The sequence below is a fragment of the Mesoplodon bidens genome, assembly GCF_964165515.1.
Source record: "Mesoplodon bidens genome assembly, chromosome: 2".
Lineage (NCBI taxonomy): Eukaryota > Metazoa > Chordata > Mammalia > Artiodactyla > Ziphiidae > Mesoplodon > Mesoplodon bidens.
The window spans coordinates 37004118-37206873 of NC_138177.1; the positions used below are offsets into that span (position 1 = coordinate 37004118).

The following is a 202756-nucleotide window of genomic DNA, read 5'->3' on the forward strand; positions in this document are numbered from 1 at the left end:
CCCACTTAATTTAGATATGTACCCCACACCCACCATTGAAAACCAGTGCTCTGAATGAGTCCTAAAGAAATTAAGGAAAGAAGAAATCCTTATCTTTTTTTTTTTAATAGAGGATGTGCATTTCTTTATTTTTATTTTTGGCTGGGTTGGGTCTTCATTGCTGTGTGCAGGCTTTCCCTAATTGCAGCGAGTGGAGGCTACTCTCAAATGCAGTGCACGGTCTTCTCACTGCAGAGGTTTCTCTTGTTGTGGAGCATGGGCTCTAGGCGTGCAGGCTTCAGTAGTTGTGGCAAGCAGGCCTCAGTAGTTGTGGCACGCAGGCTCAGTAGTTGTGGCTCGTGGGCTCTAGAGCACAGGCTTAGTTACTCCGCAGCATGTGGGGTCTTCCTGGGCCAGGGATTGAACACATGTCCCTTGCATTGGCAGGCGGATTCTTAACCACTGCACCACCAGGGAAGTCCCAAGAAATCCTTATCTTGTGTATCATTCACAGCAAAATTAACATTCTACCTTGCATTATAAAGCTGGGATACATTATAAAATAAATAAGCTACAGGATGTATTGTACAGCAAAGGAAATATAGCCAGTTTTTTAGTAACTATAAATTTTTAATAACATTAAAAATTTTAATTCACTATGTTGTACACCTGAAAATTACATAATATTGTAAATCAACTATACCTCAATAAAAAATAAAATAAAATGCAAAAAAAATTTTTTTAATAAAAAATAAAGTTGGGGTACACATCAATGTACCTACCCTTCCTCCCTCCCTTTAGTGAGATAAGCACTCAAAAGTTACCTTGGTCACCTTTATCCATTGACCATGAAAGAGACCCCCCACCACTACCCCGGCAATCACACATCCACAAAAGCAGGTGTGCAGAGAACTATAAGACAGTCAGGGTATCTGGCTTCAAAGATAAGTAGGTCAATTATCTGGGAAAGATAGTGTAATTTTGTGTTTGGGAGTTGAAAATAAAAAGTTTCCTGACTTGCTGAGTTATGGATCACCCTTGTGAGAGAAAAGGCTCTGGGTCACAAATGGTGAACATTTCAACCCACATTGACTAAAGTGACCAAACATCCTGTTACCAAGTCCAAGCTCATACTGCTTGCTGCGTGACAGGCCCACAGGTCAAGAGACGAGTTGTTGGAGCAAGGATTAGTGACTTTATTTGGAAAGCTGGCAGACCGAGAAGATGGTGGACTCGTGTTCCAAAGAACCATCTTGCCTGAGTCAGAATTCAGGGTTCTTTTATACTAAAAGGGAAGGGAGTAAAGTCAAACATTTTCTGGTTCTGGTCAGCCTCCAGAGGGGATGTGTTCATTTCTTCCTGCTTGCAGTCATTCACAGGTGGGCCTGGTCAGGATGATTCCTGTGAGCTAAACAAAGGTATTTTAGCTTAATGCTTATTACCTGGAAGGCAGGGTTCCCAGAGATGGGCCATTTTGTATAATTTAAGCTTATAGGCAGCATCCCTTTAGTGATTAACTTGTAATAGAATACGAAGGTTCTTCCCTATTACAGTCCCAGATGGTCTGAGACAGGGGATCATTTCCTAGGACAAGAAACTTTCATTGTTAAAATCAGGAAAGTCCCGGGCAAACCAGGACAAGTCGATCATCCTAACTGACACAGTGCTCTTGTGGTGCCTGGTCTATGAGGTAATGGGTCTGAGAAAAACGAGCACCAGTGAAACCCCTTTGAAAATCAACCTTAGATGAGCTTATCACTGGATGAAAAGGACCATCCTCCCTCAAAGTTCTATCATGGCCTGTGCTGAGATCAGGGTCAGAAGGGTACCAGTATCTTCTGTCAGTAGAGTTAGACCAGTGGTCAGTAGCATCACTGTGAAACAGTAGGAACAGTAGACAGGTCCACTTTAGGGACTGCCCACTTGGATATTGTATTAGTTAACACCAGCTGTTTCCTTATCATTCTCAAACTTCAGTGTGCATCAGGATCAGCTGGAGGCTTGCTGGGCCCCATCTCCGGAGTTCTGATCTGGGTAAGAGACTGAAAATTTGGATTTGTAACAAGTTGCCAGGTGATACTGATGCTGCTGGTCTGGGGCCATATTTTGAGAGCCGCTTAATCTTAATATTAGATGAGTCAGCAAAATTTCAGCAGTTTAGCATAATCTTCATTCATCCAACAGTCCAAAGTGTGTGTTTCTGTTTAGGTGGTTCTCTTAGGCAGCTCTCCTCTGAATGGTGACTCAAGTACCCAAGTTCCTCCGTGTGGTTCTGCCACCTTCAATATTGTGTTCCCAAGGTTGCTCTGGGGATCATTACCTTCCAGCGATCAGAAGTGGGGGATAGGGGACAAGCATGAAGGATCACTCCTGGGAAGCTTTTTGTTTGTTTGTTTGTTTTTGGCCATGCTGCACGGCTGGTGGGATCTTAGTTCCCCGACCAGGGACTGAACCTGGGCCCTGGCAGTGAAAGCACCGAGCTCTAGCCACTGGACCACCAGGGAATTCCCCAATCCTGGGAAGTTTTTATGGACCCGGCCTAGAAGTTACTATATTTTTCAGACAAATGGCCACACCTAACTGCAAGAAAGACTAGGAACTGTTGTCAAACTATGTGCCCAGGAAGAAGAGAACATGGGTTTGGTCTCTGCCACAGTCTTCTCTCCTGGCCATCAAATATCCATTTCATCCCTTTTTACCATATACAGAACACAATCCTCTTTCTGCACCAAGGGAAACAACTCAAAGTCTCTTCCAGACATTACATCAAGCTCAAAATCCAGGATCTCTCGGTGACACAGTATTTTCCACTAGGTCTGCGTATAGCTCCTCATGGCCTGATGACTTTAGAATTAGGAAAACAAGTTTTCTGTAAATTGTCCTCTCCCATCCGCTACACTCAATGGCAGAGCTAGGACATACTATCCACAGTAAAACAAACAAACCAACCAACCCCCATTCAGGAAAAAGAGGAACAGGAGGTAACACACAGTTGCCAGTCCTTTGCAATTGTGAAAATCAGCTGCGCAGGCACTGTGAAGACCTCTGTCTTGGGGTGGAAGAATTTCCTTGATTAGACCATGGTCCTGCTCTTTGGGAAGAATTTCTGTTCCCAATTTTCTCTGCAGTCCCTGGCTCCATCTTCGAAGAGGCTCTTCCTTTCCCATTATCCTTCATGGCCACATCTGAAGCCAATGTCAGAGAGTGCATCATCTTTGGGGGCTTTCACAGTGTGCTCCCTGCCCATGCAAATGTGGAGGCTTGAGAGCTGTTTTTAAATTTCCTGGATAGGCAAAAGCTTTATAGACTAGGCTTGTGGGTTCTTTTTTTTTTTTTTGCGGTACGCGGGCCTCTCACTGTTGTGGCCTCTCCCGTTGCGGAGCGCAGGCTCCAGATGCGCAGGCTCAGCGGCCATGGCTCATGGGCCCAGCCGCTCCGCGGCATGTGGGATCTTCCCAGACCGGGGCACGAACCCGTGTGCCCTGCATCGGCAGGCGGACTCTCAACCACTGTGCCACCAGGGAAGACCGCTTGTGGGTTCTTTATCAATACAATTCCAAGTTCCAGAACTTGGCTCTTCTGATCTATGTGCTTTTAGACTCAGGTGCCAGTAACTACTCCCAAAGTTATTTACTAGACCTAGGGTTGCCAGATAAAATATTGGGTATCCTGTATTCTTATTTGCTAAATTTGGCAACCATATCTAGATCCATTTCTCAGGGTCATCTTAATTCTTTGCTTCTTTACCTCATGATTTGCTCTTTCACCTAAAAAGTGGTTACCTTAAGGGTTGGCAGAGAACAAAACATCCTTAATTGCCTAATTGCCACACAGCTGTCATTTTGTTTACTTAGTAGTCTTGCTGAGCCTTTTTCTCTCAAGGCTTTTTTTAATCTTATCCCTTAATATTTGGAATCTAGAAGCCATAGGATTTCCCAGCCCTATAAAGCTCACGATCTCTGGGTTTTCCTCATCCTCTTTGATCTCTGCCTGAATTAAGTCCAGCCCAATTCTAGCCTACACTCATCTCTTTCAAGAATAACTTGCTGAGAGCAGAAAGTTAAAACTCAAATACACTAGCATTCAAACTCTTTCCAACCACTTCCCTAGAGCAGGGATTCTTGACCTAAGGATTTGTAATTTGGATGGTGTATTAAGTCAAGTTCTCTGGAAGCAGACACTGAAATGAGGATTCATGTGCAAGTGATTTATTAAGGATTAACCAGGAATGAGGGAAAAACAGAATAATGATAGGATGCAATTTTAGGCAAAGTTCCAACCTCAGCTTGATCCAACAGGGGAACTCTGGAGCATATGTTATACCTCAAAGCAAAGAAGCTGGGTTGTCATACATCCTCACCAGTCACTTACTGGCCATGGCTGCCCTCTGGACTTAAACACCCATGCATTTCCAAATTTCTACATCTGTAGACAAAGGGCTCCCATAGCCCAAGGACAGTGCTCTGAAATGTCTCAGGTGAAAGCTGGTAAAGCAAAGGTAATAGAAACTGTGGGATTAGCAGACGGAACCCCTACAAAGGATCTGAGGAGATCAGGCAGAGAACCAACAGTGTTCTCTAACCAACATGGGAAACAAATTACATCTTTACTTTCACTAACCCCAACTGAAAGTTAACATTTCCTTTATTCAGTTATGAATGTAGGCAACAAATCACAGTAGTATTAGCAGCTCCTGTGAATTATGTCCCAGGTATATTCATATAATATTATAGTTGTCGTATACATGTTGTAATATACCTCAAGATATTGTTTACACTCATATAATCATTACTACTTTGAAATTATGATAGTCCCAAGATTTGCAGTTGGCAGGCTGGAGACCCAGGAGAACTGATGGTATAGTTCTAGTCTGAGTCTAGAGGCCTGAGACCCAGGAGAGCCAATGCTGTAAGTTCTAGTCCAAGTCTGAGCCTCAAGACAGAATACCAGTGTCCCAGCTTGAAGACAGTCAGGCAGAGAGTGAACGCATTCTCCCTTACTCAGCATTTTTATTTTATTCAGGCCTGCAATGGATTGGATGAGGCCCACCTACATTGGGGAGGGCAATCTGCTTTGCTTGTCTACTAATTCAAATACTCATCTCATCCAGAAGCACACTCACAGATGCACCAGGAATGTTTGACCAAATACTTGGGCACCCAGTGCCCAGTCAAGTTAACACATAAAATTAACCATCACACATTCCTAGATCTTGTTATTTAATGGATTAATAAAGATGCAAATATGTTACTGTATCACATCTTTGCTTTTTAAAAGTATTTTCCTAAGCATTTGTCAGTACAGTTGGTTTTCTGGTACACATTTTATTTCATACATTTAAAAATATTACTTTGAAATGGGGTCTGTCAGCTTCACCAAACTGCCACAGGGGTACATGGCACCAAAACAAAAAAAGGAAAGGAAGGAAGGAAGGGAAAAAAGAAAGAGAAGAGATGAAAAGATTAACCTCTCTGCCCTAGAATTACAAAAGCATTTAGGCACACAGTCATCCTTCTAAGTTATTTCAAGTGACGTCTTATCAAATCTTTTTTTAGCGTATAATATGCGTCTCCATTTTTCTAAGTTTGGGTATCTGTTTCCTTACTTCCCACTGCTGATCCACTAAGCTAATGTCACAGATTTTAGGGTTTTGTATATGTTAGCTGCAGAGCTCTATGAATGAGATTTTGCCCTTTTAAAAGAGACCACAGAGAAATCCATTCTCCTTTCTGCTATGTGAAGACACAGCAAAAAGGTGGCCATCTATGAACAAGGAAGCAGGGCCTCACCAGGCACAGAATCTGCCAGCACCTTGATCTTTGACTTCCCAGCCTCCAGAGCTGTGAGAAATAAATTTCTGTTGTTTATAAGACACTCGGTGTATGGTATTCTGTTACAGCAGCTGAACAGACTAAGATAACAGCACTCCATCCATTTCAAGATACTAATGTCCTGTATTGATTAAGGTAAAACTATCTGTTATAATAAATAAATGCTCAATCTCAGTGGCTTAACAATAAAAATAACATTTAATGCAGTGTTCATGGGTCACGGCACATGACTGTCCTGGGTGATTCTCCTGGGCAGCTCCCACTCAACTGATGATGTAGGTATCCAGAATCCCTCCATCTTGTGGCCCCATTATCTTTACCAGATGGATTCCCCATCCAGCTAGAAAGAAAAAGAGAAAGGAGAATTGTGCTTGAGAGGTTTTAATGGCGAAAACTCAGTGACATGACCCCACCTAACTGCAAGAGAAGCTGGGAAATATAGTAGAGCTGTATGTCCAGAGAGAAGAAATGGTTGGTGTAGGATTCGCAGATAAAATATAGGACACCTAGTTAAATTTAAATTTCAGATAAACAACAAACAATTTTTTTGTATAAGTTATGTTCCATATAATATTTGGGCATCTTTTATGTTTAATGTTCTCTCTTTTTTTTTTTTTCTTTTTTTTTAATTTATTTATTGCAGTACGTGGGCCTCTCACTGCTGTGGCCTCTCCCGTTGCGGAGAACAGGCTCCGGACGCGCAGGCTCAGCGGCCATGGCTCACGGGCCCTGCCACTCCGTGGCATGTGGGATCTTCCCGGACCGGGGCACGAACCTGCATGCCCGGCATCGGCAGGCAGACTCTCAACCACTGCGCCACCAGGGAAGCCCTGGGCATCTTGTATGCTTACATGCTAAATCTAACAATCCTAGCTTTGGTGATCAGCTGACAGTCTTTGTCACAGGCAGGATGTCAGACTGACCTCTTGAACTGCTTAAGGCCTTGAGTTAATTGAAAATTCAGGGGGTGGAAGGAGCCTAAAGAGACAGCAATTCTAGACTTCCTGGTAAGTGGATGTGGGGCTAGTGTAATTTATTCGGGAAGATGAAAAGGTGGGACAATATTTGTATCATGTGTTCATGGAGACAATAAGTTACATTACCAGGGGCCTTATCCAGGATATTTATGAATTCCCATCTAGCACATACTTATAGTATGGACTAATTGAAACTCCCAAAGTGGGAAGTATTGAATATTTTTTAGACAATGGCTATGATGCAACAGACAGGCTAGGGCACATGGATGGATGAGATACTTAGTCCCTGCTAATGTGGTAGATAGAGACTAGAGTCTGTGGTGAGTCTGAGCTTGAAAGATTCTCAACTATGCTTCAAAACCAGGCAGAGGGCTTCCCTGGTGGCGCAGTGGTTGAGAGTCTGCCTGCCAATGCAGGGGACACGGGTTCGTGCCCCGGTCCAGGAAAATCCCACATGCCGCGGAGTGGCTGGGCCCGTGAGCCATGGCTGCTGAGCCTGCGCGTCCAGAGCTTGTGCTCCACAACGGGAGAAGCCACAACAGTGAGAGGCCCGCGTACCGCAAAAAAAACCCAAAAAAACAAACAAACAAAAAAAACAGGCAGATATAGAGTGGTTGGCAGAATATGCAGGAGAGAGGACATGATGATATTTCTTCTTTGTGATCTCCATCACTGGAGAGTTTTGTGTAATGTAGACATATAGAAGGTAGTTTATTAAGTTTCTAACTCAGACTCCAAAAATTTCTAAAAAATTATAGCACTCTTCTTGAAGCAAGGACTGTGGCAAGTCTTGGTGCTCAAGAAAATGCAAATTACCCCAAGCCTGGATAAGCCATCAGAGACATGCCCAACGTGTTATGTTGCAATAGTTTGTGGGAAAGGGCATTCAGCCTGTGATAGAAGTAATGATTTCCAGAATCTGAGGGTATTATCTGGAATGACCTTTCCACCCCCAGGAAAGAAAGAAATAAAATTTTAGGACAAATTGCTGAAGTCCTACAAAAGAAGCAGACATTAGAAGGGGACTAGATATCAATATAGTGTTCCAATAATGGTGCCCTAAAAGTTATTGATGACCCCGTGTAGAAAATATCTTTATAAATGTGGTGAAGTGTTTGTAGGTTCTTTTTTTTTGAATTTTATTTTATTTTATTTTATACAGCAGGTTCTTATTAGTTATCTATTTTATATGTATTAGTGTATATATGTCAATCCCAATCTCCCAAGTCATCCCACCACCATCATCCACCCCACCCCCAAGTGTTTGTAGGTTCTTAAAAGTATCTGGGGGACTTCCCTGGTGGCACAGTGGTTAAAAATCCGCCTGCCAATGCACAGGCATGCGGGTTCAAGCCCTGGTCCGGGAAGATCCCACATGCTGCAGAGCAACTAAGCCCTTGCGCCACAACTACTGAAGCCTATGTGCCGCAACTACTGAGCCCACGTGCTGCAACTACTGAAGCCCGTGCACCTAGAGCCTGTGCTCCACAACAAGAGAAGCCACTGCAACGAGAAGCCCTCAAGCAGCAACGAAGACCCAGCTCTGCCAAAAATAAAAACAAAAAAAAAGTATCTGGGTGAAACAGTTTTTTCCATTAAAAAAATTATGATTATATATGTTAAAACTCACTCTTTACTAACACTGTACACTAGTACATTTCTGTGAGTTTTGAGTCATTTAACTACCACCAAAATCAAGATATGGAACAGTTCTTCTATCTCCTAAAAAACTGCCCTCTTTGTAATCAACCCCTCCCCCAACCCCTGCCAGTCCCTGGCATCCACTGATGTGTTTTCTGTCCCTATGACCTCTGCCTTTTCTAGAATATCATATAAAGGGAATCATATAGTATGTAACTTTGTGAGTCTGTCTTGTTTCACTTAAGATAATGCTTTTGAGATCCATCCATGTTGTTGCATGTATTAGGATTTAGGACCTTAAGACTTAAACAAAATTTTTTTTTGAGAATATAGAGAATCATCAGATCTCTCTGGTCAAAAGTTTTAAGACTAGACTCAGAGAAAGGGGAAGCTCCAAATTCAAAACTATTAAGACATCATACACATTTAGGGGCTTTGCTCCAAAAACTTATCTCCAGTGGATGCCATAGAGAAATCAAGTTATCAGAGACATTGCTTTTAATGAAGGGCAGAGACATAGGCTAAAGCTGTGAAACTGCCTCCAAGATTTCTAGAATTGAGGAGGTTAATTCTGAAAGAGGAAAAGAAGACGTAATCCTTTTCAAAGAGCCATTAAGACCCACTCTAAGGTCCCTACAGTCAATTGGGAATGTTAGCAGCTCTGAGCTTTGTTTGGGAGTAATCATCAAAGACTCTTAAGGCCAGAAGGAACTGCCCAGCTATGTCCTTGCTTTTATTTGCTTGGGAAAAGATGGGTATTTGTAGAAGGCTGCACAAAGGAGAACCATAAAAGCTAAGGAATGTTTTGGAGTTTTCAAGAAACAAAGGTGAACCCAGAGAAAAGAGGATCCCAAGGCTGATAGAAGCTCTTTCTCCTTTCATAGGTAGCAAAGGATCCAAGATGGAGAGAAGAGGCTGGAATGCTCACAAAACAACAGAAAATAGGCAGTATGGGGGCTGGCCACATCCAAGCAAGACCATCTCCTACTTGGCTGCCTAAAAGGTAGTTACTGTCCATTCTTTGAATCCCACGGCAGGAACCAAGGAAAGTACAGGAAGGAGGGCCCATAAATACAAATAAAGAGCTATTTCCTCTCTTCTGTGGGGCCCAGGGACTTAGAAGATGGTCATAACTCTAAGGATGAAGGCTTGGCTGGAACTTCAGGCTAGAAAAACAATGTATCTTTCTGTTTGGAGCTAAATTTAGCAGTAATTTGCCCAGCTTCTGAAGAGGAAAAGAGAAAAATTAGACAGAGCCTTGGGTCCATAAAGTAGCAAATACTTGAGCACATCCTGATTCTGGGTCCAGGACCAGATTATGGCCCATAAGGCAGCAGTGCATGTGGATAGAGGATATTGTTATGAACAAGTATCCTGCCAGTGCCTTGGCAGAAGCCAGAACAGAGGACCAGCCAGCACTTTGTAGAGGCCAGCTGCCATTTCCTATCAGCATTCCATTTCATGATAGCAGCAAGAAATTCTGTGCACTGGTTACCCTGGATTCTCCAAGCGTCCTAGACTACAAGGATCCAGTATTCACACTCTGAGGAAAAACTAGGGCATAAGTAAACCCCAAGCCTGGGGACTAGGGAAGTGGAGTCTCTGATTACATATATTTTTATAAAACCATGTCATATAGAGCTTTGTACCCCTCACAATGGTTTTTTAAAGTCCCCATTTAATTAAATCTTTATTGAGTACCCATTACATACAAAGCACTGTTGAGGAAGGTCAAGTTCACATATTACTCCCCTTTACCTAGTAACTTGAAACACCATTTATATCAGTAATACACTTATGAAGAACTAATCACAATGATCTGTCCAACAAACCATTCCACAATTTCTTTAAGAATTATTCCAGGGAATTCCCTGGCTGTCCAGTGGTTAGGACTTAGCTCTTTCACTGCTATGGCCTGGGTTCGATCCCTGGTCAGGGAACTAAGGTCCAGCAAGCCACAGGACCAGCCCCCCCCCAAAAAAAAGAATTATTCAAAAAAGATTTAATGAGATCCTATGTACTAAGTGGCAGGCATTGGACTAGGCTCAGGCTCAGAGGTAGAAAAGTGAACAGGTAGTCTTTTACCTCAAGGAATATGGTCTAATGGATATATAAATCATATAACCATTTTATTTATATTTACATATGTGAAATTTAGAGCCTTGACTGTAAGCATTGTAAACACTGGATTGGCTTTATAAAAGGGAGGAATGGGTATAGTAAGAATAATGAAATGTGTACGTTTAAAACCACACAGCATAGTGTCTGACACATAGTAGGTGCTCAGTAAATATTTATTCATTTGCCAAATGATTGTATTTGAAGGTATTCTGGTAAAAAAAGGTATTAGAGGGATCTGTGCTAGTTTTTTTTTTTTTTTAAAGGAAAGCACAGATTTCTACATGCTATGTTCTGTCTCTCACACTGAAGGGATCTACTTTACACTATCTCATCCTTGACCTGTAAAAAGGTTTTACACATCAGAAAGGGGAATTCTCACTTAGCTCTGTAATTATAGGGAAAATTTTTATAAGGGCAGTCCAGTCATACTGGTATAAAGGATTGGGCTGCTAGTTAAGGGTCTATGTGGTGAGATTGTTTTGAGAACTGTCTGTTCCAAAATACTCTGACCACAGATTTGCAAGCATCCTTAGAATCATTCCAGAAGAATCTTGACTTTGGGTAAGATTCTATTTCAAAAAGTTCCCAGAGTGTAATTCTATTAGAGAATACATTGATAAGTCCATACCTGTTAAAACAATAGCAGTGATTAGTTCACTGGATCAATTTACAGGACAATTAAATATCTCTGACAGGTGAGTTTTGCTGTGTATAAATTAAATCTCATTAAAAGAGACAAAATTTCAACATAGAGAAATGACATCCAGACTTTTAGAGACATTCAGAAAATTATTAAGTACATTTTCTTGAGCTAGGAAAAGAAAGAGCAATCTTAAGACAATAACAACATTACTCTGGGTTTATCTAATGCCTTTCCTCTGAGAAATGAATGTACATATTTCTTATTTTTATTATTCTGATTCATCAGCCTCTAAAGTAATCTATTTAAAAACACGTTGTTTAAACATAAATCCTGAAGACATTATAAATTAACATCCAGAAGTATTCCAAATAAAATTCCACTGAATGGGACACTAAAAAGGAAGTCCTGCTGGTGTAACATAAATTCAGTTCTCTTGTATTTGAAGAACTCCTCTAAAAAGGTGTGTTTTTGTTTTCAGAGACATTGAATCCAAAATTTTGCATTCACCTTTTAGGCTAACTATAGTGAACTCTGTGCTTTATTACCTAATGAATTAACCTGCAGGCACCAGAACAATAATGCCAGAATAGTTTGTTCTCTACCAAGTGAGATTTCAGGGGTTCTGAAAACCTTCTCCACCAAAACAATGCTTTCTTGTCCTCTACCAATGTCAGTAACAGATAAGATTGTAGACCTCACGTTTCTGTCACTCTTACTTAGAGTAGCACAGAGGCAGAAGATCCAAATTGTTTTAGAAAATGCAATAAGTTGAGTTAAAACTCACATTAGAGGACTTCCCTGGTGGTGCAGTGGTTGAAAGTCTGCCTGCCGATGCAGGGGACACGGGTTCGTGCCCCGGTCCGGGAAGATCCCACATGCCGCGGAGCGGCTGGGCCCGTGAGCCATGGCTGCTGAGCCTACGCGTCCAGAGCCTATGCTCCGCAAAGGGAGAGGCCACAACAGTGAGAGGCCCGCGTGCCGCAAAAAAAAAAAAAAAAAATGAGGACTAGACTTGCTATTTTTATTAGGATCAGGTTTCCTCAGACTGGCCCAAGGCAAGGCTATGAAACTATGAGGTTCATTATAAGTAGTCTCTCACCTCTTCACTTCCTCCTATTTGTTAATATGGCCTTTGGCGAACCCCAAGTGCCCCTGCTTTCACAGAACTCTGCAGGGGCCCAATACCCACCTTTCTTCCTAAACTCTTCATGTTCCACCTTGATGCTCACCCTTTAATACAGTGCCTCATTACTAAATTCTTTATTACTTACCCACAACAATCAATGTCCATTCTTAAAGTTCCTAATTCAGTGGGTATAATGAAGAAAACTATCTGATTAAACAAGTTAATGTTAAGTAGTGAATATATCTGCACCTTGTTTCAGAAAGTATAATTGGTGGACTTTCATACTCAGCAGCAAAGTAAAAGAATTTTAGGGAGTGGAGGGAAATTTGGGCAAGTACAAGTGCCAGAAAGGGCCTTTCTGCTTTACAGCCTTGTTATCCCAAGTATGGTACTAGGACCAGTAGCAGTGGAATCACCTGGGGGCTTATTAGAAATTCAGAATCCTAGGCCCTCCCAGCCTTACTAGTCAAAATCTGCAATTTTTACAAGATAGGAGGAGGAGGTGGTAGTTTCTTTACACATTAAAGTTTGAGAAGCTTTGGTTTACAGTATTTCACATAGGTGGACACTTCTCCTCTCTGGTTTAAGGTCAGCTAACTCTTTTTTTTTTTTTTTTTTTTTTTGCAGTACGCGGGCCTCTCACTGTTATGCCCTCTCTGGCTCAGCGGCCATGGCTCATGGGTCCAGCTGCTCCGCGGCATGTGGGATCTTCCCGGACCGGGGCACGAACCCATGTCCCCTGCATCGGCAGGTGGACTCTCAACCATTGCGCCACCAGGGAAGCCCAAGGTCAGCTAACTCTTGCTTATGAGAATCTGTATTCAAATGAAGACCCATTTTTGCTTCTAAGCAGCCTTCTTTCTAATTTTTGACCCACCAATACAGACTCCATTGTAATTTAATACATTTGGAGAGGAGGAGGCATTACAAAAAAACTCTCGTTTAACACAGTATTGAAGGGAAGTAGAGCAACTGGAAATTAGAAAACTATGTAGGATACACAGGTACAAGAGTGAAAGCAGAAGCCAATGGTTGATAAAAGATTTCAACCCACATGACAATCAAAATAAAGTACTCACGAAAATGGAATCATTGCGCAATTGTTAGGACTGCTATTGGTAAGAGTGGTGAAGGGGGTTAGTTTGTATATATGTCAAAGGTATTAATGAAGGTAGCCAATCCAATCCACCTAATTCTACCGGGTTCTTTTCAATTTCCATCTCTTGTCCTCCACAAGGCCTTCTCTGACTCCACCTACAACACTGCCTTTATTAAGGTAACCAGCTGGCCTATTTGCCTAGGACTATCTTGCATTTCTCTCTGAAGGTTCTGTGTCCCAGGAAGCCCTTCAGTCCTCAGCAAACCAGGATCATTGGTCACCCTCCCCCCAGTCCACATTGGAAGTACTACTCCCTACTTTGAACCTCTTTAGCTGTCTGAACTCTCACCATTAATTTAGCACTTCTTTTGCTTTATGTGGTAATTATTTGCATACAAGAAATGTTTCCCAGATAAACGTTTCCTTATAAACTACTTAAGGACAGAACTTGTCTTTAATGATTTCTTTTACTTCATACAGTGTGAAACCAGTGTCAGGCACACATGAGCCAGTTAGCTGTGTTGATGGAAATAATCAATAAACAATCTATAATAGGAATAGAAAAGAGTTTTATTTGAGCCAAATTGAAGACTATAGCCCCAGAGACAGCTTCTCAGATAACTGTGAGGAACTGCTTTGGAGAAGCACGGTTTTCAGCATGGTATTATATATTGTTGGAACAAAGAACATCAAACAAGTCAGGGATACATTCCTGCAACGTTTCAAAAAAAAGAGATCACCCTGTTCACAATGAGTTGGTATCACCTTGGTGTCTGGGGAGGGAGTCTTAGCATTGAAGGAATACCAGCATTGGCATTCCAGGAGGGGAGCCATTTAATCTTATTTTATTTTATTTTATGGCCACGCCGCTTGTCTTGTGGGATCTTAGTTTCCCGGTCAGGGATTGAACCCAGGCCCTTAGCAGTGAGAGCGTGGAGTACTAACCACTGGACCACCAGGGAATTCCTTAATCTTTATTTTTAACATGGACATTCTTTACTTCTGGCCAGTGCATACTTTTCTTTAATAATTTAAGCAGATATATTAACATAACATTGTAAATCAATTACACTTCAATTAAAAAAATAAATAAATAAAGCAGATGTATAATGTATGTTTGGTAATCTAAAACCAGGCTGTTTTAGTTAGTACAAAATTCAAGTTAACTCACATTTAAGCCAGAATGACTTCCCCATACCTCAGTATGTGAAAATTTCTTTCATTACTTCCCCCTTTAGATTGTAAATCTTTCAACAGAAAGCATTGATGATCAAAATATTTGTCCCTTGATGCCAGAGTGATTGCTGCTTGCCCTGGGTCCATCATGTCCCTCAGGGCTAGGCCTCTTTTTTGTTGTTATTTATGTGTGTATAGAGATTTGCCTAGTTATCCACATTGAGGGTAAATTAATCAGATATAGTGAACAAGCACACAGGTATGCGAATGGGAAAATATTTTAGAGAGTGTACACTTTAGCAATTGCATTGAATTGTCACACAAACATTGTACACATGCTTTTAGCAGTAGGCTTAAAGCAAGCAGTGATACATGTCATGATAGCTAGGAAAAGAATAATAATACATACTATGACAATGATAATCGTCTGTAAAGCAAAACAGAAAAAAATTGTCTATTCCTGAGGGGAGTCTACCGAACAGATCATTAAAAGGGTTCGTTTTTCTTACATCTTGTAACCATTTTGCTTTTGGGGAAATTTTTTCTGGGTGTGTCAACTTCTCCAGAGGTACTGATATGTGTAACAAGTAGTATGAGTAATAGCACAAATACCTCCTTGTTTAGCCCGTAGAAAATCTAAGGCAGGGGCTTCCCTGGTGGCGCAGTGGTTAAGAATCCACCTGCCAATGCAGGGGACACGGATTCAAGCCCTGGTCCAGGAAGATCCCACAGGCTGCAGAGCAACTAAGTCTATGTGCCACAACTACGGAGCCCACGCACCACAACTACTGAAGCCTGCACACTTAGAGCCTGTGCTCCACAACAAGAGAAGCCACAACAATGAGAAGTCCATGCACGGCTACGAGGAGTAGCCCCCACTCGCCACAGCTAGAAAAAGCCCACACGCAATGACGAAGACCCAACACGGTCAAAAATAAATTAATTATTTTTTTTAAAAAAAGAAAGAAAATCTAAGGCAACCCTATTATCTAATATTACTTGGGCTAAGGAATTTAGGGGCATCTATTGTGCTAAAATGTTTTTTACAGTCTTTTGGCTATTTGACCAATAGTGGCTGATAGATTTCTGATCATCTCTTTGTTTACATATACTCTTGCATTAGGAACCAAGATTCCCAAAAGATTTTGCCACCAGGTATCTTGGTTTCTTGCTAACATGAATCTTTTGACTCTGTAATGAAGAAAGGAAGGAAGTTCATCTGTTTCCTTATGTACAGAAAATGGGGTAACATGATGTCCTTATAAATATAAATCTTCTATTTACCAGCTATTAAGACGTTTATATGCCCATCCTTGGGAAAGTGGATCAGTTCCAGTACCACATATGAAGACAAAACCTGGGGGAGCACAAGTGATCCCTCCCAGAGTGCTCTCATTGATAGCCTTATTAACTGGAAGTTTTGTCAACACAATATTAAACTATGGGTCATTTCTCTTGTAGGCTTTCCAAAAGTCATTTGCATGGTATTTAACATATAGGAGTTGCTGGCATAATTTATTTGCATTTTTCTCTTTAAGACATTTTTCAATAGAGTAAGAGACAGAGTGAAGGGATCCTGGGGTAAATTGTACTCAGTCTCTGAGGACTGAGGATAGTATCTGAGGATACTAGATGGACACATACTAATGTGTCCATCTAGTATGTTAAAGAATTTGAATGTGAAAGGTTAGGCCAGAGGAGGGTTGGTCTAGAGGGATGGCAATATTAAGTACATCTGAAAGTCAGTGATAGGTATTAAGAGGGGCCTATACTGGTCTTATGTTGACTGAGGAATTTGATGATAGGTCCAACAATTGGTTACATTGCCCCAGAAGTATACTTTGTGATAAATTTACTAAGAATTTTTTTTTGCCATCCTGAATATGGGGTCAAAAGTATAGTTAGAAGTAAAACAATAACTTTAGATTTTGATAGGGTGACAAACATTTGGTAAGCTTTCAATTGAAATAATAGAATGAATGGGTCTCACAGTACTGGTCTGGGTTCTTGGGTAAGCTGTTTACTACTGTTGTCATCTTTTTCTTATCCTGGTGTGAGTGTTGTTGGAGGTCAGCAGTTCTTTCCATAGACCAGTCCAGTGCAGAGGCCCTTCTTAAGTGGAAAATATAAATTCAAGAGTCAATGCCGAGGCTTCCCTGGTGGCGCAGTGGTTGAGAGTCCGCCTGCCGATGCAGGGGACACGGGTTCGTGCCCCGGTCCGGGAAGATCCCACATGCCGCGGAGCGGCTGGGCCCATGAGCCATGGCCGCTGAGCCTGCGCGTCTGGAGCCTGTGCTCCACAACGGGAGAGGCCACAACAGTGAGAGGCCCGCGTACCACAAAAAAAAAAAAAAAAAAAAAAAAAAAAGAGTCAATGCCCTTCAGTTTTATTGTGCATATGCTACTATACCTGATAAGGGCACTTTCATCTAGGTTGGAGAGAGAGTCCTTTAATTGATGTCTTTCTCCAGCATGTATAATCCCCTGGTTGTGGGTCATGGGGCATCTGATCTTCATCCAAAGATAGATTACTGTGATCAGCTTCAGAAACAAGCTTAGAATATCCTTTTAATAATTCAATTAAATTTTATTATAATGTAACATAGTAACAAGAAGCCACCTAGGGAGTAGAAGGCAGAAAATACCAAACCTCAAAGACAGTAACACTAAAACTTAATATCCATAAAGGTATATTGTTGAAACAATTTTTTATCTTTAAAATCATCCTATTTCTATCAAATATAGTTAAATTAAAACCAGTTTGTTTGCTAAATAAGTCTGGTTTCAATACATTTGGCCTGATTATTTACGTAAGTATAATTGATCGTATAGGCTCTTTTAAATTTTGCTTTGCTGGAACTTTTCATAAGGAATCTCAAACTGAACTTTTAGAAGACCTCTCAAGGCCAGGAGAGCCATGCCAAGGACTTGTCATCAGATTCCATCTGCAATAGCTACAGATTTAGGTGGATATCTCTCTTCTTGAGATCCAAAATATCTTGAGGTTCCTGCACCTGCCAGGAAGTGGCCTTCCTTCCTTCCTGGAAAGCCCCTGCTGGGAACCTAAGAGTTTCCAAATTCTGGAGGGATCAGGTAGAGAGAAAAGATAAATGCTACAATTCTCTTAACAAGGGTATAATTTACTAAATTGCTGTAAGTCATAATTAGCTTAAGGCGAAAATTTCCCTTGCATCTGGACAACAAAGATTAAAAGCTAGTAATATTTCAGACAAAAAGCTGTAAAATTATAATCATATTTATCAGTTCATTCAAAGCCATGTAATTAATTTTTGTTCTACTTGAGTCCAGTTTTTTCCATTAGTTCTGTCCACATTGCCTGATGATTGAGGGTGATAGTATTGACAGTGATAATTTCAAGAAGTGTGTGAGGTTTTTGTTGATTTGCCCAGTAAGTGGGTGCCTTGATCACTGGAGACTGTAGAACTATACCCCAAGTGGAAAACACATTTTCTAAGTTTCTTTTTCATTGCGAGGGCATCAGCTTGCAGCAAGGGGAGGCTTTAACCTTCAAACAAAAAGATGGGGTTGGCCAGGGAGCCAAGAAGAGCCAAGCTGTTTTGGGTTTCCCATAGCTCTGACTGTTTAATTCACAGCTATTGTTTACCCATCTTAATTTCTCTGATCTAGGAGCAGACTCTGGCCATGTTACCAGGACCTCAGGATGGCAAAAGTCTGACAATGAGGGGTAAATTTTTGCAAAAACAGAATGGACTTTATCTACACGTGCCATGATCTTTACAGATTCTGTTGGTGTTGTCTTTGTTGTTTCTTTTTTTAAAATATTTATTTATTTATTTGGCTGCACCAGGTCTTAGCTGTGGCATGCAGTGTCTTCATTGTTGCCTGTGGGATCTTCGTTGCGGCACGTGGGATCTAGTTCCCTGACCGAGGGCCCCTGCGTTGGGAGTGTGGAATCTTAACCCCTGGACCACCAGGGAAGTCCCTGTTGTTGTTGTCTTTGTATGAAAGTCAACTAGGGTACTTCCCTAATACTCAGGTTCAGTCCCTTTCATGTGAGCCTAAATTTTGATGACAAATAACATTTTATGTTAGGACATATAAGATTTCTATGAATTTCATATTATTTCTCAAATACTTATATATAAACACAACATAAAGAAGGCTTAATGTTACCTTTTATTTGACAATGCTTCCCATGTAATTTAATATACAAAATAAGCCTAATTAGTTTAATATCTCTCTTTGAGGTGCTTCAGGACAAAATCATTTTCTTTTCCCTTAACAAAATGCATTTCCATTCTTATCTCCTTTTACTGAAAACACACATCTTATTTTCCTTGTATACTGAAATGCTTCCCTTATTACTTCTAGTAGCTTTAATTACACCTACGTTATAATTTTTAACCCTTAAAACACCTTAATCTCTTGAGAAGCAGGCTATTGTAAATTGTCATATCAGCACTTCTTGATTGGTAAATCTGTGAACATATTTTATAACCTCTAGAAACGTACATTTTCTTATAACATTCTTCCCTCAATGTGGTATAAGACATAGGTCTAATAAATCCAAACATCTTTAGTTTTTCTTTAGTAAGAAAAGTAGGTAAACTTAGACTTGCTTAGCAATTAATGTTTCAGTATTTTATCTTAATGAAAAATGAACTGGATGTTCAATGAATTCTCATCATTCAATTTAACTTAGCAAAACTCTAAAGTTTCAAGTTACCAAAAATTGGAGAAACTATTTTTAGGTAGACAGACCATAAGATATAATCATTCTTTTTAAAAAATTGAAGTATAGTTGATATACAACATTATATATTACAGGTATACAGTATAGTGATTCACAATTTTTAAAGTTTATACTCCTAGACCCTCTGCCTAGGATCTTTCCCTAGGTCCTCTTCACCTAGGAAATGTAACAGTACCCCTTTAAGACTCCAAGTCTTAAGATGACGGCTCAAATAAAAGTCATAGACTGTCACTTAATACAAGGAGATCTAGATATCAGGAAAAACTCACCAAAGCACCTGAAGGGTTCTGTGAAGCCAGGCGGGCTCAAGGGGCTGTGCTTGGTACCAAGGCACTGGTCCAGTATAGACTCCAGGTAACCTCAGATGGGTTTTTCTGATATCCTGCCAACTATGCCAAGCAATGTTGATGGAAATAATCAATAAACAATCTGTAATAAGAATAGAAAAGAGTTTTATTTGAGCCAAACTGAGGACTATAGCCAAGGAGACAGCCTCTCAGATAACTCTGAGGAATTGTTCCAGAGAAGCATGGTTTTCAGCAGTATTATATCTTATAAGAACAAAGAACATCAAACAAGGGATACATTCTTTCAAAGTTTAAAAAAACAAGATCACCATGTACACAGTGAGTCAGTGTGGCCTTGGCACCTAGGAAGGGAGTCTTTATCATTGAAAGAATACCAGTATCAGTGTCCCAGGAAGGGAGGCATTTAATCTTTATTTTTAACATGCGTATTCTTTACTTTTTATGGTCAATGCACCCTTTTCTTTAATAATTAAAGCAGATGTACAATGTATGTTTGATAGGCCACAAACAGGCTGTTTTAGTTAGCATAAAATTCAAGTTAATTTGTGTATAAGCTAGAATGATTTCCCCATACCTTAGTATGTAAAAATTTCTTCCATCAATAGCTTGAATGAAAGAACCTATTTGCAAAAAATATATACATTGTCAGTTGGAAGTATGTCTGTCATGGAATTTCAACCTATTGAATCAAAAAGTGATCATTTGGAAATCCAAATATTCCTATCTTTGCATTTAAGACTGTTTTAATGTGACTGCAACTTAACTTTTCAATCTAATCTTTCCCTCCTCCACTGTGTTCCTGAAACCATGGTTGATGTGAGAATGTCCAGAGGGTAAAAAGTCACAGAATGAACATGGTACATTTTCCCAGAGACTAGTGTTTACTTAAAGACTTTTTCTTAGAGATGGGGGTGGATGGGGAATGTGAACTTCTGCACAAATACGCTTTGTCAGATTTTTCATTTCGGGCATTATGGAGGATTAGGTGTCTAGAGAAACTCTCCTGGTATAGAACACCTAAAAATGTATATATATACATATATATATAATCAAATGTTGGTGTTTGCTCTGGAGGCATCTGTCTACATGGATGGCCTAAAGCTTGAGTTCTAACAGGTGCAGTGAGCAGGAGAGAAAACTAAAGACTTGTCCCCTTATGGTGGAAGATTGGATGGAAATCCCTACATGGATCTGAGAACCCCAAGGAGATACGGTACTTTACTTCAGCTTATAAACAAGGGAAAAAATACCACACAGAAGGATTTATCAGTGACTCTTGTCTGTCTCAACTTAAGTTTTGTTGGAGGAAAAACATGACTTTGGCAAAAATTCTGAACTATGCAAAAAACAAACAAAAGATTCCAACTAAAAATGTAGTTTAAAGTGGGCTTGGATTGCTACTTCTCCACCTGGCAGAAGTACCTTGCAGAGCCAATTCAAATACTCTCTGGGAAAATGCACTTTAAACCTAGGTCTCAGAGACACCCCAAGGAATATGAGCATGCGTATGGTAACTCTCTGTTTAACTTTCTGAGAAACTGCCAAACTGTTTTCCAAGGGGGCTACACCATTTTACCTCCCTACCAACAATATAGGAGGGTTCTAATTTCTCTGCATCCTGGCCAACACTTGTTACTATTTGTCTTTTTTATTATAGCTACCCTAGTGGGTATGAAATAGTATCTCACTGTGGTTTTTTGTTTCTTTTTAATTAATTTATTTTATTTTATTTATTTTTGGCTGCATTGGGTCTTCATTGCTGCACGCGGGCTTTCTCTAGTTGTGGTGAGCAGGGGCTACTCTTCATTGCAGTGCGTGGGCTTCTCACTGAGGTCGCTTCTCTTGTTGCAGAGCACAGGCTCTAGGCGTGCAGGCTTCAGTAGTTGTGGCACACAGGCTCAGTAGTTGTGACTCACGGGCTCTAGAGCGCTTGCTCAGTAGTTGCTGCGCGCAGGCTTAGTTGCTCTGTGGCATGTGGAATCTTCCTGGACCAGGACTTGAACCCATGTCCCCTGAATTGTCAGGCAGATTCTTTATCACTGCGCCACCAGGGAAGTCCCTCTCATTGTGGTTTTGATTAGCATTTCCATAATGACTGATGACACTGAGCATCTTTTCATGTGCTATTGGCCATTAGGTCTTTGGAGAAATGTCTATTCAAATTCTTAGCCCACTTTAAAATTGGGGTTTTTATCTTTTTATTGTTGAATTAAGAGTTCTTTATATATTTTGAATACAAGTACTTTTGATAAAGTATAATTTGTCTATTTTTTCTACTGTTGCTTGTGCTTTGGGTGTCATACCTTAGAAATTATTGCCTAATGTAAAGTCACAGAGATTTAGGCCTATGTTTTTTTCCTAAGAGTTTTATAGTTTCAGCTCTATTTTGAGGGTTTTTTTCTTTTTTGTACATGATCTGAGATAGATGTTTAACTTCATTCTTTTCCATCTGGTTGTCCAGTTGACTCAGCATCATTTGTTGAAAAAGACTATTCTTTCCCCATTTAAGTGACTTGCCACCCCTCTCAAAACCAATTTACCATAAATGTAGGTTTGTTTGTTTTTTCTGGACTCTCACTTCTATTCCATTGATCTATATGTCTAAACTTATAATATGTTCTTATGTTTTTTTTTATTGAGGAACAGTTGATTTACAATATTATTAACCTCAGGTGTACAACAGAGTGATTCACAATTTTATAATTATATTCTACCTATCGTTATTACAAAATATTGGCTATATTCATTGTGTTGTATAATATATCCTTGTAGCTTATTTATTTTATACATAGTAGTCTGTACCTCTTAATCCACTACCCGTATCTTATCTCTACACCCTTCCCTCTCCCCACTGGTAACCACTAGTTTGTTCTCTATATCTGTGTCTGCTTATTTTTGTTATATTCATTCATTTGTTTCTTAGATTAAGATACAGTATTTATCTTTATCCCTCTGACTTATTTTACTAAGCATAATACCCTCCAAGTCCAGTCATATCATTGCAAATGGCAAATTTTCATTCTTTTTTATGGCTGAATAGTATTCCATTGAGCATATATATCACATCTTCTTTTTCCATTTTCTGTTGATGGACACTTAGGCTGCTCCCATACTTTGGCTATTGCAAATAATGCTGCTATGACATTGGGGTACATGTATCTTTTCAAATTAATGTTTTCATTTTCTTTGGATATATACCCAGTAGTGGAATTACTGGAGCATAAAGTAGTTCTATTTTTAGTTTTTTGAGGAACCTCCATATTATTTTCCCTAGTGGATGCACCAACTTACATTACCACCAGCAGTGTACAAGTGTTCCCTTTTCTTCCCATCCTCACCAACATTTGTCATTTGTAGTCCTTTTTTTTTTTTTTCTGTGATAACTGCCAGTTTTATTCCCCTGGCTAAGAGATTCAGAGGTAATTTGAGGTTTACATTTTTTTAATAGTTCTTTCATCAAGAATTTAGGTGCCCTCATTGCCCTTATAAGGTGGTTGCAAATTATTTGATTGACTCTTAATTATAAAAAAAAAACTTTAATTCTTTTTGTATGTGTGACGTGTTCATTAAAAAATACATATGAGCAAAAAGAAAAAAAATTCACACCACACAGAAATAAGCACAGTTAAAATTTTGATATAGGTATGTATGTATACACATGCACACACACACACACACAATTTGAGATTTTCTCCTACATATGTGAGCTGATACTAAATATACTACTTTGTAACCTGTTATGTTTTACTTTACAATATGGAATGAACATATTTTCATGCATACGTGTGAAACTTCCCAGTTGAAAAACAGACGTGGAGAATGTGTCAAAATACAAAACCCAGATGCTGGTAATAAGGATACTACCTAAAACAAAACTCCACCAGATGATTAAACATAAAACAAAAATCAAAGATACATCAGAAAATGCTAACAGAAAGAAAGCAGGGGCCAGATTTTAATATCAGACAAAAAAAAAAAAAGAATTCAAGGCCTAAAGCACACAGGATGAGGATGGCTGCGTGAATGTCTTTGTTTTCAATGCATCATCACAAACTTGTTTCTTACTCTTCTTATCTCTTCCCTAAGCCTTTCCAACTCATCTACTCCTCTTATCATTTCTTCTGGGTCCAAATGCCTAACCGGAGTGTCCTCTTTATATCCCTGACCAGGCTGAGTCAGCCCTCCTCTAAGGTTTCCTTCTGCTTCCTGGCTTACACCTTCTTCAGAAGATTGAGGATTTCTTTCTGCCTCCTGTGGTACACCTTCCGTAGGGCGGTCTTCCTCAGCCTTTGGCATGTTCTGTGCTTTTCCTTCATTTTCTTCACAAGACTTTTGCATGTTGAGTATTTTTCTCTTATTTCCTTTTTGAATAAATTAACCCTGCAGGGATCCAGGGGATTTTCCTCCCTCTTCCCTCACTCGATTTGGGTCACTTCCAAAAGACCAAGAGTCCTAAAAGGATCCGGGACACTTTTCTCCTCCAGCAATAGGGAGCTGCCTGTGGTCTTTTTGATGATAGCCATTCTGACAGGTATGAAATGATATCTCATTGTGGTTTTGATTTGTATTTTTCTGATGATTAGTGATGTTGGGCATCTTTTCATGTGCCTGTTGGCCATCTGTATGTCTTCTTTGAAAAATGTCTATTTAAGTCTTCTGGCCATTTTTTAATCAGGTTGTTCATTTTTTGATATTGAGTTGTATGAGCTGTGTGTGTCTGTGTGTCTATGTGTGTGTATATATGTATACATATATATATATATATATTAACCCCTTATTGGTCATATAATTTGCAAACATTTTCTCCCATTCAGCAGATCCTTTTTTAATTTTGTCAATGGTTTCCTTTGCTGTGCAAAAGCTTTTAAGCTTAATTAGGTTCTGTTTGTTTATTTTTGCTTTTGTTTCCTTTGCCTTAGGAGGCAGATCCAAAAAAATATGGCTACAATTTATGTCAAAGAATATTCTGCCTATGTTCTCTTCTAGGAGTTTTATGGTTTCAGGTCTTGCATTTAGGTCTTTAATCCATTTTGAGTTTATTTTTGTATATGGTATGAGAAAATGTTCTAATTTCATTCATTTACATGTAGCTGTCCAGTTTTCCCAGAACCACTTATTGGAGAGATTAGATGTCTTTTCCCCATTGTATATTCTTGCCTCTTTTGTCATAGATTAATTGACCATAGTGTGTGAATTTATTTCTGGCTCTCTATTCTGTTCCACTGATTTATGTGTCTGTTTTTGTGCCACTGCCATAATGGTTTTGGGGGGGGGTTTTTTTTTGGCTGCGTTGCTTCTTCATTGCCATGTGAGGGCTTTCTCTAGTTGGAGCGAGTGGGGCCTACTCTTCATTGCAGTGCATGGGCTTCATGTTGTGTTGGCTTCTCTTGTTGTGGAGCAAGGGCTCTAGGCACGTGATCTTCAGTAGTTGCAGCACGTGGGCTCAGTAGTTGAGGCACGCAGGCCCTAGAGCACAGGCTCTGTAGTTGTGGCACATGGGCTTAGTTGCTCTGCAGCATGAGAGATATTCCTGGACAAGGGATCGAACCTGTGTCCCCTGCATTGGCAGGCGGTTTCTTAACCTCCGTGCCACCAGGGAAGTCCTGCCATACTGTTTCTCTTTGAACTTTACTTTATTTATTTACTTTTTATATAGCAGGTTCTTATTAGTTATCTATTTTATACATATTAGTGTATATATGTCAATCCCAATCTCCCAATTCATCCTGCCACCACCACACCCCACCCCTGCCATACTGTTTTGATTACTGTAGTTTTGTAGTATAATTTCAAGTCAGGGAACGTGATTCCTCCATCTCCGTTCTTCTTTCTCAAGATTGTTTTTGCTATTTGGGGTCTTTTGTGTTTCCATACGAACTTTAAAATTATTTGTTTAGTTCTGTTAAAAATGTCTTTAGGGCCTCCCTGGTGGCGCAGTGGTTGAGAGTCCGCCTGCCGATGCAGGGGATACGGGTTCGTGCCCCGGTCTGGGAGGATCCCATGTGCCGCGGAGCGGCTGGGCCCGTGAGCCATGGCCGCTGGGCCTGCGCGTCCGGAGCCTGTGCTCCGCAGCGGGAGAGGCCACAACAGTGAGAGGCCCGCATACCGCAAAAAGAAAAAAAAAAAAAATGTCTTTGGCACAGTGGTTAAGAATCTGCCTACCAATGCAGGGGACATGGGTTCTATCCCTGGTCCGGGAAGATCCCACATGCCATGGAGCAACTAAGCCTGTGTGCCACAACTACTGAGCCTGCACTCTTGAGCCCATGCCCCACAACTACTGAGCCCACATGCCACAACTACTGAAGCCCACAAACATAGAGCCTGTGCTCTGCAACAAGAGAAGCCACCGCATTGAGAAGCCCATGCACCGCAACAAAGAGTAACCCCCGCTCAACGCAACTAGAGAAAGCCCATGCACAGCAATGAAGACCCAATGCAGCCATAAATAAATAAAATAAATAAATAAATAGAATTTTAAAAATTCCTTTGGTATTTTGATAGAGATTGCATTGAATCTGTAGATTGCCTTGGGTAGTACGATCATTTTAACAATATTAAATCTTCCAGTCTGTGAACCCAGTATATCTTTCTTTCTGCTTGTGTCATCTTCTATTTCTTTCATCAGTGTCTTATAGTTTTCTGAATACAGGTCTTTTGCCTCCTTGGGTAGGTTTATTCCTAGGTATTTTATTCTTTTTGATACTATGGTAAATGGGATTGTTTTCTCAATTTCCATTAGTTAGTTCTTAGTGTATAGAAAAGCAACAGATTTCTGCATATTAATTTTGTGTCCTACAACCTCACCAAATTCATTAAAGAGCTCTAGTAGTATTTTGGTGGGGTCATTAGGATTTTCTAAGTGTAGTATCATATCATTTCAAACAATAACATTTTTATTCCTCATTTTCAATTTTTATTCCTTTTCTTTCTTTTTTTTTTTTTGTATGATTGCCGTGGTTAGGACTTCCAATACTGTATTGAATAAAAGTGGCAAGAGTGGGCAACCTTGTCTTGTGGAACAAGGATGATCTTAGGGGAAATGCTTTTAGCTTTTCACCACTGAGTATGTTAACTGTGAGCTTATCATACATAGTCTTTATTATGTTGAGGTATGTTCCCTCTATAACCACTTTGATGAGAGTTTTTATCATAAACTGATGTTGAATTTTGTCAAAAGCTTTTTCTGCATCTATTGAGATGATCATATGGTTTTTATTCTTCAATTTTTTAATATGGTGTATCACACTGATTGATTTGTGGATACTGAACCATCCTTGCATCTCCCCCTTGATCCTGGTGTACGATCCCTTTAACGTATTGTTGGATTCAGTTTGCTAATATTTTGTTGAGGATTTTTGCATCTATGTTCATCAGTGATATTGGCCTGTAATTTTTGTTTGTGTGTATGTGTGATATCTTTGTCTGGTTTTGCTATCAGGGTGGCCTTGTAGAATGAGTTTGGAAGTGTTCCTTCCTCTGCAATTTTTTGGAATAGTTTGAGAAGGACAAGTGTTAACTCTTCTCTAAATGTTTGATAGAATTCGCCTGTGAGCCATCTGATCCTGGACTTCTGTTTGTTGGGAGTTTTAAAATCACAGTTTCAATGTCAGTACTTGTGATTGATCTGTTCATATTTTCTATTTCTTCCTGGTTAAGTCTTGGGAGATTGTACATGTCTACAGATTTGTCCATTTCTTCTAGACTGTCCATTTTATTGGCTTATAGTTGTTCATAGTCTCTTATGATTCTTTGTAATCTTATGCCATAATATCTTTTATAACCTAATCTAATGATATTTTATCACTTCTGCCATGTTCTGTTGAGTACACAGATCTACTCTGGTACAATATGAGAGGAATTACATAAGGCTCTGAGTACCAGGAGGTGAGAATCATTTGGGGCCATCTCGGAGGCAAGGTACTACATAACAGTAGCCATGTAATTATTATCTGGATGTATAAAAATATATGCTTTTTGTAATTCAGTAATACAATCAGACGTCTAAATCTAATAAAGGCTAGTTTCAAAATACTTACCCTAATCATCATGTTTAATGGCAAAACATTAAAAGCATTCTCTTGCAAACCAGGAAAAAGACAGAAATGCCCACTTTCCCCACTCTACTCACCATTGTTTTACAGGCCTTAGCCAGTGTAATAAGGCAAGACAAGGAAAGAATTTGAAAGGAAGACATGACTCTGTAATTCTTTGGTGATGATATGATTCCTACATGAAAAACTGACAAAGAATCTATGAATAGTTAATGAGAGCAGTTAGTAAAACTTCTAGATATAAGATTATACCAGCAGCAAAAAAGAACATTTATTTTAAAATGATAGCCTTATTGTAGCAACAAAAACTGTTAAATAATCTGGAAAAAACGTACAAGATCTTAGTGGAGAAATTTACAAGAGCTTATTGAAAGACTTTAAGGAAGACTAAATAAATAGCGAGATATAGCCTATTCTTGAATAAGAAAAATCAGGCAAGAGGGTCATGCCCTACTAGATTGAAAAAAATCTTAACATTCAGTTGTAATTATTGAAACAATGTGGTATTGACAAAAAGATTAATAAGTCGATGGAACTGACAAGAAAGCACAGAAACAGACCATGCTTTGGGAACTTGACATACAATAGAGTTTTCAGTTGAGAAAAGATGCTCAGTTGGACCTATTTAAAGTTTTTTCCTCATATCAAACAAAAATAAATTCCAAGTGGATGATTAAAGACTTAAATATGAAAAACAAAACTTGTAAAACTTCTAAGATAAATTACAGAAAACCTTCTTTGTGATCCCATGGTGAAAGAATTTAAGACAGGAAAAGGTGAAACCATAAAAGAAAATATTGCTACTTTCTGTCCATCAAAATACACTATAAAAAGATTAGAAAATGCAATAAACAACCTAGAAGAGACTTGTAATGTATATAACTAAGTATTAGTACTCATAATATTTTTAAATTCTACAGAGAAAATCTAATGGAAATACAAGCAAAAGCCTTGATATTATGAAAGAAAAAACACAAATGGCCACTAAATATATGAAAATGCTCAAAGTCCCTGGTAATCAGAGAAATTCAATCTAAAACTATAATCATATTTCATATCATGTGTACAGTACAGGCAAAACATAAAGGGTGATGAAGATGTAGAACAACAGGTACTCGCATTCACTACCAGCGAAAGTTGGTACAACCATTTTGGAAGATAATTTGGTATTTTTCTGGTGTTCTACTGCTGCATACAAGCCACCCCAAATTTAGTGACTTAAAATAACATTCCACAGTTTCTATGGGTCAGCAACTTGGAAGGGGCTTGGCTGGGCAGCTCTGGAATCATTCATTCAGTTCCAGTGTGTCATCTGGGAGTTGGGGCCACCAGGAACTGGCTGGAATCATTCTTCATGTTGTCTCAGCGTCCCTCCTTGGGACCTCTCCACTTGGGCAGCTAGATTGAGCTCATAGCATGGTGGCCTCCAGCCTCTGTTTGGTCAGAGTCCTTATAAGGAAGCTAAAGTCTTTTAGGAGCAAGTATTTGAGCTAACAAAATAGAAGGTGTATGCCCCTTTATGAACTAGCTTTGAAAGTCACACAGAGTAACTTCCGCCATTCTCTATTGATTGAAAGTTACAAAAGCTCACCCACTATCAAAGAAAGGGGACATAGACTCCACGTCTTGATGGGAGATATGTCAAAGTCACATTGTAAAAAGAGCATTTGGATGGAAGATATTTTTGTTGCTATCTTTAGAAAATATTATGTGCCATAGGCACTATTGACTAAAATTTAATTCACTCCTGGATATTTACCTTACAGAAATTCCTTCCCATATGCATCTGGAGACACAATGCTTTGTAATTACAAAAAGCTGAAAACAACATGTCCAGCAACACTGGAATGAATAAATATACAGCAATACTCTTCATAAGTGAAAGTGAATGAACTCTAACCACACATATTGATATGAAGGAATCACAAAAACAATGTGGAACTGAAAAGGCAAACTGTAGAATATATATATCATTTATATCAAGGTCACAAATAAGTAAAGCTATTTATGCTACTTTATGTTATATTGTTTAGGAATATCTACATTTGTGGTAAACTAGTAAATTATAGAGAAAAGCAAAGGAATGAGTAACATAAAATTCAGGATAGTGGTTTCCTGGAGGGAAAACAAGCAGAAGAATAGTCTGGGAGGGGTATACTGGGAGCTTTAAGGTTCTGGGCTGTTTTATTTCTTAAGCTGAGTGGTAGTTACTTACTGTTCAGTTTAATAATAAACTGTTTGTTAGGTTCTGAATTTGAATTAGGTTTGAAAACAGAACAGTTTAATAATAATATTTAAAATATGTGTATATATTCGTGACAATTCTCACAAAATTCAAAAAATATATATTTATATAAAGGGCTTTGCCGCATGTATAATGAACCTCCTTTCCCAAGAAAGTATATTAGCCAAGTTTAGAAATAGGAAACTTGTTTTCTCCTCTGATAATAGACATTTGAAACATTATTTTTACATAGCACCATTGATATGTTAGACTGGTATGCAAAGTTTGCATTCATTTTAAAGATAAAACATGAGATTTCAAAGACATTGAGTGGGGATATGGGGACAAACGCTTAAATTTCTTGATGAATGGGACATTTGAGTTTATTCTTTCTCTGTAAGGAGATATTCTGGCAGAAAAGTTTTGAGAAGCTCTGAGTCTCCTGGCCAACTTGATTACTCATTATTTCCTGAACACATCCTGTATCTTCTGACTTCATGCTTTGGCTCCTGCCAAACCTTTCAAGACACAAAATTTACTTGGTAAAATAGAGGAGGTAAAAAGCCAACTTGTTCTTGTCCAGAACCAGGATGAATTGATCTACATGCTGTGTTCCTACAGAAGGGAAACAATCCTCTAACATTTGTGCAAGTCTGCCTTATGACCTAAAATTTGAAGACCTGGATCCATTGTTTCATACTGACTCTGCAACTGTACAAACTCAGCCAATAAGAGCTGATTGTTTCCAGCTGATAGCAGTTTGGTGAAATTAATTGTTGCTTGACATTATTTTTGTTATTTAAAATTCATTCAGCCCTGACAACCTATTAGGGAATCTTAGTCAAATTTCTAACAGATGGCTATTTACTATATTGCTAAAACCACCACAGTTATTTCTTGAACTTTTACTGGTAATTTCTGCAGTTAGATTGCAGTGGAAATTAAAGGTGGACTGTTAGAGTATTGCATAGAGGATCTTATATAGTTCCAGAGAGTGGCTTTTCATCCCTGAGTATGAAGTTTAATGTGCTCCTACGTCTTCTTCTAAAACAATATACCGAAAGACATGTCTCATTACCACACATTGCCCAGCCCGACTCCGAGTCAATGAACCTCTCACCTCCATAGATTGTTCATTGTGCCAAAGGATGTACATTAGTGAAGCAAACTGGGTAAACTTGCTCTCTATTGCATATGCTTTAGATGTCTTGAAGGCAAAGGTCTTGACTTCACACCTATCACTCCTGTCTATTTTTGGATTTCTTAAATCCATGATTTCTCAAGAAATCTCTTGAGGTGTACCTCCCACTTCCTACATATATGATTCAGTTAAATTCAAAATCTATTTATTGTTTCCTACACTTACTGTGTTACACACTACACAGGGGAATCAAGAATGGGTAAGACCATCTCTGTTCTTCAGGAACAACAGAGAATTTTGTGTGTGTGTATGTTTGTGTTTGTGTGTGTATACAGGAAGTTGAAGTAGGTGGTTAAAAAGTATATAGATAACTGTAAATAAGGCAGGTCACACATGCTATTTGTAGGCCCACCAATAACATCTGTGGGATTAAGAACCAAAGAATAAATTGAGGTCCACATGCATTATGTTTAAGTCTTTAAAAGTTATAAATCAAATTCACACAGAACTATCAAATAAAATCAAATAAAATATATCTTCTTATATCAACAAATGAACCTTTATAACAATCAACTGGGAAAATATATCTAAAGCTATAACTTTTGTATGACTGAAAGAGAAGTAAAATGTCAAATATTACAATTTAAATATTATTGCATGTGTCTAGATTTTGGGCTGATGATCCAATGATATTTGGATGGGGAATAAAATTAAAACATATGTAATTCATATATTATCATGCATTTATTTCATAACTTTGATATTGCCATCATCAACAAAATCATTAATTATGTTATTATCATTAAGATTTTCATTTTTTGTGCACTATCTACAGTAATGGTTCAAAGTATTAGTATACAAAATGTAGTAGAGTTTAAAGTGTACAAAAATTGAATGTGTGGAATGTATTTTCATTAGGAAAGTACATGTAAAATGTAAAATAAAAATTATTTTAATATATGTTTTAAAAGTTATTTCATTTATAAAATATTAAAATTAAATGGAAAAATAAAATTAATGAATATCAATATTTTAAGTCATATTATTTAAATAAAACTGGCATTTAAAAATGTTTTTCTTTTTGTCTAATGTATTACATGTAGTGAAGTACACAGACCTTAAGCATATAGTTAGAAGAACTTTTACATTTGTGAACACCCATGTAATCACCACCCAGATCAAGACAATATTTCTAACACAGCAGCAGGCTCCCTCATGCCTTCTCTCAACTGATAACTTGGCAAAAGGTAACCACCATTCGGACCTCTATATTAGTTTTTTCTGTATTTAAAAATTACTTTATTTAGATATAATTCACATACCATAAAATTCACCCATTTAAAGTGTACAATTCAATAGTTTTTAGTGTAGTCACAGAGTTGTGCAACCATCACTGCAATCAATCTTACAACACTTCCATCACCCCCAAAAGAAACTGTATCTCTTAGCAGTCACTCCCAATTTCCACTCAATTCTTCCAGCTCTGGGTAACTACCAATGTTCTTTCTGTCTCTACAGATTTACTTATCCTGGACATTCCATATGGATGGAATCATATAATACGTGGTCTTCTGTGACAGTCTTATTTCCCCTTAGCATAATATTTTCAAGTTTTATCCACGTTGAAACATACGTCAGTACTTCATTTCTGTTTATGGATGAATCATATTCAATTATATGGATATACTATGTTTTATTTATTCATTCATTAGTTGATAAGCATTTAGTTTGTTTCCACTTTTTGGTTATTATGAATAATGCTGCTATGAATACTTTGCACAAGTTTTTGTGTGGACAAATATTTCTCTTGGATATATACCTAGGAGTGGAATTGCTGGGTCATATGGCATTTATATGCTGAACTGCTAGGCTGTTTTGCAAAGTGGTTGCACCACTTAAATATTTTTACTGTAAAGTCTATTTTATCTGATATTAATATAGCTACTCCAGCTTTCTTATGATTGCTTTTTGAATGACACATGTTTTTCCATCCTTTTAATTTCAACCTCTGTGTATCTTTGAATCTAAACTGCTCCTATAGGTAGCATATAGATGGATTTTGTTTATTAATGTATTCTGTTCAATTCATTCACACAATGTTATTATTATCGATATAGTTGAATTTATGTCTGCCATTATAATTTTTGTTTTCCGTGTCTCATGTCTTTTTTGTTCATCTCTTCCTACTTTACTCTTTTTTTCTTTAATGGAATATTCCTTAGTGTAACATTTAAATTTCTTTAATGATTTTTTCCCTATATTTTTTGGAGTTATTTTCTTAGTGGTTTCTCTAGGTCTTACCATATCGTCTTAACTGACCAGAGTCTTCTTTAGATTTATACCAACTTAGTTCCAGTAAGATAAAAAAAATCATCTGGTGATTCAGGAAATCTTGAGGGTGTTTTCTTACGTGTGTATATTACCCGAACTATTATTACATCTATGGCAGTGCCTAAAATGTAATACTTTGCTATTTAGAGCTAGAGGCAGTCTATCGAGTCAAGCTGCAGTCTACTTAACAGGGATAGGTGGCACTCTTCCTTGTATATAAAGAAATCTGTTTGTAGAAAAATAAGTGATGACAGCATGCAAGATGACTGAATCACTAAGAGAAGGAATGAAGTTGTGTCTGACCTCTCATTAGTTTGGGATCTGCCCACAATCTCATATTTTAGTTGGCTTCATTAACTCATTCAATATATTTTTCAGGTGGCTCTTACATATTTTGCTGGATACTTCCAGAATACATAAAAAAGAGAGGAGTCCAACTCTCCAAGAGTTTTCAGGGACATACCAATCAAGGTTGTCCTGATTTACACTCTTGCCTCGTACTAACTTTGTCACAAAACCTTAACTCCGGATGAGTCTATGTTTTCACTACGCCTGAGTGCCAATGGAGAAATTACACATATTTGAAATGGGATAAAGATTTGTTGCTTGTTTGGTATCATTAAGGGAGATGTGACCCTTTGAAGAACTGAGATGTTGGACTTCCCTGGCTGAACAGTGGTTAAGAGTTCACCTGCCAATGGTTCGATCTCTGGTCCGGGAAGATCCCACGTGCCACAGAGCAACTAAGCCCGTGTGCTACAACTACTGAGCCTGCGCTCTAGAGCCTGCAAGCCACAACTACTGAAGCCCACATGCCTAAAGCCGGTGCTCCGCAACAAGAGAAGCCACTGCAATGAGAAGCTTGCGCACACAATGAAGTGTAGTCCCCACTCGCCACAACTAGAGAAAGCCAGCAGGCAGCAACAAAGACCCAGTGCAGCCAAAAATAAAATTAATTAATTAATTAATTTAATTTAAAAAAAACACCAACCTTTCTTAAAAAAAAAAAAAAGAACTGAGATGTTTGTATTTTAAAACCCGATTTGGTTCCTGTTCAGTTTCCCGTTCTGGCTCCCTGTAGACCCCAGTGTCTCCTTGTGATATGGCTCAGTCCTCAGGCTCAGGTCACTGTACTCTTCCTTCCCCACATCAAAGTTTAGCTGCATCCCTGGGTGGTAGGACTTTAGATGGCTTTTATCTTTGTGCTTTTCTGTACTTGATTTTATTTTCTGCAGTAAGTATGCATTATTGACACAACCAGCAAAAAAAGTTAGAGCTATTTTTATTGTAAAATTAAACAAATCTTGATTGCTTCTTGTTCAGTTTCTTTAGGTCTCAGTTGGAGATGGACTAGTGCAGCTTAAATATTAACCCGAGTAAAGCTTATTCTTCGTCCTTCTCCAGGAAGCATTTTCTTACTTCAGTCAGCATTAACTCCAGCCACCCAGCCTGCTGTGCTGAAAATCCTGGATACATCCTGAACCACCACATCCAAACACTCTCTAATTCTGTTAATTGTCTGTTTAAATCTCTCTCAAATATGCCCACCCCACTTGCTACTGCCCTAGTTTAGGCACTTATCATCTCTCATCCATAGTACTGTAATGCCCTTCTAACTGGTCTTTCCACCTTCAGTTTCATTTCCTCTAGTACAGTACAGTCTCCTAAATCATGACTCTTCCCTACTTAACATCCTTTACTGGCTCCTCACTGTCTATGGGAGCCTGAGTCAGAATGTCTCAGCATGGTCTACACATTTCTTTTTTTTTCAAGTTTTTATTTTATATCGGAGTATAGTTGATTAACAATGTTGTATTGGTTTCAGGTGTACAACAAGGTGATTCAGTTATCCCTATACATGTATCTATTCTTTTTCAAATTCTTTTCCCATTTCTTAAGCCCTGACACCAAGTTTATCTCTTGCCACTTCTCGGTAAGTAACCTACACTTCAACAATACTCAACTACTTTTAAGTCTCTTGCATAGTTCTAGCTCTAGTTCTGGCTCCCCCTTGTCTTTTTAGCCTTTGACCTTGTTTTTCTTTTGCTTAGAATGTCCCTCTTCCCTTGCCTGCCAATTAAACTTCCTACTGGTTCAGAAAGCTAGAGTCAGGTAGACTTCCTCCATTCAACCTTCCCTCTCTTAGAGTAGCAGGCTGTGATAATCATTCCATCTGCTCCTACTGAATCCAGAAGATAACAACATCAAAAATAATGATAAACCTCAGTGTAGAAAAGTGTAAAATAACTGTTGATATTTATTGAGTACCTCTATATGCCAGTGTCTGTACTTGGAGCTCTGTAGGCACTGACTCATTTCATCCTTACAGTGATCCTGTAAGGTAGGCACTTAAAAAAATTCTTTTTTAAATTTAAATTTTAATTTTTTTATGTCTTTACTGGAGTATAATTGCTTTACAATGGTGTGTTAGTTTCTGCTGTATAACAAAGTGAATCAGCCATATGTACACATATATCCCCACAGCCCCTCCCTCTTGTGTCTCCCTCCCACCCTCCCTATCCCACCCCTCTAGGTGGTCACAAAGCACCGAGCTGATCTCCCTGTGCTATGTGGCTGCTTCCCACTAGCTACCTATTTTACATTTGGTAGTGTATATATGTCCATGCTTTCGTCCCAGCTTCCTTTCCCCACCCCCCCACCCCCGCCACCAAGGTAGGCACTTTTATTATCCCTTCTTATGATAATACTTGTCCTACTTGTCTTGAAATGGCTAACTTATTATCAATCTCCCCAATAGACAGCTGTTTTTATTCATCTTTAGATTCCTAGCAACTAATACAAGTTCTGTACATGTGGTTTTTGGAATGTGATAAAGCCAACATTCATATTTAACCAAGCCTTGATCCCAAGGAGTGAATGATGTGAGATTTTCAGGTCAGTGGTGGGAGAGGCTTGGAGTTTGGGCAGAGGCATTCAGGGTCCCTCCAGTCATATTAAATGATCTTTCCCCTTGAACTAAATGGCATCCTCCTCCTTGCTTAAGAAAACCACCTGGGAGTCACCTTGTTTACCACCTTTCTTCACACCTGCACCTCAGGAAAATATCCTGAGATCCTTCAACTTCTGTTTCTATAGCAACCACCCTAATCCAGGTCACCATCATATATCGCATGGACTTGTCCAATAGCTCTCTATCATTCTCTGGCTTCTCCCTGTTACATTTCTAAACCCCTGCAAGTCATTCTCTACAAAATAGGTTGACTTAAAAAACAAGACAAGACATAACTTAACAAACAAAAAAATCCAAACAACAGGATTAGCCTTCTGCTTAATTTGCCAACCTCAGTCTCATACCCTCCACACAAGGTGTTTCAGGCCTCCTGGCCTTCTGTTCCTCAAACAAGCCAACGTTCAGCATCAGCACTTCCGCACCCATGTCCTCGGTCTAGAATGCTCTTCTTCCCCATAAATGGCATAGCTGGCTCCTTCTCCTCATTTAAGGCTTAGTTCAGATCATCTCCTCAAAAAGTCCTTTCTTGACCACTCTGTTTTGTTTTCTTCTTAACACATCACTACCTGCTATTATTTTATTTACTTTTTTAAAAAATTTATCTTTTCCACTAGAAACATAAGCATCTAAGTGCTGGGCTTCTGTTATATTCATTCCTGTATCCCTAGCACCAAGAACAAAACACAATATTTTTTGAATGAATAAATGAAACAAGGGAAAAAAACGAGTCTTTTTGGTGTGTGTATATAGTGGTGAGCAGTCTTAAAGAAAGGAGTCCTGGTCTTCCCTGGTGGCGCAGTGGTTGAGAGTCCGCCTGCCGATGCAGGGGACACGGGTTCGTGCCCTGGTCCAGGAAGATCCCTTATGCCGCGGAGCGGCTGGGCCCGTGAGCCATGGCCGCTGAGCCTGCGCGTCCGGAGCCTGTGCTCCGCAACGGGGGAGGCTACAACAGTGAGAGGCCCTCGTACGGCAAAAAAAAAAAAAAAAAAAAGGAGTCCCTGTGTTCCTACTGCTCTTAAACTGGTAGGAGGGGAGAGGTGATGTATCAGATCCTATTGTCATCCAGGTGGCAGAATTAGCAATCACAACTGTAGAAGAGGTAAACTGGGTGCGCCTGCCAATGACTGCCAGTCCTGAATTGACTGAACGCTGAAGCCAGGTTCTGCTTCAGGGTGAACATGCTGGGTGCTCTGGGCGGCCAGGGGAACTTATACAAATCTCCTTGTTAAAAGGTCCACCGAGAGTAGTCAGTTTAGGTAACCTTGATCCATTTGTTCACGGCAGCCTGACCGGGTCATGGGTGGCCATCTCAACCTGATAGTGTAGGGTTGGATTGACTAGACAGGCTAGGTTAGCTCGTACTGGTTTGCAGGCTGAGAGTGTGGTCCTTCAGTCCCTGTTGCCCACATCATTCCCTTTTCACCTACCTTTACTCTAAGTTTACCTACGTATTGGCCTTCATAAAATCTAAGCGATCTAAACAGATACAACCTAATTGTATCTAATGTCCTAATCTTTCTGCATCATTATTTTCTCTTTAATTGTGAAGCCCCCTTTTCAATTACTTCATTGCCCCGGTATTTCACTTACCTTACTGTCTCTTTATCTAGTTCGCTGAAGGACACAGTTAAGGACAATTTTCAAAGCATTAAAGCATCCCATGACAAACGCTTCCGGCTAGCGCTTCTAGTTGTCCTAGGGGGTCAGTTCAAACTGCAATAATCCACAGTTCTATAGGCGGATTCTGAGAGTCTCTGGAAGAGGCACCAGACTCGTCAGTCCTGCGCTACCATGCAGTTCCTTTTCGGACAGGCAGCAGGTTGCCTCGGTCCCATTTCTGCAGAACATTGGATCGCTGGGGTACAAATGGAAAGCAAGCTACTGTCACGGAAATCAAGGTCTGCTCGCGCGGCGGTGGGCGGAGCCTGACGGCGGGCGGGAGCGCCAATGAAAGCCTCAGCCGGCGCTGGCCGTGCGCATGACGCTGCGTAGCGGGCTGCGAGGCTGGGGGCGGAGGGGCTGGGGAGTCGGGCGCGTTAACTTCGTTTGCTGTTGGGCTGGTGGCGTTGGTGGCCTGGGGCAGCCGGGGAGCGAGCGGCCAGGAGCCGACCTTCCTGCCAGCCGTGCTGTGACGGTTTCTCGGCTTTGCCCTCCTTTCTGAGGTCCCCGCTGCCAGGCTCTGGTCCCAGGTAATGCCCATGCTCCCCAGTCCCCTCCTCACTTCCTGCCAGGGTCCACCCGCCTCTGCCGGAGAAGAAGGGGAGAGAAGTGGCTGCAACTCCGGCCAGGGGGCCTGGCCTTGTCCTGGGCTGAGGGGAGGGGGAGGCTCCGCGAGTCCTGGGCAGTTTGGGGGATGGGGCGGGCGGGAAAGTTACCTTCGGGCGCCGGTATGGTTGGCAGCCTTTTAAACCTTGGAGGTTTGTTTGGTGTCCCCCCAAGTCCTGTGACATCTCTCAAGCCAGTAGTAAAGAAAGTTATGAATTAAAAACATTTTATTCCTTAAAAAGCGAAACCAAAAACGCACTCAGGGTGTCAGCTTCTGACTGATTTTAGGGCAAAAAAGTGAAGGGATCGGTGGTACTTCAAGACATCGAAATCTGGGTACCAAAACCTTTAATCATCTCATTTTATTTTGAAGTATTAGGATGTGATTAAGTTTCTGTAATTCTTAAATGTTAATAGCCATGCAGTTTAAATGATGTGTATATTTAGAAGTTATTTGTAAGCGAGAAACAACTATAAGCTCTCTTTTCCATGTTTATGTATGAAGTTTACTGGTCACTTAATATTTAAGTGGGTCCTATCTGTTTAAACTAATTTTTTCCCAGAGTCCCTTGAATTCGAGTAGAATTCAACTCGAAGCATTCTTCTTTTTTTCCCCTTGCTTTAAGTTGGGTGGTATTGATGTTAGGGAAGTTGTGTGTTGTTTAGGCATGAGGATGAATTTTGGAAAGAGCTCTGATGCATTCAAGAGTAATCCTTTAAAAATGCACGTGTCTCATTGCATTACGTGCGGAGAACTCTCAAGATTTCACATTCTTAGGATAAAGATCAAAACACTGCTGCCACTCTTATCTCCAGTTAAGTTTGAGCTCTCTGGGCTCCAGCCACACCGGTTTTATTTTTGTTCTTCTAAGAAAGCCTCTTTCTCTTTACTATCTCCTGGTCTTTAGGGGTTTCCTTCACCTCTAATTCGCTCATTTCCTCTAATATCAGCCCAAATATCACTTCTTCAGGAAACCCATCCTGTGGGGGGTTAAACCCTCCTAGCACTCCATTTTTCTTAGCTGCAGTTAATCATCAATTGTAATGAGCTGCGTTAGTTACTTAGATGCTTTGTTTCTTCTACTAGCATGTAAATTTCATGAAGGCTGGGCTAGTCCATCTTATTTAGGTCTTAGTTCTCAGAGTCTGGCCCAGCACCTGGCACAATGAAAGAATGAATGAGTTGGAGGACAGAGGAGGGAACTTCTTTTTTTTTTTTTTAATGATTGCTTTTATTTATTTTACTTTTGGCTGCATTGGGTCTTCGTTGCTGTGCGTGGGCTTTCCCTAGTTGCCTCGAGTGGGGGCTACTCTTCGTTGCGGTGCTCGAGCTTCTCATTGCTGTGGCTTCTCTTGTTGCGGAGCATGGGCTCTAGGCACGCGGGCTTCAGTAATTGTGGCACACGGGCTTAGTTGCTCTTCGGCATGTGGGGTCTTCCCGAACCAGGGATCGAACCTGTGTCCCCTGCATTGGCAGGCGGATTCTTAACTACTGCGCCACCAGGGAAGTCCCAAGGAGGGAACTTATTTATTTATTTATTTATTTTGCGGTACGCGGGCCTCTCAGTGTTGTGGCCTCTCCCGTTGCGGAGCACAGGCTCCGGACGCGCAGGCTCAGCAGCCATGGCTCACGGGCCCAGCCGCTCCGCGGCATATGGGATCTTCCCGGACCAAGGCACGAACCCATATCCCCTGCATCGGCAGGCGGACTCTCAACCACTGCGCCACCAGGGAAGCCCAGGAGGGAACTTTTGAATGAAAAATATGAACTAGAGATTACCTGTTTCCTTTGGGAAGGAAAAGGAAAAAGTTTTTAACAAAGGCCAGTTAACAAAATTTATTTTTGGAATTTATCCCATAGGATAAATGATTATAGTGACCATACAGATGTAAATGAGAATTTGTGTTCTTTAGTTTTGCTAATTGTGACGCAGTTCTTTGATATGTAAATATAGGGTTGTACTAGGGCAAACCTTTATTTGGAAAGAAGAAAGGGAACGTTTATGTTTTGAATTGTATCTGTAAAGTGTTTCTCTGTACCTCTACTGAACCTGGGAGTGATGTAGCAAAGTCTTCACCTAGAGTAGGTGTTCCTGTTCAATGTTTCCTTTTTTTTTTTTTATAGATTTAAAGGTGCTTTTGAAAGCTTAATTAATAAGGAACACTGCAGGCAGGCTAAAGTGAACACTTCTTTCCAACGTGATTCATTTTAGTGGTTCAATCCAATTCTTTTTGTTTCGCTTTCTTAAGGCAAGTTAGATACTACCACACTGAACATTCCAAAACCAGTGAACTGGTTGGATTCTTAAGAAATAATTGTTCAGTGTGTTGTATTTTTAAAAGAGCTAGTCAGCTTTATGCCACTTTGGGTGTAAATGTTTCTACTGCCACTTACTGTCATGTGACTAAGTTTAGTAGTGTTTCTGAATCTTTTGCACCTTTTAAAATGGAAATTTTAAGTGAGGTATGTGATGCACTGACCCTGGCGCCCAGCACTGTAAATGTTACTGGCATGATAAACATGAGTGCCTATTTCCTTTATTGCTGCACCTCTTGTGAGACTAGTCTTATGATCATGATTTTCACTTCCTCAACTCATTTTGCAACCCAATTCAATATGTTTCTTTATCCTTCTTCCTGAAACTAACTATGCATGTAAATTGTAGCTATTAATGTCCCCAAATTGTGAAATATTCAGTGCCCCACGCTCTTTTTTTTTTTTTCCTCCAGTATTTTTTTGGTCCTACCTGAATTTTCCATGGTATTGACCGTAGGTTACCTCTTGTATCTTCTAACTTGATTTGGAACATTGCTGGCTCCTGGTTTTCCTCTAATCTTTCCTAGGCCTTGCTTTTTTACAGTTCTTTAATTGCCTTGTAATATTGGAAAATGTTAACGACTTCTGAAATGGGATAATAGTGGGAATTCCCTGGCGGTTCAGTGGTTAGGACTCTTCACTGCTGTGGCTTGGGTTCAGTCCCTGGTCAGGGAACTAAGTTCCCTCAAGCCATGTGGCGTGGCCAAAAGAAAAAAGGGATAATAGTATCTGCCACATAGATTGTTGTGAGGATTAAATGAGCCAAAGTAAGTACTAGGCAAATGTTAGCTTTGTTATTTCCTAAGTAATCTCTTTTGGTCTTATGACTTATGGTCTCTCCCTGAGACTTCCTTCCTGTGCTTGGCCTTAGCTGCTGCCTATACACCAATGAATCCCACATCTCTCTCTTTAGTCCAGATTTGTATATTCATTTGCCTGTTGGCCGTCATCACTTGGCTGACTCACAGGCGTATCATATTGAACTTATCTACTCATTTCTCTTCTCCTGTAGTTACTTAGCTTAATGGCACACCCGTAGGCTTAGTTAGGAAACTCGCTTGGGATCTGTATTTCCAACTGCCTTCTGGATGTAGGCACCTGGATATCTCATAGATGCCTCAGCTTAATGTTTGTAAATTTATCTGATCTCTCTTATCTCTTCTTCATGAAATCATTTGTCCATTTAAGAAATACTTGTCATTTGAGCCTTACTTTAGGCCTTTATCATTTGTGAGAGCTCATTGTTCTCCCTGTGATCCAGGAGGGCAAAATTTCCCCCTTTACCTCTCTTGAGTTCTCTTTTTTTTTTCCCCAGTATTTGCTTTTTTATTCTGATAAAATATACACATCATAAAATTAACCTTTTTAAAAACAATTTTATTTTATACTGGAGTATAGTTGATTTAACCCCTCTTGAATTCTTGACACAAGGTAGATTAACAGGAGAAAAAAGAATCTTTGATTCATGTGCATGGAGGTCTCATAGAAACAAGACCTAAGAAGTGGCCAAAGTAGGCAGCTTTTATGTGTTTTAGACCAACAATAAATTAGAGAGGAATTGACAGGACAAAGAAGCTTAGGTTTGGGTGCTTAATTAGTAAGGAACTTAAGCAAAGTTTGGGCTTGGGTAGTAAATTAGCAAAGAAGTGGCAGGTGTTTCCTTATACAGGCCTCTGGGCCCTGAACTCCCCATCTCTGGTGATAAGGATGTCTTTCTACCTCCCATTACAGGAAGGGCACCTTTTACATGGCAGATTTATTTCCTGCGTTCAGGGAGACAGAGAGGGGGGTCACAGTCTCCCCCTTGCAACCGCTGTTTCTTCAAAATAATCAGTATGCCACTGAGGCATATTTTGGGGCAGCCCGCCCTGGGCCCCAGCACTGCCAATAGCACATCCTCCACATTGCTGCCTGAGTTCTTACTAAAAGACAGATATCAAGTCAGACAGATATCAAGTCACCCTCTGTTTAAAAGCTTCTATCAACTCCTTGTTTTGTGTGTTAAGTTCCAAACTCCTTAGAATTGCCCCTAAGGGCCCTTGACCTTTTGTCCTTGCCCTTCCATTTACCTTGTGCTCCAGCCTTTTCCTTCTCTTCCTTTAAGATTTAACCTAGATTTTACCTACTTCAGGAAACCTTTCCTAATTGCCCCTAAACTCTATTGGGCATCAGTCCTGTATTCCCTTCATAATGTACATACATCTAAATTGCTGTTCTGTAATACTCCTATAATTATGTTTTTATATCTTTCTCTCACTAGTTTTTCATTCCTTGAGGGCTCAGACTGTTTAATCATCTTTGTATCCCAGGGCCTGGCATGTAGTAGACTTCAATAAAATGTTTGAAATAACGGATCTGTCACCAAGTTCTGTACATGTTCATGTTTTCAGAGTGCTTTTCATCTGGTTCTGTTTTGATGCCTGGCAAACTTCTATGTCTTCTTTGAAATCTGGCTCTAATGTCACCTCCATGAGGACTTATTCAACTTCTCTAAGTGGTTGGTTATGCCTTCTCTTGACACCGTGTGTGCTTAAGTGTGTGAGAACAGTTAATGGAGTAGACCTCTGTATTATTTACAATACATCTAACATCATTGTAGAAAGAGGTGCTTAAAATACATGGATTTTCAGATAATTGACATGTACCTTTTAAGTGTCAAAACTTAAAAAAATTGTTTTTCAAGGCAAATTAAAATTTTTGTCCTTGCCTTCTATGTTTAAAGTACCATAGCCTTTTACAAGGTGTGCCAGGGTCATTAAAGCGTGAACTTCAGGGGAGTTCCCTGGTAGTCTGGTGGTTAGGATTCCAGGCTTTCACTGCTTGGCCCAGGTTCAATCCCTGGTAGGGGAACTAAGATCCTGTAAGCCACATGGAACAGCCCAAAAAACCAAAAACTGAAAAACAAAAAAAACATTATGAATTCAGCTAAAGTCAACAGGTCTGCTTTTTTTTTTTTTTTTTTGCTTTTTGGCTGCGTCGGGTCTTAGTTGCAGCACGGGGGCTCTTTCATTGCCGCGCTTCGGCTTCTCTCTAGTTGTGGCCCACGGGCTCCAGAGTGCATGGGCTCTGTAGTTGTGGTGGCGTGGGTTTAGTTGCCGTGCAGCATGTGGGATCTTAGTTTCCCAACCATGGATCGAACCCATGTCCCCTGCATTGGGGGGCAGATTCTTAATCACTGGACCACCAGGGAAGTCCCTGCAGGTCTACTTTGATACAATGATGTGTTGGGGGACTTATAAGAAACATAAGCCCTTTAACCCTACATGAAAAGGCCTATGCTTGCTTTCTCTTTTTTAAAGTTGATTCCTACTTTTAAAGTTTTCTTTCTTTACGGTTGTCTATATTATACTTCTGGTTGTCACTACTTTTTTCTGTGTGAATTGGGGACAGGATTACCTACCTCACAGGGTTATTGTTAAGTTTAAAGGAGGTAGTGTACACAAAGATCTTATCAGAAAGTGTAGCCAGTGGTAAGTACCCATTAAAAGGAACTTACCAGCAATTCTAATAATGTTCTAATTATTTGAATTGTTTCAGGAGAAAAATCTCTCAAGTTTGAGAGATTTTTCAGGGAAGTAAAAGTCATGGCATTTGTTAGCAAACTTTTTTTCAAAGTCTGTTAGACAGCCTGAGTTTATAATTGAGTCCAGAATGGCAGATGCTGATGAAAGGTCTTAAGCTCTAGAATGGGTCATTTTTATGTACATCCATACAACTTAAATCCCAAACTGGGGTCTATATTTATCTTTTAGTGTTAACAGGTAAAGTTAGAAATGAACATGAGTTCCAACTCTCATACTATCCTCTTAATGATTGTTTCATGAACATGTGAAGGGAAGTTGTTTTACTTCCTTACTGTGTGTGAAAATGCTTGATAACTATTCATTCATTCATGTATTAAGTATAGACTGTTCCAGGCAAAGTTCTAGATAGTTGGGTAAAATGGTGAACAAGTCAGAATTCTGCTTTTCATGGGGATTAGTCTTGTGGGGTAGACAATTAAAACTATAATGTATTGGGAAATAAGTGCACTGAAGAAAAATAAAGCAGGGTAAGGGATAAGACTAACAGGGTGTGAGTGTTTGTTTTAGCTGGGGTAGATAGGGGAGTCCCTGGGGAGGGGACATTTGAGAACTTGAATGAAGTGAGGGGGAAATCCTTGAGGGAGGGTGTCTGGGGGAGATAATCTAGATAGAGGAAATAGTGGACACCTTTAAGTGGGAGTGAACTTGGCTTGACCAAGAAACAGCAGAAGGCCAAAGTAATGAGAATGAGCAATGAGAATTGTAGTGGGAAGTGGAGGTTCGGGAGATGAATGGCAGATCATGGAGGAGTTACTAGACAGTGGTGAAGGCTTGGGACAGAATTCAGTGCCTGAAGGATTTTTGAGCCAGGGGAATGACCTGCTCAGATTTACCTTTTAAAAGGGTACTCTGGGGCTTCCATGGTGGCGCAGTGGTTGAGAGTCTGCCTGCCAATGCAGGGGACGCGGGTTCGTGCCCTGGTCCGGGAGGATCCCACATGCCTAGGAGCGGCTGGGCCCGTGAGCCATGGCCTCTGAGCCTGCGCGTCCGGAGCCTGTGCTCCGCAACGGGAGAGGCCGCAACAGTGAGAGGCCCGCGTACCGCAAAAAAAAAAAAAGGGTACTCTGAGCCCTGTGTGACCAGAAGGGAGAAGATGAGGAGAGACCAGTTAGGCTACTACAGTGAGAGGTGGCGGTGGCTTAGACTGTGGTGAAGATGATGGATGTGGTGAAAAGTTTAGAATGGGGTATATATTTTGAAGGCAAAGTAAAATGGACTTGCTGTTGGATTGATTAAGGGAAAGTAAAGAATCAAGGATAACTTCGGGATTTTTTTTTTTTTTTTTTTTTTTTTTTTGCTGTACGCGGGCCTCTCACTGCCGTGGCCTCTCCCGTCGCGGAGCACAGGCTCCGGACACACAGGCTCCGCGGCCATGGCTCGCGGGCCCAGCCGCTGCGCGGCATGTGGGATCTTCCGGGATAGGGGCACGAACCCGTGTCCCCTGCATCGGCAGGCGGACTCTCAACCACTGCGCCACCAGGGAAGCCCCCTGGGATTTTTGTTTTTAATCTGGGCAAAGACTGACTGCTAGTTCCATTAACTGAATTAGGAAAGACAGAAGAATGGAATTGGAGGGAACATCAGTAGTTCAGTTTTGGTCATGTTAAAGCTTGAGATGCCTGTAAGACATGTACCTACATAAAGGTGTCCAGTGGGCCTTTGGATAGGAGTCTGGAGCTCAGGGAAGTCTGGACCTGCTGAGGAAAGGAAGGTATCACAGTAAGTGAATTGGTGGTTATCAGAGGGTTAATAGACGCTAGAAATTAAAATTATGGACATGCTGCAATTGTTGGTAACAGTAAGTTCTAGGGGAAGATATGACTGGGACATAGGAACAGCTTTTTGGAGAAAGGAAGAGGTCAAGGAGCTTGGAGGCCAGGAGCTTGGATCTAGTACCTAAATGTTGAAGTGAAAGAAGTGTGGAAGAATTGGTGGAAGGGAGAAAGGGGGAGTGAGTGAGGTGTTCCCATCCTCAGTAAAGGAGGGGAGTGATCAGGAAGACAGAACATATAACAACGAGAAGTATCAGGTGTAATAATCTGGCTGAGATATTTAAGGAAGGGAACGAGGAACGGTGACCTGGAAGTAAGAGGAAACGAGGAGGATCACTTCCCCTCCTGTGTTAACAGGAGGGCAAGAAAAACCTATGGTACACCTCACATATAAGGGCAGTGATCCATGTCAGCACCTAGACACCACTTAGAATTAATTACAGTTTGAAGTTTTGACTTTGCAACAGCTAAAGTAGTCTGGCTAGCTAGTGTCTAGATTGGTAAGGGGGTGGATTCACAGTCCTGAATGAGTGGTCAGAAAGTTCAGCTCTCCTTCATCTCACCTGGATGATTGCAGGAGTCTGCTAGGAGGAGGACTGCCAGGGTGTCCCTTTCTGACGCTCTTGCCCTCCTTGTGGTCTGCTCTCTACACAGAGGCCAAAGTGATCCGTCTGTGTAGAGAAGGAACAGTTGAACTGAGCATTACTGTAATTTCCCTCCATTTTCTGCCGCAACAGCCATGCACCGTTACATGCATGGCAGGAGGAGCTCAATTCAGACATCATCTCATAATCTTATGATTTACATGATATGAGGATTTGGTTAAAATTGAGCTGAGGCATAAGTAATAGTTATCCTTCCTAACGTCTGTATGTGTGACAATAACAAAATTTGTTAATGCTTTCTTGGAAGCCACGTGGTGGTTGAGCTGCATTTGAGAAAGTGTATAATTACAGAACTTTATTTACCCTCATCTAGCACATATTAAGAGCAAACACAAGTAGAATTTGAGGGATGATATGACTTTGTGTCATTTAGTGTACAGGGCATAGATATGTAGGGATCAGATTCACTTAATTTTTAAGCTAGGTTGTTAATAGAATATTGGCACTCTAGTGTGTATTATCTTTGTGTGTGTGCAGTAGTATTTTAAACATTCTAGATGAAGAAACAGATTGAGAGGTTGGAGGATTTACCTGAGGATGCAATATGATGGAGCAGAGATGTTAAGTTACCTCTTGGTGTTGTGATACCAAATCTTGTGCTTTCCCCGCTGTGTTATGGTTCTCTCTTCCTGCTAATGGAGGAAATTGAGGCCAAATAGCATAGACTATGACATAAAGCTTTTTATGAAGAGTTAGTGTTTTCTTCTTTTGCTCAGTTCTAAAATGTCGATGGATCTATGGCAGTGTAACTGTGCAAACTCAGTACCTGTGCTTTAGCTTTTTTTTTTTTTTTTTTTTTTTTGCGGTACGCGGGCCTCCCACTGCCGTGGCCTCTCCCGCGCGGAGCACAGGCTCTGGACGCGCAGGCTCAGCGGCCATGGCTCACGGGCCCAGCAGCTCCGCGGCATTTTGGATCCTCCCGGACCGGGGCACGAACCCGCGTCCCCCACATCGGCAGGCAGACTCCCAACCACTACGCCACCAGGGAAACCCTGTGCTTTAGCTTTTGAAGTCAGGTTTTATTCTGTAAACTAGGTTGATGGTTCCCAATCTCATCACCAAGGACTCCTTTTAATTTTTTCATTATTCTACAGGGTACCCAGGCTTAGATTTTTTTTTTCCTTTTTGCCTGTTTGACAGCATTTGTTTGTCAAACTTGGTTTAAATTTTTTTTAACCTCTTCTTTTCACCTTTTAATCAGCAAGAGAGAACTGATTTCTCACTGGGTTGACACAGTCTCAGCCAAAAGCAAAGTAACATTGTTTTAGTTAGCCTGTATTGCTTGCTTGCTTTATGTGATAAATGTATAATTGTTTATTTCAGTTACTGAAATATTCAAAGTAGCTTTTGCATACCCTTAGTCTAGGGGGCCCCCCGCACCCCCAATTAAGAACGATTGTTGTAGGTCTTATTGTTGAGTAGAAGGTATAAAGCTGTTAACAGTGAAGATGATGCTCATTGGCATTCTCCCAGCATATATTTTCCTCTTGATTCTCTGAGTTTAGAGAACTTATTACTCAGAATAATTGGTTATGGTATTAACTGGTACATCACTTTCTGTACTAATATATACCTATCATATTCCAGATACGCCCCACTAGATTTTGGGAATTCCAAGAGAAGATACCATTTAGTCTTTGTCTTTAAGAAGCTTATGCTGAGTGTAAGAGGCAGGTAGTATTGCTCACTGCGTATCTTAGTGTGACAGGATGTACAGGGTGCAGTTGGACTACAGAGGAGGGTGAGGTGAGAGATGGTGGTCAAAGAAACCTTAGCAGAGGAGGTGAGTCAAGGCCATCTGGTGTTTACAGTGTAGGCTGTGGAATCCAGTAGTTATGATTTTGAATCCCTGTCTGCAGTTGGAGAATTATATGATTTGGAGCAAATTAAATCACCTCCCTAACCTATATTTTTCTCACTTGTAAGATGAGCTAATGCCTACCTCTGAAATTGTAAAGGCTGAATAAGAAAATTTACAGGGTTTAGCAGCACAGTGTCTGGTAGGGACAAAACAGCTGCTCATTAAGTCAAAACTGTTGTTATTACTGCTGCTGCTGGGACTGTTACTTTGAATGGTGAGTAAGATAGCTAGAAAGGGCAGAGGAGAAACAGCTTTCTAGAGACAGGAAAGAGTGTATGGGAAGACATGGTGACCAAAGACAATATTGGGGGAATAAAGTAGTAGTACCTACTTTAAAGATTATATAGAGATTAAAATAATCATACACGTAAAACACATAAGCACTCAGAAGTAGAGTCCCTATTTTTAATTCCACACTATTAACTCCTGTATAATTCCTTTTTGAAACATCTTTGTTCTTTTTGCATCTTTTCTTTTTCTGTTTTTGTCCCTGATTTCTTTTCTACTTCTTGTTGTCTTACTTGAGGGCATCCCTCAGAGTTTATTGTCAGTTCTCACTTCTCTAATCTTTTCTGTTGGAGAATTAGATGTTCTTCTGGCTTCCTCTGTCACTGTTACGCAAATTATTTTAAAATTTACCAGTTGCCCTGACCTCTTTCCTAGGTTCCTCTTTTTAATTGGATCTTATTGGTCTCCTAAATTTCTACTTGATATATTCATTTACTATTCCATAATTCTGTTTCATTTGATTTCGGAAAAAAATAGAAGGAAACTGATCTAGATTTGTCAGATTTTTACTTTGCCAAGCAGTGATATTTAAGAAAACAATCAAGCTCACCATGTACTCCATTTCATACAGAAAAGGACATTTAAACATAACCATTTAAAAAGACCATAATCTTAGAATTTTAAAAATAATGTAGTGAATACTTCATTATGTTTTGCTTCAGACTGCTGAAAACTTCTACATAGTAAAACACTGCTTTGGAGTAAACCTTGTACTGTCCTGATATTGATCTGCCTAAAATTTGATTTTGATTATATTTTTCAGTGCTTAAAATGTCTCACTACTGCCTAACTGAAAAAAGTCCTAATTTGTTAGGCCTTTACAGTTTGACCCCAGTTCTTTTTTTTAAGTCTTTTTCCCTCACCACTTTTCTGTTACCAACTTAAAAAAAAAAAAATCCAAATAGTGGGTGGTGTTTGTAGTTTGGATCTGACCCAGGTTCAAATCTGACCCTTCCATTAGCTTTGTGGACTTGGGCAAGTTACTGTAATAAGAAGAAGCAAACAGCCCTTGGTGTCCTGGAGCTGCCCTGATGCAGTCAGCTAGGCCTTGGTGTTGCTGTGACCTAGCCTGGAACTTAAGAGCTAGGTCTTCTGGGTATTCTGTTGAACACAAGCGGTTTCACTGAACATCAGCATCACACAAAGCCATTCTTTGAATATGATGGGTCAAGACAAGAATAAGACCATGTTATAATAATGTCTTAACACAGGTAAAGACATGAATGTTGCCCAAATCACAAAATACCCAACCTTCCCCTCTCCAGGCTACTGGGAATGATTGTTGATGCTTTACAAATTACAGCTTTAGCCTCCCTCTGGTCTGCCTCCCCACAGAGATTTGTTGGTATACCCAGTCAGCAAATTGTCCTCGCTTTCTGCCAGCACTCAAGCCAGAGTGAACCCCCGCTTCTTTGGGCTCTCCCCCAAAATCACTTAGTCAAATCCAAATCCTAAATAAGTCCTTTCTAATATTCTCTTACCAAGATGCCCCACAGTTTCCCGTGATGTGCATTCCTGATAAATTCAGCTTGTTCAGCCATTGGTATGTTCCTGGTGTGTGGGTGGAAGGCATTGGCAGTAACTACCTGGAGCCTTACTTTTTCTCATATATGAACCAACAGTAGCAACAGGTTTTTTGCAGAGTTTTGAAGATCAGATGAGAAAACTTGAAGCACCTAGCAGAGTCCTGGTAGTAATTACTCAACAAAAGCTTGTTTCTTGTCCTCTGGTGAAGTAGTCTGATCAGTCATGGTCCCCTGAACAGGGCTTACAAGGACCTTGTTTTCATCCTTTCTCACCCATGAAGTGCTCCATTCTCGTCCTTCAAGACTCAGGTCACATACCTTCTGTTCTGTGAAACCTTTGCACCTCTTAATGATCTCTTCTGTCTCTGCACTTCAGGTATGTATTGTTTTTACCATTGACTTGACTATTGATTGTGCTCTACCTTGTGGCATCTTTGTACTTAACTTTTATTTAATTCTTAATTCTTCATGTACTTATGCCTTGTTTGTTCAACTAAATTTTCTTTAAGAATGGAGGCTGTGTTTTGAAACCAGCCAATTACTTTATAAAGACCAATTTCTTCATATTTGTTATAGTATCTTGTACTCGGAAAATGCTTAAATGTGATTAAAGTAAAACAAAAGGAAGAGAATATATCATTTGTTGCCTCCCCTAAAAATATGGTGATATTGTGAAATTTGCCTAAGCCAGATACTTAAAGCTTTTTTTTTTTTTTTTTTTTTTTTTTTTTTGCGGTACGCGGGCCTCTCACTGCTGTGGCCTCTCCCGTTGCGGAGCACAGGCTCCAGACGCGCAGGCTCAGCGGCCATGGCTCACGGGCCCAGCCGCTCCACGGCACGCGGGATCCTCCCAGACCGGGGCACGAACCCGTGTCCCCTGCATCGGCAGGCGGACTCTCAACCACTGCGCCACCAGGATAGCCCTACTTAAAGCTTTTTATATCTTCTTTCCTAGACAACACGATGGTGGGCGAAGAGAAGATGTCTGTAAGAAAACGGCTGTCAAAGTCCAGTAAACATGCTGAGGAAAAGGAAGAAGGCCAGAGAGACTGTACAGAGGAGTCCCAAGAGGCACCTAGTAACGGTGAGGCCTTTACTGTTTCTGAGGTGAATTAATGAAATAGGCAGAAATTCAGTGTTCTAGAACAAGGATTGCCATCTCTTTAGCTCTCTTATAAATGGATATGCTGGTAGGCACTGTAAAGTGCAGGGGAGAAAAATAAATTGATTAAGAGAATAGAAAGGAACAATTTGGTTTAGTTGCCAGTCACAGCTGCTTTAGATACTGCTGGTGGCACTGGTGTGTAAATTGCTGCACCTCTCATAGAGGTGAGCTTTATTGATGTAAGTGGAGTTTACAGTGTATGCTTTAATTTAGTTTTATATATCTGGTAACGAAGAAACTAGAAAGTAGTTAATTAATTCATTGAACATTTTTGGGGTATCTACTATGTTTTAGACATCATTCATTCATTTATTCATTCCTTCAACTACCTAACCTGTCAATAATTATTGGTGTCCTGCTAGGTGTTGGGGCTACAGCAGTGATTGATACAGATGTGTTTGCCCTCATGGAGCTCCAAGTTAAGTGAATGAGAACCCCTCTCCTGCCATTAGCATAATTAGATTATTATAAATAAGTGCTACTAATTACTCTTTTAATAGGTGTAATGAGCATAATGAGAGTAATTAGCAGAGTACCTATCCTAGTTAATTCAATACTAGGTTATAAATCTTGGGAGATTTTGTAAGTTCTCATGTCCAAGTTTGCTTAACATGAATACAGAGAAGACTATGACACAGTACTTGTTAAGGTCAAGGTTTGTGCTTAAGATTGATAGACCTGTAAACACAACTCCAACTGATGTCATCTATTGCATCAGGCTATTTATTTTTGCAGTGACATTCGTATAGGTTTGATTTCAATGAGGATTTGAAATTTGAGGCTTGTTTGGTTAACAAATAGGTGTGGAACTTTCTGAGACAGGTTGTCTTTGGCATCCTGAGACTTCTTTCATAAAGAAAAGCTTTTGCTTTTTCTACTTAAATTTAATTGTAAATTAAATACAGCAGCTGGATCCAGGAATATAAATGTTGCTTAAGTCTGCATAATGTAGTTTATTGATTGTTGGACTCTTAATTAGCTATTTATGAAATATTTATATTGGCATATGGACTAGTTTTAATGTGATATAAAATGTGAAATTTGTGCAAAAGGGTAAGCCAACATTGGGGAGAAACTTTCCCCTTCCATGATTTAGGGACTGGGTGCTAATTCACATTGTCTTTTTTTTTTTTTTTTTTTTCTGTGGTACGCGGGCCTCTCACTGTTGTGGCCTCTTCCGTTGCGGAGCACAGGCTCCGGACGCACAGGCTCAGAGGCCATGGCTCACGGGCCCAGCCGCTCCGCGGCATGTGGGATCTTCCCGGACCAGGGCTCGAACCGTGTCCCCTGCATGGGCAGGCAGATTCTTAACCATTGCGCCACCAGGGAAGTCCAGTTCTGGATTATTTTGATTATAGACTAGAAATCTGTTTATAGCTTAAAAATTACAGACCAGTTGTGATTGGTACATCCATTTATTGCTTTTGTAGATTACCCATAATATACCTTTAAGATTTCAATCTGTTGTCCTTGTGATAAATAGATTGGGGCTATTTCCTCTTCAATTGTCCTCATTCAAGAAATACAAGATAGTTTGGTTTCATTAAGAAACAAATTGCCGAGATATGCTTATGAATTTTAAAAGTTGAAGTAATATATACTCTGAAAAGAATTCAGAAGTAATCTTCCCTTAAGTAATCATGTTCTGCTTTTTTTTTTTTCCTACATGTGGGATCATATTTGGGATCTCTTCTGCAATTTGCTTTTTCTAAACTTAGTAAATCTTAGACATCTTTTTATTCAGTATATGAAGTGTAATTTTCTTAAAGATATCTGTGTAGTATTTCTGTTGCACAAATGCTTGGTAATTTAACTTGTCCCTTATGGATGGGCATTTGGGTTGCTTCCAGGGTTTCAGTATTCTGGACAGTGCTGCAGAGAACATCCTTGAAATGGTATCATTGCTTACTTGTGCTAGTGTACTTGTAGGATACATTCTTTAAAGTGAAATTGCTGAATCAAAGAGTTTTTGCTTTTAAAATGTAGATATACTAAATTTCTTTTTAAAAATGTTACACCAGTGTATACTCCCATCTATATTGTTTCCCTGTACTCTTGTCAGTATGTCTTACCAATCTTTTTTTAAACTTGCTGATTTCACGGGTGAAAAACAGCATAGTATATAGCATAAGTTTGTTCTTATAAATTATAAGTGAGGCAGAGAACTTTTTCCATATATTTACTATATTTTTTGTTCAAAAGCCCCATCCATTTCCTTTGCCCATTTTTGTTCCCTATCAGATGGTTAGTATTTTTCTTTTATTTTTGTGAAGAGCTCTTTCTATAGTAAGGAAATTATGCCCTTTGACTGTCATGTACTGTGAATATTTTTTAACTAGCTGTTTGTCTTTTGACTTTGCTTATAGTGTGCCTTAACATGTTTACTGTTTAATGTAATCACATAATTCTTTTATTGCTTTTAGATTTCTTGTCGTGCTTAGAAATCATCCAAGATTATGAAAAAGGAAGATGGATGAATTTTTTTACTTTTATGGGTTTTTTTTAAATTTATGTATTTTGTTTATTTATTTTTGACTGTGTTGGGTCTTCATTGCTGCAGGCAGGCTTTCTCTAGTTGAGGTGAACGGGGGCTACTCTTCATTGTGGTGCACAAGCTTCTCATTGCGGTGGCTTCTCTTGTTGCAGAGCACAGGCTCTAGACACGCGGACTTGAGTAGTTGTGGTGCATGGGCTTGAGTAGTTGTGGTGCATGGGCTCTAGAGCTCAGGCTCAGTAGTTGTGGCACATGGGCTTAGTTGCTCTGCGGCACGTGAGATCTTCCCGGACCAGGGATCGAACCCGTGTCGCCTGCATTGGCAGGTGGATTCTTAACCACTGCGCCACCAGGGAAGCCCTGGGATTTTTAAAATTCAAATATTTGATCCATCTGAAATTTATTTTGAATAATAAGTGAGCTAGGGATCTAATTTGACAGTTTTTCAAAATGACCAGCCAGTTGTTTCAACATTATCTATTAAATCTCCTTTTCTGTATGATATTTATATACTGACCCTCATTTCTAGTTCAGATTCCTTTCTCTGTAGCAGTGTACACATGTGATGAGTAGACAATTTTGAAAGGTTTTTGAGGTCGATGGAGCAATAGAGGATTTAGATGTATTATACTTTTTTAAAAAAAAATTATTTTTGGGTGTGTCAGGTCTTCGTTGCTGTGCACGGGCTTCCTCTAGTTGCGGCGAGCGGGGACTACTCCTCATTGCTGTGCACAGGCTTCTCATCGCAGTGGCTTCTCTTGTTGCGGAGCATGAGCTCTAGGCGCACGGGCTTCAGTAGTTGTGGCGCACGGGCTTAGTTGCTCCGTGGCATGTGGGGTCTTCCTGGACCAGGGATCAAACCTGTGTCCCCTGCATTGGCAGGCGGATTCTTAACCACTGCACCTCTAGGGAAGTCCCTATAGATGGATTATACTTTTTTTTTTAATCTCCTCTTTTGCTTCTAAGATTGATAAATGATTGATTCTTTCAAGGATTACTCCTAAACCCAACCATCCTTAGACATAAAGATGGCTTTCACATGACTCTTTTGGATTACTTATATCTCTATGGAGAGCAAGGTGAAGCTGGGATGAAGATCTTCTAAGGCATGGTCAATGAGAGTTTTTTAGAAAATAATCAGGATTTTAAAATGAGTTTGAACTTCTCTAGGCAGTAAAAACCTGCTAGTCAGTGCCTACACATTAGCTAATTCTGTACTTACCACAAGGAGACAAAGAAAATGCTAGTTAAAAGAAGTGAAACTTGAAAAATGGTGATTCATCACTGCCTAGTACTCCTTAGTCATCTTTAGGAATTTAGTCACTATAAGTAGGCCTTGATTTTTAAAATTTAATTAATTAATTAATGTTTAAATCTTTAATTGAAGTACAGTTGATTTACAATGTTGTGTTTCGGGTGTACAGCAAAGTGGTTCAGTTATATATATGTATATTCTTTTTCATATTCTTTTCTATTATGATTTATTACAGGATATTGAATATAGTTCCCTTTGGTATACAGTAGGACCTTGTTTATCTTTTTTTTTTTTCTCTTCTTATTTTTAAAAAATTCTTGGCCGCACTGCACAGCTTGCAGGATCTTAGTTCCCCAACCAGTGATCGAACCTGGGCCTACACCAGTGATAGCCCCGAGTCCTAACCACTGGACCTCCAGGGAATTTTATATATAACAATTTTATATATAATTGTTTGTATCTGCTAATCCCAAACTCCTGATTTATCCCTCTCTAACCCCCTTTCCCCTTTAGTAATCAGAAGTTTGTTCTCTATGTCTGTGAGTCTGTTTCTGTTTTGTAAATAAGTTCATTTGTAACACATTTTAGATTCTACATATGAGTGATATATGATATCATCCCGCACGGCTTGTGGGATCTCAGTTCCCTGACCAGGGATTGAACCGGGGCCTGTCATTGAAAGCCTGGAATCCTAACCACTAGGCCACCAGGGAACGCCTTGCAGCAAGTTTAATGAGGATGAGGATTTAGAAATTTGGAGGCCATAGTGACTCTAGAAAAGGAAGAGTTGCAGAAACATGTTGGGGATGAATTGCTAGTGAGAAAAGTGAAGATAGGAAGTGCAAACCACTTTTCCAGGACATTTTATATTAAAAGGAAAAGACAGCATGAGTTGGGTCTTGAAAGATAAGAGGTCATTGGAAAGGGCTGTTGTTTGTTTCCAAAGGACATTGTTTCCAAAATTTCAGTTATTTATAATTTTGCCGTTATCTCTGTACCATATTTATTATTATGTAATTTAAAGAAAATTTCACTAAAAAGAAGAATCTTCATCCTAAGCAGTAAATTCTATGAAGTGATAGTTTGTTTCAGTTACATATTTGTTTCTAAAACGTTAAGCAGATATGTAATACTTCACAGATAAATTTTGAGTACCACTTATGACATCCATATCATAATTTCAGAAAAATTTTAAAGACTACTTTGGTGCTGAATGTAATGTGGACAATATAAATGGCTCAGTGTGTTGAATGATTTGAACAGTTTCTCAAAGGACATATAAAGGATCAAGGCGATATAGTTTAAAGGGGTAGTTTTGAAAAAGAGATGGGCTACCCCTTCTTCTGACAAAGGAACAGTGGAGGAGAGGATTAAAGATAGTGAAAATTAAGATAGAAGACAGGGGCTTCCCTGGTGGTGCAGTGGTTGAGAGTCCGCCTGCCGATGCAGGGGACACGGGTTCGTGCCCCGGTCCAGGAGGATCCCACATGCCGCGGAGCGGTTGGGCCTGTGAGCCATGGCCGCTGAGCCTGCGCGTCCGGAGCCTGTGCTCCACAACGGGAGAGGCCACAACAGTGAGAGGCCCACGTACCGCAAAAAAAAAAAAAAAAAAAAAGATAGAAGACATTTCAGGACTTGGTCCCCAAAATGATCAACTGAAGGTTGCTTTGTAAGGCTGGGACTTGAAGGTGGAAAATGTTTGGAACTACGCTTGGGAGGAATGTTATAGAAATTCATCAAGAGGCAGAGACAAAGATTTCATTTTTATTGCAGGCCTGGTTAACGCTAGACAGCAACAGTTTATAGTGGGCCCATTTTCTGTATTACATTTCTGCAATGCATGGCAGTTTGAAATCAGAAAGCAGATAGCAGGCAATATCTGGGATTGGGATGTGGCTAGGTGGGTCCAGGAAATCGGTGGTGTTGATGAGGGAAGGATAGAAATAATGACAGAGGGTTAGTGACTCTAGGCTGAGTAAGAAAACTGGGAAAGCAAAAGAATAATTTCCATCAGAAGGAACACCGTTTCCCTGTGCCTCTCTTAGAGCAATGAAATCTTTCCTAGAACTTGCCCAACAGACTTCTCATGTCTCATTGGCCAGAACTAGATTACAAGTTATGCTGTCTTCCTTTTACCTCTTTACTCTTTTCTACCCTACTTAGAGTCCAGAGCATCAGCCTCCCTGGGCACAATCAAATGGCTTCCATGCCCTCTGGTTTCTGGTAGGGTTCCGTCATGGTTGGGGTGGGTGGCATTGAGAGGAGGTCCAAGGGCAGAGAGTAAGGTGTGTGTTTATAACATAGGTTCCCTCTGGGCTGGGTAACCATCTCTTCTGTCTAATAGTTCTCTCCAGGGAGTTCTCTTTGGGTTTCCTAAACCATTTCCCTCCTTTGCCCTTTCAGGATTATAACAGCTTTCCTGTTGCTTGTCACTAGCCCTAGAATGCTACACCATCCTTTGTTGCTTTTCTTAAATTTTCCCACACATTTATAAAATAGTCCCTCTACACTCTTCTCAGTAAACCTGAGTGGGCCATCTCTGACTGGTGCTCATGCCCATTCTTAAATCAGTCTCTGGCAAGGGGAATGAAACACATGCCCTTGTGGCGGAAGCAACCAACGTTGTTCACCACAGTCACGTGGGATTATAAAAAATAACTGCATACCTGTCAGTTTTGTCAGCCTGACTCACAGTAAATTCAGCCATCTAGAACAGGAGTTGTCTTACACAGCACTTTCATTCATTTATGATTGTAGTGCTTTTGGGCCATATGGCCCCCAAAGCCTGAAATACTTACTCTCTGGCCCATTACAGAAAAAAATTGCTGACCCCTGATTTAGAACTGTTCAGTCTGGTCTGGTTGAGCACTTGAACTGTGGCTAGTCTGAATTGAGATAACACCAAAGTTGTAAAATACATACCACGTTTCAAAGACTCACTTTGCACCTGTTTTTAGTTTTTCATGTGGTTCCCAGGAAATTTTAAATTACAAAATGTGGTTTACATTATGTTTCTGTTGGACAGCACTGATCTAGAAAGTAACTGGTAACCTAGAAGGTAAGGAGTTAAAAGCTGCCCTTAGGCAAAAGCCTATATTAAGTACAGTATTGTAAAGCAAAGAGAGCTTGGCACCTAGAGGCATTTGACTCAGGGTCAAGTCCCAGAAAACCCAAATCCTTACAAGTCTTCATGCTGTTTCCATTGCCTGAAATAATCTTTCTAACACCTTGTGCACTGTGATTTTTCTTTATCAGCTCAAATATTGACTTCCTCTGCCAAAGCTCTTTCCACCCTGATGATCCCACAGCCCTTCTGTGTATTGTAATTATCTATGTTTGCATACTTCTACTGAGATCCTAAGGGAGGGGTTTGGAATAGTGCCTAGTACCCCATATGTATTGGGTTCTCAGAGGGTTTTTATTTAGTGAGTGAGTATATAATTGAATGAATAAGTGTGTTACTAATTTAATAAGCTTGGTTATTTATCTTTTCCTTCTGGGTAACATTGGCAGTAAATTTGGCATAGTAGTGTAAGTATAGGATTGTTACAGGAATCAGATTTGATGAAGAGCCGTGAAGAAGCAACGCTAGTAGAAAGGCACGACTTTCTGGAGCTGTTTAGTGTGGGCTCCGTTGCTCTCATTTCAGTCCTACTAAAGGTGTCACTATAATAGCACAGTGCAATAAATGATCTTTTATTCGACATAAAGATTATGTAGAGTCTCTCTTTTTTTTTAAGGTGGTAAAGCATGTAATAATTTTAGGAAGGTCTTTATCAAAACTGGTTCAAATTAGATTTTTGATACTTCAAGGAGTAAATTTTTAAATACTCAATTCAATGTTGTAGACTTTACAAGTGTGAGGTAGTGTTCATGAAGATAAATGTCGAAAGCCTGACTTCTTAGAGATAAGAGGGTTAGGAAAAACAAAATCTAGAGTAGCTTTCTTTAAGGATTTATCTTTGGGTCTACTGATAGGTATTATCAGTTAATGATCAGTTATCAGTTAGTGATATTAATAGATCTAGGCAGGTATTTCAGAAATTGCATGACCCTCAGTCCTGGCTTATCCCTATTTCATGGTCAATGTTTTAGAAATTTAGAAACCTTGAGTTGACTTATGTGGTTGGGTGTCTGTACATAGTTTTTTATTTTTTAATTTTTATTTTATTTTTATATATTAAAATTTATATTTATTTATTTATTTTTGTCTGTGTTGGGTCTTCGTTGCTGTGTGTGGGCTTTCTCTAGTTGCGGCTAGTGGGGGCTACTCTTCGTTGCAGTGCGCAGGCTTCTCATTGCAGTGGCTTCTCTTGTTGTGGAGCATGGGCTCTACGTGCACGGACTTCAGTATTTGTGGCATGCGGGCTCAGTAGTTGTGGCGCAGGGGCTTAGTTGCTTTGCGGCTTGTGGGATCTTCCTGGACCAGGGATGGAACCTGTGTCCCCTGCATTGGCAGGTGGATTCTTAACCATAGTGCCACCAGGGAAGTCCCTGTATATAGTTCTTTACATCACTGGATGTTAGCCTTTAGAGCATTATTCTTTTGCTTTTTATGACATTTAAGTTTTGGTGGGTAGCAAGAAAGTAATTTTGAATATTGTGTGAGGTTAGTTTTAAGGTGAAAGAAAATGAATTGAATTGGATTTTTAATATATTTTTCTTCGACTTTATATAACTTTACTGTCACTGGAGCGGGGCCTTTAGGGATTCTAGTCTAAGTGAGAAAAAACTCTTCCCTGCTTTCCAGTCCCTGACTCCTCAAAGCCAGTTTGAATGGTGGTTAGGTTATTTATGGATCGACAGATTCCTTTTGGGGATGATGCACAAGTAGTGAGAATTAATCTTTTGCATCTTCTTCCCCATCCCCCTATGGTAATTCGTTGAAGGGAAGAAGTTTCTGTATTCATTTATTTATGAAGTAAATAGCTTCTTTATGAATCCATGGTCTGATCATAGATGGTAGAGAACTAAATAAAAGTATTTTTACAGTTGATAGAAAAATCAAATGGATATTTGTTTTACCTTCATATTTCTTACCTAATAAGTTACCAATCTGGGAATATTTTCAAAATTTATCCTCTCCTATCCATTCTCAGAGCTATTGTTTTGGCTTATGGCGACATCATTTCTTGTCAGGATTTATTGCATTTCTCTTATGTGGTCCTTTCTTCCTCTCCTGCCAGAGAGTGGGATTTTCCAATATCAGATCAGTTACTCTTCTGCTTAAAATTCTTGATTTCCGCAAAGCCCTTGTTGTGATACGCACGGGCTCTCTGTGATATGACCTCTAGCCTCCTTCCCAGTCATAAACTTCACTATTATCAACAGTTGAAGATGTTATTTCACTGTTTGCCGGCTTCTGTTGTTGGTGTTGATGAGTCAGACACTCAGCATAATGGCAGTTCTCTTGAAGGTGATATTTTCTTTCTGGGTGCTTTTAAGAGTCTTATTGTTTTGTGTTTTGTTTTTAAATAAACCTCTGTATTACACAGTTTCACTATGATGTATCTTTACCCTGCTTGGGATTCTTTGATCTTCCTTTGAGGATTGGCTTTTTTTTAACACTTCCAGAAAGTTCTCAGCCATTATTACTTCAAATTTTTCCTCTCCTTATAGAGCTTTTATTAGGTGCATTTTGGACCTTCACATTCTCCATGCCTTTTTTCCAAGTGGAATATTGTGAAATGATATAAAGCATCAAAATGTCCAATAGAGGGGGCTTCCCTGGTGGTGCAGTTGGTTGAGAGTCCGCCTGCCGATGCAGGGGACATGGGTTCGTACCCCAGTCCGGGAGGATCCCACATGCCACGGAGCGGCTAGGCCCGTGAGCCATGGCCGCTGAGCCTGCACGTCCGGAGCCTGTGCTCTGCAACGGGAGAGGCCACAACAGTGAGAGGCCCACGTACAGCAAAAAGCAAAAAAAAAAAAAAAAAAAAAAAAAAGTCCAATAGAGAATTAAATAAATTCTATTTCAGCCATAAAAATAGAATAGTAGACCAATAAAAATGATGTGGAAGAATATATAATGATATGCAAAGATATTAACAATGTGTTAAATGAAAACAGGTTACCAAACAGTATTCATAATGACTGTTTTTATAGTATGTATATTTATAATATTATATTTAATATTATTATTTAATTTTTGCCAAAGTAAAAGGACAAATAATATTTACCAAAATGTTAATATTAGTTACTTGAACATCATAGGATAATGAGCAATCTTGTTAGATCATTTTTTGGAGGCTTGGATTTTTAATTTTCTATAAATGGGAGGGGGGAGTCTGTTTTCATTTCTCTTGTGTATTTACCTAGGGGTGGAATTTCTGGGTTAAATGGTACCTCTGTGTTTACCTTTTGAGGAACTTCCAGACTTTTTCAAAAGCATTGTGTCATTTTACATTCTCACCAGCAATGTAGGAGGGTTTTAATTTCTCCATGTTCTAGTCAAAGCTTTTTTCTCCTCACTTAAAAAACTCTGTTTTGGGACTTCCCTGGTGGCGCAGTGGTTAAGAATCCTCCTGCCAATGCAGGGGATGCGGGTTCGATCCCTGGTCCGGGAAGATCCCACAACTTCTCAGTTGCTCCCAGATCTCCGGAGCAACTGAGCCTGTGGGCCACAACTGCTGAGACTGTGTTCTAGAGCCCATGAACCACAACTACTGAGCCCATGTGCTGCAACTACTGAAGCCTGCGCGCTCTAGGGCCCGTGTGCTGCAACTACTGAAGTCCGTGCGCCTAGAGCCTGTGCTCTGCAGCAAGAGAAGCCACTGCAATGAGAAGCCCACGCACCGCAACGAAGGGTAGCTCCTGCTCGCCACAACTAGAGAAAGCCCACACGCAGCAACGAAGACCCAACACAAACAAAAAAATTAAAAATTAAAAAAATAGTAAATAATCGGGGCTTCCCTGGTGGCGCAGTGGTTGGGAGTCCGCCTGCCGATGCAGGGGACACGGGTTCGTGCCCCGGTCCGGGAGGATCCCGCATGCCGCGGAGCGGCTGGGCCCGTGAGCCATGGCCGCTGAGCCTGCGCGTCCGGAGCCTGTGCTCCGCAACGGGAGAGGCCACAGCAGTGAGAGGCCCACGTACCGCAAAAAAAAAAAAAAAAAAAAGTAAATAATAGACTCTGTTTCATTTGTACCAAGCTTATAAACATCACTGTTACAAGTGTTTATTAACACTCTCTAATTGTATTACAGGAAAGCTATCACATCCAATCCCTGAAATAATGTTCTTCTCAAAATTTCCTGCTTGGACAACTCTTTTTCTAGATTTATTGAGATAATTGACACATAACATTGTATTAGCTTAAGGTGTTCAATGGCCAACACTTACGTGTTTTTGATTATAGCCACCCTAGTGGGTATGAAGTGATATTTCTTTGTGGTTTTGATTTGCATTCCCCTGATGGCCAGTGATATTGAGCATCGTTTCAGATGGTATTGACCATTTGTATATCTTTTTTGGAGACATGTCTTTTCAGATGCTTAAGTTGGACTATTCGTCTTTACCATTGAATTGTAGGAGTTCTTTACATATTCTGGATGCAGGTTCTGGATCAGATTTGCAAGTGTTTTTCCCCGTTTTGTGTCTTTTTACTTCTTTGGAGCAGAAGCTTTTTTTTTTTTTAATTTTTGACGAAGTCCGATTTATTTAATTTTTCTATTGTTGCTTGTACATTTTACTACTCATAGTTGCAGGATCCATTCACAGAAACTAATTTCCTGTACTGTCAGAATTTCCTATACTGTCAGCATCCTATGATTAATATAGTTGTAAGTACTGTGTGTACATATAGTAGTTTTTTTTCAACTTAGCATTTTTATGTATAAATTTCCTTCTATTTATATTGCCCATGTTTCATTTTTAAGAGTTGTGTCATGTTTTGTGGTTGTACCATAGTTTACATAGTCATCATTTTTTGCTTGTTTTTCAACTTCACGATTTAAATAATGCTGATAGGTAACTATCTCCATCAACTTAAAAGTTATATTTTTTTCTTTCCTTAGGTCAGATTGATTTAAAACAGCTGATAGCAAAGAAGATACAGTTGACAGCAGAGGCAGAGGTAAGTAACTCCCTCTTCCGGAAACAAAAATGTAGAGTTTTAGGGTAAAGAGTTTTATTCAGTACAATTTTTAATGCTAAACTGTTTAAAGAGTTATTTACCTTTCTTATCAGTCGACATGAAACAGGAAAATAAGGTCTGCCATCTCGTCATCCTACATAAGAACCAGATTGTTTTTTGTTTTTTTTCTGTACTATCATCCATCACTCTCATTTTCTGGCTTTTACCAGTAAAACTCAATTTTAGCAAACATGATACAGTTGAATGCTTGTGTAAGTGCTTGTGTAGGTGCTTTATGAAAGTATCTGTCATGTTTCATAGGAAATAATAGGCCTTCAATAAACATTGAATCTGAATTTAGAAGTAGATTCCCTGTTATGGATGTAGAAGAAATAGAAATATCAACTCACAAACAACATCAAGACATTTCAGGGAATTCCTGGCGGTCCAGCAGTTAGGACTCGATGCTTTCACTGAGGTGGCCCGAGTCCAATCCCTGGTCGGGAAACTAAGATTCTGCAAGCTGTGCGGCGCAGCCAAAAAATAAATAAATAACAGACATTTCAAGCAGGGCAAACAGTTCTACAAGTTAGAATTCAGCAGTGCCCTCAGGAAATTCTGGAGGACAAAGAACACTTAAAAAAAACAAACAAAAAAAAACAACTGGGACTTCCCTGGTGGCACAGTGGTTAGGAGTCCTCCTGCCAATGCAGGGGACACAGGTTCGCGCCCTCATCTGGAAAATCCCTCATGCCGCGGAGCAACTAAGCCCGTGCACCACAGCTACTGAGCCTGCACTCTACAGCCCGCGAGCCACAACTACTGAGCCTGCACGCCTAGAGCCCGTGCTCTGCAGTGGGAGAGGCCACCACAGTGAGAGGCCCACACACTGCAGTGAGGAGTGACCCCCACTTGCCGCAACTAGAGAGAGCCCGCACGCAGCGGCGAAGACCCAATGCAGCCAAAAATAAAGAAAATAAATAATTTTATATTAAAAAAAATCTAATACTCTGTGTGCCAAATATAAGTTGACTTCAAATCCAAGGCAGCCTCTCGTTTTCCCAATAGGAAGATCACTTCCAAATTTTCTAAGGTTTCTAAGAGTCCTTTGAAATACAACATGTCTGTTATTCTTTTTAAAAATTTATTTCAGTGAATGGTTTCCTCCAAGCATATGAATAACTTGTACTAACATAGGCTTAGTGGAAATGCTTGGGTTTTGGAGTCAGACAGACCCACCTCTATAACCCACCTTGTGAACTTAGGCAATTTGCTTATCAGTTTATTCATTCACTGACACTGTTTTGGACACCTTCTACATGTCAGGCTCTGTTATTAGCACTGGGATACATAACTAATCAAAATAGAGGGCCCTTTCTTCAGGAAGCTCACATTCTAACACAGGAGATTAGTCAGTAAATAATAAACCTGAAAAGCAAATGACTTAAATGGTACAAAAGTACATAAGTGCTCAGCAAAAGAAAAAAAATTATTGGCCAACTTGAATATATAAACATCCAATGATGTGGATGAAATAGCCGTTTTTATTAATTTAGTTACGTATGCATGCATGCATATATGCATTTATATAGAATACTGTAAATATAGATATTTTTATCCTGTTTCATAAAACAGTATATGCAAGATTGTTTGCATTCACTTTGATCTTAGTGTCTTTGTAATTGTGAGAGCTAGTTTTTCAGTCATTTCCAGTCCTGGAGTATTTTCACCGTCATCTCGTTTCTTGGAGATCCAGCACTTTTTGAGTCCAGGAATGGTGCTCTCACTAGACATTTTACTACAAGTACCTATTTGCTTAACATTGCGATATCTCCCCCCACCCCGTCCCCTGCCCCCCCCCAATTCTGGAGGTATATATGTGTTTTCTACAATATAAGCACTTAACATTGCTTTATAAAGTGGTATTCAAAAGGTATATTGACTATACTTGAAACTGAGAGTCTAGACTCCTAGTTAATAGTGTGTTACATTTTATTTTTCCTGATTCCATTAGGTTACCTGTGTAAGCCTTTAAAACTACAATGATCAAGGCCATTTCTGGTGAATGTCTTTTCCAGTTAAAAATTTGTTGTCCCATTATAAGAGATTGAAGACTTGATTATTTGGTAACTTGCACTTCTCTGAGGGATAATTTATAATTTTGGCTAACAAAAGAAAACTATTTAGTATGTAGGCGTATGTGCTATTTTTAAGGGCCCATTCTTGCAAATTTAGTCTCTACAATAAAGAAATTTTGTTTTTATGGCTTACCAGAGTGTTCCTGACCTTTATTCCTCTAGATGGGCTGGACACCTTCCATTCCTTTTCAGATTCCCCTTCTGTTCCTCTTTTGCTCCTTGTCCCCTTCCCAGAAAGAACACAAAGCCCTTACTGTGCTCTGCTTGTGAGGGAAAGTTTCACATTCGTGAAAGCACAGTCCATCCCTGCTGTCATTGCTATTTATTTTAAAAATCTGAGGTGGGAGGGGAATTTAAAAAAAATATAGCATCAGTAACCCAAAGAGGAAAGGGAATGTGGAGTGAGAAGTAAAAGGGGAGGGGAGAGGGGGAATGGAGGGAACGTTTCAAGGATTTAAGTTGAAACTTTGTTTTTAAAGAGAATATTCTACTTCTCTACTTTATATATTAATCAATGAATAATATTATTATATTCTTTAGTTTGGTCAGTTGGAAAGATTTGAAGGAGAGAGAAAGAAATGGATGAAGTAAGGGAATAGAAGCTGAGGGAAAGGTAGAGGTTGGTTTAGCTAGTAGTATTTATTACTCTGTGTTGTGCAAGACTTGTTCCCGGTTATTGAAGGAGGGCATGGCTTGAACAGAGGTATGGAGGAAAGAAACTTAAACTGTGTCTTGGAAATTACACTTGATTAGCATCTGTGCCCCTGGTGGAGCATGGCAGAAAGAAAAATAAAGTTTGGGCTAGATTGTAAGGCATTTTTTTCCTATCTTCATGCCCTTGTTCATGAAGCTCTTTCTACTTGAAATTTCCTTTAACTTCCTACCTTCACCAATCAAAATACTGTATATCCTTCAAATTCTCACTCAAATGCTGCTGCTTCTAAAGCTTTCTAGGGCTTCCCTGGTGGCGCAGTGGTTGAGAATCTGCCTGCCAATGCAGGGGACACGGGTTCGAGCCCTGGTCTAGGAAGATCTCACATGCCGCGGAGCGGCTGGGCCCACGAGCCATGGCCGCTGAGCCTGTACTCCGCAACGGGAGAGGCCACAACAGTGAGAGGCCCGCGTACCGCAAAAAAAAAAAAAAAAAAAAAAAAATACAGTATGCCTAGTTAAATTTGAATTTCAGGCAAACCGCAGATAGTTTGTTGGTCATCATGCAATATTCGGGACATACCTAGACTAAAAAAGTTGGTTATCAAATTCAAATTTAACCAACTGTCCTAAATATATATATTGGGGGGGTCTCCTATATTTTTATTTGCTAAATATGGCAACTTACAAAGAATTCAGTGAAAATTTATATATACAGATAGAGGAGCTCCTATTAAGGAAAGGTGTGAAGAAGGTTGTCAGGTACTGAGCAAGCTCTTTAGTCCTAAGGGAAGAGAAATGAGAGAGGTGATAACATTAGTGGGTTGAACTGATTGAATTTTTTAAGGTCACTTCTGGGTCTAAATGCTGTCATAAAAAAACTTTGAAGTACTTAATTAAAAAAAATATGGTGCTAGTGGGGTCATACAGCACTGTGTAACTCTGAATCATGACCTTTTGAAATCCTTAGAATTGTGTTGTAACAAGCCTTTAAAGATCTTGGAACAGTCCAAGGGAGATTAAAATGATTAGGTTCCAACCAGCTACATCAGAGCTACATTCTCTACATTAGTAAAGAGATTAGCTTTGTTTAACATTGTTTTATATTTTTTCTATCGGTTGCAGATAACAGAAACCTACTTTGCCTTATTTAAGCATAAAAGGAAGTGTATTTGAAAGATTAATGTATCTCATAGAATCCTAGGAGAAGTTGAACATACTCAGGCTTTGGAAAGGATATTTATTTTAATAGCAAGAGTTCAGCTATTTCTGAATTTTTCAGTTAATAAGGTTTCCAGTCATGCTTTCTAAGCTCAGAGTTTCAGGTCTATGAGAGAGAGAATTGAATTTTGTTCAGAAGGGCAGAGCCATATAGTACAGCCCTAACCTGGACACGGGGTGCCTGTCCTCACCTTTGAGGACAGTTTCCAGAGGAAAGTGAGTATGTTGAGAAGAGAAAAGAGGATATCTTTACTATCGATGTTTGTAGAACTTTTATTAATGTACACAATTTTATAGAGCAAATGTTAGGTCTAGTGTGAAAATTGAAGGGATGAAAAATTACTTTCTATTTCTGCTTCTTAAAAATACATATTTATATTTCACTTGCTTCTTATGTAGCTTTTCTAGTGTTGTTTTTCATATCAGTATCTAGTGCAGTTGCCTGACCATGAAATGAGCAATCTGTAATGAGTACGACTCAGATGGCATGTCTGCAAACGAGGCCTCCTCTTCATGGCTTATCACTTGTTCGAGTAAACTAAAGAAGTTTTTGGATAGTGCCAACTTATTTGATTTGTTGGCAGACTGCTGGAAAGACAAGTCTAAGTGTTTTCTGCCCAGAAATTCTTTGATCATTTGTATAAGTTGAGATTAGCTTGTGCCGTAATAGCAACACAAGATGAACACAAATAATTGTGGCTTAAAGAAGATAGAAGTGCATTTTCCTCTTGTATAAATGATCCAGAGGTGAGAGGTCCACAGCTGGTCTGGTGACTCTGGTCCTCAGCGACTCCTCCTGCTACCTCCCTGCCTCACCATTTGTAGGCTGTGATTTGTCTTCTCATTGTCCAAGTGGCTTCAGCCTTTTCATCTGAGTTTCAAAGAGCAGAATTGATGTAGGGGAAGAAAGGGGGCAAGGAGCAGGTACCAGCTGTCTTTTAAGGAAGTTTTTCTGGCGGTTTTGTCAAACCGATTCTGCCTGTATCTCACTGGCAAGAACTTAGTCACCTGGCCACACCTAGGTGCAAAGGGAGACTGGGAAATTTATTTATTCTGGGCATTTAGGTGCCCAGGTAAAAATTAGGGGTTCTGTTACTAAGGAAGGGGGTGGGAAACGATAGGTTGACAATTAACAGTCACTATAATAACTGTAGTTTACTACCCCTGATCTTCTGGTCAAATCTTACCTTCTTTTGGCTGTGTAAGTGTGACTACATTCTTCTATTTCCCTTTCTGCCTTTTCTCATTTTACTTAAATACATAAATAAATGTATTAGTCTCTAGTCTGCTTTGATGAACCTTGGGAAAGTCAGTTCATTGTTCTTTATGATTTTATCACTTATTTACAAAATGAAGGAATGAACCTGCCCCATTGCCCCTTAGGAATGTCCAGTAATTTAGTTCCATGAACAACACTTACTTGGTTCCTTTGTCTGTCAGGCACTACATTAGGTGCTGAGATTTTGAAGACGTCGTTTCTGTTCTCATGCTAGCCGAGAATACTATGTATAAAATGGATAAGCAAGGGCTTCCCTGGTGGCGCAGTGGTTGAGAGTCCGCCTGCCGATGCAGGGGACGTGGGTTCGTGCCCCGGTCTGGGAGGATCCCACATGCTGCAGAGCAGCTAGGCCTGTGCGCCTTGGCCGCTGAGCCTGCACGTCGGGAGCCTGTGGGGGGAAAAAAAATGCATAAGCAAGAGGAACAGCAATTGAGTTAGATACCTTTAAAAGGTTCATTGAAAGCTATAAGATGATGTCACTAAGTTGGTATTCTTGGTAAGAAATTACATGATTTTAGAGCTCTGTTGAAGATCTTACAGGTGATGGTTACTCTCTGTTTTGTAATGTCTCTGGAAACAAGAAAACACTGCGCTGTGCTGTGTAATGTAGTTCACTTGGCAGCTTTTTTTTTCCATAGTGTCAAACAAAGATCAGTTGCATCTTAGATGAGATAAGGTACTTTCTTTTAGAAAAAAAGTGCAAGGTTTAAAAGATTTTATTTTAATGTTGTGATACCATATCACAACAGGAGGATTGTTTCAAGAACAGGAGGAATATATTTTCTTAATTAATGTAGGTTTTTTTTTTCTGATTATAGAAGTAATATAGGCTCATTGCAGAAAATTTATGAGACAAAGTATAAAGAGGAAACACTCACCACCCATATGCCCACCACTTGGAGATAATATTTTGGTTTATTTTCTCCAGTAATTTGTTTTCCTTCTTATATCGTATGCACAGATACAAGTAGACACATGCAGGCATGTGTGTCAGATACATTAGCAAAATCAGCATCCATTTATATATTCAGTTGTATATTTTTCTTAACATCATTTTGTGGCTTTTTTGTGTTAAAATATTCTTTGGAAATGTGATTTTTAAAAATTTATTTCATGATAGTCATTTGTACGGATGCATCATTTGGTAACTACTGGGAATGTGATATTTTTACTCCTTTCTGGTTTTCTAGCATTTAATAATGGCTAATGAAGTGAAGGAGGTAGGCAGTGATGATGAGAAACTGTAATATATACCATTTGGATAGTTAAGATGCAGGAGCTACCTAAGTAGATTAAGGTAAATAAATGTGTTTCAGCTCAGTTTAGACTGATAACAATATGATATCAAGAATATTGTAGTCTAACTTAAATTGGGAAATAGCCCAGGATGAATTTTATTTTAAATAAAAAGGGATTAAAATTCAGAGCTCTAATTTGATTAGTTCCTGGTTTATCTTGAACCTTTGGCTTCCTGTATTAAGGATTATGTAACAGTTATACTCAAGACTTTTTTTGACTATGTAGGAGGAATTTAGTACAGTGCACCGTTTAGGACTTTAAACTTCTTCTACATTGATGCCTGCAAATGAAATGTTTGTAATAGAACTAAGCCAAACAACACCTTTTTACTAGATTACCTACCATTTTCAGGCTACATGTATGTACATCATTGACATTTTAGGTTTTACTTTTTTGGCTTATGGTGCTAATCATATAGAAACTATTTTATATGAAGTACAGTGGAAAGCAATATAATGTAATGCGAACTCTGAGGTCAGATAGACTGGAGTTCTGATCCTAGTTCTATAGCCTACAAGTGGTGACCTTGGGTAAGTCACATCACTTGACTTGTTCACGCTTAGATCTCTCATATGTAAAATAGGAATTCTATTGCCTACTTCAAAGACTGTTTTAAGACTAGAAATAATGCTTAAAAGGCCCTAAGAGAGTATCTAGCATAAAGCAGTCATTCAGTTATTAACATCCATTACCAACAATAACAACAGTAGTGATTTTTAGTCCCTTTCCCTTTATAGTTTCCACAGAGAAATCAGGGCTATGTAGTTTTGTTTTGTTTTAGATATCTACTTTCTGCTTTATAATAGATATTGAATAAAGCAAGCAGTGGTATAAGTAGGGGTTTCGGGGGCAGGAGTTTATATCAAAAGCTCTTTGGAAATATATTTAACACAGTCTTGGCAGTTGTTTTGCTGAGAGGTGACTGTAGAGTGGTTAACAAATAGACATGGTTTTAAAGTCAGGTTGGGGAGGTAGACATTAAGACACCAAAAAATAGAAATGTAAAATATTTTAGATTGTATTAAGTGCAATGATGGAAAAGAATAAGATGTAGTATACGTTAGAGTGAATTGTTAGGGTCTTCCTCTCTTGGGGATTCAATTTAAACACTGTATTACCTGTTCTGTTGTGTTACTTGCTTTGCCCGAAAAGGTCAGGTTTCTGGTTCCATGCCACTGTGAGGTTAAAAGATTCTCTGTGCAAAGCCAGGTGGTGAATCAGAGAAACAAGTAATTCATGAACTAGTGATATGACCTTGTGGAGTCAGAGTATAATATATATATTTTTAAAAAATTTATTTTATTTATTTATTTTTGGCTGCGTTGGGTCTTCGTTGCTGCACGTGGGCTTTCTCAAGTTGCGGCGAGTGGGGGCTACTCTTCGTTGCGGTGCTCGGGCTTCTCATTGCGGTGGCTTCTCTTGTGGAGCACGGGCTCTAGGCACACGAGCTTAAGTAGTTGTGGCTCAAGGGCTCAGTAGTTGTGGCTCACGGGCTTAGTTGCTCTGCGGCATGTGGGATCTTCCCGGACCAGGGCTCAAACCCGTGTCCCCCTGCATTGGCAGGCGGATTCTTTTTTTTTTGCGGTACGCGGACCTCTCACTGTTGTGGCCTCTCCCGTTGCAGAGCACAGGCTCCGGACGTGCAGGCTCAGCGGCCATGGCTCACAGGCCTAGCCGCTCCGCAGCATGTGGGATCTTCCTGGACCGGGGCACGAACCCGTGTCCCCTGCATCAGCAGGTGGACTCTCAACCACTGCGCCACTAGGGGAGCCCCGGCAGTCGGATTCTTAACCACTGTGCCACAAGGGAGGCCCAGAATATAATATTTTATTTTTAATTTTTTTTTACTTAACTAGATCACCAGTTTATTATAAAAGGATATAATAGCTCAGGAACAGCCAGGTGGAAGAGATGCACAGGGCAAGTATGGGGAAAGGGTGTGGAGCTTCCATGCTCTCTGAGTGAGCCATTCTCCCTGCGTCACCATGGGTTCACCAACCCGGAAGTTCCAGAGTATAATATTTTATACTCTCTACTCAGAGTATACATGTTTATTTTGTGTTTCTTTCTCTCAGCCTACTTTTTAATTTTTTCATGCCTCTGTAAGGGTTACTTTATCCATAAATGACCCTGCTCTTTTCACATTTTAAGACAGTCCAAAGCAACCTCTGTTTGGAAGGCTTTTTAGAAGTGTTCTCTTTCTGAAGTGCAAATCTGAATATGTTTATAAACCTTGTGCTTAAAACATCATTGGTTTTCAGTTGCCTTTAGGATAAAATGAAAAATTCTTAAAATGGGGAAATTCCCTGGCGGTCCAGTGGTTAGGACTCCTCCTTGCTTTCACTGCCAAGGGCCCAGGTTCAGTCCCTGGTTGGGGGAACTTCCCTGGTGGTCAGGTGGGTAAGACTCCATGCTCCCAATGCAGGGGTCCCGGGTTCAATCCCTGTTCGGGGAACTAGATCCCACATGCATGCCATAGCTAAGGAGTCCACATGCTGCAACTGAAGATCCCGTGTGCCGCAACTAAGGCACGGCGTGGCCTAAATCAATCAATTAATCAATCCCTGGTTGGGGAACTAAGATCCCGCAAGCCAAGTGACATGGAAAAAAAAAACAAAAAAAAAAACCTTAAAAGACCTGTCATGAACTGTAGACCCTGTTTGCTTCTCCAGCCTCGTCTCTGATCACTCGTGGTGCCTTCACTGCATTCCAACCGTAGAATTTTTGCTTCTTGGTGGTTGTTCCCCATTCCTAGAATCTTAGAGGTTGTCTCCTTTAGCTGCTTGTTTTAAAAGTGAGGTTCTTTGATAGATTATCTAAGCACCTTGCTTTTCTAGTTTCTAGTTAACTGCCTGCCTCCTTCCTTCTGTTGTCCTTCTGTCCATCTGTCGTGCTGGGACAATCGTATAGTCCATGGGCTGGATGAAATTAATGTTAATAGAGATGAGATTGAGAAGATAAGTAAATTAGAAAGCCTATAAGCTTGTCTCCTTTTCAGGTTACTGATAGACATTTTTAGACAGATTTATTGTGGTCACGTTTTGAAGTTCTAATTAACACGAGTTTCATGCAATAGAAGAACTCAGAAGAAGGCAGAGGTGGAGCACTTCTTGTACTGTTTCCTTTCCCTCTTACAAAGGGAATGACAGTAATAAGCAGTCGCTCTTTATTTCAATCAGTACTTGGATACATGAAAGGAGGAGGCTAAGGAAACTTAATAGTGTCCACAATAGAGTTCTTCCTTGTGTCCCAGTGGCAGCAGCTTCAATCAATTTTAATTCCTCAGAGAAAGAGGACAAAGGCATCGTGGATGAAAAAAATTAGTAAGTCCTTCTAAGAAAGAAGTGGAAAATTTTATTTGCGCCAAATTGAGTATTATAACCTGGGAACAGCCTCTCAGAAAGCTCCAAGAACTGTCTGTCTGTGAGAGGTCATAGACAGTTATATTAAGTTTTTGAGATAGAGGGCTGTACATTAAATGACAGATTATTGACAGTTTACACAATCCAGATCTAGAGGTACAAAGCAGGTGGTAGGTCATGGTCTTTGGGGCCCCTTACAAGATTAAGAAGGAAGGTTATCTCCTAAGGAGTTGTGACCCTTGATGAGATTAAGAAGGAATGTTATCTCCTAAGGAGGTCTGGTTAATGCACATGCACAATACACACTAAAGGGGAGGGAGGAGGTCCAAACAGGCAAAGAAAAACATTATGTTTAAATCTTTCTCGTCTTGCCATAAAATGTGAATTTTATATCATCAGCATTAAGAAATGCCTTCATGCTATTGTCGTCAAACCCAAGTTTGTGTGCCTGGTGCAGTGTGAAACCAAACAACCAAAACATCAGAGTTTGGAGCAGAGAAAAGTTTATTGCAAGGACCAAGCAAGTGTTACCTGAAAAACTGGGTTCACTACTTGGTGGGTGTCAAGCCAAAAGACACAACCAAGGCAAAGAGCGGGAGAAGGATTTATTACTTGGAGAACACTGGGGATCTTTCCCAAAGCAGTGTCTCCCCAACAGCAAAACTGGGGAAGTTTTAAGCTAAGGGTACATGCATATTCATGAAGGGGCTTGAGCTGAGAAGCATAGAATTGGGCCAAAGGTCCACAGAGTCTAAGCTTTAGTTGAAGTCATGAGGGTCAACATCATTATTCCATCCTCCACCCGAGTGAGGGCCTTAGTTTTTGCTGACCTCAAAGATATGTATATCCCTTGAGGAGGAGCTCGGACTATTGTTTCTTGACTCCTTTTCCTTTGTTCTGCATTCCCTTACTTCCCTTAAGATCATTAATTATGAGATCTGTTCAAGGGCAAGCATTGTGACCAGGCTTAGATCACCATATTACTTAGGCCACAAATGGCTTCTCATATGTCAAGAAAGCCATGCCTAGTTTTCTTTCTCCTGGGACCCCCTACCCTATCTGCTTACACAAGGAGAATGGGTGGCTCATGCTCAGAAGACATGAACTCCGGGGTGGTTTTCAGGGAAGAGTTTTTAAAGGCAACATTTGGGGTGGCGGCTGTAGGGTGTATGACTTTCTTCTGATTGATTGGTGGTGAGGTAACAGGGTGCTGTTCCAGGAATCTCAAATCAACCTTCTGGTTGAGACCAGTCTGGGGTCTGAGCCTGCAGTTACCATCTTCCACCTGGAATTGTTCTTGTAGAACAATTCGAAGATATGTATCAGATTGTTATGTATATCCCTTGAGGAGGATCTAGGACTCTGTTTTATTGTTGAACTATCTTTCTTGACTGCTTTTCCTTTGTTTCTGCATTCCCTAATTAGTGACTCTATGACTCTGCCCTTTAGAACTCTGGGAAGGTCTAGGAGGCTCAAGCTTTTTTCTTACAAACAAGAAACAGGAAACACAAAGGCTTTTATACCTGGAAGGGCCCCAGCAGGCTCCTGCTCAGTTTCACTGTCCACTGAAAGAACAACTCAAAAGGGAAAAGCTGTGAGTTAAGTTTTATTCAGGGACCTCATAGCCCAAGAAATAGCCTCTTAGTGGCTCTGAGGAGACTGTTCAAAAGAGGCAGGAGAGGAGCCAGGATACATATGAGATTTTTGCCTGGGGAAAACATGTAGTCAAGCATAGAAGGATTACTGCTAACCACAAAGAACAGACATCTCAAATTAATGATTTTAGTGCTTTTCTATGTATAGGAAGATGCAAGAATCTGGGGCCATTTGAAAATTTTCCTTAGATGTGCAATTTACTGTCTAGGGGTCAGTATATCCAAAGCACAGAATGCTTCCTTGTTTTCTCTATCCTGAATTCCCCTCAAGGGTGGGTGACTGCAATGGCAGTGGCTTGATCCTTGTAGAACTGGAATGGTGGGCAACATTCTTTGTTTACAGTAGGAGTTTTGGAATATGGGGAGAAAAAGAAGGGGAAAAGAAAATGGTTCGATTGATGAGGAGGGTGAGGATAAGGAGGTTGCTGTAGGCTTTGGAAATTGCAAGTTTTGGGGCATGTATGGCAATGGCTCATCTGTGGGCGAGTAGTGAGTAACGCACAAGAGCTTGTGGCGTGAGAAGTTGAGTATTTTTAATTTGAGTTGGGTAGATAAATATCAGCTTTTACTGATATTTTTATAACATTCATTATGGCTTGTTTTTTCCCCGTGCTTCTGGTCTACTTGACCCGATACTTAATTGGGAAGGGTGCTAGTTCCAGAGTATGAGGAATCCTACAAAGATTCCAGGCTTCTTTTTTAGTGTTAAATAAAATTTCAGTGGACTAATGTGAATAGGGGGTAAAGTGTTAAGACCTTACATGGTTTAGCCCCTCTCCTGCCACACTCCCCCTTCTTTTCTGACCTCAACTCTGATCACTCTTTTGCTTCAACTATAATGTCCTATTTCCTTGCTATTACTCAAACATGTCAAGGGTGTTCCTGCCTCAGGGCTTTTTACCCTTACGCTTCTTCTGGTACTTTTCCCACAGGTATCGACTAACTTGCCCCCTTACTTTCTTCAGATCTTATCAAATGTCATCTTATTTTTGAGGCTTTCTCTGACCTCTCTATGAAAAACAGCACCCTTTTTCCCCCAGACCCTTCTCTTTATTTCTTTCCCTAACACCATCTGGCATACTGTATGTCCTGTTTACCCCCACTGGAATTTTAAGTTCCCTGAGGACAGGCACTAGGTTTTGTTCGTTGTTGTATCTCCAGTGCCTGCAGCAGTGCCCAGAACTACACCTAGCACTTAGTGGAATGAACGAATTCTTTCCCTTCTTCTCTTTTAGTATATTTCTACGTGAGACAGCATTTTTTGTACCTGAAAATAACCTTCATTTATTAAGCAGTCCAATGCTAGAGCTTAATGAGAAAATAACCACCACCACCACCCCCACCCCACCCCGCTCCTTTTTTTCTGAGTGTCACTTTTTTGGGTGTTTGTTTTGTTTTTGCTTAGGGAAGCATTGTAACAGGGAAGAGCCAATTTTGACTCCACACTGGATGTTTCTTTTACTTTAACCTTTGCTTTTCATTGCTTTTGTTATTATACATAATGGCCTAACTCAGGGAACCCTGCCCCTCTGCCTGAATGTTAAACTAAAGTTGCTCTGTTCAGCTCATAGGGAGACAATCTGACCCTGGCCACCTGTGAATGGCTACAGAAAAGAAGAAATTAACACATCCCCTCATATTTTGCAAGATGAATGGCCTTTTTACTTTACTTCCTCACCTCCTCCTCCTTTCTGTTCTATAAAAGAAACTGGCATCCAGACCCCGATAAGATGGTTTTTTGGAGACACTAGTCTGCCATCTTCTCGGTCTGCCGTCCGTCCGAATAAAGTCGTATCCTTTGCCTCAGCACCTCATCTCCCAATTTATTGGCCTGTTGTGCGGCGAGCAGAGCGAGCTTGGACTCGGTAACAGCATCATACCTGTTGAAAAATTTCAGAATGAAGATGGGCATATAATTGAAATGAAACAAGCAAAAGGAACTAAAATAAAATACTATTTGATAACCTTAATATGAACAAATAATTTTATGAAACACTTTATTTCTTCCAGGGAACATAGGTTCTATATGTTTTTGTCCTTAAAACCAGGCAGCATCATTCACATTTTCTGTTTGGCTAATACTTTCCTGTCTTGGGTTTTCATCATATTGTATCCTCCTCCCACTTTTCAGTTAATCTTAAGTCCTACTTACTGGGATCCTTAAGGTTTCAGCTTGACATCCAGCTTAAAAAAGGCATTTCCAGTCATCTCTGGGTTGCTTTCTTTGCTAAACTTTTATATGTTCTTTGAGTCTTTTCATTAATGGTTCTATTTCTCAGGTGACATTTAGGTAGTCTACTGTGTATTGTTCATACGTGAATATCTTGTATTTTTCATCTCCATCAGCTATTGTTACTGAACAAGGTTTGTGTGCCTGAAGCACAGTGAGGCCAAATAAACTGAAACATCGGAGTTTGTATTACCGAGTCCAGGCTCACTCTGCTCGCCGCACAACAGGAACAGGCCGATAAATCCAGGAGACGAGGTGTTGAGGCAAGGAATAGCGACTTTATTCGGAAAGCCAGCAGACTGAGAAGATGGCGGACTAGGGTCCCCCCCAAAACCATCTTGTTCAGGGTCTGGATGCCGGTTTCTTTTATGGAAGAGATGGGGAGGAGGTGAGGAAGTAAAGTAAAAAGGTCATTTATCTTCAAAATAGGATTGGATGTGTTACTTTTGTCTTTTCTGCAGCCATTCACAGGTGGGCAGGGTCAGAATGTCTCTGTGAGCTGAACGAAGGCCTTTTAGTTTAACAAACAGAGGGACAGGGTTCCCTGTGGCAGGCCATTATGTATCCTTACAGGTATAGACAGTGATTATAATATCAAAAGCAACGAAACGCAAAGGTTAAAGTAAAAGAAACAGATCCAACTTGGAGTCAGAATTGGCTCTTCCTTGTTACAGTTTGGGGGTAGAAGTTTTTATAAGCAAAATTTGGGGTGAGGGCTGTAGGGTGTATGGCTTCCTTCTGATTGGTTGGTGGTGAGGTAACAGGGCAGTGCTCCAGGAATCTTGCCATCCTCCATCTGGGTGGGGGCCTTTTGTCTGCAGAAGAGCTCAAAGATATAGTATATTCCTTGAGGAGGAGCCAGGACCCTGTCCCAAGGCTTGCACTATTGTTTCTTGACTGCTCCGCCCTTGTTTCTGCATCCCCTCCCTTCCTTGATAAGCAGCTGTTTGAACCTTCCCTTTGGAACTCAGGGAAGGTCAAGGTGGCTGAATGAAGCCTATTTCCTACAAACAAGAAATGGGGAACACAGAAAGGCTTTTGTGCCCAGTTCTCACTGCCCGGGACCCCCAAAACATTTGGGAACTCTGGAAGGAAGTAGTTTGAAAAACCTTCATATAGTTCCATTAGATACATTAATATTTTCAGGCTTTACTTTTAAAAGACTTGGCCAAGCTCTTGTTAAAACAGAGTCCAGAAAAACAAAAACAAAAACAGAATCCAGAAAAAAGGCTACTTCAGATATTTTAGGTTCAACCTAAATAGTATAGTTAGAGGAGAGAGCATTTTTTTTTCTTGAAAAATTAGTAAGTAACACTTTGTTTTCCTTTGTGTAGATGAGTCCTGCCAATTTAAAAATACCACAATTTACAATTTGAGCATCCACAGTAGGTGGCCTATTATAATTTGAAGAAAAAAAATTTTTTTGCCTCATACTTTTCAAAACCTGTAAGTTTTAAAGTGTTAAAATGTATAATAATTCTGTGTTATAAAAGTGTGTTATAGTTAGATAAATATATAGCTGTGGAGGTAGGAATATACATTATTGTATAAATGTTGGTATCACAGAGAAATGACATGACTTAAAATATTCAATATAAACAGTGGACACTTGGCCCTGAAGGGGTTGCTTGAGAAGAAAGGGGACTTAAAATTATATAATGGTGACATAATATTGATTTTTGTTTTCCATATAAAAATTTGAAGAGAAAAAAATACTGTCATTTTTAGCATTTCTGTTATTTTGTTTTTGTATATCATTCGTAGGAGTTCATTTAGTAGGTGATTACTTTGATTTATGCCTAAAAGGGTATACATGCTTTTTAAAGTTTTTTATTTTATTTATTTTAATTTTTGTGGCTGCGTTGGGTCTTCGTTGCTGTGCGCGGGCTTTCCCTAGTTGCGGCAAGCGGGGGCTACTCTTCGTTGTGGTGTGTGGGCGTCTCATTGCAGTGGCTTCTCTTGTTGCGGAGCACGGGCTCCAGGTGCATGGGCTTCAGTAGTTGTGGCTTTTGGGCTCTAGAGTGCAGGCTCAGCAGCTGTGGCACACGGGCTTAGTTGCTCCATGGCATGTGGGATCTTCCCTGACCAGGGCTCGAACCCGTGTCCCCTGTATTGGCAGGTGGAGTCTTAACCACTGTGCCACCAGGGAAGTCCAAAGGGTATACATTCTTAAAAAGACAAATCATCATGTTGCTTTTTCAGTAGCAGTTTCTGAAACTACAGGTCAGCTATAGAAATCACTTTTCTGTTTTTATTCCTGTGAATTCACTTATCATGGATTCCTTTTGATCCAGCTCTATTTAGGAGCACCCTTTAAAAAATGTCGACAACTCATAAGCTAGTTAGCTCCTAATGCTTTCCTTTATTTGTCTTAAAATTCTAGGAATTGAAGCCCTTTTTTATGAAGGAAGTTGGCAGTCACTTTGATGGTTTTGTGACGAGTCTCACTGAAAAATCCGCATCGTTAGACAATGGTGGTTGTGCTGCCACGTCCTTTTCTGTTCTTGAAGGAGAGAACAGCCACAGAGCTAAGTAAGTACGAGTAATAGTTTCTCTTAATGCACAAGTCTACTCTAGCACAGCTCAGTGGTCTCAATGTGGACTGCACTAAAAAAGCCTGGATTCACACCGCACTACCTTTTATTAGCCATGTATTGCTATTTTAAACACTTGAAGGGTGGGTTTCTTCATCTTAATACATGGATTATAACAAACATGCATACCTCATTTAAGACCATGCTGACTTATAAAATAACATAGATAACGCTTGTTGAATGCTTTACATTTAAACCAAACAATGACCCTGTGAGACACATAATGTAACTGCATGTTACAGGTTAGGAAACAAGCACGAAGCAGTTAAATGTTGTCCAAGATTACACAGTGGGGATTTGAACCCAGTGTCCATGCTCTTCACTATGTCTCATACTGCCTCTCTATTGTACTCTATACAGTACTTGTAATAAAGTACAGTGCAATTAGTATACGTTATTTTAATTGGTCAGTCATCCAGAGCAGTAGAGGGAAGGCTATCAAAGGCCAGTGTGTGCTAATTTGCCATTTTGTGCTTTCCTTGGTTTTATGCCTCTTTGGTCTCTGTCAGTCTCCTGTTCTGGAGAACTGTTTTGACCAGAATAGCTAAGTATAGCAGAAGTGCTAATGGTACTGCAAGAAGCCCTAAAGAAGGTGATAACGTTAGATGTTAAAATGTGAGGTTTTAGTAACTGGAGGTAACCTTTTAGATCAGGAGGCTGTTGGGGATTGTTGGAAGACCTTAGGGGAGGGTATCAGAAACATCAGTGCAGTTTTGGAGGACAGACGAAAAATAGTATGTGAACTGAGTAAAGTATGGCTGGAGGCTTGTCCTTAGGGGTGTTGAGGAGAAGGAAGAGTGGTTCTCAGCGTGTGATGCCGGGAATGCATCTCCATAAGGGCTGGGCTGTGGGGTCTTTTTGAGTGCTGCTCTAGTTAGGTTTGTCTGACATCTCTTCCTTCCTAATCATACGTCTGCACCTACCTCACAGCAGCGTTCAGAAGGAGCAAATGACAAAACATGCATAAAACCCTAACACAGTACCTGGATCATAGTGAGAAGGCAGTTAATATTATAAGCTGTAGTTGGTAATATTGCTTTTCTAATCCATAGGTTTAAATTTCTTGTAATACTTGAAGTACTCATATTTTAATTTTTTGCTCTTCCCAGAGATCTGAGAGCACCTCCAGAACATGGAAAGATTTTTGTTATAAGGCGATCTCTCTTAGAGTGAGTATTTTTAGTTGCTTTTGTTAATTATTTGAATTTTAAAAAATCAAACTATTCTGATGGTTAGAATCACTGAGTACTCTATGAATGTTTAATAAGTGTGTTCTGTATTCATGTAATACATTGGTTTTGGGGTTTTTTTGTTTTATTTTTGTGATACGCCGGCCTTTCACTGTTGTGGCCTCTCCCGTTGTGGAGCACAGGCTCCGGACGCGCAGACTCAGTGGCCATGGCTCACGGGCCCAGCCGCTCCGTGGCACGTGGGATCTTCCCAGACCGGGGCACGAACCCGTGTCCCCTGCATCGGCAGGCGGACTCTCAACCACTGCGCCACCAGGGAAGCCCAATACGTTGGTTTTGATACTTCTTTTTGTACATTTGCCGTCTCTTGCTCCTCCTTTCTGAACTTTTGGTTCTGTATCTAGTTTCAAAGGAGGAGTTGGAGGTAAGAATGGTTATTGGTCCTCTGATAAATTCCTTGAAGTTGTGCTGCTAGAACAGAAATTTTCTAATTAGGTAAACCACTTCAAGAGAGTTTCGGTGGTGCTGTCTTCTTGATACATAAATTTTTTTCATCTCTTCTTTGACTAGCCAACTTTGAGACTTGATAGTTTTCTCAGATTTACTTATTTTAGCACCCCGATTGTGTAGATTTTATGGGAAAAACAATAGGCAATGTAAATTACTTGTGGCAACTTCATTTGTGAACTGAAAATTAAAGGTGCATTTTGAGTAGGTAATGAATATTTCTTTTGAAATGCTGAGTTGATTATTTATCATTGATTTCTTCATTAGAATATGGATATTCATGAGTAATGTTCTGTGATTACTGTTTGAGATGTTTTTGGAGTATAGATTAAGCATCTTCTGAACTGCTTTGAAGTAAAGTCTTTAATATATGGTGTTTTAAAATTAAATATCGATGAATTTTATATGAACTACATTTACAGTGAGCTGTTTGAGGTGGACCACATCAGAACGATATATCACATGTTCATTGCCCTCCTCATTCTCTTCATTCTCAGCACACTTGTAGTAGATTACATTGATGAAGGAAGGTAAGACAGTATACCTGTTTGCTTAGTTGATGCATGGGGTGTTGGGAGTTTTCACTATATTTAAATTTTGAAAAAAGATGATTTGGTTAAATTGCTTCAGAAAATCCCAAAGCAGCTGATTTGAGGGTGAGAGTTCTCTCTCCTGAAAAGTACAACTAAAAAGAATATTAGAAGTTTTATGACTTTTATTTTTAAAATGGTCTATTTTAATAGACCATCTTAGTAGTTTCTAGGTAGTTTTCCTAAATGAGAGAATATTGTATATATGACTTACAATTTTTCTGCTATGGTATGCATTTTAGGTTGTTTCTAAAAATAAGTAGTTATTGGAATTTAACGTTTGAAAAACATTTTTAATATAAAAATCAAATTATAACCAAAAATGACAGTGTGATAATCATACATTGAATTATGTGCTTTATTAGTAAATTAAAATTTGATATAATCATAATAGTATATTAGATTTTCAAATTGTACTATTTCATTCTGCAAAATCATCTTTTGTACATAAATGATTGCTATTTAAATATTTTAAGTATTTACTTTGCCATAGCATATTTTAGAGTTTAAAATGTATTAATGTGAGAATCTAATCTTTGAGAAATTCAGAGTCTTGTTATCTTAGGTTAGTAGTTTAGGTATCTTATGTTCAAAGACCATATTATCCTAGAGCTTTTAGAAAGTAGATAAATAAGTTGTGAAGCTGAGGCTTAGGAGCACAAGTGTTAGATCCATGACTTATGTGTATTAGTGTTGTTGTGTCTCCTAAAGTTGAAAGTTTTGGGTCTGAAAGTTTTTAATTTTATAAATCAGTGCTTATTAAAAATCCACTTCTGTGTTCTTTCTCTGTGCTTTTTTTCCCCCAGGCTAGTGCTTGAGTTCAATCTCATGTCTTACGCTTTTGGCAAACTTACTGTTGCTATGTGGACGTGGTGCACCATGTTCTTATGTACACTTACAGTTCCCTATTTCCTGTTTCAACACTGGGCCAGAGGCTATCACAGGAGTTCTCATCCAGTAGTCCATTCTCTCTTGCATTGCTTCCTTTTTGTGGTCTTCCAGATTGGAGTTTTAGGTTTGGGACCACTTTATGTTGTATTAGTGTATACACTACCACCAGCTTCCCGATTCATTGTCATACTCGAACAGGTAAGGTTTTGAGTGTTGCTCAATACAATGCTATGCTTAGTTAGTAATAATAATAATAACAATAATTGTTATTTTTTGTTGTATTAGTTGGATAAATTTTCATATCTGGTTCTTTATGCTATTATCTATAAAATTAAAGTGTTAAACTACATCATCTTGTCTTTTAAAATTCGTTCTAGCTTCAGTGTTCTCTGATTCTTGATAATTGAAATAAATTACATTGAACTGTTCTGGATGAATTCAAATTTTGTTCTTGAACACTTTTTGTAGACGCCATCTAAAATATAAAATATTTTTGTAATTAAAAACTCTACTTTTGAAGTGTCAGATTCATTGTTTTGTTATATAGCCATCTAAAAGATGTATTTTGTTTGTACGCCCTTCAGAATTTTCTGACTTTTATTGGCTGTCTGTAATGCTCTGTTTGACTGATGGAAAGGACCGTTTCAGGAGACCTTCTTTGAACAGGCTTTTAATTTCTTAATTTATAATAGACCTGTAACAGATGGTGCTGTTAGTTGCAAAATAATTTGAGAAATAACATGTCTCTCTTTAGAGTTTGTTTTTCATTTGTTTTAGTCCATAAAAGTGAGTTTGAGTTGGTATGTACAAAATTAAGTTCTTTGTGTGTCTATAACCTAGTGCTGTTCTGCGGTTGCTTATAAGAGACAAGACAATGAAAGAAAATTCATCTTTTTCCCCCCTCCTTTGTAGATTCGTTTGATAATGAAGGCCCACTCATTTGTCAGAGAGAATGTGCCTCGGGTACTCAGTTCAGCCAAGGAGAAATCAAGTATGTAATTCCATAAGTCAAAGGATTATTCACAGGGTATTTCAACCTTTGGTGTTTACTGGGATGGCTAATTACATTCTGTAGGCATTTATGTTTGATTTTAAATACAAGGATCCAAAAAAAAAGAAACCTGTTGGGAGGGGAGGGAAAAAAATGTATGTATGATCTGGAACACCTTCTCACTGTTTCCTGATTGTTCCTGTTTACCTTTGGTCCCCAAAATTTAAAACATTGATCATTAGACTATTGCAACTGTTGCATTATTTGTGTAGAATGTTAATAGAGTCGTTACACCCCATGTGCTTACTTTTCTTGAATTGCTGCTTCAAACTCTAGAAGTTATGTCTAAGTCACAGGAGTAACTTAGTTTAGAGGCATTGGTAATATTCAATTAGGAATAAAAAGTCATCATTCGGGGAGAGCAGGAAGAAACAACATGAGCTAAGGAGAGGTAGCTTTTTGTCTTCCCTATTCTGTGCTTATTTTCCTCTTTCAGTTTTGCTGAAAGAAATTGAAGAGCCTCCAGTCTAAGCATAGTTTTCCTTTTCCAGGCACTGTTCCAGTACCCACAGTCAACCAGTACTTGTACTTCTTATTTGCTCCTACCCTCATCTACCGTGACAACTATCCCAGGTAATGGCATTATGAAGCAGAAATGGGGTAGCACCAGGAGTGTGCCAGGAAGGAGGTGGGGTAGGTAGACCAGTTCATGTAGGGCTACAGAGCAGTTAGAATGGGTTTTAATTTTCTTGCTGGCATGGGAAACCCCATATCGTGATTCTAGCAATCTGATTTGATTTCAGTCATTCTTGACAGAATTGTACAAGTATTTCCTATGTCAAAAATGATGTTCTGCGTGGGAAGATACTGTGAGGACCTTTTTTAAAGTTCATTTATTTACTTTATTTAGAAAGTAATTTTGTTTCTTCTGTTTTAGGACTCCCACTGTAAGATGGGGTTATGTGGCTATGCAGTTTGCACAGGTAAATTTTTAAGTGCCTAAGGTTTGTTGGCTGGTGGGAGATGGGGATTTGAATATAATAGTAATTTAATATATTTAAAGTGTTGTTTAATTCATGTCTCCTGGGAGCTCTAGAACTCTTTTATTTATTTATTTATTTATTTATTATTTATTTTTGGCTGTGTTGGGTCTTCGTTTCTGTGCGAGGGCTTTCTCTAGTTGCAGCGAGCGGGGACTACTCTTCATCGCGATGTACGGGCCTCTCACTGTCGCGGCCTCTCTTGTTGCGGAGCACAGGCTGCAGACGCGCAGGCTCAGTAGTTGTGGCTCACGGGCCTAGTTGCTCTGCGGCATGTGGGATCTTCTCAGACCAGGGCTCGAACCCGTGTTCCCTGCATCGGCAGGCAGATTCTCAACCACTGAGCCACCAGGGAAGCCCTAGAACTCTTACTGAAGTCTTTAAACTATTCCCAGTTCAGTAAATGGTGTTTGCTTTGCCAATACATCAAAACTAATTTTCTACAATTAAAAAAAAATTTTTTTTTAAGTAAAATAATTCTGTTTGGTTACTTCAGTATGCATCTACATTAAATTCCCCCTCCCTTTCTGTTTTTTATTTTATTTTTGGATGTATATCTGTGTGGGTGTGGTCTGACACTCCCTCAACCCCTTATCAGAATCATAAATCCCAGAAGATCCCATTTTAAAATCTTGTGTCAATCAAATACCCATTTATGAAATAGGTTCTTTTGTTATGAGTTTCATGTAGCAGGAAAAAGAGATTCCAGAGTCTGATCTTTTAAAAATGCCATTTGGTAAAGGGTTGGGAATATGTATGGTAGAAATTAGGCTTGAGTACTATCTCTGAAGGATTACAGTTTGGCAATCTTATATACTAGTGTTAAATGGAATATATATGTAAACGTTAGTTTACAGGTCACATATATATGTTCTTTTGAAGGAAAAAAAATCACTTTTCATCTTTCCTGATCAAGCTTTCTTTATTATAATTTTCTTTTTTATGTTCCAGGTTTTTGGTTGCTTTTTTTATGTGTACTACATCTTTGAAAGGCTCTGCACCCCCTTGTTTCGGAATATCAAACAGGAGCCCTTCAGCGCTCGTGTTCTGGTCTTATGTATATTTAACTCCATCTTGCCAGGTAACATGGGTACTGGTTAATTTGGCTATTCATAAAGTTGCAAGGAAAATAGAAAGCCATTGCATGTGAGCACCTTTGATTTACCTGCTTTTCGCTATAAACTCATCTACGCGTCTATACCCATCTTTAACCTCTTCCCATCTATCTGACAGATGAAGCATCCTTCCAGTCCCTGGCCAATCTTTCCATTTGTCTTCTTTCACTCAAGTTTTGCTTTCTCTGACTGTGGATAGTCTGTATTCATGCTTTATCTTCCCATTCACTATTTAGTCACTGTAATCTTGCTCCTAATGTGACCAGGCCATTGAAATGGCCTTTATTAAAATCTCTAATCTCCTCCAGTAGTTGATTTAGCCCTTATTCTGTTTGATCTCCATGAAGCATTGGGTGCTGTTGACCACATTTTGAAGTCTGTCTTGCCACTCTCTTATTCTTCTGTCTTTCTGGCCATACCATACATAGCGGTGAACCAGACATACATACTCTTTATTCTCTGGAAGCTTGCCGTTTCATTATATTTACAGTTTCCTTTACTTACCCTTTCTCTTTTCTCTACCCATTAAATGTTGGTATTGTTTTCTGCCATCATGTTCTTTCTTCTTCTCCCTCTCTCCCAGACATCTGCTAGTAATCCTCCCTGATTGCCCCTCAAGATTTACTCCAATAAATTCTTTTATCTGTCCCTCTGACAGGATATCTTACATATGTGTGTCTTCCTCGCTAAGCTGCAAATTCCATAAGCTCAAGGATTGTGTCTTATAGCCAGTCATAGTCTCTCCTACATTGTCTTATACATAGTAGACTAATATTTTTTGAAAAAACAAGTGAATAAAAAGGATGGGCATGTAAATGGGTATTTTAAAATATAGTGTAATATATAATATACTAAGGTGCTGTTGAACTTTGTCTCATAGTGGAGATGACATTTAACATTGGGTATTGAAAAATAAATAGGCGTTTGCCGGGCAGGGAGGTGGTGGAAAGTTGCTTCCAGGTAGTGGGATGGATTAAAAGGCATGGAGTATTTTGGAATGGCAGAAGTCCAGTTGTGGATGATGTTTGCTACATTGGGAGTAGAGGCAGAGGTAAGTTAACCTTGTCACTATTGACATTTTGGGCTGGATATTTCTTTGTTTGGGGGGTTGTCACATGCATTTTAGGATATTAGCCACATCCTGCCCTCTAACAACTAGATATCATAGCAGAAGGCCCACTTCTTGAATTGTGATAACCAAAAATGTCTCCAGAATTGCCAACCATCTCCTGGGGGCAAAATCTCTCCCAGTTTTAAACAGCTGGTTTAGAGGAATACACAGCCAGATTTTAAAGGGCTTTTACTACCAAGTTAAGCCATACATCTAGGCATTTCCATTAAAAACAGACTGGGTCATTTTTGTCTATAAAACTCACTTGGAAGAAAGTTATTTCTTTATTAGGTTAAAATAATTAACTTTCAAAATACACTGTATCATTTCTGGAATGGGTAAGCTGGAATAATAGCTTTTATTTTACAAAATAATTCCAGCTAAGCAAATGACGACATATAATTAACTGATTGATATGTGGGCTATTTGGAAAGAGTCTTAATATTGTTCATCTTATTTTTAGCTGTGCTGATACTGTTCCTTAGTTTTTTTGCCTTTTTGCACTGCTGGCTCAATGCCTTTGCTGAGATGTTACGCTTTGGTGACAGGATGTTTTATAAGGTAATGTGTACTTGGACTCATCTTCCTTTTCACATTTTATTTGTGTACTCATTGTTAAGTATTTGAGCGTTGTTGGCTACTAGCTTTTTAACATAAATGTTGTGAAATCGTTTTCTTCCACAGGTTTTACCAATATTAAGTCTGAAATTCTATTACTGATTTAAGTGGCATAGTCTTGTCTTTTCTTCTACCTCTAAATCTGCTCCCTTAGTACCGCATTTGGTTCCTGCTGGATCCTGTATTGGTGATTACAGTGGGAAAGCAGGTGTCCAGAGGGCATTCTGAGACTTTGCTGACTTTTTATTCATTTGAAATCGGCTGTCTGGTGCTGTAGGAGTGATCTCAGCAAATTATTCTATTTAAGACTGTTGAACAGTTCATGAAGGAAATAACTTTTCCCTGCTTTATTTTGAAAGGCATTAATTCTGCTTCAAATAGTATTCTTACACTTCCAAAGTTGGAATTAAGTTGTAGAGTAGAGGCAGAGTGGTTCACAGTGTTCTGTAATCCCGCCTAAAGCCCTCTAGAATTTTGTCTGTCTGTTCATGTTTTGGCAACACTCCAAGCCTACCCCTCCTTTCTCAAAGAAGCAGCGAGTGTGGGTTGCAAATTTTATATGTCTTATTCCATTGGTCTGATCTTAGAGTAAGAAACAGGATATATATATAAAGGAGCACCAGGACTTGGAGGTAGCCACCATCTCACTCGTGGTACAACTTAAATTTTGCTGTCTGTGACACCAGCAAACTGCTCTTGAGGGTTATCACACTATCTAAGTCTGTGTGACCTTAGAATTCTCTCATTGTGTTTTAGCAAGGTAAGGGGGATTTACTGATTGTTATTTAGATGAACATTAGATTTAATTATTATGTTGTATATCTTCCATCATAACTTGTGTAATAAAGAGAGAGTGAACCTGGGAACTTAATCATCCATAGAGCTAGGATTAATGTCACATTGAACACTAATAACCAAAATGCCTTTGAAGATTTTTCTGACATCAGTGTATGGACTAACAATTTATCATAACACACTCTAGGTGTTATATTATGTGTGTATATTCTCTGGGAGTAGGTTTTGCTTTGGTTCTGTGTATATGTATACCTTTGCTTTTTTCCTTAGGATTGGTGGAACTCCACATCATACTCTAACTATTACAGGACCTGGAATGTGGTGGTCCATGACTGGCTATATTACTACGCTTACAAGGACTTTCTCTGGGTAAGCAGCAAGATTTAGTTAATGTTGTTTAAGAAATGGAGATTCTTTTCCAGAAAGTATTACTATTGTGCAGCTGGAAGAAGTTATACTTAGTTGTCTTCAATTCTCTTGTGAGCCATTAATGTCTTAAGAAACCTTCTGCTTTGAATAGCACTGTTTAGAGTCCAGTATCTACAGTTACTAGGACTAAGACCATGTTTCTGCTCTGGATTTTTATTTTACATGACTACAAAGTAAGAATGCGTGCAGGCGTTTGAAGAAGTTGAAATGATCCACCAGTAATGGATCATTTTGTTGGAGTCTCATTGCCAGCAAATAATCTCCCCTAGCTTTTTCCATTTTTTTTTTTGTTTTTCTTCCTTTGTTAGAAGTGGAGAAACCACCTATGTTCGGATTTACAACTCTCCGATATAGATTATTAATATATGTCTTTGAGACATTCTTTAGAGCATAACTTATTTAGACTGAAGAAACCTAGTCTTGAGTCTCATGGTTGATTAACGTTGGTATCTCTGGATTGCAGGTTTGAATTGTTAAATAAGGGCACTATTTGGCTAAATGACAGTGTGTTGTGGTGCAAATAGCACAGTATTCGAATGTTCTTTCATTTATAAATGTAATTTGACTTATGGATGAGGCAAGTCCCTTGTTTTCAAATCTTAGTTTTGTTACGTGTAAAAATGGTACCTGCCCAATCTACCATACAATGCTACTCTAGATTTGATGTGTCCATTTATAAATGAAATCTATGTTTTGTCAACCATAGTGAGTTACAAATATAAGTTATTAATGTTTTTGAAAATATGCTCGATCTTTCAACATTAATGGTTTTGAAAATGCGTCATTTAGTAAAGTAAGGATTTTTAAGCATAGATGTTTTTGTCATTATTTTAGTACATTGGATTACTCCAAGTAGACTTAGAAAATCAAATATAAATATAATTAAATAGGTGCCTTTAGTGTGTGTTAATTATAAGTCTTATGTAGTTCATGTTTAATTACTTACTTTCTGAAAATTGCCTCTAATATTTTCCTTTTACCCTAGTTTTTCACAAAGAAGTTCAGGTCAGCTGCCATGTTAGCTGTCTTTGCTGTGTCTGCTGTAGTGCACGAATATGCCTTGGCTGTTTGCTTGAACTTTTTCTATCCAGTGCTTTTCGTGCTCTTCATGTTCTTTGGAAGTAAGTATCTTGGCATCTCGTGTGTACTGAGTATTATGCTAAAAGAGAAATTTAGAAAATAAAATATAAAATCAATGTAGAAAACTAGATAGTAAATAGTAATACCATTTCAAGGCAATGTTTGTTTATCAGATGGTAAGAACATTAATTTTGAGTAATTATGTACAAATCTGTTGCAGGATGCTTACACTTTGATGTAGAGAAATGAACTAAATATGCTCTTGAAGACTATTGATAGCACTGACTTGGTAGCTCATAAAAACTATAAACAACCTCGCCATTCTTTTTGTTGTTGTTGTTGTTGTTTTTGCGGTACGCGGGCCTCTCACTGTTGTGGCCTCTCCTGTTGCGGACGGAGCACAGGCTCCCGATGCGCAGGCCCAGCGGCCATGGCTCACTGGGCCCACCTGCTCCGCGGCATGTGGAATCTTCCTGGACCGGGGCAAGAACCCGTGTCCCCTGCATCGGCAGGCGGACTCTCAACCACTGCGCCACCAGGGAAGCCCAACCTCGCCATTCTTAAACTCTGTTCAGTGTTCACCCTCTGAAGAAAACTAACCCTTCTTTGGGTGGGGTGGAGAGGGACAAGTTAGAATATGAATGCGTCTATGACATATGTTTTCACCTGTTCTGAATACTGACTGATTTCCAAATAATCACTGATTAATAAATTTCAACAGTGAAGTTTCATTTGTACTTATGGGACCAGTGGCCAGCATAGAACGTGTATATACACAGTTGATGCTGTTTACGATAACTAAATGATTGTAGCAGATATCTGAGACCCCTCATCTCCTGGTAGATTTTGTTTTGATGACTATGTATATTTTTTGTTGTTTTCCTAACTTTAGTGGCTTTCAACTTCATTGCCAATGATAGTCGGAAAAGGCCAATTTGGAATGTTCTGATGTGGACTTCCCTTTTCGCGGGCAATGGAGTCCTCCTGTGCTTTTATTCTCAAGAGTGGTATGCACGTCAACACTGCCCCTTGAAAAATGTGAGTCATCAGTCAGGCTGGAGTGGTGAGGTAACCTATTTGTCCCCTGATTGTGAGGGTTGGTGGGCAGTGTTAAGGGGAAGGGAGTAGTGGAGATGGTGATAAATTAATGTTAATGGGAGGGAAATGTGGAGTAAAAGCAGTAACTTATCTTACTACACTGTCCTTGAACTTTTTCTTTTCTTTGGTTTTCTTCCCATTGAACTCCCCTAGTTCTTGGATCTCTCTCTCTTTTTTTTCTCTTTATCTGATTTTTCTTTAGCTCCTTCTAATATTCTTCCTGTGCCCTGAAAATGTAGGTCTTCTCCAAGGTTTTCCCAGTGGCATGTGTATCCACCCCCAACCCCAAATATGCATCTTTTACCTCTTCCTTCCCGAAGTAATAAACTCTATAAAAATGTCCAGCTAGACTCATATGCCTAGGAGCCCATTTCCTTTTTTGTTGTTGTTGTTTTCTTGTTTGTAATTTTGTAAGAGTCTCATTCTTAGAGCTTTAGTTTTCGGCTGCTTATAGAAAACTCCCAAATATTTGGGGTGGGGGGGCTTCTTGATACATCTGCTTGGGTATTTCTCACGGATACGTGTAACTGAAGATGTTCAAAATCAAATTAATCAGTTTCCCTCCCAAAGCTTCTACTGTCCACCCTGATTTTGCTATGCTGCCCTCACATCCCCTCCTTATTTCCTACGAGTCCCCTTTGTGCATTTGAACTAACTGCTCTGGACTCTGGACTCTGTCTCTGGTCACTCTGCTCTTTGCACTCAGATTTCACCTGTCAGATTTTATCAAGATCTGATTTGGTTGCAGTGTCATCCGTGAAGCTTATTTATTTATTTATTTGGTTGGTTGGTTGGTTGGTTGCGCTGGGTCTTAGTTGCAGCTCGCCGGCTCCTTAGTTGTGGCACATGGGCTCCTTGCTTGTGGCATGCGAACTCTTAGTTTCGGCATGCATGTGGGATCTAGTTCCCTGACCAGGGATCGAACCCAGGCCCCCTGCGTGGAGTCTTAACCACCGCACCACCAGGGAAGTCCCCACGAAGCTTTTCAAAATTCCTGCTCTAGTCTCTTTTCTATTTCTGAACTTTCATAGTATTCCATCTGTTCCTCATTTAGATAATTCAGTAATTTAAGCTTTGTATTATAGTAATTTGTGTATATTATCATCCTTAACCTACCACCATTTAGATTCTGGGCTACTAAAAATAGGACTGTGCTAAAACAAAATGCAAGATACAGAAAAAAGGTAGTGCCTCTTTAGAATTTGGTCAGGAGTCCATGCAGTTGTGTAGAGTTTACTGGACTTAGCTTCATGTAAAGCTTCTAAATCAAGTAAATCTGTGCTATAGATAAAAATGATGAACATCTTTTGAATTAGTGAGCTGCTTATAGCTTGAAGGTTACTGAAATGCTGGGAGGCATTTTAGAGATGTGCCATGTGTAACATCAACACCCCCTATCTACCTCATATCTCATACATACAATGCACACAAATAAGCTACTCTTCCATTCTTTTTTTTCCCCTCAAAGCCCACATTTCTGGATTATATCCGGCCACGTTCCTGGACTTGTCGTTACGTGTTTTAGAAGCTTGGACTTTGTTTCCTTCCTTGACTGAAGATTGGGTATTCTACCTGATTTGGGGCCAGCATCTATTTCCAGCCGTTACTGAAGTTATCTGTGTTATTTGGACCACTCCAGGCTTTACAGATGGCTCACTCCATTACTAGGTCACCTGAAGCTGAGCTGTTAGACGTTTCCTGGAAGCTTGTACACTTTTAAGCAGTTCTGAATTTTTTCCTTTTTGGGAGAAGGGAGACTTGTAGCTGATATAATGACAGATTTTTGCTGGGTCATATCAGCTTAAACCTCAGAAATTCTGTTTTGTTTCTTGATTGCATCTAATTAGAGACTAAACATCATGTTTTCTTGGCCACTGAATTAGCCAAAACATTGATGAAGAAATCATTTAAGTACCCCTGGCTTAGAAATTTTTTCATGTGCATTGTTGGAATGTGTGCTAATTAACCATGCAATTGGGAAAGAAAATAATGTGGAATGTTTTGCTGTTTCTAGTAGAGAGAAAATATCTATTTTTCCAAAGATAATCTTGTTATATATCCTAATTTGTATTTTTTTTAAAGTTCAGTTCTATTTTTATCTTGTTTTTGCTATACAGTGTAGGTCATGATATCTGTGAAGCAAAATTATCCCTTTCACCTTGAATTCTTGAGTTTGCATCCATAATATTATATATTGGGGACAGAAGTAGGAAGGGAAAAAGAAGTGGCACAGGACAAAGAAAAATATTTCCTCTTTTAACTTCTAAAGTAATTTTTAAAAAGAACTTGCAGAGTCAGTCCTGTGTTTAAATTATTTTATTGTGGAACTTATGTGGAAGGTAACTTTTGTTGTTTAAACTTTCAGGTAATAACTTCTTTGAAGTTATTTAGAAGTAACCTTTGGTACAGTTATTTTATCTAATAAATACTGACGTGAATTATTTTTCAGACTAGTAAGTCTGTAACATAAGTATTAATCACCACCATTAATATTAAAGGGAATATTAAAGATCCAGAAGCTGGCTTCTGCATTTGCTCAATTATTATACTTTTAATGGTAGTGTGCTTTAGTTGCAATAAATTAATAGGTGATCATTTTCAAGAAAATATACTTTATTGTGTGATGTTCCATGTTATCAGATGCCTATAGCTAATACAGTGTGGCGTGTAGGAATTATTTTGGTTGTTTGAATGACATATGATGATGTTGGTAAAGACTGAGCTTTGGAAGGGTTTTTGAAGACCATGTAGGTTCAACCCAAAGAAGGGAGACTTATGAATTACCCAAAATTTGAGAAGCAGCCAACTTGGGAAACTATCTTGGTATTCTAGCAGCCCTACTGCTATCCAGAAAGTTTTGAGAAATCGTTTTCAAATTGTTTTCAAAAAGTTAGTTTGAATCTCCAAGAAGGTAAGTAGAGTTTCTTAATAGTCACAACTTAATTTGTACCGCAAGTTCTCAGCTAAGTTTCCCATACCTTTGGTCCAGTTGAGTTTAGGCAAATCCAACCTCAACAGACAAAAGTGTACCTCAAAGAAGGTTATTTTTAAAAGGGTATTCCAGGACTTCCCTCGTGGCACAGTGGTTAAGACTCCGCCTGCCAATGCAGGGGACAAGGGTTCGAGCCCTGGTCCAGGAAGATCCCACATGCCATGGAGCAACTAAGCCCGTGCGCCACAACTACTGAGCCTGTGCTCTCGAGCCCAGAGCCACAACTACTGAGTCCGCGTGCCACAACCACTGAAGCCCGCGTGCCACAACTACTGAAACCCGCACGCCTAGAGCCTGTGCTCCACAACAAGAGAAGCCACCACAGTGAGAAGCCCGCACACCACAACCAAGAGTAGCCCCCGCTTGCTGCAACTAGAGAAAGCTCACGCACAGCAACAAAGACCCAATGCAGCCAAAAATAAAATAATAAATCAATCAATAAATATTTTTTAAAAAAGAAAAGTAATGAGTTTAAAATTTCTTTCCTATAAAGTATTAATGATAGTAATCATTAGTTTGGGTGTGTTATCTAAGAGAACAACTAAGATCTCTAACTTTGTCATAAATTTGTTAGAAGCTCTTATTCTCAATTCTGGGTAGTGAGGAAAAATGGAGGGGTTTTTTTGTTTGTTTTTGGTGGATTAATTACTGCAATTGCCTAGGTAAAGTTGCTTCCTCATATTAGAGCTTAATTAGAAAATTGAGGCTGCTTTTACCCCTCTCGGTAACCACAACATTTGGAAGCAAAAGGAGTAGTGGAAATGTTTTTTTCCGTTTTCAATAGTTACAGGGTGAAAGTAGATGACATTTGCAGGTTAAGAAAGTACAGTGTGTAAAGTAAGTGTTCTATATTTGCATACACAGATTATGTTGTAGAAGTAATTCATTTAGTATAGGCAATTTTTATCATAGTTTAAAAATTATACTTACCTGAAAAATTGAATCCTGAAGTCTTTATAGGAAACCTAACAACATTTTATGTTTTAGAAGTTGGTCATGTGGGCTACATAGCATGAATTGTTGAAGTCTTTTATGCAAAAATATTTTTGTTTTGTGCGGTCATAAGTAATTTTGAGTAAAGTTCATTGTTTTCTTTGGAGGAATATAACGAAGATGAACTAACATAGCTGTAGTAAGCAGGTGGCCTGGTGTAGTATAGTAATTTACACATGTTAGTTTTGAAACCTTTAAAAAAAATTGTTAGGCTTAAGCCCAGCATGTAAAACAGATAAAATATAGCTGCTTCTGGTTGAGACAGGGATGCAGGGCTGGAGCCCTTGTTTGGTTATATCTATTTCCTCTTATCCCCAAATACCCAGTTTGAAAACCACTGGTGTGGTGAAAAAAGTCCATGCACAGCCTTGTGATTAAGATAGCCCCATACTTACTAGCAGTGGCACCCAAAGTTGCTTAATTTATCAGAGCCATAGTTTTCCTCATCAGTAAAATGGGGATTAATAACTACCTCATTCGGTTGCTGCAAACCACTAGCCCAGGCAGAAATAGGGCCTCGTTATTTTCTTACTCTCCATAAATTCCAAACCTAAATCCTTACTATTATTTCATTGGAATCCTTAAAAAAAGACCTGGGATGGGGGCGGTGTTTCAAATGCTGCACACTCCTAAGAATATATACTTTTAAATAGACTCTCAGGCTGATGGTGAATTGGCTTTGCACCTTGATAGATACAGGCTCTCACATAATAGAATTGGTAAGAATTTAACGGGATTGCTAAAAGCATTCTTGTTTCCAGCTCTCCAAAATTATTGATACTTTCAGATTTATCTGTTTAGCATTAGGGTAGGGTGGCAAGCTTCTGAAAAAAAATGCATTTCTGCTTTTACCTAAGTATTAAATCAAGTGTTTAGAATTAGTGTGTATACTTTATACTTAAGTTTTAGAAATTATGGAGAGGAAGGAAACTAATGAGGCCTTACTTCTGCCAGTGTAAGGATGCTTCTAGTCTTGGAAGGTAGAATGAATTTCTTAATGGAAGATAGTTCAATGACTTGCTTGCTGATGCAAATTTTCATGTAACTTACGTAGTTTATATAATAGTTATATATGTGTATATGTATATATTTACTATTCAAAGAAAGACCTGCCATGGACATTCTTTCACATATCTTATCTCTAGGCTTTATGATTATGGCTCAGAAATGGAGGGAACTGGGACGTAAATGTTTTGAGGAATAAAATGAATATTGTTAGTGAAGCTTATGTAAGTATTTGATTAGTTTCTAACATCACTAAAGTCTCTATCAGGTCACAGAGTGTTGGAAGCCAGTTTATAAAGGAGGTAGAATACAGCTACTCTGGTTGCAGTGGAGAGGAGTCCTTACCTGGTCCACCTGTGCTTTTCCCCACCCTGAATTTAATGTCCAGTGTGAAAATCAGTAGATACTGGTAAAATTCATAAGCTTTAGGTTAGTAGGAAAGCTGTACAACCTGTAAAATCCTTAATAAAGTTTCCTTTTTTTCTTGTGAAGTATAAAGACTTTTAAATAGCTAATTTGGGTTTGAGAAAAATAAAGGCTTAATTTCAGAAGTTATGCAGTTTTTTAAAAAAATCTAAAACTGTCTCTGTACTCTTTTTCTAAATGCTTTCTTCTAGCCTTTATGCTAGCAGATACTTCACCATGCTTTGTGGTGTTCTAGTTTGTCTTAATGAGATGGTAGGTGTAATTTCTCTTCTCTTAGGGATACAATTTGAATTCCCATGTGCAAACATGCCACTTGGGTGAGAAGAGAGCTGAAGCCCTAGCCAAGGCTCTGCCATTGGGGGCAGTAAGGCAGCTTCCTTCCTGTGTTAGTACCTTTCCAGCATGTGCATTAAACCCATAGTGTTTTAAGAGCTGCAGAAAAGTCCCGGGCATCTGAAGTTGTTATAAGGGTTATTCTGTAATTAACGATGTTTTTTCTAATTCGTTCTTGTTTGCTCTTTTCCTGAATTACTATTCTTCCTCCCCCACCCCTTATATCTTTGTCTAATCACTGGTATCATCACTTTCAGCACACATTGTATTAGCATTAATATTTTTTAAACTTTAAAAAGAATACATACAAAAGGGCAAAATCATTGCATATGTGAAGAATGTGGTAAATAAATTTGGAAAAACACCATGTCTCGTTTTAAAAGTAACTCAAGTTTGATATTAACCCTATATTAACTATGTATTTCATGTTCATAAATGGTTTTCACCTTAATATCACACAGCTTTATATGCTGAATATAGCCAATAATTTTTATTGGAGTATAGTTGATTTACAATGTTGTTAGAATTTTCTTTTTCAGGATAATGGAGGGAGCCATGTTACAGATTACAAAGAAATAATGGGGCCCAGTTGTGATTTTGTATTTGCATCAAGAAAAGCAGTGACCCTGGTTCTTGAGCCTCCTCTCTTTCTGTGGTCATTATTTGTTGCTTGACTTCTTTTCCTGTCGACCTTTTAAAACTTGTGAATGGGTATTTCTAAAAGTGTGCTGCCCACCCCGCTCCCCAGTGGGTAGACATGGATGTAGGTTTCTAATGAAAAGAGAAAATCTGTTGACTGGGAAGTGTGCCTTTTCAAACAAGACTTGGGAAAACTAATTTTGAAGCAAGATAGGTTGCTTCCCTTCCCTCCAAAGAATCTCCTTATAATAGGAAACTACTGAGTAGGATTTGACATCACAACATTCTATACCTAGAAGCATATATCATAGTAACAGCCAAGAAGTACCGAGTTAGCCTCCATGGTCTGGCGCTACCCACCTGCCTCTGCAGTGCCAGAGGAGTGGGAAGGGGGAAGTCCCTTTAGAAATTAGATGTGCCCCTGATTCTTGGGCCAAGTGACTATTCTTTGCCACTGGGGGTGAAGCCACAGTGTGGCAATTTTCCTTGATGAATTTACTAAAGTTTAGGATCTTGTCCTTCTAGGCTCAGCTTGTGTTTGGACCCAAGTTAACTGCATTCATCAATCTGACTTATAGAACTGGAACACAAGTTTGTAAATGTAGCATGAGAAATTGCACATGGGGTGGCATACTCAGGTTGGCCATGGTCACTGAATTTACTCTCTTGCAGAAGCCCAGCTTACTGTACAATGAGAAAGATGAATTTTTTTTGCCTAGATGGCATCAACACCATGTGATGCGCACTGAAGATAGGCTGTGAACCAGACAAAAAGCCTATTTCTTCCCCAAGGCATGGCCATGTTGTTACCGAAATGCAACTGTGTGCCCGACGCACAGTGAGGCCAAACACCACCAAAACGCTGGAGTTTGGGACAGAGAAAGGTTTATTGCAGGGCCATGCAGGGAGATGGGTGGCTCATGCCTTAAACCCCCCAAACTCCCTGAAATCTTTCAGCAAAGCCCTTTTATAGGAAAAGTGAGGGAGGGGCATGGTTAGTTGTTGCAAACTTCTTGGTGTCAGATCCTTTGTTCTTGAGGGCCAGTCATGGTCAGGTCACGATGTTCCTGTAACATCGTGGGACATAACAGGGACAGGTTTACAGGGACATAACGAATAAACGTTATCCTTTGTTCTGACAGGAAAGGGCAAGGTTCCAAGGCTCAACTTTCGCCCTCCGAGGTCCAGGCCTGGCTAAGAGAAGGGAGTCCCTGCGAGGTGGGGCGCGGGGAGGGTGGGTGGTTACCGTGCCCCGGAGCGTTCGTCCAGCACCCAGTCTGGGTCCTCCCGCCAGTGCCCAGGCCTGGCTGAAGAGGCAGATCTCAGTTGGTGGCTCCCTCAGGGCCAGGTCTCCAGACACTGCCCAGCTGTCATCGCTGAGGGAGCCAGGCGCCCAGGACCCAGCTGGCCCTCAGGCTCCTCAGGCTGCCCAAACGGTGGGAGCCAGATGCCCCAGGCTGTGCCCCATGCAGACGGCCGCTGCCATTAGGTTGCAGAGGCAAGGATGGGGGAGAGGTTCACCGCTGCCTCAGGGCCTGGGCCCGGTCTGTGGGCGGTCCTGGTGAGGCCTCTGTGGAGCCTGAGGCTGGGTGAGCTGGAGGGCCCCAGGGAGAAGGCTGGGATCTGCCTCTTACTCTCCACCTGACCACCACCACTCTGCCAGCCCCTCTAAGGGTCGCTCATTGATGCTGGCTCGCTTGGGGGAGGGGCCCACTGCGGCACCGACCAATGGCTGAAGGGGGCCCCCTGTGGCGCCGACCAATGGCTGAGCAGGAACCTCTATCTTTGGTCTAACCGTCCCGCATTAATGGTCTCTCTATTATAAGGTGAAATCCGAAGGAGGGTACTTGGGTGAATTGCATGACATAAAAACTAAGACAGACTGAAGCATCATTTCAGTTTTACAGATGCCATTTTATGGAAGCAATACTCTTCCATACTACTGTTCCCCTGGGAAGTGTTTGCTGAGCAGTGTCCAGGTTTCTTTCTCAGTGTCTCCTTTTAAACATTTGTGATTGGTACCTTCATTTTTCTGTTATGTTAAATACAGATACTGGCCTACTTCCCACACAGACTCCAGGGAGCTTTGCGTGCTGTATTTAAGCACCCACGGATGTGTGTATCACCCTTGTTCACACTTAGGAAATGAGTTGGTAAAAAGATTGGTGCATAAGCACACGCTGTGTTTGTTTGGTCCTAGTTCAGGGTATGTTTGGTGATTTCACTGACTGGCTCTCTTCTGAGATACTGTTTTGTCCACCTGAAGCCCTGGAAGACCCTACTGCTGAGTGGGTATAAAGCTGCCACAGAAGTCAGCCAACATCAAGAAGCACAGTTAGCCCTGTTTATAACTGTGTCACTTTTACTATGTCTTGAAATTTTCTATTTAGGAAAATTATTATCTGCTTGCATTTTGCTCTGGTATTTTCCATCAAAGACCTCAGTAATACTTTATCTTAACATTTTAGCGTTCATCATTGTGTATAATTCACAATGATGAGAGGAGTTTCCCAAGAGTAGCAATTGTATTCTTCAATAGTTATGGTCTTATTGTAATGTTCTTATGTTATCTTTTCTTGTACTTGTATTTCATATACTTCTACAACTTTAACCCAGACCTTTGGTCAGGAATTGGTATGTGTAATCACCACACCATTGCACAGGATAGAAAATGAGAAGTAACATTTGATGTCTTTTTCTTCACACCATAGATCCAATCACTTCCCAAATCCTATAGATTTTACTTTCTATGTATCTCTTGACTCTGTTCACTTATCCCCATCTTATCAATGCCCTACTTCAGATTTTTTTAAACTTAAGTATGTGAAAGATGAATTACTTTGTTCTTCTAATACCTAAAAGCTTGATAAACCATGTATAAACTGATGCTGGAGTTTTGGGACCTCTGAAGTTCAGTATCCTGGTTATGGTTCCAAACTCTAATGTAGTGTCAGGACACCAGTGAGGAGGGAGGAAGACAAACTTTGGAGGAAAATTACCTTCCACCTGCTTGTGCATTGCTTCTGCCCCTCACCTGTTTTGGTGGTCGCCAGTCCTTAAGGTGAAATATGTGTGTGCTATGTGTATTTTAATTCTTGGAAAATCTAGAAAAAACCTAGGATGATGGGAGATAGGGCTAAAGGCTAAAATGTTTAGATACCCAAGGTGTTTAGAAGAATTAAAAGGGGCATAGAGATTGTACTGTTTTTGTTTTCAACACTTTGCTCATATTTCTATGAGCTATGAGTCTCCCAAAACCCAGAGACTTAAGCATATAAACACAGAAGCATTAGAACTGTCCAGCTGATTTTCAAACATCATGTATTGAAGGTGTTTGTGCCAGGCACTATGCTTGGTACTAAGGAATATGATGACTGAACAAGAGAAGTTTTCTTCCCTCCTGAAATTTATTTTTCAGACTAGAGGCATCTAGATGCTGGGAATCCACCAGCATTACTTGGCATTAAGGTTTCATCCTAATACAAAATGATCCTGAAACCAAGCAGCAGGACCCTGTGAAGCCTTCCCGGGGAAAGACACTGCCCCACACCCCCATCCCCTGCCTCTTGTTTGCAGAAAAGCTTCAGCCTCCTAGGCCTTCCCCAAGTTCCAAAGAGCAAATTCAGAGAAGTGAGAAAATGCAGAAAGAAAGGAAAACAGTCAAGTAAAATAATAGTTTAGCTATAAAGCAAAAATCAAGGACCCTTAGTTCCTACCCAAGGGCTATAGATAATATTCTGAGCCATATCCTTGAGTTTTTTTACATATACTAAACTCCCCCACCAGATGGAAGAAGTTGACTGCATGCTAACAAAAGCACATAGACCCCAGACCGTTTGGAACCATAAGGCTGATTATGTTGCCTCCCGAAATACCACCTGGTTATCTCCCCACCGACCAGAAATCAATCAGAAAAATGTCCACAAGCTGATCAGGCACCTGCGACTCTCTCCTTTAAAAACCCTTTTAAAAATCCTTTAAAACCCCTGCCTTTAAAAACCCTTCCCTGTAATAAACTCTATTTTCCTTCATCACAACCAGGCTATGCTTTGGGCGAGCAGACCCAAGTTTGGTTGGCTAATCCTGGTGGTGGTAAGAGGCGGGCTCTCAGCTCCTCCGTTCTAATGTGTTTATCCCATTACTTCCTGAGAACAGGTTTTTAAGCAGTAAGACCCAACGATTTGACTTGGGTTGGCTCTGATTGAAGTGCAGTTTCCTTACCTGCCTCCAGCCAAAAAAAGTCTGGACCTAGGAATGCCTTCCCCCTGCACGGATAGGGAGGGGGCGCGGGCGGTGCTTAATGATCCAAGGAAGACTCGATGGAAATGCCAAGGACAGGAGCAGCTTCTGCAATAATGCCTCAACTGATGGGAACACAGAGTTTTTGTTTACCCAATTTCCCCCCGAATGTGGCTTTTAGAAAAACAGAGGAAACAACAAAAAAGCGGGATAGAGTGATGCGAGAAACTTGCTCAAATCCTACCCCGCCTTTGGTCACAAGCTTAAGAAGTCTTCCCGGGGCAGGGGGAGAGCGACCGCCTGCCGCTGAAGCGCCTGGTTCCAGACAATTTCTGACTCCGTGAGAACGGCCTGATTAAACATTTTTATTCTTCATTGCTGTTGAATCTATGTTGAGATTTAAAGCACATCGGATCCCCGAGAGACTGTTTCTTAGCTGTCTCAGTCCTCCGCCGGCACCGCCGAGGGCAGCCGCCATTGAGCGTTGCTAAGGCCCGGGGTCCTGGGTTTCTATGACGACACGCAGGCGTTTGGGAAAAGGTGCGGCTACCAGACGTCTGGCGGGAAGCACAGTTTACCGGGACGGGCTGCAAGTGTCCGTTTCCCCTCACTTCTGATGCAGAAACGGTAAGAACTCTGCCCGACCGCGAGTCGGTGGGGCTGTGTGCGCCAGGCACTGCCTGTGGGGAGGCCGGGACCTCGAGCGAGGGGCGCCTTCAGGTGGTGCCGGTGGTCGGAGGGGTGGGCCGAGCGTGTACTTCTCGACCTGGGCCCAGACTCTGATCCACCCACAGGCTTCTTAGTCGCTTCACAGGACTTCAGAGCCCGGAAGTCTCCCCAAAGAAAACCCATGCTAGATAAATTGTAAACTCCAATTTTAATATAAACAAGTTAACGGGTCTCTCTCTCTCTCTCTTTCTCTCTCTCTTTCTTTCTCTCTCTCTCTTTCCTGCAGGTCAATGTGGCAGCCCTGCCAAATCCCAGTAATGCCGCTGATTTGTTTCTAGGTTAGCTTTCTGGAGGGGTATTTCAAATTACCAGAGAGTGATAGGAGGCATTGCTTACTATGTCGCTCCCGAAAACGCCCTCAACGTCAACACCTGAGGGCAAAAATTTGAAAATCTCTGCATCCAAGGAAGAGACAGGTAAAGTTCTTCAAGGCATAAATAATCATGGCCATAGTCAGAAATCACAATACGTTCACTATTTTCCTTAATCTGAGATTTCAGGATACTTTAATTAGTTTCGTTTTTCCAATACACTTGTTTCAATAAAATCAAAACATTCCTTTTATAGTATTTTTCACTACTCTGCGTAAGGACTGTGTTTGTAATTTTTTTCAAATGCTAATGAGTTTTATATTGTTCTAAATTCAATCTATTTTAAATACCAATGGTTGTATGAAACTACTTTTGGGGGGTATTTGTTAAGGAACCAGTTTGTATCAGGTTTTAGTAATTATTCTGAATGAAAGTAATTATTTGTATAAGATTTTCATTCATATATAGCTAAATGCAGATCTGTACTGGAATAAGAATCTGCTAGTGGCTTCCCTGGCAGTCCAGTGGTTAAGACTCCGCGCTTCCATTTCAGGGGGCTCGGGTTCGATCCCTGGTCTGGGAACTAAGATCCTGCATGACAAAAAAAAAAAAAAAAAGAATCTGCTAGACTCATTCCTACCCCTCATTATGTTAAAGCTTCCTCCAGCTCACCTACTTGTTTTTAGGGGAGATTCTGCTAAAGTCCCACCTAACTTTTTTTTTTCTTCCTTATTTCCTCTGATATTCTGACTCCATCCCAAACTTTCAAGAGATAGACTTTTGTTAATATGAACTTAAGAGGTTTTGATGGTGATCAAAGCATGATACATCCTTACAGAAATTAACATAAACCATTCTATGTGAGGGGCATAGATCAGTTGAGAGTTTTTTAAGAAGACTGACAACCTAACCCTCCTTGCTGACTGCATAGCAGACCTTTTCCTATATTAGGCCTACTCCCCGACCTTTATAACTCCTCTGCCCTAGTCAAGCTGAGTAGAACACTCTTTATACTGAGTCTTACTCCACGAATTTGCTCAGATTATTCCACTCTCTTCACTTCTAAGGATCCCAATTCTACATTTAAATCCAACTCAGATACCTTTCACTCTATGAACATTCCAATTTAATTTTCACCTTTGAACTTATATAGAAAAAATTACTAAATAATTTGACAGTTTTGAGGAGAGGAGATTTCTTTTGTCATTTTCACATCAAAGGGAAAACAGACATTCCCATCATCTTCATGCTGTCTCGGTTAGTTGATCAAGTGAAGTGAGTTTAATTTTCAACTTTGAATTTGGAATAATGGAGGTTCATCTTTGTACCTGAGTTTTTTTTTGTTTGTTTGTTTGTTTGTTTGTTTTATTTTATTTTTTTTATGATATGCGGGCCTCTCACTGTTGTGGCCTCTCCCGTTGCGGAGCACAGGCTCCGGACGAGCAGGCCCAGCGGCCGTGGTTCACGGGCCCAGCCGCCCCGCGGCATGTGGGATCTTCCCGGACCGGGGCACGAACCCGTGTCCCCTGCATTGGCAGGCGGACTCTCAACCACTGCGCCACCAGGGAAGCCCTGTACCTGAGTTTTTGAACTCATGTCTGATGTAAGTGTGAGTAGGGCAGACAATATGAGTTCTTTTTCTTGACTAGTTGATTTTCAGTGTTTTAAATATTGCTGCTATTCTTGGCAACCAGAAGCAATGTTTCTCTCTGTTAGCAACATATATGTATGGGATTGATGAGGTAGCCTGGGAATCTCTAATTAACTCTCAAAAAAACTACAGTAAGCTTTTCTTTCCCATTATTTTCTTAGGACTTCCTAAACTAAGGGAGAAAAAAAGTCTGGTGGATTCGTCAAAACCCCTTCCTACTTCCCTTCAGAATGAATTCATCCCTCAGGAAGTTCTACTTTCTCTGACCTATACAGCCAATGCTGGTCCTTGTCCTGAAAACTTACTGCCTCCTAAGAAAATTAAAACCCCAAAGGTGTGTATATATATATATATATAAAGTACTTGGGAACATTTATCTTTTGGTATCCAGTTCACTAAGTATTTATTTAGCATATGTTATGTATTCCAGATTGTTTTAAGAATATTTTAAAATTAATTCCTAGATTGAAAACTAAACTCTTTTGCATATTTTCAAAGAAATACTTGAGTATTTCCATTACCTGTTTTTATGTGATTTACCTAAATGATCATTATACTCTTAGTCTTGATATTTTTCTTTCACTATTGAATTGTCCTAGTTTCCGTCTTTCTCCTTGGTATTAAATAAGAATTCTGCTCTCTCTTTTTCCATAGAATATTCAAATGCCTTTAATGTAAATACTCAAAAATGATTAACAATAGATTTCACTTGACTAGAGCACCCTCTGCTGTGTATTCATGTTTTTCTTTTTCCCAGGGTACTCTTCCACGCCCTGTTGACCACGTCTGGCATAACCCTATTCGAAGAAATAAGTTCAAATATCTGATTGACCATCCCGTTTCCCTAACGGGAGCTGGAAGGTAAAGAAGGAAGATAGTTGGGTAGATGCAGATGAATAGAATCATTATCTAATTTTGTATGATTTCCGTGGGAGGAGCAGAATTGGAAAAATTGTAAAATCATAGAACCATCGATTTTAAATCAGAGAATAAAATCTTAGAATCAAGATTTCAAAGCTTGAAGTATCTTTTTTAAAAAAATACATTTATTTATTTATTTTTGGCTGCACTGGGTCTCCGTTGCTGTGCGCGGGCTTTCTCTAGCTGTGGTGAGCGGGGGCTACTCTTCGTTGCGGTGCGCGGGCTTCACATTGCGGTGGCTTCTCTTGTTGTGGAGCACGGGCTCTAGGCGTGTGGACTTCAGTAGTTGTAGCACGTGGTCTTCAGTAGTTGTGGCTCGCAGGCTCTAGAGTGCAGGCTCAGTAGTTGTGGCACACAGGCTTAGTTGCTCCGCGGCATGTGGGATCTTCCCAGACCAGGGCTTGAACTGGTGTCTTTTGCTTTGGCAAGCAGATTCTTAACCACTGTGCCACCAGGGAAGCCCGCTTGAAGTATCTTTAATGAACCAGAATACAATCTGAAGAGGACATGGGTCTACCTTTTTGTGTATGATTATTGTCAAGAGGATGGCAATAGGTGCTGGCTCTGTTGACTTTTCACTTGTTTTAAATTTGCTTTTGCATGCCTTCATGTACTTGACCCCTTACTCTCCTATTCTTTGTTGTACCCTAGTAGAAGGGAAAATATCAGGCAGAATGCCTTTAGGGCCTCTTTTATTTGCACATCTGAGAAGAGCTAGGTAACATAGCTTCATGACCTGCAAAACCTTAAAAAACAAGTGCTTAATCCCTGCTTTTCCTCAAAGCGAACCCTTAACCTTTACACTGTTTTAGATCAAATCAGCAAATTATATTTGTTGTTTTTATATCATTCCTAAAAATATCCAAAATGTCAGCATTTTCCCTGTGAAGATTGTAATCTGCTAATTTTCTGTGTATGGTTAATTTATCAATTTACTCCCTCCATGCTCCTTACTGAAATATCACTTAATAGTAAGTTTACAATTACTAATACTTGGATAGGTTATTTAGTCTTTCTGAGTTCCACTTTCTCACTTGTAAAAAGGGAATATAGACTTGCTCCATTTTGTGTACCTTCCAGGGATATAGAAAGCACAAATGAGATAATGAGTGCAAGAGCACTTGTAAAACTATACACTGCTATGTAAATATAATGTGTTATTACTCAGCTATGTCTCAGTGCTAGAAAAAGTGGCAGAAGTTTAGGCTATTCACTTCTGTGTCCTGGGGCTTTGGTGTCATAAGTATTGGTACTTTATTTTATGCCATCAGACCATGGCTATAATTATTACTATATAATCATTAGTAGTTATGAGATGTTTGAAGTACTTTGAAAAAATGATTAGCTATATCTGAATGCAGCAATCAACTGACATTAAAGTTTTAATGTCAAATGACATCTGAGTTGGAATTTTTTAAAATGTGAAGATCTGTAGTGTGATAGACAGGATAATGACCTCCCTGAAATGTCCTCACTGCAGTCCTTGGAACCTGTGGATACATACCTTACATGGCAAAAGTTACCTTGATTTGGCATTGGCAAGAGACAAGAGAGGAGGGTGACTGTAAAATTAATACGTATTAGTGATAGATATTGAGGACAAAGGATGGGACGGAATCAATTATGGATGCTGAGATTTTTGATGAGTAGAGTGGTGGTGCTAACTGACAGGATTAGTGAATATAGAAGGGTGAAAAGTGAGAATGAAGGAGAATTATTCAGTCATATCTAGAGGTAACAAATATGATAAGGTGAGATTTGATAGCATTGCCAAGGGAGAAAGTATAGGGAGAGCACAGAGGGATGAGGACAGGACGTTGTGGAGCATTTCCATTTGGTAGGCAGGAGGTCACGGAGATGTTCAAGAAGGGGTAGGTAGGATGAAAGAAACAGGAGAGTCCAGTCATACAGAGGATAGAGGAGAGGAGAGTGTTTTTAAGAAGAGAGGTGATCAACCCTGGAAAATATTCCAGGAAAATAGTGGAAGATGAGAACTGATGACTTAGCTGTAGAAAGTCATCCTCAGCTTTCTGGAGAATGATTTCCTTACTGCAGGGAGATTTTAAGAAGTCTGATGTTTAGCAGAAAGTGAGAGATAGATAGATCAAGGTAACTTGACAACAATGTATGGTCAAGGGAAGATTTTTAGAAGGGGAGAAGACTTGAGTTATAGACCAGGGGGAATGTTCCAAGAGAGAAGGAAATACACAGAAATTAGGATTGATGGAATGAGGTCTCCAAGGATGTGGACAAAGATGAAATGAAGGACTTAAGTGGAGGAAATAATCCTGGGGAAGAGAATACATGTTAACATGAGGCTGAAGGAAAGACGAATGAGAAATTTGAGATGGAGAAGAGGAAGAGTGTGGGGGAAAACCCTAATGTCTCAGCCTTCTTAGTAAAGTATGAGGTAAGGAGACCAGTTTTGTGTCCCTTTGTATCCACTAGAAGGATGTGTGTGGACTTTACCCACTCTTATCCAGTAACCAGACAAAATTTATTTTGTAAATATATTTTTCTTATCTTTTAGGGATATTTCTTTTCTGTACGATGTTAAATATGTTAAAGGAGAGACTAGGGAGAGCTCAGTTTGTCCCCCACAAATGGACCGTTCATTACAGTCACGTGATGGTGTCCTTGTGCCTCCTAAGGTAAATAAAGTATTTGACAAATAATTTCCTTTCCCTCTCTCTACTTAAAAAAAAAATTTCCCCCAAATATAAAGCCATGTCATACTATAACAACCTGCATTGTTTATGTTTTCATAGCACTTTCTAATTACTTTTAGAAAAGGGCATTTAGTGGGAGATGATCAAACATATCTTATTTTAAGCCATTTTCCAAACTACAGTTATTTACTTTAATCTATATAATACAGTATAGGAGACTAGATTTTTTTTAAAAAGAAACCAACAGTTTAAAGTTGTAGAATTGAAAGTAACACAACATTGTAAATCAAATGTACTTCAATTTTAAAAAAGGCAGAAAAAAAAATTGCAGAATTCTTATTTTTGGCTTGTTGCTAAGGTAAATTTTACATTCCTATTGAATTTTAAAGTCGATAGATTTTTGTGTAATTAAATACTAAAACCAAGATTGTTCTTTAATTCATGGCTAATTTTTAATTTTATTTATTTATTTCTAACATTTATTTATTTATTTTTGGCTGCATTGGGTCTTCGTTGCTATGCGTGGGCTTTCTCTAGTTGCGGCGAGCGGGGGCCACTCTTTGTTGCCATGCATGGGCTTCTTATTGCGGTAGCTTCTCTTGTTGCAGAGCACGGACTCTAGGTGCGCGGGCTTCAGTAGTCATGGCACATGGGCTCAGTATTTGTGGCTTGTGGGCTCTAGAGCTCAGGCTCAGTAGTTGTGGCACACGGGCTTAGTTGCTTGGTGCCATGTGGGATCTTCCTGGACCAGGGGTCGAACCCATGTCCCCTGCATTGGCAGGCGGATTCTTAACCACTGAGCCACAAGGGAAACCCCTTGGCTAATTTTTTAATTTGTGCTCTGCTAAAAGTTTATTACTCCTTGCCATGACCCATATTACTAATATTGTTATTTCTCTGATCAAAATCTCTTAATAAATAGTATCCCTTTGGTATAGGAATTAGGATTTGTGAAACTCAATTTTTTTCATCTGCTTGTTTTTATTCTTGGTGTTCTTTCTTTCTTTTTAAGCCAAAGAAACTAACAGATACTTTGATTCCTGAAGAATTTCATATTGTGTCAAATACAGGAGTTACAGGCTTGGAGTGTTATGATGAGTGAGTACTGTGGTATATACTGAATATCTGACAAGTTGAACTGTTTCCTACTTCCCAGACATAGAGGAACCTGAGTAGTTCACTCATGTTCCCAAGCAGTATCTACACTGAAGTGAGTAAATATCTGGCTTACCATCCTAATACAATTTAAGAAAGGTATCAAAAACTAATGAAAAAAGTCTTACTTAAAAGAGTTTGAAGCAACAAGAATTTACTGTATAGCACAGGGAACTGTGCTATTACAAGATACTGAATAGCTTGTAATAACCTATAATGGAAAAAAATCTGAAAAAAATATATAACTGAATCATTTTGCTGTATACCTAAAACTAACATAATATTGTAGATCAATTATATTTCAATTTTTAAAAAAGTTTGAGATTTTAGTTTAGATTAAATCGTTCTCTGTCTTTTCCTACTGTTTAATTTTGAATTAAAAAAAATAGATCTTTGTTCTGAATGCTTGCTATGCCTCTTTGGGAATGGTTTTGAGCAATGACAAAGGAAAGTAGCCCTCTAAGTTGGAATCTCATAATGCACATTCTAGGGCTTAGCTCCAGACTTCAGACTAGTCATTTCAAGTTTTCTTTGATTTCTGCTAATGGGATTGAAAATGGGATCTTGCTTTTATTTTCTGAAACAACACTTGAATGTTTCATAGTTTAAAAAACTAGAACTTTGGATTAGGTTTTATAGTAAAATATCCAGAAGCTGTCACTCTTTTTACCTTATCCAATACATATGTTAAATGGCATTTCCTTATGATGGTGGGTTTCAGAACAATATTTTGCCAAAGGGAGCTAAATGGAACTCATTTTTTGGGTAACTTTTAATTCTTATATAATTTCAAAATTTTTAAAAAGTTACAAAAATGGGACAGGGAACTCCTGTATACCCTCTATCCTGACTCACTGAGTGTTAACATTTTGCCTCATTTGCTTTAATACACACACACACTTAAACTATTCAAGAGTAAGTTGGAGGCCCTCATGACCCTTTGCCACCAAATACTTTAGTGTGTATTTCCTTGTAACCCACTACGTATAGATCTTTTTGATGACTTTTTTAGCTCCATCATTCTTGTATAAGTTGCCATTTTACAATATAGACTCATAGATTTCTGTTTTTTTCAGTGAGTTATAATTCTTTGCTATCGTTGATGTTCAAATTTTTCCTGATTTTGCTAATGCCAGATCCTTTGAGCTGGCTCTTGTGTTCTTTAGGCATGTCCCCATCATTCTCTGAATGTTCTCTTATTTTCTGGCTCAATAAGATTTTCAGGTTCATCTTGTATTTCCCAACTCCAGCTTTGGAGTGAGCTATGAGTCACTTCTCCATGGAGTACTGTTTTCCTTTTAGTGGAGAAGGGTTCTTAGAAACCAAGATCTGGGTGCTAGGTGTACTCATTGCTCCTGGGGTATCACTGCTTCTAGTCCCTCTCACACACTCATTTTTGAAACTTTTGAGTCTTTATATTCCCTGGATATTTTTCATTAATCTAAATTCTGAAAGTGGACCTTATTAACCAACTGTGTTCCAGTAGGGGGCAGAACCAAAGGAAGTGTTTTTTAACTAGGGGAAGAAAAAAGATATATAAATAATAATGAATTTGAAGAATTACCATGAGATTCCATTGTGATACCCATTTAGGTATAAGCAAGTACTTCCAGAGGACAGAAATATATGCTGGGCATCAGGAAGATTGGCTTCTAGTTTCAGCTCTGCTTATTAATTTTATAACCTGTTTAGTCACTTAACTTTGTTGACTTCAGTGTTCTTAAAACATTCTTCCACCTTTGAAATGTCATTTTTCTTAATGAATCAAAGAAATTTTTGTATTGTGATACATTTAGGAATGTGATTAAAGCTCTTTTACTTAAAAAATTTTAAAATAAGTATCATTATATCTGTGTCTGTAGATGTCTAAGGTTATTTAAGTATCCTCTTGTGTGTAAAACGATGGACCTTTCTGATTGTCTCCAAGCTTCTCAATTCTGTGAGGTCTTAAGTTTTTCATGTCTTGTTATGTGATAAATAGGCCAGACAGTTTTCTTACAATAATATTTACCTGTCTTATTTATTGCAGCAAATATACTACTCTCCTCACAGATAGTGAAAATAGACTGTTGCTCTTCCCATCCATGTAAGTACAGTTTATTTTTGAAAGTGCTTCTAAGAAGGAATGACTATATACACATATTTTCCTTTTTATTGGTACTTTATTACACAAAAATATTAAAATTACTGCAGAAAGCCAAGACAATAATTGCCTACAATTCTATCATTTAATCAGTGTTTTCATTTGTCCAACTGCATATTGATTTTTTTTTTTTTTTTTTGCGGTACACGGGCCTCTCACTGTTGTGGCCTCTCCCATGGCGGAGCACAGTCTCTGGACGCGCAGGCCCAGCGGCCATGGCTCATGGGCTCAGATGCTCCACGGCATGTGGGATCCTCCTAGGCACAAACCTGTGTCCCCTGCATCGGCAGGCGGACTCTCAACCACTGCGCCACCAGGGAAGCCCTGCATATTGATTTTTTACATATTTATAATAATATCAAAGTGCTAAAAACACTTTTTTTTTTACCATTTTAAATGGTTTTTTTTGGTTTGTTTTTAAATTTTATTTTATTGTGGTAAGAATACTTAACATGAGATCTACCCTCTTAATAAAATTTTAAGTGTGCAATACAATATTGTAATTATAGGCACAGTGTTGTACAGCAGAACTGTAGAACCTTGCATAACTGAAATATTATGCTCATTGATGAGCAACTTTCCATTTCCTTCTCCCCTCAGCCCCTGCAAACCACCATTCCACTTTCTGATTCTATGAGTTTGACTATTTTACATAACCCATGAAGGTGGAATCACACAGTATTTGTTTTTCTGTGACTGGCTTATTTCACTTAGCATAATGTCCTCTAGGGACATTCATGTTGTTGCATATTGCAGAATTTCCTTCTTTTTTTAAGGCTGAACAATATTCCAGTATGTGTGTATGTATGTATGTGTGTGTGTATACATATATATATATGTATACATACACACACCACATTTTCTTTATCCATTCATCGATGGACATTTAGGTGGTTTCCACATCTTGGCTATTGTGAATAGTGCTTCAATGAACATGGGAGTGTTAATGTCTCTTTAAGATCCTTTTTTTTTTTTCTTTTGGCCACACCATGGGGCATGCAGTATCATAGTCCCCTGCAAGGATCAAATCCGTGCCCTCTGCAGTGGAAGCATGGATTCTTAACCCCTGGACTGCCGGGGAAGTCCCTTTCTTCGAGATCCTGATTTCAAGTGGGATTGCTGGATCATATATAAAATACTTTTATATTCTAAATTTAACCATTAGGGTTTCTCCATTTTGCTATAGGCTTTTTTTCTTATCTATCCCTTGTCCCTTTTCTTTTATATTGTGAAGTAGCGGATCTTAGCAGCTTGGTGTTTATTACTCCATATTTTTCTGTGTTCTTACAATCTTACACAATAGGGGTATAGAGTTTTTTGGGGAGGTGAAACATTATTTTCTTTTATGAAAAAGAGGAGCATACTATTTGCATTTTTGTTGGTTTTTGTTTTGTTTTTGTATTTTGTTTTACTGTATTATTGATATCCCACTAGATTAGTATTGTACATATAGGTATAGTGCTTTAAAATACCATTAATATTCCATAGTATGTACATTTTCTTTATACATATTATGTTCCTTTTGCCATCTGAGCATGACCTATTGTAACACTAATTATATATGTCTGCCATCTTAATCTTTTAGGAAACCTAATAAAAGAGTAGAAGTGGTCCAGCTGAATGATGTGATGGATACTATGCTAGAGAGGGCTGGTGTGGAAAATCAGGCATATACAGGGCCAACCAAGGTAATTACAAAGATCAATGTAAACCAGTGGTTAAGAGCATGCACTCTGGAGGTAGAATGCTTGCATTGGACTCCCGACCCTGCCGTTTATTAGCTGATGACCTTGGGCAGGTCATTTAATGTATTTGTGCCTTGATTTCCTCATCTGTAAATTACAGATAATAATATTATTTACCTATAGGGTTGTTGTAGAGATTAAATGACATAATGAATGTAGATTGCTTAGGACAGTGCTTGGCATGTGGTAAACATTGTATAACTAATTTTTAGTCATTATTATTGTATTTAATTGAATATAAGGCACCACTGATTATAAGACCCTTATTATTTTATGTACCACTAAAAACACTGCCAATTAAACCATGCTTTCTTATCACTTATAATTTTTATTTTGCACCTAATGAAAGAGCTCTTTCAGTCTTACATAGATACAGATGTTTTTCTTTATGGGGCTATTTCTCTTTTGTTTTATAAATTTTTATTTTTATAGAATTTGAAACTTATAGACAAATTCAATATAAGGCACTCCTATGTAACCTTTACCCAGGTTTGGTAATTGTTTACACTGTGCCCTATTGGCTTTGTCATTCTCTTTCCCTCTCTATGTATCTCTATGTGTATGTTTTTTTTCTGAACCATTTTAGAGTAAGCTGGCAACCTCATGCCTCTTTATCACCAAACATTTTAGGGTATATTTCCTATAAATAAGGACAATCTCTTATATATCCATAATATAGTTATCAAAATCAGGAAATTTAACATTGATATGATAATATTATCTAATATAGTTCATATTCAAGTTTCAAATTTTATTAATTGTCCCTGTAATGGCTTTTATAGCTATTTTCCCCTCCATTTAGGGATCCTAGGATCACACAGTGCTTTTAGTTGTCATGTTCCTTTAGACAGCTATAACCTGAAACTGTTCTTTGTTTTTCTTGACCTCAATATCTATAGAATGTTCCTTAATTTTGGTTTGTCTGATGTGTACTTATTCAGTTCAGCTTTTGTATTTTTGGCAGGTATAACATAGTGGTGATATTGTGACTTTCTCAGTGCATCATATAAAGAGGTGCATGATTAGACATAGATTTTTAAAAAATATATCATTTTTTAATATATGTTTATAAAGGAAAATGTAAGTGAACAAATTAATCAAGGTGTTTCTAAAACTTATTCACACTGAGTGCTTACCTCCTAAGATGTTTTTTACTGGCAAGACTGTAATAAATACTGATTATCTTACTTATCTTTTGCCAGATGCACAAACTACTTCATATATTGAAGAAGGAACAGACCATTTATAATACAGTATTTCATGAACTTATTCGACAAGTCAGTGTGGACTGTGCAGATAGAGGAGAGCTACTATCCAAAATCAGGTTAGAGCTATTTTTGGAGTACCCCAGTTTCCTCCTGAATTTTATATTAGAATTATATTTATATCTGCTTTTAAGAAAATCACAAAAGTAACTTCTCTACTCTATTGATAATAAGGGACCTAAGTGCATTTCTATTATATTTTCTATAGTAAAAATATATTAGTTGAGAACTTCCTTAAGGTGATTTCTGTTGGGATGTTTGACACCATATTCTTTTATGATTGGGAGTGAAGTGCTACGTGAAAAAGTAGAGAAAGTATAGATTCTGGAGACAGACCAGTCTGATTTTAAATCATCATCTAGGTGTGTGACCTTGGTAAAAGTCTACCCCTTAGTTTGCTTATTTGTAAATGAAGACAATAACTATGTGAAAATTTTTCTTTTTAAAAATTAATTAATTAATTAATTTTGGGCTGCATTGGGTCTTCATTGCCACGTGCAGGCTTTTTCTCTAGTTGTGGTGAGTGGGGCCTACTCTTCATTGTGGTGCATGGGCTTCTCACTGCGGTGGCTTCTCTTGTTGTGGAGCATGGGCTCTAGGCACGTGGGCTTCAGTAGTTGTGGCTCGTGGGCTCTAGAGCACAGGCTCAGTAGTTGTGGCGCACAGGCTTAGCTGCTTGGTGGCATGTGGGATCTTCCTGGACCAGGGGTCGAACCCACGTCCCCTGCATTAACAGGAAGATTCTTAACCACTGCACCACCAGGGAAGTCCCACTATGTGAAAATTTTTCATTCATAAATGACATTTACTGAGCTTCTACTCTGTGTCAGGCATTAAGATGCTTCATAGAATAATGCAAGCACAGAAGTAGGTGCTCAATACAATGATTACTGTAGATGATGATGATAACTATTATTATTATAATTCTTCCCCTTATGACTGTGGCACTTTCCAAAAGCAGAAAGGAATAGTAGAATTAGAATACTGGGTTCAAATTACACATCTGCAGCTTCATTGCCATGAAACCATAGGCAACTTATTAGATTTCTCTGAATATCTGTTTCTCCTGAATAGGAATTAATAATATAAACTTGCCCTATTTGCCACTATCTGATTTGTGGAAACAGAGTCTGCCTATCTGACGGTGCTGAGAAACTAGGAGCAAAGCCATTAATAGGAGACTGGTCAAGAATAGATACTAAGGAGTAAGTTGTTGGAACACCATCAAGAGCTGCAGAATGCCCAATTAGAATGAGGATAGGGACAACTAAATGCTCAGTTGTCACACTAAGAACAAAGCCAGGAGAGATAGATGAGGAATCATTGCAGAGGAAGTAGATAACTAACTGTGTATCCAAACCTTCCTTTAATTAGGAATTGGTGTGAGTGGGAATCTTCCATCTGATTTCAGGAGTTAGCTTCTAGGGGCCAAAATAGGGTGGGGCCCTATTCCAGGAAGTCTAGACAGAAAGAGATAGGCAGGCAAGTCAAAGCCAAATTTCTTGAAGAAAAATTGAGCCAGACACTAGGGAGACAAAAATACTAACTCCAAAGTGCCAGAGTTAGGATCAGAATAGGGTTTCAAAGCAAAGGTTTTAGAATGGGGTAGAGTTGGAGTTTAAGAATAGAGAGTACGTGGGGAGAAGCAATGAGGTTTCAGGGTGGTTGCTGCAAACATTCATGATGTGTTTGTGAAATGGTGAAACATTCAGTAGGTCCAGAATGATCTAGTGTCTGGCATTTTATTGTGTTAGGAGCTCTTTGAAGGTCTAGGGCCTACCTTCAATGAGGAAGACTTCTGTTGTCCTGAGCCTGGTATCTTATAAAGTCCTCCCTGTTTCACAAGATTGTTGTGAGGATCCAGTAGATGTCCCCAGTAAATGGTAACACCACACATGCCCTGGAAATACTCTATATCAGCCCCATTTGCTTGTCACTATAGTTTTCTGCTCTTTTTTTTTCTTTTTTTTCTGGTTGCATTGGGCCTTTGTTGCTGTGCCCGGGCTTTCTCTAGTTGCGGAGAGCAGGGGCTACTCTTGGTTGTGGTGCACAGGCTTCTCATTGCGGTGGCTTCTCTTGTTGCAGAGCACGGGCTCTAGGCACACAGGCTTTAGTAGTTGTGACTCTCACGCTCTAGAGCGCAGGCTCAGTAGTAGTGGCATATGGGCTTAGTTGCTCCATGGCATGTGGGATCTTCCTGGACCAGGGATTGAACACATGTCCCCTGCATTGGCAGGCAAATTCTTATCCACTGAACCACTGCTTTGTGTCTTTCTGAGCAGCTTGTGTGTGTCTCTGCTTTTCATGCAAATGTCTCTTAGGCCTGTTACTGTAGAAGGAGGGTTTCATATGAAACAGAGGTTCATAATAACCATTCTTTATAGAGGGAAGAATGACAGATTGGTTATAAGCTGAATAAGACTCAGATTACACAGAAATAGGGCTACTGCAGTAATTATTTTTGGTTGACACTATAAATGTCTTTGGATGTAGGCATCTGACATTTTTCAGTTATTGTTATTTTTATTTTTTCCAATATTTTATTAAGGGAATTTCCAAATACCCACATAAAAATTGAAAGAATTTTACTGTAAGCACACATATATCTAGATTCTGCCGTTAACATTATACTGTTCTCGCTTTATTGCTTGTCTATCCATCTAGCCATGCTTCTATTTATCCACCAACTTCGTGTACTTCAAAGTAAAATGCAGACATCAGTGTATTTCCCTCAAATACTTCCAGTGTGTCTGTCATTAATCAGAGTTCATTATTTATTTGCCTTTTTTTCCTTTTAAGTAAAATTTACATATAATACAATGAACAAATCTTGTCTGCATTTGTTGACTTTTGACAGATACATACACTTAAATAACCCAAACCCTTATCAAGATATAGGGTATTATGGTCACCTCACAAAGTTCCTTAATGCTCTTTCCCTGGAAATGTCCACCCCTCCTTCTCCAGAAGTTCTGACTTCTTTGAATCTTAGATTAGTTTTGCCTATTTAGGAGCTTCATACAAATGGGATCATACAGTATATACTCTTTTATGTAAGGCTTCTTTCACATAGCATGTTTTTGAAATTCATCCACATTGTGCATATATGGGTAGTTTGTTCTTTTTTATTGCTGAGTGGTATTCCATTGTATGAATGGAACAAAAAGCAGTTTATCTGTTTTCCTATTGATGGGCACTGTTTCCAGTTTTGGGCTATTATGAATAAAGCTACTGTGAACATTCTTGTAAGAATCTTTCTGTGAACATGTGCTTTCATTTCTTGGGTAAATATGTAGGAATGGGATTGCTAGTTCATAAGTTTGGTTTTTTAAATTATTTTCAAAAATTGTTTATTCTTACACAAAATTTAAAGATTACTTTCCATTTATACTTATTAAAAAATATTGGCTATACTCCCCATATTGTACAAAACATCATAAAGTAAGTTTAAGTTTATCTATTTATTTATTTATTGGCCATGCCTCACGGCATGCAGTATCTTAATTCCCCATCCAGGGATCGGACCTATGCCCCCTGCAGTGGAAGCACAGAGTCTTTACCACTGTACCGCCAGGGAAGTCCCGGTTTAAGTTTATTCTTATAAGAAATTATCAAGGGGTGAAGTCAGGATGGCGGTGTGGGAAGATGTGGAGTTAGCATCTCCCCACAACTAGGGTGCCAGCTGGTGGGGGGACTCTGATGCCTAAGGAGACGGAAGAACCCCAAAGTGAACTGGTAGGTCATAGGGGGACTGAGGGGGGAGGAGAAGTGGAGGCCAGACAGGATTGGTGACGCTGAGGCAGGGGAGATCAGGAGAGGCAGGCGGGAGGGGCCCTCCAGGAGGAGCGAGAGAGGAGTGGAGGGCATTTGCCCTGCCCACTCAGGCCTGGGGAACCAGCTGAGCTCCCAGGCGGGTCCCTGCCCTCTAAGGCTCCCCCCTCCACCCCCACCAGCTGCATTGGTCCTGGAGGTGTAGGAAGGAGGCAGAGGAGATCAGGAGAGGCAGGCAGGAGGGGACCTCCCAGGCTGGAGGAGCAAGAGAGGAGAGGAGGGCGTTTGCCCCATCCACTCAAGCCCAGGAAGCCTGCTGGGCTCCCAGGTGAGGTCCCCTGCCCTCTGAGACCAGGGGTGGGGGGCATGCCTGGGCCCCTTCTGTTCCTTGAGCCTAAGCCCCACCCCCCACACCCCCAGGGCCTTTTACAGCCCTGTGGGTCCGGAGCACTGGCCCCACCCACCACCCAAACCTCACCCTTGCTTAGGCCCCGCCCTCCACAGCCAAGGCCTTCCCCACCCTTTTTTTTCCTTTTCCCTCCTCCCCTTTTTTCCTATTGTGGTACTGATGTACCTTCTGGTTGTTGATTCACCTATATTTTAATTGTTATATTCTTTTTTTTTTTTTTTTTTTTTTTTTTTGCAGTACACGGGCCTCTGACCATTGTGGCCTCTCCCGTTGCGGAGCACAGGCTCCAGATGCGCAGGCTCAACAGTCATGGCTCACAGGCCCAGCCGCTCCGCAGCATGTGGGATCTTCCCGGGCCGGGGCACGAACCCGTGTCCCCTGCATCGGCAGGTGGACTCTCAACCACTGTGCCACCAGGGAAGCCCAATTGTTATATTCTTTCTAGCATATCTGTTAGTTTCCTAGTCCAATTTTATTTTTTACTTTATTATTGGTTTTTTTTTGCTGCCCCATGCGGCTTGTGGGATCTTGGTTCATGCGCCAGAAGTTGGGCTGAAGCTCCTGCGGTGGGAGCTCCAAGTCCAAACCACTGGACTAACAGAGAAACTTAGACCCCAGGGAATATTCATCGGAGTGAGGTCTCATGGAGTTCCTCATCTCAGCACCAAGACACAGCTCTACCCAATAGCCTACAAACTCCAGTGTTGGAAGCCTCGGGCCAAACAACCAGTAAGACAAGAACACAATCCCCCACACACACACACACAAAATGAGATGGCAAAAAAATATGTCACAGATGAAGGAGCAAGGTAAAAACCTAGAAGACCAAATAAAGGAAGAGGAAATAGGCAATCTACCTGAAAAAGAATTCAGAGTAATCATAGTAAAGATGATCCAGAATCTCGGAAATAGAATGGCGGCATGGATTGAGAAAATACAAGAGATGTTTAACAAAGAACTAGAAGAACTAAAGAACAAACAAAGAAAGATGAACAACACAATAACTGAAATGAAAAATACACTAGAAGGAATCAATAGCAGAATAACTGAGGCAGAAGAACGAGTAAGTGAGCTGGAAGACAAAATGGTGGAAATAACTACTGAGGAGCAGAATAAAGAAAAAAGAATGAAAAGAATTGAAGACAATCTGAGAGAACTCTGGGACAACACTAAACGCACCAACATTCAAATTATAGGGGTCCCAGAAGAAGAGAAAAAGAAAGTATCTGAGAAAATATTTGAAGAGATTATAGTCGAAAACTTCCATAACATGGGAAAGGAAATAATCACCCAGGTCCAGGAAGCACAGAGAGTCCCATACAGGATAAACCCTAGGAAAAACACACCAAGACACATATTAATCAAACTAACAAAAATTAAATTCAAAGAAAAAATATTAAAAGCAGCAAGGGAAAAACAAAAAATAACATACAAAGGAATCCCCACAAGGTTATCAGCTGATTTTTCAGTGGAAACTCTGCAGGCCAGAAGGGAGTGGCAGGATATACTTAAAGTGATGAAAGAAAAACCTACAACCAAGATTACTGTACCCAGCAAGGATCTCTCAGATTTGATGGAGAAGTCAAAAGCTTTTCAGACAAGCAAAAGCTAAGAGAATTCAGTACCACCAAACCAGCTTTAAAACAAATGCTAAAGAAACTTCTCTAGGCAGGAAACACAAGAGAAGAAAAAGACACACAAAAAAAACCCCCAAACAATTAAGAAAATGGTAATGGGAACATACATATCAATAATAACCTTGAATGTAAATGGATTAAATGCCCCAACCAAAAGACACAGACTGGCTGAATAGATACAAAGACAAAAGCCATATATATGCTGTCTACAAGAGACCCACTTCAGACCTAGGGACACATACAGACTGAAAGTGAAGAGATGGAAAAAGATATTGCATGCAAATGGAAATCAAAAGAAAGCAATACTCATATCAGGTAAAATAGACTTTAAAATAAAGACTGTTGGGCTTCCCTGGTGGCGCAGTGGTTGAGAGTCCGCCTGCCGATGCAGGGGACACGGGTTCGTGCCCCGGTCTGGGAGGATCCCACGTGCCGCGGAGCGGCTAGGCCCGTGAGCCATGGCTGCTGAGCCTGCGCGTCCGGAGCCTGTGCTCTGCAAGGGGAGAGGCCACAACAGTGAGAGGCCCGCCTACCGCAAAAAAAAAAAAAAAAAAAAAAAAAAAAAAAATAAAGACTGTTACAAGAGACAAGGAGGGACACTACATAATGAGCAAAGGATAAATCCAAGAAGAAGATATAACAATTATCAATGTTTATGCACCCAACATAGGAGCACCTCAATACATAAGGCAAATGCTAACAACCATGAAAGGAGAAATCGACAGTAACACAATAATAGTAGGGGACTTTAACACCCAACTTACACCAATGGACAGATCATCCAAGCAGAAAGTAAATAAGGAAACACAAGCTTTAAATGACACAATAGACCAGATAGATTTAATTGATATTTATAGAACATTCCACCCAAAAGTGGCAGAGTACACTTTCTTCTCAAGTGCACATGGAACATTCTCCAGGATAGATCACATCTTGGGACACAAATCACACCTTAGAAAATTTAAGAAAATTGATGTCGTATCAAGCATCTTTTCTGACCACAACACTATGAGATTGGAAATCAGTTACAGGAAAGAAACTGTAAAAAACACAAATACATGGAGGCTAAACAGTGTGCTACTAAATAACCAAGAGATCACTGAAGAAATCAAAGAAGAAATTAAAAAATACATAGAAAAAAATGACAATGAAAACACAACAACCGAAAACCTATGGGATGCAGCGGAAGCAGTTCTAAGAGGGAAGAATCAATCTCACCTCAAGAAACAAGAAAAATCTGAAGTAAACAATCTAACCCTACCTTTAAAACAACTAGAGAAAGAAGAACAAAGAAAACCCAAAGTCAGTAGAAGGAAAGGAATCATAAAGGTCAGAGCAGAAATAAATGAAATAGAAATGAAGAAAACAATAACAAAGAGCAATAAAACAAAAAGCTGGTTCTTTGAGAATATAAACCAAATTGATAACCCCTTAGCCAGACTCATCAAGAAAAAAAGGGGGAGGATGCAAATCAATAATATTTGAAATGAAAAAGGAGAAATCACAACTGACACTGCAGAAATAAAGGATTATAAGAGACTACTCCAAACAACTGTGTGCCAGTAAAATGGACAGCCATGAAGAAATGGACAAAGTCTTGGAAAGGTACAATTTTCCAAGACTGAACCAGGAAGAATTAGAAAATAAAAACAGACCTATCACAAGTAATGAAATTGAAACCATAATTTTAAATCTTCCAACAAACAGAAGTGCAGGACCAGTTGGCTTCACAGGTGAATTCTATCAAACATTTAGAGAAAAGCTAACACTGATCCTTCTCAAACTGTTCCAAAAAATTACAGAAGGAGAAACACTCCCAAATTCATTCTACGAAGCCACCATCACCCTGATACCAAAACCAGACAAAGATACCACAAAAAAAGAAAATTATAGACCAATACCACTGATGAACATAGATGCAAAAATCCTGAACAAAATACTAGCAAACGGAATCCAACAGCACATTAAAAGGATCATACACCATGATCAAGTAGGATTTACCCCAGGGATGCAAGGATTCTTCAATATATGCAAATCAATCAATGTGATACACCACATTAACAAATTAAGGAATAAAAAAACCATATGAGGGGCTTCCCTGGTGGCGCAGTGGTTGAAAGTCCGCCTGCCGATGCAGGGGACACGGGTTTGTGCCCCGGTCCGGGAAGATCCCACATGCCGCGGAGCAGCTGGGCCTGTGAGCCATGGCCGCTGAGCCTGTGCATCCGGAACCTGTGCTCCGCAATGGGAGAGGCCACAACAGTGAGAGGCCCACGTACCGCAAAAAAAAAAAAAAATTTCACATAAAAAATTTAAACACCTCCTTTATATAAGTGTAATCTACCTTCCTATAACTTCTACCTGCTAATCCTAATTTTGTACTCTGAAAATCCTCAAAAGAAGTCCATTCTTTCTTTCATCTTATAGCTCTTTAAATATTTGAAAACAGTCATTTTGTCTTTCCTCTTATGTATTCTGTTACTTAGGCTAAACATCCCCAGTTCTTTCCAGTTTTCTTAGTGAAATATACTATACATGGAAAGCACACTAATTTGTCCATGTTGATTTCAAAATATGGTATCAGTCGGTATCACATTACAGTATCATACAGAATAGTTTCATGGTCCTAAAAACCCTTGTGCATCACCTATTTATCCCTCCTCCCTTCCCATCCCCCCTCACCCTGAACCCTCAGTAACCACTGATCTTTTTACTGTCTCTATCCTTTTTCTCTTTTCTAGAACATCATACAGTTGAGGTAGTATGTTATGTGGTCTTTCCAGACTGGTTTCTTTACTCTCACTTGAATTTTAATCTGATGAAAAATTTCCTGACCATTATTTTGTGGAATTCATTAAATTCTGGGCACCATATCATTGCTTTGGAACAATTTGACTATGATGTGTTTTGGTGTAGTTTTCTTCATGTTTCTTATGCTTGGTATTCATGGAGCTTTTGGGATCTGTGAATTTATATTTTTCATCAAATATGGAAATTTTTTGGCTCATTTTTCTTCAAGTATTTTTTCTGCCCTCCCTCTCTTCAGGGGAGTCTATCTACACATATATTAGACCACTAATAATGAAATTATCCCCCAGGTCACTGACGTTTTGAAATCTTTAAATTAGTTTTTTCTCTTTTACTGTTCATTTTGGATAGCTTCTATTGCTGTATCTTCAAATTCACTAATGTTTTCTTCTGCAGTATCTAATCTGCTTTTAATCCCACCCAGTGATATTTTCATCTGAGACACTGTAGTTTTCATTTCTAGAAGCTCAATTAGGGTCTTTTAAAAAATACTATCCATGTCTCCTTAACTTTTTGAACATATGGAATATAGTTATGATAACTTTTAATGTCCTTATCAGTTAATTCTAACACTTATGCCATTTCTGGGTCAGTTTTGATTGATTGATTTTTCACCTCATGGTTGTGTTTTCCTGCTTCTTTGCATGCTTGGTAATTTTGATTGAATGGCAGACGTGAATTTTACCTATTGGATGCTATGTATTTTTGTACTCTTAAAAATATTCTTGAGCTTTATTCTGGGACACAACTGTTACTTGAAAATAGTTTGACCTTTTGGGACCTTTAGGCAGGACCAGAACCATGCTCAATTTAGGGCTAATTATTCCTGAATACTGAGACTAGACTTTTCTTTGTATTCTATCCACTGCCCCATGAATCATGAATTTTTCCAGTTTGGCTAGGTGGAACAGGCATGATTTTGAGCCATGTATGAGTGCCAGGCACTCTTACCTTTGATCCTTTCAGATGGTTCTTTCCCTGGTCTCAGATAGTTTCTTCACATTTATGCCCTGATCATTACTTAGCTGAATACTTGAGGGGGACCCTCTGTAGACCTCCAGGGGTCTCTCTGTGCAGCTCTTTTCTCCCTGGTAGCTTGTCCTCTGAACTCTAGCCACTTTCATCTCTCTAGACTCTTAGCTCTGTCTCCTTAAATTCGGGAGTCCAGTGGGGTCCTCATGGGTTCCATCTCCTTACTGGATGGCCTAAAAACTCTCTCAGGCCAGCAAGTTGGAGCAATCATAGTGCTTACCTTATTTATTTCTGGTGTCTCAGGAATCACTTTCTTTCATTGCTTGATACCCAGTGTCTCAAAAATTGTTTCACATACTGTGTCTTTTGTTGTTGTTGTCATTGTTATTTTAGGAAGGAGAGTGTATTTGGTTCCTCTGAATTTCTTTTTTTATTTCTTGCACCTATATCTGTACCACAATCCTATGTATAAATTAATGTCCTTCATAAGTTTTGGAAAAGTATCAGTGATGATCTCTTTGATGAATGTCTGTTCTCTATTCTTTCTGTTTTCTCTTTCTGGAACTCTGATTAGACTTATATTAGATCTTATCATTCTGTGCTCTTTGTCTCTTTATCTCTATTTCATAATTTCCACCTCCTTGTCTCTGTGCTGCATTCTGGGTATTTTTTCCAGGATATTAATACCCTCTTTAGCTACATCTATTCTGCTGTAACTCATCTATTGAGTTTTACAGTTTGATAATTACATTTTTCCCCTGAGAGTTCTGTTGGTTTGTGTCCATATCTGTCTCATCATAGTTGATAAGTTTTTCATTGCTTATTCATGTTTAAATTCCATCTTTTATTTCTCAGACATTTCATGCATAGTTTTGTATTCTAAATCTGATAATTCTAATATATGAAGACCATTGGTATCTAAATCTACTGTGTGTTGTTTCTTCTGCGTCTCATTCATGATGGTTTATTTACATGAGTATTTTCCAGTCTTTGCTTGTGTGACTAATATTTGGCTAATCTTAATCATGAAATCCTCAGGGTATAAATCATGGATGCTTCCTAAAGAGATGATTTGTATTTTTTCTTTTCTGGAATCCTGGCTTCATCCAGTAGTCCTACTCCCACGTTGCTCGCTTTGAAGAAAGCCCAAGACTTGGTCTCTGGGACCCAATGTTGGTATTTTTACTGGGCCACCTCTGACCTTGGGTTTTCCTAGTGAATACTGGTTACCACCTCCCACTCCATTGTTAGCTTACCGTATTTAGTTTGTTGTTGTTTTTTCATCCCTAGAGACTTCTATTTCTTTCTGTGAGCCCAGTAATGCTTCAAGAAGTATGCTTTATCATGGATATAGTTGTGTTGTAATGGGAAGGCCCTTCAGAATATTTTGTCCCTATATTGCCATGAGGGAGAGTCCTAAAGAAGGTGTTTTAAAAATTGATACGTCCCAGTGTATGAGCTGCACAATGAGCTGATAAACTCCCTGTCACTAAGTGTTTAAGCAAGGGCTGGATAATTCTTTTTGTCAGTGGGTGAGAGATCAAGCTAAATGATTATTTCAACTCAAAGATACTAAAATTCTAGGGTCTCAGGCTTAGAATACAATACGTAGATCACTTTTAAAATAAATGAAGACTGCTCAGTTATGGTGTTTATAATTTATCATCTGTGATCATTTCCAAATATTTTGTTTGGTTTTATTCAGAAGCAAGAGAAATTACTTCTTAGTACTTAAAGACTTCTTTGTCTTTGTTTATTTTTAAACAGTTGGTGTCTTTTTATATTTTGGTCAGTTTGAGAAAGTGGTTTTATTCATGAATTCAACTATTTACAAAAAAAACTATTTAGAAAAATTCCACTATATTCAAGGCACTCTGTTAGATGTTGTAAATGTGTAAATATATAAGACATAGTTTTTATCCTGATAGAGTTTATAATTTAGAAGAAATAAAAAAAGTCCTTATTTTGTTTTACATCTCAGACATTATATTCCAAATAATTATGATTCTGATTAAAATTCTCCACAGTTCATTCACTTGGAATGCGCATTCATTCATGAGCATGGCAGGAATTCACAGCCTAGATCCTTTTCTTTTTTGTCTTTTTCTCCCCACATATCTTTTGTGAGTATCTGTTCACTATTTCTTTCCCTAACATTACTTTCTCTCTCACATATTTTCTGGCTCGTTTTTCCTTTTCTTCTGCATGATGTCTTGTTTTCCTTCTTTCTCATACAGAGAGCGGTATGTACAAATGCTTGACCAAATTGCCTGGCATATGACTGACTTCTACAAAGACATGGTAACTCAGCGAGTGATGGACCAGCGCATTTTAGAAGAACTGTACAATTTTAAGAATGTTATTGAGGAACTGACCAGGTAAGAACTGTGCTTATCAAAGCCCTATCTCTGAAGAGAGTAAAAAATACTCAGGGAAAGTAGAATGATTAAAGGTGAGGACTCTCTGATTCTCTTTTTGTGTTTTGCAAGAGAACAGAAAGACCTGGATATAACTGTAGAGACATGGGTTACACAGGTTAACACAAAACTAAGGGTCTGTTGTATGTTTGATAGGGAAAAGACTCTTGCTCTTCCTTCCAAAATAGAGATGCTTATCTTGGTTTGGTTTACAGAGCAGCGCCGTGATTATGGATGTTAAGGTTCAAATCCCAAAGAGAATAAGCATTATATATAATAGCAATCACATTTAGTGATCAACCAACCTTGTGGCAAGATGATTAGTGGCGGGGGCTTCCCTGGTGGCGCAGTGGTTGAAAATCTGCCTGTCAATGCAGGGGACATGAGTTCGAGCCCTGGTCTGGGAAGATCCCACATGCCGTGGAGCAACTAGCCCCGTGAGCCACAATTACTGAGCCTGCACGTCTGGAGCCTGTGCTCCGCAACAGGAGAGGCCGCGATAGTGAGGCCCGTGCACTGCGATGAGGAGTGGCCCCCACTTGCCGCAACTAGAGAAAGCCCTCGCACAGAAACGAAGAGCCAACACAGCCATAAATACATTAAAAAAAACAAAACAAAAAAAACTTAAAAAACGTATAAAGTTGACATGTTTTTAAAAAAAAAAAGATTAGTGGCAAGAATGAAGAGGATAGGATAGGCATGTCAGAGGGTAGGATAGAGCAGCCTTAAGGCCTTGCCTGCCAGCATCTGCCTTCACTCCATTCTAGAGAATCCTCCCCATCTTCTTTCTGCCTTTTCTAGCCAGTCTGATTCCATTGCCAAACCTGGTAAGAGTCCACCTGAATGAACACTAGATTTCTTGATTTGGTTTATAAGGTAGAAAAACGAGGAAGAGATGTACACATGATAACTGAGAAGATTCCTGAGTATAAATCTGATTTCCTAGGTAGAAACGTTTTTAAAATCTTCAACTATGAATACAAAATTTGCTTGCTTTATTTCAGGGAGCTGTGTTTGGTTCAGACACATGATATGAAATTAACAAAGGAAGCAGAGAAGGCCCACAGAGCTTTGGCACAAGCTCTTTTAGACGCTGAAAAGAATGCCAGGTGAGTTACCGAATGTTAGCCTTTATGTCATACTTGCTTCACACCTTATTTCAAGGAATAAAATTTTTTAGAAGCATTTGAAGCTTTTTGAATTACAACAGTGCTTGAAGGAGTTAATATATGTTAAAGTTAATTGTATATATTAACTCTTCCACACACTGTTGTAATACACATCTTGTGTCTCCTTGTGTGAGAATTTTCCAGGGGGGTAAACCTAGAAGTGGAATTACTGGGTCATAGGATATGCATAGCCTTGTCTTGCTGCATGTTACCAGATACTCCACAAAGTGGTTGTACCAGTATATCCTCTAATCAGTGTATGAGATTTCCCTTTTGCTCATATCTTTTATTTCCCTTTTGCTCATATCTTTGATAGGTATGAAATGTATCTGGTTTTTGTTTGCGTTTTCCTAGTTAGTAGTGTGAGTCTAGTTCTTTTTTGGATTTTAGTGACTCTACTGTGGTCCTAATGTTTTTATTCTATTTCAGGGGTTAGCAGACTTTTTCTGTAAAGGGCCAGATGGTGAGATATGGTTTCTGATGCAACTACTCAATCAACTCTTCCTTTGTAATGTGTGCCACTGTAGTGCAAAAGCAGCCAAGGACAATACCAGAACATGATTTTGTTCCAATAAAACTTTATTTATTGTCACTGAAATCTGAATTTATAATATTTCCATGTGTTACAGAATATTATTCTCCTATTGTTTTTTAACCATTAAAAAATATAAAAAGTAAATCAAATATATAAAAAATAAAAAAAGTAAAATTCTTAGCTCATGTGCTATATAAAAACAAGTGATGGGCCAGGTTTGACCGACAGGCTGTAGTTTGCTAACCTCTATTCTATTTCATTTTCATATTCTATTTCATTTTCTGTTAGAGTTCTGATTACTAGGAAACTCTTGGGTATATATCAAAAGATATATTTGATTGCATTTTAATTTTTTATTTAGTTGATTTAAAATATTATTATATTATCATAGAAGCAGTACATGTGCCTTATAAGAAAATTAGAAAACACAGACAAGCAAAAATAAATTTTAAAAAATCACAATTTCGGGACTTCCCTGGTGGTCCAGTGGTTAAGACTCCGCTCTCCCAATGCAGGGGACCTGAGTTCAATCCCTGGTGAGAGAACTAGATCCTGCATGCCGCAACTAAAGATCCCGCATGCCTCAATGAAGCTCCCACACGCGACACCCGTGTGCCACAACTGAGACCCGATGCAGCTAAAAATAAAATAAAATAAAAAAATAAAAAATAAATAAATTTAAAAAAATAAATAAATTAGAATTTCTTTTGTGCTAATGTCGATTATCAGAACAAAACATCTTCTAAAATCAGAGAGATGGGGAAGAAAAGAGAGAAAAAAATCTCATTTTCTTTAAACATTGATGATTCTGAAGTAAGGTGGTTCATTTTTTGTGTGTGTGATTAGATATTGTAGGTAATATTTCTTCTTATAGTGACTAATTATTTTGTTGAAAATTTGGAAAATACAGAAACACAAATAAGAAAATTAAAAACATTCAAAATTCTCTTACAGTTAACTACTATTAATATTTCAATATATTTTTCTTTTTTCTATATATTTTTTATAAAAATGATATAAACTGAATATGTACTCTTATCATTTGGGTTTTCTTGTTTTATGTTGTACACAAAAATTTTTCCTGTGTACCAGAGTATTAAGAACATGACCTTTATTGTTTTTAAAAATTAATTAATTAATTAATTAATTAATTAATTTTGGCTGCGTTGGGTCTTTATTGCTGCACACGGGCTTTCTCTAGTTGCGGTGAGCCGGGGCTACTCTTCGTTGAGATGCGCAGGCTTCTCACTGCGGTGGCTTTTCTTGTTGCGGAGCATGGGCTCTAGGAGTGCGGGCTTCAGTAGCTGTGGCATGTGGGCTCTAGAGCGTAGGCTCAGTAGTTGTGGCTCATGGGCTTAGTTGCTCTGCGGCATGTGGGATCTTCCCGGACCAGGGCTCGAACCCATGTCCCCTGCACTGGCAGGCAGATTCTTAACCACTGCACCACCAGGGAAGTTCTAAGAACATGATCTTTAATTAGCTACAGAGTATTTTCATCATAGAGCTGCATTATATATTTTATTTGGCCAGTCCCTTGTTGTTGGACATTAAAGTTGTTTCTGAATTTTTTCTTTGGCTGTTATAAATAAGAGTCATTCACATATACACTACCAAATGTAAAATGGGTGGCTAGTGGGAAGCTGCTGCATAGCACAGGGAGATCAGCTTGACGCTTTGTGACAACCTAGAGGGGTGGGATAGGGAGGGTGGGAGGGAGGCTCAAGAGGGAGGGGATATGAGGATATATGTATACATATAGCTGATTTACTCTGTTGTACAGCAGAAACTAACACAACATTGTAAAGCAATTATACTCCAATAAAGATATTAAAAAAAATTAGAGTCATTAATTCCCTTTTTAAAATCGAGGTCTTTTAGATAGTAAAGTGCATAACTCTTAAGGTTATTGCTTGTTGAATTTTTATATGTATATTCATCTGTGTGCCACCTACAGTGATTAATTTTTTCTCAGTTTGAACAAATGGACGCCTCCAAATAGAAGGAGGCTTTAGGAACTGATGTTGGTGGTTAATGGCTTTCAACAAAATTAGAAGAACTTTGTGTCACTGACCTTTTATTCTTACAGAAAAGTTAATATTCCTTAGGAGGAAGTGTTTTAAAAGGTTTGTGAAAGGCTACCAATCACTTTACAACTTCTGTGTTTGTATTTAACCTCAGAGGGATTTTAATTCTAAAAGAAGCTTCAGTGTAAGTTAGAAGGAAAAGGTATGTTCTGGTAAACAAGAAGAAAAAACATTTAAGAAAAATTTACTTAATTATACTTAAGCTTTTGGTTGATTGGTAGAGAATTTCTTTAAATCTTATACTAATTATATATAATTTTAAAATGTAGCTCACAATTATTGGGCTTTGTGCCTTTGTATCTTCTTAATAAAGAATCCTAAATTCTGTGAGAAAAAAAATGAAAAACAGCTATATTACTACTACTTGTATTCAGAATTTTTCATTAGATATAGTGTTGTTATACCACTGGAGTACCATCATGTGAAAATTCTAGTGAATAAAGAAGAATATGATGAAAAGTGTTTAGAGCAGGGAACAATATATTGAACGTTTTACTTTAGGACCTTTGTAAGATTTATTCATGAAATGTGAGTATTTTTTCTTCTATTTCACCATATATTAGTGTTACTAATATATCCAGAAGTTATACCATAATTACCTTGTGATGCGTTTTAAAGGAACAAATTGCCTACTTTAGAACAAAGTTATTTTTTTAAATATGTATTTATATAGCTGTTTTTAAATTTTTCTTTTAGAATTGTAGAAGAATATCATGACTTATATACGTTACAAAGAGGAAGGATGGAGAGTGATATTAAACAGTTAATGGCAGAAAGAGATATCTGGAGCTCAGCCACATATGAATTGTCCATAAAGGTTGGTTCATCTGAAATCGTAACTTATTTTTTGGATGAATAAAGTTTCATTTTACAGTTTTCAATAATCTAGACAAAATTTTTATTTATTTATTTTTATTTTAATTTTTTATTTTTTTTTTTACTTTTTTTTTTTTGGCTGCATTGGGTCTTCGTTGCTGCATGTGGGCTTTCTCTAGTTGCGGTGAGCGGGGGCTGCTCTTTGTTGCAGTGTGCGGGCTTCTCATTGTGGTGGCTTCTCTTGTTGCAGATCATGGGCTCTAGGTGTGCGGGCTTCAGTAGTGGCAGCAAGTGGGCTCAGTAGTTGCGGCATGCGGGCCCTAGAGTGCATGGGCTTCAGTAGTTGCAGTGCATTGGCTCTAGGGTGCACAGGCTTCAGTAGTTATGGCCCGCGGGCTTTAGAGTGTAGGCTCAGTAGTTGTGGTGCATGGGCTTAATTGCTTCACGGTATGTGGGATCTTCCCGGACCAGGGCTTGAACCCATGTCTCCTCCATTGGCAGGCGGATTCTTGACCACTGTGCCACCAGGGAAGTCCCCAAAATTTTATTTTATTTTTAAATTTTTATTGAAGTACAGTTGATTTACAATGTTGTGTTTAATTTCTGCTGTACAGCAAAGTGACTCAGTTATACATTTATATACATTGTTTTTCATATTTTCCATTGTGGTTTATTAGAGGATATTGAATATAGTTCCCTGTGCTATACAGTAGGATCTTGTTGTTTATTTGTCCTATATATAATAGCTTGCATCTGCTAATCCCAAGCTCCCAATCATTCCCTCCCCAATGCCCCTTACCCTTTGGCAACCATGAGTCTGTTCTCTATATCTGTGAGTCTGTTTTTGTTTTGTAGATATGTTCATTTGTGTCATATTTTAGATTCTACATGTAAGTGATATCATGTGGTATTTGTCTTTGTTTCTGACTTACTTCACTTACTATGATAATCTCTAGGTCCATCCATGTTGCTGCAAATGGCATTATTTCATTCTTTTTAATGGCTGAGTAATATTTCATTGTGTGTGTATATATATATCTTAAAAATTTTTTTTTAATTTTTAATTTTTTAAATTAATTTTTTATTGGCGTATAGTTGATTTACAATGTTGTATCAGTTTCTGCTGTACAGCAAGGTGAATCAGTTATACATATATATATATATCCACTCTTTTTTAGATTCTGTTCCCATATAGGTCATTACAGAGTACTGAGTAGAGTTCCCTGTGCTATACAGTAGCTTCTTATTCATTATCTGTTTTATATATAGTAGTGTGTATATGTCAATCCCAATCCCCCAATTTATCCTTCCCACCCCTTCTTTCCCCCTTGGTAACCATGTTTGTTTTCTACATCTTTGACTCTATTTCTGTTTTGTAAATAGGTTCATTTGTACTTTTTTTTTAGATTCCACATGTAAGTGATGTCATATGATATTTGTCATTCTCTGTCTGACTTACTTCACATGGTCTCTAGGTCCATCAATGTTACTGCAAATGACATTATTTTGTTCTTTTTAATGGCTGAGTAATATTCCAGTGTGTGTGTGTGTGTGTGTGTGTGTGTGTGTGTGTGTGTGTGTACACTACATCTTCTTTATCCATTCATCTGCTGATGGACATTTAGGTTGTTTCCATGTAGACAAAATTTTTAAAAATGAAGATTTTTTTTTTTTTGCGGTACACGGGCCTCTCACTGTTGTGGCCTCTCCCATTGTGGAGCACAGGCTCTGGACGTGCAGGCTCAGCGGCCATGGCTCACGGGCCCAGCTGCTCCGCGGCATGTGGGATCTTCCCAGGCCAGGGCATGAACCTGTGTCCCCTGCATCGGCAGGTGGACTCTCAACCACTGCGCCACCAGGGAAGCCCGAAGATGTATATTTAATTGATGAATAAGGCAGCCATTCTATTATGGGCCTTGAAAAGGAAAAGTTACATTGTTTTCTTTTGTTTATTCTCTATTGGATAGCTGGCTATTGTCCAATTAAGGGCTCTTTTTTCCACCAGAACCTATGAGTATGAGCCAGAATTCTATTTCTGTTGTTTGTGAACATGTTAAAACTTTCAACTTTAATTATACACTAATAAACTAGGGAAAGTGGTTCTTATTTTTTTTACGTAATGTAACTGTATTACGATCACTTGATAACTCGCTTTGGTTCTATTACCTTGGTACCCAAGATGACAACTGACTTGAAATATGGCAGCCTGTGGACAATTATAGTGATGCTTTAGGAAAGTAGTTATGTTCCACAATACAGTGTTCTATTTTTCTAAAATGTTTGCTGGTTGGTTGCCTAATTTCACATCTGGAAATTATAATATTAACAATAAATTATGACCCTCGACAGATTCAAATTTTTATACCATTTTCCTCTTTAATAGTCAGACCTCATCTACGACATGGGTGTTCCATTCTGATGCAGAACTTTAAAAGGGACATTGACATGTCCAGAGAAAACAATTGTGAAAGTAAATATATAACATAAGAAACAAACCTATAAAAGAAACAGACTCACAGATACAGAAAACAAACTAGTAGTTACCAGTGGGGAGAGGGAAAGGGGGAGGGGCAAGATAGGGTAGAGGACTGAGGTATGAACTACTATGTATAAAATAAATAAGCTACAAGGATACATTGTACAGCACAGAGAATATAGCCAATATTTTATAATAACTATAAATGGAATATAACCTTTAAAAATTGTCTGTCACTGGGGCTTCCCTGGTGGCATAGTGGTTGAGAGTCCGCCTGTCGATGCAGGGACATGGGTTCGTGCCCTGGTCCGAGAAGATCCCACATGCCGCAGAGTGGCTGGGCCCGTGAGCCATGGCCGCTGAGCCTGCGCGTCCGGAGTCTGTGCTCCACAACGGGAGAGGCCACAACAGTGAGAGGCCCGCGTACCACAAAAAAAAAAAAAAAAAAAAAAAAAATGTCTGTCACTATGTTGTACACCTGAAACTTATATAATATTGTACATCAACTATACCTCAGTTTAAAAGAAAAAAGAAACAAATCTGGGAGCTAGCATGTTCAGTAGGAGAAAAAAAGATGACAAGTGAGTTCCCTCACTCTAGAAGTATTCAAACAGTAGAGAACTAACTGACCAGTGGTAAGAGATTTCTGTAGAAGAATACCTTGAATTAATGGGGCTTTGTGTTGGATCATCACTAATAGGAAATAACAGCTATAATGTCAGCTCCCTGAAAACAAGGACTTTGTTCACCGAGATATGCACAATGTCTTGAACAGTCAGTCATTCACTGAATGATTATATAATTGATTCAGTATATCAGTGGTTCTCAAAGTATGGTCCATGGACCCCCTTGAAGGTCCATAAAACCCTTCATGAGGTGAAAACTAGTGTCATTGTAACACTGAGTTATCATCTGCCTTTTTCATTCTCGTTCTGATATGATTTTTCTTGAAGCTACATGGTATGGGATATTACAACAGATTGAATTCAAAAGCAAATGAAAATCCAGCTCTATTCTATTAAAGCAAACATTAAAGAGATTTGTAAAAATGTGAAACTGCGTGTTCTTCTCACTAATTTTTTTTGTTTTAGAAAATGTAGTTATTTTTCAGAAAAACTATGTTAAATATATAATGAGCTTATTAATGTTTAAGTGAATTAACAAATACATATTTTAAATAATTTCAGTTTTCCAACGCAATAAATAACAATAGATATAATCCATATAAACAAAAACTCTTCGGAGTTCTCAATTTTTAAGAGTATAAAGGGGTTTTGAGATAAAATTGAGAACCTCTGCTATATACTATGTTCAATTTGGTTCTGGTTCAGTAGTTTTAGAAAACATGAATTTATGATTCAAGTTAGTTCATGATTTAAATAAGAAACTGATTGAATTAATGATTCAGTGAAAAATTGGTGTGTGAAATTGGTTTGGGTTTAATAAATTACAATGGTTTGTTAATGTTTTAGGTTCCTAATTTTAGTGCTTTCTAAAAATAGGTAATTGAAAGAAATAAAGTCATGTTGGCTAAAAGACTTTACCTCAGTGAAAAAGGCTGGAATAAGTATACTAAGCATTTCATCATACTGCTGTCAACTAAGGTAAAGCTCAATTCACTTAAATCATGGGAAAAGAGACTCCAACTGTTGAGGGTTGAAGCTACAAGAAGCCTTTGTTAATTTATAGATTTTTTTTAAATTTAATTATTTATTTATTTATTTTTGGCTGCGTTGGGTCTTCATTGTTGTGCACAGGCTTTCTCTAGCTGCGGCCAGCAAGGGCTACTCTTCTTTGCCGTGCGTGGGCTTCTCACTGCAGTGGCTTCTCTTGTTGTGGACCATGGGCTCTGGAGCACAGGCTCAGTAGTTGTGGTGCACGGGCTTAGTTGCCCTGAGGCATGTGGGATCTTCCCCCCTGAACCCATGTCCCCTGCATTGACAGGTGGATTCTTAACCACTGCGCCACCAGGAAGTCCCTAATTTATAGATTAAATTTTAAATATAGTTTTATATTTGTGCTTTATTGGAGGCAAAATGAAAAATCTAAGGAAAAGTGAATAAAGGCCCTTCTTTACATTTGTCTTCTATAATAATTAGAGAAATTTAAGCAATTTGTCTAAGTTAATAACATGCAGATGTTACTTATAGAGTTATAGTGCTTAAACAAAAATGTAACTGTGTTCATTGAAATAATTGCATTATTGATGCATTCTGTGCAATATTATGGGACAATTCAGTGAGCACACTAGGTTGAAAAGGAAGGAAGTGGCATTTAGTATGTTTCTAGAGCCAAACCATTTACACTAATTTCATTTAATTCTTATAACAGTCCTGTGAGATATATATTAGGGTCTTTATTTTATAGATAAGAAAAATTAATCTCAAGAGCCAAGATTACACAGCCAGTCAATGGCTAGGATTTATATTTTGTTCTGTCTGGCTTTGAAATTCCTGTTCTTTCCAATGTACTGCACTGCCTGCCAAATCCTATGAGGAAACTGGGCTCGTGTTGCAAAGGAAAAAATCTTGTTCCTGATGCTTTTTTTATTATGGAAAAATTCTCCACCAAAGGGACTGTGTAATAGTGTCACTGATATTTTGAAAGAGGAATATCTTTTCAACTTTTGGATCCATTTTCTACCTATGACTCTAGTATTGCAATATTAATAATGGCCTGGTGTATGCTAATAAGTATTTGTTACATGAATAAATGAATAAGTGGTTTAATTCCATGCATTTTATCTAGGACACTGCAGACCTTGCACTGTTGCAGAAGTTGATGGAGAAATGGAGAAACTTAGTGAATAAATTTAGACAGGAAGTGGAACAAAATGAAGAGTCTACAAGAGAAAAATTGCAAAGTGTTAAGGATGGCCTTGTCAAATGGCAGCAGTTCTTCAGAAATAATACGTGGGTCTCCAAGAATCTTGTTTTTCTGATTATTTGATGTCATGTTTGATAACTCAGTCCAATTCTTCCTCTCTTTTTATCTTGTTTCTCTTTTACCTTGTAATTACTCTAACATTGATTTTGGTAGGGTAACCAGCTGCCCTTACATGGGCACAATCCTGCTAGGAACTTGAATGGTCTTGCAGTTTCTAGTGCTAATCATCTCTGATCATCTTGGTCCCTGTACCCAACTGCTGCTGCTTCCACTAAGTCCAACTCTTTTTCTTTTCTTCTCTTTACTCTCTTTTTAAAATCAAGTCAACTTATGTCATTACTCTGGGCAAACTTGAATATCTGGATCCATTTGCAAATTCTGTAGCATAGTGCATGTGCCGAGAAGTGGAATCAATGACTGGCAGTTATAAGGAGGTTGATTCTGATTGAATATCATATCTTGTAACAATTAGAGAAATTTGATAATGGAAGAAGCTGCCTTCCTTAGTTAATTAACAAAGTAGTTAATTGGAGGCTGGATGACTACATCACAGCCAAGGTTAGTGTGAATCCATACTTTGAATGCAGGCTGAACTCAGTGATTTCTAAAGTTTTTTTTTTTTTTTAAACTTTAAGATGCTTCGTCTGTTGAGGAAACATATGTAGGTACCATTTCCATTTCAAATTGAGAAGAGCGGTTTCAGTTTTTCACATCCTCTAAGACAGCTGTCCGCAACCTTTTTGGCACCAGGAACCGGTTTCATGGAAGACAGTTTTTCCACGGACTGGTTGGGAGGGATGATTTCAGGATGATTCAAGAGCATTACATTTATTGTGCATTTTGTTTCTATTATCATTACATCCGCTCCAGCTGAGATCATCAGGCATTAGATCCTGGAGGCTGGGATCTAAACCCAACCTGCCTGGATCTAAACCTGCTCTAAAAGGTTCCCCAGTGAGTAGATTTGGAAGTTGTGGAAGCTGAAGCTGGTACATATCCAAGCTGGTTGCTGCTGCCATTGCCCGCTTCTACTGTGTATTGACACTTAGCTGGGAGAGGAGCCCAGGTGGCAGTGGTTCCCTTCTCCCTTTCTCCTCAGGAGCTTCTTTATCAAGAGCTTTCTCCTTGTGAGGCTTCAAAAGATATTAAAGGAAACTCTTAACAGAAGTTGGGGCTCCTGACCTAAATGTTGAGTTTTAATTGTTCTTTAAGCTTCCTTTCTATTTATATATTGTTTTGGTTGCTGTGTTCAGCAGGAATCATTCTTATGATGACCTAATTTTGGGTGCTGAGGACCCAGAGACCACTCTTTTAATACTGTCATGGCCTCTGACCCTGTAACCTGCTTACTCAGGTCTGATTAGGGTCTGAATTTATATTTATATTTGTAAATTTAAAAATAAATGCCTATGAGGGAGAGGCTGAACCTGAAAGGCATTAGGGAAAATCATCAGGGAAAAAGATATTATTAATTGTTATAAATGTGTGGATTCATGATTTTCTTTGTTTATATCTTGTTATGAGACCATGCTCTTGTTCCTTTTCCTTCTTTCAGTGGAAAAGATATTTCATCCCCTAGTAAAGAAAATAGATTTGAATCAGTTGTTCCAGACTTCAAGCAGTGGCAAAAGGTAAGACTTTCTAGTAAACAGCTTGGTAATCAAAATGCTGTTTGTAAACTTGTCACTCTTCACCTACAACTAAGTCACAACTCATCCTTTAAAAATGCCATACTAGGTTTTACGAAAGATAAGGAAAGCATCAAGGCTACAGGGGCTTTTAAAAATACTCTTAAAGATTCTATTTTCAGTTCTATTTTAGATTTTCGAGTCAAAGTTAGGCTGCCAGAAATAAATTGGGAAAAGATACTTGGGTGGCAGTTAGGGTAGTTCTGATTCTCTCATCTAATTGTCGGACATAAGTAACATCTGTGCCTCTCATGTACCTGGCTTTTTTCTTTCTTTTTTTAAAATAAATTTATTTATTTATTTTATTTTTGGCTGCTTTGGGTCTTCGTTGCTGCATTCAGGCTTTCTCTAGTTGTGGCTAGCGAGGGTTACTCTTCGTTGCCGTGCATGGGCTTCTCATTGCGGTGGCTTCTCTTGTTGTGAAGCACGGGCTCTAGGCACAAGGGCTTCAGTGGTTGTGGCTCACGGGCTCTAGAGCACAGGCTCAGGAGTTGTGGCGCGTAGGCTTAGTTACTCCGTGGCATGTGGGATCTTCCCGGACCAGGGATCGAACCTGTGACCCATGCATTGGCAGGCAGATTCCCTGCCACCAGGGAAGTCCCTACCTGGCTTTTTTCTTAAGGACAAATTGGACTTTTAAAATTAATAACATCTTTTTTAAAAATTGTGGTAAAATATACATAACAAAATTTATCATTTTAATCATTTTTAAGAGTACAGTTCAGTGGCATTAAGTACATTCACACTGTTGTGCAACCATCACCACCATTCATGTCCAGAACTTTTTTATCTTCCTGAACTGAAACTCTACCCATTAAACAAACAATAACTCCCCATTTCCTCCTCCTCCCAGCCCCTGGCAACCACGATTCTACTTTCTGTCTTTATTTTTCCTTTTTTTTTTTTTGGCAGTACGCAGGCCTCTCACTGTCGTGGCCTCTCCCGTCGCGGAGCACAGGCTCCGGACGTGCAGGCTCAGCGACCACGGCTCAGGGGCCCAGCCGCTCCGCAGCATGTGGGATCTTCCCGGACCAGGGCACAAACCCATGTCCCCTGCATCGGCAGGCAGACTCTCAACCACTGCGCCACCAGGGAAGCCCTACTTTCTGTCTTTATAAATTTGACTACTCTAGGCACCTCATATGAATGAAATCATATAGAATTAGTCCTTTTGTGACTGACTTATTCCCTTCAGCATAATATCCATAAGATTCATCCATGTTGCAGCATATATCGGAATTTCCTTCCTCCTTAAGGTCGAATCATATTCCATTGTATGTATATATCACACTTTGTTTATTAATAACATCTTTTTAAAAGGGTTCAAACTTTGAAAATAGGTTTCATTAATCAAATTACTCTCATGTTATAGTAGTCTGACAAGGGGAAATATATGATATTGAAGTCCTCCAATGTGAACATCACACTCATGACCTAATGAAATCTCATCCAGATCCCAGGGAACCATTTTCTTTTCTTTTGGAATGATTTGAGCTGAATATTCTAAGAATTGAAGATGTTTGTTGTCATATATACAACATAGCTAGTTTAGTGACTTTTTTTTTTTACTGCTTATCTGTTTGACATTGCATAGATAAAATTGAAAAAATCATGCTTCTTTTTTTAGTAGGAATAATAATAATTCTCATTCATTAACTTGTCAGGATGAAGGTGCTTTCCACATGTTGCTTTATTTATTCTTCATAGCATCCACATGATGCAGGTTTTATAATCCCCATCTCACAGATGTGGAAATTGAAGGTTAGAAATGTTAACTTGCCTTAGTTATCTGTAAATGGTAAATGGCTGAGTCAGAATTTGAGTCCATGTCTCTCCAATTCCAAAATTCTTACCCTTAATTGCTCTGCTACAGTGCTTCCCTATACTGATTACTGATAAGTGTGGGTGATTTGTTTCCATTATCTGAGTCACAAATAATGGCAAGCTTTATATATAGGTTACACTTTATTTTTTCCACAAATATTTATTGATATGTCAGATATAGCACTTGGACTTGGGATTAAACAGATAAATGAAAACCTATACATTCTACGAACTTTCCCAGTTTTGTGGGGATCATGTAAACAGAAATATTACATCCTTACCAAAGCAAATAGTAATTACAAATGCTCAGCTAGGTGGGAATGTGAATTGGTACAGCCACTATGGAGAACAGTATGGAGGTTCCTTAAAAAACTACAAATAGAACTACCATATGACCCAGCAATCCCACTACTGGGCATATACCCTGAGAAAACCATAATTCAAAAAGAGTCATGTACCAAAGTGTTCATTGCAGCTCTATTTACAATAGCCCAGAGATGGAAACAACCTAAGTGTCCATCATCGGATGAATGGATAAAGAAGATGTGGCACATATATACAATGGAATATTACTCAGCCATAAAATGAAAGGAAATTGAGCTATTTGTAATGAGGTGGATGGACCTCAAGTCTGTCATACAGAGTGAAGTAAGTCAGAAAGAGAAAGACAAATACCGTATGCTAACACATATATATGGAATTTAAGAAAAAAAATGTCATGAAGAACCTAGGGGTAAGACAGGAATAAAGACACAGACCTACTAGAGAATGGACTTGAGGATATGGGGAGGGGGAAGGGTAAGCTGTGACAAAGCGAGAGAGAGGCATGGACATATATACACTACCAAACATAAGGTAGATAGATAGTGGGAAGCAGCCACATAGCACAGGGAGATCAGCTCGGTGCTTTGTGACTGCCTAGAGGGGTGGGATAGGGAGGGTGGGAGGGAGGGAGACGCAAGAGGGAAGAGATGTGGGAACATATGTATATGTATAACTGATTCACTTTGTTACAAAGCAGAAACTAACACACCATTGTAAAGCAATTATACTCCAATAAAGATGTAAAAAAAAAAATGCTCAGCTCTGTGAGACTTAATTGCCTATCACTAATTTTTTTACCTATATAGGATTTCATATAATTATTTCATCCCTGGTAAACTATGGTTATCTTACAGAGTATCAAAATTGATTAAAATTCACTTTAACTTTGAAATTAAAATATATGTCACATGAAGAAATGGTACGACAAATAATAATAAGATATGTAATTCCAAAATATTTAGGAGTCACCTGAGTAAACTTTGATGAAATCAGTGAATAATGTGCTAATTTCCTCATCCTGCTTTCACTCTCTAGATGTTGACTGAAGACAAAGACAAATTTTCTGGGGATCTTCTAGTGTCAAAATATGATTCTCTCAAGATTATTAAACATTTACAGGAAAGCTGGGCAGATATTGGGCTTGGGATATTTAGTCGCCATAAAAGTATGGAGGGAAAGATACCACCAGAGCAGAAGCACATGGAGGAAATTGTGAAAAGTACAGGAAGACTCTACAAAGAATTTGAAATAAGAATAAATGGGGATAATGGTAAGGAAAAAAAAAACAATGATAATGATAATTGGATTGCTTGACAATAGAAAGCATTTTAATAGTAATTATTATTTTCAATACAATTAATATTTAAAAACAATACATATAGTTTTAAAAATCAAGGAAAATAAAGCATGGAGCATCACTTTATTGAGATATAAGTCATATACAGTACAATTCATCTATTTAAAGTATACAGTTTGATGGTTTTTAGTATATTCACAGATATATACAACCAGGTGGTAAATGATTTTAAATAAAAGAGGAAGTCCAAATGATGAATGAGAGTGAAATTAAATCATTTTGAATCCTACTAAAAGACTGAAGTTTACTGATGAAGGCAGTGAGAATATTTTCATCAATGACAAGAAAAAGTTTGTTTTTAAATTATTTCTCTTTATATATCTCTGAGATGGGAGCATTTTCATTTCTTATTTTGCAAATGAGTTTAGACAAAGTATAGAGAGGGTATTTTGCCATGATCTCACAGTGAATCAGTCAAAAATTAGAATCCAAAGTTGATACTTATTCAGACCAAAACTATAAGCTTCATGTAAACCTGAACAATGACCTAAAAAATGACTCAAGAACTATATCTCTTCTAGTTTCTGTTAACTATCTTATAATCATGAAGAAGCTGTTTTTCATCATTGTCTTCTTAACAGGATAACTCAGTGAATTAATACCTTTAACAGAAACTGCAGTTCATGGTTTCTGGATTTAATGCATTTCATTCTCAGCTGAGAAGAGAAGACAGAGTAAAAACTGTTATCAACGAAATAGTCCATCAGTCAGAAAAGCGCTGTTTACATAGTTTTTATTCACTAAATATTTATTTAGGAACTACTCTTCGCAAGATTCTCTGCTAGGCAAGCCGTAGGATAATAAGAAAATGGAAAAAGATATGCCCCTGCCCATTAGTATTTCATAATTTATTATTGATAGTAAACTTACACATACTTCTAAAAGTTAATGCTTTTCTCACTTTTCCAGGTATCTCTAAAATTCTTCCAAGTTTGGTTAGTTCTCTTGAATTCTGTTCTTTCAAATTGGAAAGCCTGCTGGAGTTTCCTGAACTGCTTCTTGAAGAATGGGAGGGACTTAATGAAAAAATTAATGAAATGAAATCTCACTTGGATGCATCGTTAAACATTATTGGTACTGTTCCGCAGTACACAGATGTGGATTCTGTCTCGTAAGTTCCCATAGCTCTCTGCTGGGTAGAAGGGAATCCCCACTTCTCAACTGCATTTTCTCAGTACTTCGCGTCAGCAATGGGTATTTGGGGTCAGATACAAAACCTTGACATTCTCTTCCTCCAAGTAAGAAAACCATCTGATTGGGAGCTGGAGGGTGAGGGAGTCCTGGGTTCTTAACCACAGCAGTCTAGGGTGGAGTTTCTGCCTCACTGAGCTGAGAAGGGGAAGAGCGGGAGTAGTTTCGGTTCAAATAACATAGACTCTTGCCTTTCCTACTGAATCTTCATAAATTGTCTTGAATATAAGTTTCTTCAGTTGCTGTTTGTCCTTAGAACCATTTCCAGAAGCTTTCAATGGTTTTTGTTTTGTTTTAGTAATTTTCACTAATTTCACTGGAGAGTGGGTCACCTTTTCTCCTCCCTCTGTCATGTTGGAAGTTGATCTCTTGAGAGGATTTTAAAACTCATTCTTCTCATTTTGTGGCCTCAGTGGTCTAGAAGTAAATGTAAAGAAAGTGAGTGTAAGTCTTTACAGTAGAGGTCTAACACTGAAAGTAAGGTCTACATTGTCCAGAGTGCATTACACCTAACCTACGTGAGGTTAGGAAGGCTGTCAGTGAGTAGCCATTCTACCAGATAATTCAAGGATTTGATTCACCTTTCTCTGAGCTCTCAAACAGTTGTACACACTGAAGTTTACTAGGCCCAGCCAAATAAAACCCTTTCTTTTATCCGATAGTTACTTTCATACTCTTAAGTAAGTCACTTATCTTTATTTTGCTTGCTTTTTCCTTCAGGGTACTCCAAGCACATATATTTAACATGATTCAACAATGGCTTTTGAAGATAGGCAATGAGGTTAACAATGGTAACATGGAACTTCAGCGCCAAGTATGTACTTGTAGGAATTTCTTAGATTATTTTTTGCCTTGGCTGGGAGTTTTCTTCAAGGAAAAATCAAGTCATGCCTATCCAATTGAAGCAGGAGGTTGGGAGGGCAAAATGAGAACTTACATAATATAATTACTGAAATGATTTTCAGTGGATTTTTAAATGCGATACGTTCCTGCCTTTAGAATGAAGTTTCACAGATGATCAAAAGTTTTTGAGATCTAATTATTATCTTTACTCTTTACTCAGTATACCGAAAAAATTTTCCCTCAATAGCATTAATCATTTTAAGAATTTATGTTGGTGCCCTTGACTGGCTGAAGGGATGACGGAAACATGTTTCTAAGAGGAAAGACAAGATGCTACAATACTATTCGTCTACAGTTATTTAAACAAATAGGGAATTGTCCTGCAGTTCTGAAGAACTAAACCTGTGGAATTCTTTTTTTTTTAATTAATTAATTTATTCATTTTGGCTACGTTGGGTCTTCGTTGCTGCGTGGGCTTTCTCTAGTTGCCGCAAGCGGGGGCTACTCTTCGTTGCGGTGCATGGGCTTCTCATTGCGGTGGCTTCTCTTGTTGCAGAGCATGGGCTCTAGGCTCATGGGCTCTAGAGTGCAGGCTCAGTAGTTGTGGTGCATTGGCTTAGTTGCTCCATGGCATGTGGGATCTTCCCGGACCAGGGCTCAATCCCGTGTCCCCTGCATTGGCAGGCGGATTCTTAACCAGTGCACCACCAGGGAAGTTCCCTGTGGAATTCTTAACTAGCACAACATGAAATAATAATTTCCAAAGGATGTCTTAGTTTTTTACGTTTACTCCCACTTCCTAGTCTTAATTACAATCTAAATTTATACAGGAATCTCTTATTATAAGTAAACTTAATATGCAAATATTTGACCTTACAAAATTGATAAAATGAATTTAATTTTAATATTGCTTATATTGGGAATTTGAAAGGCAGAGATCAGTATGTTGTATGGGAATACTACTTATGAAGCATTATATCACAGTCTATGAGCACACTGTGAACATAGAGACATCAAGAGTTGAGGAGCAAATATGTTAAGACTGGAAGTATGGATCCAGGGGATCCCCAGGCTTGGGAGAAATTTCTATGACTTAGAACACAACCAAAATTAAGAAGAGAAAGGGTAGGAGAGTGCCTGTCACATAGTGGAACTCAATAAATATTTCTCGAATGAAGTAACAACATTCCAGCATTGTCGATGTTTTATGGTGTTGCTACATTAACCCCTTCTTTGGTAAGTTTACCACTGGATACTCAGTTTACCATTGGGGATTATCTCCGGGGAATCATATTCTCAATTTTTAATATTGTGGAATTCAATTTTTATAATATAGGATTATTTAGAAAGTACCTTTATATACTTCTCATTTTTATATTTTATATACTTCTCTATTTTAACACTACAGCACTATAATATAGTTAAGCTGCCTAGAAAACTTGCAAGATTATACATTCCTCGAGGAACTGTGTGTATCCATATTAACTGGTATAAGTATTTAAAAACGGAAAAGTTTATCTTTTTTTAACCCACCATTCATTTTCCTTTCTGATCCATTTTCTTCCAGATTTTTTGGTTTTGTTTTGTTTTTTTCTTTATACTTTTACTCCATCTAATCTGTGCTGCTTGGCAGTCTAAAATGGTGATCTTCAAATATTTTTTTATCATTTATCTCTATCAGCAAAAAATCTTTGAACAAGTTATTTCTAACTTACTATTTCTAAGTTACTTATGAGAATTTCTCTGTTAACCTTTTAGGTACATTATAAAATATAAACAAATAGTCAAAAGAGATGAAGTGAATAATATTTAAAAATAATTTTTAGTAATGGTTTAAAAAAAACTGATGTGATTGAACAGGCTTCATAATTTTTTTACAATCACAGGTTAATACTTAGTGATAAAGCCATTTGAAGGTCTGCTCCTAAGTTCAGTTTACTTCATTACTTGTTTTAAAGGACTGTCATTGCTGAAATAATAGCTCACAAAAGAACAATGCAAATTGAAGAAGTGTATTATTGGCTGTATTTATTAAATAATGCTCATTTTTCAATTCCATCAATCAGTTATGTAAAGATTTTTTAAAAATTGATTAGTAAAATTTTCCATCTACCATAATGTCAATCAGTTGTTCTTATAAACATTAGGCAATGTAGCATTTCTTTTTTCTAACAAAAGATCCCCAACCAATTGATACACTTTATTTGTAAGATTTTAAAAGAATTAGAAAAAAAAAAGAAAAAAAAAAAGAATTAGAAATGTATTTCCAGATTTTCAAGTATATAAATTTGAGAGTTTTTAAAAGTGAGCTATATATCATTTTCAGCAACAAAATCATACCAAGATGGAAATCCTTCCAACTCTCCATTTTCAAAATGGCTGCTCCATAATGTAAATTTCTTTTACTCATTGTTAAACATCAATTGTATTTTGAAGGGACAAACTAAGAGTGATTTTTTTTTATATCAGCTATGTTGCCACTTGCCATCCCTGAAAAGATTAGTAAATTTGAAACAAGCCGTTTTACTAAAAAACACTTCATCTTAAAGTTTCTCTTAAGAATTTTATATCAGAATCACAGTAAATCTCTGGTTTGTTATAAAAATTATCATTTTCACTCTCCATCTAATTAAAGAGAATGATTCCATATCTTAGTGAAAGTGTGTTTATTTTGATTCTAATTTTAAATTCACCGGTGACCTATATTGCATGACCTTGATTCTACCATTTAATCTCTCTAATATAACTATGAAATGAAGATAACACATATTTGTGTTTATTTCACAGGGGTGGTTTAAGGATTTATTAATATTTTTTGTAAGCAAAAATGAGTTATTTCAATGACAGTATCATCCAGGCCATTGGTATATGAAAGAACAGTTTAGAGAATTAATTAATTCTCTAAGAAGAATTAATGTAATTGAATAGCAGCAGGGGCTTAGTGGGGAAAATATCTTTGGCTTGTGGAAAGAAGGTAGTAGTTTTTTAAACTCTTTCTCAGGAAGAGTTGCCCTTTTCCTGACATGTTAATTCAGGTGTAAAAGTACACTAATCAAGATTACTTTAGAGACTTCCCTGGTGGCACAGTGGTTAAGAATCCACCTGCCAATGCAGGGGACAAGAGTTCGATCCCTGGGCCGGGAAGATCCCACATGCCACAGAGCAACTAAGCCCATGAGCCACAACTACTGAGCCTGCGCTCTAGAGCCCACGAGCCACAACTACTGAGCCTGCATGCCACAACTACTGAAACTTGCACGCCTAGAGCCCGTGCTCCACAACGAGAGAAGCCACCTCAATGAGAAGCCCGTGCAACGTAGTGAAGAGTAGCCCCCGCTTGCTGCAACTGGAGAAAGCCCGTGCACAGCAATGAAGACCCAATGCAGCCAAAAATAAATAAATAAAATAAATTTATTTTAAAAAAAAGATTGCTTTAGGTCGTTTATGGCCTTTTCTTTTGAGGCAGGAAGTTTGTGTTTTAGTACAAGGATAGACTACCAAGCTTCATTTTTATTCATTAATTTAACAAACATTTATTAAGCACTTACTCCCTGCTAAGTACTGTGTGTGGTATTGAGGGATAAAATGATGGTCCATGCCTTAAAAAGACTCACAGACTAAATGAGGAGACAGATATGCAAACAATTATAATAGAGATATGTACAAAGTGCTATAGCAACATAGGATAAGGAGCAAATTAAGTCAAGTGAAAGTTAAAAATTCTTCTCAAAGTAGATTATATTTAAGCCAAGAAGAACGCTTAGGAACTCACCAGAGAAAGGGACTACATAGGGCATTGAAGAGAATGGTTGACGTCTGCATTTCATAAAGTTTTTTGCATCTTATTTCTGGGACCCAGCCTCAGCAAACGCCATTTGCGAAGGTTCCCAAACTTTCTCTCTTCTCAGTGCCTAAGGGTGCCCCAGTATTTTCACACTCCTAAGCCAAAAAAAATTACCACACAGTCCAATTTATTATTACATAGGGAGGTTCAAACAGCTTACTAAATATTTATGTCCTAAATATTAGTATAACTTTTGGAAAAATATTATAATACGTGTTAAAATAGTTAAACAAGGAGACCGTTGGACTGTAGCTTTAGTGCTTTTATTTTATTTTTATTTCTTTTTGCTGTACGCGGGCCTCTCACTGTTGTGGCCTCTCCCGTTGTGGAGCACAGGCTCCAGACGCACAGGCTCCAGACGCGCAGGCTCAGCGGCCATGGCTCACGGGCCCAGCCGCTCCGCGGCATGTGGGATCTTCCCGGACCGGGGCACGAACCCGTGTCCCCTGCATCCGCAGGCGGACTCTCAACCACTGCGCCACCAGGGAAGCCCGGTGCTTTTAGTAGCCTGTGTAAACAAACCAAAGCCAGAGTCGATGCACTCAAATCCAAGAAAACGAAACTCAAGAACAACTAATTCTAAAACAGTCAACTAGATCTTCTCGAATATGAGAAAATGAAACTCAAGACCAACTCTCATAACAGCTAGATAACTAAATTTTCCTAAATAAGGCAAACATTGAAGTTACAGCCAATTAAATAATTGCTTTGCTTTGCTTAGTATCTTCTCTGTAGAAATGTCTGTCCTAGCTCCCACCTACAGAGTGCCTCTAACCATTTTTTGGGTCTGGCACTGCCTGATTGGAATTGTTGTTTGCCCAAAGATACTTTGTAAAATTTAATGTGTCTCAGTTTAACTTCATTGAAAGAAAAAACCCTTTTATTAATTAATCTTTAATTGAGGTATATTGACTTAAAATATTGGTTTCAGGTGTACAACATAGTGATTCGATATTTTTATGCATTACAAAATGATCACCTTGATAAATTCAGTTACCATTTGTCACCATATAAAGTATCACAATATTATTGACTATATTCTCTATGCTACACATTACATCCCTGTGACTTATTTATTTCATGACTGGAAGTTTTTACTTCTTAATCTTCCTCACCTATTTCACTCATCTCCCCACCTCCACTTAAAAAATCCTTTTATAAAAAACAAACAAACAAACAAAAAAAATCCTTTTATTTTATTCTCATTTAATCAAAATTACTTACTAATGGAATGTATATACTTTTGCACTGTAAAACCTCTCTAACCTTGAAATCAGATTGGATATTGCCATCCTCACTTCCTGTCCCACCTTGATTTTCCCACAGTAATTGTTTTTAATCACACAACCACCAATAAAACCAGCTTTCAAAGATATGGTGTCATCAAAAGTGATATAGTGTATCTAAGGTTGAAACTGAATCATGTCAAATTCATGCTATGTCTGACAGGTGTCACATATCATTATTATCTCCCTCAAGAATTTAAAATCCCATAGCATCCTTGAGAGCTCACTGTGAAGCCCTGGGATGCCTTGGTGCACACTGGTGGGAACTGTGGCCTTAACTGGTTAATATGCTTGACCAAGCTAAAGAAGAGGGTAGTTTAATGTAGTATAGTGAGCAAAAGAAAGTAAGGTTACAGTGGTTGAGTAGTGATGATTTGATTTCATTAAGAATAATAGTGTTGTTGAAAATTGGACACAGGTATGATCAGTTCTGTTTTTGTATGGTTTTTACTTTTTGATTTATTTTAAATGGGTCATGTGTATTATAATCATTTTTTTAAACAGATGGATGAATTGCATATACCCATGATTCAATGGATGGTAAATTTGCTGATTTTAATGGTACCTGACTTTCCTGATCCAGATACTCTCATAAAGTTGGAGGAGGAAAGTGCTGAAAAACGTGACCTAGGAATTGCCAAGTTGGAGCTAGATGCGATTGCCCTGGCAAAAATGTTGTCCCAATATTCCATCTATTTGAGCAGGTGAAACTATCTGGTTATTTTATTACTTCCCTTTTGAAGATTAAATGTGACATAAAACAGAGGAGAAACTAATGCAACATTGTAAGTCAACTATACTGTAATAAAAATTAAGGAAAAAAAAGCAGAGGAAAGAAGGTCAGTTAAGTAGCAGCAATAAAAGATAGTTTAAAACCTTGAAAGAAATGCTAGTTCGGCTTTTAAACTAGCTTCAACACTGCCATGTTGGAATATGAGATTTCGGTGTTTTCTTAATGGCTTTAGAATTCCTTTGAAAACAATGTTAGCGTAGGCAGGATGGGAAGTGTATATGTATGTGGGAGTGAGAATTAGTAAAAACAAAACAAAACAACAAATCACGTACTTGCATAAATAAGTTGCATCTTGCATTTTTGTACCTACTGTGGGGGAGTAGGTATAACCTGCATGTGTAATTCCAAGCAAAGCGGAAGGTATACTTTTATATATTTCACTAAACACCAACCAAAACATCTCTTAAAAAAACAAAAAGTGAAAAAAAGCCTTGTATCTGAAAAGCTAGAAGATTCCTGTCAAATAAAGAAGATGTCTATAAAAATTGTAATTCATTAACTAGGAAGCATATTGTCACTATGATTACTTCAAATTCGGGAAGTAGCTTTTACAATCTAGCCAGTTTCCCCTTCAGTTCCATTCAGTGTTACCAGTGGTCAAGAGTGATGGGAGGGGAGGGGAGGAAGAGGACAAGAGTGAGAAACTGAGCAAGAAACAAATTATTTTCTGGTCAGTCAGTAGCTTAATTATTATGGTAAGCTTCCACTGTATCTGGACTTAGAAGAGGAACCAACAATAAAAAGGTCATGCACACATGTATGTGTGCTCTTTTTTTTTTTTTTCCAGTTGTTGCAAAGAGGTGGTAACAGCTATGGCTCTGAGTAAAGCAGGTCACTTAGAAAAAAATCCTACTAAGGAACTTAATGAACTGGATAAGATGAAGGTAATAACTTTGTATTCCCCTTACTTTTGTTTTGTTTGCTTTAAGTAGACTTTTTAGGTTTAATTGATTTACAACAAACTGCACGTATTTAAATGTGCAATTTGATAATTTCTAAAATGTACATACACCTGTAAAATAATCACTATGATTAAAAAAGGTACATATCCAACAAACTCAAAGTTTCCTTGTACCCCTTTTTAATCTCTCCTTGAAGCCTCGTCCTGTCCCGGGGCAATGTCTGATCCGCTTTCTAACACCAAAGATTAGTTTTCATTTTATAAGTGGAATCATATGGAATGTACACTTTATTTGTCTGACTTCTTTGGCTAAGCATAATTACTTTGAGATTCACACATATTGTTGCTTTTATCAAAAGTTCATGCTTTTTAATGCTGAGCAGTATTCATTCTATGGATATACACAGTTTATTTATCAACCATTCTCTGTTGATGAACGTTTGAATTGTTTCCATTTTTTTATTATTACAAGCAAAGCTTCAATGCTTATCCTTGTACATATGCATTGCTTTCATTTGTCTTAAATGTGTCTAGAAATGGAATGGCTAAGTCATATGGCATGTATTTTTAGCTTCTTAAGAAACTCAAACTGTCTTCCAAAGTGGTTAAACCATTTTACATTCCTGCTAGCAGTGTATAAGAGTTCCAGTTGCTTCACATCCTCACCAACACTTGATATGGTCAGTGATTTCAATTTTAGACATTCCAATAAGTGGGTAGTGGTATGCCATTGTGGTTTTTAATTTGCAGTTCCTTCATGATCAATGATGTTAAACATCTTTTCATGGGCTTATTTATCATTACATCTCCTGTGGTGAAAGTTATATTTGAAAGTTGCTAAGAGGGTAGATCTTAAAAGTTCTCATCACAAGAAAAAAAATTGTAACTATGTGAGGTAATGGATGTTACCACAACAACTGAATTTGTTGTAGTAATCATTTTGCAATACGTACATATATCGAATCATTATGTGGACATCTTAAACTTATGCAATGTTATACATCAATAATATCACAATAAAACTGGAAAAAATGCTAAAAAGAAGAAATGCAATTGTTTTATAATTTGGGTAGTGGATAATTGAAATATTTAAACCATTACCAGTGAAATAAAATTAACAAACTATTTATGGGAAAAAAGGTGAAATGTCTGCTCAAATCTTTGGCCATTTATTATTGGTTTGTTTGTTTTCTTATTATTGAATTTGAGAGTTCTTTATATATTCTTGATACAAGTCCTTTATCAGATATGTGATTTAGAAATATTTTCCCTCAGTCTGTGACTTGCTTTTCTTATCTTAACGTCTTTCAAAGAGGGGAACTTCTTGACTCTGATGAAGTTCAATCTATCATTTTTTTTCTTTTATGGGTCTTGCTTTTGATGTATCTAAGAAAAATTTATACTTGTATAGTAACATCATGAAGATTTTCTCCTAGAAGTATTACAGTTTTAGGTTTTGTATATTCAGATCTGTGACCCATTTTGAGTGACCCATTTTTTTTCTTATCTGGTGACAGGTATGGGTTGAAGTTCAGTTTTTGGCATTTGGATATCCAATTGTTTTAGCACCGTTTGTTGAAAAGACTATCTTTTCTCTATTAAGATGTCTTTTCATCTTTGTTGAAAATCTATTGACCGTATACATGTGCATGTTATTCTGGACATTCTGTTATGTTCTGTTGATCTTTGTGTCAACATTGTCACTATTATCAAACTGCCTTGATTACTGTAGTTTTAAAATAAGTTTTGAGATTAGGTAATGTAAATCCTCCAAATTTGTTCTTTTTCAAGCTTGACCAGGCTATTCTAGGTCCTTTGCTTTCCATATTTAAAGTTTTTAGAATTAGCTTATCAATTTTTCCACAAAAGCCTATTGGGATTTTTATTATGATTACATTTTATCTATTGATCAATTTGCAGAGAATTGACATCTTAACAGTATTGAGTCTTTGGGTCTGCGAACATGGTTTATTTCTTCATTTACGTAAGTCCTTCTTTATTTCTTTCAACAAAATTTTGTACTTTCAGTGTACAGGTCTTACATATCTTTTGTAAGATTTGTCCCTATGTATTTCATATTTTGGTACTGTTACAAATTATATTCTTCAATAATTTCAATTTCTGATTATTCTTTGCTAACACAGAATTATCATTGATTTTTAAAACATTTTAATTTTATTGGAGTATAGTTGATTTACAATGTTGTGTTAGTTTCAGGTGTACAGCAAAGAGATTCAGTTATACATATACATGTATTCATCCTTTTTTAGATTCTTTTTTCTTATAGGTTATCACAGCATATTGAGGAGAGTTCTCAGTGCTATATAGCATGTCCTTGTTGGTTATCTATCTGGTATAAAGTATTTGTGTATGTTCATCCCAAGCTCTTGATTTATCCTTCCTCCCAAATTTCCCCTTTGGTAACCATAAGTTTGTTTTCAATATCTGTAAGACTGTTTCTGTTTTGTATTAAGTTCATTTGTATCATTTTTTAGAAATCAGATTCCACATATGAGTGATATCATATGATGTTTGTCTTTCTCTGTCTGACTTACTTCACTTAGTATGATACTAGGTCCATCCATGTTCCTGCAAATGGCATTATTTTATTCTTTTTTATGGCCAAGTAATATTCCATTGTGCGTATGTACCACATCTTCTTTATCCATTCCTGTGTCGATGAACATTTAGGTTGCTTCCATGTCTTGGCTATTGTAAATAGTGCTGCAATGAACGTTGTATCACTGACTTTTAAAATATATTTTTTCATATCTTGTGACCTTACTGAACTCACTTATTCCTGCTAAGAAGTTTTTTTTTCAGATTCCTTAGAATTTTCTGTGTACATAAGTATCTGCAGATAGGAACAGTTTTATTTCTTCCTTTTTAATCTACATGCCTTTAATTTCTTTTTCTTACTTTATTGTATTAACTAGACTCTCCAGTACCAGACTGAGTAAAAGTGATGAGAACAGACATCCTTGCCTTGTTATGTCTTAGGGGAAAAGTATTTATTCTGTCATCTTTAAGTATAATAGGCGGTATAGGAAGTTTTATTTTTATTCCATGTTTGCTGAAAAACTTTTTAAAGTCAGGAATGTATGTTGGATTTTGTCAAATCCTTTTCCTGCATCTACTGAGATGTTCAATAAGTTGTCTTTTCTAGTCTTTTAATATGACCACTTACATTGATTGATTTTTTTTTTTTTTTTTTTTTTTTTTTTGCGGTACACGGGCCTCTCACTGTTGCGGCCTCTCCCGTTGCGGAGCACAGGCTCCGGACGCGCAGGCCCAACGGCCATGGCTCACGGGCCCAACCGCTCCGCGGCATGTGGGATCTTCCCAGACCGGGGCACGAACCCGTGTCCCCTGCATCGGCAGGCGGACTCTCAACCACTGCGCCACCAGGGAAGCCCTGATTGATTTTTGAATTAAATGTTAAACCAACTTTGCATTCTGGGGATAAACCCCACTTGATCATGATGTACTATCTTTTTATATATTACTAAATTCAGTTGGTTGAAGTTCTTTGTAGAATTTTTACATTGATTTTCATGAAGGATATTGACTATGTAGTTTTGTTTTGTTTTTGAATATCAGTGTTTGTTTGTTTGTTTGTTTGTTTTTTGCGGTACTTGGGCCTCTCTCTGTTGTGGCCTCTCCCATTGCGGAGCACAGGCTCCGGACGCACAGGCTCAGCGTCCACGGCTCACGGGCCCAGCCGCTCCATGGCATGTGGGATCTTCCCGGACCGGGGCACGAACCCGTGTCCCCTGCATCGGCAGGCGGACTCTCAACCACTGCGCCACCAGGGAAGCCCCAGGACCATCCCTTCTTAAATGCTCCTTCACCCCAGACATGAATTTTAGTCTTTTTACTTCACACAGGAAGCATTTATTAACACAGCCCTGAATCAGACATTATCAGAATTAGAGTATTGATGGAAGGAGATCCACGTGTATTGATTGGCAACCAAGCTATCCTCGTCTATAGCTGATCAAAGGTGATGTTGAAGGTTTTGAAGGAAAACTTGCTTACCTCTATGGAAAACTTGCTTGACTCTGTAGATTAACATGAAACTTTTATCAAAAGACTCCCACTGATATTTTCCCCATCAGAAGTCCTATGGTAGTATTTTCAATGTCTCAGAAGTTTATAAGAAAATGACTAGGATCTGCTTCATAGAATGCAAATACAGCTGAGAATAGTTTAATTATTTCTCATGAATGGTGAGTTAACTCTGAAGAACTAAGATTTTTAAAATGTAATTACTATTTGCAAAATTAACAAATACTTTCTAGATACGATAAAGTTAAAATATGCATCAAATTTTGTAGTTGGAAGGATCTTTAGGAGCAGTGGTATGATGCAAGCTCATGCTGGCTCACAAGAGCTGACCGTGCAGACCTCTTCCCAACTCCACATTCAGCGATAACATACTGAATTAATGAATACCATTGAAATTGCCATAGTGGGAGTATATACTATGGAAATCAACAAATGCTACAAATTAGGGAATCCCCCCCCACTGCCAGTGAATGTTTTTACCAGCTCCCCAGTGCATAGGGGTCATCTAGAATAAACCAACAACCTCACTTGTTTTTAATAGGTGAAGACTATTAAGAGTTTACTCAAGAAGTCACAACCAATTAGGTGAACTTAGGACTAGAACCTAATACTTTCACCTCCCTTGTTTGACCCTCTTTTCTGATATGCAGTAAGACATCAACCTAACCCTTTGAATGCAGAATTTAAACTTATCAGTGACATTAACAGAGCTGTGGTAAACTTATTTTACCTATAGAGGCTTCCATTCCTTAGCCATAACACAAGGGTTTGGATTTGATTTTTTAAATTTTTTGGCTCTGACATTTCACAATAATTCCACAATTAAAAATAAGTCTAGGGTTTCCCTGGTGGCGCAGTGGTTGGGAGTCCGCCTGCCAATGCAGGGGACACGGGTTCAGGCCCTGGCCTGGGAGGATCCACATGCCGTGGAGCAACTAGGCCCGTGAGCCATGGCTGCTGAGCCTGCGCTCTGGAGCCCACGAGCCACAAATTCTGAGCCCGCGTGCCACAACTACTGAAGCCCATGTGCCTAGAGCCGATGCTCCGCAACAAGGGAGGCCGCTGCAATGAGAGGCCCATGCACCGCAATGAGGAGTAGCCTCCGCTCTCCGCAACTAGAGAAAGCCGACGTGCAGCAACAAAGACCCAAACACAGCCAAAAATAAATCAATAAAATAAATAAATTTAAAAAATAAGTCTAATCATGGGAAAAATGTGAGACGTATTACTGCTTTTTATGGGTTATTTCAAGGACCTAAAGTGGGTGATTATTTCACCACATGGTACAGTTTTTTTGGTGGTGTGAGTGAACAGATCATCTTCCCCAGAGGAAATTATGTTTCCTAGTTCCCTCTGCTTTTTCTCACTAGTAAGGAATAATGCATCTTTTAAACATTGAAACCAGATCTTAGCTGTTAGAAGATCTTGGTAAAGTAAATGTAGTTTTTCTATTCTCTTTGCAGGGATGAGACCTGCTATTGTGGAATCCTGTATCTCAATAGATAAGGGGTGAGCACCTTTTCCAAAAAAGTGCTTCAACTCTTTACTCATTCACTTTATTGGGGGCAGAGGAAATAATATTTTTGTTGTGGTTAAGAGCCCTGGCCACCTGGATTAGAATTGAAGCACAGTGCATAAATGTAATATGTGACCTTGAGCGAGATATTTAACTGCTCTATTCCTCAGTTTCCTCATCTTAAAAAATGAGGATAGTAATAGTCTCATAATGAGGATCAAATGAGTTGATAATGCACAATACTTAGAACAGAGTCTGGCATATAATTAAGTGCCATGTAAGTGTTTGCTGTTGTTATTGTTATACAATTATAGTTGACCCTGGTCAGTTGCATAACATTTATTGAGGCAAACCATTAGGCCTTAGTAAATCCAACAGTCTTTCTGCATCTAGTTTTATAGCACTTCACTACTTGTGCCATTTCAACCCAGATCCCAAACCCTGTCAATAAGAGATGATATGATTTAGGTCTATATTAATAGAAAATCACTTCTGCACAAATCTTTGAACTGAACTGATACAAAGTTAATTGAATGGAGTTATATTTAGAGGAATTGTTCTTAGCAGTTCCTCAGTAGGAGTGAGTGAATAAATGAGTTGGTGTAATCTGATTTTTTCTGCTTAGTGATTATCTTTTATCTCTTTTCAGAGAGAATGTTATGAGTGGATCACCACATGCTCTCACCTCCTTTCTGGTCTCAAAGGCAGGAAAATAAAGTTACTGACACGTGAAGAAAAATGGCACCTACTTGGAGAAGAGGTATTTGCCATGTGTTAGCACTGGTCATTATTCATGCTCTTTCTGTATTTCAATAGATAAGGGTACTGCGACTTTTTCCAGTCAGTGTTTTGAATCCTCATTCATTTGCTCTATCAGAAGAGAATTTTGGTTGTGACCAAGAGCATTGGCAACTCTTTTCCCTTCTAAAGGAGAGAATCATCACCCAAACGTCTCTCCTCACTTTCTTGGAGGGTGATTTTGCCTCCTACTTTATGGAGGAAAGGATGGCTTTCAGAAGGTAGTTACCTGCCACTTCCTGAGTCATAGCCTCAGACTTCTCTGCTTCTGCACGCACCCTCCCTCCTCCCCCCTCCCTTCACACTGAAGTCTCAGTCTTCCCATCCAAGGTTATTTCTTCCTTTGAGTACTTAATCCCATGCACATTGTCTTCTTTCTTTTGTATCTTTAATGCCTTCCTCTATAAACATGGTCTCTCTCCCATCTGAAAAAATATTCCCCTTGATTTTGTCTCCTTCTTTACTACTTCTTTCCCTCCTTCCTATCACAATCACTTTTCTTAAAACTCTAAAACCATTATAAGGTCCCTAATGACCTTATTGCCACATCTAAATATCTCCAATCCCATATTTAACGTGACTTCTCTGTAGCATTTGATCCTGTTAACCATTCACTTTTTTGGTAATCTCTCCTTGCAAGACCAAAGTTCCGTCTTTCTCCTACTTCTTTATTTCTTTTCACACTCCTTCTTTTAGTCTTCGACCTCTGCCTGCCTCTTAAATGTTGATATTCTGTCCTTGGCTTGTTTTCCCTTCTCATTCTACACTCTCCATATTACTATGTTAATCCTGTAGTTTTAACCACCTGTTTACTGAGGATCCCAAGTCAATGAATATCATGTACTTAATGGCAGTCACAAATCTTTATTTTTACTTCAGTCTCTTTGAGGAAGTTCACCTCCAGCAAAGTCTGAAGAAGCTCCCGTTGCTATCAGAGACATAAACTATACAGGTATGATCTGATGGCATATATGTCAATGCTCTTGGGTCTAAGAAGGAAGGTTCTATCTACACACTTGCAGCACTTTTATTTTACATTTATTCATTTATTTATTTTAAAAAGTTTTTTTTTTTTAATTTTGGCCGCACTGCATGGCTTGTGAGAGTTCCCCGACCAGGGATTGAACCCAGGCCACAGCAGTGAAAGCTCCGTATCCTAACCACTAGACCACCAGGGAACTCCCTTATTTTACATTTAAACACTGAAGAAACATCACCTTTCTAAATTATACACCTTTAACAAATTCTCATTTTTCTTTGCTGCCCACGTCTTGGCCAGAATTATTTTGAATTAACCACTGAATGATCTCAACATTATACATCTTAATTACAGTACAGTTTTAGAAACTTAGTGAAGTACCATAGGCATGATCTTGGCTGCACATCAGATCTAGGAAAAAATTCAAGACCTATACAGAATCACAGAGACTTAAGAACAAAAAGGATTTTAAATGTGGTTGAATTCAACCAACCATCTAATGCTCAGTCTTAGTATAACACCTATGCTTGATCATTATGCCTGTGTTTGAGTATCTGAAGTGATGGAGATCTACTTTCAGAGTTAGTCCCTTTGTTTTTGGTGAACAGTGACTATTAGAACATTATTCGTTTATTGAACTAAATGATACCTGTTTCCCTGTAGCTTTTTTTCTACCTACTGGTCCTAGTTCAGTCTTTTGGGTTGATATGAAAGGGCTGATTTGTCTCCCACGTTATAGTATTTCCATCTATTCTGTTACAGTATTTCTAATATTTGAAAATAGCTATATTCAACCTAAGTCTATTTCTGGGTTTTCTATTATTTTATATTAATCTGTCTATTCACAAGTCATCACCACAATCTTTTAATTATTGAGGCTTTATGATACATTTTTAGATCTGGTAGGGCCAGCCCTTCCTCACGGATCTTTTTCAGGTGTTTTATGGCTATTCTTTCTTACTTATTCTTCTATATAATCTACTTCTAGAAAATATATGATTCTTAAGAACTGGGATGATATTAAATTTATATATTAACTTAGAACAGACATGTTTATGCTGTTGAGTTGTTCTATGAAGAATATGAGACATAGGATGTCTACTTTTATGCCTTTCAGTACTGTTTTATAGTTTGCTCATTTTGCACGTTGCTTATAAGGTAGGCCTGAGTATTTTTATTTTTTGGTATTTTAAATGAGATCTTCTTTTCCATTATATCTTCTAATTGGTAACTGTGTATATATTACTGATTCCTGTATTTTAATTTTATGTATGGTGACTCTACTAAATTATTTTATTGTTTCAGTAGTTTTTCAATAGATTCTTTCAGGTTCTCCAGATATTCAATCAAATCACCTATAAATAGAGATAGTTTTACCTCTTTCTTTCAATTATTATGCCTTTAATTGCTTTTTCTTGTCTGATTGCACTGAATAATTCTTCTCCTCTTTCATTCTGCCTTAACCTTTAGAGTTTTCATGAGTGAGCATCTGTTGGAGGCAAACTCAGTTTTTGTTTGTCTGAAAATATCTTTATTTCACCCTCGTTCTTAATTTTTTTTTTTCTGGGTATACAATTCTAGGATGATTTTTCTCTCAGCACATATTATGATACTATTTCCACTGTTTTCTGGATTTTATTGTTACCAAATTGACAACTGAAAATCCAGCTGTCAGTTCTTTTGAAGTTAATCCATCTCTTCTCTCTGGCTACTTTTAAGATATTCTTTTTGTCTTTGGGATTTTGTAGTTTCACTCTGATACATGTGGGTGAAGATTTTCTTTTCAAAGTTTGCTTGGGATTCTCTTGGTTTTCTGACTCTTTGGCTGGGTATCTTTCATTAGATTTGGAAAATTTTCAGTCATCATCTCTTCAATTATTGTCTCTACTATATTTGCTCTCTCCTTTCTTTCTGGAACTTGGAATGGATATATATTAGAATCTGTCCCCCATGTCTTTTAACCTTCTTTCATATTTTCTATCTGCTTGTCTCTCTGCATTGCATCCTGGATGGTTTCTTCTGACTTACTTTCCAATTTACTAATTTGCTCTTCAGCTGAGTTTAATCTGCTATGAAAGCTTTCTGTTGAGTTTTAAATTTAATTGTTGACATTCTGTTTGGTTCTTTTTCAAGTCTGATTATTTTTGTAATCTTTCACAGTTTCGATCTCTTATTTCTTTAAAAGTATAAATATAACTATGTAGTCTATCTGATAATTCTAACATATATCTGTATAAGAATATTAATTACAACATTATTTATAATTGCAAAATACCAGAAACAATATAAATATTGATCAATAGGGAATTGGTTTCATAAATTATGGTACATTCAAATAATAGGATTCTGTACAGATAAAATAGATGATTATGTAGTGAAATAAGAATCACCCATGATATGTTACTGAGAAAAGCAGATTAGGGAACATAACATATATTATTATTTCATTTGTATGAACACGTTTATATGTATATAAAGCAGACTAGAAGAATATTCAGCAAAGTGATAGAGGTTGTTACCTCTGAGGGTTCAGATTATTAATTTCTCTGTAGCTTTCAAATATTTTACATCAGTAGTGTGTTATCATGAAAAAAAGGTATTTTCACTTTGGAAAAATATCCTAATATATTGTGAATATTTTTCTATACTATGTATATAATTTCTACAGCATAATTTTAAATTGCTATAAAATAACTTGTATGGTTTATACCATAATTTTTAAGTGCATTTTCCTATCGTGGGCATTGAGCTTATATCTAGCTTTGTTTTATAAACATTGCCGCAATAAACTTCTGTAGGACAGTCTTCAGTCAATATTTGTGCAGACTCCATTGAGATATTCAACACTGTTTACTCCTTCTCTCTTCTCTTCTGGCTTTTCTGGTGGCCCTCTCACATTTCTGAGGCAACTTTTACCCTCCTTTGCAGGCTCTTCTTTCTTCCCTGACCTTTTATGTGACTAGGTTCCTGTCCTAAGGCCTCATCCTCTAGTCATTTCACAAGTTCTCCTTTGGCGATATAATTTATTTTCTTGGCTTTAACTAAATGTAGATAACTGTTAAATCTTTACCTTTAGCCAAAATCCCTCCAATCTAAACTTCAGATCCACAAATTCAGCTACTTACTTATTTCCACTTGGCTACCCTAGTGGTGCCTCAAACTCACACAGCCTAATCTGAATTCATCTATGTTCCCAAACCTGCATGTCCAACTTTGTTCACTATCTCTGTGAATGGCATTATCATCTATGCAGTGGCCTATGTAGTGGTATATAGTGTATATACCGGGTGACATTCAAGATGCTTCCTTTCCCTAACCATCCCATATCCATTCAATCAATTAATCACCCCACCTTCCCTTCCTTCCTCCTCTTTAAATCTACTCGCCTGTTGCTAGAGTGATTGTTTTAAAATGCAAAACAGGTCAATCGATTTATAGGTACCTCACTGCCTTCAGGATAAAATCCAATATCCCTGGCATAATATTCTAGCCCTTCCTCTGTGATTGTGCCCCTGCCCATCTACCTCTAAGTTTTTGTCCTCTTGAACTGCTTTTGTTCTCAGAGCCAATCATGTACAAATAACATTCTCTGCCTGGAACTCCCTTGTGCCATCTTTTTTCTCCTCACTCATCTTTCAAGAAGAAACTCAGACATTATGTCCTCCATGAAACCTCCCTGATTAACCCCCTCTTTCACCCCTGCCCAGTACCAGATCTGGATTAAGTGCTCCTACTCTGTGACTATGTGTAGCCATAGCATTTTCTTGTCCACTGAATTGTAAGCTGCTTAAGGGCAGGGATTATTATTAACCTTTGTATCCTTATCACTAGCACAGTGCCCAGTTGCAAAATTAATGCTCATTAAATACTTTTGAATGGAAATATTGCTAGTATTCTGCTAAAATATTTATATCCACTAAGCTATAATATAATATTGTTTTGTCTCACAGGATACTGTAAAAGAAGTAACTACGCCTGGAGCAGACAAGCTTCTTAAAGAGGATGAAGAAGAAAATATGGAGGATAAGAAACTTGAGGAGGAAAAGGAAGAAGAGAAAGCAGAAGAGGTAAGATTAGTATTTTTTTCCTTTTCCTTTATATTTTTAAAGAGTGAGTGAATATATATATATATATATATATGTATATATATATACCATTGAAAATAGAAATAGAGCATCTGGAGTGAACTCTTCAACTTCTTTCCTTTCCTCATATAGGTTTAATCATACCTGCAGACACACTTATCTCTTTATTTTCCAAGGATAGGGTGTTCCTCTTCCTTTCTAAATTCAGCCATTTCTCACTAGCCTCATTCACCTATACTACTGTTAGCTACACAATCTACCTCTCACCCTGATGCTGTTTCTTTATCCCTTCATTGCCATATTTTTCAAATAGTTGTTTAAACTCCTTGTCTCCACTTCTTCAGCTCCCATTCTGAGCTGCCTTTTCTCACTCCTCCCAGGCCATCCACACCTCTCTCCTCCTTATCCTGTCTCCACCCCTGCTGTGGCATTAGTAGTAAAAACAACCCTTCTTGGGGCATCTGTAATAATAATAGTAATGAAAATACAATGGTAACTACCCATAATGTTGTGCCTACCATGACCTATATGCTTTGCGCATGTTAACTCTTATCTATACAACACCACCTCAAGGTAAATATTATTGCCCCCATTTTACAGATAAGAAAACTGAAGCTCAGAAAGGTTGACTGACTTACTGAAAATCATATAGCTATAAATGGCAGAACCAGCCTTCAAACCCAGTTTAGTCTGGCATAAGAGCCCTCGCTAATTCCTGGGTGGACTGCTATTGTCTTTAGCTTTCAGAACTCATGATCACTCTCCATTTTGTCTTAACTTACTTCCCTGGGGTGTTTCTTCTGTGAATAGTTTAAATGTTGGCATGACCCCAGGCTGTGACATAGATCCTCTACTCACACTACATGCAGTACGACAGAGCAAAAATATTATATAACACCGAAGCCTCTTTTCACCAGCAGTTTCTGTTTTACTTCTGGTACAGTGCTTGGCATATAAAAGGCAAAATAAATGGAAAACATTATTTTTTGGCCACTAAATCTGTCATACCTTTTAAATCTCCTCCTTCCTTTCTTCTGTGGCCTTAGTTCAGGCCCTTTTCTCTCTATTTTACAAACTCCTGTTCAGCTTTCAAGTATCATTTTCTCTGTAAAAATACCCCTAGTGTCTAGACAGAATGCAGGGCCCTTTTCTGGGTGCACATAGCTCTCGGAACACACCTCTATGCTAAAAGTAATCATGTAGACCATATGCTAAAAGTAATCATGTAGACCATAATTATTTTATTGCTTATCTCTCCCACTGTTCTGTGAGTTCCTGAGGTCTGGAAGAAATCCTCCTTGTTTTTCTCACAGTTATCTCCCCTTGTCCCCACTTCCCCATCCCCACTGATTTCTCCCACAGTGTTTCCTGTAAGTCTTCAAAAATGCTTGTTGAATGATTAAAGCAAATGGAAAACTAAAGCTTCAGACATGGTGCCAGGCGACTTGCCAGGCCACTGTGTCACACACCAGCTCACTAACACGTCCGTGGTATTTCTGTACCCTAGAAACCTTCAACATCTACAGAGAAGGAAAAACTCATTCGAGTCATTGGAGTAGACGAAAATGTCCATTCCCAACCTCTGTTTGGAACAGATGTATTGTCTTCTTGGGTACGTAGCTGAAACTCAACTAGGAAATTCAAAACTAGAGAAAAAAAATAGGAAATTTAACATTTGTAAAAATGATATGGATGTAACATAACTTTTAGCTCTTCCAAGGGAACTCCTAAGTAATATATTTTCCAGATATTTTTTTCTCCCAGCATCATCCTTGGAAAAACGCGTTTGTTCACCTTAGCTTTATAAAAACTTTTCATTCTCTTCTTTAAACCTCATTTTATTTTATTTTATTTTTTAAATTAATTATTTATTTATTTTATTTTTGTCTGTGTTGGGTCTTCGTTGCTGCTCGCAGACTTTCTCTAGTTGCGGTGAGCAGGGCCTACTCTTCCTTGTGGTGCGTGGGCTTCTCATTGCAGTGGCATCTCTTATTGCAGAGCACGGGTTCTAGGTGCGCAGGCTTCAGTAGTTGTGGCTCGTGGGCCCTAGAGCACAGGCTCAGTAGCTGTGACGCTCGGGCTTAGTTGCTCCGCGGCATGTGGGATCTTCTCGGACCAGGGCTCGAACCCGTGTCCCCTGCATTGGCAGGCGGATTCTTAACCACTGTGCCACCAGGGAAGTCCTAAACCTCATTTTAAAATCAGCATTTCATCCCTTTCCTTAACTTAACAATGTCTTGGTCAACATTTGACCAAGTGTTAAACATATTCATTCAGCAGACTCTATTGATAGCTGTTGATAAGAAGATACCACAAGAATTATTGGGAAATTGGAAACCTTTAGACAGTAGCTATGGAAACTCAGTAGGAAAGCAGATTTTAAATTCCTTCACAAATGTTCTAAGACCATTCACACTTAAGTCAGCTCTAGATTGGTATCTCTCTGTACAGGATGCCATGACTTTAGGAGTCTCTGGGTGGGCTTCATCCCACTAATCCCCTGAAATGGTATGTACCATTTTGTGTGTGTTTTCATACTGTGCGTTTTCTTGGGGAAGGGTGGTATGTGCCGGAAATCCATAGACATCATCAAATTTCTCAACCCCAAAGTTAAGAACCATTTCATTGCTAGTTGTCTGACGCATCTGAATAGGCACTGGTGAACGTAGGGGTGAGGAGCTGTGGTGAGGGTCCTGGTGGATGGCAGCTAGATCACTAAAGTGGCAGCATGGTCCAAAGTAGAAGCAGATTGCAGGGATGTATGTCCAGGGAGGTTGTAGGAAATAGGCTCCAACTCTGGGAGGACGAACTGGGAGATACCATGTGGAGAGTCAGGCAGGAGCTGGCAAAATTGGAGTTACAGTGGTACATGGGGGGGAAGCTGCGATCACATTCTCCCAAAGTAATGCCTTTTCAACAAGTTTCTAAAATTATATGTTAATATGTCAGTTGTTAAGATGGTGAGGCAAAGAGGTAAGGGTAAGCAATGCAAATGCAATGTCATGAGACATATTTAAAAAAAGGCAGGTAGGGGCTTCCCTGGTGGTGCAGTGGTTGACAGTCCGCCTGCCGATGCAGGGGACACGGGTTCGTGCCCCGGTCTGGGAAGATCCCACATGCCGCGGAGTGGCTGGGCCCGTGAGCCATGGCCGCTGAGCCTGTGCATCTGGAGCCTGTGCTCCGCAGCGGGAGAGGCCACAGCAGTGAAAGGCCTGCGTACCGCAAAAAAAAAAAAAAAAGGCAGGTAAAGGGTAGCACTTTACTATTTGAGAACCCCCAGGAGTCCCTCCCAAAGCCCTCCTGCCCCAGATTTGCTCCCCTGAGGTGAAAACCCTGCTATGCTATCCTGGCAAGGCATCAGGGTCAGGTCCAGAGTGAGTCAGGAAGCCGACAGGAAAATAGGAATCTGTAGCCTGGGGCAAAACAGAGGGTGTGGTGCTTGTCTCTGGTGGTGTGGGGCTTCTGCTCCAGGATGCCAGAATTCCATCTGGGACAGTGTGGTGCTCTGTGGCTAGCTCACCTGAGGACGATGCGGCCCAGAAAGTCTATCTCTAGGCTTTGAAAAGTTGCTAATGTTCTACTGTAGATCACTGAAGACCAAACTGTCCAGGTTCTCATTGACAATAAGGCCTGGGGAGTAGACTAAGATGCCATCCAGATATACTTGCAAGTTCCTGGAGGTAAAGAAGAATCACATTCATCCTATGGGATGGTGGCCGGACCACTGGACAGGTAGAAAGGGATCACGAGGTACTCAAACAGAGGGGCCCTAATTGTGCTAGGCAAGTGAAGACAAGGTTGATCTTTGGAGATGTTGGTACCCAGAGAATGAAGAGTGCTTGACCTGGCTTGTGAGGTCATAGATTCGGGGCAGGAAGTGGAGCTGGGGGAAGTGCTATCTTGATTTGGACTGCACTGCAGGCTCCATGGGGCAGGAAGGGCCTTGGCTCTGTGCTCCTTCCATTCACAAAGACATTGGGGCTCCCTGAGGGCAGTTTAAATTTTCAAAAGTTTCACTGTAAAATTTTCTTTTGCTTTTGTTTGCTTGTTTGTTTTTCCTTTATTTAAAAACAGGGCTTCCGGGCTTCCCTGGTGGCGCAGTGGTTGAGAGTCCGCCTGCCGATGCAGGGGACACGGGTTCGTGCCCCGGTCCGGGAGGATCCCACATGCCACGGAGCGGCTGGGCCCGTGGGCCATGGCCGCTGGGCCTGAGCGTCCGGAGCCTGTGCTCCACAGCGGGAGAGGCCACAACAGTGAGAGGCCCGCATACCGCAAAGAAAACAACAACAACAACAACAAAAAAAAAAACAGGGCTTCCCTGGTGGCGCAGTGGTTGAGAGTCCGCCCGCCGATGCAGGGGACACGGGTTTGTGCCCCGGTCCGGGAAGATCCCACATGCCGAGGAGCGGCTGGGCCTGTGAGCCATGGCCCTGGGCCTGTGCATCCGGAGCCTGTGCTCCGCAATGGGAGAGGCCACAGCAGTGAGAGACCCGCGTAAAAATAATAATAATAAAATAAAAATAAATAAAAATTAAAAAAACAAAAATTTTTATTTATTTTTTGACAGACACTTAGCCTCTGGCCCTAAGAACATAAGCAACCATTTAACAAGGATACAGATCCAAGGCACCAGTCCTACTGGGCAGTGGCACTCTCTCTTTCTGGTCTGAAAACAACTCCCAAGTGGCAGTATGTTTGATTGACACTGGGGAAGGAAAGAGAAAAGGAAGGAAGGGATAGGGAAGCGGAAACCTTGTGGTTTGCAGGTATAACTTGTCTTGTCTCCGGGAGCTGAGTTATAGAGCAGGAGAGCGCCAAGCGATAGCTGGGTCCTGGGTTTCCACTGGGAGGCTAGGGACCTGAGCACGGAGAATTCCAGTTGCTCCTCGTATCTCCTCCTTCAAATGACTCCAGCACAGGATTTTCTGGGGGTTGAAATATGAGTGATAACAGGAGTAGTGGTGGTAAGTCACCACCGGCTTGGACAGGCTAATTGCTTGGCCTGCTAAACCAGGGCCTCATTCATATCGTTACCTGATGCCCTAGTGTCCACCATAACTAGGAGGAGAAGGGGTGAACTATCAATTATTCCAAACTCTCCTCAATTAGCTGGAAATTAGGACTTTGTGGGAATTCCTGAAGACCATACTCAAAGCAGGAGCCATGTACAAGGCTTGGCTTGCTGTGCCTGTTTCAGGCAATACCCAATTTGGCACTTGCCTGATTCACTGGTAAATCAAGTGACCCCAGTAAGCAGCACTGACTGCCTCTGCTCATCCTGGGGAAAGGCTGCTCTGCCTTCAGGTGCAGCCCAGTTTAATCAGGTCTGAGATCCTGTTGCAGGGTACCCCTTGTGGCCCTCTCTGAACTGGACTCTTTCCAAAGTTGTCCCTGGAGCAGAAGCAGCCTGAGCTCTAACATTGCAGCCGAATGGTGGAGGTATGGGGTGACTAAATTCAGCAGGCTCTCCCTGAGGCTCCCAAAGTGCTCCGAGCTACAGCGGACCCTAAGCACTGCCGCCTGGCTGCGTGAGTTGGCTTGCCTACAGCTCAGCTACTTTAACAAGCAAGATGTTAGAAACCATCTCTTTTAGGCCTATCTTCAAACCATAGGTCCTGGCTGTCTATAAAGCGTTGTAAGTATGAGGAAAATGGGAGATTTTGCTGGACCACCTATGAACTCCTTTGGAAGGGAGAGTAGGGGCCAGACTTGGGGGATCAGCAGTATTTTTTCACCAAGCTGAAGGAGGCCCTTAGGAGCCTGTGTTTTCCTCCCACAATACCATGTACCCCAGGCATAGGTATTAAGAGCAGTAACTAACTTACCCATCTTATAACAGCAACAGGGAAGAGTCCTTGGAATTGGTGGTTCCAGAAAATATGTCCAAAGGTGACAGGGGCACTGTGGCTGGCTAGGAGTTCAGTACTGAGTGTTGGATTCCAAGGAACTGGGTCTAGAGCCAGATCCTCCCTGCAATAGGCTCAAGCCAGAGGTATTAGTCCAATCTAAAGTCCATTAGTAGAGTCAAACCTCAGGAAGACCAAGCCAAAAAGGCCAAAGGCATAACTGGAGTCAGAGAGAGAGACTAGCTCAAAGCTACAGCAGGTTGGCACGAATAAGAAAGGTCTAATGCGATTGCTTCCAAGAGCCGTGCGGCCCACGTGTGTCTCTATTATACAGCAGGAAAAAGAGCATAAAAGCCAGAGGAAGCTTCAAAATATGAGAAGAGGGCCCAAGGCAGTATCTGTGATAAGCCTTGAGGCATCTGTGTCAGTACATGGGTGATGCAGGGAAGGTTGTCACCTGGCGTACATAGAGGAGGCCATAATTCTAGAAGCCCAACGTCCAGCATTTTGGACTGTGGGAATTTCCTGCTGAAGGGTTTGAAATAGACCACAAAACATTAATCTGTACTTGCTGGTGTCAAAACAGAGGGACGTTTTCCTCGCACATTGTAACTAAATATCTATCTGTTGAATTAATAGAGAGTCAGAAGGCTCAAATGGATACAGTTAGCAGAGTACAGTCCTGGTTTACTTTGGTTTCCACCTACAGTTAAACCTGTTTCATGCAGCTATATAAATCAAGTGTGGAGCTGCATTTCCAGATGCCTCTGCTCTGAAAGCCTTTCTTTTGGATTCAAAGAACAAATAAATTAGTAGTGTGTGCTGTATAGGCACAGCCACATCCCAGGTTGCTGGTCCAGGCTGAACAATGACAGCATTTACTTGCCAAACAAACTGCCCAAAGGAGAAGCAAAACAGAATGAGGAAAATATGTGACTGGGAAAATAAGAAGAGAGTAAAAGAGCTAGAGTAAAAGTGAAAGTGTTTGATACAGTTTCTTTTCGCTGGTTTGCTTTTAGAAAAAGGGAGCATAGTGCCATGGAATATGTGATTGAGGATGGAGAGGCCTAGATGAGGGTTTTGCTTTAACCCGCTAGATCATTCTGTGATTATGGCAGGCTGCCTATCCTCTTAGATCTCCCTTTCCATCTGTAAGGTGGGGTTTAACTTTTACTTGCCTCTGTTTGGGAAACATGAATAAATGAGATTTTTAAAAGTACACAGTTCTAGGAAAATGTCTCATAATATTCATTTCACAATATGCTTATAGTTTTTGTCTTCTAAATTTTCTCTTTTATCTTCCTCTTATTTTGTTTTCTGGAATATAGAGTCAAAATAAGTAAAAGAGGTTTTGTTTTGTTTTTTTCATATTTTCTCTGCCTTGATATTTATGAAGTTCCCTAAGGAACTGAAAGATCTTATTGAATTTTGCAATTTGCAATTTGTTATGTGCTTAATGAAGTAAATTATTAATAAGATAAATATAGTTAATTTTCTTGATCTTTAACTTAATTAAAGAAACATGTTTACCCTTCTCTTTTTTTTTTAAACCTTTTCTTCTTTCCCTGCTTCTTTTTGTTGATATTGTTCTCCCTGCTTCTTCTTTACAACTCTAATCAAATTTATGTCCACCAGAGTGTGAATAATTTGCAAGCTGGTATGGTATTTGGCCACAGGAAATCCCTATTCTTCTTTGGTATTAAGAGTGTGCTTAATCATCTGCTATATAAACATGAATAGTAGAAAAAGAAGGCTTGGTCCAGAACATACTGAAGAAAGAGGCTATTTATCTTTGGGACTCTCAGTTCATTCATAGTACATACTTTCTTTGTCAGAGAGAATCAGCTAATGAAGGTACATTGGCCCCAAAGTATCTTGAAGCAATGGCTATAATTGAACGCATGCAGGAGAAGTTAATGTAAGTATGAGACACCAAAATGGTAAGAAGACAAAGATTGCTGACCAGGAGGTCTAGCTGAGAAATGCACACCTCTTGGCTTACCTTTGGTTCTCCTGCTTCCTTTTTCCTTACAAGTGGGATGGGTGTCTTCAAATCTGCTAGAGGCAGTGAACTACACTGCTCCAGGAGGGACATCTGTCCTCAGCCACAGTGAAGATGGAGGAAGTCAAGTGTGTATGTGTAAATCTGGGGTGGGAGTAGAGTGTTAGGAGGGATCCAACTCAGTATGTTTCTAAGAGATGAACTAGAGAAATAAATGGAACTGGGAGAAGCTATTGTGTGCAGGAAAGAAGGTTATATAACCCAAATAGTAGGAATGACCACAGAGTTAAATAGCTAAGAATGCTATGAGAAGAGAATATAGACATATAACATGTGCCCTAGTAATTAAGAAACACACTTCAGACTGGTTTTCTTGATTGTAAGGTCTGGTTTTAAAGGTGCTGGAAAAGAAGGGACACTATTTTATTTGTTTGTTGGATCACATCAATAAAGAGAAGCCAAGATTAACCACTGAAAAGGGGTTCCTTGGCTATTGATGGAGAATTCCAAATACCCAAAAGTCAGATTTCACTAAGAAATGATAAATATATCGTATTCTTAAATCACACCATGACTGCACTCTGACATTACCATCCAGAGTAGCTCCTAGGCCCCCAATTCTTGGCTAAACATTGATGCTGCTGCTTTCCTTATTTGTACTGTTCAGATATATTCTTCTAATCCCACTGCCTTTTTTGGATAATGAGTTTCTAGATATGAAAGACACTTTTCCAAACCTTTCCATTTTATTGTGTTTCTCTGGATTTTGTCCACATCAGAGAGGTTGAAAGCAGAGCCAGACAAGCAGAGGAGAAGTTTGATGATGCGAATGAAAAACTTCATTATACCCTTATAAGAAATAAAGAACTGGAGAAAGAACTAGAGGAAATACTGATGAAGTATAAAGAGAAGGAATCTGAAGGAGAAGAAGAAGAAAATGAAGGAGAAAGAGAAGAAGAAAAAGATGAAGAAGAAGAAATCAGGCCAGTAGAAAGAGCCTCAAAATCTCCAAAGAAAGGTGAGGATTGCTTTCTCATTTTGCCTTATTTAGGTTGTATTTATGAGCAAAAATTTGATTGGGTCATAAATATTTTAGAAGAGTATCAATATCTTTAGTGGTGATCTACTAGTTCGTACTTCTCCTAGGAATGCACACACATATAATTATATAATTATCTTGTTCAGACAAGTCTCAAAAAGGAAAACCAAATGACTAACAATGGTAACTAATAAACTAACATGAGATACAATTTTTACTTATAAAACTGGCAAAGCTTTTTAAAAGCAAAGAATACAATGCTGGCCGGAGGGGGCAAAGTAATTAGTTTTACAAATAATACTTGTGGGTGGACAAAGAGATATAGCTCTTTCAGAAAATAATTTGAGTGTATGTATGGATATACCTTAAAAATACACATATACTTTGACTTAATAATTTCACTCTTGAGAATCTAGTCTAAGGAAATAATCCAAAATACAGAAACAAAAATTAATGCACAAAGGTGTTCAGTGTATCATTGTATCTAAGAAGAAAAAATGAAAACAACCTATCTTTCCAATCATGGAAGAAAGATTAAATAAATTATGCAACGTTAAAATACCTGAATATTATACAACCATTAAAATAGTGGTTACAAGGAATTTGTAATGACATGAGAAATTCTTATGTTAAAATATCAAATGCAGGAAACAGGATATGACACAATATTTTAAAGCTAAAAGAAAGACCAGAACAAAATATGCCCAAACATTGGTATATATTGTCGCTGGTTGATGGAGGTTTATGGGGAATTTTGTCTTTAGTTTGTAGTACTTAGTGGATTGTCTATGATGAAAATAATCTTCTTTATTCTATAGGAAAAGGAATTTAACTCTTCATTTTCTTATCTGTAATTAATCTATAATCTGCCCTCAAACAGTTCTTAATATCCCCAATATTGGAGGCTATTTTTTTATTTTTGCCTTCATCTTCAACCTGCATCAGTTCCTAGGACAAGTCCTGGTGCCAGGGGTAGTACTGGGCAGATATCTACTTTCTGTTTTCTCTGTCACCCCTGTCTCTACCTATGCCCCCCCCCCCAGCAAACGCAGTAAGTTAGTCAATCCCTCACAGTCTCTGGCCCAGCTATGGTATATCCTATCAATGTTGGAGGAGGAGTGTAAGCCCATTTTCTCCCCTTCTGTTAACTCTGAACTGGTAAAATGTTAATCATTACAGGTGTGAAAATCCTTTAGCTTTAGGTCTGAATATATGTGAGGGGGCTTTCATGAATTAAAAAAAAATTGTATCTTCTCCTATTGTGGTGTAATTTTATCCTGATAATCTAGAAACTAGACTATTTCCAGTTTACAGAAAACTAAATACTGTATGCAAACCACACAAAAGGTCTATGTGTTAAACTGCAGCTGTTACCTCAACATGGAATGAGTGACTTTAGTTTTGTCCATTTCCATAAAAGTCTTGGGGATTAGTTTAAATCCAGAATTAAAAGGTTTTAATAATTTTAGGTGGAGGATAACGATATACAGTTAGGCCCCAACCTGCAAACAATAACCTACACAAGGTTAGGTTACTGCCACTCTTCCCCTCCTCCACGCCCTCATCAAAGTCATTGCCAGGGGCTCAAAAGTAGAGGATGAGAAGCCTTGCAAAGCTTAGGGGAACTGGCTGCTAAGCAAGACAGTCCCCATGCCATGCGGTGACCTGAACATTTCTCCGAAAAACCCACAAGTTAGACATTTCTTAGAATTAGCAGGCAGCTCCTTTAAAAAATACAGACACCCCTGGAGCAATCTGACATGCATATGGCATATACTGGGTCATATTTATATGAGTTAGTGCAGGGAGATCACTTCTCTCCTGATAGTTGTGCAGAGAAGGAATGGAAAATCATATGGCAAAGGTAGGAGCCTTGTGAATGCTGAGTAAAGAGATTTGGATAGTGTAGGAAGACATTTATTTTTGTTTTATGTCATTTTTAACAATTAGCAAATCACTGTGTTCTGAGTTATTAATGAAGAAAGGAATCGAGAGGGGAGTTTACAAAGATGAATATGGCTTAGTCTCTGATCAAAGTGAGGCTTATGATTAGGAATGGGGACAAGACAGGGTGTGAACAAGGTGACTGTCAAATGTGGGATGAAGGTGGCAGCAGCCAGTTGGAAGGATTCCAGGTGAGAACCTTGGTGTCATGGAGCAGCCAGCGAGAGCAGGCTTGACAGCGGAAGTCCTCCTGCACCCATCCCAAGGGTGGGGCTTGTGTAGGGTCTGTGCACAGGACACTGGAGGGAGGGACCAGGAGATACAAAAGGGGTACAGGGATGGATTGGGGAGGATTCTGGATACTGGCTCTATTGGAAATTTTTTTCCCACCAAGCTTGGGGTATGTACTGGAAGGAAGAAATATTCTTCTTCTTTCTCTTCTCTCCTTGACCATATACTACTCTTTTCCAGGACCCACTAACTGACTACACTGAAACTTTGAGAAAATGCATTCTCATTCCCAATAACCAATGTAGAGTCAAGTTTTGGGCAAATAGTTTGTAGCTTGGGGCTTACTCATGCAGAACAGAATTTTAAAAATGCTTTGTAAAGTTAAAAGTCCTTAGTAAATATATTGTTACTACAATAATTGTTTTTGTCTTTTCAGAGGTACAGCGCAAGGAGGGTTCTAAATCCAGAACTCAGACTAAAACCACTTACAGGATGAAATCCAAATAGCAACCATAGGACACTAGGCTTCACCGTGGCTTCTGTCACTGTACCCACCCCAGATATCTCTGCACTTTTGAGCTGACATTGTGGCTTGATTGAAGGGAGTCCCTTTGCAACAGCTACCAGAAAAGCCATGACAGACAACTCAGGGACATCTTCTCTTTAAAAGTCACAGTGATAGCTGTAAGGAATCGGTGTATTAGCTTACTTCCAAGATTAAAAATAGGCTGTACAAAGGTTTTCTAGCCTCTTCAATTTATTTCCCAGCAGAAGTCTCTGAAAAGTGTCAGTTTCTGTCAAGAAAATAATGCTTTTTGAGGACTTTGAACTCTGCAGAGAGGAGTGGCAAATAAAAAGCATTATTTTTTCAATTTAAAGAGAGGATCCTGGGCTTCCCTGTTGGCACAGTGGTTAGGAGTCTGCCTGCCCAATGCCAGAGACACGGGTTCGAGGTCTGGTCCGGGAAGATCCCACATGCCACGGAGCAACTGGGCCCATGTGCCACAACTACTGAGCCTATGCTCTAGAGCTGGCGAGGCACAACTACTGAGCCCGTGTTATACAATTACTGAAGCCCACATGCCTAGAGCCTGTGCTCTGCAGTGAAGAGAGTAGCCCCCACTTGCCGCAACTAGAGAAAGCCCATGTGCAGCAACGAAGACCTAATGCAGCCAAAAATAAATAGCTAAAATAAATAAAGTTAAAAAAAAGAGAGAGAGAGGGGATCCTGATAATGCCCTTAGGTTTCTGCAGCATTTTCAGATTTCTTATTTCAGGCATTCTTAAGATTTATCTGGTCTTCACAATAACCCTGCAAAGTAGGTGGAGGAGACACTGTTATCCCCATTTCTCAGAATGAAATAGAACCCCCAAATAGGTATAAGACTCCCCAGGATCACAGAGCTGATTGGTGCCAGAGCCCCTAGCTTGCTGGACCTGTGTCTGGATTGTTTGACAATGGCGATGGGCCACCAGGCCATTGCTCAGATGGCTTCCTTCACAGGGGCTAGTGTTGCTGAAGATTCACCCAGAATCTCCATTTTTAACTTTTATTGCCTCATTTATCTGCTCTGTTCGTGACCCTGGATGCATCTAGGCTTAGAGATGGACTGAGCTGCAAAAATATGTTGCAAATGACAAATGGACGTCTGGGCAGTCGCTCAGCAGGGGCCCCTCCTACTTCACTGCTCCTGGCTCACCTGTATTTGCTTTCTCTCTCCCTGGCTCCAAACACCTCCAAGATTTCTGCACCTGCTTTGGCTCCGCATATTTGGTGTTCCTTTGGATTTATCTCCTGGAATTGTAGGCCTTTGCCTGCTCCTTAAACCTCAGAAACCCTCTGACTCCAGAGTCCTCAGCCCTATTTAAGCCCAACCACTGGTCAGGCCTGCCACTGGGATGGTTATGGGCCAACCCTGAAAACACATCAGTCCCATATTTATAGTGATGCTTCCTCAGATTTTAAGCCACATGTACCAGATAAATGTTTTTGTCCTTTTATTTCTCTATTTAAAAAAAGAGTCTCTATAAAAATAATTCCTTTTAAGTTCTTTAATTAGGTGTAAATTTTATATCCAGTCCAAGTACATCTCTTTTTCTTTCATTCACTCGGAAACACGGAAGTGTCTCTTTCGTGGTGCAACTATCAGAGTTAGATGCAAATAACCTGGGGTGGAGCACACAAGCTTGAGTGTGGTAGAGGAGGGGAATGATTAAGACATGCCTCTGGGGAGTTCACGGTATAGTTGGAGAGAAGCCTGCATCTCAAGATTACAACAGAGTGTGATAAGCATAATGATAGGGACATGTAGAAAGGGCTGTGGGAGCAACAAAGACCTTGCCAAAGGGGCCAAAGGGCATACAGCGAAAAGGACATTTAAACTACATCTTCAGAAGTCAACATTTAGCCACATATAGACTCAAAATTCTTTCCAAAGTAGAATGCTGGCTAAAGGTCTTTCCCATAATTACTCTGATGAGAGGATCCACCTGAGCATGTTATATGGCTTCTCTGTCATGACATGATTTCACTGTCTTCTCGTGTGTTGCTGCATTGTGACTTCATACGTTCCAAAGGCAGGGAGTGAGGACAGTGGGCCCTGCTCGGGGCTGTGGCTGTTACATGGCAAAGCCATCTTTGCAGTCACATTATCCTTGTTTCCTCCTATAACATGGGAGAGTCTTTCTTTTTAGGGTTCAGTGGCTCAACAGGTTTGGAAGGATTTGGTAAAGGGATGCTTCCTTGAGTTCTACTGCTTGGAGAAGACAGGAAATTTAGCAAGTCAAATGGCAAAGGTAAAACCACTGTGGACGGTTTCTCTGTGGACAAGGATTGCAGGGTGTGGAGGTACCGAAGCTGAACAGCAGCTGGAGTGCCTGACAGAATCTCGGCTGCCATCCTCAGGGACTCGGACGCAGCCTTCTCCCCTTCTGCAGCGATCATCTAGACAAGGGATGTGAAGAAAAGCAAAGTGATTTTTCTTCTTCGCCCCATGAAGGTTTTAATCCTACTTAGTGTGACTCAACAAACAAGCACTAGTATCTACTGTGTGACAGGTGTTGCTAAGCACAGGGGAGCAGACTATCTTTTGTTCTTAAGGATCTTGATCTAGACAGAGTGATTACACTGTTAATTGTAATTTAGGGTAGAAGTTTTTAAGGGCCATGACCAGTATAGAGGAAGTGTTAGGGGAGTTATAATGTCTGGTGGGCCTTGGAAGAGTAGTAGGATTTTGCCATTTAGAGGAAAGGTTGGCCAGCATTCCAGGCAAAGACATGGAATCCTGAAAGAATGACTCCCAACTCAGGTTAGCATTTCAGAAGAGAAAGCATGAAGCTCACCACCCAAATGTCACCTTAAAGTGGGCACAGGGCACTGGACTCAGATCTAGAAGCAACTCTGCCCAGAGGACTGCCTTCCTCCTCCACCAAAGCTCCAAAGTTATCCACCCTCTTACATAGTTAGGGGTTTTTCTTTACCTACGTTCTGTTCTTTAAGGGAAATCCACCTCCCCTCCAGTCCTCATTTTCTCTTCCCAACACCCTTCCCATCCACACCTCAATCCTCAGGAGCTGCCGGCAACCACACCTTCTCCCTGGCACGCCTGAGTAGAGGCTATGAGTAGCACAGCCTTCTCTCAGCTCTGGCGTTGAGGGAATTGGGCCCTGATCATGGTTGTCCCTCCAGAGCTTGTGCAGAGCTAGGGATACAGGTCAGGGTGTCATTAACCTAGCGGTGACAGGTGACTGATATTACCCAGGGAAAGATGCCAGTGCTAGAGAGGAGGGATGGAGTGTGGGGAGATGCCTTCAGGGAGACAGGGAGAAGGCAAGATTCAAGGAGGAGAAGGTCACTGTTACCAATAACTTCAGAGACAGGGAATAGCAGGAAAAGAGACCTTACATTGGTCAGGAGGCTGTGAACACACTTGAGGAGAGCAATTTTAATAGAGTGGTGTGGGCACAAGCCAGATTCCCCCCAGCGCCTGGATGCATAGGTGAGAAGCGAAGGGGAAATGTTCTCCATGAGGAGGCCTTCTTTTGGATTCTCTGGTGATCCTCAAAGAGCAGCTGTGCAGGAGGACGCCCTGCTCAGGGCTGGCTCACCCGCACTTTGGCCTGTCTCTGTGCTTCGGCTTCCACCGCCAGCGAGTGCTGCAGCCCGGCTGGCAGCCTCACATCCTTACTGAAAGAGAAAGGGCATGGGTAGGTAGGTGTGCAGCACTGCTTTTAGCAGCCGGAGCCTTCATACAGACCTGCCACCTTCTCTGCTGTCATTTCATGACGCACGGCGAATTCTGATTTAGCAGCGTGTGTGGCCCCCGACCTCTGCGCAGACAGTGGGCAGGGAAGTGCCTCAAATGCTGATTTTTCTTATCACTGATGCTATAGTAGAGTTATGGTTTTCTCTTTACAAGTGAAACAAATTTTGTGTGGATATACTACAAACATTTTCCCACTTAAAGTTTAATCTAAATCCTGGCTGTTAAATTTCAATAATGAAGAACAGCCTTGAAGAGCCATACTATTAATAATGAGGGAAGTCATCTAAGTTTATAAAAGAGAACTGATTTTGAAAAGGGTAGAACTGACCAAATGAGAACAATACTTAATGTATTGCATGAAAGATACAAAATTGTATTTTCCCCCGATTGTAACTATAAAAAAATACATAGATAGAAAAACTGGCAGTTCCTCAGAAAGTTAAATATGGAGTTACCATATGATCCAGTAATTCCACCCCTAGGTATACACCCAAGGGAAGGGAAAACATGTTCACACAAAAACTTGCACATGAATGTTCATTGCAGCATGATTCATAATGGTCCCAAAGTGGAAACAACCCAAATGTCCATCAACTGATGAGTAGATGAACAAAATGTGGTATAGCCAGCTGCACAATAGAATAGTATTCGACCATAGAAAGGAATGAAGTACTGATCCATGCTACACCATGGTTGGATGCTGAAAACATTAAGGTAAGTGAAGGAAGCCAGACTCAAAAGGCCACGGATTGTGTGATTATAATATTTATATTAAATTCCTGGAATAGCCAAATCGAGAGAGACAGAGAGTAGATTAGTGGTTGTCAGGGACTAGGGGTTGAGGAGGCAATGAAGAATTCCTGCTTAGTGGATGCAGACTTTCTTTTGGAGATGATAAAAATATTCTGAAATTAGCTGGTAGTGATGGTTGCATCACTCTGTGAATATACTAAAAACCACTGAGTTGTAATTTAAAATGGTTAAAAATGGTGAGTTTTATGTTATGTGAATTTTATCTTTAAAAAATGTTTAAATCCATAGAAATCTGAAAGTAATTTGCCCAGATGTTACAGTGGTTATGTTATGGCTATGAGATAATAGGTAAATTTTTTTCTTTCTTTCAAATTTATGCTAATATGGCTACAGTACTCATTCAATGAAAATAATTTTTCAAATAGAAGTTTTTAAATAAAATCAAAATATCTCCCTTTATCATATTGTTCTTCCTGGTTAATTTCCTACCCACATTTCTGTTCTCTCCACTTTGATTCCCCAAATACAGGTCACTGCGTCCAAGGCAACCTGTGGAGGGAAGAGCTTAGATGTCAGTAAGAACCTCCAGGTGGGAGGAGAACACCCCTATGCACCGATGGCCATTGCACTGAGAAAGCACATTTCTTCTGAAAGGATATTATGTACTTCCCTGTTTTGTTTTAACATTATAGGGCCTTGCAAAAATTGTTGAATTTGCACAGTGCCACTCAACAAATATTTGTGGAATTAAAGATGGTGTGGTAGGCTGACTAATGGCTCCTAAAGACATCCATGCCCTAATCCCTGGAACCTGTGAGTGTTACCCGAAAAGAGACTTTGCAGATGCAATTAAGTTCCAGGCTCTTAAAATGGGGAGTTTATCCTGGATGTTGCTGGTGGGCCCTAAAAGCAACTGCAAGTGTCCTTATAAGGGGGAAGTGGAGGGACATCTGGCTACAGAAGAGGAGAAGGTGGTGTGATGATGGAAGCAGGGGTTGGAGTGCTGTGCTTTTAAGATGGAGGAAGGAGCCATGACCTAAAGAATGCAGGTGGCCACCTGAAGCTGAAAAAGGCAAGGAAATGAATTCTCCTCTCAAAACCTCCAGAAGGAACTAGTCCTGCTGACTGACACCTTGACTCTGGCCCAGTAAAACTTCTTTTGGACTTCTGGCCTTCAAAACTGTAAGGCTGGTACTTCCCTGGTGGTCCAGTGGTAAAGAATCCGCCTTCCGATGCAGGGGACGTGGGTTCGATCCCTGGTCAGGGTACTAGGATCCCATGTGCCGCAGGGCAACTAAGCCCATGTGCCACAACCAAGAGCCTGCGCACCGCTACTAAGACCCGACGCAGCCAATAAATAAATAAATAGATATTAAAAAAAAAACTGTAAGGTTAAATTGGTGGTGGTTTAAGCCATCAAGTTTGTGGTAATTTGCTGCAGAAGCAATAGGAAATAATAGAGATGGTATATTTGTTAAATTTGTTCTAAAATGCATTTATTAGAGAACCAAAATCTTTATAGTCTTTCTCTCATATGATATTCTCTTCCATATAATATTCATTTACAGGTACTTTCACTTCCTGTTGGTGGCACTCATCTTCCCCACCTCCCCATCCCAGGAGTGGGAAGAAAATGAATTGTGTGTTCTGGAAAGGGGGGCAGGGCATGGAGCAATATGCGGGCCATACTCTTTTTCCTTTTTAACTTATTTCTGATGATTTCTTGGTGGCTAGATAAATAGTTAGCTTAGTGCATTGGGAACCCTGAGAAGACTAATTTAGGGGGTTGATGGGAGGAAGGAATGTTGAAAAAGACTTCATAGAGGAGGTGACATCTTAAAGAACAATACGATTTTGCCTGTGGGGAAAAGGGAAATATTTGGTACAGAGGAACAGCCTAAGAGCAGGCATGGAAGCATAGACACACTGAACACTGGAGAAACACTAAGTCGGCTGGAGGATTAGATACACTGGGGGAAGGACAGCAAGAGGTGAGGCTACAACAGTTGGGTCATTTATCCACTCATCCAAAAACCCAGTATCTGGCTGCTGTGTAACAGCCCCATGCCAGGTACTGAGGACAAAAGATGAATAAAATATGACCCCTGACATGGAGTTCATGGTATGGGAAGACAAATGTGTAAATACATAAATTATAATTCAGCATAAAAGGGCAAGCTTGAATGTCAAGTGTCTGGACCTTATCCTTTATCCTTTGGAGGGGAGGGATGAACAGGAAGAGAGGCTGAAGGGAGGGCAGAGGGGAGCAACGTGAGTGGTTTTTAAATTCCAGAGCAGCAACTCCCCTGTGTCTTCTTGTTCTAACTTCTTCTCCTTTCAGCTTCTCTCTTTTTTTTTTTATATAAATTTGAAGCTTTATTTATTTATTTATTGGCTGTGTTGGGTCTTCATTTCTGTGCAAGGGCTTTCTCTAGCTGCGGCGAGCAGGAGCCACTCTTCATTGCCGTGCGCGGGCCTCTCACTGTCGCGGCCTCTCGTTGCGGAGCACAGGCTCCAGACGTGCAGGCTCAGCAGCTGTGGCTCACGGGCCCAGTCACTCCAAGGCATGTGGGATCCTCCCAGACCAGGGCTCGAACCCGTGTCCCCCGCATCGGCCGGCAGACTCTCAACCACTGCGCCACCAGGGAAGCCCTCAGCTTCTCTTATTTCCTGAATTCTTCCTTCTTCCACTAGGATGCTAATCCCAGTTTTATCAGTGATGAATTGGACATGTCACGAACATTTGGATACTTCATTTTCTCAGCTGTGTCTGCTCAGGCCCCATCAGGCACGATCATTATCAATGCCTTCGATCCTTAGTTCCTTCTATTGAGGTCTTCCTTCAGCTAGACTCGATTCATAGCCTCCGAACTCAGTTCTGGGCTTGGGTGCCTCATGGCCTCAATGACAGGCTCCGTCACTGGTGGTAATTGCCACCCGACTGGCCAGCTGCCTAGAATGCTGCTTTGTTCCCATCTCTCTTCTGAATAACTTTGCCAACGTGTCTTGGTAAGAAGTGAAGATGCCTACCCTGGTTATGGGCAAGGTCGCTGAGCTTGCTGCCTGTGGCCTAGATGCTGCTGCTTGTGAGGCAGCTCTTGCTTTTCTCTCCCTCCTGTCATTCCAACTCAATCAAATCTAGATGATGGATTGGGTAATTAATCACATAAGGGTCTGTGACATCTTACCTCTTTTCATCTGAAAGTCTTATTTGAACTTATCATTATCTAACTTTGCTTGTTTCCCCAACTAGACTGTAAGGTCCCAAGATGCATTCCTTATCATCTCTGCGTCCCACCAACCCACCCCGTCCAGCCCCACCACCCCTGCCAGCTCCTACCCCCACCACCTTGTGCTATGTGGGCACTTTACAATGAGTCTAAAGCCACTTTTTGTTTTGAGAACAAAAACTGTGGCAATGACTGACTAATCAGCACAGATCGGTGACTATGATTGGCTCAGGGTCAATTTGGCAACCTCTTAACGGTCAGCTCCTTACAGGACAGTACCTTTGAATGCATGGCACATGGAAGGTTCAGTAAATGGCCAATGAAGAAAGGAATAAAAGATAAAGGGATACTTCAACATACTTGGTGTTAAATTCATCTAAGTACCTTTACATCTTGTGCAATGCTCTTCCTCTCTAGAAGAATTTCAGTGAGGGATCGATGTGCTAGGAGACGCTTCATGGTGGTTTGCACAAGGAATTGGACCGCTTTGGACACATGAGCAAGACTGCTTAGGAGAAGAGAGGCATTTTCCATTCGGTAGTAGCAGATGGCATCTATCTCCATTACAAACATGTCTTTGGTTACAACCTAGGCAGAAAAAAAATTTGGATGACAACCCTGATTCTTGGGTTCCTATCCCACATGAGGATAGAGGGGCTAAATATGCTCAAAGGGTATTTTCTCAGTGTACGATGATGGTAAGAAGAAAGAGTAGTTGGCTTGCCGTTTAATCAAAATAGACGTTTTTTTTTTAATTATGGAGTTTGTATTAAATACACTAAAGAACTCAGAATTTAAAGGAATCTTGTTGTAAATCCTTTTGTAAAAAAAAAATCAGGAATAATTTTCTTACATGAAAACATTCAGTTGATTGTATATCAGGTCTTTTAAAACCGATGCCAAAAAAATCTCCTAAAAGAGCAACATGTTCTGGGAAACAAGCACTCAAATGTATTGAGTGTGCATTTAGAGGGCAGTTTGGTGATACACATCCAAAGCCCTAAAAGATGTATGTGCACATTTCCATTTTTAGACATTAATCACAAGGATATATTTCAAGGGTTTAGCTGCAAGGATATGATTCATAGTATTGCTTATTGTAATAAAAAAAAGTAGAAATAATATCAACAATGGGAATTAGTTGAGTAAATTCCAATTACTCAATTAGTTGAGTAAATTAGTTGAGTAAAATCCATACAATGAAATGCTGTGTGTCTGTTTAAAGCAAAGAGGCAGAAGCATAGGTAATATATGAAAAGGTGATAACAGTAGACTGTTGAGTGAAAAAAGACGTTGCAAAATAGTATGTATGGTGTGATATATATATATATATATATATATATATACAAATGCACACACATGTATATGTCTGAAACTACAACCACATATATAGAAAAGTGAAAGGATACATTCTAAAATATCAACTCTATGGGTGATAGGATTAGGTATAAGTTTTACTCCTTTTTATACTTTATTATATAAAATAAGCCTTTTAAAAGTACATTATTTTTATTCACATTTCCATTTACCAAAAGAAAAAATGAGAAAGAACCTCAGACTGAAAGTGGGAGACAGTTTAGGAAAGGCTTATAAATCTGAATCAGTAACAGGAAAGTCTAGATGTTATCTCTACATTTAACTTTTAATTGTGGTAAAATACACAAAACATCAAATTCACCATCTTAACCATTTTTAAGTGCACAATTCAGTAGTGTTAAGTACATTCACATTGTTGGGCAACCAGTGTCCAGAACTCTTTACATCTTGCAAAACTGAAAACTGGTGAACAATTCCCCATTCTCCCCTCCTGGCAGTCCCCGCAACCATCATTCACTTTCTGTTGCTCTGAATTTCACGACTCTATGTTCCTCATATAAATGGAATCATACAGTATTTGTCTTTTTGTGACTGGCTTATTTCACTTGCCATACTTTTCTCAAGGTTCAGCCATGTTGTAGTATATGCCAGAATTTCTTTCCTTTTTAAGGCTGATTATTATTCCATTGTCGGCATATACATTTTGTTTATCTATTCAGCCATTAATGGGCATGTGGATTGCTTCCACCTTTTGGCCATTGTGAAAAAAAATGATGCTATGAACATAGGTATACAAACATCTCTTCAGTACCCTGCTTTCAATTCTTTGGCATCTATACCCAAAAGTAGAATTGGTGGATTATATGGTAATTCTATTTTTAATTTTTTGAGGAACTGTCATACTGTTTTCTACAGTAGCTGCACCATTTTACATTCCCACCTACAGTATACAAGGGTTCCAATTTCTCTACATCTTTGCCAACACTTATTATTTTCTGTTTTTTTCTTAATAAGAGCCATCCTGATAGATGTGAGGTGGTATCTTATTGTGTTTTTGATTTGCATTTCTCTGATGACTAGTGATGTGGAGCATCTTTTCATGTGTTTTTTGGCCATTTGTATATCTGCTTTGGAGAAATGTCTATTCAAGTCTGTATTGAAATGTCTATTCAAGTCAAGTATATATACTATCTACCATATATGGAGGGCAATCTGCTTTACTCAAAGTCATCTGATTTAAATATTAATCTTATCTAAAAAAAATACCTTAACAGCAACATCTAGATGTATTTGACCAAATATTTGGGTACCATGGCTTAGCCAGGTTGACACATAAAATTAACCATCACAAAGGCCTTTGTCCATTTTTAATTGGATTGTTTACTTTCTTGTTGTTGAGTTATAAGATTTTATATATTCTGGATATTAACCTCTTATCAGATATAGTATTTGCAGTTTTTTCCCCATTCTGTAAGTTGCCTTTTCATTCTGTTGATTGTGTCCTTTGTTGTAAAGGAGTTTTAAATTTTGATGTAGCCCATATCTCTTTTTCTTTTCTACTTTTGAGCAAAAATAGTCATTTTCCTCTGGCCCAGAAGTGGTAGCTCGGCCAGGGAAAATGTAGAAAGAAAGCAAAATCCACCACTTGGCTTACCTCGTGAAAGGGTATCTCCAAGGTTTGGAGGCGAAGATCAACCTTGTGGTAGGTATCCAGGCAGGGCAAAAAGAAGAAAAGGCCTAGAAGAGGGGGCAGGGGAAGTGACAGGTGAATGGCTAGCATGGAGGCCGTTGGGGGTTCACTCTTGGCGTCAAGCTGCATGTTGCATTGCTTTTCTTAGCCTCCAACTGCCCATAGACCTCCCCACATCCCACCTCCACCCATGGTGTGTTTCTTGTTACTAAGGCTACCAAATAATTTGTTGTTCAAGCTGGGACACTTTTGAGGGTGAAAGGAGAGCACTATTATGACTTACACCAGGACAACATGTATAAACAGGGATTCTCCCCAGCAAAATGGGCTGTATGATCACCTTGGTCATGGTGCTGACCTGTCCAGATATTGGGTTACACATCTGTCTCCTTCACTAGATTTAAACTCTATAACAAGAGCATCTTATGCATTCCTGTTAGCCTTAGTGCCTAACTTAGTGCCTTTTAGGTGCTCTGTAAAACTATTTCTTGAGTCCATGTGTGTAAGAACTTTACAGCCAGCAACCTCCATGTGGTATTTCTTAAAATGTGAGCCCCAAAGGAATCAGAATAGCAACATCATGATACCAGCCTTCTGGTTGGTTAGTTAGTCCTCACCCACCCAATATAATGTATAGGGTCAATGTGCAATCAATATTTTAGATAGATTGATTGAGATTTTCTGAGAAACCATTGGACACTGTAGGCTTGTACAAGAGCCAAAGCTTTGTTGGAATCAGCAGTACCTCACAGCACCCATGATCTCTCTGAGGAGCCACCCAGCTACTAGCCCTTCTCAGACCCAATTGAGAAGGATGCCAAGAACTAGAACCAGAACAAGGCAGTCCCTGTTCTGGAACTATAGGGTCTGGTTCTATTTTTGTGTGAACCAATATGTTGGTTCTGAATCTTCAAACTGATTTGTGTCTCCTAGCCTGGTCTCTATTCTCTATCTGTTTCTGTAGAGCTGGCTTGGAACTTGGACCCTTTCCAATCTACGCACAGTGGGACTTTGCTTCTTCTCACGTCTTCCTGGCTTAGCTCTTCAAACCCCAACTATTAGACTTTTCAGACTAACGATACTTCTATCTGTGCCCCATAATCAGCTTGGACTTCTGGATACAAACTCTGTAAGACTTTAAGTTCCTAAAGACTAGAGACCATGTCTAATTCATCCATCTTCATATCCTTTGTAGTTAAACAATGAAACACGGGAAGTGCTTAATCTATGTTTCTTAAATTTCATGAACTGAAGGCCAATTTGTTACTTGGATGCTGAACTTTGCCTATCTAGCCTGGTTTGTTCTGATTCCCTGGATCCTGAACTAGCTCAGTTTTGCTCTGAGAATTCACAGGACTCAGACCACTTACATGTTCTACTCAAACCAGTGCCTGGTCATAGGTCCTAGCCTACTTGCTACTCCAGCCAGCCTGGCCCTGGCATTCAGCTTTTTTGCATCCACTCTCTCTTTTGGTCACTGTGACCTGGTAGTAATGCTCTCTGAAGAATTTCTTAATAACCTGTGTTACAAGTAACAGATTGAAAAATGAAGATATCATGAATCAAGTTACTTCATGTAATCTGAGGGCTGTATCACAAATATGCATGGATTGAAGAAATTGGCAAGTCTCTGGGGGGTAAAAAAGGTCATTCTTACCAGGGCCTTTGGCTCTTCCAGGAAGCAGATGTCCCAGTCGGAATATAATTACTCTCTCATACTCCTGTATAACCTAAAGGAAAATTTAATACTTTTGAATCACTCCAAGAGATTAAAATGAAGTCTTCAAAAGATCTTGGTGTGAGAGTGATCCTAGGTATCAGAAATCTTTTGCTTTGAGAACCAAGAAAAAATTTCTGTTAATACTTACATTTCTAAAATATATACTTAGTAAATGAAGAATTTCAGAAACCAATGAAAAAGTATAATAATTTTTGAGACTGTGGACAGAATTTTGATTAGAGATTCATGGTTATCTAAAAGATAATTGGTTCCACCAAATCAAAGTAGTCACAGCATATTTAATTTTGTATATTGCTGTGATTGATGCATTGTGAGCTTTTACATGTATCACTCATTAGCTATTTGCAGACCTTACAGCAGCCATGCAGGTGCTCAGATCACCCTTCAGGAAGAGCCTGTAGCCAACTATATGTTGTCTGTAGGAGATACACTTTTTATTTAAATATACAAATAGGTTGAAAGTAAAAAGATAGAAAAAAATATACCACACAAAGAGTAACCAAAAGAGAGTAGGAGTGACTATACCAATATCAGACAAAATGAAGTTTAAAACAAACACGCAAAAATGTTACTAGTGATAAAGAGGGACATTGTGTAACAATAAAATGGCCAATGTGTTAGGAAAGTATAACAATGGTAAACATATATGTACCTAAAAATAGAGTTCCAACATACATAAAACAAAAACCAAAAGAACTGAAGGTAGATATAGACAATTCAATAATAAAAGTTGGAGACTTTACTATCCCACTTTCAATCATGGATAAAACAACTAGGCAGAAGGTCAACAAGGAAAGAAAAGACTTGAACAACACTATAAACAAACTAAACCTAACAGATAGCTATGCATAACTCCACCCAACAATAGTAGAATACATATTCTTCTCAAGCACACATGAAACATCTCCAGGATAGACCATATGCTGGGCCATAAAAAAACTCAATAAATTTAAAAGGATTGAAAGCACACTAAGTATATTCTCTGATTACAATGGAATGAAATTAGAAATCGATAACAGAAGGAAATTTGGGAAATTCACATATATATGGAAATTAAACCACACACTCTAAAATAACTGATAGGTCAAAGAAGATATCACAAAAGAAATTAAAAAACACTTTGAGGGACTTCGCTGGTGGCGCAGTGGTCAAGAATCCGCCTGCCAATGCAGGGGACATGGGTTCGAGCCTGGTCCAGGAAGATCCCACATGCTGTGGAGCAACTAAGCCTGTGTGCCACAACTACTGAGCCTGCGCCCTAGAACCTGCAAGCCACAACTATTGAAGCCTGCGTGCCTAGAGCCTATGCTCCACAACAAGAGAAGCCACCACAATGAGAAGCCTGTGCACTGCAACAAAGAGTAGCCCCCGCTCGCCGCAACTACAGAAAGCCTGCATGCAGCAACAAAGACCCAATGCAGCCAAAAGTAAATAAAATAAAAAATAAATAAAATTTTAAAATGCTGTAAATTCAAAACACAATGATTTAAAAAGTTTATTTAAAAAAACAAAACACTTTGAGATGAATGAAAACAAAACCTCAAGATGCCAAAACATATGGGATGCAACTAAAGTAGTGCTTAAAGGAAAATTTATAGCTGTAAATGCCTATAACAAAAGAGAAGAAATATCTCAAAATAATACCCTAATTTTCTACCTTAATATACTGGAAATAGAAGCACAAACTAAACCCAAAGTAAGCAGGAAGAAGAAAATAAAGATTAGAGTGGAAATAAATGCAATAGAAAATAGAAAAGCATCAGAGAAAATCAACTGAACCAAAAGTTGGTTCTTTGACAAGATCAACAAAATTGACAAATACTTAGCAAGACTGACCAAGAGAAAAGAGAGGAGATTCAAATTGCTGAAATCAGGAGTCAAAGAGGAATGACAGAGACATCACTACTGTCCTTACAGAAATAAAAAAGATTATAAAAAAATATATTATGAACAACTATATACCAACAAATTAGATAACAGGTGAAATGGACAAATTCCTACAGTCATAAACTATCAAAACTGACTCGAGAAGAAAAATAAAAATGAAAAAGACCCAGAATTAAAAGACTGAATTAGTAGTTTAAAAATTTCCCACAAAGAGAAGTCCAGGACCAGATGGCTTCACTGGTAAATTCTGCCAAATATTTAAAGAGGAATTAATACCAGTTCTTCACAAATTCTCCCAAATAATAGAAGAGGAGGGAAATCTTTCCAACTCATTCTCTGAGGCCAGTATTATTACCCTGATACCAAAACAAGACAGTGATATCACAAGACAAGAAAACTGCAGACCAGTATCTCTCATGAATATAAATACAGAAATCCTCAACAAACAAGCAGCAACCTGACTCCAGTAACATATAAAAAGGATTATACATCATAACCAAGTGAGACTTATTCTAGGAATACACAGTTGATTTAACATCCAAAATTCAATGAATGTAATACACCATATTAACAGAATAAAGGGCAAATACCATGTAATCATCTCAATGGGGGAAGAAAAGGCATTTGACAAAATCCAACACCCTTTCACAAAGACAAAGGAGAAGAAGAAGAGGAAGGAGAGCTTGTGTGAGGAGTGAAATCGGCCACAGCCCCAGCAGCATCTGTAGCGTTCTAGCCAAGGACATGCTCTTCCCTGACAGCTGCGGCCAATGACTAAGAATGGCAAGGATACAAGGGCTTGGCCATTTCTGCCCATTGTGAGACTCATCTGTGAGGCAAACTTTGCTCTGGAGTTCCCTTTCAGTGTGGCCAAGACTTTCTTGGAGGTATCCCACAGTCTGAGGCACTCTCTGTCCAATCCTTCCTTCCCCTTCTCATATCACAGGTGTCAGATCTGCATCATCCTCTGAAGGTTTTCCCTGCCTACTCTTATTCTCTCTCCCCTTAATCTTTCACAGACAATGCCACCCCATAAATCTCTTGCACTTCTAATTCCATCTTGGTATGTGCTTCCCAAACTGACACAGGTCTTCATTTACTTCAGGGACAGCCATGTGTAACCACCTGTGGGCCCAAGATAATTATCAATTGTGGTCTATAGAAGCTGCCTGAGAAGTTTCCTGGAGGTGTCAGGAGTAGGCATCATGACCTCTTCTGGGCTGGTCTTTGTGTTATAGAGTGTAGATGAACTAGACATAGCTCCTGTCCTGAAGGGGCTCTCAGCCTAATGGCAGAGATTGTGTATCCACACATATTATACATGTGGTAACTGCTAGAATTGATGGGAAAGTAGGATGACACGAGAGCACAGGGAAGGGAATGACAGTCTGGAGGAGTCAAGGAAGGCTTCACAGTTATCTCTGAGCAGGTATAAAGAGTAAGAGCTCTCCTGGCAGGTGAGTGGGAGTGAGGGCACTCCATGCAGAGCAGACAGCACGTACCAAAACACAGAAATGAGAGTGGACATGGTGTGGTCAGTGAGAGGCACCAGAAAATTACGTATTGGGTCCTCATGGAATCTCACCTTTATGCAGAACCAGATAGAAAAAGGGAAGGTCACAATGATGAAGAGCAGGGATGTGAGGACAAGAAGCCACTCACAAGCCCCTAAACTGGAAGACTTGGTACCTTAAAAAAAAAAAGCAAAAGAATAATTATATTGGAGCTTCACCATATTCACTGACTAGCACCTCTAGTCCAGTCCTTGGTATTAGGGTCAGAGCAGTTTGCCGACTTTGCTGGAAATAGTGGAACGAGCTGGATATCAGCGTGGTCAGTTCCCAGAGCCGGGGGCACGGTCTGTGAGAAGGGCTTTGTGGGCAGATGGAAGGTGGAGCAGGCTCCTGGAAAGGCAGTGGAGGGTACACTGGAACAAGTACAGAATCTGGGCAGAAGGTCTGGGTTCTGGTTCTGGCTCCACCATTTTCTGTCCAAATGACCTTAAGCAAGGTACACAACCTCTCAGTTTTCTCATCTATTCAAGGAAATGCTATTGCATAACTATTTCATAATAACTATCTCGTGGAATAGCTCATATCTCTGGCATAAGAATGAAATGACATATAAACATAAAAGCACCGAACTGTGTTTTTTTTACATGTCTGGTGTTGTCATTTAAAACTCATGTTTACCTAGTGGTAACTGCTATAAAAGTACTTTTTCTATCTGAGCCCCTCTTAAATAGGTACCTTAAAAATACATGATCAATGAAATTGCTACAAAATAGATTTATGTTCCAAAGGCTGTTAGCATTACAAAGGTTCCATTTAAGTCTTTGTTTTTCAGTGTGAAAAGCAGATTGCTGTCAACTTTGTTAGACATGATTGGCTTTACTTTTGAGCTATCCATTTCCAACTAGAGGACAGAAGCTGTACTCCTTTTATATGCATGTGCCAAAAAGGCATACACATACCACACACACACACACACAGCCATACTTAGATGATATTTCCTTAGTATCCTCTGGAAGTATAATTTTGAGAAAAAACAAGACCCCTTGTCCCTCTCTGCATAGTTTCTTCTATTTGAAGTGGTTCAAACCACATGTGTCCAGAGGTTCATCTTCCCTGAAATTACAGATCCATCTACCACTTGCCCCAATATCTGAAATTCCTCCATGAGAGCCCCTTCTTTGGCTTCAGGTGTGGATCTTTAGACAGTCTTTGAAAATCACCTATATGGGGTAATATTAGCCCATTTGTGCCTATAAAAAAGTGATAAGGAACTGGAGTACAGGCCATCCAGGTTGCTTGGGTGATAAATGAAATGGTATCAGGGAAAATTCAGTCTCAAGGACATAAGCTTCTTGGGGCCTTGTCTTGTTTAAACCGTGTCCCAGGACTGGAATAGTGCCTGACACATACAGGTGCTCAATAAATACTTGTTGAATGTAGGAAGGAAGGAGAAGTGGATAATGAAAATGATTTAAATGTAATGGTTATAGAAATCTCAAGAATTTTAATCCACAGGTACTAGAAAACTGGCCAAAGGGATACTATTTGTCAGTTTAAAAATCTTATAGAGGAATAGAAGGTGACTAAAGATTAGAAATGGTGAAAAGTCTATTTTTAAGGGATGGGAAGGAAATGGATAACTAATTAGTAGGCCTGAAAATTTGATTTCCGTGCTTGCAAAATAACTGGAAAGGTCATCACCAAATTGATGTGCAGATTACTTGAAGAGGGCAGATATACAAGCTGTACCAGCACAAAACCAAACTCGGTGCTAAATGCCAATGTATGGCAGTTCCCAAATGGTGTCCCATGGAACACTAATCCTCCAGGGTGCTCCACAAAGCAAGTGTTCCTGGAGCAAACAAGTTTAGGAAATATTGTGTACTATATCCCACTCCTGGAGCTTCCCAACAGTCACTGGCATATTGAAGCTAGGAGAATCCCTGCAGTAAAGAAGCATTCTTAGCTTTTTTTTTTTTTTTTTTTTTTTTTGCAGTACTTGGGCCTCTCACTGTTGTGGCCTCTCCCGTTGCGGAGCACAGGCTCCGGACGCACAGGCTCAGCGGCCATGGCTCACGGGCCCAGCCGCTCCGCGGCATGTGGGATCTTCCCGGACCGGGGCACGAACCCGTGTCCCCTGCATCGGCAGGCGGACTCTCAACCACTGCGCCACCAGGGAAGCCCCTTAGCTTTGTTTAACCTAGTGTTTCCCAAACATTTGACCAGGCGATGTCTTCTCCAAGCAAATTCATGTTCTATGGAATTTATTTCTCATGCAACCTACTCTGGGAGATGCAGTTTTGGGAGAGGTGTTTCTATCAACATCGTATTAGTTTTTACAATATTCTTCCCTAAGAGCAATAACAGTGTTATTGCCATGTTTACTAGTTTATAAATATATTTCATTTGCCAGTGGTAACCATGGTAAGTAAAAATAAATAAATGCACATACCGACAAAATTTATGTTTTATAAGTGAAGAAAGTCCTCAAAATTCCTTCATACCATAGTTAGGGATGTGAACAGAAAACTAATATGTATACCCAAATCTAACTTGAAGCTTTACTCACAAAATATTATTCTCTTAGAATGAGTTCCTTGAATATTCAATTTGTTTAGTGTAAGTGAATAGTGAAACACTACATGTTAAAGCAGGAAGCGCCTTGAGATACGACAGTCTGAGAATCCTCAACATTTCAGTAAAGTGAAGCTTCTCTTAGTTTCTCCCAAATCTTAGGTAGCCTGGCTGTGGGAGTGTGGTACTAGTGAGGAGGAGAGGGGATGTTGATGTGTCTGCTCCCCTTTCCTCTGGGAGCCACAGAAACCTCCCACACAAGGGCTCAGCAATGGTGTCTCATCCTTAATGGGCTCATCCATTGCTTGGGGGGGCCTGAAGCTCTAGTCACTTTATAGCTGAACAGACTGAGTGAGGCCCACAAGGTGAAGCTACTAGCCCAAGGCCACAGCTAGTTGTTGGCAGTGCTGGAACCATGACCAGAAATCAGGGACAGCACCCTACAAGGATGGGCTTTTCAATAAGACTGTTTTATTCTGGAATGCTGGCTTCTCCACTTCCCACCTGTAGGTCGTGGGCAAGTTACTTAATTTCTCAGCATTTTTTCTCATCTGTGCCACGGGAATGATAATACTCAGTAAAACACCTAGCATGTGCCTGGCACATAGTAGGAGCTCCAAAAATGGGGCTCCCTTCCTTCCCTACCCCACCGATGTGGTCTGAAGCACAATACTTACAGACCTCTAACCTCAGCACTACTGTAGCAGTGAATCCAATAACGCTTCAATGACCAGAAGTTTCTGACCCATGAAAGGGCATCAGTTAGGCAAAACAGCATTAACATGGTCAACATAAACTATATCCCAATTGCTGGAATCTTTCTCAAGTCATAGCTTTCAGTGCTGCAGCATAAAGGGCAGTGCGGGTAGCCAGGAAATGTTAAAATTTCATAGTCAGCAGAAAGTAGTATAACACACTATTCCTTATTTACCTTCCTTTAAACCTCCCTCACCCTGAAATTAAGGTGTAATGAGTTTTTTCTTCCATTCATTATAGAAAGGTTTGGAAGCAGATAAATTTGTTCCTAAGAGTTGCTTCACCTGCAGAAGCCAAAGAGACACCTTTCCCTGTGATTCCCTCCCTTGGGTCTAACTTGCCTCTTGTAGCTTGCAAGGATGTTTTTTTCTTTCCCTCCAGGCTTTGTGCAAGATAAGTGCTTTGAGTGTCTTATCTCATTTTATCCTCACAATTACCCTCTGAGGTGGGTACTATTGCTGTCTGCATTTGATACATGGTTAAGTCCCTGACTATGATCAAATAGTTAGCTGAGATTCGAACTGAGATCTAGCTTTCCTCTACTTGGCTCTGCTGCCTCTACTTTTTTAGAGAGTATGATCACCGCAAAGTGTCAAATACTTTTAGGAAAGTCTGAGGAGGAGAGGAGAATAAGCTACATAGTTGGCCTGAACCATGTTGATTGGTCCCCAACCTGGATCACACTCCGTCCCACCTCCCATCCATGGCTGACCCCTGAGAACAGCGGTATTTAGCTGATGTTACTTGTATTTCTTCTGATGTATTTTGGTCTCCACCACTGAGGGGTCGGTGGGTCCTATCTCGCGTCTTTCATTTCCTGGGAAGCTGAGCAGGTCCAGCAGGCTGCTCTGGCCTCCGAAGCTCTCAGTGCGGTGCCTCATTGCACCTTAATTGCCATCCCTTGGGTACCACTTGGAAAGGCCGCACCCCCTCCCGGGGCCTCAGCCTGACCGCAGTACCTTCCTCAGGCCGCTCGCTCTCCAGCAGCGCCACCACCTCGGTGCCCTCCTCGCCAGAGCCCCGGACCTCATCCACGTCCACCACGGTGGCTGCAGGCGCTCGGGGCTCACTCGGGCTCCCTGCCCGCCCGAGGGCCGGCTGCTCCGGCCCGGCGTCCCGGCGCCCGCGGCCTCTGCCGCCCCTCTCGGCCTTCGCCCTCTTGTTCTCTTTGTGGGAGGACCCGCTGCCTCTCCCGTGGGCCTCTCTGGAGGAGCTCCGAGCCCTTTTCTCCATCCTCAGAACGACCGAATCCAGGAGCGCGGTTCCTGGAAAGTCGCTGGCAGGGTGGCGGGGCGCGTCCCGGGGGGACTATAATGACCTTGGGCGGGGGCGGGACCTGGGCGGTGGGCGGGCGGGGCTCTGCTCGGGGTGAAATCCGGCAGCTGTTTCTTAGGGGAGCTGTGGACAGGGCGCGCCACCCCTGAGACTTGGTGCCACCTTCAACACTGGGTTTTTGTGAAAACCCATGTGCCAGTTTATGGCGTTTTAAAATGTGTTTCTAGAGACGAAAATTTGAGGTGAAGTACTACGGAGGCCCGCAAACCGCTGAAGGTGTGATGGCATTTTGCTTTATGATTTGTAAATATCGTATAGAATGGGGCATGTGGTCCTCGCTTAAGACTAAAGAGCTTACGGGAAAGAAAAAAGTCGTCCAGATAGGGTAACTTTAAGGTAAAATTAGAAACTTCTCCCCAAGCACCCCCATCTTCCCCCTTAAGATCTTCCCAAGGTTACCTTTCCTCTTTCTCCTAATTTATTTTATATCCTGGCCCTACGGTTTCTGCTGAGATTTTCACTGGTAAATGTGTTGACTGACTACTCCTGGGAACATTTACATTTTAAAAGGGGGAAGGAGAGGAAAATTCTCCCAGAACTCACTCTCTCTCTCTCTCTCTCTTTCTCCAGACCTCTTCTCTCTCTCTTATGTATATTTATTTATTTTTACTAATTTATTATTTTTACTAATGCTTAAGCCTGTTGATGATGTTACTTCTTGAAGAATCAGAAGGGAAGGGATCTGATTTAACTTCTGTTTTAGGAAAGGAACACTTTTGTCCTTGGCTAGGCCCTGTTCCCATGCTCCTTTGATGAAGGCAGGAGTTTTGCTTTTTTAGGGTTCACTGGCCATGCTCCATCCAGCAGCAAACTGGGGTAGCTGCCCCACCTGCATCTGAGGAAATTGAAACATTGAATAGATCTATTTCTTTTTTAATCTCTATTAGTAATTTCTCACTGAATGCTAGGTTGGTCTAGACAACCATTCAAACTAGAGATTTATGACTCTACTCAGATAGGTCAGATCACATTATTGTATTGTTCACTTACTTTAAATTTTTCAGTATTTATTGAGTTCACATAGTGATAGCTTTTTCTCCTCTCAAAAAGTTTTATCAAAGAATGAGGACCTGGGCCTCCCTGGTGGCGCAGTGGTTGGGAGTCCGCCTGCCGATGCAGGGGATACGGGTTCGTGCCCCGGTCTGGGAGGATCCCATATGCCGCGGAGCGGCTGGGCCCGTGAGCCGTGGCCGCTGGGCCTGCGCGTCCGGAGCCTGTGCTCCGCAACGGGAGAGGCCACAGCGGTGAGAGGCCCGCATACCGCAGAAAGAAAAAAAAAAAAAAAAAAAAAAAGAATGAGGACCTGAAGTAACTCAAATTGGCTCTGGAAAAACCATTCCATTACTTTCTTCCATATATGCCATGCTAGGCCACTGGGAATAAAGTAATTAAAAGATTAGTAATAAAGTAACTTAAATAGATTTGTTTTTTACTCTCTAAACCTGATTATTATTATGGGGGAAGAAATGTTTCCTCTCAAGTACCTGACTCAATTAATAGTTCCTGTCCAGAACACTACACTGAAAAAAATTCTGAAGCTGCATTTGGCCCATAGGGGGAAAAGTATCATGATTATTTAGTATTCACTCAAAATTAATAGTTGGTATTTAACATAATTAGTTTTTTTTTATCATCCTGAAAAGATTTCTCTATTTGGAAAATCATGAAACTGTAGCATTTATTGATTTTTTTTCTCAGCCTTTGATTCTGTTATGAATTAATTTGATCTAGAGTCCTAGCTATAAACTGTTAAACTAAAATTGTACCTCAATTTTTGATCCAAGAATTGGGAGAATAGTTGGCCAAATGACATTCTCAAAGCTGTACCCTGTCTCCCAATAAGCTAGAGGGATTTCTTGTAGGAAAAAAATTGATGAGAAAAAGCCATACTTGGTGTTGGAGCCCATGTTGAGTACTTGTTCTCAGTCTCCTTTGCTGTTATATCATCACTACTTCACTTTCTATATCCATTTATAACAGTAACACAAGCACTTGCTTATAACACAAGTCTGTTGGGATTATGAATGACAATGACAATATCTGAGAAAATGTGTAACATTCCATGTTTAAAAAGCCAACACAGCATCTCGAAGGTGGAGGAGTTGGGGAGGCTGAGGAAGCAGCATGAGTCTCTAGCTGGCTGGCCTCATCTATCTTAAAATGATGTTGCTGTTTTCTTTTAGATTCCTTTTTAATTGAAAGCGTTGGTCATCCCTTTGCTGAAGATATTAATGTACACATCTTTAAACTCAACGCTTTAGTCCTTGTTTGGGTTTGTTACGAGGCTGACATCTGTGGGAACGGAGTTACTAGGAGAGGGGGAGGACCAATTAAAGTTGCTGGCTATGAGTTTGTTTCTAAAACAAAGGTCATGAAAGATTTCAAGGCTGTCTAAATTAATATACTTATTCTCATTTAGTGGTTTGAAATTTTATATCCATAATGAAGAGTGAATATTGATTTATATGACTTATGTAATGGAAAAACTGGAATTCATTATCACTAGATGAAATTGCAAATCTTATCATTTTAAAGCTGGAAGAAACTACAGGGAGTTATATTTGACTTTCTCAATTTGTAGATGGCAGAGAAATCAACCAGGAGGGCACAGCAGTGGTCTAGGAAAGTGATGCTGATGAGAGCTGACTTTGGTAATGGGAATGGGTTAGATTCAGGAAATATTTCTCAGGTAGAATATCAGCAGAATTTGGTGACCACATGGGGTTATGAAGGGGCAGGGGAGGATGGTGAGGGGATAGAAGACTTAAGAGATTTTGACCTTTAGAGGTTGAGCAGTTGGTCATAACTGCAGGCATCTCTGTCAGACCCACTTCCCCTAATTATACTGCTCTCAGGCGTTTTATGTTCTGGCCTTCTTTGACCGGAGATGCAGTTGTCCACTTGTTAGGTGCAGATAAGACTGACTTGACTCCTCTCGCATTAATTCATTCCACAGATACATAGTGAGCACCTACTATATGTTTAGCACTGCTCACCTCTGAGGATGTAAAGGTAAGACATGCCCTTGAGGAACTTAGAGTCTAACAGGAAGAAACAGATATGTAAACACATAGATGTGATAAAGTGTATGTTATGACAGAAGGACCTACAGCAGGGTCTCTCCACTTCAGCACTGTTGACATTTGGGACCAGATAATTCTTTGTTGTAGGGGGCTTTCCTATGTATTGTAAGATCTTTAGCAGCATCCCTGGCCTCTACCAACTACTAGATGCCAGTAGCACCTCCCCAACAGCTGCAGTGAACAAAAGTGTCTCCAGACATTGCCAGGTGTCCCATGGGGGCAAAACTGCTCAGGGCTGAGAACCACAGATCTGCATGTTACCACGAGGACACAGAGGAGCGGGTAAGTAATCCTACCTGGGTGGAGTCAGAGGAGACCCAGTTTGAGCCATATTAAGAGGTAGCCAGGTGATCCTCAGATGGGCTTCAAGAACTAGGCCTTCCATCAGATCAAATGCCTACATGAAATTCCTAATCAAGGCTTTTTGATAAGCTTTCAATATTTTTGTTACCGTGGATGAGAAACGTGTTCACAGTTTTGTTTTAAATTTATTTATTTAGTCATTGATTTTCCAGCTTTATTGCAGTAAGAATTGTACATATTTAAGGTGTATGTATATATACTGTGAAATGATTAAGAACTTTTACAAACCATTTTTACAACACTTAATTTACACCAGTGGAACAAAGAATTGAATATCTTTTCTTTCATCAACAAATGTAATTTTGACATTTCCTTTGATGGTACAAGTGGATTTCAAATCCAGTCAAACTTTTTCCTAACGAGTATTTCAAAATAACGATTAAACTTCAGGTAAAGAAGCGGCTGTAGGCGCCGGAAGCGCGCCGCGCAGGAACCCCGCTCCCTTCCCCGCCCTCCCTCGGCCTCGCCTTCGGCTGCGCAGCCTTCCCGCGCACCCAGAGGGGAACTTCCCGGGAGGATTCTCAGGGGCGGTCCCGGAGGCAGAAGTAGATACCTGGCAGCGCCCAGCTTCCCGCAGCAAATTCAGTGAGTATCAAATGGCTCGCTGGAGGCCCGTGGGCATGCCAGCTGACCCCACTTGGTTGCCTTCTGAAAAGTGTGGGGGGAGGTTACTTTTGACTGGAGGGTCCCCAGCACCTCCTTTTCCCCGAACCCTCAAGCTACCCTTATGGGCTGAGAAAAATCAGTCTATTAGACCGCACCTGTAACCTATTCATGGTAGATGAAGCAGGAGGAGCTCTGATTCTCACGTTAGAGGGCATCAAAATCACCTGCAGGGCTTATTAAAACATATTGCTGGGCTCCTTCTACCCGCTTCCTCCCAGGTTCTGGTTGAGCAAGTCTGGCATGGGGTCTGATCATTGGTATTTCTAACTAGTTCCTAGGTTATTCTGCTGCTCTGGAACCACAAGTCGAGAAGCACTCTTACAGAGGTTAAACAAAGTGTTTTCTAAATACTCCGGCCCCTTCTCACTCCCTCTTAGCCTGGTTTATTTTCCTTGAGAGCAGTTATCATTACTTGACATTATATATATTTATCTGCTTTTTGTTTGTCCTTAGTAAGGTCCAGGAGAACAGAAACTTTGTTTTGCTCTTATAGTTCCATATTCTAGAACAGTGCCTGGCACATAGTGGGAACTACAAGATATTTGTTGCTTGAAAGAACACGTGTTTTGGAAGGCATCAGACAAAGCTGAAGCCATGAGAGTGAAAAAGCTCGCTCAGGAAGAGGGGAAAGAGTAAAAAGGAGAAGGGCCAAGGACAGACCTTGGTGTGCATGGACATTTAATGGAATAACAGAAATAGGAAATAAGAGCCGAAAGCTAGGTGCCAAGCTCAGTGCAGCAGCATCTGAGACACCCACAGAGGAGAGATTTTCAGAAAGGGAGGGGACACCAAGAGTAAACAGAAATCATCTAAGATGAAAAGACTGAAAAGTCTTTGCGATTTGTCATTGATGATTTTGGTAAAACTAACTTAAGAGGTTCAGGGTAGCAGGCTGATTGCTTTGGATTGAGTAGGGAATGGTGGCTGAAAAAGTGGGGAAAAATGAGTGTGGACAGTTTATTCAAGGATTTGGCCAGGAAGGAATGGCTGAAAGAAAGTATTTCTCTGTCTCTCTCCCTTTCTCTTTCTGTGTGTCTCTGGGAATCGGAGCAAAGTCACTTTCTAGTGGTGAGGCAGGAGTGTGTAAAAAGTTTAATAGGGGGCTTCCCTGGTGGCGCAGTGGTTAAGAATCCGCCTGCCACTGCAGGAGACACGGGTACGAGCCCTGGTCCAGGAAGATCCCACAGGCCGCGGAGCAACTAAGCCCGTGCGCCACAACTACTGAAGCCCATGTGCCTAGAGCCCGTGCTCCGCAACAAGAGAAGCCACCGCAATGAGAAGCCCGTGCACTGCAATGAAGAGTAGCCCCCACTGGCCACAACTAGAGAAAAGCCGGCGTGCAGCAACGAAGACCCAACGCAGCCAAAAATAAATTTTTAAAAAAGTTTAATAGGGATGGCAAAGGCTTAGAGTAATTGCTGTGGGAAATACAATTGAACGGTGACATCAAATGGCCGCAAATTGGGCATAATGTTAAAAAACTGTGGGAGGTAGGAATGCTGTATAAGTTCTGTCATGAGCTTCTAACTCACCTACTCCTTTGCTGTGTTTTCAAAAGATTCTCTCATACTGGTCATGAGGCATATATTAAAGCTTCAGAGGCTTAAAACACCCACACAACACAGAAACTCATTACTGGCTGTTTTCTAAGGGAGGAATGCTGGTAGGAGCAGCTGCAATGGAAATATACTCCCAGATACAAGCAGGAATGGGAGGAGACCAGATGGAGACAGTTAATTACCAGAAGAAAAGTGGGCTCTGGTCGTCATAATAGGCTGCAGGATGGCAAACACGTTGGCCTGACTCACAGAGCTCTCTGGTTGTGGTAATTAATTGTAGGATCCCAGGGAATGAACTCAACAAAGGACTCACTAATAAGTCTTTTTGATTTGTGTAACTACAAAAGCAAACAAACCAACAAAACACAATTCTCGGTCTTTGTGAACAGAGGCCTCTCATGAGTGAGCGACATGACTTGTCAATCCTATTCCAAGAACTAAATCAGATCCCAGACCCAGAGCATCTTGAGTGTAGCCTAAATATTCTTAAAGAAGGATGCTGCTGAAACATTGTACCTAAGGACTGCAAACCTTTTCTCCAGCCTTTCCCCAAAGGTCTTGCAGTCCCTTATGGATAACTGTTCTGGAGAAAAGGAGGAACTAAACTTTTCAGTAACTATCACTAACTTCAAACAAACACAAACGTCACTGTTTGCTGTCAGCATTCTGAGCTTATAGGGGTTAGGTGATAAATGAATTAAATTCTGGTCCAAGTTCACCTTTGGGCAGGGCTAGTGGGACTGTAAATTCATCCTGTGGTTAGTACCCTACTTGCCAAGTGAATAGCTGGAATAGGTGATATTAGCAACTGATAGAATTCCTACATGGGCACATTCACTCACTGAGTAAGGGCTATTCTGGAAGAAAATGCCAAGTGGAGTGCCAAAATAGTAGATCAAAAGCATTACCACATACCTGGAGAACTCCAGAGGTGAGTGTCACCATCAAAGGCATGAAAGATGCTAGGGTGATGGTTCCCACCTCATTCCCATTCACTTCCCAGTTTAGCCATCACAGAAGTCTGACAGGTCTCAGAGAATGACAGTGCATTATTGTAAACCCAAGCAAGTGATGATTCCAATTGTAGCTACTCTTCCAAATGGGGTCTCCTTATTGAAGAAACTCAGCCCCTGACACTCAGCAGTTATTGATCTGGGGTTTAGCTCCAGAATATCTTTGTAAAAAATCCTTTTTTTTTTTTTTTACATTACTCACCAATAACTTTCTATATTCAATCAAAAGTTTTGTTTTTATTGCCTATCACTCATACCCTTGTTCAATTCTATCAGTTTCTTCACTTTAAAGTGGGGATCATAACTGTAACTTTCTCAGAGTAATCGGGAAGAAAATTTGATAATTATGCAAAGAGCATGTAGTAAGTGCTCCATAGGTGTTACCTATTATCTTAGATAATTGGGGATGAGAACCTGGGATGTTGTTTTTCAATTCATTGTTCATTTTGCTGGAGTCATTCTCAAGTTGTTTAGTGAGATGATAAACTTTCAGAATTTTTGCGTGTCGGAAATGTCTTTTCCTCCACTTAAATGCTGATTTGGCTGGTAAAGAATTCCAGTTTCATCTTTGAAGATATTGTTCCATTGAGAAATCCAATGGCAGTCTAATTTCCATTGCTTTATAGGTAACCTATTTCTATATAAAAGCTCTTCTTTTTCTCCTAGGTTTTTTCTAGGATGGGATCTTAGTTTCATTAGTTATCCTAAGGACTCAGAGGGCCCATTTAATCTGAAAATTTGTGTTTTTCTTCAAATCTGAGACATTTTCTTCTTTTTAAACGTCCAACCCTCACCACCATTCTGTTGTTTCTGTAACATCTGTCTTTCAGATGTTGGAACGTCTGGCTGGATCCATTCTTCATGTCTCATAATTTTCCTTTTTGTTAATTTGTGCTATTTAGCCCTGTCCGTTCTGCTATAAACCAGCCCATAAATCTTTTCTGTCTTTCAGAGATTACAAAATATTCTTGGTTCATTGATGGAACATTTTGTTTCTTAGAGGTTTTTTTGTTTTTTTTTAATGTCATGGAATTTTAGATGGAAGATAAAGTAGATGTGTGTGCTCTGATTTCCTTCTTGATTCGAATTCCTTGCTTATCTTTCGGTTTGTCTTGTTCCTTTAATTAGATTGTATATTTTAAGGTAAAAGTCTTCATACTATGCCTCTCTAGTCTACACCTCTTATATACTGTTTTCTGGTTTTCTAGCACCTTATAAATCTGGCTCTTTCCACCTATCCAATAAATACACCCCCAGGTTGTTTGCTCAAATACATCCTCTTCTTTAGTTTCCCAGCTCTTTCATCTCCAGGGGCACCTGGAATGTTCTCCAGTCATTCAAGAAGCCCTCCTCGGGCTTCCCTGGTGGCGCAGTGGTGGGGGGTCCGCCTGCCAATGCAGGGGACGCGGGTTCGTGGCCGGTCCGGGAAGATCCCACATGCCGCGGAGCGGCTGGGCCCGTGAGCCATGGCCGCTGGGCCTGCGCGTCCGGAGCCTGTGCTCCGCAACGGGAGAGGCCACGGCAGTGAGAGGCCCGCGTACCACAAAAAAAAAAAAAAAAAAAAAAAAAGAATCCCTCCTCGCCTCACCAATTCCTCTTCCGGGAGCCTAAGTTGCATCTATCTAGTTCAGCAGTGATTCTCCACCAAGCACCAGAATTGCCTAAAATTTCCCCCAATAGACCTAGACCTGCTGAATCAGAATTTCTGCTGATCAGACCTGGGCATCATTTTTCTTCCTTAAATAAGCTC

General features: G+C 39.5%; 4 protein-coding genes and 1 long non-coding RNA gene across 14 annotated transcripts; 2 read left to right on the forward strand and 3 right to left on the reverse strand.

Moving 5' to 3' along the window:
* Positions 1–1162: 1162 nt before the first annotated feature.
* Positions 1163–38249, reverse strand: LOC308611958. The gene is made up of 3 exons (XR_014015051.1): positions 37948–38249; positions 19598–19757; positions 1163–1387 (listed from the first exon to the last, which is right to left on the reverse strand). It is a non-coding gene; the product is annotated as an uncharacterized lncRNA (long non-coding RNA).
* Positions 23296–24056, reverse strand: LOC308612513 (transcription elongation factor A protein-like 8). The gene has a single exon (XM_081224987.1). The coding sequence runs from the start codon at positions 23972–23974 to the stop codon at positions 23672–23674; it is 303 nt and encodes a 100-aa protein (XP_081081113.1). The 5' UTR covers positions 23975–24056; the 3' UTR covers positions 23296–23671.
* Positions 38250–38371: 122 nt separating the features above from the next.
* Positions 38372–94927, forward strand: SOAT1 (sterol O-acyltransferase 1). 3 transcript variants are annotated; one of them, XM_081216172.1, is made up of 17 exons: positions 38372–38546; positions 50875–51011; positions 51591–51719; positions 63563–63621; positions 79840–79988; positions 81160–81219; positions 82170–82277; positions 83144–83426; positions 84141–84219; positions 84771–84852; positions 85157–85202; positions 86211–86340; positions 87949–88046; positions 89169–89267; positions 90313–90448; positions 91300–91445; positions 92974–94927. In XM_081216172.1, exons 3-17 carry the CDS (start codon positions 51599–51601, stop codon positions 93028–93030), a joined length of 1653 nt encoding a protein of 550 aa, XP_081072298.1. In that variant the 5' UTR covers positions 38372–38546; positions 50875–51011; positions 51591–51598; the 3' UTR covers positions 93031–94927. The 3 variants fall into 3 exon arrangements, with proteins under 3 accessions (XP_081072298.1, XP_081072299.1, XP_081072300.1); XM_081216173.1 differs by having other exon boundaries at positions 50917–51011; XM_081216174.1 differs by lacking the exon at positions 50875–51011.
* Positions 94928–102589: 7662 nt separating this feature from the next.
* On the forward strand, positions 102590–174832 carry AXDND1 (axonemal dynein light chain domain containing 1). Of its 7 annotated transcripts, XM_081223381.1 has the most exons (26): positions 102593–102759; positions 103088–103277; positions 104985–105157; positions 105581–105684; positions 108275–108395; positions 109426–109511; positions 111598–111654; positions 113297–113399; positions 114659–114780; positions 126556–126696; positions 127740–127844; positions 131220–131340; positions 135318–135419; positions 136564–136727; positions 138257–138332; positions 141573–141807; positions 142804–143005; positions 143806–143899; positions 149563–149762; positions 150639–150735; positions 156986–157096; positions 162064–162180; positions 163706–163810; positions 169880–169962; positions 170826–171064; positions 173697–174832. In XM_081223381.1, exons 2-26 carry the CDS (start codon positions 103199–103201, stop codon positions 173765–173767), a joined length of 3108 nt encoding a protein of 1035 aa, XP_081079507.1. In that variant the 5' UTR covers positions 102593–102759; positions 103088–103198; the 3' UTR covers positions 173768–174832. The 7 variants fall into 7 exon arrangements, 6 of the variants coding, with proteins under 6 accessions (XP_081079509.1, XP_081079505.1, XP_081079506.1 ...); XM_081223379.1 differs by lacking the exon at positions 173697–174832 and having other exon boundaries at positions 102592–102759; positions 170826–171893; XM_081223380.1 differs by lacking the exon at positions 173697–174832 and having other exon boundaries at positions 102592–102759; positions 103140–103277; positions 170826–171893.
* On the reverse strand, positions 174827–194220 carry NPHS2 (NPHS2 stomatin family member, podocin; the record flags this gene model as incomplete). Of its 2 annotated transcripts, XM_081223404.1 has the most annotated exons (8): positions 174827–176204; positions 177368–177446; positions 178772–178827; positions 181893–182096; positions 184480–184562; positions 186173–186245; positions 189729–189832; positions 193947–194220. In XM_081223404.1, the coding sequence occupies 8 exons, from the start codon at positions 194218–194220 to the stop codon at positions 175926–175928; spliced, it is 1152 nt and encodes a 383-aa protein (XP_081079530.1). In that variant the 3' UTR covers positions 174827–175925. The 2 variants fall into 2 exon arrangements, with proteins under 2 accessions (XP_081079530.1, XP_081079531.1); XM_081223405.1 differs by lacking the exon at positions 181893–182096.
* Between the last annotated feature and the right edge of the window lie 8536 nt (positions 194221–202756).

What these genes read in the sequence shown, in the direction of transcription:
- AXDND1 (XM_081223379.1), top strand. Translation starts at nt 103,199, where the DNA reads ATGTCGCTCCCGAAAACGCCCTCAACGTCAACACCTGAGGGCAAAAAT. An exon ending in TCATACTGCTGTCAACTAAG is followed by an intron (nt 135,420 to 136,563) that starts GTAAAGCTCAAT and finishes CATTTTATCTAG; the next exon opens with GACACTGCAGACCTTGCACT. An exon ending in GGCACCTACTTGGAGAAGAG is followed by an intron (nt 157,097 to 162,063) that starts GTATTTGCCATG and finishes TTTGTCTCACAG; the next exon opens with GATACTGTAAAAGAAGTAAC.
- SOAT1 (XM_081216172.1), top strand. Translation starts at nt 51,599, where the DNA reads ATGGTGGGCGAAGAGAAGATGTCTGTAAGAAAACGGCTGTCAAAGTCC. An exon ending in CCAAGAGGCACCTAGTAACG is followed by an intron (nt 51,720 to 63,562) that starts GTGAGGCCTTTA and finishes TTCTTTCCTTAG; the next exon opens with GTCAGATTGATTTAAAACAG. An exon ending in GCTCTTCATGTTCTTTGGAA is followed by an intron (nt 90,449 to 91,299) that starts GTAAGTATCTTG and finishes TCCTAACTTTAG; the next exon opens with TGGCTTTCAACTTCATTGCC.
- LOC308612513 (XM_081224987.1), bottom strand. Translation starts at nt 23,974, where the DNA reads ATGCAAAAGTCTTGTGAAGAAAATGAAGGAAAAGCACAGAACATGCCA.